This window comes from Gasterosteus aculeatus, chromosome 8 (genome assembly GCF_964276395.1).
Source record: "Gasterosteus aculeatus chromosome 8, fGasAcu3.hap1.1, whole genome shotgun sequence".
In the NCBI taxonomy this organism is placed as follows: domain Eukaryota; kingdom Metazoa; phylum Chordata; class Actinopteri; order Perciformes; family Gasterosteidae; genus Gasterosteus; species Gasterosteus aculeatus.
In genome coordinates this window covers 5300595-5588952 of record NC_135695.1, presented here as the reverse complement: position 1 = coordinate 5588952, position 288358 = coordinate 5300595, and the positions used below count along the sequence as shown (strand labels likewise).

The following is a 288358-nucleotide window of genomic DNA, read 5'->3' as shown; positions in this document are numbered from 1 at the left end:
TTTTCATGTTTAGCGAGTCTCTGTGCATAACAACATGTTAGAGTGTCTCTGTGTAAGTACTTTTATATGCGTCTCTGTGTACATGTATATGATAACAGCAGGAATCAGAGGTTTATCTCAAGTACTAACTGTAAATCACAGCTTTCACCACGCGATACACCGACACATCACATCATTCACAGCCGTACGGCTGCAGTCTGTCTGGACTCCTCACTTACCTTCAGCTCTGTTGAGTGCAGCAGAAGGCGTCTTCATCTCCTCTTCACACTCCCGAGGCCTTACGGTTACTTTCTGCAAGTTTCTCTCTGGAAAACTTCAGTGTGTGTAGTTTGAAACTAACTGACTGAATGTGCCACAGACCTTATGCTGAGGTGAACGGAGCTTAGAACATGGAGCTTAGAACATGGAGCATAGAACATGGAACATGGAGAAATGTTCCATCATGATGTCACGTCTCTATGGTTACAGTGAAGGTATCTTGAATATGGAAATGAGCCTTTAAAGTAAACGTGTGTGTGGACGGTGTATTTGTATTGATGGAGCTCATCCACTTCACATGCTGCATAAAACACTTTGCTCTGTTTGTTTTCTATGACCCGTTCATCTTGATCTTGAAAGCAAACACTTTAAAGAATAAATAAAGAACGATTTTTGATTTTGGTCCATTGTTTCAAGTCGGAAATATATAAACTCTTGTATCAGTCCGGATCGTTAAACCTCCCGTTCGAGCCCTCTTGTCTGCAGTGGTTATGCTAAGCTAACCAGCGGCTGGCTTTAGCTTCGCGTTGAGCGCACAGACATGAGAGTAGGGATGAGAATCGTTTGGGTTTTTCCGATACCGATGATAAACCGACACATTTAAAACAATACCAGTGTCTGAACCCATACATGAAATTGAACAATGAACAATACCCTAAATATAGACAAATAAAAACCACTTGGCTTCAAACTACAGCTTCGAATTGTTTAACTTCAAACTATGAACAATATATGAATTGTTTAAAGTTTACAGTATGATTGCAGTGTTTATCTACCAACAGCCAGAAGAGTAGTTAATTGGAATTTGGGGAATATTAATAATTTAATTTTAGATTCATGCTCATTGTGCAGGAAGGACAGATATGTAACATATATTGAAAAGCATTTACGTTAGATTGACCTTGTTTGTCTCAAAGTATTGACGTGCAACACAGAAGAGCTGCAGAGGACAGAATGTATTAATTGTATATTTAGTTGACCCTTTGTTGCGTAGAATAAAGACAAAGCGAAATAAATCAAAAGATCTCCCGTCATTTGCGGAAGGAAATTAATACAATTGTATGCAGCTTAATGACAAACCCGGACCTAAATGAATGTGAATAGAAGGTAGATGAGTAGCGAGCTGTCGTTAGCTGCTGCGAGGACGGAGTCATCACAGTGTTTAAATCAAGTGTTTCAATCGGCTCCGGCACCGAAACCGGAGTTGCGTTCCGGTACGGTAGTTACCGGCTGGCGTGGGCACCAATGTGGCACCGGTCCTCGGTTCCCAAAAATACATGAGAGGGGTCAAATCGACTATTCCTAAATAAAGCTCTGTGTCTGGGTCAATGTCTGTGCACGTGCCTGATCGGGATGTGGGGAGAGAGGCATTTATTCCCTTATAGACCGGACGTAACAGTCCTAAACGTGGGGTTTAAATACCGTGATTTTGTCTCTCAATGTAGAGGTTGAATTATCATAAGTACTTGTATACATTTTTTCTTCGTTGGCAGCTGAATGGAGGTGACACGTTCATCTCAATTTAGAATCCTTTCCTAAACATGTTGAAGCAGTGCTGTAGTTCTGCTGACACACTAATGCAGAATATCTGCAAACCTAAAAGCAGAGCTCATGAAATAGCTGGCTGGCTTTAACAGCAGGTGACTTCAACAAAAATCACGTTTATATTCCATCAAAAGGCTTCGAGAAGCTGCTCTGATCATTGCACCTGTGAGGGTGTGCGCTTACCTGTAGTCAGCGGGGAAGATAGCAGAGCACCAGCTTCACTTCTTCCTGTTACTGGTCTGACTGGACAATGGAGGGTTTGGATCACCTGCTCTATTATAACATCAGACACCACAAACACAAACATACTGTAGCGTGTCTTAAGTTCATGAAAGGTATATGGTTCTGATTAATGTTACTGTTACGTAGGCCAGGGTTGGGGTATGTCTGTAGTTTCGGGGTTCACGGGAAGTTGAGTTCTGACTAGAAAATGACCGGGTGTTGTGGAGCGGCGTGGTTGTGGCCGACAACAGGCAACAATAAACCCGAGTGATAAGAAACTGGCTCTTTATTGACACGGAACGTTACAACTGGTGTCAGAAGAAAACTTCTGATTGTGATAACGTAGTCGACCGCTCGGGCATTGGCGGACTACTGTTTGGTGGACGCTTTTTCTGGTGGAGATGGAGCGTTCTTTTGGCAGAGGTTTTTGTGTCAAGAAGGAGGAGGAGGACAACGAGTACGGACAACCTCGTCCTGTTCAAGTGCTGGGAGGACAACGTTTTTCCGTGGACAGTTTGGGAAGCGGATGTTGGAGTCACCAACATCCGCTGGGGGTCCTGGCTTAGCGACGGCTAGCGCTGACGCTAGCTACACAGCGCGCGAAAATTTGCCGCCCGGGAACGTGCATGGACAAAACGTAAACAAAGATGGCGGCGCCCAGGGACAGCGAGTGCCGGTAGTCATAAAAACGGCGAAATATGCGCCAGACTGGGAGGCTTTTCATGCTCAGTTCGAGCTTTTAGCTCGTGCAAACAGCTGGTCAGATGAACAGAAAGCCCTCCAGCTCGCCCTTTGTTTGACGGATGATGCACTGTCTTGCCTGCTGCTTTTAGACCTGAGTGAGAGGGGTAATTATGGATCCCTGGCTGGTGCTCTAGGGCTTCGGTTTGGACAATGTTTTCGTTCGGAGCTGCTGCGCTCGGAGCTGCATGGATGTCAGAGGCGAACTGGGGAGTCCCTGATCACGTTGGCAAACGACATCGAAGGACTGACACGACGAGCATACGCGCATATGCCTACGCCAGTGCAAACGGAGCTTGCACGTGATCAGTTTGTCAGGGCTCTCTCGCCATCTGATCTGCGGGCTCACACTCAGTTGGCTCGCCCCCAAACCCTGACTGACGCACTGGAGTACGCGCTGGAGAGGGAGATGGTCATGAGCGCTGCACAGCACGATGCTTCTCCAATGGTCAGGGCGGTAGGAGAGACAATGTCGGAGCGGCCGCTGTGGGTGGACGAGGTGACCGAGATGATCAGGGGGTTGGCTATGCCCCCTGCCAGGTGTCAACAAACACAGGCCCCGGTGCGGCCACAACAACAGCTGCGCCTCTGCTGGGGATGTGGCCAAGCTGGACACTTGGTGAGGAATTGCCCAGCCTCGACTAAAGCTCTGGGAAACGACAAGGGGACGCAGTAGACGGGACGCTACGTGCCCCCACCCTTAAGTCCCGTTCGTCACTGGTTGTGGCCAGCAGCGCCTCTCAGTACAGCATGGGCCGGGGGCAGAATGTGGTTGTGGTGGGAAGGACTTCCATATCGGACTTATTCCCATTTGCATCGAGGGGGTTTCATGCACCGCCCTAGTGGACACAGGGTCAACGATCACATTGGAGGTGGTGCCAGTGGGTACACAGCTGGAGGACACAGCAGTTCAGCTCCGCACAGTAACTGGTGAGCTAGCACCAATGAAAGGGAGAGGGCAGCTGATATTGACTGGGGGAAATGAGACACACTGTGTGGGTAGCGGAATTACAAGATGCCTGTATTTTAGGCTTGGACTTTTTGCGGGACCAGGGGTCCAGGGCTGGTCCTTATGCAGCCCCTGACCCCGAAGTGCCTTTTGTTCTGGACACAGACGCTAGCGGCGATGCAGTGGGGGCAGTCCTATCACAGGCATGGCCGGAAGGAGAGAGGGTTGTGGCCTACTACAGCAAAGCCCTGAATAAAGCTGAGCGGCGGTATTACGTCACACGTAGGGAGCTGCTTGCTGTCGTCTTTGCCGCACTGCATTTTAAGTACTACCTGTGTGGCCGCCCCTTCACTGTACGCACTGATTATGCCTCACTGCAGTGGCTGATGACATTCCAAGAGCCTGAGGGACAGCTGGCTCGTTGGCTGGAGGAGCTGCAAGGCTACGAGTTCAGCGTGGTTCACCGTGCTGGAGAACGGCATGGCAACGCTGACGCACTGTCCCGTCGACCCTGCAGTGAAGACGACTGCCGGTATTGTGACCGCAGAAAGGTCAGAGAACAGCAGCTGGTTCTGGGGCCAAACAAGCAGGACAGAGAGGAGTGTGAAGACTGTCGGGGCTTGTAGAGAGCTGCTGGTGGTGGACAATGCTATCTGGGCCGCGGAACAGCAACAAGACCCGGTCGTGCAGCCAGTGATGCTGTGGGTGGAGGCGCGGCAGCGGCCGCCCTGCGAGGAGGTGGCCGCTCTCTCCCCATGGACAAAAGGGCTGTGGGCTAAATCTAATTCTTTGCAGCTGGCTGATGGGGTCCTTCAGCGGGCATGGTTGGAACCAGCGTCGGGAGAGAAAAAGTGGCAGGCGGTGGTACCCAGAGGGATGCAGGGGCTGTTCTCGAAGCCATGCATGGCTCTGCAGGCTCCGGTCACTTTGGGGTGACCAATACACTCCGGCGGGTCTGTCAAGCCTTCTATTTGGGGCGGCTGAGGAGAGACGTTGAAGACTTTTGTCGGTGCTGTGATCTCTGCACTGCCTGCAAAGGACCACAGGGCCAGTCCAGGGCTCAGCTACAGCAGTTTCCAGTGGGGGGGCCCATGCAGCGGCTGGGGGTAGACGTTCTGGGCCCTCTCCCACTCACAGGCCCGGACTACGCCAGGCGGCTGCAGGACTGCTTGGACTCTGCACATGCGTAGTGCGGGCGTGCGACAAAAGAGGAATTATGACGTCCGGGCCAAGGGCCGACACTTTGCGGCTGGGGAGCTGGTGTGGACATACACTCCTGAACGGAAGAAAGGCAGGTGCCCTAAGCTGGAAAGCCACTGGGTGGGACCGTGTCTGGTCCTGGAGCGGCTGGGAGAGGTTGTCTACCGGGTGCAGATGCCTGGCAGGGGGCGCTGGGTGGCGTTACACCGGGACAGGCTGGCACCCCTCAGACAGCTGGAGGAGAGGAAGAAACGCCTTGGGTGACTGTCGTGGCATCACCTAACCTAATGGCATTTGCTCTGGCGATGCTCTTTATCGAGAACCAGATCCAGAGGCTGGAGGAGTCGAGAGCCAAACTCGGTACATCATCAGCAGATCAGAGGTTCGCTTTGTATAAATGTGCCTTATAGTAATAGTTATTCAGGCAGTGAATGCAGCGTCGACGCTCGGATCACATGACCGCACCTTAGAATATGTGTAAACAAACACCAAGGACTTGGGTCCGCGCAGCTGATCCATAGGAGCAGATGCTGATCCTCTTGCCGATCGATCACAGCAGCTTCGGGGCTTTTTGACCACGTGGCTGAATTCATTCCAACCGCTCTGAAACCTGTGAGCCTTCAAAGTCGCTGAATCCGGTCATCCTCTCCTTTGCTGAGGCCCTTCAGGGTGTTTCTGCTTCTCTGTATAGAAAACACTTCAAAAGATTAGGAAACAAAATAGTACATATGTATGGATTAAAACTAATGTCATTAGTATTTTTAATTATGTATTATGAGCTGTTTATAGCCATATAATTCGTCTCTAACATTATTAATATTGATCAAAACAAAACATCTTGTTTAAACAACTGGAAGTTTCTTATAAACATTACATTTTATGAGATGACACGTGAACACGTAAAAATATGATTTGCCTTTGCTTCTCCTCTCCACCGAACAGCCTAATATACTGAATGTAACCTTCATTCTGGTGGTAACGTGATTAGAAATATCTGGGTTTCTTAACTATTGATCAGTCAGAGATTGGCCACCTCAAAAGCATTAATGGCGACGTCCCGGCAGCATATTTTGTGAGTGACGCCGAGTGCGAAAAGTGGTCGGTGGTAGCTTCCTTTGTCAGGACGGCAGGTTCCGGTGGTCGGTGGCAGGTTCCCTTTTCGGAGCGGCAGGTTGCATTGGTCGGTGGTCGGTTCTTCCAGTGGTCGGTGGAAGGATCCTTTCTCAGTGGAGACATGGACCCACCAACTTAAATAGGATCCATAAAAGTGTATTCCCTCTTTTGACCTCATGAAAATGCGGGTTCTAAATTAGACTAATACCACCACATTTTACCTCATTGATGGGGTCTTCAGTCGCAGTGTCCCTTTCCTGCCAGGAGGGGTCCTTGTTTGAACAACTTTGTGTCACTCAGAAATAAGAACAGAATCTGTTTTATTTCCCATATATGCGTATATGTACAAATTTGATTTTGCCTACATGTCAGGTCTCAAAACACACAGTTCATTCAATAAACAGGAATATATAAAATAATTAAAATTAAATTAAATTTGAAATAATGATTTAACAACTATGCAATATAAAATATACATTCAAAATGATACATTTATTTGACCTTATATTTAACAAGTCGTCTCCTTAGTCCGCAGGATCTGCAGTAATCTTTCCTGCTTGTTTCCTCGCCCCTCAGATGTACAAGTCCAGGATGGAGGGCAGTCTTGTGGCAATCATTCTCTCTGCGCACCTGATGATTCCGTTGTAGTCTGTGGTCTTGTTTGGTGGCCAATCCAAACCACACAGCGATGGAAGAACAGGGAGTAGACATGATGGGAGAGTAGAAGAAGCCCCCCCGGTATGATGGTGTTCAATCCAGAGCTAAAGTCCACAAACAAACAGATCCCCCAACACCAGCTTCTCCAAAGTTTCATCACCATAGACGGACGATGGGCCTGTAGTCATTTAATCCCATGACGGTGGAGCGTTCGAAGCACGAGGGGACTTCACACAGCTCGAGTGATTGGTTGAAGATCAGCGTGAAGATGGGGCGACAATGGTGACACATCAAATAATAAAAAGAAAGTAGTATTAGTCAAACTATTTATCTATATACTTATATACTGTTGTATATCTTTACACATGGGGCGGGGGCGTTACATATTTATTTTATGTTTTCTTTCTGGGATACATTGACCATAAAAGCAATCTCTACGTGGATCCACTTTTTGTACAATGTAGTTCTTTTTCTTTTTTTTTAACAAAAAACTATGTATGATGTGTTAAAATTGTGCAATGTCATCATCCGTTGATAGGACAAACTATGTAACAATAGGGTCAACTAACAAGAACGGATGCACTGGTGATCATGTCATGTGACACGGTGTAATTCTTTTTGGGAAATATTCTACAGAGATCGCCTATCACCTTTTTCAGCACAATGACAATGTTAATTTTGTGTTAACAAATGAATCAGTAATAGCACACTATCAAACTTTAGTATTGGTCCACAACTACCTGGTTGAAGAACATGACTTACTTTTCTCAATAGATCTTTCAAGAGAAGACAATATAGCTGCTAAAATGTCAGTTCTGTCTTCATTAAATAACCTCTTAATAGATTCTTATCAATAATAATTTATTCTACATTTGTACCCGTTTTTCTGCTTCAAATCCTCATTCAGTTTAAATCTGAACACCCACACCCCCCCCCCCCATACCCCCTCGCCCAACACACACAAACACACCGGTTGAGAGACCTGCAACACTTATTCTATTATGTAATCGCACATTTTCCTAAGTATTGTTTTGGATCACTTTTTTTTGCTACATCTTTAAAACCTATGTATAAATTCCATTCCCCTACTATAACAATATATTTCTTTGAATTATTTTTCCTTTTGAATTGTTCTTCTCTTCATTGTGTTATGGAGATAAACATATGTGAGACACCTCTGCTGCTCAGGGTCATAATGACCTGCTAACTAAAAGTCAAGGCAAATCAAGCCAACAAGCCAATCAATGTTCTTCAGGACCTTCAGAAACATCCCCCTCTATGTCTCTGTTGTCATCATGGCTGAGTTTCAGAGCATCCTAGGCATGATGCTTTCTTTTTGTTTTACGTTGATAACAAAAATGAAGGCAAGCAGAGGTTTTATTCTGAAAAAGAGGTGACAGAGTTCAAGGGGGTACCTTGACACTGTCACAGTCAAATTACTGCAGTAGACCCCTGCTGGTCTTTCCAGAAAATTTTTCCAAAAGCTACAAAAGAGAAATAATTGAAATGTAAACAATTCAGACATGTGCAGGCTGTTGGAGAAAATTCAAATCATTTTCTGGAGGTATTAATGAAAATGTTGTGCTGCATAACCATGTGTTTACAGTAATGTAATGACTTTTGATACATGTCAGTTTGCAGGCAGAGACTGTTATTTCATGTTGGACGGAGACTTGTGTTAACCTACAATATGTATGTGCTTTTTAAAGGATGCATTGGATGTGGAAAGAGAGGAGAACTGCGGGGAATATACAGTGACCCACCTCACCCCGGTTTCTGCAGCCAAATTTGCGCATGGGATGCAGAATAATCGGTTTTGGAAAAAAATATATTTATAATAATATTCAAAATATTTGATACAGTTGAGACAAGAGTCGTTTCCTTGTTTTACACACAGACATATTAGTTAATGTTATAATATTAGACAATTATGAATTGAAATGTATACACGACCCCTCCTGGCAGGAAAGGGACACTGCGACTGAAGACCCCATCAATGAGGTAAAATGTGGTGGTATTAGTTTAATTTAGAACCCGCATTTTCATGAGGTCAAAAGGGGGAATACACTGATATGGATCCTATTTAAGTTGGTGGGAAATTGTTAAGGATTGAATCAGACTGACCTAACGTTCATGAGTGGTAGATGTAATCACATAGATTGACAGGCCATGACCAGAACAGACTGACAGGTCGTTTATTACATCAGCTGACACTTTTATCCAAAGCGACTAAGGTCACAATAAGTGCATTTCAAACATAAGGATACAAACTCAATATGAACATAAAAGTGCAATTTCATCATGGGAAGCTGGCGACGGTTCATGCGACCGACCGTTACATCATAGGACGCTGGCGAGGTTAAGACACACGTCACTTTATTTAAGACGCTGCGCTACTTGCAGGTCGCTGTGTTGAGCCTGATTCTCAATAAAGTTAGAAAAAAATGATTTACGGCGAACGCGTGGCCGTGAAGATGCTCATTAACATGTCATTTGCATGAGGAGGAGGGGGCGGGTCCATGTCTCCACTGAGAAAGGATCCTTCCACCGACCACCAGAAGAACCGACCACCGACCAATGCAACCTGCCGCTCCGAAAAGGGAACCTGCCACCGACCACCGGAACCTGCCGTCCTGACAAAGGAAGCTGCCACCGACCACTTTTCGCACTCGGCGTCACTCACAAAATATGCTGCCGCCTTTATGCCTTTGAGCCTGAGCAAAGCCTACAGGGAAAGTCGGCCCATTTGGACGACAACAGGTACTCATCTGCTCGGCTCTTCATTGAGAAGGCCGAGGCCTGAGGTGGAGGGCGCTGCCTCCCTGAGGTCCTCTTCCCTGGTCATCTGGAGGAGGGGCCAAGGCCTGAAGTGGAGGGGGCCGTGTCCACGTGGTCGTCCTCACCGTTCCTCGGCCCTTGTCATCCTCTTGCCTGCTTGGTGGACTCTCCTGACATCTGGAGGACTGGGGTTGGCTCTTCGTCAGGACATTCCACATGAAAAGGGAGTGGGGGAGATTGCACTGGTCGCAAAATCAAAACCCATAAATATTTCTTTCACCTTTAAACTCAATGTGCCGTACTCATTTGTAACCTGGGAACCCTTCTAAGGACTGAAGGGGGTCAGAAAGTTGTTTTACTTGCACACCGGAGGTCCCAATCACAGCCGCCTGAGGACCTTTTTCAGCCTCTTCTGTGCTCCACAAGAGTTGTTATCTAGTAGTTCATCACTTCTCCAACAAGATTCGTATCGATAGATTTGTGTCTAACTATTATTTAATACATGAATTTAGTATTTAGTATTATACCATAATAAATAAAAAGACAACTAGATGTGTTACAGGGTTCAAAAATTGTCTTGAACATCGACGACGGGAACAAACCCTCTGATTCGTTGGCTGATTTCAATCACTAGAGACGGTTGAGATCAAGTTACCATTAACGTTGGAGCGAGTAAATTAGCCTATTAGAATATTTAGGATTTGTCATTTTGGGAGCAGTTAACACACATTTTTCTGATCGCTCACACATCTTGTTGAACTCGGGGTTTGAATTTGTTTTATTGGATTTGTTTGTGCTTTCAGTTGCCTGACTTCATTTCTTAGAAACATTCATGTTTTAATCAAAATGTTCCATGTAGGAAACATCTACTTTAGGCTGAGACATGTTTCCCCAGCTTCACGTGCTGCTTCCTGTCAGACAGGAAGTCAGTGATCCACTTGCAGGTGGAGTCGGGCACGTGCAGCTGGGAGAGTTTGTCCTGCAGCAACATCATTGCTGTTTCACTTCATTTAAGTCAACAAGTAATAAAGAACACGTGATTCTCTTTGGTCTGAAAAAAAGAAAATGGATTCATTTGGTTTTATTTTTATCAAAATTTATTTTCAAATAATAATAAACACGTGACATATTTAACAAAAAAAAAAACACAATAAACGGGAGAGTGGGGCAGAAACACATAGAGGGGGAAAATGAGAGGTAGAGAGTGGAGGGTGGGGAGAGGGCCAGAAAGTGATAGAGGGGGAAAAGGGCCTGTGGGTAAATAGAAACGTTAGTGAGTCTTTGTGTGGATCTGGAGCTGCTCCTGAGGGGTCGACTCTCAGCGCGCCCCGGTGACGTGACGTCCTGATGATGTCCTCATGGCGTCCTGATGGCGTCCTGTTGGTCTGCAGAGACAAGGAGAAGAGACGTGAGGAGGATCATCGGGATGTGAGAAAACATTCATAGATCCAATTATTTTAATTTGATGTACCTTCATTTAGTTATTTCATGTGTGTATCTACATTATACATTGTGGTTGTTAAAGTGTATTTCTGTATATGCTTTTCATGTTTAGTTCCTGAGAAGAAAGAAAGAAAAGTTAGTAACACGTTAATGTTGTTAGTGTGTAGAACAAAATCTCCAACAGGAATCAGGAAACATTTATTGCCAAAAGACGAGTACGGCTCCTTTTTCCTTTTCCTTTTTCACGCGTCTCTGGTTCCGCTCTGGCTTCCACTGAAGATCCCCCCACACTGGCTTGGCACAGCCATTTACCCCCATGATGGTCAGCTGCAGGAGGGACGTCCCCAGCACACCTGAAGAAAGTCTCTCACACACACACACACACACACACATATATGGAGCAAATCCAGGTCAAACGTTTTGTTCATTTGAAAAACAAAAAAAATGAAGTGGGGAGGAAGGGAGAGAGATGGGGGCGGGGGGAAGACAGTGGGGGGACAATGGGAGAGTGGGGGCAGAAACAGATAGAGGGGGAAAAGAAGAGAGAGGGTGGAGGGTGGGGAGAGGGCCAGAAAGTGATAGAGGGGGAAAAGGGAGAGGGTGCCTGTGGGTAAGAGACAAGGAGAAGAGACGTGAGGAGGATCATCGGGATGTGAGAAAACATTCATAGATCCAATTATTTTAATTTGATGTACCTTCATTTAGTTATTTCATGTTTGTATCTACATTATATATTGTGGTTGTTAAAGTGTATTTCTGTATATGCTTTTCATGTTTAGTGAGTCTCTGTGCATAACAACATGTTAGAGTGTCTCTGTGTAAGTACTTTTATATCTTTTATATGCGTCTCTGTGTACATGTACATGATAACAGCAGGAATCAGAGGTTTATCTCAAGTACTAACTGTAAATCACAGCTTTCACCACGCGATACACCGACACATCACATCATTCACAGCCGTACGGCTGCAGTCTGTCTGGACTCCTCACTTACCTTCAGTGTGTAGATGTGAGGTTTGAAACTAACTGACTGAATGTGCCACAGACCTTATGCTGAGGTGAACGGAGCTTAGAACATGGAGCTTAGAACATGGAGCATAGAACATGGAACATGGAGAAATGTTCCATCATGATGTCACGTCTCTATGGTTACAGTGAAGGTATCTTGAATATGGAAATGAGCCTTTAAAGTAAACGTGTGTGTGGACGGTGTATCTGTATTGATGGAGCTCATCCACTTCACATGCTGCATAAAACACTTTGCTCTGTTTGTTTTCTATGACCCGTTCATCTTGATCTTGAAAGCAAACACTTTAAAGAATAAATAAAGAACGATTTTTGATTTTGGTCCATTGTTTCAAGTCGGAAATATATAAACTCTTGAATCCGGATCGTTAAACTTCCCGTTCGAGCCCTCTTGTCTGCAGTGGTTATGCTAAGCTAACCAGCGGCTGGCTTTAGCTTCGCGTTGAGCGCACAGACATGAGAGTAGGGATGAGAATCGTTTGGGTTTTTCCAATACCGATGATAAACCGACACATTTAAAACAATACCAGTGTCTGAACCCATACATGAAATTGAACAATGAACAATACCCTAAATATAGACAAATAAAAACCACTTGGCTTCAAACTACAGCTTCGAATTGTTTAACTTCAAACTATGAACAATATATGAATTGTTTAAAGTTTACAGTAGATTGCAGTGTTTATCTACCAACAGCCAGAAGAGTAGTTAATTGGAATTTGGGGAATATTAATAATTTAATTTTAGATTCATGCTCATTGTGCAGGAAGGACAGATATGTAACATATATTGAAAAGCATTTACGTTAGATTGACCTTGTTTGTCTCAAAGTATTGACGTGCAACACAGAAGAGCTGCAGAGGACAGAATGTATTAATTGTATATTTAGTTGACCCTTTGTTGCGTAGAATAAAGACAAAGCGAAATAAATCAAAAGATCTCCCGTCATTTGCGGAAGGAAATGAATACAATTGTATGCAGCTTAATGACAAACCCGGACCTAAATGAATGTGAATAGAAGGTAGATGAGTAGCGAGCTGTCGTTAGCTGCTGCGAGGACGGAGTCATCACAGTGTTTAAATCAAGCGTTTCAATCGGCTCCGGCACCGAAACCGGAGTTGCGTTCCGGTACGGTAGTTACCGGCTGGCGTGGGCACCAATGTGGCACCGGTCCTCGGTACCCAAAAATACATGAGAGGGGTCAAATCGACTATTCCTAAATAAAGCTCTGTGTCTGGGTCAATGTCTGTGCACGTGCCTGATCGGGATGTGGGGAGAGAGGCATTTATTCCCTTATAGACCGGACGTAACAGTCCTAAACGTGGGGTTTAAATACCGTGATTTTGTCTCTCAATGTGGAGGTTGAATTATCATAAGTACTTGTATACATTTTTTCTTCGTTGGCAGCTGAATGGAGGTGACACGTTCATCTCAATTTAGAATCCTTTCCTAAACATGTTGAAGCAGTGCTGTAGTTCTGCTGACACACTAATGCAGAATATCTGCAAACCTAAAAGCAGAGCTCATGAAATAGCTGGCTGGCTTTAACAGCAGGTGACTTCAACAAAAATCACGTTTATATTCCATCAAAACGCTTCGAGAAGCTGCTCTGATCATTGCACCTGTGAGGGTGTGCGCTTACCTTTAGTCAGCGGGGAAGATAGCAGAGCACCAGCTTCACTTCTTCCTGTTACTGGTCTGACTGGACAATGGAGGGTTTGGATCACCTGCTCTATTATAACATCAGACACCACAAACACAAACATACTGTAGCGTGTCTTAAGTTCATGAAAGGTATATGGTTCTGATTAATGTTACTGTTACGTAGGCCAGGGTTGGGGTATGTCTGTAGTTTCGGGGTTCACGGGAAGTTGAGTTCTGACTAGAAAATGACCGGGTGTTGTGGAGCGGCGTGGTTGTGGCCGACAACAGGCAACAATAAACCCGAGTGATAAGAAACTGGCTCTTTATTGACACGGAACGTTACAACTGGTGTCAGAAGAAAACTTCTGATTGTGATAACGTAGTCGACCGCTCGGGCATTGGCGGACTACTGTTTGGTGGACGCTTTTTCTGGTGGAGATGGAGCGTTCTTTTGGCAGAGGTTTTTGTGTCAAGAAGGAGGAGGAGGACAACGAGTACGGACAACCTCGTCCTGTTCAAGTGCTGGGAGGACAACGTTTTTCCGTGGACAGTTTGGGAAGGGAGATGATACGTGAGTTACAGCCACCAACATCCGCTGGGGGTCCTGGCTTAGCGACGGCTAGCGCTGACGCTAGCTACACAGCGCGCGAAAATTTGCCGCCCGGGAACGTGCATGGACAAAACGTAAACAAAGATGGCGGCGCTCAGGGACAGCGAGTGCCGGTAGGCATGAAAACGGCGAAATATGCGCCAGACTGGGAGGCTTTTCATGCTCAGTTCGAGCTTTTAGCTCGTGCAAACAGCTGGTCAGATGAACAGAAAGCCCTCCAGCTCGCCCTTTGTTTGACGGATGATGCACTGTCTTGCCTGCTGCTTTTAGACCCGAGTGAGAGGGGTAATTATGGAGCCCTGGCTGGTGCTCTAGGGCTTCGGTTTGGACAATGTTTTCGTTCGGAGCTGCTGCGCTCGGAGCTGCATGGATGTCAGAGGCGAACTGGGGAGTCCCTGATCACGTTGGCAAACGACATCGAAGGACTGACACGACGAGCATACGCGCATATGCCTACGCCAGTGCAAACGGAGCTTGCACGTGATCAGTTTGTCAGGATTCTCTCGCCATCTGATCTGCGGGCTCACACTCAGTTGGCTCGCCCCCAAACCCTGACTGACGCACTGGAGTACGCGCTGGAGAGGGAGATGGTCATGAGCGCTGCACAGCACGATGCTTCTCCAATGGTCAGGGCGGTAGGAGAGACAATGTCGGAGCGGCCGCTGTGGGTGGACGAGGTGACCGAGATGATCAGGGGGTTGGCTATGCCCCCTGCCAGGCGTCAACAAACACAGGCCCCGGTGCGGCCACAACAACAGCCGCGCCTCTGCTGGGGATGTGGCCAAGCTGGACACTTGGTGAGGAATTGCCCAGCCTCGACTAAAGCTCTGGGAAACGACAAGGGGACGCAGTAGACGGGACGCTGCGTGCCCCCACCCTTAAGTCCCATTCGTCACTGGTTGTGGCCAGCAGCGCCTCTCAGTACAGCATGGGCCGGGGGCAGAATGTGGTTGTGGTGGGAAGGACTTCCATATCGGACTTATTCCCATTTGCATCGAGGGGGTTTCATGCACCGCCCTAGTGGACACAGGGTCAACGATCACAGTGGTCCGGCCAGAGGTGGTGCCAGTGGGTACACAGCTGGAGGACACAGCAGTTCAGCTCCGCACAGTAACTGGTGAGCTAGCACCAATGAAAGGGAGAGGGCAGCTGATATTGACTGTGGGGGGACGGAAAATGAGACACACTGTGTGGATAGCGGAATTACAAGATGCCTGTATTTTAGGCTTGGACTTTTTGCGGGAGCAGGGGTCCAGGGCTGGTCCTTCTGCAGGAAGTACCAGCCATTTGTGTGGGCAAAGGACTGTAAAAGCGCATTCAACACCCTCCAAGAGGCTCTGTCAAGCGCCCCCCATCCTGGCAGCCCCTGACCCCGAAGTGCCTTTTGTTCTGGACACAGACCTTAGCGGCGATGCAGTGGGGGCAGTCCTATCACAGGCATGGCCGGAAGGAGAGAGGGTTGTGGCCTACTACAGCAAAGTATTGCGTCACACGTAGGTGGCTGCTTGCTGTCGTCTTTGCCGCACGGCATTTTAAGTACTACACGTGTGGCCGCCCCTTCACTGTACGCACTGATTATGCCTCACTGCAGTGGCTGATGACATTCCAAGAGCCTGAGGGACAGCTGGCTCGTTGGCTGGAGGAGCTGCAAGGCTACGAGTTCAGCGTGGTTCACCGTGCTGGAGAACGGCATGGCAACGCTGACGCACTGTCCCGTCGACCCTGCAGTGAAGACGACTGCCGGTATTGTGACCGCAGAAAGGTCAGAGAACAGCAGCTGGTTCTGGGGCCAAACAAGCAGGACAGAGAGGAGTGTGAAGAGACTGTCAGGGCTTGTCAGGGCTTGTAGAGAGCAAGTGCCCGAAGTTTGCCACCTGCGGCTTTTCGAGCCACCTGACCTGGGACACACAGGGGGGGCAACGGGAAAAGTCAACACCCGCGGGCCGACCGAGGAGGAAGCGGCGGACGCCACTGAGGCTTAAAGACTTTGTCCTCGGGGACGAGGACTTAAGAAGGGGGGGGGGGGTAATGTAGCGTGTGTTAAGTTTATAAATGTATATGGTTCTGATTGATGTTACTGTTACGTAGGCCAGGGTTGGGGTGCCGCCCCTTCCGGGGAATGTGTGTAGTTTTCGGGGAGCACAGGAAGGGGAAGTTCTGTTCTGACTAAGTTGATGACCGGGTGCGTGGAATGGCGTGGGGTGGCCGACAACAGGCAACAATAAACAAAGTGATAAGAACCTGGCTCTTTATTGACACGAAACGTTACAATACTGAATGTAACCTTCATTCTGGTGGTAACGTGATTAGAAATATCTGGGTTTCTTAACTATTGATCAGTCAGAGATTGGCCACCTCAAAAGCATTAATGGCGACGTCCTGGCAGCATATTTTGTGAGTGACGCCGAGTGCGAAAAGTGGTCGGTGGCAGCTTCCTTTGTCAGGACGGCAGGTTCCGGTGGTCGGTGGCAGGTTCCCTTTTCGGAGCGGCAGGTTGCATTGGTCGGTGGTCGGTTCTTCTGGTGGTCGGTGGAAGGATCCTTTCTCAGTGGAGACATGGACCCGCCCCCTCCTCCTCATGCAAATGACATGTTGATGAGCATCTTCACGGCCACGCGTTCGCCGTAAATAATTTTTTTCTAACTTTATTGAGAATCAGGCTCAACACAGCGACCTGCAAGTAGCGCATTTGAATTTTCTCCAACAGTCATCAAGGCTGAATTTCAGAGCATCCTAGGCATGATGCTTTCTTTTTGTTTTACGTTGATAACAAAAATGAAGGCAAGCAGAGGTTTTATTCTGAAAAAGAGGTGACAGAGTTCAAGGGGGTACCTTGACACTGTCACAGTCAAATTACTGCAGTAGACCCCTGCTGGTCTTTCCAGAAAATTTTTCCAACAGCTAAAAAAGAGAAATAATTGAAATGTAAACAATTCAGACATGTGCAGGCTGTTGGAGAAAATTCAAATCATTTTCTGGAGGTATTAATGAAAATGTTGTGCTGCATAACCATGTGTTTACAGTAATGGACTTTTGATACATGTCAGTTTGCAGGCATAGACTGTTATTTCATGTTGGACGGAGACTTTTAAGGGATGCATTGGATGTGGAAAGAGAGGAGAACTGCGGGGAATATACAGTGACCCACCTCACCCCGGTTTCTGCAGCCAAATTTGCGCATGGGATGCAGAATAATCGGTTTTGGAAAAAAAAGAACATTAAAAATATTTGATACAGTTGAGACAAGAATCGTTTCCTTGTTTTACACACAGACATATTAGTTAATGTTATAATATTGACAATCAAATATTAGACAATTATGAATTGAAATGTATACGCCGACCCCTCCTGGCAGGAAAGGGACACTGCGACTGAAGACCCCATCAATGAGGTAAAATGTGGTGGTATTAGTCTAATTTAGAACCCGCATTTTCATGAGGTCAAAAGGGGGAATACACTGATATGGATCCTATTTAAGTTGGTGGGAAATTTTAAGGATTGAATCAGACTGACCTAACGTTCATGAGTGGTAGATGTAATCACAGAGATTGACAGGCCATGACCAGAACAGACTGACAGGTCGTTTATTACATTAGCTGACACTTTTATCCAAAGCGACTAAGGTCACAATAAGTGCATTTCAAACATAAGGATACAAACTCAACATGAACATAAAAGTGCAATTTCATCATGGGAAGGTGGCGACGGTTCATGCGACCGACCGTTACATCATAGGATGCTGCCGAGGTTAAGACACACGTCACTTTATTTAAGACGCTGCGCTACTTGCAGGTCGCTGTGTTGAGCCTGATTCTCAATAAAGTTAGAAAAAAATGATTTACGGCGAACGCGTGGCCGTGAAGATGCTCATTAACATGTCATTTGCATGAGGAGGAGGGGGCGGGTCCATGTCTCCACTGAGAAAGGATCCTTCCACCGACCACCGGAAGAACCGACCACCGACCAATGCAACCTGCCGCTCCGAAAAGGGAACCTGCCACCGACCACCGGAACTTGCCGTCCTGACAAAGGAAGCTGCCACCGACCACTTTTCGCACCCGGGGTCACTCACAAAATATGCTGCCGCCTTTATGCCTTTGAGCCTGAGCAAAGCCTACAGGGAAGGTCGGCCCATTTGGACGACAACAGGTACTCATCTGCTCGGCTCTTCATTGAGAAGGCCGAGGCCTGAGGTGGAGGGCGCTGCCTCCCTGAGGTCCTCTTCCCTGGTCATCTGAAGGAGGGGCCAAGGCCTGAAGTGGAGGGGGCCGTGTCCACGTGGTCGTCCTCTCCGTTCCTCGGCCCTTGTCATCCTCTTGCCTGCTTGGTGGACTCTCCTGACATCTGGAGGACTGGGGTTGGCTCTTCGTCAGGACATTCCACATGAAAAGGGAGTGGGGGAGATTGCACTGGTCGCAAAATCAAAACCCATAAATATTTCTTTCACCTTTAAACTCAATGTGCCGTACTCATTTGTAACCTGGGAACCCTTCTAAGGACTGAAGGGGGTCAGAAAGTTGTTTTACTTGCACACCGGAGGTCCCAATCACAGCCGCCTGAGGACCTTTTTCAGCCTCTTCTGTGCTCCACAAGAGTTGTTATCTAGTAGTTCATCACTTCTCCAACAAGATTCGTATCGATAGATTTGTGTCTAACTATTATTTAATACATGAATTTAGTATTTAGTATTATACCATAATAAATAAAAAGACAACTAGATGTGTTACAGGGTTCAAAAATTGTCTTGAACATCGACGACGGGAACAAACCCTCTGATTCGTTGGCTGATTTCAATCACTAGAGACGGTTGAGATCAAGTTACCATTAACGTTGGAGCGAGTAAATTAGCCTATTAGAATATTTAGGATTTGTCATTTTGGGAGCAGTTAACACACATTTTTCTGATCGCTCACACATCTTGTTGAACTCGGGGTTTGAATTTGTTTTATTGGATTTGTTTGTGCTTTCAGTTGCCTGACTTCATTTCTTAGAAACATTCATGTTTTAATCAAAATGTTCCATGTAGGAAACATCTACTTTAGGCTGAGACATGTTTCCCCAGCTTCACGTGCTGCTTCCTGTCAGACAGGAAGTCAGTGATCCACTTGCAGGTGGAGTCGGGCACGTGCAGCTGGGAGAGTTTGTCCTGCAGCAACATCATTGCTGTTTCACTTCATTTAAGTCAACAAGTAATAAAGAACACGTGATTCTCTTTGGTCTGAAAAAAAGAAAATGGATTCATTTGGTTTTATTTTTATCAAAATTTATTTTCAAATAATAATAAACACGTGACATATTTAACAAAAAAAAAACACAATAAACGGGAGAGTGGGGCAGAAACACATAGAGGGGGAAAATGAGAGGTAGAGAGTGGAGGGTGGGGAGAGGGCCAGAAAGTGATAGAGGAGGAAAAGGGCCTGTGGGTAAATAGAAACGTTAGTGAGTCTTTGTGTGGATCTGGAGCTGCTCCTGAGGGGTCGACTCTCAGCGCGCCCCGGTGACGTGACGTCCTGATGATGTCCTCATGGCGTCCTGATGGCGTCCTGTTGGTCTGCAGAGACAAGGAGAAGAGACGTGAGGAGGATCATCGGGATGTGAGAAAACATTCATAGATCCAATTATTTTAATTTGATGTACCTTCATTTAGTTATTTCATGTGTGTATCTACATTATACATTGTGGTTGTTAAAGTGTATTTCTGTATATGCTTTTCATGTTTAGTTCCTGAGAAGAAAGAAAGAAAAGTTAGTAACACGTTAATGTTGTTAGTGTGTAGAACAAAATCTCCAACAGGAATCAGGAAACATTTATTGCCAAAAGAAGAGTACGGCTCCTTTTTCCTTTTCCTTTTTCACGCGTCTCTGGTTCCGCTCTGGCTTCCACTGAAGATCCCCCCACACTGGCTTGGCACAGCCATTTACCCCCATGATGGTCAGCTGCAGGAGGGACGTCCCCAGCACACCTGAAGAAAGTCTCTCACACACACACACACACACACACATATATGGAGCAAATCCAGGTCAAACGTTTTGTTCATTTGAAAAACAAAAAAAATGAAGTGGGGAGGAAGGGAGAGAGATGGGGGCGGGGGGAAGACAGTGGGGGGACAATGGGAGAGTGGGGGCAGAAACAGATAGAGGGGGAAAAGAAGAGAGAGGGTGGAGGGTGGGGAGAGGGCCAGAAAGTGATAGAGGGGGAAAAGGGAGAGGGTGCCTGTGGGTAAGAGACAAGGAGAAGAGACGTGAGGAGGATCATCGGGATGTGAGAAAACATTCATAGATCCAATTATTTTAATTTGATGTACCTTCATTTAGTTATTTCATGTTTGTATCTACATTATATATTGTGGTTGTTAAAGTGTATTTCTGTATATGCTTTTCATGTTTAGTGAGTCTCTGTGCATAACAACATGTTAGAGTGTCTCTGTGTAAGTACTTTTATATCTTTTATATGCGTCTCTGTGTACATGTACATGATAACAGCAGGAATCAGAGGTTTATCTCAAGTACTAACTGTAAATCACAGCTTTCACCACGCGATACACCGACACATCACATCATTCACAGCCGTACGGCTGCAGTCTGTCTGGACTCCTCACTTACCTTCAGTGTGTAGATGTGAGGTTTGAAACTAACTGACTGAATGTGCCACAGACCTTATGCTGAGGTGAACGGAGCTTAGAACATGGAGCTTAGAACATGGAGCATAGAACATGGAACATGGAGAAATGTTCCATCATGATGTCACGTCTCTATGGTTACAGTGAAGGTATCTTGAATATGGAAATGAGCCTTTAAAGTAAACGTGTGTGTGGACGGTGTATCTGTATTGATGGAGCTCATCCACTTCACATGCTGCATAAAACACTTTGCTCTGTTTGTTTTCTATGACCCGTTCATCTGGATCTTGAAAGCAAACACTTTAAAGAATAAATAAAGAACGATTTTTGATTTTGGTCCATTGTTTCAAGTCGGAAATATATAAACTCTTGAATCCGGATCGTTAAACCTCCCGTTCGAGCCCTCTTGTCTGCAGTGGTTATGCTAAGCTAACCAGCGGCTGGCTTTAGCTTCGCGTTGAGCGCACAGACATGAGAGTAGGGATGAGAATCGTTTGGGTTTTTCCGATACCGATGATAAACCGACACATTTAAAACAATACCAGTGTCTGAACCCATACATGAAATTGAACAATGAACAATACCCTAAATATAGACAAATAAAAACCACTTGGCTTCAAACTACAGCTTCGAATTGTTTAACTTCAAACTATGAACAATATATGAATTGTTTAAAGTTTACAGTATGATTGCAGTGTTTATCTACCAACAGCCAGAAGAGTAGTTAATTGGAATTTGGGGAATATTAATAATTTAATTTTAGATTCATGCTCATTGTGCAGGAAGGACAGATATGTAACATATATTGAAAAGCATTTACGTTAGATTGACCTTGTTTGTCTCAAAGTATTGACGTGCAACACAGAAGAGCTGCAGAGGACAGAATGTATTAATTGTATATTTAGTTGACCCTTTGTTGCGTAGAATATAGACAAAGCGAAATAAATCAAAAGATCTCCCGTCATTTGCGGAAGGAAATGAATACAATTGTATGCAGCTTAATGACAAACCCGGACCTAAATGAATGTGAATAGAAGGTAGATGAGTAGCGAGCTGTCGTTAGCTGCTGCGAGGACGGAGTCATCACAGTGTTTAAATCAAGTGTTTCAATCGGCTCCGGCACCGAAACCGGGGTTGCGTTCCGGTACGGTAGTTACCGGCTGGCGTGGGCACCAATGTGGCACCGGTCCTCGGTACCCAAAAATACATGAGAGGGGTCAAATCGACTATTCCTAAATAAAGCTCTGTGTCTGGGTCAATGTCTGTGCACGTGCCTGATCGGGATGTGGGGAGAGAGGCATTTATTCCCTTATAGACCGGACGTAACAGTCCTAAACGTGGGGTTTAAATACCGTGATTTTGTCTCTCAATGTAGAGGTTGAATTATCATAAGTACTTGTATACATTTTTTCTTCGTTGGCAGCTGAATGGAGGTGACACGTTCATCTCAATTTAGAATCCTTTCCTAAACATGTTGAAGCAGTGCTGTAGTTCTGCTGACACACTAATGCAGAATATCTGCAAACCTAAAAGCAGAGCTCATGAAATAGCTGGCTGGCTTTAACAGCAGGTGACTTCAACAAAAATCACGTTTATATTCCATCAAAAGGCTTCGAGAAGCTGCTCTGATCATTGCACCTGTGAGGGTGTGCGCTTACCTGTAGTCAGCGGGGAAGATAGCAGAGCACCAGCTTCACTTCTTCCTGTTACTGGTCTGACTGGACAATGGAGGGTTTGGATCACCTGCTCTATTATAACATCAGACACCACAAACACAAACATACTGTAGCGTGTCTTAAGTTCATGAAAGGTATATGGTTCTGATTAATGTTACTGTTACGTAGGCCAGGGTTGGGGTATGTCTGTAGTTTCGGGGTTCACGGGAAGTTGAGTTCTGACTAGAAAATGACCGGGTGTTGTGGAGCGGCGTGGTTGTGGCCGACAACAGGCAACAATAAACCCGAGTGATAAGAAACTGGCTCTTTATTGACACGGAACGTTACAACTGGTGTCAGAAGAAAACTTAGTCTGATTGTGATAACGTAGTCGACCGCTCGGGCATTGGCGGACTACTGTTTGGTGGACGCTTTTTCTGGTGGAGATGGAGCGTTCTTTTGGCAGAGGTTTTTGTGTCAAGAAGGAGGAGGAGGACAACGAGTACGGATAACCTCGTCCTGTTCAAGTGCTGGGAGGACAACGTTTTTCCGTGGACAGTTTGGGAAGCGGATGTTGGAGTCACCAACATCCGCTGGGGGTCCTGGCTTAGCGACGGCTAGCGCTGACGCTAGCTACACAGCGCGCGAAAATTTGCCGCCCGGGAACGTGCATGGACAAAACGTAAACAAAGATGGCGGCGCCCAGGGACAGCGAGTGCCGGTAGTCATAAAAACGGCGAAATATGCGCCAGACTGGGAGGCTTTTCATGCTCAGTTCGAGCTTTTAGCTTGTGCAAACAGCTGGTCAGATGAACAGAAAGCCCTCCAGCTCGCCCTTTGATTGACGGATGATGCACTGTCTTGCCTGCTGCTTTTAGACCTGAGTGAGAGGGGTAATTATGGAGCCCTGGCTGGTGCTCTAGGGCTTCGGTTTGGACAATGTTTTCGTTCGGAGCTGCTGCGCTCGGAGCTGCATGGATGTCAGAGGCGAACTGGGGAGTCCCTGATCACGTTGGCAAACGACATCGAAGGACTGACACAACGAGCATACGCGCATATGCCTACGCCAGTGCAAACGGAGCTTGCACGTGATCAGTTTGTCAGGGCTCTCTCGCCATCTGATCTGCGGGCTCACACTCAGTTGGCTCGCCCCCAAACCCTGACTGACGCACTGGAGTACGCGCTGGAGAGGGAGATGGTCATGAGCGCTGCACAGCACGATGCTTCTCCAATGGTCAGGGCGGTAGGAGAGACAATGTCGGAGCGGCCGCTGTGGGTGGACGAGGTGACCGAGATGATCAGGGGGTTGGCTATGCCCCCTGCCAGGCGTCAACAAACACAGGCCCCGGTGCGGCCACAACAACAGCCGCGCCTCTGCTGGGGATGTGGCCAAGCTGGACACTTGGTGAGGAATTGCCCAGCCTCGACTAAAGCTCTGGGAAACGACAAGGGGACGCAGTAGACGGGACGCTACGTGCCCCCACCCTTAAGTCCCGTTCGTCACTGGTTGTGGCCAGCAGCGCCTCTCAGTACAGCATGGGCCGGGGGCAGAATGTGGTTGTGGTGGGAAGGACTTCCATATCGGACTTATTCCCATTTGCATCGAGGGGGTTTCATGCACCGCCCTAGTGGACACAGGGTCAACGATCACATTGGAGGTGGTGCCAGTGGGTACACAGCTGGAGGACACAGCAGTTCAGCTCCGCACAGTAACTGGTGAGCTAGCACCAATGAAAGGGAGAGGGCAGCTGATATTGACTGGGGGAAATGAGACACACTGTGTGGGTAGCGGAATTACAAGATGCCTGTATTTTAGGCTTGGACTTTTTGCGGGACCAGGGGTCCAGGGCTGGTCCTTCTGCAGCCCCTGACCCCGAAGTGCCTTTTGTTCTGGACACAGACGCTAGCGGCGATGCAGTGGGGGCAGTCCTATCACAGGCATGGCCGGAAGGAGAGAGGGTTGTGGCCTACTACAGCAAAGCCCTGAATAAAGCTGAGCGGCGGTATTACGTCACACGTAGGGAGCTGCTTGCTGTCGTCTTTGCCGCACTGCATTTTAAGTACTACCTGTGTGGCCGCCCCTTCACTGTACGCACTGATTATGCCTCACTGCAGTGGCTGATGACATTCCAAGAGCCTGAGGGACAGCGGGCTCGTTGGCTGGAGGAGCTGCAAGGCTACGAGTTCAGCGTGGTTCACCGTGCTGGAGAACGGCATGGCAACGCTGACGCACTGTCCCGTCGACCCTGCAGTGAAGACGACTGCCGGTATTGTGACCGCAGAAAGGTCAGAGAACAGCAGCTGGTTCTGGGGCCAAACAAGCAGGACAGAGAGGAGTGTGAAGACTGTCGGGGCTTGTAGAGAGCTGCTGGTGGTGGACAATGCTATCTGGGCCGCGGAACAGCAACAAGACCCGGTCGTGCAGCCAGTGATGCTGTGGGTGGAGGCGCGGCAGCGGCCGCCCTGCGAGGAGGTGGCCGCTCTCTCCCCATGGACAAAAGGGCTGTGGGCTAAATCTAATTCTTTGCAGCTGGCTGATGGGGTCCTTCAGCGGGCATGGTTGGAACCAGCGTCGGGAGAGAAAAAGTGGCAGGCGGTGGTACCCAGAGGGATGCAGGGGCTGTTCTCGAAGCCATGCATGGCTCTGCAGGCTCCGGTCACTTTGGGGTGACCAATACACTCCGGCGGGTCTGTCAAGCCTTCTATTTGGGGCGGCTGAGGAGAGACGTTGAAGACTTTTGTCGGTGCTGTGATCTCTGCACTGCCTGCAAAGGACCACAGGGCCAGTCCAGGGCTCCGCTACAGCAGTTTCCAGTGGGGGGGCCCATGCAGCGGCTGGGGGTAGACGTTCTGGGCCCTCTCCCACTCACAGGCCCGGACTACGCCAGGCGGCTGCAGGACTGCTTGGACTCTGCACATGCGTAGTGCGGGCGTGCGACAAAAGAGGAATTATGACGTCCGGGCCAAGGGCCGACACTTTGCGGCTGGGGAGCTGGTGTGGACATACACTCCTGAACGGAAGAAAGGCAGGTGCCCTAAGCTGGAAAGCCACTGGGTGGGACCGTGTCTGGTCCTGGAGCGGCTGGGAGAGGTTGTCTACCGGGTGCAGATGCCTGGCAGGGGGCGCTGGGTGGCGTTACACCGGGACAGGCTGGCACCCCTCAGACAGCTGGAGGAGAGGAAGAAACGCCTTGGGTGACTGTCGTGGCATCACCTAACCTAATGGCATTTGCTCTGGCGATGCTCTTTATCGAGAACCAGATCCAGAGGCTGGAGGAGTCGAGAGCCAAACTCGGTACATCATCAGCAGATCAGAGGTTCGCTTTGTATAAATGTGCCTTATAGTAATAGTTATTCAGGCAGTGAATGCAGCGTCGACGCTCGGATCACATGACCGCACCTTATAATATGTGTAAACAAACACCAAGGACTTGTGTCCGCGCAGCTGATCCATAGGAGCAGATGCTGATCCTCTTGCCGATCGTACACAGCAGCTTCGGGCTTTTTGACCACGTGGCTGAATTCATTCCAACCGCTCTGAAACCTGTGAGCCTTCAAAGTCGCTGAATCCGGTCATCCTCTCCTTTGCTGAGGCCCTTCAGGGTGTTTCTGCTTCTCTGTATAGAAAACACTTCAAAAGATTAGGAAACAAAATAGTACATATGTATGGATTAAAACTAATGTCATTAGTATTTTTAATTATGTATTATGAGCTGTTTATAGCCATATAATTCGTCTCTAACATTATTAATATTGATCAAAACAAAACATCTTGTTTAAACAACTGGAAGTTTCTTATAAACATTACATTTTATGAGATGACACGTGAACACGTAAAAATATGATTTGCCTTTGCTTCTCCTCTCCACCGAACAGCCTAATATACTGAATGTAACCTTCATTCTGGTGGTAACGTGATTAGAAATGTCTGAGTTTCTTAACTATTGATCTCAGTCAGAGATTGGCCACCTCAAAAGCATTAATGGCGACGTCCCGGCAGCATATTTTGTGAGTGACGCCGAGTGCGAAAAGTGGTCGGTGGCAGCTTCCTTGGTCAGGACGGCAGGTTCCGGTGGTCGGTGGCAGGTTCCCTTTTCGGAGCGGCAGGTTGCATTGGTCGGTGGTCGGTTCTTCCAGTGGTCGGTGGAAGGATCCTTTCTCAGTGGAGACATGGTCCCACCAACTTAAATAGGATCCATATCAGTGTATTCCCTCTTTTGACCTCATGAAAATGCGGGTTCTAAATTAGACTAATACCACCACATTTTACCTCATTGATGGGGTCTTCAGTCGCAGTGTCCCTTTCCTGCCAGGAGGGGTCCTTGTTTGAACAACTTTGTGTCACTCAGAAATAAGAACAGAATCTGTTTTATTTCCCATATATGCGTATATGTACAAATTTGATTTTGCCTACATGTCAGGTCTCAAAACACACAGTTCATTCAATAAACAGGAATATATAAAATAATTAAAATTAAATTAAATTTGAAATAATGATTTATCAACTATGCAATATAAAATATACATTCAAAATGATACATGTATTTGACCTTATATTTAACAAGTCGTCTCCTTAGTCCGCAGGATCTGCAGTAATCTTTCCTGCTTGTTTCCTCGCCCCTCAGATGTACAAGTCCAGGATGGAGGGCAGTCTTGTGGCAATCATTCTCTCTGCGCACCTGATGATTCCGTTGTAGTCTGTGGTCTTGTTTGGTGGCCAATCCAAACCACACAGCGATGGAAGAACAGGGAGTAGACATGATGGGAGAGTAGAAGAAGCCCCCCCGGTATGATGGTGTTCAATACAGAGCTAAAGTCCACAAACAAACAGATCCCCCAACACCAGCTTCTCCAAAGTTTCATCACCATAGACGGACGATGGGCCTGTAGTCATTTAATCCCATGACGGTGGAGCGTTCGAAGCACGAGGGGACTTCACACAGCTCGAGTGATTGGTTGAAGATCAGCGTGAAGATGGGGCGACAATGGTGACACATCAAATAATAAAAAGAAAGTAGTATTAGTCAAACTATTTATCTATATACTTATATACTGTTGTATATCTTTACACATGGGGCGGGGGCGTTACATATTTATTTTATGTTTTCTTTCTGGGATACATTGACCATAAAAGCAATCTCTACGTGGATCCACTTTTTGTACAATTTAGTTCTTTTTCTTTTTTTTTAACAAATAACTATGTATGATGTGTTAAAATTGTGCAATGTCATCATCCGTTGATAGGACAAACTATGTAACAATAGGGTCAACTAACAAGAACGGATGCACTGGTGATCATGTCATGTGACACGGTGTAATTCTTTTTGGGAAATATTCTACAGAGATCGCCTATCACCTTTTTCAGCACAATGACAATGTTAATTTTGTGTTAACAAATGAATCAGTAATAGCACACTATCAAACTTTAGTATTGGTCCACAACTACCTGGTTGAAGAACATGACTTACTTTTCTCAATAGATCTTTCAAGAGAAGACAATATAGCTGCTAAAATGTCAGTTCTGTCTTCATTAAATAACCTCTTAATAGATTCTTATCAATAATAATTTATTCTACATTTGTACCCGTTTTTCTGCTTCAAATCCTCATTCAGTTTAAATCTGAACACCCCCCCCCCCATACCCCCTCGCCCAACACACACAAACACACTGGTTGAGAGACCTGCAACACTTATTCTATTATGTAATCGCACATTTTCCTAAGTATTGTTTTGGATCACTTTTTTTTGCTACATCTTTAAAACCTATGTATAAATTCCATTCCCCTACTATAACAATATATTTCTTTGAATTATTTTTCCTTTTGAATTGTTCTTCTCTTCATTGTGTTATGGAGATAAACATATGTGAGACACCTCTGCTGCTCAGGGTCATAATGACCTGCTAACTAAAAGTCAAGGCAAATCAAGCCAACAAGCCAATCAATGTTCTTCAGGACCTTCAGAAACATCCCCCTCTATGTCTCTGTTGTCATCAAGGCTGAGTTTCAGAGCATCCTAGGCATGATGCTTTCTTTTTGTTTTACGTTGATAACAAAAATGAAGGCAAGCAGAGGTTTTATTCTGAAAAAGAGGTGACAGAGTTCAAGGGGGTACCTTGACACTGTCACAGTCAAATTACTGCAGTAGACCCCTGCTGGTCTTTCCAGAAAATTTTTCCAAAAGCTACAAAAGAGAAATAATTGAAATGTAAACAATTCAGACATGTGCAGGCTGTTGGAGAAAATTCAAATCATTTTCTGGAGGTATTAATGAAAATGTTGTGCTGCATAACCATGTGTTTACAGTAATGTAATGACTTTTGATACATGTCAGTTTGCAGGCAGAGACTGTTATTTCATGTTGGACGGAGACTTGTGTTAACCTACAATATGTATGTGCTTTTTAAAGGATGCATTGGATGTGGAAAGAGAGGAGAACTGCGGGGAATATACAGTGACCCACCTCACCCCGGTTTCTGCAGCCAAATTTGCGCATGGGATGCAGAATAATCGGTTTTGGAAAACAAAATATTTATAATAATATTCAAAATATTTGATACAGTTGAGACAAGAATCGTTTCTTTGTTTTACACACAGACATATTAGTTAATGTTATAATATTGACAATCAAATATTAGACAATTATGAATTGAAATGTATACGCCGACCCCTCCTGGCAGGAAAGGGACACTGCGACTGAAGACCCCATCAATGAGGTAAAATGTGGTGGTATTAGTCTAATTTAGAACCCGCATTTTCATGAGGTCAAAAGGGGGAATACACTGATATGGATCCTATTTAAGTTGGTGGGAAATTGTTAAGGATTGAATCAGACTGACCTAACGTTCATGAGTGGTAGATGTAATCACAGAGATTGACAGGCCATGACCAGAACAGACTGACAGGTCGTTTATTACATCAGCTGACACTTTTATCCAAAGCGACTAAGGTCACAATAAGTGCATTTCAAACATAAGGATACAAACTCAACATGAACATAAAAGTGCAATTTCATCATGGGAAGCTGGCGACGGTTCATGCGACCGACCGTTACATCATAGGACGCTGGCGAGGTTAAGACACACGTCACTTTATTTAAGACGCTGCGCTACTTGCAGGTCGCTGTGTTGTGCCTGATTCTCAATAAAGTTAGAAAAAAATGATTTACGGCGAACGCGTGGCCGTGAAGATGCTCATTAACATGTCATTTGCATGAGGAGGAGGGGGCGGGTCCATGTCTCCACTGAGAAAGGATCCTTCCACCGACCACCGGAAGAACCGACCACCGACCAATGCAACCTGCCGCTCCGAAAAGGGAACCTGCCACCGACCACCGGAACCTGCCGTCCTGACAAAGGAAGCTGCCACCGACCACTTTTCGCACTCGGCGTCACTCACAAAATATGCTGCCGCCTTTATGCCTTTGAGCCTAAGCAAAGCCTACAGGGAAAGTCGGCCCATTTGGACGACAACAGGTACTCATCTGCTCGGCTCTTCATTGAGAAGGCCGAGGCCTGAGGTGGAGGGCGCTGCCTCCCTGAGGTCCTCTTCCCTGGTCATCTGGAGGAGGGGCCAAGGCCTGAAGTGGAGGGGGCCGTGTCCACGTGGTCGTCCTCTCCGTTCCTCGGCCCTTGTCATCCTCTTGCCTGCTTGGTGGACTCTCCTGACATCTGGAGGACTGGGGTTGGCTCTTCGTCAGGACATTCCACATGAAAAGGGAGTGGGGGAGATTGCACTGGTCGCAAAATCAAAACCCATGAATATTTCTTTAACCTTTAAACTCAATGTGCCGTACTCATTTGTAACCTGGGAACCCTTCTAAGGACTGAAGGGGGTCAGAAAGTTGTTTTACTTGCACACCGGAGGTCCCAATCACAGCCGCCTGAGGACCTTTTTCAGCCTCTTCTGTGCTCCACAAGAGTTGTTATCTAGTAGTTCATCACTTCTCCAACAAGATTCGTATCGATAGATTTGTGTCTAACTATTATTTAATACATTAATTTAGTATTTAGTATTATACCATAATAAATAAAAAGACAACTAGATGTGTTACAGGGTTCAAAAATTGTCTTGAACATCGACGACGGGAACAAACCCTCTGATTCGTTGGCTGATTTCAATCACTAGAGACGGTTGAGATCAAGTTACCATTAACGTTGGAGCGAGTAAATTAGCCTATTAGAATATTTAGGATTTGTCATTTTGGGAGCAGTTAACACACATTTTTCTGATCGCTCACACATCTTGTTGAACTCGGGGTTTGAATTTGTTTTATTGGATTTGTTTGTGCTTTCAGTTGCCTGACTTCATTTCTTAGAAACATTCATGTTTTAATCAAAATGTTCCATGTAGGAAACATCTACTTTAGGCTGAGACATGTTTCCCCAGCTTCACGTGCTGCTTCCTGTCAGACAGGAAGTCAGTGATCCACTTGCAGGTGGAGTCGGGCACGTGCAGCTGGGAGAGTTTGTCCTGCAGCAACATCATTGCTGTTTCACTTCATTTAAGTCAACAAGTAATAAAGAACACGTGATTCTCTTTGGTCTGAAAAAAAGAAAATGGATTCATTTGGTTTTATTTTTATCAAAATTTATTTTCAAATAATAATAAACACGTGACATATTTAACAAAAAAAAAAACACAATAAACGGGAGAGTGGGGCAGAAACACATAGAGGGGGAAAATGAGAGGGAGAGAGTGGAGGGTGGGGAGAGGGCCAGAAAGTGATAGAGGGGGAAAAGGGCCTGTGGGTAAATAGAAACGTTAGTGAGTCTTTGTGTGGATCTGGAGCTGCTCCTGAGGGGTCGACTCTCAGCGCGCCCCGGTGACGTGACGTCCTGATGATGTCCTGATGGCGTCCTGATGGCGTCCTGTTGGTCTGCAGAGACAAGGAGAAGAGACGTGAGGAGGATCATCGGGATGTGAGAAAACATTCATAGATCCAATTATTTTAATTTGATGTACCTTCATTTAGTTATTTCATGTGTGTATCTACATTATACATTGTGGTTGTTAAAGTGTATTTCTGTATATGCTTTTCATGTTTAGTTCCTGAGAAGAAAGAAATAAAAGTTAGTAACACGTTAATGTTGTTAGTGTGTAGAACAAAATCTCCAACAGGAATCAGGAAACATTTATTGCCAAAAGACGAGTACGGCTCCTTTTTCCTTTTCCTTTTTCACGCGTCTCTGGTTCCGCTCTGGCTTCCACTGAAGATCCCCCCACACTGGCTTGGCACAGCCATTTACCCCCATGATGGTCAGCTGCATGAGGGACGTCCCCAGCACACCTGAAGAAAGTCTCTCTCACACACACACACACACACACACACATATATGGAGCAAATCCAGGTCAAACGTTTTGTTCATTTGAAAAACAAAAAAAATGAAGTGGGGAGGAAGGGAGAGAGATGGGTGCGGGGGGAAGAGAGTGGGGGGCAATGGGAGAGTGGGGGCAGAAACAGATAGAGGGGGAAAAGAAGAGAGAGGGTGGGGAGAGGGCCAGAAACAGATAGAGGGGGAAAAGGGAGAGGGTGCCTGTGGGTAAGAGACAAGGAGAAGAGACGTGAGGAGGATCATCGGGATGTGAGAAAACATTCATAGATCCAATTATTTTAATTTGATGTACCTTCATTTAGTTATTTCATGTTTGTATCTACATTATATAATGTGGTTGTTAAAGTGTATTTCTGTATATGCTTTTCATGTTTAGTGAGTCTCTGTGCATAACAACATGTTAGAGTGTCTCTGTGTAAGTACTTTTATATCTTTTATATGCGTCTCTGTGTACATGTACATGATAACAGCAGGAATCAGAGGTTTATCTCAAGTACTAACTGTAAATCACAGCTTTCACCACGCGATACACCGACACATCACATCATTCACAGCCGTACGGCTGCAGTCTGTCTGGACTCCTCACTTACCTTCAGCTCTGTTGAGTGCAGCAGAAGGCGTCTTCATCTCCTCTTCACACTCCTGAGGCCTTACGGTTACTTTCTGCAAGTTTCTCTCTGGAAAACTTCAGTGTGTGTAGTTTGAAACTAACTGACTGAATGTGCCACAGACCTTATGCTGAGGTGAACGGAGCTTAGAACATGGAGCTTAGAACATGGAGCATAGAACATGGAACATGGAGCTTAGAACATGGAACATGGAGAAATGTTCCATCATGATGTCACGTCTCTATGGTTACAGTGAAGGTATCTTGAATATGGAAATGAGCCTTTAAAGTAAACGTGTGTGTGGACGGTGTATCTGTATTGATGGAGCTCATCCACTTCACATGCTGCATAAAACACTTTGCTCTGTTTGTTTTCTATGACCCGTTCATCTTGATCTTGAAAGCAAACACTTTAAAGAATAAATAAAGAACGATTTTTGATTTTGGTCCATTGTTTCAAGTCGGAAATATATAAACTCTTGAATCCGGGTCGTTAAACCTCCCGTTCGAGCCCTCTTGTCTGCAGTCGTTATGCTAAGCTAACCAGCTACCGATGCTAAACCGACACATTTAAAACAATACCAGTGTCTGAACCCATACATGAAATTGAACAATGAACAATACCCTAAATATAGACAAATAAAAACCACTTGGCTTCAAACTACAGCTTCGAATTGTTTAACTTCAAACTATGAACAATATATGAATTGTTTAAAGTTTACAGTATTATTGCAGTGTTTATCTACCAACAGCCAGAAGAGTAGTTAATTGGAATTTGGGGAATATTAATAATTTAATTTTAGATTCATGCTCATTGTGCAGGAAGGACAGATATGTAACATATATTGAAAAGCATTTACGTTAGATTGACCTTGTTTGTCTCAAAGTATTGACGTGCAACACAGAAGAGCTGCAGAGGACAGAATGTATTAATTGTATATTTAGTTGACCCTTGGTTGCGTAGAATAAAGACAAAGCGAAATAAATCAAAAGATCTCCCGTCATCTGCGGAAGGAAGTTAAGACATTTGTATGCAGCTTAACGACAAACAACACCCGAAGGAACGTCGCTTTTCGACTTTAATAACGGAGGGGAAACACCGACTTAAATACATGTGAATAGAAGGTAGCTGGCTAGCTAGCTGCTGTAGCCACACGGTCCCTTTACCTTTTGATAGTCCCTTCAAAACCCCAAAAGGGATTAACGGAGTAAGAAGGGTTGTGAGTTTGGTTTTAAAGGATTAACGAGAAAACGACTGTCCCCTTCCGTTTTACCGCTTTTGATTAAAAACGAAAAACGAGAAAAGAATGTTTTCATTTTCTGTTTTTTACGGTAAAAGGGACTATCAAAGGGTACACGGACCCTACACCGAAACTGGAGTTGCGTTCCGGTACGGTAGTTACCGGCTGAGCACCGGCCCTCGGTACCCAACCCTACATGAGAGGGGTCAAACCGATGAGGAAGATTTTCACACGAATCGGGTAAGAAGTTGATATTCTGATTTTCAAACGGGGCTTCCTGAATTATAACGGGTGGTAACAGATTACAAAGACGGGTATTTAGTTGCACATTTATTTATTTATATTTAGTTTTTTTTTTTTAATTATTTTTTTTCTCTCTCTTCTTAGAAAATCCAAATTTCGGTTATTTGATTGGGCTTCTAATGATGATAACTTGTCTTTTTATCCGGTTATTTGAAAAATGTGTATAAAATTATAAGAGTATGTCACGTTCGGTCACGGTACGGGCGGCAAAGATCCACGCGCAGAGGGAGGTCACAAAATAAGGGTTTTAATGTTCAACAGAAACAGCGAGCCGAGCTCGATGGCAAAACATAGAACAAAAATGTATTCTCTAGGAGACCAGCTAGGCAAAAGGCAAAACGAAAGATAATCCTCGGGACAGGGGAATCTCCTCCTTGGAGAACGAAGCTCGACAGGAGCCCGCAGGATGCAGCCCCTGAGGCACGACGCTGGAGGCCGGACGAGCAAGACTTGGCTGTGCGCAAACAGAGAAGGTCTTGAGGCTGCTGGACAGGGGAAGGGTTGGCTCACAAGAATAATCCGACAAGACACAAAGGGAACACATGCAAGATATAGACAGGGTGATTAGACATGACGAGAAACAGGTGTAACAGCAAACGGCGCGGCCACTGATTGAAATGAGCGGCAGGTGGATGGGAAGGCTATGTGAGAAGTGGGTGTGTGTGTAGAGGTGAGACTAATGGGCAAATGAGTGTGTCAGTGAATGTATATGGCAGAGGGGGAGAGAGAGAGAGAGAGAGACCTGGATCCTGACAGAGTAATTGTACGGTATTTCCGGTTAATCAGCATCCAACTTTTTACTGAGGAAGACAGGGAGCAATGTGCGCATTTACGATTGTATTCAGACTAACTATCTGAAAATCGCATAATTGTGACCCTTGACCAAAGGGGAAGACAGGGGCAATTGACAATTGTGACCCTTGACCGAAGGGGAAGATAGGAGGGATTTTGAGAGTTCACTGAAATCGCAAAATCTCAGCCCTTGACCTAACAGGAAGACAGGAACAATATCGGGGTTTTCGGACAGTAGTCTGAAAACAGATATTTGCGCCCTTGACCTATATTTATTAACCAATAGTTCTGGTTGGGTTTTAACTTGTATTTTTCCTACGTAAAAGAAAATCAAGACTTATAGTGACGACTATATTTTAAGTAATAAAAGTATACTTCACCACGCCTGAAAGATGGGTGGTGTACACGGTAAAGGTAAAAAGGAAATGGGTTCTCCGGAGGGACCCATTGTGGATCTGATGAGAAGGAAATATGGAGATCAATCTCTAGAGTTTTGGCCCGAGTGGTCAAAAGATTTTGGGTTCCCTGCAAATGGTTCTTTCAGTAGAATAAAACTGAACATGTTACAAACAGGCTTAGAGGGAAAAGAGAAGGGTATAAAAACTCAGAGGGTGATAAAAGGCAAAGACTTGGAGGACATTGAGAAACAAAGTAAATGGTTAAAATGGTGGGAGGATGAATGTGAATGTAGAGAAAGGAAACAAATGGCTAAAGAATTGACATGCGCAAAAACCACATTGGTTGAAAAAACAGATCCAAATGTTATTGAACAAAATGACCGATGTGCTTCTTCTCCCTTGTATCCGAGTCTCACAGGGGCTGGCGGCCCTCTCCTCAACACATGCCCACCGCCGTACCCTGCTTCATCTGCGAACCAGCAACCTCCGTCTGCAGGGTCACATATCAAAGTTCACTACACCCGACAGAGGGAGGAAAAGGAAGCGGCAGTGAAAGCAGCACAGGAACGACTCCTCGGCGAAGAGGAGGAAAAGAGACAGGCTGCTCTCCTCACTCGCTCTCGCTCTCCAGGAGCAACCGGAGGGGACACTTCTGCCATCAACAAACTGATTGCAGAGCAACCATCTACATCAGATGTTGTTTCCCCCTCTTTCGACCCAGAGGGAGTTCCCCCGGATGCAAAATCTGTGCTCCAAACCCCAATGATTCAAGTACCAGGACACTCAGGTCCCATACTTGTTTTCCGGCCTTGGACTGATACGGACATTAGAGCTGCAATGGCTCATCTCCCGCCGATACAGCACTCGGGAAGACTGTTTGCTGAAGCATTCATGGACTTCTGTAAGCAATTCCTGCCCAACTTTGCTGAAATTCGACGTGTTCTAATGAGTCACGTGGGTCCGACTCACTACCAAAAGCTCAACCAGCTGGTTGCAGGAGACACCAGTGCGGCCGATGTTGAATGGAGTTCAAATCAAAATAACAGAGAATGTCCACAAAATGCACCTCGTAGAGGATGGGGGCGTGGACGGGCCAGACGAGGAAGGGGTGGCAACGCACATTCCGATTGACGTGAGGCGGACGGGGAGGAGGCTGCATGTGAGGGGGAGACGGCAACCATGCTGAGGCCTCACATGATAAGGGAAGTAAAACACACACACACCGCAGCCTGCAATGAAGAAACGCTTTCTGCACTAACTCCCTGCACGCACACTCACACTCACACTCACACACCGGAGCAACAACAAGCTCTCATGGACATCACAGAGCAATTGAGAACACAAAAGCTTTCACTTAAACACACATACGCAAAGTTTTCAGGAAAATCATTGAAAATATGCCCACCACTATGGTGCAAATTCAAGGGAAACTTTTATCGTTTTTGGTTGATTCGGGGGCTACACATTCTGTAATACAACAAAAGTATTTTCCAGGTCAGAAACTTAGTGGAAAACAGGTTTTCTCACAAGGAGCTTCAGGGATGACTATTGTAGAGAGATTTACGGCACCTATGACCAGTACACACACTGACTCAACTGACCCTGAACCAGACATCACAGTAAAACATTCCTTTTTGCTGTCCTCTTGCTGTCCCATTAATCTAATGGGCAGAGACCTCATGTGTTCTTTCGGCATTAGCCTCATCTCCACTCCTACAAGTGGTTGCAAGTGGTGAGATGCAGAGCCATTGACCAGATGGCAAAGACAGTTATAAGTGATCCAATGTTTGTGTACCAGTGGTGGCTTCCGGTTGACTCACAATCAGAATTGTCCCACCTGGCAGCATCACGCGTCCAGCCTGAGGCAGAGTGCATGGATGCTTCATATCTCCACTGCACAGCTCATGTGTCACATGGGCCAGATAAGCAATATGATGCATTATTTCTACAGGATCTGAATGATCAAATTGCATGTATGACATTGTTTTGGTCCACACTTAAATGTGCTGTTTCCGTTTCTCTCACCCCCTCTCAGCAGCACCTCTTTAATGTGGACTCTTCTTTCCCACACATCTCCTTGTCTAAAGCAGCAACAGACCAATGGAGAGATTTGGGACCCTTTGTCGCAGCGTGCGAGGCATTGGCAGATTGGGAGGCTACACCAGATCCACTTGTGATGCGCTCTCCGTCGACAGGCTTCTTTAAACAGCCATTCGCATTTTGCACACCTGCTCTCAGATCTGTTTATGTCATGGATGAAAATAACATATTTTCTGACACACACACTGATACATTTTTGACTAATGTCTCCTCTATTTCTCCTGCCCTCAGTTCTGTCCCAGACACCTTGTGGGCAGCGCATAAATATGACGTGGGACTCATCAAAAAATGTCAACCTGTGGTCATCACTCCTCGATCAGACTTCCGTCCCCGCAAACATCAATACCCACTGCGCCAAGAGGCCATTGACGGTATAACACCGGTGTTCAACTCCCTCTTAAAGGCCGGAGTCATTGTTCCATGTCCTGACTCGCCGGTAAGAACACCTATTTTTCCAGTTAAAAAGATCAGAGATGCAGGCAAACCAACTGAGTGGCGCTTCGTGCAGGACCTAAAAGCCGTTAATGCAGCCGTCCACGCACGAGCCCCAAATGTTCCCAACCCGTACACCATTATGGCACAGGTTCCACCTGATGCTCGATGGTTTTCCGTGATTGACCTCTCAAATGCTTTTTTCAGTGTCCCTGTGGACATTGACAGTCAGTTTTGGTTTGCGTTTAATTTCAATGGCAAGCCTTACACTTTCACACGCTTGTGTCAGGGCTACACAGAATCACCTACGATCTACAACGAGGCACTCAGGGAAAGTTTGGAGAGCCTCACTTTGTCTCCAGGAACAGCGCTTTTGCAGTATGTTGATGACTGTTTAATTGCAGCTCCAACACAAAAGCAGTGTGAACAGGACACTCTCAAATTGCTTCAACACTTAGCAGCGGAAGGACACAAGGCCAGCCTATCCAAACTACAGTTTGTTTCACAGAACGTTCATTTCCTAGGCCATAACATTTCCGGTGAAGGGAAGACACTATCACCAAAACGCATTGCCTCAATTGTAACACTTCCAAAACCACAAACCAAGAAACAGATGATGTCATTTTTGGGAATGTGTTCCTACTGTAGGTCATTTATTCCAAATTACTCCCAACTCGAGCAACCTCTGTCCTCATTGATACATGGGAAAAATCTCAGCGCGCATGATAAAATTCAGTGGCTCCCTGCAGCCTCTCAAGCTTTCACGGACATGAAATGCGAGTTACAAGTTCCTCCGACTTTGGGTCTTCCTGATCCTCACAAACCGTTCACACAAACCGTTGACGAACGTTCTGGATGTATGACATCAGTGCTCCTACAATCCCATGGCGATAAACTACGACCAGTAGCTTATTTCTCCGCAAAACTCGATCCGGTAGCAGCAGGCTTACCACAGTGCCTTCGAGCTGTGGCAGCTGCTGAAAAGGCTCTTACAGCCTCTCGTGACATTGTAGGCTATGCTACGCTAACATTATTGGTTCCACATTCGGTTTCACGGATTCTTCTCGAACAGAAGTCGTCTCATTTATCTGCAGCGCGTTACCTTCAATATCACACATGTCTCCTAGACATGCCGAATGTTACAGTAAAACGCTGCAATGTCCTCAATCCTGCATCTCTTCTCCCCACTCCGGAGGATGGAGAGGAGCATAATTGTTTGGCTGAGCTGGAAGCTCAGTGCACACCTCGACCAGACCTCTGCTCAACAGTGACATGGTAATGTATGTTGACGGATCTGCTACACAGGATCCCCTGACTGGTTCTAATCTTGTGGGTTTCTCTGTGGTTTCAGACTCAGCTGTTCTGTGTTCCGGCCCTCTTCCATGTCACCTCTCAGCCCAAGCAGCAGAATTAATCTCGCTAACAGAAGCTTGTAAACTAGCTAAGGATAAAACGACAACCATTCACACTGATTCCAGATACGCTTTTGGCGTGGTTCATGATTTCGGCGCGCTGTGGAGACACAGAAATTTTCTCAAATCAGATGGCAAACCAGTGTTACACCACACTCTGATAGCAGAACTATTGGATGCCATTTTGTTGCCCACAGCTATTGCCGTTTGTAAATGTGCAGCGCACACATCCGGCACAGGCGACATCGCAAAGTGGAATGAGCGAGCAGACTTAGCTGCAAAAGCGGCTGCTAGACGTCCTCTTCCCAAACCATCACGCCCAGTTCCTGCCATGTGTTCTCTTCCCTCCTCTCTTGCAGCCGTGCAGTCCCTCTCTACTTCAGATGAGAGACGTTTTTGGTCCTCCTCAGGCTCCAAATTCATAGACGGCATCTGGTATGGTCCGAATGGTAATCCATGCTTACCTAAACATTTCTTCCCTCACTATGCGAAATTGACTCATGGGTTAGACCATGTGTCAAAAGGGGGAATGTTAAGTATCCTTGATGCAACATGGTTCACAAAAGGCTTTGCAGCTTACGCACAAAGGTTCTGCCAAGCGTGCATAACATGTGCAACTCACAATGTAGGTCGTTCAGTACAGGTGTCACATCATGCAGCACATCCACCGCCTGCAAGACCATTTGAACATGTAATGATGGATTTTGTGGAACTCTCCCCATCGGAAGGTAAGAAACACTGTCTTGTAATGGTAGACATGTGGTCCAAATGGGTTGAGGTGTTTCCCTCCAGTAAGCAGACAGCCTCCACAGTGGCTAAAGCCTTGATTTCAGAGATCATTCCCCGCTGGGGAATCCCAAAGCAAAATTTCTAGCGACAATGGTTCACATTTTGTCAACCAAGCAATCACAGAATTAAGTGCATACCTGGGTATTGACTTAGAAACACACTGCGCATACCACCCAGCTAGTGGAGGAGCGGTAGAGAGAGAAAATGGTCCACGCATCCCATTGCAAGAAGGTTCCAGATCCAGTACCAGCAGTGGGCTCAGGCGACCCTACCTCCACAAAAAGTGTCAATCAACCGACACCACCGATCCAGTGACCACGGACGGGCAGTTGACCGACAGACACACAGTGCATTGTGATCTGTGTTGACTGTCTACAACGCGGATGCCTCACAAGAAAGAAGGTTGGCAGACTCCACATCCCAACGTGTACCTGCGGACCAACACAAGAAGAAGAACACGGCCAGGACCCCTCCACATAGACACAGTAGTCGTTTGTGCCACGACAGTTTTATTCATATTATTGCTTGCTTCAGTTTCATTGTATCTCAGCATCTTTTTGTGATTCCGTAGTCCGCTGCCTAAAGAGTGGGTCTCTCTTATCATGGAACGACAGCGTTCATGGAACCCCCTCAGACGACTGGGGGGGACTCGTGTAACCATGTGTTTATTTGCAGGTGTCACTTTATTTGTGTTGATTCCATATTTTGTCCTCCACCAGAAACATTTAGACGACTTACTTGACCGACCCAACAACTCAACTCACTCTAACTCGACCGTTCGCAACCGCACCAAGCGAGCACTGACCCGCCTAGACAACCGGTTCGAAAATGGGATGAACCCATTGAACAAATATTCTGCAAATATGTGGTGGCGCTATGCTCAACACGTAGCGACAAAAGAAAATGCTTCCGACTGTTACGTATGTTCTCCGCTACCCATCAGCACTAATCAACCACGGCTAGCCGTAGCCCCCCTGGGGAAGTCTGAAGGATGTTTCTGCGGGCTCTCGGTTAGTGGGTGGTATGTGCCCCCCATAGTCCTGTATATATCCAACGATAGCGACAAAGATTCTTTGTTTATTTATGAGTTATCCCCATGGGAAACAATAGATGATTTGGACTGTGCACAATCTCACGATATCAAACGATACACGGCTAACCAAACGTCTACATTCGCACTCCAGGCTCAGGAAAGCCGAACACGGTTTCCTCTCTGCTATGCTCGTGATGGGACACATCCAGTGGGGAAAACAGACCCTGCAAGGTGTGACACGATCCTCATTGCAGGAAACCATGCGTTTAATGATTTAAATTGCAATAAAGACCATTTCCCACCTTTCCGAAACGACTGCGCCAAAAACCTCAACAGGAGCTTTTGCCAAGCTAAGGGCACTGCAGAAAGGGCCGCAAAAGTGCCCATTCATCTCCAAAAATGGTCGTGTTCTGGCTGGACTTTCACTCCAGTAAATCCACGAGATTGCCCGCCCAATGTTAATTGTTCTGTTTTCCATTTCACTTTCCTCCCTGGGAAGAACGGTACTTATCCAGTGACCGAGGGATGGTGGCTGTGTGGCACCACCCTCCGCGTGTCTCTCCCCCCTCAGTGGAGCGGAATATGTGCTCCTGTTCGCGTTACTGATCATACTTTTATTCTCACAGCTACAACAGGGACAAGCAAACGAACAAAACGAATGGCCGCATTGGACACTGGCCTTAACCCGGAAGTCAATTTTGCGCCACACAACTCAATCTGGGGCAGCGATGTGCCTGACGAGTTCAAACACGCCAGTACGTCAGTTAAAGTTTTGTGGGGACTGTTTCCATGGACAGGAGTGGGAAAAAACACGCTACGACTTGAAACCGTTGATTACCGTTTCAAAAGCTTTGTAAACATGACTCTAGCTGGCCTTAAGGGTATTCGCGAGGAAATGACCGCCATGCGTTTAATGATTATGCAGAACCGCATGGTACTAGACCAATTGACCGCTGCCCAAGGAGGTGTTTGTGCTATTGTAGGAGAATATTGCTGTACGTTTATCCCTGAGAATGACAAAGACGAAGGCATAATCCATCAGGCGATACAAAACATGACAAAACTTCAGGAATCTGTGACAAGAGACAAATCTCCCTCCCCAGATTGGCTCACACGGGTGTGGTATTCATGGAAAGGAACACTAATACAAGCAGCTACTATCCTCTGTGTTCTCTTCGCATTCGTAATTTGCGGTATCCCATTGATCCGTCATACGATTGCCCAACTCCTGGCGAAACAAATGGCTATGTACAGCCTGGGGTCACCTGATGACTCACCACCAAACTTGTTCCCTAGACGCGACTCTGACAATAACCCCAACAGTGACTCGGACTCCCTTGACGAGCTGAACACTTACGACCTCGACACGTACGCATAGTGACATAGTGACACACTGTCTGTGTGCATTCCTGGTGTTCTAAATGTTTCTGGTTTCACAGTAGCTTGCTAAAACAATGAGAAATAACATTCTCACAAAAACAGCTTTTATCCCTGCATTTATTAGTATGTAACGTAGATATGATTGATATAATGACCTTTCAACAATATTCTATATCTGAGGCGGTGGATATTGTGTGAAAGGGGATCAAGTTCTGGTATTGTGATTTAAACATGTTCTCATTCCTTTTTTATTTCAATACTGTACACATGACATCTGGGGTGTAACGCTCAAATCCTGTGAGAAGGTTTCCAGTCTTTATCTTCTCCTAACAGATTTCTTCCTATTTTCCCATTTCGGAGGGTTTTTTTAGGCAGTTTTTGTTCTGTGGCAGGAAAAGTTTTGTGAGCGATGTCCAGATGTCAATGTTTTGTGATATTTGATGTGGCAAATTATCAGATGGTAAATTTTTAGAGTAGTCATTCTAAATTGATTGCATAGTTTGTGATTATTATGTAATCAAAAGAGTGGAATGTAATGAGAAAATGATATGTGACCCTTTTAAATGCTTCATTTGTATAACCAGTTTATTAGTTGCAAGTGCTTAGGTCACAAAGGCCCTGACATACGAACTGATGTCTCCCACTTGGATTAGATGTTTCCAGCGTCATAGCTGTAGAGATTGAACAAAGTGTTTGTTATGTCTATGACCACCTTTGTTTAAGCATGTTGGGAGAGCAAGGACACGGTCAAAGAACTGACGTGTCTCACATGGACAGGGTGTTCCCAGTACCCTGGCTGTAGAGACTCAACAAGATGGTTAACGGTCTCTGTTGACGCCACCGATATCTAAGTTTAGGTATAAGAACTGCCTCGATGTGTTGGGAAGAAAAGGAGGTTCTTGACAGTCTACTGACCACGTAGCTGTTGTGACCCTTTTTCCCTTGCAAGGAAATAAACGGAGAAAAGACATACTTGACTCAGAGCCTTTGATTCTTACTTAACGATTGTCTGTGCAAAATCTTCCAACCACAGTGTTTAGGGGAGAACTGCAAACACACTATCTATCATTTAGAGATTAGTTGTTGGGTGCCAGGGGCGGCTGTGGTGTTGCTGATAATGACTAAAGTAACGTTAGACGGGAGGAAAAGAGATGTGATCGTGTCTTACCTGACACATAAATATGCCATAAACTTACATTACAGCCTAAATGGCCACATAACGTTGGTTAGCGTGAGCTTAATTGGATATATGGTTGAAGTGCACTTATTGTAAGTGGCTTTGGATAAAAGCATCAGCTAAATGACATGTAATGTAATGTAATACCACCACGTGTCTCCATGCATGTGTATGTCAATGAAACTAAGTCATACCTACTCTAACAAAAGATTGATGACATTATATATTTTGACCCCCTTTAAGGTTTAACCTTGATTACTACTTAATCGCTAAAAAAAGTTAGAGCTCCTCAAGTAGCATAGATCATAACATTTGACTTCATATTAAGAAGAAAATAAAGTTTCACAAACAGAAGAAAGTCAGGCAAAATTAAAATTATGCATTCGTCCATTTCATCTGTAAATATTCTGTCAGAAAGGAGATCATCAAAACATCTGAAAGAAATACCTCTATTTAAAGTTGTGCTGTTGTTTATCCAATTAGTGTTATCAATAGAAAATGCATTGGTCATAGTTTATCGATGGTAGTTCCCTTTATCTCCGGCCCTGCAGCACTACGTGATGAATACAAGAGTTGTGGCATTCTAATTGAATACGTTCAGATTGAAGGCGTATGTTTGATGGAAGTTCTCGACTGGTCGTTGATACCAAGGCAACATCCTTCCTTTTACTCCTTTGGGGCATCTCTATATTTCCCAGGGAACGGACAGAAAAGAGGTTTTAGATGAATGAAATCCCATTTCTTGAGCACACTTAATGGAAGTAATAAGTAGGTGGTACCATTTAATTACATGTCTTGTTTTTAATTAAATGTAGTAACGTCTCGGTATTAAGGCAATGTGACAGAACCTTTTTACCAGCTGCTTTTCTACTTTGTCGTTTTCCCTGTCAGAGCAGGTGCTGCTCGGCCGGCGCTCTGTTGTCTCCAGTCTGACTCGGGGAAGACTGTGAATTGTTTGTAACACTTCTACACAAGGTATTTCAGATGCTTAAGTTGTGGAGCCTCTCACGTGAAGTATTTGTTCATGGTTACATGCAAATGCGTTTTTCCACCCGGGGTGGAGGCCTCAGTAAGAACCTTTGAATACCAGACTTCAATTGAGTCAACTGGTGGTTCATTTGGTTAAAAGATGGCACGAAAAAGAGATCCACGCGAGTGATGTTATAACTCGTGTTGGCTGACCTTTCTTAAATTCAGTAAACCTCACTTTGTTATTTTTAGTTCCAGTTTGATTGCCTGATAATCTCTTTTTATTGGTGAAGCTTTAGATTTGTGGATCCTCATCCTTGGACCTGTGGCGCCACCTACTGGCTGAGATGCGCATCACTGCTCTGTGGCTGTTGGTTGAGATGCATCAGAGCTCAGATGCTGTTTCACAATCCTTTCTTTCACCCGCTTTGACTTTGTGTTGAGCTTGTGATGTTCATAGTGCAGAAATAAATGCCTCTTTGAACTGCAATATAATATATCAATTTTTTGTTTTAATTGATTGGCCTTAACTTGGATGACAATCACCACCACTTAGCAAAGCCACACATACTTTGCAGCACGTTTCTCACATAAGGACCATCGAAGCAACTGCATATGATGTAAACCTGTAAATTACAAAACATGTTCTCTTGAGCTGTTTGACCTCAAAACTGTAGATCCAGTCTAACAAATAAGTTGTATTTATTTTTTGGAATTGAATTATGGTTACCTGATAGATCCCTAACTTTCTGTTGGTATTGTTAGTTATCTCCACGCACTTCCCCTCATACAATGCATGCGGAAGTACTACTTATTTTATAGAGCCAACTATTACTTTACGACTTATTACTATGGGGGTGTGTCTTTTCTTAATATAAATGCTATAGGTGGTCAACCAACAAGCACAAAGCTTCTGACACATATACTTGGAAATATTTTAATTAGGATTATTTTAATGGAGGGTTACATTGAGGATCAAATTGATCCAGAGGGTAAAATATATGAAGGTAAAAGGGAGATTAAGAACACATTATCATAATTTAATTTACTGTCCGTCTGTGTGGGTTAGGGTCCATATTGCGACATCACACGGGCCAGGTGGTAGATGGGTGCCTACAGGAAGGACCACAACGAGGAAGCACGGACTCACTCGGGTTAAGTCGGATTAAGGAATCGTTTTCTCCTGACTCGCTTTATGTTCAATAATGGACTTTGTCGGATTTTTTTATATTGTTTGAATCAAATGACCTTAGCTGGTACGGGGGAATGAACCAATTTTTCTTCATTAAACACTGATGGTGGTTACTTGTCAGCTCTCACGCACTGCTGCACCCTCGCTGGCCCCAAGAAACGCCTGTGACCGTAAAATATTTTAATATGAGCGACTTGTCCTGCAGCAACATCATTGCTGTTTCACTTCATTTAAGTCAACAAGTAATAAAGAACACGTGATTCTCTTTGGTCTGAAAAAAAGAAAATGGATTCATTTGGTTTTATTTTTATCAAAATTTATTTTCAAATAATAATAAACACGTGACATATTTAACAAAAAAAAAAACACAATAAACGGGAGAGTGGGGCAGAAACACATAGAGGGGGAAAATGAGAGGGAGAGAGTGGAGGGTGGGGAGAGGGCCAGAAAGTGATAGAGGGGGAAAAGGGCCTGTGGGTAAATAGAAACGTTAGTGAGTCTTTGTGTGGATCTGGAGCTGCTCCTGAGGGGTCGACTCTCAGCGCGCCCCGGTGACGTGACGTCCTGATGATGTCCTCATGGCGTCCTGATGGCGTCCTGTTGGTCTGCAGAGACAAGGAGAAGAGACGTGAGGAGGATCATCGGGATGTGAGAAAACATTCATAGATCCAATTATTTTAATTTGATGTACCTTCATTTAGTTATTTCATGTGTGTATCTACATTATACATTGTGGTTGTTAAAGTGTATTTCTGTATATGCTTTTCATGTTTAGTTCCTGAGAAGAAAGAAAGAAAAGTTAGTAACACGTTAATGTTGTTAGTGTGTAGAACAAAATCTCCAACAGGAATCAGGAAACATTTATTGCCAAAAGACGAGTACGGCTCCTTTTTCCTTTTCCTTTTTCACGCGTCTCTGGTTCCGCTCTGGCTTCCACTGAAGATCCCCCCACACTGGCTTGGCACAGCCATTTACCCCCATGATGGTCAGCTGCAGGAGGGACGTCCCCAGCACACCTGAAGAAAGTCTCTCACACACACACACACACACACACACACACACACACACACACACACACACACACACACACACATATATATATATATATATATATGGAGCAAATCCAGGTCAAACGTTTTGTTCGTTTGAAAAATGAAAAAAATGAAAAATGAAAAAAATGAAAAATGAAAAAAAATGAAAAATGAAAAAAATGAAAAATGACAAAAATGAAAAATGAAAAAAATGAAAAATGAAAAAAATGAAGTGGGGAGGAAGGGAGAGAGATGGGGGCGGGGGGAAGAGAGTGGGGGGACAATGGGAGAGTGGGGGCAGAAACAGATAGAGGGGGAAAAGAAGAGAGAGAGTGGAGGGTGGGGAGAGGGCCAGAAAGTGATAGAGGGGGAAAAGGGCCTGTTGGAAAATAGAAACGTTAGTGAGTCTTTGTGTGGATCTGGAGCTGCTCCTGAGGGGTCGACTCTCAGCGCGCCCCGGTGACGTGACGTCCTGATGATGTCCTGTTTGCGTCCTGTTGGTCTGCAGAGACAAGGAGAAGAGACGTGAGGAGGATCATCGGGATGTGAGAAAACATTCATAGATCCAATTATTTTAATTTGATGCACCTTCATTTAGTTATTTCATGTTTGTATCTACATTATATAATGTGGTTGTTAAAGTGTATTTCTGTATATGCTTTTCATGTTTAGCGAGTCTCTGTGCATACCAACATGTTAGAGTGTCTCTGTGTAAGTACTTTTATATGCGTCTCTGTGTACATGTACATGATAACAGCAAGAATCAGAGGTTTATCTCAAGGTACTAACTGTAAATCACAGCTTTCACCACGCGATACACCGACACATCACATCATTCACAGCCGTACGGCTGCAGTCTGTCTGGACTCCTCACTTACCTTCAGCTCTGTTGAGTGCAGCAGAAGGCGTCTTCATCTCCTCTTCACACTCCTGAGGCCTTACGGTTACTTTCTGCAAGTTTCTCTCTGGAAAACTTCAGTGTGTGTAGTTTGAAACTAACTGACTGAATGTGCCACAGACAGTGTTTCTTATGCTGAGGTGAACGGAGCATAGAACATGGAGCTTAGAACATGGAACATGGAACATGGAGCTTAGAACATGGAACATGGAGCTTAGAACATGGAACATGGAACATGGAGAAATGTTCCATCATGATGTCACGTCTCTATGGTTACAGTGAAGGTATCTTGAATATGGAAATGAGCCTTTAAAGTAAACGTGTGTGTGGACGGTGTATTTGTATTGATGGAGCTCATCCACTTCACATGCTGCATAAAACACTTTGCTCTGTTTGTTTTCTCTGACCCGTTCATCTTGATCTTGAAAGCAAACACTTTAAAGAATAAATAAAGAACGATTTTTGATTTTGGTCCATTGTTTCAAGTCGGAAATATATAAACTCTTGAATCCGGGTCGTTAAACCTCCCGTTCGAGCCCTCTTGTCTGCAGTCGTTATGCTAAGTTAACCAGCTACCGATGCTAAACCGACACATTTAAAACAATACCAGTGTCTGAACCCATACATGAAATTGAACAATGAACAATACCCTAAATATAGACAAATAAAAACCACTTGGCTTCAAACTACAGCTTCGAATTGTTTAACTTCAAACTATGAACAATATATGAATTGTTTAAAGTTTACAGTATTATTGTAGTGTTTATCTACCAACAGCCAGAAGAGTAGTTAATTGGAATTTGGGGAATATTAATAATTTAATTTTAGATTCATGCTCATTGTGCAGGAAGGACAGATATGTAACATATATTGAAAAGCATTTACGTTAGATTGACCTTGTTTGTCTCAAAGTATTGACGTGCAACACAGAAGAGCTGCAGAGGACAGAATGTATTAATTGTATATTTAGTTGACCCTTTGTTGCGTAGAATAAAGACAAAGCGAAATAAATCAAAAGATCTCCCGTCATCTGCGGAAGGAAGTTAAGACATTTGTATGCAGCTTAACGACAAACAACACCCGAAGGAACGTCGCTTTTCGACTTTAATAACGGAGGGGAAACACCGACTTAAATACATGTGAATAGAAGGTAGCTGGCTAGCTAGCTGCTGTAGCCACACGGTCCTTTTACCTTTTGATAGTCCCTTCAAAACCCCAAAAGGGATTAACGGAGTAAGAAGGGTTGTGAGTTTGGTTTTAAAGGATTAACGAGAAAACGACTGTCCCCTTCCGTTTTACCGCTTTTGATAAAAACGAAAAACGAGAAAAGAATGTTTTCGTTTTCTGGTTTTTACGGTAAAAGGGACTATCAAAGGGTACACGGACCCTACACGAGCGGTGAGCTGTCGTTAGCTGCTGCGAGGACGGAGTCATCACAGTGTTTAAATCAAGTGTTTCAATCGGCTCCGGCACCGAAACCGGAGTTGCGTTCCGGTACGGTAGTTACCGGCTGGCGTGGGCACCAATGTGGCACCGGTCCTCGGTACCCAAAAATACATGAGAGGGGTCAAATCGACTATTCCTAAATAAAGCTCTGTGTCTGGGTCAATGTCTGTGCACGTGCCTGATCGGGATGTGGGGAGAGAGGCATTTATTCCCTTATAGACCGGACGTAACAGTCCTAAACGTGGGGTTTAAATACCGTGATTTTGTCTCTCAATGTGGAGGTTGAATTATGATAAATACTTGTATACATTTTTTTCTTCGTTGGCAGCTGAATGGAGGTGACACGTTCATCTCAATTTAGAATCCTTTCCTAAACATGTTGAAGCAGTGCTGTAGTTCTGCTGACACACTAATGCAGAATATCTGCAAACCTAAAAGCAGAGCTCATGAAATAGCTGGCTGGCTTTAACAGCAGGTGACTTCAACAAAAATCACGTTTATATTCCATCAAAAGGCTTCGAGAAGCTGCTCTGATCATTGCACCTGTGAGGGTGTGCGCTTACCTGTAGTCAGCGGGGAAGATAGCAGAGCACCAGCTTCACTTCTTCCTGTTACTGGTCTGACTGGACAATGGAGGGTTTGGATCACCTGCTCTATTATAACATCAGACACCACAAACACAAACATACTGTCAGTTGATGTTTCACACCACACAGACGAAAAAAGACCTTCTAAGGTTGCGTCAGTGGGGAGGACAGGGGCAAATATGTAGCATTAAATTAAAATATAGAGCCGGAGAGGTGAAATTGAATGAATTTGTCAGGAGAGAAACGACAGTTGAAGAGATGACTAAGAGACAGTGGCGACATCAAGCACCTATGTGTCCGCGTGGGTCGTGTTCAGGCTCAGCTTCAGCGCCCTCCGGTCCAGCAGGGGGCGTTTTACGGCGGTCAGGGAGCCTCCGGGAAGAAGCTCCTCCGGTGAAGCGAACCTGCTGCAAAAAGGCCCACGAGCGCTGCTGAACACCTGTAGTCCCGAGTCGCTTCGAACGAGTCATTCTGTCCTGCAGCACGCGCCGCATTTCAACGGAGCCCACGGGCTGGGGTGACGTCACACGTCGCCTAGCGACTTGCTTTGTAAAGATGACGCTGGCGGAGAAGCTAGCCGATGGCTAACGTTTAAACTGGTTTAAGCGGCGCTAGACAGCCGAGAGCTGAACAAGTCCGCTCTGGCTAACCTGGTTTGATCGGAGCATAACACGTATTTCTTTATTCGCCATCATCAGTGGACCTGACAGGTCTCGCGGGTGAACGCGATGATTCCTGCGGCGGTCTGATGGGGCTTTCAAGGAGCGCGATGCCGGCCAAGGTGCAGCTTTTGATTGTTATGGCATTTGCTCTGGCGATGCTCTTTATCGAGAACCAGATCCAGAGGCTGGAGGAGTCGAGAGCCAAACTCGGTACGTCATCAGCAGATCAGAGGTTCGCTTTGTATAAATGTGCTTTATAGTAATAGTTATTCAGGCAGTGAATGGAGCGTCGACGCTCGGATCACATGACCGCACATTATAATATGTGTAAACAAACACCAAGGACTTGGGTCCGCGCAGCTGGTCCAGGAGCAGATGCTGATCCTCTTGCCGATCGATCACAGCAGCTTCGGGCTTTTTGACCACGTGGCTGAATTCATTCCAACCGCTCTGAAACCTGTGAGCCTTCAAAGTCGCTGAATCCGGTCATCCTCTCCTTTGCTGAGGCCCTTCAGGGTGTTTCTGCTCCTCTGCATAGAAAACACTTCAAATGATTAGGAAATAAAATAGTACAAATGTATGGATTAAAACTAATGTCATTAGTATTTTTAATTATGTATTATGAGCTGTTTATAGCCATATAATTCATCTCTAACATTATTAATGTTGATCAAAACAAAACATCTTGTTTAAACAACTGGAAGTTTCTTATAAACATTACATTTTATGAGATGACACGTGAACACGTAACAATATGATTTGCCTTTGCTTCTCCTCTCCACCGAACAGCCTAATATACTGAATGTAACCTTCATTCTGGTGGTAACGTGATTAGAAATGTCTGGGTTTCTTAACTATTGATCTCAGTCAGAGATTGGCCACCTCAAAAGCATTAATGGCGACGTCCCGGCAGCATATTTTGTGCGTCGAGAAGTGAGGCTTGTCAGCACATATCATGTAATGACAACCATCTGTTACACCACCTGTAAATACTTTCCTTTTTTTATAATAACCATTTGGGAAAGCAAACGCCCAAATTACACCCTGCCACGTTTTAGAAACACAAATCATTTTTCTTTTCTTATTACACGTTTTAATTAAGAAACACACCGTGTCATGTCTTGTTGGCCATGCTGCAAAGCTTAATACAACACACTTTAGCTTTTCCCTGTAGGCTTTGCTCAGGCTCAAAGAATGTTTTCATGAATAAGTCCAAATGGATATAAAGGCCGCTCTTTCACAGTTCACATCTGAATGACTTCAAACCATATAATGAATATTTCTTTACACCTGTATATCAGACCTTAACCCCGTCCTTATCACACCAACCTCCTGCCAGATGTGATATTTACGTGTGCATGCTCGTATGACGGAAACATTCATTCCGTTTAAAACACGGGCGGTGTTTGACTGGTGATTGATTGGTGGTAAATGTGTTTTTCTTCTGTGCGTGCACAGAACTGACCATCGCCAGGCACGAGGTGGCAGAGGTGGAGCAGCGTCACAGCGAGGATGCAGGGCGGGAATCGGGGCCGCGGGCGGAGAGAGACGACGCGGTCGTCATCTACAACAGAGTGCCCAAGACGGCCAGCACGTCCTTCACCAACATCGCCTACGACCTGTGCGGGAAGAATGGCTTCCACGTTCTGCACATCAACACGACCAAAAACAATCCCGTCATGTCTCTGCAAGACCAGGTGAGCAGTGGTGACACAGCAATGTCGAAACACTACTCAAAAAGGTCAGAGTTTATTACATAATAACAATTCTACTCTGACTGCAAATTCTGCTTGTTTCAAATTTACAGAATTCCAGCCAATACAAACTGCTAGATAGAAACTGGACTGTCACAGGAGCACATTGCTCTCATTTGATGAACGATTCGGTCCTCAATACAACAAAGAGAAGAAGCTAAGACTTGTTGGCATAACATGTGCTCCCCTTGTGACGGCCTGCGGGCTCTTTAATCAACAAAATTAAAAATTAAGCCATCGTTGATGCCAAAGTTCTAATGGTTGTAACATGAAACATTTTCATGTGCTCAGAAAAATAGATTGTATTTGTCCTGTAGTCCTGTAAAAGAACACGCAGGATAAAAGGATAGCAGTTTGAGTGCTGTGGTTTGTTTTATTTTGATCAAATGGTAAAATGTCCTTGAAGGCATCATGGTCACCACAGAAACCAATAATACCCTCATTCACTGCAGGACATGTTTCCAGAAGCTCATTACAGAGGGTCGGATAGACGCAGTCACTGTAGTATTAGTACAAGTATTAATACTATGTAGTATTAGTACAAGTATTAATACTATGGATTTAAATAATTTTCCCCCCGCAAGGGCGTAGCAATGGTTTGTCCGTCCACCAGGTGGAGCACTACCAGCTGAAGCTGAATCGCTTTACTGTGCCTGGAAGCCGCCTTGTCAGTTTCACGCGTTTTAGAGATACTTTGATTGTTTTTTTGTTATGCATTGCACAACAGAAAATCTGTGTTTATGTTGTAATCTATGTGAATAAAAAATAAAATAACTGAAGGCTGGCTGGCGAAGTGATATTGAGGTTCCAGCAGAGGTGAAACTGTGACGGATAAACAGTCTCTTTAACAAAGAAAGACCAGCTTTTCAACGAGGCACAAATTCTAACCAGTTCGTGGTGGACAGATGGGAGTGTGGGGATTTCCTCCCGGGGCGACAGAGGACCAAATTGTTGCTGCTGTCAAGTGTATTATTTATAAAAGCTTTTATTACAGCATGTCGCAGCCTGTTTCACTGGGTGCAGTCATATGGCTCTCAGTGCGGCTTAGGACACGCGGTGTAAATGCCTCACAGCGATGCTGGTGTTATTCTGGGCCTGCTAGTGCCAATGTATTATCCCCTCTGCCATCTCACATCAGGCCCCCCCCCCCTCATCCCCCATAAACGATGTGTTTCAGTCTGCTGGCACATCACAGCCTCACTCATTTTACTACAGGAACATTCAGCTTTGTACCCAATAACAGCATTTAGCCATTTAGCTCGGCCTAAACTGGTCAATGGTCCTATTTATACTCTCCAACCGCAGAGTGTGTGTCAAAGATAACTGTAATTAATGGCTGTTTGAGGTTAACTGGTGAAATTGGTTGCATTCATATTTATGTGGGAGATCATGAAGCATGTTTTGATTGCAAGAATGACCACATTAAAAGATTTAATGTGTTGATGAAGTGTCATTTGGGTTTCAAAGGTGTAATTTCCACTGCCCCCCTCATTCTGCACTATGCTATTTTTGCCTTAGTCAAGTTCTGTAGCTTCAGCTTTGAACATTTCCCTCTTATTCTTATTTCCTCTTATTCAGATAAAAGTGTCTCTCAGTAGAGAGAGAAGGTTTTCTGCCCCGCGGTTTTACGTTTTGGTCCTTTCTGGTGGACGCTGTCGAATGCACCTCGACATGAGGACTGCAGGCAGCACGCCGAGCCGAGGGAGGGAACAGGACGGACCTCCGTTTGTCTGCGTGTTAATCTAGAGTTTTATCGAGTAAAGTACTCTGCTCTCGGTTGTAAAGAAGCAAATGCGACCTCATTTATAATAATAATTAAAAAAAACCAGCTGTGTGTTAGAAGTGGATTCGTTGGACCGGGGGGGCCTCCAGCCTCGAGTTCAAACAAACAAAACAAAACCAGCGAAGGGAAACAAAATGTTGGGATTAACTTTCATGGTGGGACAATAATTGACTAAATAGAGACCATAAACTCAAGTTAACAATGTTTATTGGGAGAATTAAGGTAATTTCCATGTTGTTGAGCAGAACGCATTAATCTTCTTGCATTAGTCCCCGTGTTGTTTTTCCCATTTGCTGGAGTTTCCCTGCTGCTTGGTGATTGGTTTCCACTATCTTTGGCTACAGGTGCGCTTTGTCAGGAACGTCACCTCGTGGAGGGAGATGAAGCCCGCCTTCTACCACGGCCATGTAGCTTATCTGGACTTCTCAAAGTAAAGCCCTTCATTTCCTGTAATACCATTAATATCCAGATGCGTTACACGGCAGATAAAGCGAGGTCGTGTATCGATTGCTAACCTGTGCCTTAGCGTTGATTAATTGCATTGCCGTCCTTATCTCCCCTGATGCTATCATTTCAGCGATCACAGGTAATTATCCTAATGGCGGGAGCGCCCGTTAACGTGCACTCTCAGTTTCCTTCCCTGACGCTGCCCCCCGTTTCAAAGATGGAAAAACCAGTTTCTGCAGTTATGTAAGAAACGGCGCTGATTAGACGGGCGGCGTCAGGATGTCTGAGACTCATTCTCTAATGCCTGTTCAATGCAACACGTTAATCCTTTTCTTACTTTCTTTGTAGATACGGGGCCGCGGGGAAGCCCATGTACATCAATGTGGTGCGGGACCCAATAGAGCGCCTGGTGTCGTACTACTACTTCTTACGCTTTGGAGACGACTACAGACCCGCCCTACGGCGACGGAAACAAGGGGACAAAAAGGTCTTTAGTCATTGAAGCTTCTGTTCAGCGCCTTTTTGGCGTTGCCCGTGCAGACAAGTGTGACAGCGTCCCTGTTGTCTTTCAGACCTTCGATGAGTGCGTGTCATCGGGCGGGCCCGACTGCGCCCCCGATAAACTCTGGCTCCAGATCCCCTTTTTCTGCGGCCACCATCCAGAGTGCTGGTGAGTGAGCCGTTGTTGAAGTTGAGACACGCGGCCTGTAGGTCGCTATTCGGGCAGCGGCTCACTGTGAAGTCTGCGACGAAGCCGGTAAGAGGAGGCCGCGTAACGTTCGTAACAGTGACTGCAACAGCTGTCGTTATGACATCGGGAGCAGAGCCGTGCTGACGTTCCAGTAAACCTGGAAAGAGGCCCCTTTACCAAAGGCAACTGCAGTACGCTTGCTATAATCTTGTGCAATGTAAAAATAGAAGCAGAAAATATGTCTGCCCCACAGCAGGACGGGAAACTAATCACGGAGCATTTACCACCAGAGGTGAAGCGTTTTCCCCCCAGCAGGGACTCATGGCTTACGTCCCGTGTGCAGGGCCGCCGGCAGCAGATGGGCCCTGCAGCAGGCCAAGTTCAACCTGGTGAACGAGTACCTGCTCGTCGGCGTCACCGAGGAGCTGGAGGACTTCGTCATGATCCTGGAGGCGGCGCTGCCGCGCTTCTTCAGAGGCGCCACGGAGCTCTACAGAACAGGTGGGAACCCGGAGCTGAGCCGCCGGGCGGGCGGGGGGTCACGCAGGGGGGGGAAGGGGGTCGCGGGTTGTCCCCATACGCAGAGGTGGAAAACTGTGCGTGTTTAACACCTGATCGGCATCTGAACCAGCTGTAAAAGAGATCATGAAGTGGCGCTCTCACGAAGAGGCCAGGGACAGGAGGGGGGGGGGCAGTCAGTGTGCAAGATTGATAGGAGTGGCATTTAAGAATATAACTAAATGCCACTAATAAGAGGTCCTGATCAGTCATATGCCGCGGATCAACCCATCTGCCAATTTTCAAATAAATGGACATATTCAAAAGATGTTTGTTTATGTATTCCTCCTATTTCATGTCCTGTTCATCGGGTTTGTTAAGCCAATCATTGTTTATTTCAAAAGCAGCGTTATTGGCTGATTCATCCGCTCCAAACTGAGGTTATTGAACGTTTAGTGGTTGAATAGTTGTTTCTCTTCTCTCAACAACGGAGATACTGAACCTCCGCTACCTCCATGTTGTCAAGACTGACGCGAATAAACTCTCCTCCTGTTCCTCCAGGAAAGAAGTCCCATCTGCGGAAGACCACGGACAAAAAGCCCCCCACCAAAGAGACAATTACCAAGCTGCAGCAGTCCGACATCTGGAAAATAGAGAATGAGTTTTACGAGTTTGCACTCGAACAGTTTCAGTTTGCGCGCGCCCACGCCGTCAGGGAACGAGACGGAGAGCTTTATGTCCTGGCCCAGAGCTTCTTCTATGAGAAGATCTACCCCAAAGCCAACTAAGACCGACGAGCCAAGGAAAAAAGACCGTGAGGACGTCCATCGAGTGGGGCGTGTGAGTGCGTTCTCCAGTTCTCAGGCTGCACAGTGGACTCCATCGAGACTGTCTCACCTTTTTCTTTTCACTGAGAAGAGAACTTAACATGCGTATAAACAGTCGGCCCAAAGAGACATCTCAAAGCAGAAGCCTTTGACTTTCTGCAGCTCAGCGACGAGATAAAAGTCTCAAACAAGTCAAGTTTAAAACGGTAGTTTACAGTGTTTTTCTGTGGTATTGTTTCTTTAGGTGCACACTTTCTGTACATGCCGCGGTGATATGTAGGCAACAGGACTTTGGACCAATGAGTAGCAAAAGAAAAGAGATGGGACCACTGCATCCTTTGGTGCGTGACAAGTATATTTTTTTATCCCTGTGAGACGTTTAGTATCACTGAGAGCGTGACGTGCACCTTTTGATATAACTCAGAGCTGCTGTTTGAGCCTCGGCTGGAGAAGGTTCAGACTTCAGGAGCTCTGGCGAGGTCACCTGTCCCTGCAGGTGGAGGTAGAGGTGAAAGTGCCCTTATTATAACATTACCGTCTCTTTTTTTTTTAGGGTTCATTTTCATTAATCCGCCATTAATGTTTGTTGGTATTCATATTAATTGCTGTATTTCTGTTTCACACCCCATTAACAATTTAAAGATAAATCTATCTTTACGGTTTTCCCTTCTAGTTCACTTTGTCCCTACTTCGCTCACCTTGATGTCCCATGATGAGTTATTGCTGATTTAAAGCTTCCATTCAGTTCCAAGAGTTTTAGTCCTGAGTATGAATAAAGCACCTGACCTCCACGTGAGGACCATCAAGCTTTGGAATAGCTTCTTTCCGGATTTCCCATTGTGCCCTTCCCTTCAATAAGGACAGACATTAACATAGAGAATAGCACAACCCTGCCTGAAAGTTGAGTTTGTACAGTAGTGCTTTGATCAGCATGCTACGGTAACATGCTCACAATGCAGCACGCGTGCTAATATTTGCAGCACACATACAGTTGAGGCCGGATGTCATATTTTCAAGTGTTCTGTCTTAAACCAAAGTGGTGGAACATTGACCTGGTGGTGAAGAAATTTCTGTTCTAATAATCTTTTCTTTTTCTCACAAAATGTTGTAAAATTGGGATCAATGCCTGTTAAAATTACATAAACCCCAATTAAATGAAATTACAGAAACATCAACATTTGAGAAGCATTTTTGCTTGTCAAAAAATGACTTAACGCTAAATTGAACTTAAATATAGCAATTCATTTTCCGTCAATCGACTAAACAAGTGTTTTGCGCTGACGTCAGGACGGAAGGTTTTAATAAGTACAGGCGGGCTCTGGCTCCCCCCCGTATTGGGATAATCGCCCCGGTCTTTGCACCCTCTGCGGGCCTCTCGCGTGACGTACACGAGTCCAGTAACTCTGGACTCCCACTTGTCTCTTGCCTCCACAACTACACAGAATAATGTCCTCGCTGTATCTCAACGTGGAACCGTGCAATAGGTTTGAAATAGGAGGCAGGGGGCTGCTGGGAGAAGTGTGAGCACGCTCCGCCGGGCCTCAGCCGGTTCTTGTGTCTACGCACACAGACGAGCACAAAGGCCCCAACCCGCGTTTGACGCTCGGTGGCCTCGGACACAAGGAGAGGCTGCCGGTCTCAGAATGTAGAACTCAATTAACGGTTTAGCCGCAGGCTTATTGGAACGTTGTTTCATTAACGAGGATGAATACAGTCTGATAATTACTTCATCTCAATTAGAAAAAAAAAGGGCTACACTCTGTATTGATTGTGGCTGATGAGCTCGAAGGTTAATTAGTGAACACAATAATTCAAAAGTCTATTCTGCTTTGTTGTTCTTTGATGGCTTTGGGATCTATTTTTTTTTTTTTTTAAAGACTCCGCAGTTGTTTCTGTCACAAAAAGACTACTTCCTTTTGTTGCAACGAAACAGCAAGCACCCCTGCTACCCTCAAGTCCCGCCCGTGAACAGCTTTGGCGTCGGTTCTGCCCTGAGCCACTAGAGAGCGCCGTGGCGCTTCCTGAGCGCCTCCACGCAGCAGCGTGGCGGCTTGGACGGACTGGAACGGTTCACCTAGCCCCCCGCTAATGCACCTGTACCAAGCCAAATGGAACAAACTAATAGTGCATTGCCATTAACAATACAAATTACACCATTAGGCACACTTGGCTCTCAGGCCTTGTGATAGCTATAAATAGTCTCACTTGGTCTTGGACAATTTGTGCCGTACTTGCATAATGACAGCACTCAAATTAATTCAGGGTGTGCAAATGGAGATCCTAAATTGCTGCATGCTGTGAAAGGGGAGACTTTGTACTTTTTTTTTAATGATGTGCCCCTTCTTGTACAACCACCTCTGCAAGAGGGATTGATCAGCGGGGCCATAAGCGAAATGTCTCCATTACAATGCATTCAAAGCATTTGATCCAGCTTTTGCTTTAACTGTGCTCAGAGTAATGACCTCTTTTGTCAATGAAAGTTGGCAGCATCACCAGAAATGGCCCTCTGGATCGGTGTTGGACCCGTTTCCAGTGGGCCATAGGAGACCCAGCACAGTTCTTGCAGCTAGATGACCCCAAAGTGGTTTCACTTCTGCTCCATAAAACCAACAGAGCAGAGCAGAGGCAGCTTGGCCGCCCCTCGCTGTGGACCGGACCTCAAAGCGCTTGGCCGGAGGGAACCGCTATGTGGACTACTTTTAGCTGCCTGTTCTCTAAATGCTCCGCACTACAATGGAAGGTAAAATGAAGCCACCATGTCAGAGGCGCTGAGACATTTGATCTGAAGATGGGAAAAGGACGGTTAAGTAAGACTTAGGGTCTACAGCCGTGGCAGATGCTCGATGAGGCTTTTCTTTTCTTCTTATGCACAATGGCGCCCCAGTTTGTGCCTCCACATTAATGTCATGAAGCTTATCCTTTATTTCTCTGCACTATATAAAGTTTAGGAATGCCTGGATGTCATTTAACAAGACGTATTGCTGACCCAAATGTATGTCCGGGGTCCTGAAATAGTGTCCATCAGAATAAATGAATATTAATTGAATTGGTATTTATTGATTACAGAGTTGCAAACATGGCAAATGACTAGAAAGAAATATCATGCAGCGCACTGGACTGGACAGTCTTCCCATCAGAGTGTCATCATCAAGACATTTCACTCAATGCCGGTCAGCCAATGGGATTCATCCTCAGGGGGCAGTGAATATCAATGTCCCTTGTTGAGACACTAAAAAGACAATAATGTTGTCTTCATGGTGGCGTTGGAAGAAGAAGCTAGTAAATCATCAAAGTTATTGCAGTTCATCCTCTGGGAACAAGTATTTTCTGTTCAAATATAGCGGCAATCCATGCAATGATTGTTTCAATGTTTAAATTTGGACCATGTGACCAACAAACGCTCAACCACTCATTGTCAAACAGCTCCAACTCTTTTTATAGATACACTCCTATCAATTAGAAACGATCAGACGGGGCGATCCGAGCATCACCTCCACCATTTACACGTAGGAGGTCATGATGTAATCATAATGGACATTATGGGCCTGTGAGCACAACAGGGAGCTCGACCCTGCGCAGTACACTCAGTGATACTCTTAATTAGATTGCTGTATTGTAGTTTGACCTTGGAGGGAGACACCCTACACTGCTCTCCCTCTCCCTCCCTCTCTCTCTCTCCCCCCGTCGTTCTCTTGCTCTTGGTCGGGCCGGCAGGCTGAAAGCATGGACATTTTCTCCTGGAGGGCAGGAGAGAAATGCAATCAGCAATTCAATCGCGGCCATTGTGTAGCAGTGCTGATGAGCTTTACAGAGTAGATAATGGATTAAATTATTTATCCTCCTCCCCCCCCCCCTTCTCCTCCTCAGTGCTTATTGTTGCCCCCTCTTTGTGCTGCTACAGCGGTACACAGACGTAGGTTGAAGGCTTGGATCACTTGCTGCCTTTCATAGATCTAATTTTTCCAATTAGCGCTTGAATACAGAACGTTCTCTCCCCCTTTACCCCCCCCCCCCCCCCCCCCCCGTCCCCCCGCCTCCCCCGGCCTCCACCGCGGCCCTCATTGTCACACGCGTCCCATGAGCTGAGCATTTGAGCGTGTCTGCGTCCAATTGAATGGCGGAGGATACAACCGTTCCACCACATTGCCCGTCACTCCTCCCAGCACTTCTCTCACTGGAACACTAGATGGTCTTGATGATAACGTCATCAAGGACACTTCCTTCAAGTAAATGCTGTCGGACTGACGCATCTGTGCAGGGGGCTGATCCGGGATCGGAGCGCGTGTTTTTAATTATGTGGTGACCACGTGGAGGAAATGGGAAAGCTGCTGGGTCCAGATCATTGCCAAAGGAAAGCAGGGGAAATCCATACATGGTGTTGATATTGATGGACCGTCAGTCGGGAGGTCAATATGAAGTATGAGTGAGATTCATTCATGTTGCTGCAGCAGACGTCAGCGTCATTATCGGATGATTATTAAAGGATGAACACAATTTGTACCTTGGCACATACAATAAAACAAATTTAGGAGCACATCATTGATTTCAAAAAACAACAAAATCCAGTCAGATATTTAATGAACTACATCAATAAATAACACTGTTAAACTGGCTGTTTATTGTTGAATGTTTAAAAAAGTCTAAAAGAGAGTCCACATTCTATTTATCTACTGATTGGTTTTGAAAAGGACAGATTCAAGACTTTGTACATCCTATTTATTTATCTCAATATTATTCACTTCCATTCTGGGGCTGAACCATGTTATTGATCATTTTATTGCCTTTATAATTAGTAACTTACGGCTAAATTCTGTAATGATATCGTAATCTGCATCATCTTGGTCCCACTCTTTCTCGAAGCCATTTGACGATTACACTGAGGGAAATGTTCAAACTAAAAAAAGATCCTTGCCGTATTGTTCTATTAAATGGAAATATTCTTAGCCTGACAATTTGATCACTTTGGAAACTTGTGGATCTCTGTATTGCCAATCCAGTTATGTAGGTTTGAAAAATGTCTCAACAGCAGTATGTAATGACCAAAACACCGAGAATCAATAAAACACAATTGAGCACGATTAGATATCTAATCTTTTGACTAAGATATTTGTATTTTCCTTCTTATAAAATTGATCTTTCACAACAGGCTTCCGAATCAAATGAATCAAAACAGAAGAGCGGCGTGATTTCTCCAACTCATTACTGGCGCCCATGTCACAAACATATTTTAATTCCCAGCAATCTAACAGCTGGGCACTGTAGTTCCTAGCAAATGTTCTGCAGACATAATTAAACAGAGTATTTGTTGGGACTGTATTCGGCTCTGCATTAACAGACAATTAGAGAGAACACGTGCAGCCACAGAACCATGTGCGTGGGGGCTCGGTGCAGAAAAAGCTACAGTGTGTGTTTTCATTAATAAGTAATACAGTTATTTGTCACCTTGTGCAACAGTGAGGCTCATTCATGTGTTTAATAGTTTTTGGACAGCACTGAAGCTCTGTGGCAAAGAGGAATGCATCGGGAGGTGGAGTAAAGTCTATTCAATGTTGATTTTGGTCGTTTCACGTTGACCATAGAGTAAAAATAGAACACCACCAGGGTTATGCTATAATATATATGTATTTACTTGTACCTTCAAAATGTACTAAATTCTAATAAATGACTGAATTTTCCCTGCAGTTTGAGAGCCTGACAGACAGACAGAACAGTCTATTTTCATTAAACTAAATGATGGTTAGGCCAAACAGCTGGGGACTGTGTGTTACATGTATTAGTGTATCACTGCCTCGTATAGACATTTATATTCATGCATGTGTCTCGGTGAGCATGCAAACAAGCAACCTCATCTTCCTACAAGTTCCTACGAGGCCTGCTGGTCGTTCCTCTCTCTCCCAACACCTCACCGCTGCAGAGCGCCGACAGCTGAGCAACTGCTGTGGTCGCAGCAGAAAACATGATTGCCAACAGGGTCGCACATGCAGACCAGAGCGTTAAAAGACTATTCTCCTTGTTGTGGTCCATGGAGGCTTACATGTACTGTACCTTCCAGAGCAATGTGGCCTGCTTGTGTTACATACTTTTGTGGGCCGCCTCCCTAACAACTGGCAACAAAGGAGCCATTGAGCAGAGGCAGCGACGAGGGGCTTTGATGGGTAATCTGCATGCGTTTGTAGAGGGAAACTGGAGCTGGGTTAAAGGAAACAGGTGCAACTCATTTCAATATCCTCAGTCCTTTTTCCTCTCAATTTTCTTTATCATCCTTGTTTTCCTTTTTGCTAAATCTTTGGTAGAGGTGAAATTCCCGAGTGACACTGAACTCTATCTACACACAGAAACACACAGTGCATTGATTCATGCCGTGCAGCCTCACTCTCTTCCTCACAGGTCAAACATCAAAGTGGCGATGTAAAATGTACTCTGGGAACAGGAAGCGGTCCAGCTTGATGCCGCACACCGCAGGTGTTACGGCTTTTGCCGTTGCAGGTAGTGAACACACTTTATGACATGGGGCAGGGTGACACACTTCTTAGTACACTCTGGTATCTTTTATACAAAGTGCACTTATTCTGACTGAACAGCTCTGTGCTTGCAGGCACAGTGCAAAAATAATGGATATGTAGGAGGTTTCTACAGCAACTGGCACTAAGCATTACCTCCAAACCAATCAGGCTGTATTTATGAGCAAAGCCCAGCTCTCTATTTCCTGAGATCAATCTGTGTTGACACACAGTATATGAATAAAAAACATGATCCATGGTTGGACCTTTTTCTCAGCAGAGGCGATCGGTCCAATACAGATAAATCATAAAAAAATAAGCTGCTCAATACATATTAAGTGTTTGGCAATGTCCGTGATATTTCAAAATCATAAGCAGATTATTTTTAAGGGAGTGATAGGATCATCTTAAATTTGGCAGCATGTACACCATAATGGATTTCCATATTGATTTTTTACCCTGATGAATATAAATTGACTATTTGAAAATGGTGTGTTTTAAAAAATGTGAAATAATATTTTAATATGCCATGAAGAAGTAAGTATATCTTACAAACAGTCAAAGTACACAATATTAAGATAGCAATAACAAGTCTTGATAGTGTGTTTAAAAATGAAAGAATACACCCATAAGTATAGTAAAATAAAGCATAGTATAGTTTTATAATGCACAGTGAAGTAAATATGAAAAGTTGTGACATACAATGTTCCAAAAATGTAAAGAAAGTAATGGTACAGTATAGTTAAAGAAAATAAATAACAGTATATTATTTTTAAAAGAATTATTACAAAGTACATTGAAAAATAACCTAAAAGTTGGAGAAGAGTATGTTGCGAATAGTCATTAAAAGTTTTAGTTATAGTTATATATATATATATCTCTCAAGAAACTCATAGTGTAAAGAGTCATTCATCATCACTGTATTGTACACAAAAAAGAGTGCCGAAAGAAGTCATGACTTAAGATTATACCAATGCATTGGATAGAAAAAATGTCATTAAAGAGTTAGTAATAGTATGTCGAGAGAATAAAAGTTTTTTTAAAACCAGACCACTCAAAGCCATTCACATGTAATCTGAACACTGATGCCCCTCAGAACGAATAAACACTCATACAACATTCACTCTGTCCAGCCTGATCTCCAAAGCCTGTTCGTACAAATGTATACGAAAATCTTGAAGATACAAATTCGTAGTGATACATACGAAATAAATACGGACTGCAACTGATGACGTCACCCTATTCAAAGTGAACGGGGACCTGCGCCCCGTAAACACACACAAGTCTAACGATGTAAAATAAACGTGTTATGATTGCATTTTTAACGGGAAATCAATGTTAACTTGTAAGAATAGAATACTGACCCTAACCCCCTCAAAAAATCCAACATGGCGGAGAGACGTTGACTCAAGAATCTGACATGGTCCGCCATGTTGTTCACTCAAGGGGCGTGGTTAACCACCGCCAGTTCCTATGTATTGTTACAAATTTGTATGTTCAAGATTTTCGTACACATTTTTAGGAACAGGTTTTTTGGAGATCACGTTGCTCTGTCGGCACAGCTAAGGGGCCGATTTGGATGCCAAGGGTCCTGCACACGGACGCGGATTAGCGTAGCCCAGCATCGAACTGCCGATCCTCTGATTGAAGGACGCTCCGTCTCTCCCACTGAGCCTCAGCCGACTCAGCCGGCGTCTTCTCCCACATCCAGCTGCATCTGCCTGGCCTGCGTCATCTCACCTCCAGTCTCTCCCTCTCGTCCGGCTCACACCGCCACCCTCGTCTGGAATTTGGGGTCCGAAGCGCTGCCCGCCTCGAAGAACGGCCCGATGCTCTCATCCTGCAAGACACCGACACGCAATAGAGGTCGAGTCTCTGAGTACAGCTGACGAAAACAAATGAGTAATCCAAAGGATTGTGCCACACATTGGGAAATGAAATGGGTTAACCAGCCAAGCAAAACAGGGCTGTAAATGTATATATAGATCTCCCCAGCTCTATAAAGAACGAATGTGGATGTGGGTTTTATATTTTGCTTTATTTGGCTAAACTAACACCGTCAAACCGCAATCGCGCTAAGCGGTCTCACAACGGCGGTTATCAGCTGGCTACGTCGAGTCAGGGTTTCTCCATCCGGCCGTGACCAAACCAAAACATTAGATACATGTGAAGAGGTTAAACGCGTACTCAAGACTGAAAGCAACGCAGCGGCAGCTGCCAAACGCAGGAAGAACAGTGAATGTGAATTAATCGCCCACTGTGCGAATGTGTAAATTAGACTGGTTAGCACGAGTAGAGCAGCAGAACCTTCACGCTTCCCCCTTGAGCAGATTAGGTGTGCGGCCTAAATGAAATCAATAGTTACACATTATATCAGGGTCATTTGGAATGGTAGTTAATTACCTGTCATTTCAATTAAACAATTCTTTACAATATGAAATATGCTTTAATAAAGTTAATATTATTCTCTTTCCAACCTGCTTCAAAATGACTCAGACAGGATTGTTTGACACTTGAATCTCTTTGACGTTCAGTCTTTGATCGAGGCCCTTAGACCTCCGTCTTTTGTTCTACTTTAACTCGCACGTCTAGTCCTCGAGCTCTCCTTTATATCACTGCATATGTAGTCGTTAATTTGCAGATGGTGTCATGTGGTTTTGATTCGCCACAACTACAGTGAAAGACATTTAATTAAACAGGGTGCTGAACTTCTTGCGGCTTCTCTTGTGTCAGTTGGAGAGCTCGTACGTGACTCTTTATTTCCCCTCTAAAATAAGTCATTATAATCTTGGCGGATACAGGAAGGTGACTCCCTAAGGGGGAAAAAAATCTGCTATTTAATGATACAGATCCATTCGCTTCACGATGAGTGTATCACATTTGAACAACTCACAGCCTGCTATCTTGCAACAACACATTCCAAAGTATGTTTCATGTATGGCGCAATATCTTGTGCTGCGCCGCCACACCTCCAGCACAGATTATCTCCATCTAAGTGTGTGCGAGGGGGAGGTAAGGGAAACAGCCTTGCACTAACAAAACCATTATTAGTTCATTATGAATTAGAGAGCCACATCTGCAACTAATAAAAGTCCAGGTGGGATTTGTAGAGCGAGTACAGTGCAGAGTTTGTTCCACTAATACATTATAAGCGCTGGGAACACACTCGGGCTTTGAGGTTATAGTTACACAGAATATGGGGCTTGATGTTTCTCAAATATAATGTTTCTCACATGGATCAACATTTTTCGATAAAACAATCTGGGATAAAACGAAGCCGTGCCCTTGTTTTTACTCGCAGGCAGCTTTCATTTCAGCGCCTCGGTCCCCCCTCCGTCCACTTTTCAGGGAATATCAGGTCCTGAATTGTCTCCTTTTCTTCTGTGTGCTTTTTTTGGTGCAGATTTGGTCTTTTGTCTTCATTTGTGAATGAATAGTGCGTTAATCAGATTCAGTGATGAAGGCAGAAAAATGACCACAGCGGGTATCCAGCAAAACAGATGGAAAATATGCCTTTAAAGTAATCAGGAGCCTATTCATTGCAAACAGAAGTGAAACCTAAGCAGTTTATTTAGCTCTTACTTGTCCTCTCAACTCGGAGACAGGAAAGGTGAGTAAAAAGCCATTTTCCCAGGCTGCTCAACCAGATTTGGGCTTGAAAGGGAAGCACCGCAATGAGAGAAAAGGGACATCGAAATTGGCCTCTTGTCATCAGGCCCGGGCATGATCCCCATTTGCCTTTCTCCGGGCAATCCGTCAGCAAGCCTTGATCAAAAAGGGATACGTCTTCCTACATTCCCCCCTTCCAAGAGATGAGTGTCCCTCACTGTCCCATTGCAATCACTTCCTGTGAGCCAGGAAGCCCCAAACAAAGGCCTGCCTCTTTCTCACTACCGGCATGAGCGCAGAAAAAGAAATACAACTCATATTTACGAGATTATCCGGCAACTCACGTTTCATTTTAATGAAAGAAAGAAGTGTTTCATCCTCACAAAGTTGAAACATGTGACACCAGGAAATGTTTTAGTGCTTGTCTTGACTTTGAGAAGGACTGTATTTTTTTTTTCCTTCTTTCGGGTACAAGATGATGCTATGCTATCTGGACTGCAGTGAATCACTATGGGAAAAGGGCGACATGCAGTTAGGAGAACTTACTAAAGTTAGGAAAGTATCCATATTTTGGTTAAATGAATGTTTACCAAGGCAGCAGGAGCCTGAAAGTGAGAGACGTTTGTATCGGTTGGACTCCCCTTACCAGCTGGGACAATCTCGGTGTTGGAAAAGAATGAGTAATGTTTTCGCCTCCAAAAGCAACTGCTCTTTGCTCCCATTCGTTCCGCTCGGGCTTCTATAAGGCCGGAATCTAGATCTCTGCGGTTACTTGAAAGAACACGCACGCCTAGCAGAACCTTTCCCATGGTAAATAAAGGTAAAACATCAACAGCTGCAGGGACAGTTGCCCTGTCTGTGTTTGCTCGGGGGGCCCGAGGGACCCGGGATTCTGTTTCACTGGGATCACCGGAGAGCAAAAACCTGGAGCTGCAGGGGAAATGAAATGGCTCTAAAGTTCAAACTGATTTCAGGTTCGGAGTAGCATGTGCAGTTTTCTTCATCTTTTGCACTGAATTCTTGGACTTTATACATTTACGTCTGATAGCGTGACTCAAATAGCAGCTCCACCGTTCCCATATGCTTCATTTATGAATTCTGCAGAACAGTTTGTGCAGAGCTTCCAAACTGCCACAGAGAAGGTTTGCTTAGCTCGCAGAGATTTGCAAAGATGAAGCTGCCCCTGTGAAAAATGTGACTACTCCCCAGGAAGAACTTTGATTCAGAGCACGGACGTGAGAAATAGCTCGCAACCTGTTATGACAACAGCAACAGCCGCCTAATTCAAGGGAAAGGGGCTCCTCCTCATCATCGAACCGTTTTTCCACAGGCATCAAATTGTGTCCAAACCTCGGATCCGTGTATGCCGGTTTGCGCGCACAGCCCTCCTGCACAACCACAGGCAGTAAAATAATGCATTAGAAGTCAATGGGTTGCCAACATGGGAAAAAAATGAAATATTTATCTAACAGTCTTTAAAGGAAAGCAAGAAGCACCAACAGCAATGCAATTACACCTCTGGTTGTTGCAGTCACGTAGCATGCAACAACCTCTGCGTCTCAGCCTCCGTTTTTCTTTCCAACGCGTGCGTTTCCATGTCAACCGTCATTCAGCAGGAGGTTAGATAGTCATCAGTCACGTCAGGTGTTTCCTTCATATTTCCACTAGAAGATGTTGCCCATAGCCGAGGGTTAATTGTCACATTGAAAGTGTAACTGCAGCTTAACCTGATCTTACATTAGGTCCTGTGAGGAGAATCGGCTCGGCCAATGGGGTGGCTCCACTCGGTTTGTTGAGGTAAGGTGTTTATTTTGTATAATCGAAAGCTTTCACTCAGTGCTGTGCAGTAAGGATTCCTTTGTGCTGTGCTGTGGCAGACATGAGGCCTCCTCATGTCCCTTGAACACATGTAGAGGGGGTTCTTCGGCTTCAGGGGAAATAATCTCAACATGTGAAGGATTTACAGCAGTGCAATGTTTTAAATGGAATTATAGCACTGAGAGGATACATGCAAATCTCTCTGCAGCCCTGCTCAGGAAAGGGTATTATGGGTAACCACAAGTCACAGACATTCAAGGAATAGTCACCAATAGCTTTTATTCTGTGTCTGTATTTTTTAAACAGTTTAAGTCACATACTAAACTTGAGGTTTACTTTTTTCGTCATCTATAGCAAATTTATACTTCTACCCAACTGCCCTTCAAGGGTCTGTTTTTTTAAACAATCAGATCAGCTTCAACACAACATGTCATCATTCACTGATGGCAGGAGCTGCCGTTGGCCCAAAGATCATTAACATGGTGATTCTTAACCATGAGGCCTAGACCCTACACACACAACCCTCTAAAAACCTTCAGCTTTGCACCTGTGGGCCGCAAAACAGACAAGAGTGTTACAAAAATGAGTTAAACCGGTTTAGGGTGAAGTGTCTTTCCCAAGGAGACGTTGACATGGACACCATCGGACAGACACTTATGAGAGACAACCCTGCTCTCAGTCACCGTGGACCCTTGGATAACTCTTTTTACTGCCTCATTCCCTTAGTTCACATCTTGTTCCCTTGTATCTGCTGGTACAACGCGAACAATGACATTGCACACACGTTGCACATGCATTCTCAAGCTTTACAGAGTATTCTCACATGGACTTAGCAACCTTTTAATAATTTTTGCCCAAATGATCAGAGTACTTTTTCATCCCCTGGCTCAGAGAAGCTGCAAAAACTGCTCCGCTTCACAAGTTGACACATTGAAAAGCCCACATGGACTATATTTTCTAATTACCAGCTAATTACCTGTAATGACCATTAGTACATTCAAGCATGACGGCTTCATCCTCATATATTCCCAGAAATGCCTTTATATTTGACGCACAGTGTGTGTGTGTGTCTGTGACAAGCGCCGACATCTTGGATACAAATTCAGCACAGAAAAGATGTTTTTCCTGCACTCATTGATTTTTCTCAGAAGCATTAATCTTGCCTCACTTATCCCCATCAGAAATCGCACATAAACAAGAATCCTCTCTCAGGGACTAATTGCACTTTCTGACACGTCGTCTGATTTCTCCTACAAATCCGATGGAGCCTTTTATTTTTCATGTGACACAACAAATAATAGTCGGCGGGCCCCCAGAGGATGTTTTCCCTCCATCAGAGGAAAGAGGTGGAAGGGTGAATGTACACTGTTATCTGCTTTTCATCACAAGCTATAAACGAGGCAGGGCAGCAGAGCTTTGCGATGGTAAATAGGGTGTCTGATTGAAAGATTGGCCCACCTGGCCGTGACTGTCAGGAGGCCTCTTCCAAACGCAGGCAACCACAGAGCTCAGCCAGCGCCCTCCTGCACCCACTTCCCACTCGCCGTCGCCCCAAATGGCTCGGAGAGGGAGATTGCTTTCGCAGCTATGTGACTGGACCCCGATAGAAGAACACTTATCTCTGGGTAATTACCCTCTGTGCGCAATGAATAAAACGAGACACGGCTCCATAATCTAAGGTCTGGCAAGCTCGGAGATTACGCAGACACCCGTGTTATTCGCCAAGACTAATACGCAAAAGATGATAAACAAGTGAGGGTTTCCTTGGCTCGTCTTGATTTAGAGTGGGAGATTTAGTTGACACAGAAATATATTTTGTGTTAATCAGCAGGGCACACTAAGCACTCTATTAGTGGATCTGTTGTGTTCCCCTGGAAACGTAGAAGGATGTGCAAAGGGAATCGAACCTGCATTGGTTGCTCAAAGAGTCATTTCCACCCCAAAAAAAGAATGCATCTTTGATTTCACTTGCTAGAAAGGTGGGTGTTTTTTTCCGCAAAGTCACTCCATGCTGACAGATATTTTCAGATCTCCATAGTTTCTCTGCTCTGTGGAGGGTATAAGACTCCCTCACTCTATTGTTGAGCTTTGTAATTGGCTGTGTGTTCATGACAAAAGAGGCTCATGGAGGGACCCTGATGAGAAACTGCCCCAATCCGGCTCCTCTGTTTCTGTATGGGCTTAATTAGAATTGCTGCATAGACCCCAAGGCCAGACGGAGAGAGAGAGAGAAAGAGAGAGAGAGGGAGAGGGAGAGTCTATTTCATTTTCCCGTCTTTTGTCTTCCTCTCATCGTCTTCCCTAATTATTTCAGGGCCAAGGAAATATGCTCAAAGGATTGGGTAAGTGTCAGTCTCTGGGTTTACCCAAAAACGCACCCTTGTAGAAGGGGGGGAGAAGCAAAACAAATCCCAATAAGGAATCCAATATATACAACATGGGTATTGCTGAAACTATACCTCACAGTCATACGTCAACGTCATTTAAGTACATTCATTCTAAGACCCCTGTGGTCAAAGCAATAGTATTATATAATGTGCTTATTAGTTAGATGAAAAAACGGATACCCCTTGCATATATGTACAGTGAATATTCAGCTACAGCCAGCGGCTACCTAGCTTAGGTTAGCATAAATATTGAAAACAGGGCAATCCGATAGCTGGACTCAGCCTAAAGGTGGCAAAAGGCCGTAAACATCTGGCAAATGAATATATTATATCCCAAAAAGCGTTATTGCTTTTTATTTGAGGGGCTCCAGACAGCCACCAATATACACCTTTTTAGTCTCACTTACTACGGTATTTTTAAATCGCAACGATGCGGTTTTCAAATAGCGAACGTAAAAGACCTTATACCAAAAACTAACTCCGCAGTTCAGTACACAGCGCGTGTTCAAGTAAAACTAGACGCAAAAGACCGACGGCACTCAAAAACATGCTCTCATGCTACATCTGCACATACAGAGGGACGACGCAGCCTGGTATAAATAGTCCCCGGCTTTGCAATTGAATCATACAATTTCACTTTGAAGAACAGGTGGGAAAGACGGCGGCGCAGTGCCATTATTACACACAATAAGACTCGCTCGGAGAGACCGTCGCTTGGTGCAGTTAATCACTTGACATAAATAGCCTTAAGTGTAACAATTTACCTGTCGAATTGTACATGTAAAGTCAATCACTACCGAACATACTGCCTGTACTGTAAGCTGTTTAGCGGGGATGTTGCGCTGTATGAGGGTGATAGGAGTAATCAAGGAGGGGAGGGGGCTTCTCCATAGGAAGTTCCTGCAAACAGAGTGCACCCACTTTTTAAACCCCATTTGTCTTGTTAATGCTCCCCTCTGATTACCTGATTGCACTGGATGACTGTGGAGAAATCTGATTGCGTAAAATTATATAGAGCAAACTTTTGATTGGGGAGGGATCTGGCGAGCTTTGCTGCCACCATTGACAGGCTTTGTGAAATTTGGCCTCGCTGATTTGAAATCAGCTAAGTGTCACGTCCCGTAATTGTAATCAGAACTTAATTTTTTATCCTTGTTCTCGTTCAGAGCACAACTTTTCCCACGCAAACTTTTGAAGCCTGAACAATACTGCAGCCATGTTCTGCATCCACAGTCATCCGTCTTCAAAGGGACCTTAATATTGGTCAGTGACATTGGATACTCATTACGTTCACTGAGTGCATTGCTCTATCTTAAGCACAGCACATAATGGATCCATTAAACCGCTGTTTGAACATATTGCTTTAATCATACACTAAATACTCTAGATGTCCCTTGTAATTCTCACTTCATTTGGCATTTCAAACCACTTCTCAAAGCCTGAACTTCTTCTTGGCCCTTCTATCTTCTGGATAAAGCTGTTTAAATGTCATGAATGCAAATGGAAATACCATCTTTATTCATACCAGTTTAAAGGGACAAATTAATGTTATCATTGCGTAATCTTAGACTATGCATTTCAGCAATGACCTGCTACAGCATCACTAATATGTTTGTTTCTTCATTCAGGTGAGTACAACAATACCTTTATTCAGTATGAGTGGTTGCCTGGAGGCACAACTAAATATTTTTCATTATCAGATTAGAAATTGAAGTTGAATTAAAGGTGTGTTTATTCTTTTCCAATGTAATTCTGGTGACCTTTCAATGATTGGAACACAATCATAAGCATTCGGAAATCCATTCTCCACAACATTGCATGCTCCTCATTAATTAACATCCTATTGATCGCTGACCTTGCCACTTCAACTTATTTCCATTTCACACTTCAGCTTACAATTCAGTCAATGTGTGTTCGGGTGAAATACATTGTGCGAGCACAAAAAAGTGGTGAAGTGGAAGTAAATTTAATGTCATTACGTTCACAATAATGTAAGTTTAGCCAGTCTTACCTCCCATTTGGAGATTTTATATTCCCCTTTTCATTAAAACTGTTGTTGATAATGGATTTTTCAGATATTTAAAGTGCAGGCTTCAGACCTAGGCTCAAGGACCCATCCAGCAGCCGTCTCAAGAGGATGAGGGACGTTATGAATTCTTTGCAGGGCTGACACTGTTTATTCAGTCATCATTAGAACTTGATTTTAAAGCTAAAAACGTTGTGCTCCATTAGTGCAAAAATCTGAGAAACATACGTAACGCTACAGTATGCAGTATGCACACTAAGGTTTCACCCAAATAAATCAATATGGGTACATGAACTGTAAGACATTACATAAAGTATGGGACTATGGGACAGTGTGGGACAATGTGGGACTCTTTTCCCCCACACCAACATCATGATGAGATATCACCTCAAAGTTACAAGTTACAAAAGTGGAGGAGCTATATATATATATATATATATATATATATATATATATATATATATATATATTATATCTATTAGAGTAGCTTTGATATATAGAACATCACCTTATTTTTAAAAGCTTATGAAAATACAGCAAAATACATAGAAACCGGTGGGACCGAATGAGAACACAAAGGGAATACTATACATACGATTTGAGCTGAGGTACAAACAAAATGTAACAGACTACTATCGTCAGCGACAACAAATCTTTGAACTAAAATGAATGGAAAAATCAAAATGAGGTCCCCTACACTCCCTCAGCCACTTCCCCCATATGCATGTGTCCGTCATACCGAACGGCATCCAAAAGCAATTAGCAAGGAGTGGAAGTGGGTTAAGGACCTCTCCAACAGGACGTCTACATGGGTGCTCACTTGGCCAGCTGTCCCTACTGACCGGGTGCCAGGCCATTTCGTGTTAACCATGCTAACACGTGCTATTCAAACTGTGCAGCTAGTTGGCCGTCCCGCCTGCAAACTGCCGTCAGCGGCGCACTCTTCCCGCTCTGGTGTTCTCGGCTCAGTGAGACTGTCGGCTCTGCTGATAATAGGACCCTGAAGTTAAGATTTGATTGGCTTTATCAAAATGATGTTTCCATCTCCACAGATAATTGTGTTGAACGCAATCATGATGAAAAAAAATCTAATCTACAGAGCAGTGATGTGTGCTGTAGGAGTTTCTAATCAGTTGATTTTAAAGCATTGAGCACATATGGAAACGGTTGATAAGAGGAATTAGTGAGAAGTAACGCTGCCACTACCAGCGACCACTTTGACATTACAGATACCAGGCACACCGTTTATACTCATGCAATGTAAATCATTCATAGCTCACGTAATACTATTGTATGTGATCCATGTGACATAGCTAACAGAATGAGGGCGCATGCTTTGGGAGTGTAAAGGTGGGTCAGACCAAACTGTAAAACAACCTTATTTGTCTCATACGTTTGTGAGCCAATCCCTTACCCGATTTTCATGGAAACTTAATCAAGCTGTTGTGCTGCCTAAACACTGTAAGGCCCTGCACATACCGTTTCATAAGGTATCATAGAAACTTTAAAAATATTGACTGAGGGAACTGAGGGAAGATTACATCTATGCAATGGCTGTTGACCCTTGGCCTTCAAATCTATGGAAAGACAAGTCAATAAAATACCGATATTACTTTTCTGGCTTATTCCAAATTGGAGGTAGCTTGCTGATCCTTTGAAGACATTTTTGTTAACGCCAAAATGGTGATACAGCTGCTTGCTGTGAGGCCCCAATTTATACTGTGGACACTTGCATGTGCACTTTCCTGTATTTAGGATGGGGTTGAAGTCGCAGCCTCAGAGCCTTTAGTATGAATTTGTTCACACCTTTAAATCAAGTGAGGTTGCGGAAAATGTAGGATAAAAATAAACCTTTGGTCCAGTGTCCCTTTTCCGTTATTTACAACATGTTAGTTTAGTGTTCTAGGTACAGTGAGTCATACTGCACAAAGGAAACACCAATATGAACTCAACAACGCCTCAACATTTTGGACCATCTCCATGCGGGATTCTTTTTTTTTTTTCTCCAGCCACCTGCACAACTTGTAATAAAACTGTCACAAATGAATGGAGGCGTGTGTGTGTGTGTGTGTGTGTGTGTGTGTGCGTGCGTGTGTGTGTGTGTGTGTGTGGCGGGGGGGGGGGAGGGGCTGACACAGATGTCCAAATAAAGTGTGAATGATTCATTTTGCCGAGATTAGTGACATTCTCCAGCAGAAACTTTCCCATGGCAAAGGAACTCTGCTGCTTTCATTACTGCCCCGTGGATTGTCATCATAAATTGATTTTCTCTGTGAAAGACAAATTAAATTGCATATGAAATACAACAGAGAGAACAAGAAAGCGTCTGTTTCTCCAATTTCTTCCACAGCTCCCCCTCTCTCCCTTCTCTTTGTTGTCCCCTTTTTGTCAATTTCCCATGTCTCTCACATCTAAGTGATCCAGAGTGTTCAAACTTAAATTAAGATCTCTGGCTAGATAAACAGTTAAAACCCGTTCCCATAGTTACGGCTCACACAGTGTGGTGATTGCATTATAATCCGACGGCAATCAACTCCAAATGAAACAGGGATGATAAGGGTGCTATTTTCTGTGTGTGTGCACGTGTGTGCGTGCTTGAATGTAGCTTATTTCTTTTCTTTGTTCGACTTAGATTTTTATTACCTTCCAATCAGGTCAGCACCAAAGCAAGGCTTTCTGGACAAACATGGACATGATGTGGGCAGAATGAGATTAAGGCACCAAAGCAAGGACGGAGTGAAGGGCTTTCTCCTGCTGTAGAACATTCGGTGTCCCTGATAACAAATGAAACATACAATACGAGAGTGAGTTTGAACGTTTGAAAGTTGGTACTGTGTCTCATACTAAAATGTATTTACAGGTTTACAAAGATGTCTCCACATGAGATCTATCAGGACATGCTAACAGCAATATTTCACATAACCATATCTAACCATACCTCTTAAACTACACAGCACATTTTATTCTATTTTTAATGACTTTTTTTATTTTATATTTCAATCAATGTTCTTAACGGTGGGTAAATCTCCTTGCGTTATGTTTGGATTGGCTTGTTGATTAAATGTGCTGTACAAATGAAATTGCCTTGCCCCGCTGCTAGTCAAAGCTACCATGAAGCCACCACTATCACTAACTCCCCTCGCTGAAGAAATATTATCATATTGTTGGGGGGAAAAATTCAAATCTAATTCACCGAGAATACAAAAATGTCTACATACATACATAAGCAATGGACAGAAGACAGAGACAATGCAAAGCTCTTTATTAACTGTTACCTGCGTAGCATATACATGCTAATGCTAGTTTATGATGTGTCAGGTTACTCTGATAATGTTGGCCCCACAGGTTCTCATGTAGAAACGTTTTTAAAAAAATACATCTCCTATGAACCTCTCACACAACATTAGACCATGATTAGCCTCAATAGCCACAATACCAGCCTGAACTTTAAGAGTTCTACGACCGTCTTCAAACTACAAGTCTCGTGCCATAATGGCTACCAAAGCTGTGCTGTGGCACCTGGTCTGCACGAACACAACTTCAGCTGGTCGCACCACCCAGCTTGGGTGATGTTAAGGAATAAGCAGACCGCCTGGCAAAGGTTGCGCTGTTTCCATGCCTTTCATAGTCATTCAAATACAAACGGGTCCTTCAAACTAAATCAAGTAAAGTATTTACTAAATTGGTTTAATAGGGTTTAGGGTACAAAACGTTTAAAGTGTTTATAAAAACAGGGACTGTGTTGGTCATTTCAAGTTAAGTTACGTTTAGGGAAAGAATGTTTTGCACTAGATCACAGTATGTCAACATAAAAGGCATCTGAATGAATAACCAATACTATTGTTTCTGCAAAAAAAAAAATAGTGCTAAGTAAAAGTAGGAGCAATGCAAATTTTCTGAAGTGTTCATGCATGCAAATAATCGGCTTGAGTACAACAGTTTGACTGCTACCAGTTTGGATTTGTTATTGGTGCCTAATCTTCTCAAATCCTGAAGCTCAACCCCCCCTTCAACCCCCGTCGAGTGCCACTCTCCACCGTCAGTTTCTCATGGCAGTAAACAGAAAGGTTTTCCTGTTCATTCTTCTGTGTCTGAGACTCTGTGTCTCTCTGGGAAGAATGCCGCTCATCTGAGATGTCTGCAGGTTGTCAAAGCTGGAGAGGGAGGAGTGAGGCTAAGGCCAAGCCCGAGGCAGCCCCGAGACAAACAACAGAGGCATCTGTGAGTGGAAGCCATCATCAGTCATCCTAAAGAAATGATCCCCTCCGCCGTGTGCCACTGATCAACGAGGAGCGGCGTGCGCGGACCGCGGCCTCCACGCAAAAAGACCTTCTTTCATCATTGGCCTGTATTAATTCACATTAAAGGGAGCAGATAGCTCTGCTTCGTACCACTTCTTTCATTTGATGTTTTACACAAATCAACAAAGATGGACCAGGTTGATTTGGCGCGGTGCCTCGCTGACAGAAAATTCTGGCAAGGCGCAGATGTAGGTATGCCATATCTGAAACAAACAAAGGGAAGACATCATCTCCCACGGTGCATTGTTAAACAGCGACTGCTTGCACACGATGCAGCGCGTTGCAGTATATCAAAAAAGGAAAAGAGCAGTCATTCAGTAAAGTGGGGTTAGAGCTGAATGAAATATGCTCCCAATTATGGCAATGTGTGTAAGGAGCTAATAAAGTGAATGTCCCTACAAGACACTGAACCGTAATGGATACCAACTAATTTGCTTTGACTGATGAATTTCCCTCTCCAGTTGTGTGGGGTTGAATAATTATGAAATCTATCACAAGACATCGGGACTCATTAAGGATTCATGACATTTCATTAAAGCAATGTTGTTAGAGGCAGCACATGGTGTTCTGTTTGTGTTTGTACGTGTGTGCATGCAGAGAGTGAGATAGTGTGTAGAAGTAATTATCCAGCGATTAAAGCACTTAAAGGAAGGGCTGTTTTTTGCTGCTCCGTCATTTAATTTCTGAATTCCGTCACTCAAAGTCTTTTTTCTTCTTTTTCCGTCGCCGAGATGTTTTCTGCCTCCGTTGTGCACATTCATTACTGCGAAGGGCTTCTGCTGTGTTTGAAAATGTGCACCCTGATCCATCAAAAACCCACAAAATCCATTACATTTATATAAAACTGTCACAACAGACTAGATGGGTTCATTATACAGGCCTAGCTTTACAAGAAAAGTTTGCCTGTGGAGCCCAAATCCTGTGCAGGCAGGAGTGTAACTAGTTAACAACGGGAAACAAAAGCCCCTACTTGTTAAGATTGGTATCAAACGCTTTGTGCATTTTTTTCCCTTTTTCCAACGTTATCCGCCGATTGACTGGATGTGAAATCTGTGGTTCTCACTATCGTTCCAATGCTTCAGAGGGACCGAACCGCACCTACCGCTTTGAGTAACTGGACGGGAAAGTGACCTGAAACAACACCAATTCATTTAGAGGCCGCGGACCGGTGGCTGGGGACCCCTGCACCAGAATCATAATTTCTACAACAACTGAAATACACTGTTTAAATTCTGCAGCTAGACAAGCTGTTGCTCCATCTTTCCTATCTTAACGTTGGGCTTAAAGAGGCCCTGAGCGCAGCTAAAATGCACAGAAATAAGCGTAATATGAGTGTTCTTACATCAGAAGGATATTTCCCTAAAAAGTTGACAAAAATGCCTTTGAGGACGATAATACTTCACGTCCTCCATGCTGACCCATTTGTATTGTGTGCATGTGACTTGTGTCCCAAACGAGGCTGTTCTGGATTCAAGCATTACTTTATCTCTCGATCTCCAGACACTGTATTGGCCCTGACATATTTCTTTCCAGAGTTGTTGCACTGCCCAGAGTTTGTGAAATCACCCGCACAGGCTTTGAAGAAAGCCAGTGACACACAGGGGTGGTTAATTGAGTTCTTCATTACTATTTACTTAAACTCACTTGGCCTCTGTTTAATTACAAAACAACAAAAGAACAAGATCAATACCGCCAAGTAAGTGAAGTAAGACATCTTGAGAGGGTGGGATTGAGCAAAATACTTGTGGCTGCTTCATTGTTTCATGACCCAAGTAGAGCTGGAACCACGTGGGAAGGTGGCAGGAGCACAGAGAAGATACCACGAGAGAAAGCGACACCACCATCAACTCAGATTGAAGGGTTTGGTTGACCTGATTTAGTCATGCTTATTTAAGTGACACCGCTACTACACATCACATCGCAGTGGAGTATTAATTGGCCATGTATTCAAATGAATATGGTCTTAGTATCTCACAGAAGCATCAACATGTTCTTCAGCATGTACCACCGGACTTTAATATAAAAACTGCCAGGGTTTTAAGGAGTCTAGATGGTTCGAGAATTTGTTTTCTCGCCTAGTTACTAAGAGGTACATGAGAAGATTGATCTTCTACAGTCGCTGCAGGCTAATGCTAGCAGACGGCTAGCTTAGCATGAAGGCTGGAAATAGGATGAAAATAGTCGGGCTAAATTGAGCATGATGTTCCCTTAGTAAGTGATGGTCGCATTTAAATTAAAACAGAGCGTACTGCAGCGGATGGAACTGGGCTACCTTGTGTTTGACCTGTTAACCAAGATGGCCCCCGCCTAGAAGCTTCAGCTTCAAATAACCCAGTCCACAAACCGACAGGACGTCACCGTGGCCACATCCCTGTTGTATACGGTTTATGAGGGTAACCTTTCAGATGAAACACAGACAGTGAGTCCGATGACAAGTGAGCTGTTCATCCCTTTTTCTGTCCTTGAGTTCCCGCACTTGATGCTCAGCTAAACTGACTGCAGGTTGCGTTTGCGTATTTAGCATCGGCTAACAGACATGATACTTATGTTGACCTTCCCCTCTCACCCGTAGGCAAGAAAGCAAGTCATTTCCCAAATTGTCAAACTATTCCTAATGTGTTTTCATAGCCAGTGACTCATTTGGAAGATTTCATTTGGAGATCTTTGTGCCAAGTCTGCCATCCTCCGTTCAGTCATGTTGGGGGTCCTCTGTATCTGTAGATAATCTGAACTCCAATCTTCCCTCATCAGTCTGCTCAGCTAACGGAATATCCTTCTCTAAAAGACGGCACGCACACACACACACTCACACACACTCACACATCCGGTAAAGCAAGTGGGATGCTAATTCACAAACAGGAGGAAAAAGGCCACATTTTGCTGTGGTAAACAATGCAATGTGATCTCATGGTGAGTGGGAGAGAAAGTGACCTGCGTGTTGTTTAGTTAGAAGATTGTCTGTGGTGTGTAAACTCGCGGATTGAAAGCGGGCTCTCAGTGCCACGTTAATAGAATATATATATATATATTGTGTATAGAGTGGAACCCAATCTGAAATTAACCACCGTGTTGAATGTGACTCTCTGGCTTTTTCCCACAGGGCAAGCCGCTTCATTACGTGGTCTCCTTTTCATCTGGGTGAGATCACCCCTGTGGGGAGTATCAACACGGCGAGCCACGTCCGACGCTCTCTTGTCCCCGTTTAAACATTGAAATAGTGTTGCCGCATATTGTTGTGTGCCTCTGTGTTGTCTTCTTTCATCTAGCGTGCTTCATAATGCTTGGAGACTGCCACAGGACTGAAAGATCTCAGTGAAGAAATTAGATGATGAATTTCCAAGGGACCCCCCCCCCCCCCCCCTATTTTCTCCCCTTGCCTAAATCCTCTCCCCAACTCACGCAGCTCCCTGACCCCTCCACCTACTCCTCACTTCAGCTAGCCATAATTATTTTGCAAAAGAGCTCGATAAGAAGAACACACAGTAATTTCTCTTACCCTGTTGTAAAAAAAAAAGCTCATTAAAATGGGCTGCAACAAACAAAGCTTTTCCTGGGAGGCCCCCTTTTGAAATTCGTTTTATAATTTCCCTCTGTTTTAATCATTTATATCAATTAATCATTCCTTGGTGGAAAAGATATTCTTTGCCGTCTTCGGTGTTTTTTTGTTCTGGTGAGTGAGAGGCTTGATGAGGATGTCAGGAGAATGTGGCTCAAACCAAGGTGGAGTAGCGTCGGCTTTGCCAAAGGGAAATCAGCTTGATGCTGCACAATCTCTTCGGAGCTGCAGGAATAATTAAACAATTAAAGTCAAGAAAGAGATCATCTTTATAAATCTGATGTCTTTCTAATGAAGCCCGGGGCATCTTATAATGGAGCGGTTTTGTCATGTAAAATCAGTCAACCCTGTGAATCCCAAACAACTTTTCTCGGAGGCAACTTTTCTCCATCTCCTTTTTTCATAATTTATTTCAAAGACGTCACTTGTTTTTCACGTGAGTCCCGGCTTTAAGCTGAAAGAGGAGGATCTCCTTTCTCTTTCAACACCACGTTCAGCGGCATGTCAGCACCACATTATTTGTATTAGGAGGTGTTGCAATCGCTTCCAGTTCATCTTGCCTTTGAAGTCTCACGTGATGGTGGAAACTCAAAACCGGAGGTCTCCATGAATCCGAGGATCTCAGCCAAATCGAGGTCTGGCGGATTAGCCTTAATAGGTGTTGAAACCGATGACCCGGGGCTTAATGAGTCTGGACACGACAGCAGGCCCTGCAATTACTTGCAGTGACAGACGATGGCGCCACTACGCAGCTATTAGGCCTGGATATTTCCCAGAGGTTGGAGTCACCCTCTGTAAACTAAGTAGTTATTGAATGTCAACTAATTAAACTGAGACGTGAGATGAATGCGGTTCCTTTTTTTGTTGAAAAAATGCCCCGTCTGCCCTTGTACGACACACCGACGGAGACGGAGATCCATCCGTCTTCATGAGGATAACGTTCAGCCATCGCGGCCGTTCATTCATTCCCTTTGTCTACAGTGTGACGAAAGAACATAAATCACGCAATTTATTGCAGCAAATAACTAAACGCGCTATTATGCGGGCGTTCCCCGCTGCCCGCGTCGGGGTTTTAAAGTGTGCACGCTCGTCAACGCGCCTCTCCGGCCGCTCGCGCCTCCCCGCTCCATCCTCCTCCGCGCGTCCGCGAGTCAACCTCGAGCGCGCTCCCATTGGCCCGCATTTGTTGTCTCAGTTAAATGGACCGCGCTCCGATTGGCTGCGGCGGCGCCTTCGTCACGTGGCCGAAAGGTGTTTTTACTGGTCGGTTCCCGTCAGCGACGCACGCAGACCGACCGAGCAGCTCGCGGGACCCCAACGCAGCACACCGGAGCACGCGCGCAGGTATCGCCCGCGCGTATTTTCAACCCCCTCCTCCTCCTCCTCCTCCTCCTCCTCCCGGCTTCCTCCGCTCGGACGCGCAGACCTGTAATCACTGTCTGGCGATGGACTCCTTTTGTTCCGACGAAAAGAAGAGCAGCAAAGCGGCAGCAGCCCGGCGGCCGACCAGTGGAAATACTATCTGATAACTCCATCTGCGTGGACGTCCAGGCTCGAGCTCTTTTTTTTATTTTTTGTATTTTATTCTTTCTTTTTTGTTGGGGTGGGGGGGGTGGGACTATCGCAGCCTACCTGTTTACGCTGCTACGCTGCAAGTCATCAACTTTACAGCCATTACTCTTAAAAGAGACAAGCGAGGTAAGCGTGGCTTTTATTATCAGCGCTACTTCGCACCGCGAAAGTAGCCTCGCCTCTTGTGTTGCTCCTCAGAATGCTAGCGGTGATATCTGATAGCCTGTGTTATTCCTGCGGCGTTATCTCCTTACACCCGTGCCTCCTTGCCTCCTTGCCTCCTTACCTCCTTGCCCTGAAAAGAAAAAGAAAAAAAAACCACCAGCGCCACATTTACTTCATTCTGCAGCGGCCGCTGGGGCTCCTTCGCACATGGCTTCTATGTTTTCTCGCTCTTTCTATTTCCACCACTCGCTCTCTGCGTCCACACCGCCTGCCCGTGTAATTGCTTGAGTTGGCCCATTTAAGTTAAAGCCCCCCCCCCCGTCCTTTTCCCCCCCTCCTGTCCCCTTGCATCTCTCAGCGGGGAGAAAAGAAAAAAAAAGGAAACTCTCTGAATGAAACTTGACGATGGTCCGTGTTGTTTATGCAGGGAGTCACTTTCAGGTCGGCTTTTTGGATTCATCTCCCTTTTTAGATTTAATCAGCACTGAGGTTCGCTGTGGTTTGTCCCTGAGAGCCATCACTAATGGGCTTACTGAATGCTTTTCTGTGTGCACCCCCCCCCCCCCCCCCCTTACTCCCCCACCCCCTCCCCAACTATAATTAGCCTACCTGCCTTTCAACAAAGATTTGTCTTTATCCAGGCTTGTAGTCTACGCGGCCACATCGGGGAGGATTACGTTTGAGAAGGAGCCACATTAATTGTGCACTTGCATTCGATCGGGACACTTTGGCGTCACCACAGGAGGCCTGTGGGGGGGGGGATCCGTCCCGTGGCTCCCAGTGAGACCAGCTCTGTGTCTTCTTTTTGGTTGCAAGTCCATCGATCGGGTGGGTGGGGTTGTGGGTGGGTGGGGGGCCCCCCCGCAGGCATCAGGTTGTTGGTAAACACAGAGCCAGAGAGCCGAGCGTCGTGGCACGTCAGTTAGGAGGCAATTCACACAAGTACCCTTTTGTGTCTCAGCCCGTGACCGCCACCCTTCACGCTGCCACAGAGCGAGGCGTTGTGCGGCCGAGTTGTGTGCCATTTAGAATTTCTCAGGGCGGCTCAACAAAAGCCCACGCTGTGTAATTGTTCCTGTCTTTGGCCCCGGGGTTAACAGTTAGCAGGCATTCATCAACCAGAGCAGCAGCAGCACGGGGACGATGAGACGCAGATTAGCTCTCTGAGCGACTCGCTTCGCAGCAGAACAGGAACCAGAACCTGTTTATGGGATCAGCCGTTGTGGGTTTTTAGAGCCGCTCAAATATCACGCCGGTGGAGCGACATATTAAAGGTGCGGGAATAGTTTAATTTGATAATCGATAAGCCGATCCTATTACCTCGTGGTCCAGAGACCTGACCCGTCACAAGCTCCCAGGCAAAAACGATGCTTCGCCCCCCCCCCCGGCGGAACGGCAACTTTCTGCTGTGGTATGTGCCGCTGACATCATCTGTTGCGCGTGTGTTTTCAGGGACAATGGTGAATCCCGGAGGCAGCAGCCAGCCACCGCCGGTGGGCACAGGTTCTCTGTCCTGGAAGCGGTGTGCAGGGTGCGGGGGCAAAATCGCAGACCGCTTCCTCCTCTACACCATGGACAGCTACTGGCACAGCCGGTGCCTCAAGTGCTCCTGCTGCCAGGCCCAGCTGGGAGAAATCGGCACGTCGTGCTACACGAAAAGCGGCATGATCCTCTGCAGAAACGACTATATCAGGTAAGAAAAGACACACCTCGTGTTGACGTCGCTGCTCAGATCTTTCATGTTCTTGTCGTATTTCTTTCAGCAAATTTGTGTTTCTCACACATCCTGCTGGAGTATATTAAACATTATCAGATCAAGACAGACAAAAATAGGGCTAGTCATGCAATGATGAACACGGTTGGGTGTATTGCTGCAGCACATGTGCCCTGAGTTGTACTGACATCATCGGTGTTCATTAAAGTGTCCCGGTTGAAGTCTTCCTGGTCGCCCCCCCCCCCCCCCCCCCCCCCCGAACGAGGTCGCTGGCACGCTGACGAGAGCACGGAGCAAAAAGTCCGTCCGGCTTTGATGTTCGTGGTCAACTGAAGGGCAAAAAATGTAGTCTTGTTACATTGTTCTGCCAGACGTGTGCAATATGTGTTTGTGTTGAGCACAGAGTGCGTTTTCTTTTATTCACATCTCTATATTTTTGTTTTATTTAACAGAAAAGCCCTTTTTTCTTTTCTTTTTTAATTAGCAAAGAGCCTTTTTAAATATTCTAGTAGGTGTGCCAGACACCCAAGCAGCGCTTATTGGTGACCCTCTCCTTCAGGTAATGCAGAGCAGTCTGGTGTCACGGCACAGGGCGCAGTTTACCGAAAGTTCACATACTTTCAAATCCATGTACCAGATGCACAGTTACTTTGTTTTGCATTCATTATCTTACGGAGAGAATGGGCACTTTTAGTCGACATGCAACACTGCTATTAGATCTGTGCGGATAATTCTAAATCTAAAGTGTGCCTGTGTGCTTTCACACCCGCCTCGTAAAGAGGATGAGGAAGTCAATGGGGTACTTCATTTATAATGGGACTATAACGTAATTAAAATTGGAAGGGGGAATGGGGGGGGCGATGTGGATCCACCTTTCCACTTGAAATGAGAGCGCGCTTGGTGGAAGAGCAAAAACGCATATTATGGAACCGCGAGATCTCTGTAGAGATAAAGGCGGGCGCGTGGGGGGAGACAGAAACATCTGACAGTGAGGCTGCACAATTAAATGCTTTAATTATGGTCCCCCTCCATTTCCTTTAGTCCTGATGGGTTTTATCTAATGAGATCTGGTCCCTGGCTTGTATCCGCTCCCGGTGACGTGTCCGAAATGAATGAGAGCCACACTGCAAACAAAACATTTAATTAACCAAATTGGCTTTTGAGAGAGAGAGAGCACGAGAGAAAGACAGATAGAGAAGTGGGATTATTGAGAAGGCCATTTGAGCTGCACGCCCCCACAACCCCCCCGTCTTAAAGGGCCAGACTCCTTTCTGTGACGGACCGGCTGCACGACACACATGTTAAGCTCCAAACTGAGATTAATACAGCCGATAGGAGGAGGCTCATCTGATTGATCAGGAGTGGAAACGCATCACATCACAGCTATAATGGGATGTACTGCCTGGTCTGGGTTGATACCCATCGCCCATCAATCACGTGGGAATATTCTCTCTCACACACACACACACACACCGTCCCTGTTCTTCATGCAGCGCGGCCACCAAAAGCTCCAGTGTCTAACTTTTAAGCCAAAGTTAGGTTTGCGGCTGGTAAACAATGTTGTTTTAAGCTGGAGCAGATATTATGTCTGTGGGCTGCTAGTAGAGGCAGAATTAATTTACTTGCGGCTGCTGGATTCGGTGAGAACGCTGTCCCCTTAATTAAATAAGCCTAGGTAATTAAATGGCACTTTTCCAATGGAACGTGTGAGGTAAATCTAATAGTTGGTTATTTAATATCACTTTGAAGTCTGCCCACTCAAGCACTATGACAGCACAAGAGAATGTGAACTATTAAGCCGGGGAAGAAAAGGGGAAGAAAAAAAAAAAGCTCTCAGAAATTAATTAAATCGCATGCAATTCAGGGGAAACGTTTATCTTGATTTGTCATAACAGAATTAATTCAAGGCCTTCAATTCACTTGGGGCCAGATCTGTTACTCTGAATTAACCAAGTGTAATTTGGCTGATCCCCCACACCACCACCCCCACCCTCCCCTACACCTCTCCCCACCCTCCTGTTCCTGAAACACATGCACAACAGGGCTCACACGCGCCCTCCCTCATCCCAGCAATCTCCTCACCCCCCCCGCCCCCCCCTTTCTCTAATGCAGCTCTTGCCATTATGCAAAGCCGCGCTTCAGTATCAATATGGCCTAGTGCTTTTAAGGTGCTTTGGCTGCTGATGTAGAGAGGCATTTTTAATGGACTGTGTTGCAGAAATCATTGTTGTGGGGTAATTTTACCCTACTCAAAGGCCTCGGTGAATGAGGTCTGCGTTTACCAGACAGCGCAGCAGCGAGCCATGCTGCATTTCATCTGGCAGTCAGTGCTGAAATGAAATCCAATAGTTGCTGCCTATGTAGACAACAGACAGCTCCCAATGTGTTTCTTTTGTGTTATCTAATTCAATCAAAGGCGTTGGTCGTAGCGGAGCCGTCCTCCAAAAGCAAAGAGAGCCTCTCAGTGGTTTTTCGGGGGTCCATGGGAAAGAAAAAGCTGAAACCAGGTGTCACTGCTATTAAAGAGTCCCAGGGCCTTAATTATACTGACCTGGGGGGGTGTTCTTCACCTCAGCGCTGTAGGTCACTGGCAGTGGAGGCCATTACAGCCCAAGTTCAAACCCATATAGCAGCTTAATTTAGCACCTAAAGGCTTCGGCTCCTTAAATCAAACGCTATCGAGAGCTCTGCCCGATGAAATCATTAACCTGCTGCGAGTTGCGCACTGTGGGGAAACATAAAAGGCTGCGTTGAAAGCGTCGCGCGTGCTTCGACGCCCCTCAGAAAGCATTCACGCGGCGCAAACTCCTCTGGGAATGAGTTCAACGAGCGCACAAAGAGCACATTTTTAATTTGAGCAAAATTTGACTTTTAGCCGGCTTTGATGAGTGCGTTCTTCTTTTAGCCTTTGCACAGATTGCTTGGGCACAGGAGTCTTAGAGCGAGGCCGACACGCGCGTTTTCCTCCACCGTGTTTGTCCCACTGAAAGCAGAGAATTGGCAGCGTCGTGACGACCGTCTCCAGTTAATTAGTTTCTGAAATTGAGGTTTGATGGAGCCTTTCCAACCGATGCCAAGACAAAATTTGCTTCTGCCGAGGCCGTCTTATTGGAAGCCATTTCTGTGTCACTTTGCGAGAGAGCTCTGGCTTGTTTGTTCGTCAATATATCCAACAACTGCTTGGCTTCCGGCAGGATCGGTGGGGGCATTTTATTCCTTCGCTCAGTCTCTGCAAAAATGTGTTAAATACTTATTGTAATATTCTCAAGAACGTCAGAACAGAAAAAAAAATGTCGTTCATCCAGCACTTCCCCCTCCCCCCCCGCCCATCACACAGGTTTTTCTGAAGCACACACCAATGTTAACCACAACGCCTCCTCCCCCCCCATTTTTTCTTCATCCCTCGCTCCCCCTCCTCCGCGGAGCATGTCAGATGCCGTGGTCTTATTTGATTGCTTAGGAAAAGTGCAGTGATAGAGCAAACACCCGGTGAGATATGATGACAAATGGGTCCAGATCCCAGTAAATTACTTTCTGCTCAAATCGAAATTTCATTCAGTTTGCTGCTCACCGAGATGAAGTAATCTAAATTGTGGACTCGGAAGGAAGATAGAAGGGAAGCTGCAGCAAGCATTTCATTATCAAGAGGCTGAGGGGAGGAGAGCGAGGGAGAGAAGGTTAGGGACGAAAGAGATGAGCAGAAGCAAATCTAAAGTGTTGACACCATGATTGAAAAGGTTAACCCATGCACATTATATATCAACGCGAGGAGCTACTGGCTCCTAATGGAAACACGCCACTGACGGAGCATTCACAGGAGTTCTAATGGCAAAAGCACTACGTCTCCGCCTGGATGTACAATCAAATCCTCTTAGGTCCTGATTGCTTATGTTCCAGGTTATTATTGGGTCGCAAAAAAAAAAACGTGCACCAAAAGTAATCTGCCATTTCAGCGCTAGATGCTGGCGGAGAGCAGAGCGCTGGAGGGAGATGATGATTTTACCCCTTTTTTTGAGTTGTAAATGGCGCTGAGGAACGGCGATCTTCGGGCTAACCGACCACCTACAAGGGTTCCTTTTTAGTAACGCTCTTCTCCCTCCCTCCTCTTCTTCATTTCTCTCAGGTTATTCGGAAACAGCGGAGCGTGCAGCGCCTGTGGTCAGTCCATCCCAGCCAGTGAGCTGGTGATGAGGGCACAGGGCAACGTGTACCACCTCAAGGTAAACCTCCTCCCTGCACACGCTGATCAACAGTAACAGTCGAGTGTGTTTGGATAACGATCTCTTCTATGGTCGGTAAATGTTGAAACGCTTTGTTTGCTACAAAAGTTACTGAGAGTTCAAAAACTCATTTCATTGCATGAAGTCTAAAGCGTGAGAGTTCCTTGGTCCTGGTTGTGAACTGTTCCCCCCCCCCCCCCCTCCGCAGTGTTTCACATGTTCCACCTGCCGGAACCGGCTGGTCCCCGGGGATCGGTTCCACTACATCAACGGCAGCCTGTTCTGTGAACACGACAGACCCACAGCGCTCATCAACGGCCATTTGAGTTCACTGCAGACGAACCCGCTGCTGCCCGACCAGAAGGTAAGGCCGCGCTATGCACCGGTGACACAACGCGGGGGGGGGGTCTGAAGAGCTTTTCCTCAGTCAGCAGGAGTCATTAGCGGCAAGATGAAGAAACATCTGTAATTTCCACGGCAACATTTTCCCCTCCGTTTACGTTCAGGCACCGAATCTCACACAGCAGATGATGAATATCAGTTTCAGACAGCTGATGGATTTTTCCATCATTCTTGTTGGAGGACACGAAGAAAATCTGTACCAACAGTCTGCACAAAACGTGACCGTTATTTCTGTGTACCGCTGTCCACGACCTCGTTTCGTTACGAGCAGACGCACGTTTGACTCCTCCTGAATGTATTTGCTGTCAAACGCAACTGTGCAGGGAAGAAAAATGACGCGTGCCGCCGTTTTAAAAACAGCGCTTGAGTGCTGTATCAACACGACTGGGATCACCTGGGCGAAGTCATCACTCCAAAGACCAAAGCGCACATGCACCCGAGGCGCAGCACAGACAGCGAGCTAGCCGCTAGATCATGGACGCTGTCATCATGGCTTCCCTGATTCGATCAGCAGGCCTCCAGTGAAAGCAAAACAGAAGGCCTAATCGTATACAACGGATAACTCCACTCCTCGGGACGGCTTCATTCTGCCCGCAGGAGATATGATCATTTCTGCCTCACAACAAGGAGCTTTATTGATACCTTGTCCTGCACACACAGCACACTGAGAGATAGGGAGGGGGGGGGGGTCTGACTGAAAGAGGAATTATATTGTTGGGAGCATGCATTTCACCTTGAGTGGTTTTGTGAGTGGAAGAGAGGTAGTACTCCATTAACCCCCCCTCCCACCCCCTCCTACGTCACAGGCCTTTTAAGAGCTTGTCACTTCTACAAATCAGCTCTTAGGGCTCTTAGAGCTCCTCACATTTAAATTGAAAGCCGTTGCATTATCTAGCTTAATTTTAAATGTCTGTTTAAGGCCCCACTCCCCTCCCATGCAACATCTCTTGCATGGCTGGTGTGGTAAATATGAGGCCGCATTGTTTATTTATGTGCTAACATCAATTGTGGTGAAAACTGCTGAATTATTGATGCTAAAATGCAATCCGAATATCGGCCCGGTGCTTTAATTATAGCAGAGAATTATTAAATAAACAGCAGATTTTCGGACGGCGACTTCTAGTGGTACAAGTGAATGCACCTCCTGCATCATCAACCGCTCCACCCAGAGTGCCGAGAGGAGCAGGATGGAGCAGGATGGAGCAGTCCGCTCACACGCAGTCATCTGCAGACATTTGTTTTGATTATGTGCGATTTTGCTCATTTATTAGGCTTTCTTCCTGGCTTCTCCCTAATCGCTTTGTTCAGAACAGACAAATTAGCTCCCTCACACGGAGCTGCTTTGACCCAGGGGAGCGAGACCCTCCCAGCGTCAGTCACTTTAATTAGCCCCCAAGTAGGAGTTTGCAATTACTAATAGACTGAAGCCCTCCTAGTGATTTGAGGGATGAAGGGAAGAGTAAACCGCCTCCAAGAATCATAAAGAAGAAACGGGCCGGGTTGCTCCTGCAGTGATGTCAGAGCTGCGCTGTAATTGTACCAAAGAGAATCGCTTCATGGATGCACTTTTAAGTTAATGCAAAGTAAATGGGACACCAGATGGGTTTCACAGCCTGGCTGATCAATAAATGAAGCACTGGAGCTGGTGGAGAGTGCATCCGTCAGGGTGAAGCATTGGTGGCGTTTTGTGAGCGCACACTCCTGGAGGTGGACTAACTGTTTCTCCTCTCTCTCTCTCTCTCTCTTGTTTCAGGTGTGTTAGGAGGGGCGGGTGCAGGAAGCAGGATGTGTGCCTTCATTTTAGCCCTTACTCATTGTCACTCGAGACGGCGTGGATCAGCAGCCCCTCCCCCACCGCCCCCCCCCCTCCCCACCCCGGCCTTTCAGCTGTGCTCCCAGGAAGGAACCCACTACCCACCCGACCAGTTACGTGACTTTTATTTCTGCGACTCATACCCGACGCTCAGCCTTTCCAACTCGGCTCCTCTCCCCAAATGTGGGTGGATACTTGCACTTAATGCGCCTGATTCAGGAACGCTGAGGACTCGGTGACCTTGGAATTTAAGCAAGAAGAAGAAGAGACCGATCTTAATTCAAGGGGACTCTTCAGGAAGAGAAAATGAAATGAAATACAGGAGGATGTTGCGACTGAAGCGAGCGGGGGAGAAAAAGGACTAATGATGTTGAGGAGATGCAGGCTTTTCCACTGCATATTTGTTTAAACACATTTTAGGGGGAAAACCTGGGACCTTTTCATTTTTCCTCTTCCTTTTCTATCCTCATTCCCCAACAACATAGTGTTTCCACTTTATACATTTTAGGTGTTGAAGGGGAATGTGTTTTTTCTTCTTTCTTTGATGGTATATATAGAACAATTTATTGGGTTTAAAAAAAAAAAAAGGAAAAAAAAGATCTGTGGCTTTTTTGTGGAAAAACAAATCATGAACACTCTTGGTGTATTTGTAAAACTACCATGTATGTACAGTATGCATGTAAATGTCGTCGTCCAGGCGTGGCTACAGTACATCTGACCCTCCGCACTCCAAACCCCCCCCCCCCCCCCCCCCCAATACAAACCCACGGCAAACTGAAGAAATTTGCTCATAGTCGACAATGTAGAGATCATCACCAACATATAAATGCTGAATGAAAGAGAAATTTATTTGTGATATTTTCCGAGACATTTGCTCCAGTATGGTGTATTTAATTAATAAAAATATTGAAGATTTTAAAGCCTCCTTAAAGTCATTGCAAGCCAACGTGTACTCGGGGTTACTGGGCGCTCTCCTCCACACGCTGCAAGTTCAAGTCATCAACTGCCTTTGGTGCAAAAGCCCGGCGACACTGCGTGACTCTCTGCCTTGTCGTTGGAAATCATCGACCCTCCAGCGCTGCCTCTCCATTTCCAGCACGATGAGCGTCTAACTGAACTGGGATAAACATGGATCTTCTCTTTCTGCTCAAATGACCGTTTGCTATTCATCACTCTAATACCTGACAGACGTAGAGGAAAATGTCCCTTTGAAGATTCAATTACTGCAGAGAGGGAGAAGGGTGTCTGTCTTTGGCGGGCACAAATTGAAAAGGCTATTTGCAGAACAAATTGGTGTTTGAAGTCCTTGCAAGACCTAATAGGTCTGAAGGAGGTACCCAGTAATGGCTGGTGCGCTTATCTGTGGAGTCTGGGGCCTCGGCTGGAACAATGCTGTTGTGCAAAATGCACTCCAATAGAAGGTGAAATGTGCGCTTAGACATTTTGCACGTGGACAAAAAAAGTTGTATTTTGAGTATCCGATGATGCAGTCTGTATTCAGCTAAACTAGCAGGAAATAATCAATAAATGGATCAATTCTGACGGACCCGAGCAAAAGAACTGTGTTTCACATTCATACGTACAGAGAAAGCAATTTTGGACGTTTTGCAGTTTGCGAAAAGCTTTCCAGCTCACTGGAGGTAAATGCATGGATTAACTTTTCCAGATCCTGTTTAGACAAGACGCTTTATTTCAACAGGAGTTTTTAGATGATAAAAGGCTGATGCTGGAACTGATTTAATGCGACTACCTATATTTAGATCAGAAGGCAGCACCAGTTACGCGGTGCAGGATGGAGAGGCTGAGCAAACGGTACCAGCACCAAGAAACAACAGATTTAGTTCAGTAAATTCAGGATCACAGAAGCAACTAGGAGCTCAATATTGCAGCAAATGTACAGGAGCAATGTGGTCAGGTTTGCACAAAAAAAGGAATCATTTCAAGCGATAATTCTGCTTTCATACGTGACTTTTAGATGGAGCTTTGGCTGGTGGTTCTACAAACCACTTAAAACCGACATTTTTGCAAATAGCTATGTAAACATAAAAATGTAGTCAGCATTAATGCTTAGATGACTGTGAAATGCTTTTAAAAAAAAAGCATCATCCTCATTTAGCTTAGCTGCTGATTTGATTTAAGGTCTTATGGATGATTCGAGTATGAATTATGAAACACGTTACGGTTGTGAGTGATGCTCAGGAGGTGATCACCAGAGAGCCACACCACTTTCACACGCTTATTATTAAATGACTCCGGCCAAAGAAGCCTCTGAGTATCAGATTTTTCAAAAAAATGATTTATCCTTTAAGTTGATTTTGGGTTTGATTTTGCTTTTAAGTGTAATCCACATCATAACAACACTATTTCGTGCTACACTAACATTGGCCTTTTCCATTCTGAAATCCGCTTGGTTCCATTAAGCTGTTTCCTCACACACACACACACACACACACACACACACACACACTCGCGTACACACAGATACGCGTATACGTAAGCTGTACACACAGGCACAAACCCTCACACACACTTCATGTGGCTCCTTTTTCAACTTATCGAACAAGTAAAATAGGTCTGTTACAGACCCACTGACATAATATAAATAAATATATAAAAAAAACCTATTTACACATAATCCATAAGTGAGAATTTGCTTTGATGTGGTAAACCAGAGTGAGGACTAATGGATCTCACCCAGAACAATGGAGCACACTCAAATGGCACGTCTGCCTGAGGGAAATCACTTTGCCTCGACTCCAGCGCCTTCCCGCTCTCACTGGGGAGTCTGCTGATGCAACACAACTGGATTACTTATGATTAGTCACCTACTATTTATTTGTAATTAGTTTAGGTCTTTGTTTCTGCCGCATGCGTTTGATTTATCTCGGTGTGGTTGGGCGATCTTTTATGGACGGCTGTGCAAACCGTGGAGTTTGGATTTAAACGAGTGCAAAACGAGTTTTCTCCTTTGTCAACTGTGTCAAAAACAATAAACGTAACACCTTCCAGATGCTTTATGACAAAAAAGATGTCAACACTTTTTGATAGATAGATTTATTGTGCGAGGTTTAGTGGGTTTATGACGTGGGAACGGCTTCCATCTTTGACCAAAACACCTTTCTTTAACTGTGTAACAGGCCTCGCTGCTTCATGGGCAGAACCAAAAGCCATATTGAATACGAAGACATTGTTTACAGTCAAATATTAAGCACTTCTTTATGCTCTGTATCAAATAAGATCAGTCTTAGTGTTGATTGATGCGCACAGAAGGATTGATTGATTGATTCATCTCCTCTCTTGATCAGGACTGTGTGGGTCTTTTGTCTGTCGGACGTTGGTCTGCGAACATGCAAGTGGACCAACAAAGCTGTTAGTTAGTGAGAAAAACTCAGATGAGTAAATGGATACGTAGGTTAAAAGAAGCACAGATTCTGTGCGAGTGACTCTGAGGAAGACGTGACTGAGGATAAGTGTTTTTTTGGGCCTTGTTCTTCCCGCTAACACCTACGACACGGCTAAAGCTAACTTAGCTGCGTGATGACACACAACATTAGTCGCATATCTCATGTTTCTTAGTACCGTATCTAAAATGAATGCTCGCCATCTTGGCCGCTTCCTGTGCTTCTCCATTAGAACTTCATCCATACAGGCAACGGTCAGCTCTTCATTCTTCCCGTCATTGGCTTCTCCATCCTTCTGCTTTCTTGGCCCGTCGACATCCGATTCCGCCAAAACCTGTGAAATGATGCATCTCACCATTGCGTTCCAGCATCTCTGTAATTACACTGATTAGGTCCGATGGGTTTTGTCTGTTCCTTTGTTCATTAGTATCTCATAAACCATTTATCAATTTTTGATGAGACTTGGGCAAGTGATGCTTTAATTCAGTTTGAATAATTGTAAGGATCTGAAGGTATATTCGACTGATTGGCCAGAGACCAGCGGTATTTCTCCTTCCCACTACCTAGTATCTCTCTCTGACGCCGACAGGGAAGTATCGCCACGTGAGGTCCGTGTGTTGGAACATGAGCGTGGTGTTCAGTCGGCCACAATCCGGGCTTTCAATGAAACCCGAAGCACCGTAAAAACACCGTAATGGTGTGAAATGTGCCTCATAATTGTGTAGTTTCAGCCCACCGTGGAATCCGCAAACAACCCCAAAATAGTGCTCAGTGCTCAGTTACTTAGCGCGGTGTTCAATAACAGAGAGGGACATGCAAATATTGGTAAGGCAATTATTGGCCGTCGTGTTGGGGCCGAAGTAGCAGGTAACTGGATCCTCTCCATTATGAGCGCTGTGCACTGCGGTGCGAGCAGCGCCGTTAAAGCCCAGCGTTTTACTGTTGGAAGGGTTACCTTGTGACCAAAGGAGGGCTCACTTTACGCTCACACGTCCTCTGCAGTGGAAATGCACCCGTGATGCGACAAGAGAAAGGAGGCGCCCGCCACCAGGACTCCGGTCTTCTTAGAGGCACATTTACTCAAAGTGGAATTTGTCAACGTGCAAGAAAAGACGCAACAGATAATGAAAGTTTCACTAAAATGTTCATGTAGGAAACCAAGTCTCAGATTTCCTGCATGAACATTTTATTTAGAATTCTTCCTTTGCTTTTTTAAACGGAACTTTCATCAAATATCATAATGGCAGGATCTATTGCCAGATAAACAAATGTAATCCTTTATTAATCAGTGAGCTGCATTGTATTTCTCACTGAACAAATAAATACACAAAAGAAACGGGAGCCACTCTATCTGCATTGGCATTAGTGTTTATTTCACTAAAGAATATTACAAACATGCGCTCAGATGGTTTTCATGGTAAACTATTTAAAATATGAGTATAAATGCCAAAAAGAATGAGATACTCAACACTCTTGTCCCCACCCCCCCCCCCCCCCCCCCCCTCCACACACACACATTCACTCACACACATTTCCTCCCCTTTAAATAGTTTGACTCTTGAAAAGCATTCCTTGTTCCATTTCTCCCCCCTTCCCCTCAAGAATGTAGTAACAATAATAATGCATTAAGTGGGCTGAGTACTCTAAACACTCAGAGCTTCCTCTCACAGTAAGTGCACAAGCAGTTTGTCTGCTGTTGAAAGCATCTTACTAAGAGTCCTACAGAGAGTGCAGAGCAGGCCTCCGCCCCCCCCGCCCCTCCATTTCTGTGTCTCACACGCACACTCCTACACACTGCCGGTGCGTCCGGGTGATGAGCTGAAAAACGCCGTGAGACTCGGGGAGAAGCGGGGAGGGATAAGGGGGTTGGGGGGGGGGGATCTGTCCTCTGAACCAGGAGGACCTCGACGTGTGATGTCGTTGGCGCTCGTTGGTTGGTTCCGACGGAGGGCGCGTGCTGTGGCGCCTCCGTCGGGAGAATTCCCACCTGAGTTCCAGCGCACGCCGAGCTCCTGTCAGCGTGGCGCAGCTCCGAGCGGGGGTCTAAATCCCCCATAAGAACTCCAAAAGGTCACCAAATGCTGTTGTTTATCAGCGGGTCCCCCGCGGGCCGATTCTTGGCCCCTCTGTGGCGCCTGCAGCATCTCACACGCACCGCGGCGGCGGCGACGTCAGCGCTGCCTTTCACTCAAACACCGCCGAGGGAAGGCGGGAGAAATGCCCACGTGAGTGCAGCTGTCAATGATCGCAACTCCAGTGTTAACGAATGAATGACAGTTTTTAAATGACCAATTATCCATAATCACTAAAAAGGAATAATTCAATTAAAGCAATAGAACAATGTTGTCAATTAAAGAAGCTTTGACTCCTTTTTGTCACTATTACGCAAATAAGTAAAATTGTAGCTAACGGATGTTCCCAAAGACATTTAAGCTAAAATCTTCTCCACTGATTGGACCTTGCAGCCGACGCTGGTCAGCAGCAGCGTTAACGGAGGTCTGCTGAGCTCATTTATTTCCACAGCCTCAGATTTGGGGGTTTTTCATTCATCAAACTGACTCTCAGGAGGACAATTCATCAGACTTCACGCTGCTTCCTCTGGAGACACAAGAGGCTTTGTCCAACTTTTGTTTGATTTACAAATGCAAGACTACGAGAGAGAGAGAGAGAGACGGCCAGACAGAAGACAGCCACTCGGCTTGGGTTTTTTTTCACGACTCCTGCAACTTTTTGTTGAAAATAAAAAAGAAGTGATGTGAAAATTGTCTAAAAACCCAAGAAAAACTACATTTTTGTTGTTGTTTCAAGCTCACAAGCAGAAACAAGGGAGTGACTCGGTTTACAGTTGGAGCCATTAAAGAGCAGTATATCAAGTTGCCAGTTGTCTCAGCAAGGACTGTTTGGCGTAGTCTTTGCAAATAGAAGCAAGGGAGCAGGATCTGCTGAGGATCTCTGTCTCTGCCTTCAGACACACACACACACACACACATGCATACACACACATGCATACACACACATGCATACACACACATGCATACACACACATGCACGCAATGAGAGAGTGAGAGACATAAGCCCTTCAATATACCTGAGGGATATGATCTTTCTGAGTTTTTATAGCTCTGCACTGCGTTAGTCCCAAATTAACTTAAATACCAGAGTAATATAAAACAAGCAGTGGGTGGCTGGTGTCTGATGGGGGGGCATTTGGTGGTCACGTAGGTTAGGCTATGTCCTTTAATTACTTTCTTTTCTGCCCAGAGTTTTGCTGCAGCTGTCATTTTATTTTAAATTAAGTGCAACATGGAGCTAAAGAACAACAGATTCCACAAATACCCGAAGACAAAAGCACAAGACCTGAAAGTGCATTTCTATTCAACCCCCCCGCCGATGACCTATACATGTAATTATGGGACCAGTTCAAGCAGCTTCAAATACACCCTCAAGAATTTCCCCAACCATCAGTCTGTCGCCTCAGAACTGAAGTTTAGCTCTTTTTTTCCCCGCGGCGCTACAGCTCCCTGTTTCTTCATATGTCACAAAGATTCAGAATCCGTGACCTGAAACAGCCCGGGGAGAGCGAACGCACAGGCACTTTCCTCGGGGACTAATGTGTTTTCGGAGTGGCGACCATCTTTTTTCCTGTTTAATGAGCTCGGTCATAAATAAATGCATGGCCTTAATTAGCCTGCGTGTGGCGGGGGCGCTGGAATTAGCGCGGCGCCGCGGAGATGGAGGCTGCGTGCCCGAGTTCTTCTGGAGACGGCGATCCGGGCGTGGGGAGGTGGCCTTTGAGCAGATGCTCCCGCTCTCTGCCGGTCGAGGCCTCCGTGACTCGGCTCCTTTTCATCTAAATCTATTAAGCCGCTTCTCAGCGAGCTCTCCTCGGCCGGTGCGGGGGGGCTCATATCGGGGGCCAAACCCGGGCTCCACTAATCCGACGGATGGAGTGGACCCTTCGCAGTCTGTAAACAAGGACGAGTGTGACGAAGCACCGCGGAGAGAGACGGCTTGTCAAGCCTCGCAAGGGCGATAACCCCCAAAGACTCCAGGAGCACCAAAGCAAATGGACTTTCCAGACCTGTGTGCTCTCACCGAGTGGGTTGAAGTATCCAGCAAGAAATTACACACTTAAAATGATCACGACAAATACTAGATTTGACTTAGTCGCGTTGTAAAAAACGGGAGCGCACGTGACCTGTGATCTGCCTTCGTTATCGCCGACCACTCGAGCTCCCACGGTGGCTCAATAAATTAAAACGGCTTTAGCTCTTAAGCGGTCACATCGCAGAGCGGAATTCTGCAGAACGCGATTGCTCGGCGATAACAACCCGACATGACGGTGCTGTTAACTGGTTTAAAAGCGGTCAACGAGACAACGAAACCTCCGCCAGCAACAGACATCACTGAGATTACTTATTAAAGATGAGTTCCTCCCACTGATGTTTCTCATGTGTTCAGAGACGGAGGGGATTGTTATGTGTGTTGTTATATAAGTAAAGAGGCCTTACGAGACAAAGAAGCACAAAGGAAGACAAACATGAGACCAACATGATCAGAATCTTAAGACCCTGACATCTGTCCAACAATGATGTGACCAGAGAGGGGGACAGTAGTAGTAGGTCAGTTATGATGCGGCCACCTGACCACGGTGAAACAAACCTGTGGCAAAACAGTCCAAATACCTTTCGGTCTTATATTATTATGAAATATTACATGATTTGTTTTTTTTATTAACATAGAAATCCACGTAAGAGCATTTGAAGGTTGCACTTCACGTGGCACCAATTTGACATTTTACACAACAGGGTGGATTACAGTACTGCTTCTTCTTCGACAGGTATAAGTACTCACACACTCACGACATTCGCCTTTACATCTAATGGACATCATTGAGGTTCCCGCCGTGTCCTTCAAATACAATGCGAGAGTTATCACATGTGTCCGTTTCTCTTCACACCTCCCGAACCAAACGAGTCACACACTCCTTCACAAAAAGCTTCTTACGCAGCGATATTTCCTGCATATAAATGATTAACCGAGGGACTGATTCACTGCCCATGAGCAAACGTCCAGGAGTGGGACGAGTTTCTTACTACCAGCAGATCAGGTGGGCAGCTGCATTGAGTCCATTTACAATACGCAGGTGCTGACAGGAACATTACCAAAGTGGGTGAATGCCTGTTGGTCACTAATTCCCTTCTCATATTGCATTCTAAGTTACAGTGCGGCCATGAGAAGGCTGGTGGCTCCTCCACACGCACACGCACACGCACACGCACGGATGACTAACCAGCCTCGCTCAGATGTAAGCAGAGACGGGCCTATCATCTCTCTTGACCACTGATCCTGACCATGTAAACAGCTCCAACACAGGACACTTTGCCATCTCGCCACACATCAACATTTGTCCAAAACAATTTGCGGAGAGTGGATCCGGATTGGAGGAGATAAATAAATAAATACATGGGGAGCAGACATTAGTAATATTGCTGGGCCATATGCGTGGCCGACCACTGAGGTCACCTGACACTGAAGGTCACCTTTTCCAGTTCAAATTATTAAGTGCTTCGCCTCTAATCAGATGAGACGTCCCACATACCGCTCATGCTCATAGCAACCAGTTTATTTATAGGCCCCCGAACTGAAATGACCAGTTGGTTTAATTTAATAGTGAGCAATAGGATTATACATGGAAACAAATTACCTAAGTGGGGGTACACGCTACCAAAAATCTTTTAACAATGATGGAAACCACGGACATGATGTCTCCCAGTATTATTCCATTACTGGGTTTAACCTCTGCATCTGTCGGCTAGGCCTGGCTTCTGGATGGGCCCAGCTTGCCTCCAGCCTGATGCACAGCTGCTAGCGGCTCACAGCGACCTCCCCCCTCCTTGCCTCCCCTCGCTCCCCCCGCTCGCCCACGTCCCCGGCCGTCCAACCGTCCAGGGGCCATGAAGGGGAAGGGCAGCGGCGTCTTTCCACCAGCAAAGCACAGACAAAGGTCTGTCACTCGACTGCATCCTGGTATGAGCACGCCGTGGTCAGAGGGAACAAGTCGGGGGCCATTTCTTTTCACTTGCTTGCCACTCTGGAGCGATGTTTGCCCAGCCGACGGGGACTTCATCCGCCGATGGCGGTATCTGTTATTGCGTCTACGGCACGCTGCTCGTGGCGAACAGAGCATCTATTCTGACATTGAACCGCTTTAAACGTGAGTGAGCGCAGACGTTGCTTAATCTGATGGAGCACAAGGGGCCGACATCGGCATGCGAGCAGAAAGCTCAAAGACGCAGTGAAACATTTGTCCTCTAAAAGAGTTGGTGACAAGATTATTATATATATATATATATATTCTTACTTATCAGGAATGAAATTAGACTTCAGCCTTAATATCTCAGAAGCTGTCTCATTCTCGAGCTGCTCCCGCCATGCTTGCCAACTGCAATCAGAAATAACTGTCCCTTCAACTTAATGAAAAACAAGCACTTGGCTATAAACTTGTAGTCATCCTCTATTCAATCACATTGTCTTGAGTAATTAAAATGATTAGCTTAATTAGCTTAATTAACTAAATTTGACTACAGGACATGGCCATATGGTGAGGAAAAACAAAGATGGGAGCTAATTAAAGTTAAAATAATGCAGGTTTTAATTAACTCAACCCTTAGGCATCAACATTTTCCAATTTATCCAAGCTGATAATTAAAAAGTCCTCTTGCCCAAGCAACATTTCTTCTCTGAGCTAATTAAATCTGGAAATAAATTAGCAACATGACGCTCCAAATATTAATTCCTGCAAGAAGATGACTTCACTTTCTAATGAAATTAATTAGCTGCACTGGACCCTCAATCAGATGCCAGGCGCTGTCCATGAGCATAGACCTCATGCAATCTAGCGGCGGGCTAACGGCCCGAGGGCAGAAATTTACAATTGTAATGAACACTCTTTAGCTGTGTGCCTCCCTTAAATGAACATGTAGATCTATTTATGCCAAAGGCTCCCTCATTTATAAAAGGGAGCGGTAAGACCAGCTAGTTAGAACTTTTGTTTTTCCCGGAGAGAATGTGCAGTGCGAGAGAGCACAGAACCACATTCCTGCCAAAAGCAATGCCAAGACGGGCTTCAGCAGCCTGTAAGGTTCCACAGGCTGTGCCTGTGTGTGTGCCAGCCTATTACAGAAGACCCTCATGAATTCACCCCCCCTACACTCTCTTGGCAGCTTAAGGGGGCGACACCGCGGACGGGGAGGATGCAGTGAGAAACGTATCCGCCTGCATTTTCAGGTCCTTACTGTCTCCACTGCCTATGCATGGGGTTTACTGTATAGACTGGGGCAGCGGTGTAAAACAAACGTCATTATGGAGCATTACGGCTCAGTTTAAACAGCGAGACGGGTGAAGAAAAACAAGTCCGCAACGGCAGGATTGTGCCGTATTCTTTTACATTTTAGGAGACTGCAAAACCGGCACAGCTTACTGCACAGGTGAAAAAAAGCACGTTAGTACGTATTCAAGCAGATTTTTCAGATTACGATTAAAAAGATAAGATCAAGATGAAATTTTAATGATCCCCCCAAGGGAAAGTGCATGAAAATGAAATAATTGCTGCTAAATCCCAAAAGTTCTAGTGTGCAGAGCCACAGCAACGAGTCAGGTGTGATATCACGAGTTCATGGAGTAACTGCTGCGCTAAAACAGCAATGTAGGTCGGCTCCATTACGCAGGTACGACAATTCTATTCCAGCCACGTGATTCATTAAAACGTCCCATGCTGCCAAGTCAAGTCTGTCACTCAATGGAGGAAAAAAACACCCACCCACATCGCTACAAGATACAAAACCTGCAGCGCTGTGTCCACTTCCCTGTGAGCTCGCTGCCGTACTCCCCTCAATCAAGTACGTCTCACGCTCACTGATCAATATCAAGCGCTTCCCTGTCACTCATAACTACATCAACAAAGACGGCGACTCGTGCGGTAGGTGGCTCCCCAGAGGCTGCGCCACGTCCTCTCTCTCCAGAAGCTCGTTACAGCCTGTTGGGCAGACTGCGGCATGAAGGGTGAACCTTCCCTTTCCCCCCTCTGGTGACAGAAGACCAGGCTGCGGCCTTTGTGTCGAGCACCATCTCAAACAAAGAAAAGCGCCCGCGATGTCTTTAAAATTGAGATAATTGTGTTTACTGGCAATGGAGCGGCTTTCTTCTATCCGTTCAGACAACAAACTATGAAGGGGGGGGGAGGGGGCTGCTCTTTTGATTCCGTCAGTTTTTCAATAATTAATGCTCTCCTCTGGCAATTTTGATCCGATATGTAAATAATATCTCATCCCATTATGCAGGCCATTGATGAAGAGGACAAACATCCAAGAGATGACAGTCCGGCCCACGCGGGTTCTGGGCAAACACCACAATGCACTAACGACCCCGCGGCCTTTAATGCCGTCCCATCGGAGACGTTACGGAATTTCAAATTAAAGGTACAGTTGGCTCACGCGACAAAGTGGCCCTCATCTAAGTGGGGTACACACATCAGTCAGGACGCGGCCGTGACGCCGCTCCGAGCTTAAAGCTGGTTACGGCTCACATCAAAGGAACGTCATCGTGCCCAAACAGCTCCCCTCGCCATTTGGACGGCGCCGAATCCCATCCTTTAGTTACATTCCGTGGGCTCTCTCTCCCCCGGCTTCCACGCTTAAAACACCATTAAAATGGAAAATATAGTGTTTTCGACCTTCGTTATTCCGCGGACTCGTCCTTGTTATCCTGATCGCAGTAAACAAGCGGCCCGCACTCCTCTGATTGCGCCGCTCTAGCGTGGAGTTGTCTGACAAAGTGGTCAAGAATGTAGACACAATTAGCGCTTCAAAGAAACGTCTACATATCAACGCGGTGGTGCAATGACCTTTAAAACAAAGGATCATAAACTCCGGGATGACAGATATGCGCTAGCTGCTGCCATAAGGGCCAGACTCATTTATTTCAGGTGTTTTTCATAAGTTCTGCTTTGAAGAATAATAAAGCCCAATGCTCTAATCACGCTGCTCGGGGCGCTGGTATTTTCTCCTGCATATTAGTAACGCAGAACGTGTACGGGAGCATCAGAGATGGGGTCGAACGCACGCGCAGCTTGTAGACAAAGACAAAGCCTCTGATGGCGAGTGTTGATTTGATGTTCGGAGCGCTACTTCCCTAATTATCCTGCTGTGGATTGTATCATGAAAGAGATTCACCCCCCCCACCGCCCTCTTCTTTCCCCTTTGAAACCGAACAGAGCACGACTGTGATTAACTTTAAAAAGTATATATAGATGTGTGATGAAACCCGGTTTGAACGTCTCTAAAGTGTGTACGTGGAGATGGAGACACCGCGCCGCTCGTGCTCAGCGACCCCAAAAGAGCACTTCTTATGCTTTAATAAGCCCTGACAGCATACAGAGGTCCTTGCTAGACCTCCTGGCACATGTACCTGCACCAGAAACATGCCTTCCTCCAACACGATACGTGGAGATTCCCTTAAATGAGTCTTAACACGTCTCCTGCTTCACCTTTCGTAACCTGCCTCGGACATGAAAGGTTAATCCCGTGACAGGGTTAAAAACCTATCTGGCCTTTCTGGTCACATAACATCCCAATTACTTCAACGATCTCACATTGAATGTGTGTGTCGGGAGGAGGGGGAGGCGGGGGAGGCGGGGGAGGCGGGGGAGATGGGAAAGAAGAAAAATACAATAGATAAAAGTCTGTCTCAGAGTAAAAGATAAGTTCTTATCTTAATCTAATGACTCCGCGGCAGCATTAATTTGTCAGACCTGGCTCGCCGGGAAGGAAGACAAGGGGAAAAAAAAAAGGAAGGAGAAAAAGTGCCGTGTACACAGTGTTAATAAGGGACATCTCTCAAGTCTCGCTGCCTGCGATCAGAGGAGAGAGGAACAGCGGCGGGACACGCGTGCTTCATTCTACGCTTCTTTTTTTTTCTTTCTACCTCTGCTAACGGTCGCTAATTAGCACCGTATCACCCTCCACAGCTCCCTGCCGTGGTGAGTATTTATAACCCGGCCCCAGCGGCGCGGTGAGGCCGGTGGCTGCGTCCAAACATGTGGCCGGACGGCATCGAACTAAAAACAAGATGCGCGACGATTTCACGTGGACTAAAGTCCCTGAACCCTTAAAGGGCCCTTAATGTGAATCACGAATGGAGTCTGATTAAATTGCTCCTTCAAAAGATGCCTCTCGGATGGCGTTTCCGGGCCTTGGCCACTCCCCCGTGTTGGCGCCTTTGCTGACGCTACGAGTGTATTCACGCGTTCCACGGATGGATCCCTTTGTAATCAAAGCGCTAGAACCGCCAGTGTTGGCGACACGCTTTGCTAGCGGAGCTCCCCGCGACCAGACGCCGTAAACGGCGTGCAGAAACAAAGGACACGGCTCGCGAGCTGCGATCCCTTCCGCGAGACAAAAGGAAAGCAGAATGCGAGCATTGTGGAAGAGCAAATCTCCAAAGATTCATTTAAAGTGTTCACTGAATTGTGATTGTTTTTAATTAATGGTTGAATTGACTGCTTTGTTTGTGCGTTCCTGGAGGAAATGAGCTGCTCGCATATTCTGCAGAAGAAAAACCCTAAAAAAAGACGCGTCTCTCTTGACATTTGTACTTTGTAGTCTCAGGTTGCTAGTGTCGGGGTGCCACAGCTCACACTGGGCGAAATTAATCTTGAAGGAATGTTATTCTGCACTCTGATTGAAAACCACGGCCTTGTTTAAAAATCAATAGAGGCGGCGCTGCCAAAGCTAAATGACAACTGGTGGTTTTCATGAGAGCCGAAGGTGAAACAGGTTACAAGTGCCAATCGTGGAAAAAGCCAATGAGGTCAGCTGATGCCAAACAAATCACAAAGGGCCGATGTGCATAGTAGCATGCTCAAAAAGAACTGGTTTGTTTTTAGTGACACTATGCATACGCATACGCCGGCTGTGTAGCAAAAGAGAACCTGCTGCTGCTCCGATCCTCCATCTGTGTGGATACAGGAAGCGTTCGCCCACAGTATCGAGTGCCGGTCAGCGGCGCTTCGGCTGCACTCAGAACCCAACGCACAATCAATGGAACAACGAGCAGAAAATGGAAGAAAACAGACTTCAAAATGTGCTTTAAATGAACCGAACGCTGGAAAAAAACAAAAAAAACTCCATTATGCATGAGATGGACGATTGAAAACGCAGCCGGAGCACCTGCTGTGTGACCCTCAGGGGACGGTTGAGACACGGTAAAAGTCAAAAATCAGTCTGTCCTCGAATACATTAGACGCTGGTCAAAATCACTTTAACACAGAATCAGAAGCTTATTGCCACGTACGTTACACACACAGGAATTTGTTTTGTTAAGTGGTGCAGTTTTACATACAATAAAAAATATCAAATGAAAGAATAAAATACAGTACAATTAGATACAAGTACACAAAGCAAAAAAAAAAATGAACGTCTTCACTTGCAGGTGGAGTCGGGCGCGTGCAGCTGAGAGAGTTTGTCCTGCAGAGACGGGATGATGGTGTTGAAAGTCCACTAACTGGATCCTGGCGTAGGTTCCCGGGGAGTCCAGATGCTGGAGGAAGAAGTGGAGGCCCACGTTGGCCGTGTTCCTCTACTGACCTGTTGGCTCTGTAGGCGAAGTTGCAGGAGGGGGTCGGTAAAGGTTTTTAGGTGGGACAGGACAAGGCGCTCAAAGGACTTCATGTCGTTAAGTGCAGCATGGAAACAGACCAGCAGCGGTTGTTTAATTCCGTTACGGCGGATCAATCTCACAACGATCTCTCTGCTAAACACGGCCTTCTACGGCAAGTGGCCTGCTTCTGATGTCCAACAGCGTTGGCTTGCTGAAAAAAGGAAAACTGTCACAGGGTTTGTGCAGAAGTGGCGTGGCGACATCGCCAAACAATTTGCTGCGTTAAAAAAAGCGAAGGCAGCATTTGGTTTGAATCCCTTTCAAACGCCTCGGAGACCTAAAGGACTTTTTCACAGAACACCTCGAGACTTGATGCCGCATCAATGTAACACTGTGACAACGTCGGCACACGGCGTGCTCCCTGACAACGCCGTCAGGGTATGTTTGGAGTGGATCCCAAGTTTGAGATCATTCTCTCTTTTGACCCGAGTGCTTTGTGATGATTTTGTCTTCTGCGAGCGGCGGAGACAGAAAATCACTGAGATATCTCAGGAGCAGCGATATTGGAAGCGGAATTGAGTGAGCATTACAGGCTGCATCCCTGCTGCGGCTTTTAACACGCACTAAATTACTCCGCGTCCACGCCCGTACTCGATATAAATCCATCAAAGGCGAGAAGGGAGAGAAGGAAAAAGAGGGGAAAAAAAGGAAAGATGGGCGCGAGAAGTGAACACAGCGCTATGTGTTTGCACCCAGTCATTCAGGGCATTTAATGAACCATTTGGAGAGTGTCTCTCCGGTGAGCAGGCGCATGCATCCTTTGGTAGGAGCACGTTTCCCGGACACGCGGGCTCTCACCTAAAGGACGGGTGAACCGCGCTCAACTTCAACTACAGCGAGAGCTTCGCCGTGGTTTTTGAAGGGAGGCAAAAACTGTCAGGCCAGGTTGAGCAGAGGCAAATGTCACCTTGTGCGAGTAGTGATGCGCCCCCCCCCCCCACAAAAAAAAGCAAACAACAGCTGCGTATTCTAGCTGGGGCAGCGGGGCATCCATGGGAGCATGATACCACAGCGCAGGCGATTCCCCTGCACGGGCCTGTCGGCCATGATGTACGTAGCGGACCAGTATCTCCTCCACCAGAGCTCAGATTGTTTTGATATTTTTATTAACGTGTCCTCAATCATAAATCAACCCTCCGCTCCGCCCGGCATCAGATTACAGGTAGAAGTTATCGGACACCTCGCCGCGTGTCTTGGGTTTAAGCTGCAGCGCTTCCTCCTTAAAGGCTACATTTGGAATACAATATACATACTATTATGTAAATGGTCTCGGCCGGTATAGCGGCCGGGATTCCAAAGCAGCCTTTCCATTCACCAGGCGTGAGAGAAGAGCCGCTGCAAAGGGCGGAAAGCACTTCCTGCAATGCCGGGGTTCAATGTCGTATCGCTTGAAAAAAAACCTTGGAGGACGTCATTTTGTGTGGTTGTGATTTCATCCGCAAAACAAACAAACAACAAACAAAAAGGACGTATCAATGCATTGTTTGAGTACCACACTGCGTATTTTCATCACAATAACACTCCATGCCCCCCCCCCCCCCCCCCATCGGGCCGAGCAGCAGCCTGGACACATTCTCATGTCACATTAACTTGCCAGTGTGCGCAGAACTGTCAGGCCCCTTAAAGTCCCTGGATGCTATGTGTAATTCCTTTAACACAAGGCCACGCAGATATCCTTATCATCGTGCTAATGGCGTGCTAATGCCACCCTGCATCCGGTGAGCTCGCACAAGGCAGCTGGTAATTCATTTAATTCATTCGAGCCGACACGCGGCGGATCCGAGCGCGCCGCGTGCCGCGCTGACGACCCGAGTGCGCGGCCCGGACACTCAGCAGCCTCCGTCCTCCAGAGGTGATCTCAGGGTCGTGTCTGATTCTATCACAGACTTGGGGGCGGGACATCATTTATGTCTTCCTATCTGCAGCCAGGGAAGATCTCACGTGGAACACTCAGAGGTGAGAAATCAAAACTGACAATTTGTGAAAAAGTATAGACGCAGTGAATCAATCTGCCATCTTCCCCTTTGAACTGCGACCGCTCTTGACGAAAAGCCCTTTTCTGTGATCATTGGCTAAGAGATTGCCTGAATTTGTTTAATACGTAAACACCATCTGTATTTCCTTTAATCCTCCTCAACAGGTAGCCAACTCCAGAGCCGAGCCCCCGTCACTCACAGCCCAGGAGGTTTGGCTCTCTGACACTCACATTCAAATCGGCGTATTGGTGCTTCAAAGGGAATATCTCGTGCGCATGTGGTCTGCAGCACTGCGGGCGTGTTCGGCTGGATCTCAGTCAGCGCAGAGCGGGACATTTATCTCTCCTGATGGATCCGGCCGCTCATTACGAGGTGCACTCGGGCTAACGAGCTGTGATTTCACATGGGCCTTGGCTGGAGTTCAACGTAATATGAGCGGGCGGCATTAACAGGTGGAGTTTTGGGGAGCAGGCTCAATGCAAATTCAAATTTCGGAAAGGAATGATTCCGATTTGCTATTACACTTTGGATTCTGCTCGACGTGCCTTTAATTGAAGTGTTTGCCAGCGTAAGGGAACGTGCACCTGATAAACACTAAATCATTTTCGGATTTTGACATTTGTATATTTATATTTTATATCAGAAATAAACTATATAAGCAACCTGGTCTTACAACTAATTACCTGACACTGAATAGTTTGCTGCTGCCTTTAATTAAACCTTGAGACTCAAGGATGAAGTAGATGCTTTTTACTGATCTGCATTGCAACTTTTATTTAGTCTGTTTTTACTTGAATTGTTTTTAAATGTCCTTTTCTTTTGCCTGATGTTTTGATCGTGTTATAGTTTTATATATTGAATGACATTGTAGTGGGAATGTGAAACACATTGGACATCTGAACTGACCCGGGTGCTTGATACTGATCAGAATGGGTGGTGGGACTTGAGATGAAGGGGTCCAGACTGCTGTCCCTGAGCCATGCTACACTCAAAGTGTATTTTGGCATTTGATCGTATGAGTTGTTCACGCTGCTGGTCACATGACTGACGTGATTTTTTTTATAAGTTAGCGGCAGAGTCTGTCAGTCCAGTCCAATGATTCACAGGAAATGATCCGCTTTAAATCAAGGATGCTGTTCTGTCCCATTGATGTGAGCCGCACTGTTTACCGTTTACTGCATTAAAGCTAAATTACTGCTATTGCAAACTGAACCGCTCTACTTCTGCCAGTTAACATTGAAAAAGGGCGGTTTGAATGCACGTCGTCGAAAAGCATCTTAATGAAAAAGTCATTTTTTTTGTTATTGTACCAACATTGCAAATCACAAAGCTTGTGAAACCCGAATGATGAGATCATCTAACATTTTGATTTGATATGTTTTGTATTAACAGTGGGTCAAATCACCAAATGTGAAAGGTGCTGCGTGTAGAGATGAACGCACAATGACATTAGTATCGTCCAGCTCAATGTTTTGGTTAACTGGTTCACCCCTTTTCAGTTTGGCCTCTGTTCTCTGCTCCCATCGACCTCGTTTCCAATAACAGCGGCCAGCTGTGTTCAGCAGAAAGAGCTCTAATGAATCACCTTCAATACCTGCCCAGCACCAACCTGCACATGTCGACATCGGCAACTGGCCTTTCAACATAGTGAGTCATTACTGAAAGAGCTAAAGAACGCTCTGGAATTGGTGGGGACCAAAACGAGAGATAAAAGCAGAGCGAATGTTGAACCTGGATGGACATGGACATGGGGAAAAAAGACGAGGGTGAGTTAGCAGGAAACAGTTCCCCCTATCAATTACATAAAAGTTCAGCCGATGTTGCGTTTACAGCTTGTTGCTTCCCCCCCCCGAGGTGGCTGAGAAAATCAATTATTGCTGCCTTAAACAATTAATCAATTATTAAAACTCCCGTGGATGGGACGTCTCTTGCTTGACTAAACAATGAGTTGACTAAATGTTCACTGGTGCCACGCGGTGCTACTTCCTATTGTCTGCCCACTGCGTTGACATCTGATCTGCTTGGTTGACCCGCTGACGAGCCCTGACAGCTATGAATCAGATCGTTATGTGCTAACGTGTCGATGGCGGCCGCCTGGGCAGCTGGAGCGAGTAGGTAGGCCATTAATCACCGGAGTGGCGGCCACATCCCCAACTCCTCTCGTCCGCATTACAAAGTGTTTTTGAGCCAGACACTTGGACACTGGATATGGTTCCAAAAAGCGTGCACGCTGGAAATCAATGTTTTGGACAAATGCAAGCACACGTAGAGAGCGCGGTGGTCCCGCCCGACACCTGGAAGCGGTGAGACGTTGCCGCCTGACGAGGGAGTCGAGGACACATGCGGTCCGCCGAGAGAGCAGCGTTAGTCCTGCAGGAATGCGCGGTGACCTTTGCGTCCGACGTTTGCGACGGTGCCCCGTCGGTGGGGACAGAAGCAAGACAGCCCACCGGAGGGATGCTCATCCCACGTGCCCACCTGCCTCTCTTACCGCAGTCTGTCGTACCATGTGGAGCCCCAGATGTAGCAGCCGCCATAATCCACACTCGTACACTCATGAAAGTGTCCATCTGGCCCCACATGCACGCATTAAGCCCCCCGGAACCATGCAGGCACGGCCGTGGACACTGGGAAGCCTCTGCCGGGCCTGTCGCGGTGCCATTAAGCAGATACGGGAGTGTGAGACACCGCTGTCCTCCCGCCGTTGTGTCTACGGAGAAGGGCCCAGGCGAGGCGGCGCAGAGCTGAGAGTCACTTGGCTGTGACCGAGAGGTGGAACGGAGAGGGACTGAGCGGGATAAGCCCGCGGAGCTCGCTGCTCGCAGAGCCCGGCAGAGTGGGGAGGATCTTTTTACATTAGCTGAGCCTCAGGCACATGCAGAAAACGGCAGAGCTCCTGCCTGGCGGGAGCGGTACCAACATTACAGCCCTGCTTCACAGCTGGCAATGTTTATCCAATCAAAATAAAATACTTTTTTTTTTTTTCCTCTTTTGCAGATCTGGAAAAAATATATTATGTACCGTCGCTTGACCAAACACAGATAGAAGATGACTCAGTGCAAACATCAGATAGAGAGGCAGACTCCGTTTTTCCATACTGACATTTATTTAATTCTACATGCAATTGTTTTATAGAGGAGCATTTGTTGCAGTACATTGAAGGATAACATTATGCATTGAAGAGAACACTTTTCTATGTCTCTTGGGGGCAAAGAAGTCAGATGATTCCATCAGGATATTTTTATCAGCGTTAATTTTGCACAGAACAACTCAATAACCGAAAGCATGCAGTAAAAACAAGACCATTAACCAAAGGGTTTTGAAGATGTGGCCCGATCGCTTGTGTTTGCACTCCAATGTACAATTGGCTCAAGGAGAAATCGAAGGCGTCAACCTTTAATGAAAAGGGTAAAAGTCTTGACCCTGATCTCCAAAAGTATGAATATGTGTCCTTTAACAAGCCTGCTGTACTCAACAAACCCACGAAAAGGCCTAAATAGTGTGTTTATCTTTGTATCCACTCTTCTAGTGGATGTGGATTCTTACCATAAAAAAAAGCACTGCAGATTGTAATTAGTCAATCCCTCATATGCTCTCCTGATGCCCCTGATACTCAATAAGAACACCAAAAGCCTATTAATTCACAACTGAAAATAGTCCAAAAGCACAAAGACATTGAGATTCTTCAAAACAAGTCCCACCGCCCGCCCAAAATAAAAACCTGCATATCGGTGACCTCTATGAGGTACGGTGTTGGGAGCTGACAGAGTGAAACTGACGTACCAAAACACAAGAACATCAGACGAATAACATCTAGAAGAAATGTTTAAAGTGCTGATTGCACTTGGAATAAAAGGCCTTTTAAAAGGGATGTTTGGTTGCTGGAGAAAATAAAGCGCTGTCAGAAAATGAGGGCTTTCTCTGCGCTCCCGGAGGGTCCACAGCTCACTCGGCTTCTCAATCATAACGCTCACTACGCCAACCGGTCCTGCTCGCTCGTTCATCAGCCTGCAGTGCAGGTGACACAAGTCAAGTCGAGTGGAATGTTAAAACGTTTTCAATCAGGGTTTTCTGATTTCTTCAAAATATACTTTGTATTTTCCGTGAAACTGGGAGTCCACAAGCGTGCCGAGACCCCTGAAACGTTCAAACTCCCAACGGCCCAAATGATCACATCTGCAGTCTCATCGACCACCTTCAATTGCTACTTTGGAGTGTTTGGGCCACGTCCCAAATCCGCATATCTGAAGACAAACCCTTGAATTCATTCGTGCGTGCGGGGGGGGGGCGCATCGCCAGAAGTACCTGTGCGACCGGGCATTGTTACACGGATGGAGACTCTCTGCATAGAGGTAGAAGCTGAACAAATGTAATACAGCTCGTATCTAGAGTATCATCTGCAGCGCAGAGGGAGTTAGAACGCTCTCCTTGGGGCGGAGCTGGTCATTCAGTACACACGCGTTTGGCTTTATGGGCACGGACATAATGATCCCCTGATTTTAGGCACTGTGCGTCTTTTTAACAAGTACTGGAATAACCTTGTAAAGACTCTTTTTAATTGGGTCTTTAAGGACACGTGCCTGTAGTCCGTCTGGGCCAGTGGCCTTCTTCTGGCTTCACACTGGCCCACACTGGCCCCACAGAGTCAAACCGACTGTAATAAACATTTAGCTCATTAGCAAAGGACGCTCTGTTACTGACAGAGTATTCTCCCCCCCCCCCCCAACCCTCCCACCACCATTAGTACACGTTAGCTTCCCCGTGCTGGTCTCATCTACCCTGTTGTCACAACAATGATATATTTCTCTTTGTGGTTTTTCTCTGTTCGTTGTCAACGGTGCAAAAGGCTTTTTTACCTCCCACATGAAGAACTCTTTTGATCTCCATTTTTCGGTCTTCCACGCCTCATCTATCACGGAACTTTTAATAAAGGAGGTGACCCTTCATGCCGTCGATGTAAGACTCCAACAGGCCTCACGTTACAAGACCACACTCACTACGAGCGGCTCTGCTGACCCGTTTCGCCGGCGTCACTAATCCAGCCAAAGGGGGAATAACATGTAGCATGTGGCACAGTGATCGGTCCAAACAGTCTCCAAGATGTTGCCCACAAAGATACATGCGTGTTCCAGATTGAGCCGATCTACGATCCTGCATGTCTGCTCGTTGTAGAACCTCGAGAGATCGAGAGCCCTTTTTGTTCCTTCTCGACGGCGTGTGTCTGAGAGACAGCAGGTGTTCAAAAGCCGCCACCTGAGTTTCTGTGCCGCTGGAATGTCGTTACTCTAACAATAACCCCCTGCCCCCACATGAAAAACATACAGTATGTGCTAAATAAAAGCTTTTATTTATTACTGTGACCCATAGACAAAATGAGGCTTCTACAACAGGAGGGCTACTTGTCGGCCCCTCCTCCATCTCCGCGGCAATGGTTCACGTTTTAAGGACTACGGTAATCTTTCGCTGGGAAGCTTCACTCGTTTCTGAAGTAGCAGCTGGACAGACGTTGCTCTCGCCCCGTCCTCGTCAAACCACTTCACAGGCCATTCAATTAGCTGCAGAAGCACGGGAGATGGAGCCATTACGGCGCTGATGAGATGCACAAGGACAGGTGACACTAATCAGAGCGGCGCCCCATTGTCTCTGTGTGGACATCGCTGAGGAAAGAGAGTGATTCCAGGCGGTTTTGCTTCCCTTTTCCCTCAAGCACACTCGAGCAAGCTGCATGCATTAGCTTCTTTTTGGTCAATTTGCAATAAGTGAAAAACATACCGATGGAATGTGAATGTGTTTGCCTCTAAAATAGGTTTTAAAGTGTTCGATCCCGTGACTGCCACGGCGAAGCTGTCGTCCGTGGGTACCATCCACAGGATTTACTCTCAACCCGTTTCCTGGTTACTGGTCCAGAAGAAGCCGAGACGTCCCCTCTTTCCTTTCGTCCACTTTCCCCTCCGGTGAAGCGCGGCCTGCCTCTGCTGAGGCCTCGGACCGCTTTCAGCAGGCCAGGCTCGTCCCGTGCTCCTCGGGGCCTCTGGCCCGGATCGTGAACGCGCTTTGCTCCGCCCGCCGGTAACAGCCGCTGAGGTAGCTGCACAGACACCTGAGGAAACACCACCCAAGTACAGACGTTAGGTGGGAACGGACTCGAGGGGCACGAGGTACGATTGCTTCAGCCCACATATTTACCTAACCGCTGTGACGCAACCCCAAGGACTTAATCCTAATCTCATTGCCAAGTCCCTCTCTGTATCAACTGGGCCTTCGGAGTGTGTGGGAAACTACCCCTGGAAACCGGCCCTTTAGACCTTCGCTCCATATTAATGTCAATAATAACAATGAATTTAAACTATACATTTTATTCAATCCTATCTCATATAGATTTCATGTATGTATATTTAAATGGGGACACACGCTATGTCAATAAGAGGCGTTTGGAGGTGTTGTTAAGCAGGACTATTCAAACCTTTGCCAACAAGCCATTTGCACTGCTCCCAGTCTTTATGCTAAGCTAAGCTAAACGTCTCCTGGTTTTACCTTCTCATTTAACGGACTGAATGGCTGAGGTTGACTTTTTCTTGCAGTGTACCAAAGATCCGCTCTCCACGGAAGGGAAGATGTCAGCTGAAATGTATTTTTTCCAATTTTCAGCTTCAACGGTAAACAAAGAGGCCCCTGAGGCCCCGCCTCCTCGCCTACCACCACGATTGTTTATTCAAAGTTCACGGATATTAAACATGTCACCTGTTTATAACCCATTCAACGCTGCACTTCTTTGGTTACGAAGAACTATATTTTGCACGTGTGAAACAGATTGAAGTATATAGTTAGAAGTTAAATCACACAATCTTTTCCTAACCGTCATAACAGAATGCTGGAATGAAATAAGTCGCCAGTAAAGTTTCCTCATGATATGGATTCGTAAAGAATGACATTACATTTGTATTATATTTGTTGGTGGAAACGAGCTGTATTTGAAAGTACTTTCAGGAGACATTGTGGTGATTGGAGGTTACCTCCACACAGTGAGCATGAGTCTGTGTGCACACAATTCATTGTTTAAAAAGAAAACTTCCCAAAAGGCAAAGTGTCGCACTTTGTTCTACCACACAAGAACAATATGCGCGTTGCCAATGTTCATGTTGCCGCATACCAACTATCACAGCAGTGAATTTGATTTGGTTTGTGTGACTGGCGTTGGAGCTAATCACGATAGCTTGGCTCCTCGGCTAGAAAGCCTCATACTGTATCATTTCCTACAATCAGTCGCCACTTCATGTCGGGACATGAGACCTTCCAGTCGTGCTGGTGACCGGATGGACGACCTGAGGGATCAGTACTGATGCTGGTTATTTAACTATACCAGTAAATGAAACATCTGAATTCCCCACACTCTCCCGGCAGATTGACTTGATGCACAACCTCAGTCCACACAGTAATTGGCTGCTCAGGCAAATCAATGCCTCGGATCAGAATTGAAGCATCCTGCTTGTTTACAACATCTATCATTTGTTCTTATCAAGTGCGATCACAGCAATTTTCCCTCCCTTAATATAGCTTTGATGGGACAAAGAAAAGCTCAATTCTCAGAGAATTGGAAAACACATTTCTCGCGCTCCGCGGTAACTAAACTGTCAACAGATAAGAGAGTCCATAGATTCAACTCCCGGGTAATTCATCTTACAATTGTGCCGCTGCCTTTTCTGTTGGAGCAGCTTGTAAATATATTTTGAGGCCTTTGCTCGAAATGTGTGCAGTAGCATGCAAAACGTGTACACTTTGAGCCCCGTGCCCGAAATTCTCTCAGCTCATGTGAAGCTGCTACATCCCCGACAAAAGAAGTCCGTTTGTACTCTTGTGTTCACTTATATGTGCAAAGAGGCCGCAGAGCCACTCGTCCTCGGGCAGCGCTGCAAACCGCTGCAGACGGTAGCGTGAGGTGAGAGAGCAGTGGAGGCCACTTTGTATCATGTCAGCGCTGGCGGTTAGACGCCATCGCCACAGTGTCCCTTGTCACCAATCACATCCTTTTAAAGCACCCAGGGAGCTCGACGCCCCCGCCCCCCCCCGCCCCCTCCCTCGCCCCAACCCCCACCCACCCCCTCTCTCACACACACACACACACACACACACACACACACACACACACACACACACCCTTATCTGTCAATGCTGCTTAAATAATGTAATTAATGACTTAATTAACATTTCCATAATCTATTTTAATAAATCTAACACGGCATAATGAGAGTTTCTAACCTCCAGGCAATGGCATATAAAAATTCACAGTGCAGAGCCGCGTGGTCAGGGCCCTGTCGCAGCGCCCCCAACGCTCACTGTCACAGTGAGGGAAGGAGAGGGCACATGTTGTGTGACAGCCTTCCGAAAGGCAGTTCAAGCCTGACAAATGTCATGTGACTTTGTGAATGTGTCCACTAACAGACCTGCAGCACGACGATGAGGGCAAAAAAAAAAAAGAGAGAGAAAAGAGAGATGAATTTGAAGGTTCAAAATGTTGAAAACGAGCCGGGGTGCAATGGATGGAAATGAGAAGGAAACGGTCTGTAAGTAGACAGCGAGGGCGAACCAATGATTTCAGTGGGTTTCCTTTTACGGTCATTTCATAGCTTTTAGCATGAGAACTCAAAGCTGCTGTACCCTTTGCTTCTTCTGTTAAAATGTAAAATGTCTTTATAATGGCAGGGCAAAAGAAACAGCTTTCCTTTTGAACAGATGAAGCGTTGAAGGGTGAATATTTACAGCAGCAGACTGTCTCTGCATAAATACCCATTAACTCCTGTGCTGCCTTCATGGAAAGGAAACATTTCACCCACACAAACAACAATTAGTAGGACGATGTAGTCTTTGCATTCTCCTCTCTTCGTGGAATATTCATATTGCTAATATTGCTAATACAAATTAGCAAAATGATCATTACTTTTATTTCTTGATGTTGAAAAGATCCTTACTTAATATGTTCCATCTAATGATATACTCAGAACTGACCTATGGTGACAAAAATTTGACAACTTAATTGCTTTGCAGCAAACAAAACTTGTATCTGAAGGTCTGTAGCCATGGCAACTGACAACAGGTAATGGAGGCTCGTTCACTGCGAGGCCAGCGAAAGGCTCTCGGCCCTGCCAATAGTCTGGCATTATTTCATGTTACCGCTTCATCAACAGTCGGCGTAAATGAGCAAATGAGTGCACGTTCACCGCAGGAAAAAGGTCATCGCGATGTGTTTACTGGCTAATCTTTGTCTCGTTCCCGTCTCAGAGACAACCAGGCCAGCGCGGGGAGAGGGACAAGGGGGTTGCTCCTCACGAGGACCTCCACCCTTGGGGTGAAGAGTGACTCAGATTCACCCTGACAGGGGGCAGCAGGAGGCTGGCACATGCAAGGCAGCACAAGCACCACGGGGCACCGATCTCTGAGGCCAATCAATCCTAATAAGGACACCCGCCAACCTTCCACTTGCACCAGTAATAATGAAAGCGTCAGTGGACAGAAAACCTGTTCAGTGCAGCGGGACACCTCCAGTGTTTCATAATGATACAGCAGATCTGGGCTACGGTTTTAATGTAATGAAAGGGATGATTCATGCACAGGAACAACGTGTTAGCGTTCTAACAGTACGGCAGTTCGCATGACAGCATATGTGAACCTCTTTCAACTCGATACCTGCAGCCAAGTTCAGCCAAGAATGTTGCTGCAGCGTCTGAAGCTGCTGAACGTGTTGTAAACAAACCAATTTCCTGTCATAAAATTACAGCTCATTACTAGCGTGGACGTGGGCTTCTACAACATAATGATGCAGAAGCACATTACCAGCGCAACCATATTTATTAATTGCCAGTTCACTCGCCACATTCCTTGGAAAGGCGCTTGATTGGGGGGGCAAAAAAAAGTTACGAGGCTTGTTGAGTTAATTACAAACAGCCTCTCTTATGTTAGTTAATCCTGGAGAAAGGACTGCAGCAGAGCGCCGCGTTTTCATTTCGCTGCTCGCACATTAACCAGTTTAAATTGATTGGAGGATTACATCACTTTTACTACTCCAATTATTATTTACAATTATTTGTTTTAAGCCGGGCAGCTTTTCTAAATCCCGTCATTCAGTTGACTATGGCCGGTCAATATGTCGCATTCGTTTTTACAATCCACTGGCTATTCTTCAGACATGTGCAGCCTGATTGGTGCGCTGCTTTAGGTAATTACAGATTACGTAACCGGTATTTGTAATCTGATTACAGTGACCGCCATATGTCGCTTTCTGATGACAGGGCGGATATTGTTTATGCCAGGAATCTTTTTCACTGGATGTTGATAAAAACAGACTGTTCATTTACTAATGGTTTTCAGTACCACAGGCATCTTTCCAATTAGCAATATGGAAATGGCGAAGCAGGGGCGGGGGTCGGACAACAGCGTGTTCTTAGAGATGATCATTTAGACGACACCGACACTTGAAACTGACATCAAGTTGCAATTAAATGTTGCAGATTAAAAACACTTCTAGGACCGCAAACACAACCAGAGGAGAGAGACCGTGACCATCATTTGAATTATTAATGTTCACCAACATCAGACTTTCAATCCACCAGAAGAGCGGCTCAAACACAAGCGTGAAAAACAAACAAACCACTCACTTGATCAGCAGGATCTCTGCCAGCAGACCATAAGCAGCGGCTGCCACTTTGAAGGTGGTGGGCGGAGGAGGCCTGGTGAAGGCAGTCATCATGCAGTGAACTACATAAGGTACCAGACCCATTAAAGCCAAGCCGGTGATCAGCATCAGCCACGTCTGCCACTGGGAGCTCACCGAGCGCCATGGAGAGGTCCTCTGCAGCTGGTACTGGACAAGAGAGAGAAGTGCCATGACTTTAGCGCGCAGACACACCGCTGTGTCCAACCACTGAGAAATCCAACAGTTGGAGATTGATGAATTTAATAAAAAAAGGTCCAAAGCCGCAAGCTGTAGAGGACGGATGGTGTCGACATGGCCTGCAGGTGTCGACGGCCCTTTTAAGATAAACCTGGAGAAGGTTGGTGATCCTGTGACCTTCCGTCTAGCACCACCATAAGGTCCAAAAAGATTTGTGTCCAATATGCAGATTCATGGCCAAATGCCGGCAAAACTCCTCTGTGTTAAGTGGTGGTCATGACCAAATGTTAGCATGCTAACGTGCTAAACTACAAGGGTGACTATGGTAAGGAATATCTGCCACACTTCTTTTTCTTTCTGTAAATTGATTCACAAGAAGCTGTAGAGCCGTGTCAATCCAACCTGTGCTGCTTGTGATCACACCCGGTGTTGAAGCTGCAGGCATTTATAGGTCTGGATCTCCGCTATGTAGCCTTATTAACTTCTTGTTAAAACCTTTATGAGGTGTGAAAAGACTTAACCTACTCATTGTCTTTGTGTCATAAACATGAGAAGAGTGGATCACACTCATCTCATCTCGACCAGGTTGTAGTTATTAAAGGTGGGGTTGGTCATCCTGTTCAAAGTTTATTTTGGATATTTGTTCAAATCCCAATAACATCCTGACAGCAATTAATCAACCAAATCCTTTGACAAAAAAAAAGAGGGTGAAACGAGGTTGAGAATCTGTGGCTGTCGTCGGGCTGTAACAGGCCCGTCTCATCATTGCAACTGACCCGAATGTAATGATTGGACTGTGCATGTTCTGCCCTGCGGTCATCGCTGTTCACAAGTCTCCCACAAGCTGCACCAACAACGGCCCCTCTCAAAATCTACCACACTCAAGCATGTTTCTCAAGATGCCCACACTTTGCTTTGAATTAATGGTCTAATGCACGAGTTTCTCACTCGTTTGTTTTAAAAGTCTTCACTCTATGGTGACACAAACTAGTTTAGTTGGTTTTAAAATAATCAATAACACGCTGAGCTACCAGGGCAACGAGTGAACCAGGACACACTTTTTCCTGGTAACTGTAATGTGAACCCATAGTGGAGAGAAAACAAACCCCCTTTGTTGGAATAAACTCATTAATACAACCTCACACCTGTTCTAAACATCCACAGCTCTTTTGTTACCTGCGAATTGGCACTTAAAACAAACAGACATAGAAGAAACGTTCACACTGACGCATACATGACAACAATGGAGGATGTGTGCTGTCATGGAGCCGGTATGCAAACATTGCCTTAAATCCTCTCCAAATATCCCTTCGCTCTGGAGGCGAAATAAACCACTTGAAGAGCGTTTGATTAGTGTCTGGAATTCATCCGCAAATGCACACTTGCCCTCTTTCATGGCTGCTATTCATTAATTAGATTCTTTGTGCAACTGAGCCATCCTCAATGTTTAAGGTTACATCAGGCCTCAGTAAGTGGCTGCCTGATAACACAATGCATCCATCTTCATTACTAAGCGCTTTCTGTCTAGGCTCGCTCCTCCACAAGTGAGCTATGTCAGTAGGCTCAGAGGAACTCATACATTTCTTTGCATTCAGATTGTGAACTTTTGCCTCCTTTGATTTAAGTCGCCCTGATTAAATGATTAGGTTGTGGTTTCCCCTCGTATCGGGTTCCTTTGTGGTGATTTTTCCCTTCACGGGGTGGAATAGTGGTGCGGCCAAATGAAAACCAAACAGCTCGGTGTGTTCTTAGATTATAAACTATCTTCATGAATGCATTGAAGGGATTGTCACATAAACAGTGCAGCCAAGGAATCTGTAAATACTGTGTTAATGTCACATTCCATCCTGTTCTATTGAATCCATCGGGATTTAGCCATTGTTGCCAATTAAAGCCAAGTAAAGTAAAACTGGCTCTTTTTCATTTCAGACACTGGCCATATGTGTAAAATAAATAGATTTCAATGGATTTAGAATCTGGAATGTAATAATTCAGATAAGATTAAATTTGAAATTATATTTCTACCAAAGGAATCATCAGAATGCACACTAGTTTCTTTTGTCCATGTAACCGTAGTCCTTTCTTTCTGCCAAAAAGAAGCCCAGACATTCAGACAAACCGAAACACGCGTATTCAATTCGAGAGGGAATATGAAAAGACTCAACACCCAAGGCCATAAAGTCGCAAATGTGTTGCCACACAGTGAAGGTTTTCTGTTATTTACACATGGACCCTGATGACCCAAGCTAGCCAAGAGGGACTGACTGTCGGATAGGACTTACGGCATCTCAATTGTCTCTTCAAGGCTCTGACGGTGAGCCGGCAGCTAACAATTCTAACAATGCAAGTTATGGCGGGAGTGGAACAGTGCTAACATTATTTGACAGCGGCTGCTGAAGGAAGCTTCCATGAGGACGCTACATAGCTGCCAAAGCTTTTCCGTGTTTTCACAAGCATTCACGCCACACCTCCAATTTCTCACGAAAAAAAATAAATCTGATTTTGGGCCGAGACGCGTTGGTAGGTGGCGCTAAGGAGCGCATCTGTTACCCTGTTCGCTGCAAAGACATCCTCTTCATCGCGAAGTTAGCGACAGAAGAAGAGTTAAAAAGCGGGAAGAAAAATCCATCTGAGCGGAGACCAAGTGTGTTAATGGCACGTGGTTCAATTAAGAACTCACGCCCTTAAACTTTAAATCTTGAAAGCAATTATTTGTTTGTGTTTGTGCGTGTGAACTGTGTGCGTTGAATGTAAACTCAGCGGTCACAAGCAGCAGCAGCAGCAGCCACCTTGTTAAGCTGGTGGTGCACTGCATGCTCAGAACACCATAGCGTTGTTTATTTAGGCTGCTCACATTATCTTATTATTAACAGGCCAAAGGAAAGGACTCACTCTGAAGACTTCTCCAAACAGGGACCTCAGAAAATGACAAACCAGTTTCTGATCTGCGTCTCATACCTTCTTTTAAGTTATTTCATGTGTTGATCACAAAAAAATGCTACTGTGTAAGCACTTTATTTGTTGCACCTTTTTGTTTGATGGGTTTGAACGTGTGGTGGGAGGCTTGAATAATCAAAAATATTTCTCCCTAACTAATCATGTGCTATTTTTGCTGAACATAAATCATTAAGTGCTCTTAAGAATACAATTAACAATATAGGTTAGGTTTCAATTAAGAATTGGTTGAATACCATTGTAATCAAAATTTCCATCACCCTACCTCGGTCAAATTTCAAACACAGGTCTATTAATTAGGCTTTACTGTGGCGCATAGACAGTCATTGAGGCACAACAATAGTTTTCTGGTTGAATGTTCAGCTCAAGTGTAGAAGGCCCCACAAGTCAAGAGCAGATGAAAATGAATCAGAATAAGTTCAGGCATACCCCCCCAAAAATCCACTATAATGCAGGAAATCAAGACCAAAATGCCCTGTGGGTGGCCCTCCAGCTGTGTCTTTGCTTCACAGAATGTAACCAATGTTGTCCATCTCCAGTAGGCCGCCGCTATTGACGATATTGGGCCCCACAAACCACCAGATTGCAGGGCACAACATGGCTACAACGCCAAATTAATTCCGATCCCCGCATTTTTGAGCCACCAACGTGTGTGGCTGCGTGCGCGGTAAAGTTTTGGTCCCTCCCTTTGGTCCCATCTCACACCAAGGTTTTGTGAAAAGTTGGCAGCTGTGACACTAACGTGTGTGTGCGCGGTGCCTTGCTAGCCTGTGGATCTGCTAACATGCTAACATGCGCTACGAGGACAAACCAAACGTGAGTCAACAAAGCAAGAAGAAGCTTCAAAATCACAGAGGGACTTGCTCAGGTAGACATTACGCCACTATAGCTTTACATAACTAATAGTTGTTTGATTCTATATCGCTGCTCCTTTAAGGTTCGGTCCACAGCCATTGAAAACCTCTTTGGTGACAACCCTGAAAAGGCTAATTGAATAGAAGCTGTTAGCGTCACATCTATTAAAGCCACCGCGGCCTTTAGTCATATCAAGGCCAGAGCCTGTTTGAATCAGGTTAAAAGCGGCTCAATATGTTCTTTGTATTCCCTCAGCCAAAGGAACTATCGGTGGAGGGGCTGAGTAAAGCAGCCGTGAGGAGACGGGCCGCTGCATCTGTCTTGTGTCCGTGTGACTCGGCGTGGAATGTCTTCAGGGCTTTAGTGTTTTGGAGGCCAGCGGTTCAGAGGGAGAGAAGACACAATAGTCCATCTATTCCCTGAAGAGAAGCATGATTAAAGACACGCTGTATGAAGATATGTTTCACAGGCCTGGCAGACCTGCTCGCCCCTTTGTGAGGAACAGCAAATTACATTTCCTCAGCAACTAATCTTACATTCAAATAACACGTGGTAATCCAAACAGTAGGCTGAGAAGCAAAGCTATAACTTAAAAAGTCAACACGCAGCGCATTAACCACCGGTTAAAAATCACAGTGTGTTAATTACATCCTGATGTTTTATGACTATGACCTTTAAACACCATACCGATCAATCAATACAGGAGGGAAGCAGCCTATTGGGAATAGTTTGATCCGCAGAATTTGAAAGTAGGGCACTGTTTTATCCAAACACAATCATTATTAATAGCCGGACAGTCAACCCAAATACATGTTCTGCATATTTTCCACATTATCCCCTCTTCCTTAAGGAGTACAAACACAACACATGGTCCAGCATGGAGATCATTAATTAACCAGGTCACACTGCTACTGCAAAGCGGACAAATACAATAATATCCTTATAAAGGCACGGTCACACGGCCATTTTAATGACTACAACATATTCTCAGATTTATCAAAATCAAATAAGAAAAAGCTTGTATTGTTTTCAGATGTAATGCCCGAGGTGGAGCAATGTCCTCTGTTACTTTGGTGACAAACTTTAGTTTTGGAGCAGTTTACAGTGATAACAGAGGCACATTCGATGCTCGATATTTCAGAGGACGTTTTGGAAACAATGTGTGCTTGTGTTCAGACTAAAGTAGACCAAAACAGGCCCGTCGTGTTCAACAAGTTGGCTTCACTTCCATCCGTCTGAAAGTCGAGCTGTTCCTGGATTCAGCTGCTGCTATTTAAATAAACAAAGTTAGCTCTTTGAGTGGAAATGCTGATCAGCCTAAATTTCCAATGTTTTCAGCGGACTCAAACCGAACATGAAAACCCTTGAAAACAGGACATCGTGCTCAGTAACTGCTGGAATGAAGCGCAGAAGTTAGATTTTGAATCAATAACTTCAGGGAGGATTCTCACATAGTTTATTGCACGCTTTGTCATTTTGGGTTAGCGTGACTGTGCCAATAACAGAGGGCCGTCTCCTGTCGGCGGGGAGGAACAATTCGTATTTATCGTTTTCTCGTTTCTGCTTCTTTGTCATTTTTACCCAACAAACAAAGCTTCGAAATATGTGTATTGTCCCTGTAACCAAATACGATGGTCTTTGACGTGAAGTTGACACTTTCTTCACATGCCGTCTTTTTCTTTTTTCATCAAAAATGAATTCCAGTACATAAAAGACTCCCCGTTTGAACCTGATTGCTACGCTAATCATTAAACATCCAGTGTTAAGTGACACTTTGCAAAATGTCAATTCCACCTTTGGATGCCAAATCCGGGGGAACATCTGCGCACGTTTCCTGGTGCCGGTGGACTGTGGCCTTCAGACGTTTTAGATGTTTTTCCATTAAGCTAAAGGGGGAAATACATTTACTATAGGCTGCTAAAAAGCTTACCAAGGAACTGTACCACGTATACCTACAACACTTGAAGATCTGGATTGCTTTTTGCTGAATTCAGTGCTGAGTAACCTTTAACTGGCCGTTATCGGCGTATTGACAATCTTTAGTTAGATCTCCTAATTTAAGTCGCAACACACATTAACTGTGTGATGTGGAGATGCCCGGCAGCTCCGGAGACAGTCTCCCCTGTGCACGCTGCTTGTTTGCTGACAACAGGGATGAAGTTCTACTTAGCAGGACCGGACTGGAAAGTCTATTAACTTATTGAGATTAAGAGCCTGATGCCTTCCCTCCCACCCGACCCTCCGTGGCCCCCCTCCCCCGACCGGCAGCACACCTCCAAAGGAGAAAGGTGATTGATGAGAGCCATCAGGCGGCCTGGAATCTCTTCTCTCATTAGACTCCTCGTGCCTCTAGCTGTTTCAACACACACACACACACACACACACACACACACAGGGAGAGCATGGCGGCGTTGTCCATTCCTCTAACTTTTTAGAAGATAAGTATTCACACTAAAATATTTACCTCGAACATTAATCTCTGGGGAGTTAATTTTCCATTATACTTTTTCTCTGAGAAATAAAAGAACTTTTTTTAATGCCTGTGGTTTCCACTCCCTACTCTCCTCTCCATGCTCACTGAGCTTTCCCATCTTTAGGCGCACTCATGGGACTGCTTGTAAATGAACGTCCCGGGGGGGGGGGTGGGGGGGGCTGTGTTTGGACAGTGGGGTGGATCCTATCCTCCACCGCTGAGGAGGGTTGGCTTGAGTGGTGGAAAGGAAAGAAGGTTACATATGCATATCCCTAAAGCAGACATGATCAATCACATTAATGCGAGCGCAGCACATTATTAGTAGCATTACTATAATGTGCTGCTGATTGCACCGCTGCAAACCAAGTGGGGCCCAATCTGTCCAGATAAATAACCTCAATGTACCCAAGGCCAGATCCAAGATAAATAGTCAGAGTTAATAGAGTCAATTCCTTCTCCAGTACCAATGTAGATTTGTTTTAACTCAACTTTAAAACGTTTTTTTGAGCCAGTAATTAGGATAAATTACAGGAATTAAATAATGCAGTGTTAATAAGGAACAACCACAGGTATAAAGTGGAAATCTTTCCCTTCGCCCCTCCGTCAAACAGCGATGCGTCCAAATCATCGCAATGTGAGCAAGACTCAAGACAAAACGGATGGATCCAACTTCTAAAAAGCTGCAAACGTTATCATGTCCAACTAACTGGTTTACTACCCAACATAGAATATCTTATGAAGGCAGAATATGTTTAGCATCCGAAGGGTTCTGGTCTCCGTTTATGGTCCGAGCAGTACTGACCAATCACGTTAGAGCGAGCCTTGCTGGCACAGCGGGTGTCACGGCACGAGAGAGTCGCCTGGACGCACATGTAATCCCTGAAGTATCCGTGTTTGTGTGGAACAGTTGCTGGTCGGACTGAGCCGATGGGGACGGCCAAACTGGTGCCGAGCGTCAGCGGACACCGAACGCTCGTCTCCGCGGAGTAAAGATGAGCAGCCTGCGTTTGTCTCGCTGGGTGGCGAATCGGCCCTGTTCTCCATGTGTTATCGCTGTCACCTGCCTTTGTGGGAAAAGGCGAGCTCGAGGAGAGTAGAGGCTGAAACTTGGCTGGCGCCTTTGCAGTGAAGTGTAAGACGGTGTGAGAGGATGTGCGTGAGTGGGAACGACACAGAATGCCTTGTCTGGGAGCATTCGTGGGTCCGAGGGGGGGGGGGGGGGGGAGAGACACACACTGCTGGCCTATGAAGGGTGGGGTTTTGGTCATCTGCCATCGGATAAGATATCCTGACAAGGCAATCAAAGAGAAACAAATCCTGCAGCCACACAGGTTCAACCCTCTCGTTCCTCACCCTGATGAGCTTTTGAAAAATGGAGTGCGGTTGGAATTGGTTTTGTATGAGAGGCTTCAGATCTGTCTCTTGTCAGGATTATTGCCACTCGTCTTCATTGGGCTGCAAAGGTCCGTTAATTAATCTGCCTCTCCGTCTTAGTGGCCGGAGAACAAAGTGCCGCCAACCCTCTTCAGGCCTGGCGTGTACTTCCCGGCAAATACACACCGACTCCAGGATACGACTGCTTTGATGTTAAGCAACATCCCTAATCAGTATCATTAAAACACTACATCATGTCCTTCCTCTCTAATTTTATGAGTGGAGCTATTTAATTGGATATTTAATCTAATTTAGTTAATGAAAGTCCTGGGAAATTTACTTTGAGGGACAGTGATATCTCTTGTGATCAATGAAGCTGCAAATAGAGCTCCTCAGAGATCCTCCACTGACTGATTAGTGCGGCATTTACATAAATACAGTTAAAAAAATAAAAGCGCCGCCGCGACAGAAAATGTGTGCTCTACTCCATAGGAAGGTTATCCCAGATAAAACACGTCAGCTGATATCATTAAAAGCCAGAGCGCCGGCATGCGATCCGCCATTGATTAATAGGACATGGTGAGATTAATACGCTGCTGGATATCCAAACCAAGCTCATCAGAGCAAACGTGTCACCACACAACCGTCAGCTGTGAGGCTGCTGCTGCTGTTGGGAAGCGTCCGGCCGGACGACAGAAACAACAACAATGAAAGAGCAGCTCTCGACGGACGTCTTTCTTCTGCTTGCAGGAGCGTCCCGCGGGAGCTCGCCACTGGCACCGGACCGCGCACGGTGTCAGGTTGATCGAGCGGGGGTCGTCTGCTGCAGAGTGTCTGCACCTGTGCATTCCTCCGAGGCCTCGGATCCCAGCGACTCTTCAAGGGAAGCCTGAACTTGGCCCGCTGTTTGCGGCTCGGGCGTCCCCGGGCCTGCCCTAACCGAGAGCAGCCTGCGCTGTGTGCACTCACACACACACACACTCCTGTCACTCTGCGCTGGTGCTTGGGAATGTAAACCGCCGGTGTCACAGCGGTGCGGTGCACGTGTTTGTTTTCCCGCTGCAGGTGCAGGTGCAGGTCGGGGGCGCAACGTTGGAGTGCACGCCAAGTTACAACATGCGAATGCTTGGAAAGACAAGCGGTTTCTTGGACTCGACCACGTGCGCAATGAAAGTTCCTTCCTGCACGAGTCTGAACAAAGAGGCAATCAGATAGTGTGCTTTACCCCCCCTCCCCCCTCCTCGCCCCCCGAATGCAGGCCAAGGTATTCTCAATCAACATATGTTTGATTAAAGTAAAAATAAGCTGTTGTTTCTCCAAGGACATCTTCTCACGTGAAGAATACTTTTTCATTTAGCAGACGCTTGAATGCAGAGCGTCGCCGCCCACAGGTATAATCAGCCAGAAAATGAATAATCGTTCTGCAGGACAATAATAAATCACTGTGCTTTGGACAATTAATAACGGAGGCGAAGCTCGGGATGTCTGATTACAATAGTTACGATGCATATCATCAAGATTTAGATCTAACATTTCACAATGCAATGTTAGACACCAGTGCACATTACTGATGTTTAAATTTGGCATTAGGGCGGGTCAGGGGGGGTTGAGGGATGGTGCTTATCTTCATCTACAAGTCTAACTCAACTGCTGGTAGAAAAGTTGCAGGGCAGTACTTTTTGTAGCTCGACATTTACATTTGATAAGCAGAGGATTTACACGTACGCTTTGTGGAGCGAGTCGACTGAAACGTTCTACGAGTACGAGCGCATAACGTTGAGGAAGAGAACTAGTTTAATATCATAAACAGGACATTTTCAAAAATGAGGGATATATTTTCACGTTTGCAGTGGTCATCCACATCAAGGTAACAGGGAGGGACTGATAAAAAAAATACTATATAATGCTTAATATTTGCTCTTAGATTCATTAAAGAAGCTTTAATGATGATTAATCCCTAATAAAATGTCTGAGGCTTGATTTCAGTGCTACATTTGATCACAGGAAGTCTTTTTAAATTGTCGTTTTTCTTAATCAAGTACATTCTGTCTCCTGAGGAATTTGTTTAGGTCACTATTTTTTAATTTGTCTACGAGAAAGTCGATTTAACAACGTTTACTGATGACATCACTACATACAAACAAACATCATCAACATCTCAGAAACACATTTTAAATAATAAATGAATAAACTTTAATAGAATATTCATAACGCTTAATTCATTCTACTTAAATTATGCAACCCGTGTTTCTAAGCCCCTTGAGTCAATGATGTGTTTGCACCAACCTCTGCAGCACGAGTTAGTCATGTTAAAAGCTTTGGGTTCGCCCTTTCATCGACCACCTCGGCTCGCTGCGTCATCTGAAAATAAAGGGCAGATGCACCAAAGCCCCTCAGAATAAAACTCACCAAATGCGTTGCCATTTTCTTTTTAACTTTAACCCTTTGACCCCGGTGTGCATCGCTGGCTGCACTCAGTCTGACATGCAGAGTCACAGAAGAAGCGCGGCAGGGCGGCGGCGGTCGGCGGCGGTGAGTGGACATAAACCGTCTCCTCCTGACATGTGGTGGGAGGAGGACTCGTCTCGAGGCACACTCACTGAGGCGGCAGCTTGATGATCCCGGGCCGGTGATTTATTTATCTTGGGCACGTTGTGAGGCTGTAAGAATTTGGTGACGTTAGAATCCTAATTAAAACTGTTAATCACCGAATCCTGTTTGTTCAGCACAGCAGTGAAATGAGAAATGTGATCAAATTATCCATCGCTCCCTTTCAGACAGGTACGTCAGCACAGCCGAGACCGAAGGTTTTTCTTTCAAAGCTTATGAAGACTTTAATCCCCAGGTTTTCATTTGTCATACTCCGACATTTTAGGCTGACATCAACAACTCTATCACCTGATCAGTTTGGATTCATCTATTTATACAGACATCCGGCGAAATTGGACCCAGGCTTTCCAATTAATGCAATGGAGCGGATCAAAGTTTGTGTGCCACAATACCACAGCACTGCCTCTATTTGTTTTTTTACAAAGATGATGACGACAGAGTGTGGAAATCTTAGTCCCGCTTGTTGAGACCCACACAGGTACAGTACGTAACCCATGATGTAATGAACCTAAAGCCGTCTGAAAGGAAGATCCATGTATCCTTTGAGTTGCTCTACAGAAAGGGGCACCGGGGAGCATCGGGGGTCTTGAAGGTGAAACAGACATAGTTGTTTCGCTGCCTGTCGTTGGGACCCTATTAAAGTAAGGTGGACACCAGCAGGGGGTCCTATAATGCGTAATAGCTGCCTGATATTAACATAAAATAAATGGATATTCGCCTCAATGTGTGCAGACACAGTGAAAATCTCCGCCTCAGGTCAGACGAAAGGTGAATATTAGTCCAATCTTAAAAGAAGAGATTGTGTAATGTGTGGTATTAGTGACACGTGACTCATGTTTTCAGTGGGAATTTCAGATGGAGGAAAACTGCAGTGCACAACGTATGTTTAATTAGAGGGTTAGCGTGTAAAGAACGGGTTTGTCAGCACTTGTTCCTACACACATTATTCGACGTACGCGGTGGTCAGAAGCAACGGTTAAGTATACACTGTGTATGTACACATCGAGCTCGCTACTCTTCAGCTGGATTGGACCGGTGACAACTTTGAAAATATCACTGCTGGCCACGAATCACCACATCCGACGAAGCAGTTCACAGACGAACTGTGGATCCTCCGGGGGAACTTCCTGCTTAATGGATAATAATGAAGAATGGGAGGGTCGCTGTAAATGAATTGTGTCCTACTTCCCCAAAGGAACAAGGCAACAGTAAAACTGTGCAGGCTGGTACTTGTCAAAGTCCCCGTCAGCTGGGCAGTGAGGGACACGGGGGCCCGAGGCAGCGCCCTGAGATAGAAAGCATTACGTCATGTCACGGCACGTCGGCGTGCATCATCAACGTAAACGTTAATCTATGTAATTCAACAGCAGTTTCAGCTATTCGAGTGAACTATTAAACAGCGGCGTATCGGCACATCTACGGCAGATCTAACGTTCTGTAGGCCACAGTAGACACAGTCCCTCAAGAGCATTCATATGTTAAACTAAATGCAGACGATCACGCGTATTAACAGGCCTCAGTTCTGATCGGTGTGGTAGGGCTCGCTCTGTTTTTTTGAATTTGGATCAAGTCTTCTAAGACGTTTCGTGAAATATGAAGGACGGACTGAATTATATGTTTCGTTCAGAATTTCATTTTGAGAAGCACATATTTAAAATGTCCAAAAAAAAAAGGAATATTCCATTTCACCAAAACTGAGTGGAGTTTAAGAAGGACGAAGAGCACAGATCCTCAGTATCTTCTCCCGTGTGCATGTTCGATCCGGAGCTCATGCCAGACCAAATAACACTGAAATATGGAAAAGTGGGTCAGGGTTATGCGTGCACCTTTTTAAATGTATACTATGCAATTTATTTATATTTGATTTATCTCAGGCTCCAATCATTAGATGACTGGAGTCACTCAGTACTTTTAGAGTCACGCAAACAAACAAGTGATTACGGAAAACGATGACGGTAAATGACTATATTATTGCTTCCTTAGCTTTATTTATTGCTTGGTACTGTAATGATGCAATGTTAGTGATGCATTTCAGCTTAATGAGCTGAGACAATGGTCAATTAGCAGCTAGTAAGTTGATATATTGCTTTTCACTGATTCCCCCATGGGAGGCCGCCGCAGAAAACTTAAGACACTTCTTTCTGCCCCTCATGCCTTTGTGTTACAAATGTTTCTAATGTCGACTTGTGTGTATTGTAAAAGTACAATTTGTATAATGTTTGGTTGAAAGGAAGCATGTCACCCAACGTCACACAAGTGGATGGGGGTATTAAGGTTAGTAACAGGTTAGATTTAGTGCGGCCGTTAGTTGAAAAAAGACCTGAAATCCCACAAATGATCGGTTTTGAGCAATGAGAGCTTTCGCAGCCGGACAATTCTGGTGGACGTCATGAGCGATGTGAATGAATGAGACGGGGCGAGATCTAGACCACTGAAATGCGATACACAACGTTTGGTGGTTAATACTATTTTATGCTGAAAGGCAGCTATTTACTTACTATTTATAATTTCACTGGTAACCGTATTATAAAAGCAATAAGGTTCGAGGCGGTACTTTATCTTCAATAATGTAACAGTTCGAGGGATAACAACACCTCCGAACTGTTCCATTGTTGGACGATAAAGTACAGCCTCTCGTACCTTATTGCTTAAATAACGTCCTGGAAAGTAAAACATAATTCTGTCAAATTGTTGGTCACATCGATATCTTACTTGAACTGTGTCTCTGTGCAGAATCGTCTGTGTAAGAATTGCTCTAAATTCACTCATTTATGAGTGGAAACATTATTCTTTATATTCATTGTATGCTCGCCTGCAGACAACCTGACGGTTCTGGGATGTTCAGCTGACACTGCGGTTATTTCAGCTTGGCAGTTTGTAAGTAATGGGAAGAGTAAGAAGAACCTACAATCATAGCCAAGTTTCATTATTATTTCCATGGAAGTAGATGTCTAACAATAAATTCACAATAATACAAGTGAAAACCAGCCAAACATCTAACAAATAAAGTATTTGTGTGTAGCAAAGCACTTTTCCCCAGCTTTCCTATCCCAATTATTACTGCGCTAACCTTCAGACTTATCTTGCAAATCTCTGAGGGGGTCCCGACCCCCACGTTAGGAAGTGCACACTGTACGTTTAATTAGAAGTCTGTCAGTTAGCAGTCACTGCCTTTTTCAAATATAAGTCTTATAACACGAGTGTAATGAAATTCTGAACAAAGCGTACGATCGTCAGAATCATTTACGAATGGAAGGTGTAGTTCAACATGGGTTAACTTTATGAATTTGTCAGAGTAGCTGTCACTCAAGTCCTCTCCATCCGTGGCAAATAACGGAGCGCTCGGTCGTCTTAAGGTGTTCATTCTACCGTGTGACAGCCCCTGTGGGTGAGCGGCGCCCGCTCCAAAAGCCCGTCCACACACAGATCCGGAGCACTGGTGACCTTTAATTTCATTCACGCTGTGTACAAATGACTTCAGCGTAGCCCACTTAGAAAAACAAAAAAGTCTGTGAAAGAAAGTCCTTGCGAGATTGTAGCTTCTCTGGGTTTCGGCACGCTGGCATTATCTACTCGGTAGCTTTAATGACTTCCTGCCGAGAGGAGAGCCACGGTGGGAGCCTTGGCAGTCAGACTAAGAATAGCATTAGACACAAGGTTATCGGGGCATTACACTCACTGTAACATGCAATTAACTCTAGTCCTCCTGTTTCCATTAAGCAATTATTCATTAATGTCAATTTAATTTTATGCATTGTTCTACATGACCAATGCCTGATTACGGGGCCCTCGCGCGCCAATATCCCAAGTTAACTGGTGCCGGCCTCACTTGCAGGGCCGCCTAATTGCAATTTAGCCCTAGACAGCACCTCCCTCTTTAGGCCGTCCTTAATGGAGCAACTGATCCACAGACAGGTAACGATTGGAAAGACAAAGTGCCTCTCTCTCTGGATGGAAAACAAATGCACTGCTGCTAAGCTGTTTTCTTTGTGATAGCACGAGGCTCTGCCCTTTGTATTCAGAGAGGGGCAAGAGGTAATATGTTTCCTTAAATCCTATTTGTCTTCAAATTCCATCTCCATGTAGAAATAAGCAGATCCTATTAAATCGCAGAGGAATGTCTACGCGGGAGAAATGGAATTCAGAGAGATAACAATTTGCATTTCTCATGTCAAGATTAAGGTACCAAATGCAAGTTGTTCATTATGAACTAGCCAAAAGTATTCTCAAATGTTCTAAAGATATGGGGAGGAACAAACTGGAATACATTTATTCTCAGTTTGACTGTTGGCTGTCTCAGGGATTCAGTGAGTTTTTTTGGAGTCAGAAAAACAGCCGGAGCATCTCCTACTAAAGTTCAAGGCTCCTCCAGACTGATGTAGCAATGGTAATACATTGTAAAATATCTCCGAAAAATGTAAAGAAAACAAACGTGACATGACATTTTTAATCCACCGTGTAGCTGTTCAAACCAGCCCCAATGCTTACGTTTGCAGGAATACAAACAGAAGTGTCGGTTTTCCTGCTCGCGCTGCTTCTGTTTGCCGTGCTGTGAGTCACGACTGTCATACGTAGTGGTAGCAGTTGTTTTCCCTCCATGACCTTTAGTCAAATGAAAAATTCTTCTCACCCCACTTCCTGACCTTGGCCTATGAGTCCTGTGCGGCTCAAGTTAAATGGCCACCGCGGTTGAACCACCACTCGTAGAGCTTAGAGCTCTTTGAAGCAGTCGTAAAGGTGATGTACAAATGTTGTCTGGGGCTGCGGTGAACGATATCGAGGATGCCACATATTTGCCCACAGACAAAGCACCAGGCCCATTCTTCACCCTTGTTGTGTGACCCCATTAAGGCCCAAAGGCTCACCATGGACGTACTTTTTATAGTTATAAAATATAATATAGGGTTGCAACAACAAATCGATAAAATCGATTATTAAAAGCGTTGGCAACGAATTTCATTATCGATTCGTTGTGTCGCGCGATTATTACGTCACTCAATGAGTTGCGGAGATGCGCGCGGAGCAAAAATAAAAATAAAGGCGCCGAGCCGACAGTTGTTGTGAGTCACATGACGCAGGGAGTGACGTCTGTTCGACTAGTCGTCTAAGGTGCGCGAGCGTGGGGGGTCCCGGTCCACGTTGTCCCGTTTTGACGTGAGGGACGTAACAAGCCTCTTGTTTACTCGTCATCCAGCTGATCAAGCTAGCGTTAGCTCGCTAATAACAGCAGTAGAGCAGTTAGCAAGACTAAGACACGTTTTTATTTACTCGCCTCTTTTGGACCATTCATTTTTCAATGTGTTGTCCGATATTTTGTACTTTGTCCCATATCGGTTATTGATGACAAATATATTTGTGTGTGTTGTACTTTTTAATGCTGTCATATACGGTAGTCCAGTGCGCTTGCGCATATACTGTGGGTTATACGGTAGTTGATGTTATGCCTGTAATGATGGTAATAATTTAATGAATATGCTTCAAGTGAACATGAGGGTGTGTTTGTGGAATTTGAGGTTCTATTTAGAATAAAAGGGTTTGAAATTAAAGCTTTTTAATGCCGTTTTTTTAAAAATCCGATTCATCGATTAATCGAAGAAATAACTGGCCGATTAATCGATTATCAAAATAATCGTTAGTTGTAGCCCTAATATAATATTGTTTTAACCATTAGATCCTAAACGTTGTCAAAAGAGGCGTTTCTTTTCCTGTTTTATTTTGTAGTTTGCCGCCTCTCGTGTCCACAGGTTAACTTCACTTCCTGCCCTGGTGTATTTTCCCCTGTGGGTGTGATTGTCTGCAGTGTTCCTGATTGTTTCCTTGGGTGTCCAATCACCTGCACCTTCCCTGTGTATTTAAACCATGTGTGTGCCTTGTGGGCTCATTGTCTATGTTGGTGAGAGTTGGTTCTGTTTGCCTTTTTGTCCTTTGCCTCTAGGCAGAGATATCTCTTGTTAAATGAAGTTCTTTTTTTCTGCGCTACAATCTGCGCTTGAGTCCTACTGTCTCTGCCGAAACCTGACAGGTAATGTGAGGCATAAAATGTCCCATCTAAATATGTCTGCTTTTATTAATGTCCTTCTGCAGCACAGCGCCCCGCTGGTAAAAGCTCACCAGGCCTAACATGTGGTTTCTACCTCAAGCATGTGGCCTTTGGCCTTCTCCAGCTCTCCTAATACATAAGCACTCAACTCAAAATACATACGAGTGTGATGGGAAATTCTTCATTACTTGTTGCGGCGTTTTCAAAAACAAAGTGTCGAAAGCACGAGAAGGCGGATTGAAATCCGTCCAGTTCACCGCAGTGTGTGTGAGCCGCTTCACTCTCACCCAAACCATCGGGCCGTGAGGATGGATCAACAATCCCTGGGGCCGCGTTGGGAGGGTGGCTGAAAGAGGCTGTGGCTGACCTTTCAGTTCCATCCGTCTGATGGTAATTAGGTGCTGCAATCCCCGACTTTATGAAGGTATTAACACAACAACTGTTTGGGCTTTCCCTGCCATCCTGGCTCTGTCCTCTGCAATATCCCACACAAATTGTCTCGCAACCACTTCTGACAGCGAAATTGCCTTCTAATGTTAAAAAGAAATTATAAACCACGAGGGAGCTTTTTTTTTTTTTCTTCTTCTTCTTCTTCCAACACACCTGACATGGAGCACATGATTAAAGAGTGCAAATTTGAGGGTCACCCCAGGCCAATTGGACCTGTGTTTCATGCACTGATTCACATCAAAGACTCAAAGGCAAGACTCCTCAAGGCGTACAGTATGTGATCAAAGCGCTCTCCTCTTTGTGAATTCTATCTTATCCGTGTTGTTCATATTATGTTTCAGGGTAACCATACAAATCTCAGGCATAATTGGGAGGGTGAAAGACATCCTAATTCTTCCAGAACCATGTTTCATGCACAAAACAAGAAATTGTAATGTGAGATAATGATTAATGTACTTCTTTGTTGATTGACCATTGAAAGGACTGCGCTTTTATTCTTCTGTTCAACAGACTCCGTAAGCAGTAGGGCAGCAATTATTGTTCATTTTCAGAGCGGGAATAATCAGGGCCTTCAAAAGAAAATGAGATAATAAGAGTATAAAATATGAAAGGAAAAAGAACAGCCAACAGGAGTCTTCACTCAGAAGAAAGGGTGCTGTGATTAGCACGGCCAAAGGTTTACAACATTTTGTTTGACTATAATAGATATAATTACTTTCCGGTTGAATTGAATTCACTTTGTAACAATATATTAGAATGAGGTGAAATGTGTCTGAATCAAGTGTGATATTTTCATTTTCCACGTCTTTGCTCGTGAGTGTGGATCATGTTGCACTCTTGTTGTTATTGTTATCCTTTTCACAACCATAGAAAAGCGCGATAATTTGAGAAGATATCTTTTTCTTTGCTCTCGCCGACTCACGGAAACGCGGCGAGGGTTCAGTAATCAGCTGACGCCGTCTGCGTGCGGATGATGTCGGATCATTGACATGTTCCTGGGAGGAATGATTTGAGGAGATGATCTGACAGGTTCACATGTGAATAAGGGTCGAAGCCCGATCGTGCACAGTGGAAAAAAAATAATAAGGTAATCGAAAGAAGCAACGTTTGACTTCTCCACGGCTTTTACTCACTGGAGTCAGACGCCGTGCGGATTTCTGTGTCTCGTCACGAGGACGCGTTGCGGGCTCGGCCGTCCCCGACAGCAGGCGAACGCAGAGACAGAGAATATTTTGGGCAATGGCCACACGACAGGAGTAATTGTTTTTAACGGCTTTCACTGACCTCACAAGAACTCCTGAGCCCATCAGCGGGAGGGCTCATCGGGGCAAATCTCTTTTACCCTGAATCCCTCTCACACTGCAACACGAGGGATTCAGACGTCAGACCGCTTCTCTCCGCCGATGCGCCGACGTCACTACGTTCTAATCAATCTGCAACGAGCTAATATCATGGGTGGGGCTTTTTTTTCACTGTTTACAATAATTAATATGGAACTGCTCACCGCTAACGCTAGTCACCGATGCACTAATGTTCTCAGGTTTCTAGAAAGTTGTATTTCTGGGTATTACTGTCACTATTACACAACGTTTAGCCTCATAATCCACAACACCACCCTGAAGATGTGGAGAATCTGGACCAAGAGCGTCCGTGGAGCGCAGCCACTTAATTGGCCAGTCTGCGTTGCAGGGGCACCAAAAACTAAAAAACAGCAACAATAGCTGAACGTTCTATTCGGTGTCCCAGTGAGCAGCAACAGAGAGACTTATGTGAAGGAAGCATTGATGCAATTGGGCTGCTTCAAGTGTGACTGTGAGGCGGCGTGCACGAGACCCGCGACCCCGCTGCTAACACAGGTTAATGGAATCCAGCCACCATTACTGTTATTATCCACGCGTGCTCTTCCTCCTGGGACGTGGACAGTGCCTTAGTAAGAAAACAAATGTGGCAACCAAGGCATCTAACAAAATGTGATGAATTGAGTAAATAACAAACATAGAAATACGTAATGAAATCAAAGACAAATTGAAAAATGGGCCCGATGTTCCATAGCAAATTTCTCATTTGTTTTCTTAGTTTAATATAAACCAGGAAGAAAAAGAAAAAGTAGTAATATATCTGGTGCCAAGTTGGTGTGGTATAACCTACGCAAAGCAGCGAGAATTTAGCAAATATTAAAGCTCTCATCGTGACCGTTTATTTAAAGACGCACACATTAATCAGTCGGCTCTCGTCACTCCACTCTGTTGACGCTTGTTGTGCCATCATCATCCCGGCTGATGGGTGGGGATTGATTAACAGCTCTTTGCATCCCCCAATTTATAATTTCTTTGTGTCTTTTAATTAAAACCCAGTGCACTTCACCTCTGGCTGTATTGTGCAGCAGTATAAGGAGAATGAATGAAGTGCGAGCCCAGGGGGGGGGGGGGGGGGGGGGGCTCTACTCACAGGATTATAATTGTCAAGATGAAACTCTTCTAAACAAGCTTCAGCTGAACACATTCTCAAACATGAAATAGATTAGACGGAGCACTGAGAGCATGCACCCAACATTTAGTTATTCTCATATTATCAATCCACTACACTAAATAATAAATGCCGCTAAGTTTTTAGGAGAGTGAGACATTTGTTCTTTCCCTCCTCCTCCCTTCATAATTCATAAGTGTTTGGACGGACCAAAACGAACCACAAAAATACTGAAAAACAGAGATGAACATAAAAAGATCTGTGGATTTTCTTTAACGTGTGACATTCGAGCGACGCAGCGTCTCGTGCTGCACAGTGGAGGGACTTTGTGGGCAATCGAGACGACGCGACGATTACGCAGAGATTAAACCGTCCGGCGTTTGAAAGGAAACCGAGGTCTCATGCGCCGCGTTATCACCGCGTCTGTCCAATTACCGGACGTGTGGGAAAACATCGGCGTGAGTGCCGGAGGTCCGGGATGCTAATGGCAGACGGGACTCTTCTTTGTGCTCGCTCCTCCAGTTGGCCGTGTGGAGATTGGCTCCTCTGATTGTCCGCTGAGAGATGTTTACATTTCTTCAAAAGCTCCATTTAGTTTCCCCTGACAAGGGTGGAATAAGTGACTCGGCCATGATGGATGGGGGGCACCTGTCCTAATGGTGGCTCAAACTGTGCCCACTAGTGCACGATACGTTGATAAATTGACAACAGTTGGGACACGCTCTGCTGGCAGGGAGAATGAGGCTACCAGGACGTCCGACGGCTCCCCGTGTCTCCCCGTCAGCGTTGTGGAACCTCACAACGTGGAAGTCCCCAAACAGCTGCAGTAATGCGGCGAGCGCTCAGAGGGGCATTTGGCGATTAATGTCTGATCTTTGTCCCTGGCAGAGAACAGAGCCGAGGCAGGACGCTGTGACGCTTTGTGGCGGAAAGAAATGTGCAGCATGGGTTGAAATGTTTTGGTATTCTACAATCAAAAACAAAACAATTTTTAGATGTGATAATTATCCAAACGAGATGTGGGGAAAATGATGCTAGCTATTTCCTTAGCATAGACACGCAATGCAAGAGTATTACAGTGATGACTTAGCTGCAGGCTACAGATGCACCGGCCTTTATTTTTACTTTGGAGATGGATCCAACAATTGGCAAATAGCCTTCGGCTCATTGCGTTGGTTTAGTGGCCCACACTTTTAGTTTTTACGTTCATATCCTGTCCCTGCTCTCATTTCACTTGTTTTTGGGGAGGACAGTCTATCGACAAAACATCCAGGCCTCCGAGATCAGGGATGAAATAAAAGCACAAGCACACAGACATGTAACTCCACGACTAATGACCATACAAACCGTGATCGGTGGTTTCGAAGGCCCCAGATAGTTATGTAATCTGTATCGCTAACTATCTCCCACACAACTCATGCAGCTTATAACGAGTTCAGTACGTCAAATGAGACTCATAAAGCTTCCCATGGCATCCTCCCTGCTGTCTGGTTCGCCTTAGTGTGATATGGGCTCCATAACAATCAGCACCGCCCTAATTATTTTTGGCACTCACATGTTGCTCTGGAGGAGAAAAGACCAATTTGAGGCCTTTAAAATGCCTTAACCTTCTTTTAAAGAGCCAATTAGCCAGCATATCTACCCATGAAGCCCAGCATTACACCATTTCTGTCAGTTCGTTGGGGAGAAACCTATTTTATACAATTAATGAGGATGCTTTGCAGCTCGCATTTCAAAGTCCAAACTTGGTGTATTAGTGCGCATTTTGTTCACCTTACAACACAGACCTAGTTTTAAAGTGTGTTGAATTAAATTTGAACATAAACGTGGAACTTTGAAAAGGTGCCGCTTGACGAGTTTCTCATAACGTATCTCCTTACAGGTTGTGGCGGGAGAGGTCGGGAAGTGAGACCACCAATCACCCATCACCCTTCGTATTGACAAGAGTATTTTCTGCTAATTCAAATGAAGTTATTTGGAGAGCCAGTCCACGCAATTATCTCACATCTGCAATAGTTTACTGTGGTGATTAGTGAGACTCCTCAGGCCTTATGAGATCAAATCCAGATGTTGCTGTTTGTTCACAGCTTTGAGAGCTTGATAGCAACAGAATGTATGTAACAAACTAAAAGATTTCCCAAATAATGTAGTGGTAACTGGTAATCTGTCTACATGTAATATTGGACATGTAATGTGTGTCCTGTATCACAGTAACATCCCACTGAGTGACTCATGATTGTTGGTTCTTTGTCTCATGGACGTAAATGTCATACATGTTCTCCCGGCAGTCTGTTGGCTCTACGTGCAGACGTGCGCTCAGCTGCGTCACACATGCGCCGCTGCAACCTGCTTTTTGGAACAGCTGACGCGCGCCGCACAGCTCTCTGGCCCTTTGAATACTTTGGGGTAGGCTGCGATCTTATATAACTCCAGAACTTTTTTTTTTTGCTTTCGCCATCTGGGTATTCACTTTAAAAATGTACTGGTTCCCAACAGGTCGAACAGCACCGTCACTGGAAAGGTTTCTCGTCTCTTACTTGTCGATTGAAGGCAGACACCTTTATTTCCGCTGATCAAACGAGTGCCATTAAAACCCCACGGAAACTAATTTCACATATATGAGGACTGGTATACCACTTTGTCACAGCAGTACATGGTGTCCACTGAGCAGCATGTTATGGTAAAATAATACACTTAATTTGATCGATTTTTGGAAGTGATAAATAAAGTTTAGGCCGTATGGAGGTCAAGTGCAATTAGAGTCTGCAGTCTGCAATTAGAGAATCCAGACCAGGCTTCAAACTAAATAATGTCTCAATAACTTTGATACAAAAGATCAGCATCACGGCCACAGGAAAGCCAAAAGATAAGATTTATTTCTTTTTTGTTGGAAAAAGAGATTCAAAACGACAAATAAAACACACATATTCAAAACATACACTATAGAATGCAACCATGGAGGCTCGAACCAACACTGCAAACTTGACTCAACCGGTACGAAGGCAGCGCAGACCCAATGCATTACCATCTTACCTTTCACAATAAAAGCCGTAGACATATACACTGCTTCACAGAAACATATTTACCTCACAGAAGCATCATTCACTGCTGGTATGAACAGTTTTGTGAAGAAACATTAATCGGGCCATTTTACATTTCACGTCCCCAGTGCTTGAAAAGCTTTCAGGCCTAAAATAATTGTGGATTGTGGTCCAATGAAATACTTTGCAGTTGTGTGTATTTCAGGTGTGAAATCAAGACAAAGAGAACGACTGACAGAGGGTGTGCGAGTTGCTGCATTTTGAGGGGGAGGTGTGTTTTCAATGTGGATGTCACACATTTCAGAAATCCCCCCCCCCGTGAGCCGAAAGTCATTTATAGGCCTGGGAGCAGTTTGCTCTGCTTCCACTTTACTCTTGTCATTTTTTTGATGTTGTCATCAGCTTAGCCTAGATTTGGGGAATTATTGGAAATAAAGTAGCACTAATTCATCCTCTGAGATTATCACACCTTTCCCTTTTGAGAACCCAGAAAAACCTACACGATTATTCAGTGCGTCAAACTCTCTGAGCTTTTGCAATCAAACAGCAGATGCCAAAGCATCTAACTTTAAAACACAAAAAAGCAGCAGCAATGAGAGACAGCCTGTGCGCGAGCAGGGTGTCCCCCGCCTGGTGAACCTGCATTGAATCAATCAAACCAAGAGAGGAGCCAAAGGTTGGCGAGCACAGGGCAAGACAAAGAAAAAAAACAGCCCCCAAAGGCTGATCTATTTTCTTGTTTGGAAGTAATATGAGTTGCTGCAAACATCCCCGTGATTTAAATCAAGGTCATTAAGTGTGATGTGTTGGAGGATGCAGAAAGTGGGCCATTTATCCTGAGGAAACAGTTATCTGCCTGAGGAAGTGTGATCAGAATGCAATGGGACTCAAGATAGCCATGAATGAGCAATGTGACAACAAGTCCATGGCACCAGACATTATCTTCCACCACTTTTCCACATAACTCCTGAACTATTCAAGACGTCACTGAGGGAGGAGAATCGAGAGCTGTACCCCGTGTTCCCATGAGCCTCATTTTCCCAGCTATTTATTGCGCATTGACGAAATTCTCTCTCTGTCCCGGGCCCACTTCTCAAGAGGGAAGACAAATTAATAACGGATTTTACTTGCGTTTTGGATAAGATTAATGGTGGAACCCTAAAACAGGCTTATATAAGAGAGGCCCTTATTTCAAATTTGCCCGGTATTATTATATAATATATCTGTTCGAAACCGGCTCCTGTTTTAATTTGTGGATGCTGTTTTCTGTTAATGCAAATTCCCTCTATGTTTACCCACAGAATAAATTCCATATGTCCATTTCCACAGCAGCCATTCCATCGATAAAACAACACTCATTTCATATTTGTGCCGTTTCTCTTCTCCAGAGAAGCAGAAGTGGGACTCTAGGGGAGGCAGTGTCGGCGCGTCAGTCCGTGGCTCCACCGCTTCAGTGCAGGCATAAATATCTCAACCCGCTACTGGAAGGATCGCCATTACATGTTTCATTGACATTCATGGTCGCCGGAGGATACGTTCTAAGACACTAAGGACGTCCTTGTTTTCCTCTGGTGCCACCAGAAGGTCAAAGTCTTGAGAAGAGAAGAGATGAAAGAGCGACACTGAGAAATCTTACTTTGGTGATACGGACTGTAAGAGCCATTATGATGTGGGTCAGGATCTGATTGATGGGCGGCTCAGTCTATAGAGGGTAGGAACCTTTGGGGGCTCGGCAGGTGTTTCCAGCCGGGATAGGAAAAACACTTTCAGACCGCACGCTGGGTAGTGTCATGTAACGCTCCGGGTGGAAGGATGTTAAACGCATGACAAGAATAAGTTGGCGAATAAATGGACTCGTTTGCAACGTAACAATATTATTACAACTAATATTACAACTATTATGAGGTTGATTTTCTATTTCACGCCTACATTTTGGACAGAGAGCATGTTCTGACACAGTATTGGTGTTCTCATCGCTCCTTTTATGTTTAGTGTTATTTAGCAAACATCCACATGTAAAATGGTAAATTACGTTGGCGTTGTGAACATGTTGGCATACTGATGGAAGCACAGCTGTGCAGAGCGTAGTCTGGTCTTTCAGCACCTCTTTTCTTTATTTTTACCTGCTGCCAATGATCAAGTCTTAATTTAATCACATTCATTTTCTCTTTCTTCCCTTAAAAACACATGTTCCCATTTGCTGATCAACATGCAGCATGTATAATCCATTATATAGAGACCTGTTCTGTTCATGTATTAATTAGGCCGGTCCATCTGCAGCATATGGCGAGTATAAAATCCCTTTCTTGGGAATTGGCAGGTGTATAAAATGTCTGAGAGCTCCTTGTAGTTTGAGTAGCTGTCCATGTCCTAACATATTACTTTACATATTTTATGGACTATTCATTGCCACTTTTGTCCTCCAAGCGAATGATGTACTGTAGGTTAGTAACCCAGATTAAATCTGTCTGCATAAAATGGGATTTCTTTTTAGATCAAACCTAAATTGTGACCAAAGGAGATTAGTTAAGCTAAACCCAATCGAATTTCAGCTTTGCTCTCCAATTTGCATATTCTGGAGCTGTAAGATTGGATGATTCACCTTTTACAATTTCACAGATGGGATCATCAAGGATCAACTGATGCATCAATGTATTTTGATTTCCATTTTTTCCAGCATTAAGTAGCTTTTGATAAAGTCTTAATTTCCTTACTACATCATTATTAGCTTTTGATACTGACGCGCCATCTGGCAAATGTTAAAGCACAAGCAGATAAGAATGCATAATGAATATGGTTGACTCTGTGACAGATTGTAATAAAAGAGAGGGGCTGTGACAATTATCGCAGAGACAGAGCGTGAGGGCATTCCACGATGTGGCAGCCCTGCATTTGCTAATTGCAAAGCTGCTCGTACATTTCCGCTATCTAATCAACCAACACTATTCCTTTACGTGCAATCACATCTTTTTCCATTTTATTTCATTTCCTTCACGCTTCCACTCGAAAAACCGCGCTGTCCCGCGTCAGGCCGTGTGTCTAAATGGATCTTATTTAGCAGTTAAATTGAGTTCAGTGGTATATAACAGAGGAGCTGCAACACTTTCCCACCTACACATGGTGAGAATGAATCCAAATTGTTCCATTTCGCAGGCGCGTCAACTCCTCCCCGGCACCACCTGTCATCGGGATATTTTGCAGCAATATCACAAGAAACACTTATGAGATTGTGCGAGCTGTGTGCTTTCATCAATGTCCCTTAATTAAATCTACCTTTCCCCGGGCTCTTCCATGATCTGTGCAAATAAAATACTGAGTAAACACACCTAATTAAAGAAGTTTAAACACCACCCAAACAGGTTCCTGCCTTCGATGTCAGCGCCTGGCGTCTCTGCGGCGCCCCGTAATTCCTCCCCGGCTCGCAGTCAGTGCGGGCAAAAATCATGTGTCATTAGTAAATTACACAGGTGCCAGAATGAGTTATCATCTTGAGTACGAAAAGCTTCATAATAACCCAAGGAGGTGCTTCTAAAACGGTCCTATCTTTTAAGCTAAATGAACACGCCACACTGATATGAGATTATCCAGCTTTAGAGCAGACACTGTTGCCCCGAGGCCTGCAGCCAGTTTATGATGCACTATTTTCCCCCCTAATCTTTTCCAACCTCAACGAGCACAAGCGTGGGGCAAAGGGAAGAGGAGATACACGGCTTGTATAGGTACAAACAAATGTGGAATCTTTTTCTTTTAAGTCCTTTTATAGCTCAGCGTTAGTTCCAGAAAACTCTTGGCGGCTGGTTGACAGCGTGTGTGTGTGTGTGTGTGTGTGTGAGTGAGGGGGGGGGGTTGCACAACAGCTGTGTAGTGCCTTTCACTCGGAGGCCTAATGGATGAGTGCATGTCTAGTGTCGCATTATGGCAATTAAAGAATTTGTAACATTCTCAGTCCAGACACACATTATAAAATGCTCGTTTTCGGATACAAAATGTAAAAAAATCTCCCAAATGAAAAACATCTGCACTTTGTGTTATATATTATATGTCGTGTTTTATATTTCATTCAAAATCAGAGCAAAAAGCTGATTGGAAATAAAAATAGGTCCAACAAACAAACAACTGTTAAACAGTTTTTTTTTCAAGAATCAAGGAACAATTCTTTGTACTTTAAATGATTTTATGTATACATGCGAGTTAGCTCTGCATGAGTACGTTAACAAAGTGACCAGCACCATCTTAGACTGCGTCTGATGGCGACACGTTGGCCTGGCCGTCGATAATTCACCCGGCAGTGCTTCAGGCCCGGGTGCATATTTTACTGAGCGACCACGGCCCGGCGGCTCAAACGTTGTCAAACAAAGACGTTGCCATATTTAATCAAGATTAAAGCAGAAAGTTAGTTACAGGTGATTGTGAGAGAACCCAGAACGTTCACGGGTCCAACGCGGGATTCAGAACTCGTGACACCACGGCACACACAACACATTTTGGAATCGAAGACAAGCATTTCCAAAAAGCTGCTGTCAATTTTATTAATACGACTGTGGTTTTCTCCGTGTGTGCAGACCACACGGAGCTATATGTGGCTGAGGACAAGTACACCATGCAATGTGTCAGCAACATGCTCCCTGCACAATCTGCCCTGTGAGGAGAACATGAGGGCTCTGACTGAGCGCGTTGGCATTCTGCATGTTGCCTCCCCCATGTTTATGACACATTTTAGTCTGCATTAATTCAAAATGCCAAATGTAAAAACCAGGCTGAAAGGCCCTTATGCTTGACTGAGGTGGAAAGTTTGTGTATTAATATCTAAATGAAAACTGAAATGGATCTTTTTGGTAATCCAACCCAATGTCACAGTGCTTGCTTCTGGTATTGTATTTGTGCAGACATTTCGAGAAATCCAAGTACTGTACAACTCGGAGGGACTCCACTACAGTTCAGAGGGAAACTTTGTACTCGGCTACATTTATCACAGGCCACAGTCACTATGAAGCAGAAGACATGTCAGTAACAAGCAGCCAGTACCACATCCCCCCGATCGTCATCAAATACCATGTCTAACAAAACATTTATTCTTTGGAATAAATGTTGATTTTTTCACACTGCTGTGTTTCTCCTTTAACACAAAACTAATTCACAATCAACAACTGCATGTTATATAAGGTAAGGAAACGGTAAGGAAGAATACTTCTACTTAACTTTAATTTAATTCAATATGTTGCGCTCTGACATTTCCTTGTATTTTATTGCACATGTTGTGCATTTTTCATTTGAATTTCTGTACTGCATTGCTACTATTACACAGACATTTTTAGGGATTAATAAATCTATAACATCCCATAGCAATGTGTGTGTATTGTGCGCGTTTGGCTTCTGTTGTGAGTACCTTTACCTGTCAGCGTGTTTGCAGGTGCACGGCCTCCGGTATGTGACTGACTCTCATCTCTCCAGGAGTTATGGGAGTTAATGAGAGCAGCCTGACAATGGGAGACTCCCCGGAGCCCGGGGGCCTGTCGGGGAGTGAGTAAACCATTAGCCCTAGCCCCGGGGCCAACCAGGACCAGTTTATGACTCCGTCTCCACGCACGGAGCCGGTGAGCGCCGGAGACGGCGGGGGGCGAGCCGCTTTGTCCCGCTGCAGATATCGAATGCCGTTTGCCGTCGGAAACCCGAGATGTGACACCGACGTACAGTAATCCCAGCGAACGACGCGCATGCAGCGGCTTTTCCGAGAGCGAGGCAGAGAGAGCTGGTGCAGACAAGAGCAACGGCCGTCTCGCCTGTCTCACCTGTAACATGAGGCCGCCTTTAGAGGGACGCCTGAGGACGGCTGGGTGCGCCCACTCTCGGTCCTCCCAGTCGGACGCCGCTATTCTGCGGCTCATTGTCTTTGTGTGATGGGTCACGAAGATAAATCCTCTTAGGCCTCCGCTTTTGCAAACGGACGCAGAAAAATGATAGCCCTGGGAGCATATTTTTGGCATCATATCAATAAGAAACGGAGAAAGAGAAAGAAATGATCCCCCTAAAAAGAATGATCCAGTCTGCGAGCCCTGTCAGGAGACACAATCAGAGGCGTGTGACATGCAATATAACAATGGGTGAGTACAGCGGCCATAAAGATAACTTAAGCTGGATGTTATAACAAAGAGGAAATAATACAGAGCAGTGTAGGAATCCTAATATCAAATCATAGGGACATTTATAAATACTGAATTACTTGGATCCGGTTTGACATTTTGTCTCTATAATTGTTGACAGGAGATGAGCTGAAGTTAGAAGCTAAAAGTCCAAAAGAGCTGTTCAGTTTTATTTTTTTTTTTACAAACAGACCTCCTCCCATTATATGCGCAGCATCCAGTTTTAGAAGAGGAATTATGCAATATGGGACGATACAATACTGACTGACATTTTCTGTTGGCACTACTGATGTATTCAGGTACATGGTTAAAAACAGGATTCGATTCTCTGCGTACATTTAAATGCCACACTGACGGCCGGCGCGTGCGTCTGCGTCTTTACGCACCGTCGCCTCGACGCACTCGTTTCACTTCATGGTTCTGCGTGTGTTGCAGAGCGATTCACCGCCAGAACAACAGGCGGAGTGACGTGTTTTTGTTGAAGACGACCTAGAGAGTCACGTCTATTTATTTATTTGTTTGTTTATTTATCAGAGACTTTATTGCCTCGTGCATCGCCACTGCTGCTTTTCATCGCGGACACATTTGTCCCGTATTTTCCTCCACGACTGTGCAAACTAGGCTTTAAAGATATGTGAACAGGAGAAAGTATGAAGAGTGAAAATAATAATAGCAGAAAATGTGGCCGACAGGATCATCACTAAACGACTTCCTGAAAGAGTAACGTACCCTTCTGGTACAGACCTGAATACAGAAAGTTCTTTGACGCCGGCTTTGAATTAGACCCGTAATGAACTCTTTCAAACTGCCCTGATATCTGCCAACAGCATCACCACATTACATTCCAGCCTGAAAGAGAAGGTGCCGCTATTCTGCTAAAGGTGGCAGAAGTTTGATGTGGGTGAAAGTTTGAGTTAAACTTTCCAAATCTCAAACCTTCAAAAGGTTAAGAACGCCCGCTGATCACCACACTCGGGGGCTTTTGAGTATATTACAATTACTCTAAAACCCATGAAACAATTCCAAACATGGAGGTGATTTATTACATTAGCGGCGAGCCGTGGAAACCGGCACAAAGGGAGATTGTATGAAGATTACAGTGATGAAATAGTCAAATGTATTATCTTGACAGCTGGATATTCCAATTTCTTTGCCACTGAGCCGTGTAGACTTTCCAGAGTGCAAACACGTTTAAGTACTTCTTCAGAGTCAATTAAATCAGATACTAGTTCAATTACCATTTTTATTAACCTACAGGTTCACCTTTTTGTAATTTTAATCACTATTGGAAAAGACTATTAGAACAGCTTTCCTATGAAGACAGAACTACGGTTCGTTTCGAGAGCCGCAGAATTAATCACGCAATTTCCCTCGGAATCCACCTTTCAATTTGCTTTAACGCGCGCCTGATGATTTACATGCGCACGGAGAATTATCTGTGGTTGGTTAAAGGGGAGATTAGGGGCGCCGATGGGCCGCACCTGCCTAAAGCTGCAGGCAACTTGAGCATCACACCTGAGCCAGAGGATTATTAAAATGAAGACTTAAAGTTAAATATCCAAAGTTCAACTACTGTTAATGTTACACCACAAATCATTTCCCCCCCTCATCGCCTTGTACCTGTGGAGTCTGTGGTCCCTCCTCCACCGTGTGCAGTGCGAGCCGGTAAATAATATACCAAGAGGCCATTAACCTTTAGTAGTGGTGTTAAGACGGAACCTCAATTAGCGGGAGTAAATAATCCTTGTGATTACTTTTGGCTGGCCTTTATCTCGTACATAACCTAATTAAACGGACCATCCGAACATAAAACCGCAGCTAATCAAGAGCTTTGCTGAGGCGATGCAATATGACTGGTGGGATTTAAAAGCACACCCACGCATGGGGGGGGGGGCGTTTATGCGTCCACCACACACACACACACACACACACACACACACACACACACACACACACACACACACACACACACACACTTAATTTGAAAATAATGGATAATAAAGAGTTCTTTTGTTCTGGAAAACCTCCCCACAATTCATCTAACAACATCTACAAGGTATTTCATTTTTTCGACATAAAATAGTGGATATTTGAGACGTCAGAGTCAACCTTTGATTCCCATGAGAGTTAATCAATTAAGGGTTACTAAGATAATTCATAGCCAACGAGCATCCTCTCCACACAGGCGGATGTTCACAGTAGAACCAATGACTCTGGCCTTCAAAATAAATATAAAGGTACTTTAGAGCCATGAAACGTTGGACCTTTTTGAGGGTTATGAGGTTATATGTTGCTTAGGATTCATTGGTATAGTTGTGTTGAGGCACTTTGTATCTTTCTGCAGCCTTTTTCTTACTGGTGACGCGTGTGCTATGGGTGCCTTCGAGGTGATCAGTCAAGCCAATCTCTGCAGGTCTCTGATTGGATGATCTAGCTGATGCCATTGCTCTCATTATTAGTCGCTCTGTAGAAAACGTGCTGGTTAATAAGTACATCGTATATGTAAACCAACTACGTTTACAGCCGGTTGACATTTCAAGACTGTGTGATAAATATCGATGTGCCGACAATGATGTGAGGAAGTTTTGTGAAACTAACATTACTTAAAACTTCAACCTCCTAAACGGTCTCCTAGCAGTTCCTAAGTGGGTATCGGATCGGGCGTCCTTGTGTTCGCGGGTTGGAATCTGGTTAAATGGGCCACAGAAAGTTGACTCCACTCAATCGGAGCATTGAAATGTAGACCGTGTAATCAGCTCTCGTTCACATGTGGGCCACGATAAGACTTGGTTTTATTTGTGTGTAAATCTGTCCTGAGAGGCCTCATTCTTGGCTGTGGCAATAGTAAGCCATGCCCCCGAGCTACAGCAGTGTGTGTGTGTGTGTGTGTGTGAGTGAACTGGTCCTTCACTTGGGTCTCCACCCTCTGCCTTGGGATCCTTGTGTAATTACGAGATGATCTGGGCACTGCACACAAAGCACGGTCACACTGCCTCAGGAAGTGAGCACAATAATCTTAGTAACAAGGCGAGGAAGCCTCTTCCTCTCTCGTGGCGGAAATCAGCAAACGTAACTGGGGGGGGGAAGATAATATCATCGTCTAAGATTATTGTTAAAAGAAGAAGTTTGGCACCTTTAGGATTTAAAATGGGCGCATTTGCCGTTTACTCTGGAGTTGCAGAGGGACGCCGCACTGCGCAACACGCGTTCTCACTCATTTCGCATCCGTATCCGTTACTTTGGCTCGGCGCATTACGGCGCAAACTTGATTGGGAGTTGTCACCTGAGCCTCATTGCCTTTAATTACAGCCGTCGGTCGGACGCATCTGCATGCAAACGGCTCATTGGAAGAGCGCAGGAAAAGCTGCAACAAAACCATCCGTCCTCCACCCAAACAGCACTCGCTGTATGACAAACGATGCTTTGGTCTTATGAATAATTCTCAAATTCTAAGCAATCAAGTTTTAAAGATCTCGTAAATCCTGTTTAAATGGCCTCATTCATTACAGCGTGGACGGGGGGGGGGGTTCTAATAAAGTGTTGCGTCTGGATTCGTCACTGACTTCACGCGTGGCTGGGAGACGTTGGGGGCGGCGCTGATGTATGGCGCGGCTGACTGTACGCTGATGGAAATGTCGCCGTGGCCTCGTTAGCGTTCTGCTGTAACCCTCGGGCGGCGGGTGTCGGATTCTCTCAGAATTTACAGCTCAGTTCGGGGCCGAAAAGATTTCTGTGCTTTCTTCTCATGATGGGAAGGCCGATCCCCAGCGCCGAGGTTCTGCGGCGAGAGGGGGCGTCGTCGGCGTGGACCCGCACAAGCATGGCGGCTCGCCAGCGGTCCGCAGCAGCAGAAACGAGGCGCTTTAGATGCTGCGACAACCGTCCACATCGTGAGAAATGAACGTGCTTTCATTCAGTTCGCGATGATTGTTTTTCCTTTTAACCCCCGGCTAAGCCGCGCACCGACGGCTGCGCAGACCCTTCCGACTAAGTGACTCACGGAGACCAGAGGTGACGGTGACAATGTGTTCCCCTGCTCCGACGGCTCCGTCGTTGCACCAGAAGCTCGGAGAAGACGTGTTGCACGTTTCCAGAGGGGAAGGAGATAGTGGCAAGTGTTTTACTCTGTCGGACCAAAATCCCAAAGGAATATTTGGTTGAGGTACAAAGAGGACATGACAAACAAAACCAAGAGGATTTGAATTTGTTCTGTTTCAAAATGATTCCTTATTTCATGTATTTTCTGCCAGGGAACAGTGCAGAACTAATATATACTTATTCAATAATATATTCAATAGCAATGGTAAAGAAAAGACTGAACGCGACGCAACCCTTGACAGCATTTAAAAATATCGGTGCTCCCTGGACCTTCAGAACTCCTATTCCTTGAGGACTTTGCTAAGAAGGGTAGAAAATGTGAGTTACAACTAAGCTACTTAACCACATTGAATTAAGGCCTGACATTTGAAAATTTGATACTGAAATTACTGTCATTATGGTGCATTATGTCTGAGCATAATGATTGCTTTGGCGCTGTTTGAAGACAAAGACGCTGTCTGCAGGGCGAAAGCAAAGTCGGAGGAAAAGTTGATTCCGTGGATGTTAATGACACGTGAAGTTCAAGCCTTCATTTCGGCAGCCATCTCACAACCCATCTTTTGATTGCTCCGCGCAGTGACTCATCTGCAAATGCTTTTTCTCTTTCCACGGACTGAACCTTGTCAGACAGACTAATAGTTATTTTTTGTATCTTGTGTTTACTTTGTACAACGTGTCCCATAGTGAAGAACAAATAAGCGAGAACACGCTGTAAAGGCTTAATGGGGCTACGTGGTGTTTTAATCTTTCCCGGGTGGTTTTGAAGGGTTTGGAAGAACCAAAGAAAGAAGAGTTAGTCACGTCTTACTGCAGAGTTCTTTTTCTCCTCGGCTGTGTTTTTGTGGGCAAAGAGTTTGCGGCACACTTCCAGGGTGTTGAGAAAGAGATGAATTGCATTCCAGGACCGGGGACCACACAGTAACAGCGGACCACATTTTCCCCTCGGCTGTGTTATCAAACTTGGGCCCTGACTTGGTCTCCATCTCTCGGGAAGCTTCCGAGGCTGCAAACGGCGGAGACAAACTGGAGCTGTTATTAATTCACCATCAGTTTCAGTTTGAATGCCTAAAAGCCAATTAAGGAAAACTTAATTGAATCAGCCTCAGGACCCTCCCAAACAGGAACGCCAAATGGATTGTGCTCGGGGACGGACGGCAGGGAAGAGAGGGGGCCATGAAGGTTAAATGAAAAGGGTGAAATTACCCAGAGTCCGAGGCTGCGCTTGGGATGCCGGCTTCAGGAGGACCCTGCTGCCATGTAAATTACATTGTGTGTGCAACCTTATCCAACCAAACCAGATGCTGTTGTGTTTGTTTGCGTTTGTCTCGCGATGACTTTTCCGTCTAAACCGGACACGCAAGTTGCAGCAAGATTTTGGTGAGAAAGTGCACAAGATCCAAATGCAATGCACGTTTGTGGAAACCGCAGTTCAGCTGCATAAAACTGTGCAGATTCACAGCCATTTGTTATTTGTTGTTCCTCACCATATATTTAAGCTCTATCGTGTCCCCAGCAGCTCCATCTCTAAAAGTGTACGTGAGGTGGCCAGATTCTCAGTGCACATTCTTCTTTTATAACGAACGGTTGATGTGTTGGAGATAAGTGTATGTACTCATCTGTTAAACATAAAAACCCAGGAATATTTTGACCGATAAAATGGCTTCAGCTGTAAAGGTAAACTGAAATAAAAATAGAAAAACACAACTTATGCTAGAATATTTTAACATATAGCATATATATGTATACAGTGTAGTTTTTGAACTTGGGTACTGGATTGGGGATTGTTGGATGACCAACATTCCTTTGTATAATGTGAACTGAATGCAGTCAATGACTCCCAAATGGACGCTACTTAGCTTAGCTCGCTAGTTTCCATTTCCCAAGTGAAATAACAGCGCTGGACGTTGCTTAAATGCTAACGGCTGATGGTTGTACCCACTTCTGTAGGATCACGTCTGACATTCTCCGGTCAGCAGCAGGAGCCGAAAGCACTTCTCCTCGGCATGCCTTCAAACGTCAGCCACACATTGTCAAAAACTAAAAATAAAGAAAATACATCGTAGGAAAGATGCATCAGCAGTAGCTATATTTAAATAATAAATTCCAGTTCCATTTTAAGAAAACAACTTGGATAAACTGTTGTATAAAAGAAAGAGTGTCTGTCTGAGGAGGTTTACAGAGCAAACGGCTCTCTGCTGTTGTGTGTCCATTGTTGTGCCAACACACAGACACACGCACACACACACACACACACACTAGCTCAAGGCCATGTGCCATTGTCCTGTGAGAGCCATGAGGAGGAATTCCTTTCATGTGTCATCTCCTGTCACAGTAGTGTCCTGACAGAGGCTTAGTGACATACGAGAGGCCTCTGCAGAATGTCCTGCTTTTAGTCAAATCAAGAGTCTGGCAGCTGCTGCTGCATTCATCAAAAATCAAAGGATAATCTGCTTTCCATATGAAATCAAGTGATGATTAACATTTTTTTTCAAAGCAGGGGGATGGGAGAGTAGAAGCCGGCACCTTTAAGGAGACACTTGAGGGGCACGGGGCGGGAAAGGTTCAGAATCGCAGCTGAATTGGAGTTATATGAACGTAGTGTATAAACTAAGCTCTCCTCTCTGTCTCCACTGATTTATATATTATGACTGTAATCGCCAACTGCCTTTTAAAAAGCTACTTCATTCAGCGAGTCATAAATCACAGAATGGGCACTCAAGCTGTAAAGTACTAACAGTATACCACATCTAGTGTCATAAATTCTGTTCAGTAGTCTGCAAGAGAATGTCTCAAAAAATGTGCAATTTAAAGTGAACCATCTTCATTTACGTTTCTTCTTCGTGTCTTTTGTCCAGGTTGTCTTTTGGTCAAAGTAGATCCAGAATATGTTTGTGTGATGGAGTGAACCACTCGTACTGTGGTTGAGGGAAGTAGACAGTCGAGGTTTCCCTGGTCGCCGATGGTACTGAGGAATGACTCCTGGAAGCCAGAAAGAAGTTTGCGTTTTGCGCTTCGACGCCTGAAATAAGTCTATAAGTCTGACCCAAATATATTGTTTGAATGCTAATAAATCAAAACATTTTCTGACTTGTCACATGATTGACTATTATAATAAAGCCTCTGTTCTTTCCAGAAAACCCCCCAAATGATTTGAACTGAACTGAATGCACAACACAACTTTAAAGGAGAAATGAACCCATTGTCAACATGGCTCTGAGTATTATCAGAGGAGGAACCCCTCCTGGTACCAAGAAGAATTATAATGCTTTTATTAAGTGTGCATCATTAGCCACACAGTCTTTCCCTCCTGACCTCCAGCTCTGTGTGGGACAAAGGCTAATCAGGGCCAAGGAAGGGAGGCCTCTCCTCCAACGGACTCCACTCAAAGGGAATCGAGGCCATTAGGCGACTCTGGACCTCCTTTCTTTATAATTACGCCCTCCCGGATTGACCGAGCACCAGCTAGCCCTTCGCCATTCGCGGTAATTAGTCCAGAATGTGAGCTGTCAACATGCAAAAAAATTGTGCCAGTAGGCCCACGGTGCCGCGACCACCCCCGCTGTGTTCAACAACAAGCACCTTGCCGCGGCCACTGGAATGCATTAACTTTCTCTTCTCCTCGCCTTTTTGTTTTCCCTTGGCGACTTGTGTCAAATTCAGGTCCCTCCGAACAAAATCTTAATAATTAACTGGCAAATGTGAACATGATTGCTTGTGACACACCTACTCTGGTAATTATTGCTTTGAGGCCATGTGCTAATGAAATTAATGCATTCATTGCCCCAACAAATTAGCATAACTCATACAAATGGCCCACATTTGAGCCCGCGTTGCAAAAGGGGGAAAACTAGGGGGGAAAAAAGAGCAGCATCAACAAGAAAAGAAACCCGGGAAATGAAACGCCATCGGAGATGGTAAGATGAGCACCGCTTACTCAAAGTATTAATGGCTGAAGCCTCTTAATGTTAACCAAGGGTGGATGCGGTAATGCATTTCAGAGCGCAGGACCAAATGATCATCACTACCATCGTTGCATTCATCGCTAATGTACATGCATCTCTCTGAGGGCAAATATTAAATGGCTGTGCCACCGCCGACATTAAAATGTTATTATACTGAGGCATTAACTCACTGTAGCAGAGTTCATATCAATAAGCGCCGCTCGTGGCCGCTCGTGCTCTCCGCGGGACGTCTCTGGCCGACATCAATAATTGAGGACGATGCCATCGGTACAATGGACTAAGACACGTGCAACAGTCAGTCAGAGACGCTGCACAAGTGCAAGAAATGTCCCCTACTAGGTAAAAACACCCCAAAAAATAGATGCGTTTGCCCGCAGCCAAATACTGTCAGACGGTGGGAGTCAGGTGAGAGTCTGTGAGTTAGCATGACAACTCATGGTGGCACTTCCCAAACCGCTCGGATTCTGGACAGCAAATCCGTCCGTTATCTTCAGCAGGGAATCGTTTCAGGCAGGCCTCGGCACTAATGCTTGCCCGGGGCAAGTAAACTGTGCTCGGGCAAGTGGAACGCCTCATGCCGTTGTCCGATCAGGCAAGTGACAAATAAATGTGATCTTTATCCGGGGCCCAAATTCTGTAAAAATATGCAACAGTACGATTGGTATCAATGCTTTCTAAGAAGCGGCACCTAAAAATGCCACGTTGTGAAGGTCGGAAACGGAGTTAGCATTAGCTGTTAGCAACCGGTGAGCAGTACAGTCTCGCTTGGCTAAATGACGGAGCTAACAGCGTAGCAGCATTCAATTGGAATGTTGTTGGAGACAAAGATCACAGTGGCTTTGAGGGATGGGTTTGAACAGCAATGTAAAGTCTTCCTGTGACCGAGCTGGTCTAGTGAACCAACATATGGCATTGAAAAGTGAAAACTAGCTGGCTAATAAAAACAGCTAACTAGCTTCCACTTTCTGAGAACAATACTAACTTAAGTTAACGGTTCCTCCCAGATATCGAGCGTTGTAAAGGGAGAAGCACCTGAAATGACTATTGGTGGAAAACCCAACGCCATGTGGGCTCATATCGACGTTCTTGATGAGGATGATGAGGATGATGAGGATGATGAGGATGTATGATCATGGCGCTCTCTGGCCAGTAGCACAACACGGAAGACAACCACTGCCAAACAAACGGCCAACGGCTTCCGGCTCACATGCCGTCTCTACAAAGATGCCCAACACATATTTAATCAACAGTCACAGTAAGACAGTAGCAGTTTTAAGTGAAAAGATAAAAATGAAGAAGAATTCAGACCACAAACACACTCATCACTCTGTTGGCAACAAACCCAAGCTGTATCTAATGGTGACACTCCTGTACAATTAGTTTTTGGAGACAAAGTTACGAGATGAATAATCAACGATCGGTGGAGACTTGCCCAGAGGACAAAACCTGTTTGTGCGCCCACGATTTCATGTTTAAAATATCTTTTAAAACCCCCCCAAAAAGGTCGTTGTCAGAGTAACTGTGACAGTTCCCTGCACACAGCGGCTCCCTCGCATACACACACACAAGACGAGACGGCGGACCCGCCGCTGCGGAGGCAAACGGTGAATAAAACACTCGGTGGCCAGCGTTTGACGCTTTGACCCACGGCACAGGCGTGCATACATACAACACATCGACAGCACACTTCCTAATCTCAGATGCTTAGTCATGTGGCCGCCTTATCCAGCATGCAACCCCATCTGCGGCGAATGATCTGCTCCGCCGTGTCACGCGGGCGACTCACAAACACCAGACACAATGTGTTGACGGAGAATTTGCATTAAGAATGTACCACAGCGAGGCGTGATTAATTTCTGCTCATGAAATGAATACAGATTTGGTCATTACATGGCTTGTGTCCCATGCCAAATATTGTAATGTTTTCTCCTCCTTTTTTCGCAGCGAGCGCTCTGCTGCAATAACAAGGAATATAAGACAGCTTACAGCTCATGAGCAGCACAAGGGCTGGAAAATCAGCTAAATCACGGAGCAAAACAAAGACCTGATTGCTCATTAGTATTATGGATCTGCTCCGCTTAGATCTGTTTTGTGAGATGCAGCTACCGTTTAATGACTTAAACGGTGTTTGTTTAAATGCGCACTACCTACGTTTCACACAAGTGAGATTAAAAGAAAGAGACATCATCAGATCTCTCATTGAATTTGTATAATACCCTCCCTCTGAATACACATGCGTGCATCGGTGCACTTACCTTGGCTTTGCAGATAATGCAGCGCAGCCGGTTTCCGCTCTCGCATCCCTGTGAGGAAAGAACATTTGAAAGTAGTTTTAGTGATGTGAGACACCAACAACCGTTCTGAAGAATGACTTACTGTAGACACACATGCGTCGGTGACAAATACAATGATTTTATTCCATTGGGATTGTTTGGAAATTGGGATTTTTTGCACATTTTTAACACAAAATATAAAAAAAGAGAAAAGAAACATGTTAACATGTCAGAAAAACCTAATGTTTACATCGTTAATGCATTCTTATTTAGTGCGTTTAGTTTTCCGTTGTTGTGCGTTTTACTTCCTGACCACCGTGGATATAAGTATGTATATATAAAGTCATTCATTACAGACAGACATAAGGCCCGGTAGCTGTTGTTGTACTGCGCACACACGTTGGTAAACGACTTTGCAGAGCTGCCCGTGAGACACAAATAAAGGTGGGCAATAATCTCCAAGCTGGTGCTTACTATCTAAGGATAGCTAATAATAACGACGAAGTATTATACGCAAACTGCCAAATCCACCGCTAATATGCGTGGCATGAAGGAGCACGTTTTGATGGATGTTAATGGAATATAATTATAGAACACTGCTATTAGGCAATGTGATTTTATAGAGAGGGTCACTGCCCCTGGCGCTGTGGCCTGATTGCTGTGAGTGTTGGGCTAATGAATGTAAACCAAGTATGTTTGCAGGGATGAGAACGACGTGAGTGTGTGCGTGATGGAGGTGGGGGACACTCACTATTCCCACTACTTGCAATTAAAAGGGAAAAAGGGGCGTGTACACAGGGAAGTGCATTCCTGCTGAGATTAGCACGCAGCCCTGTGACAGATGAAACAAATATCTAATGCACGTCGCCTTCTCACCAGCGTCTACGTGGTCGATGCTTCGTTCTTCAACTAAATCAATTTTTGGAAGGGGAGGGGGGGGAGAGTCCTCTCCCTTCGTCCCCATGCCCCCCCCTCCCCGCCCTCAACGTTACGACGCTGCATCTTATTACAAATTCTGTAAATTCTCTTTTTTAAGGATACCAGTCGTATGAACTTCAATAGTGAAAGCAGATGCATGGAAATGAGAGACATATTTCAGCCATATAGCATTACTTTCCCCAGAAAGCCTGCGTTCTCGCTCTGCATTGTGTCAGGCCGCCGTGGGGCCGGGCAGTGAGACACACCAGGCCGCGCTGGGCTGGTGTGCTGCGGAGCCATGCAGTCCCCCCGTGCCCTTGTACATTTGTGCTGTGAGGGGTTTCACCCCTCTAGGAATGCACTCCCTGTAATGAGGGTCAGGGGGTCAGAGTGCTGCCGCGCCTGGAGGCCGGGATCTCCGAGGCGCACTCAGTCACTGACTCTGTCCCTATATTTAAATCCTGCCTCGGGACATGTTTTTCAAAGGGCATCTCTTAACTAGTTCCTGGTTACTAATTAGTTTTGCGCCGTGCTATTTGTCTTTGGGAACCCAGAGTGGGAAAGGAGGGGTTTGAGGATGGGGGGAGGCGGCTCAAAAAAAGATAGCGTATGGTTTGCCTCAGTGCCGACGTTGATCATTCAGACGGCGCTCTGCTGCAAACATGCCGAAGTGCGCATCAACAGTTGCGGAAGTGGATGCCAGCGCTGTTTTGTTGTGTTTGAACCCGCCCGCTGTTTAGTGACAACATCTGGCCACTGCTGTTGTGGGCGAAATTAAATAAGGACGTGGAATTTACCCCTTTTTCTTTTTGTTTAAGCTGCTTTTAGGAGTGGTAACAGTGCTTGCTATCACTCCCAGCTGGCTAGCTCTCTCTCTCTCTCTCTCTCTCTCCCTCAAATCAAATCATTATTGGATTACATTTTCTGGCTTCATAAAATGCGGTTAAGAGGCACTTTAGACATATGTGCATGACCTGCTTTCCAGAGATGGCTATCAGAGCAAAAGTGACAGGTCAATTGCGGATTTCTGTTCCGTAAAAGGAAAAGGGGCTCCCCACCCTGAGCACTCTAAAAGGTTTCTCTCTCTCTCACACACACACACACACAGAAGAACTAAAGTAGCCTTGTAGCGTTGGCGCACACGCTCCGCAGAGATTGCCGTCCTGTGCGGGTGAGTGCGCCCGCTTCATGAGCCTGAGCGTGCGTGTCTGTATATAATTGTATAGCGGGAAGACACACACTTAATGGAAGTGGCTCTTCACTCTGACAGCTGGGTGGTGCAGATGAAAGGGCTGCTGGAGCATGTTGTCTACCACTTGTGGAGTAACCGAAGAGAGCCCAAGCACACTGGAGTGGACGGCCCAACAGCAAAGCGTTCGAGAGCAGACGCGTTTTGTCCTCTGATCATATATGATCATTGTGATAATAGCTAGTTCATGAATTACGATCGGTGCAGCACCTCTGATGAGGAGTTCGATCCAGATGTTATTATGTAGTGCAGGGATGCAAGCAGGCGTTTGTTATGGTTATACATTGCAAACCTGCATGAGATAGATTGCAGATTGAATTCATTTTCAAAGGATCTGCTGTTTAGCTCTCTGTTCAAAGCAACACGCGGGCGATTCCGTATGCCGCTTGGTAGATTTGGTATCGCTTGGGTGAGATCTAAAACGTACGCGTCGAGCACTAGATATCCCGACTTTAATCATAAATACGGTACACTACACTTCCCATAAGCCCTGCTAAAAGCGCTTCTTCATCAGATACTCCCTGCTCGGTCAATTCTCTGACAGCTCCATAACCCCCAGGATGTGACACGGACCCAGCCAATAACTGCGATGACCTCATCGGGGTCATTCTATGTGATGATGGCAGACCATCCCCATTAGCCTTCTTTTGGGGAGATGTTGCTTGTAAGTATTTGAGCACCTGTTTTCTCTGTTTTGGTCACAACTGACATTTGACTCTTTAGCTGCGAACTGCTTCGCCAAGCTCTACCTCAGTCTGCTGCTAAGAGTTCACATTTTAAACTCGACTCTGTGTTAATCAGAGCATTTACATTGAATACTGCTTCCTGCTGCTATGAAAACGGGATTAATAAAGGTTGTAAACCAAAACAGTAAAGTTGCGGGGCATAAAAGTAATTAGCGGAAAGCGGTGAAAAAAGCTCAGTAGAACAGCGAGGAAAGGACGGCTTGGGATATTGTGGACTACAAGTGAACCTTTTCATACCAAATATATTCAATTCACCCGTGGTTGGTACAAAAAATGGATTAGTGCCACTCAGAATAGTGTATGGCGTCATGCTCATTGCTGAGCCAGTGCCAGTAGTACCATAACATGATTACTGTGATGCCTTTAAGGTAGTTAAGTGCCTTTTAAGGTAGGTAACAGTGATCACATTATGTATAAATAAACGTACGTCCATGCAAACCAACAAGCTCCTTCAGCACATTTTCATATCCTATCATAAATAAAGTAATTTATAAAGGCATTTGCTGTTTAAGGCAGGTGAAAAATTGCTGCTGAAAAGTAAAAATCTCAAGTTGAATTTACATTCTAAGATCAACACTCTACCTCACATACTTTTTACTTTCATTTTTTTTAAATTTCCAAATACTTAAAAGAGGTACTAGAGGCAATTATACATTTTCGCTGGCAGCGGCCGCAGCGGTTTGCTTAATGGAGGACGAGTAATCCGCCTGAGCGTCAATGGGCCCCGCGACGGGGACGTATGCCACCTACAGGAACGTACGTTTCATCAGCTCGGAAAAAACAGAGGCGCTTTCGGGGGAAGGTGCGGCGCAAAAGTCCCACATCAGCCGAGTCGAGACAGCTACTGGTTCAGGGAGTGTTGCGGATGCTAACGAGCTATTCTGGGGGACAGGTGTCGGGTGGATGATCGCTCGCTGGATTCCTGCCAGTCGGCTATGAGGCACTCCTCTCCGTTTCAGCTGTGCTCCGACTGCATAACGACAACGTGCTATTATTGTTAGCAACCCTCATTAAAACTAATTGGTGCTGCTATTTGAAAGGTAGCTCATTACCTTGAGGCAAACAGGCATGTTTTGTCTCAATAAGGAATGCTAACGCGGCACACACACATTTATTCACTGGGAGAAGTCCAACAAAGACGTCCCCCCTCTGTTCATATCCTGACAAATGGCCAATGACGGAAATATCAAAGCCCCCCCCCCCGTGTGGAAGGTATCCGTTACCTTCAGGATCCACGTGGACAGACACACGTGATGGGCAAGTAAATTCTTGCAGTCGCAGAAATGCCTCAGCGGGTCACGGGCTTGAAGTTCAGCCTCCCTGCATATGAAGCACTCCGTCGTCTCTGTGGAAGGAGAGGAGAAGACGCAGGTCACGTCCGGCTTGGCACCGAATGGTCACGTTGCATCGAAGGCTGATCCCAGATCCATGATCAGAGTCGATGCCAGGTAATTTCAGCTTGTTGACTTTGGTGATAAGAAGCGGAACACAAAGGCGCAAAGACAACGGCAAACACACCATTATTCAACCGCCAAAGTCTGAGTAATTACTCAGCTTGTTTTCTCTTTTTCGCCCTTCATATTATTTGCACAATCACATTACTGAAGGCTAAAATGATCAGTATTATTATCTATTTGTGTATTTATCTAAGTGTTCCTGAAATATTATCTTGTTTCAAAGTAGGGCCCTCTGGATCTCAACACCATTATTGGTTTTGGTGGCTGTTTCATAGTCGCTATGCATCGGCTCATGAAACGTGAACAGGACTCACATGTGCCTCGGAGCTGAAATAACATTGCGTTTGAAAAGAGGGATCACGAGTTGCTAATTGCTAACGTTGACACGTTGTGCGTTGCCCTTCACAGCATACGACAGCTGCTTTGAACTCGCGGCTGAAACAAACGCCCGAAATCTTGCAGCGAAATGAGTCGTCCCTGTTCAATTAGGAGTGGACATAAAAAGTGAGCAGCGGGATGCATCAGGCGCTCGCCTCCACCTAGAGCCCGGGGGTTACCGCCGGCAACCAACCATGTCTGCCATTCAACAGAAAACCTCACCGGCGTCTCCGTTACTGATGATTCTCAAACAGGAGCTTTGAAGCTAAATTGTCGGACAGTAGCTGGAAGCTACATGCGTTGGGTTGATCACACGTCGGTGGGGGGGCTGCGCTGTCTCGCCTGATTGGGGGGAGGAGGGATAAAGTGCTGCCTCAGAAGCTCCTGTCTCTTTTGGGCCTTTTGGTTGAACTGGATCGCTTCAGGTGAAAATGTATCTTTGAGTGAAAACATCTTTTAATCAAAGGGTTATTTGTGGCCCCATCAGATTGCGCGTAAGCAGGTTTTATCACTGACCGGGCATATCGCTCCCCTCGCATTAATGTCTCAGAGACAAGCTGTGAAGTAGAGGACAAAAAACAGATACACTTCTCCCCTCCGACACAACAAAATCCGGTACTTTTAGAGAAATGTGTGATGTCTGGGTGCCACTACCCTCCTCTCCCTGTCACTGACACCAGCCACCTGGCATACCAATGGAAGTCATTCCAAACGGGCACTTTGCAAATACAACTGGGGGGCAGAGTGCATTGGATACGTTTGCTTCCTGACAATGCATCAGGTTTAGTTGGTTTTCACTCAGACCAAGTGACGACGCGCTTTCAGGAAATAATGGAGTCATGCAGAGACATACATATAGAGTGTGACAGCCAGGCAGTGTTCGCTTTCCAACAGCCGGACCGAAAATATTTCCAAAGACGTGATGGCAGGTTCACCAATTCTAGCCAGAAAAAAAAAAGAAAATGTCATTCCTCCAAATTGCTGCTGCTTTTACGGTCATTATGGAATGCCCCGGGCACTTCTGTGGCTAAATAACGGATGCACTTGCTGTGAAAATAACTAGAAAACAACAAACCAACAGAGATGTAAACACGCCAGCTGACACTTCTGCGTGATCTGTGACATGTGTAATTAACTGTCAGGGGCGTCAGTGTTCGGCAGCGTCTCATGAAGGTGAGTGCGCGACCAACTGGCTGAAGTCACCCTCGGCGAGCAGTTGAACAGCTAACAAAACTTCCTGCAGCAGCAGCTGCAGCTCCAGGCTGCGTGTTGCCGTGCAGGGCGGTGAAGTATTGAAACAAAAGTTCCCCGGCTGGAGACGCTGATCTTCACCATCACACAAACTACCAGGAGACGCCATCACTTCGCTTGGGATGATGCAGGGCTGTGGTGGCGGGGCGTCCCGTCACTGATGGTTTCGTTCTCTGCTACGGTGTCACAGACAGTGAATCACAGGGAAGGAAACGACAGAGGCCAGTGGGAGTGAACGGTGTCATATGGCGGCTTCAAAGCGCCGCGCAGCGACCCTGCAGTAAACAAACGGGCGAGAAGGCCAGATTGAGATCATTTAATTGTCCGTCGCGTTGCTAACGACCTCATTAACAAGAGAATGATGGGAAATCAGCACGGCCGGGGCAAGGAGCCGCCTGCGTGACGGCCATCTGGCTGCAGTGGGGGGGGGACGGGTAAGCTAACGCCGCGGCCGCCGCGACCGCCAAGCGCGGGCGGAGAGCACCTCGAGGCGGAGGCCGTTATTAGAGTTTTACCAGACAAAGAGCATTCAGGAGTCTCATTTTCTGTCTGAACTCTGACGTGATCCGAGTCACACAACAGGAGGGGCGAGTGAAGCTCACAATATGAACTGATATGACAGCAAATGAAGGACATCAGGTGGAAGGCAACGGCTTACATTCATGGCACGTTAACCTACACGGCGATCCTGCAGTACATCAATAACAAATGTTCATTTTGTCCGATTTTAATCAAGAACTCAAAATGAACACCACTTAAAATGGAAAAGTGTGGCGTGGGGGGGATGATTTAAGTCCGCAATGAGCACAGTTTCAGCGGCCGTGAATCCAACTTTGGCAGCACTTAAAGGGCACCGGATAATGTGCACGTTCACCCATTTCCACGAGCTGCATTCAAGTAAAGCAGGATTTATAATCGATATACTTCTTAAGGGTCGACAAAGGGCCCACTGAGAGATATGTTCACATGGGACTTGTTGACAGACGGTACGAAACTAACTCACATTTCCACCATTGAAGGGCTCAGTTTTGAATGTGTCCAAGGAGAAAACACCCCGACGACATCATCAGGGCTATTTTTTACACCTTGCAAAGCTCAGAAATGAAACAACTTTGTCACAAGTCCCACAAAACGGAGTGTTGGAGAGAGGTGGGGGTTATTGCCATTTATAGTCACTGTTATTAGCCATGTAAAACATGTGAGTCTGTTTTTAATTGCATGTACGTGTATTTATTCCAGCTGCACCACTGGCTTTCATCTGTTGGCTGTTGTACAAACTCTAGGAGATCTATTTATGTCAATATTTTAAAATTAAGCGAGCGACTTATTCACTTCCTATTTGCATAAACCCTATTTAACACAGCAACTACTACTATGTGATCATACGCATATAATGGAAAAATTCTAAACAACTACTTTCTGAAAACTGCACTACATCTTTAGAATTTAACATCTGAATGCGTTCAAACGTGCTGAAATGGCCCTCGAGTAAAGCTGTGACGTAGGAAGGGTTTTAGTCCGAGCTGGACTTCCAACCCAAACTCTTTGGAGGGACTCGGACCTCTCAGACTCCTGCACTGACCTCATTCTGTTACCCTTACAACACTTAAAGTAAGAATACACACTCGTGTTCCTCATGGAATGTGAAACTTTCAGGACGACATACATACCGCTGGGTAAACCTCTGCCTGAGTGTGCTGAGGATGGTGGCTCACTGCCCATGTTTTCACTTTGCGCCGCCTTCTCAGTTCTTCCACAAAGCAGCCGTCGCTCCCCCTCCCTCTTAGTATTCCTCGCAAGAGTTAAATGCACATTTATGGACTATATACTACTGCCCGCACCGTCAGCTTAGCGCCTGGTGTTTTTGTTTGCTCAGGAAGTTATGAAAAGCGAGCAGCCAATCACAGCTTCACATCCGGATCACGTCAGGACAGGAAGGCAAAAGCCAGGTGGGGGGGACGGCGGGACGGAGTGAAGTCCAGGGCATTCTCCGTCTAAAAACAGACGCAGTGAGAGAGGCTGTGATGACTGCAGAGCAACACAAAGGTAGACAGTTTTTCAGCCAAATGCATGGTCTTGTTTCGGGGGAAGAGGAGAAGGTTTTACAGTGAAAGGAGCAGATCTCTTTCCTAAAACAACACTTGCTGTTGCAAAACAGCCAAACTGTCACAATGCTCACTGCTGGGAAACTACTGATGCATTTTGGGATTTCCCCACACACTCTTTCTGCATATTGACTACATTAATGTAGTCAATAATGTAGTCCATTAATTGACTACATTAATGGAAATGTATTAGATTTTATCTGTTGGAATTAATGAATTAATACTTTTGTTTTAGCACCGTGGCACAAAAACAAAAACAACGTAAAATCCAAATTGTCAAAGAAAAGAACAGATGAACATAAAGAGTAGATGTTATTTTTTGAAGCTTTCCAAACCCCAAAACAAAAGTGCAACGTTGTGTGTAAAGGATTTGAAAATGTTCATTTCCGCAAACGTGAGCTGCGAGCGTCCGCTACTCCTTCATTAAGCGACCAGCCAAGACTCTGATGAATTTAGAGCAGCGTTAGCGGCTCTCGCTTGCCCAAACAAACAATTCTGTTTGAACAAAAAGAAAAAAGGAAAAAGTGACTCAATTATATTTGAATCTATTGTGCTGTAGTATAATCCCAGGGCAAACTGTCAGAACAACAACCGTGCCGTTTCATGATGTCTTCTACATGAACCATCGAGGTTCCATTTTTTTTTTTTTTTTTGGGGGGGGGGGGGGGGGGGGGTGGGGGGGGGACATGCCGATTCGGCACAATACAACCATGGAGATCATGTCATTGTTTGTATATTTCAGACACTTTTTTTTAAACTGATGCTGATCGTTTAACCCAAATGCAAAATGTGAAGGTTTCCACACGTCGACCGGCGCGCTTGGCTCCAAGCGCCCCCCCCCCCCCCCGGAGAAGTTGTTGATGGTGGACAGGTCCACACCGCGCCTAATTAAATGGAACGCCTCCTGCTTTTGACGAAGAGCACTTATTAAAACAAGCATTCCCATCCAATCCGCTAGATAAATGACGTAACACCAAGTGCCACGGAGCCCATTAAACTGCTTCTTTAGAGATGGATCGCGTCCAAACACACAATCAAAGGATTTGACTGGGATTATCTCAGATTAGAAACACTCAGGGACAAATGAGGAGATGACAGGATATCATACATTGAAAGGATAAATTAGCAGTCACATACCAGACCAAATTTGCGACGGGTGTTAGGGAATAAAGAGCTGCAGGGCTGTGGGGGGGTGAGTGCTAAAAAGCGAGGAACAGCTCTTCAGTTTTTAGTAAGCCCAGTGATACATGGCCAATGTAAACCACAGTAAAAGCTTTTCCCTCTCCCTCTAAAACCTCCTGCCATCTAAATAAAGTCCACATCAGGGAAAGAATCCACGGAGAAGTGGACACAAAGTAACCGGTGAGAGATTAATCTGTTAGTTTATGACCTCGTGGTGTTACTCTGTCGTACCGAGCTCTTAGTACATTTCTCAGCTCACTCTCAAGTCTCACCTAGTGCGTTGAAGTAGATTTGAAGTCATTGGGCGAAGAGGGACTAAACTCATGAAACACGACCCTCTCATCCTGTAGTAGCCTTAGAAAACAACGTGACACACAGTGTCACAGTGTGTTTTGGCATCATTGTTAAGACATTTACATTGAAGTTATTCAATTGTGCCACTGAAATCAGTTTGAGGTTTTTCTTCAGGCAAGATTGTATCATTTTCACTTGTATAAAAATAAATGACTGGGTTTTTAGGCCTCCGGCCATCCCTTTAAAAATGCTTCTCCACAGAATTTACAATAAACCAACACATTTTTAACCAAAGATGTGAATTGTAAAGTAAAAAGAGACCCCTTTCTTGCATAGCAGAAATTTTAGTTGCACTCTAATTTGAATATTTAAAGTAAAGTCAAGCAGGCCCGGTGCTGATAAAACACTTTTTAGGAGGATAAATAATGTAGGCAGTGGTTAATGTCAGCATGTACTTCTTTGCATATTTTAAAATGAGGACCTCCATTCAATCGCATTAAAATAAGGCTTTCGCTTTCTCACAGACACCAACATAAAGGGTATTTTGCCGGCTTTCGCGCATTAAAGAAAAGTGACCTTTGAACTCCTAATCTTCTCCGTATGCTCACTTGTCAGGCTCTTTTCCCTTAGCGTGATGACTCGGTGCCATGGACAGTGGGATTGCCCAACCTGCAGCACCCGCTGAAAGCTCGATTCATCTCCTCTTTGATGTGCTTCATCGTGTGTAATGATGAATGATCTCACTTACATGTTGTCTCAGCGTAGCAGTTCTTTTGAGCTTCTCCACTGCAGACTAAAGGCTCATAGGTTCACTCATCTCTTAGATGGGGCTCTGTGGAAATTTTATCTTACATGAGATATGACCAGTGACTACAGAATAATGCATGAAACCATTTGTTCATTAAACAAACATTGAATGTTTACCAATGAAATGACCACAGATCCTCCAGTTATTTGTTAGAAATGAATAATACCAAAAGCTAAATTCATATCAGAATAAACCTCCTTTAAATAAATTTGGTTTTTGACATTTTACCTCTGGTATCAGCTAAGAGACCTTTTAGGCTCAGTGTTGCTAGGAGACACACTTTCAACGTTGTAAATTTTTACTAGCTTATACTGTACTTTTTATGTACATTCACTGTTGTTCCCTTCCGTCATTTTCAAGCATATTTTAAGCAAACGTTTGAAAAGTTGTTGTTTTAATTTGGTGGGTCGGGTAGTTAAATGGTCGACGCAAGAAAAAGCAAGTTAGACATATTATCTACCTTAAAATAAAAATGAATACCTCAAGCGAGAATATTTACGTATGTGGGGAATTGTTACGGATTTCTGTCATTTCCATGCAGCTGAAAAATGTCCAAAATTAGAAACGCTTACCAACACGAGCAGCTAGCTAGCATTAGCAGTCTCTCCTTCAGGGGGACCGATTTGGTAACAACAAATGAACGTACTGTTAAAATGTAAAAAGCAAAAAGCAACATTAGCCATTTGTGCATCACACTGTGGCTCAAATATTAACAGTGAGCAGTGAAGAGGTTTCAATCGCAGATAACTGATTAACTTCCAGCCAATTCTAACAGAAGAGGTGAAATTACCAACCATTTCCCCCACACAGATACTGAACCAATAAAAATAATTGCTGACGCTGTTGGTGTGTACCAAATTTGCCCGCCGTTTGGAGATCACCGCCGCTGGAACACATTGTTAACTTAATTGAGTCAAAACACAGTGGATATGCTTTTAATCCAAATTGTAATTACTTGTCAGTTAGAGGAAACCTACAGAAAGGGCCCCCTTCCCCCATCCGCACCCTGACACACAGTATTCTCAGCAGAGGCCTGAATGCCTTTGATCATTCCACTTGATCACAGCTTTAAGATGTCAGGTGCGCTTGAGATACGGAGAATTTGTCATTGGCTGATGCCAACTTTCTCTCTGTCGTCCCCATTTTACCGCCTGGATTTACAGCAGAAGCTGACAATTTGAGTGTGAACGAGGGCGTTTCACAGACACATAACTCCGTATCCAACAGCTTCTCATAAACAATAAACTGCTCAAGTTATGTTGCTGTCGTCGCTTCCCCAACTATTAACAAGCCTCCATTAACAAGCGCTGTGGGGAGTGAATTCTGATCTCTGGGACTGTTCACAGGAGGCCCGCGTGATAACAGACCATCGGGTCACTGTCGCACAGTTCTAAAGCGAGGTCACATGTTCAAGGTTGCAACACCGTTTAAATATTCAGACTTGACTGCGCAAAGCGTCGGGAGGCAGAGCATTTTCACTCCATTAGAGAAGGGACAAGCATAATTATGAAAATGAGATAAGGGAGACTCAAAATGACCTGTATGAAGAAAAAAAAAAGGAAGGAGAGAAAAAGTCCTCCAGTGCAGAACTTAGTTTGATTGATTCGGAGCAGATGAGCCCAGGGCTCCGCTGTTGGCAGCCCAGGGTTCGTGCTGTAATGATAGCTTTATAATTAAGATTAAAGACCACAGAGCACAGACAAGACACCCGAGTGGCGTTGCAGGCTTCTCCAGTGACACTGGGAATAATTCAAGAGAGGCATCTAAAATCCCCACCTCGCCAAAGACTAGAGGACCACGGGCGTCACTGCACGCAGACGCCGGATGAGACCGGCGACAGAAATGAGGGTGAAACATCAAGATGACGGAATTCTTTCACGCCGCGAGATGCCTACAATCACAGACATAGAACGGGGAAAGCTTGGTTTACATTTAACTGTGTAGCATGATGGTAAATAACGGAAGCAAAAGGCATGCGTTGCACGGCGGATTATGTGTGATTAGGATGATTCACTCTGTACACGGGGCAGATTGGAGAGCCATCTGGGCGGCAGTTATGACTGAGACAGACTGACTTGTGTTACTAATGAGTTGGACAGCAGGAAAAGAACAACCACATTCTCAGCAACTTTCATCTTCCTTCTCAGAGGAGACAGTGAGACTTTGTGTGCGACCGTGTTTTTTCCCTCCAATGTTCTACAAGGAAACCATCCGAGTGCAAATCAAAGCAGGTTAAAAAAAAAAAAAAATCTCCCCTGCGTCGACATCCTTTGTTAAATAACATTTCCAGTCGGTCGCCTGCTTCTCGGGTGTCTCACGGCAGCTCGTCGAGGTTCATTTCAAAGTGGCCATCATTTCTCACCTTGGCTGACATCGCCTATCTGATGAGGGTGAGGGTGAGTCGCTGAGATGGCTAATAATCATATCAAAGGTGCCGTGTCACGCCGCAGATTTAAGTAAGAGGGTTTGGGGGAGCATTTGCATGCGTTTGTATGCCCGGGCTAAGAGGCTAACGTCATAAAGTACAGCGCAGACGTGACTTAATGTAATCTGTCATGTCATATGCTAATCTTCAGCCCTCTCGGTAACATGCAGCACGTTAGCACGGGGAGATTTCAGCGAGCGAGTCGAGGGGTGCCGGTGCTTGGAGGGACCACAGTTTGCGTTGGGGCTGAAACCGATGAGCGGCACCAACGCCGGAGTCACCGACCGCTCGGTTTACACCCGTCTGTGTTATCAGTCAGGCTGCTGTCAATTTTGTTGCTGTTAAAATGGATATAAATCACTTTAAACGAATGTAGCAGTCAGTGCTACTTGAATTGGCGGGTCCTTGCAGCGGATTTATTTCAAAGGTCACAAAGAGGAGGTGCGCTGTTAGGAGCTCGTCGGCACAGTTAAAAAAATTAAAGGATGGCTGTTTTAAAAACGTGTGATGTTGACTGAGGTTTAGTACGGTCTGGCAAACGGGACTCCTTCCTTTGTGGTCGTTCCTTCACAGGTGAATTAGGAACGAGTAGCGGAGACGTAACGACGTTACCGCCCCGCAGGTTCGCCCACGCGTATGATGTCAGAATTTGGACAGAGCAGACCAGCTTTGGAGTACGCATTGGTGTAACAGTATTTTGTGCATTTCGATAAACAGTCAGAAGCGTTTGGCAGTGGGAAGCCCGCGGGGGGGGGGGGGGGGTCCGAACAACGAGGGGTTGGGGAGGGTGGAGCCGAGGGGAATAGCATGGTCCCCGTGTGCTACGCCCTCCTGCCGGAGCTCATTACTGGCAGATGAAAAGAGGCGCGTGAGATAAATTGTGTTCTGTCAAAGAACCCCAACCTGTCTACGCCTCCCCAAGGGCAAAGCTTGTCTTGGCAGCATGGACTGTACACAAAAAGGTGAACCGATGCTGCGTTCACACCAAACGCGGCGTGAATTATTTGCGCCACAAGATTACATCCAAAGTCTTTGCACGGATGCGGTGACACTGGAGTGACGCAAATCTGCAAATGTACGCTCGATGCGCCAAAACACACCAAACAACGCGCTTGAGTTGAAATGTGTCAACTGCGGCAAGTACATTTTTGCTCGATGATAATGTGTGGGTGGCCCTTAACATTGGATGTTGTGGTAAATCAGGGGGAGGAGCCCACAGGAGGCGGAGCCCTAAGGTGAGATTGGGGGAGGTGATGGAGGGAGTCTATTATCCAGTGCGGGTGCCGCAGCCATGGGGCGCGTGGCGTTGGTCACACCTGCAGCCCATCAGCTAATTAGAAGGAGGAGGATAGATTCACAGAGCCGAGCAGCAGCCGGAGAGAAATGAACAGATGGAGCAGGAGGAGCACAGAGAATCCAAGGCAACAGTGAAGAGCGAACTGGACTCACGTCTCTTCTCTGCCCCAAAACCGGCTGAGGAGCCGTTTACCCCGTGGTGTTGGCCGCCGTCACTGATCCAGTGCAGGATGACCCTTTGGATTTAAATTGGCTTAAGCGCCTTTTACCCTGACAGTGTTATTAAAAAGTTTTAGTTGTATATTACTGTCTCTGAGCATCCTCTGTCATCATTGAATCTGGCCTCAACTTCCCCTGGGTTGCCATAATGTGCTTGAGCATAACCAAGTGTCCTGCCATGGGACGGTACCTCGGCTCAGCAGAGAAGTTTCATGTGGAGGTCCAGAAATGGTCCCCTGCAGGTACGTTTGACATAAGGCGTTTTGTGACACCTGCTTTTCGGCCATGAGCTTGGTAGTACAGGCCAGGTAGTACAGGGCTGCTACATCCCTGCACAGGACGGCTACAAAATGGCCACCACTGCCGACAACACTTCCCAGAAGGCCTCAACAATCCCCCGGCGGTAGGTGTTTGTTAGGAGTCACCTAATTGAGGCCGGGCTGGGGAGTAGAAAGAAGGACACCTGGCTGGAAGAGCAGCGGGAGAGAGGACTGGGAACAGGCCCTGCGCGGAGGATCAAGGAACGAGGGAATTGTCGAGGGATTGAGTCGACTAGAGAAACCGGATTTTTGTTTGAGGAATCGTTTTCTCCTGGGGGACACTCTTCGTCTGTGACTGATGCTTTTGTTTGTTGGAAGAGGTTACCTAAATTGACCTTTTGAAACATTCAACTTTGGCCTTGTTTGCAGTTAGGTGGCCCTTCCCAACCCCCCAGCTACCGCCCGTGACATTAGAATATCCATTGGCAATTAATGTCCATTCAAATCTTTCCATTGACCATAAATGTGCCAAACTAAAATTTGGCGTTGTATTTATTTATGTTACCGTATGTGTAATCTTATATTTGATAAAGCATAATCCTGGATTTAACCTCCTCGACATACTGTATTTGTGTGTTACAATGGCCACTGGGTGATACAAGAGGATGAAAAAGTTAGAAATGATTGCCATAACTCTGCCAACAGACATGAAAGACTACACGTTGTTCCCGGACCAAACACAGCTTGTCTCAAGTGATGTCCTTCGGAAGGAGGTGCTTTGAACAGACATCCAGAAAGAAGAACGTAAACAAACAATGGCGGTGTGTGTGTGTTTAGTCTAAAACAAAAGTGATGAAAAACAACTGATCCTCCCTCGGTTACACAGGTCCAACCGACTCAGGTCTGTTTAGCTTCTCCGTGATCACAGCCGTGTGTCTCATGAGTCGCCTCCTGAAGGTGGTGGGACATGTTGTGGGAGGCTAAATAAATTCTGGGTTTCCTCTTCGGATCAAACGGTTTGATTGAAACGCCCAAAATCGCGTTGTGTTTCCTGATCTGGGTCGGATTACAATCGGGCTGATGTTGTGTAGGCTGAACCGGGCATCACTCAATGCCATGGCAAACCGACCGCGCTTTCCTACCGCATGAACTGCAAAAACCCTTTGATGTGTTACTAAGGACTCCTTTTTTGGGGGACATCTATATAAATAAATCCACTCCAAAGACATTCAAGGTATGTCCAAGGTGATTCTTCTACATCCCTGTATTTGGTGCTTCTCCAAAATTACCTGGAAAAGGGATCATGCAGTGTAGTTGTTGAGAAAAGCCTTTCATAATATAACATGTTATGCATGTCATGAGCAGTACTCATGTTTACTGTTCAGTTTTGGGTCAAGCTTGACCACACATTGCTTCATGGTATATTTCACCCTGCAGATGGATCACAAAGCTCTTTTTACTTGTGTACAGAGTTCAGTGTTAATTTCTTTCCTTGCAAAGATGTTCCACAGCTGGACGCATGAAGCCAAGCCGATGAATCATGAACTGATAACTCACTGGCGCCTGTTCATCAGTTGCTTCATGTGACCTTTTCTTGATGGGGGTAACGTTCTCTTTTCATACAAAAGTGCAATTTCCACACGCTTGCTGTCATTGGCTCGCAGAGCACACGGTCGGAAAAAGAGAGCTAAATTTGGTCACAAGCGGTGCCACTGCCCAAATACCAAAGAAGGAAAAATAAATTTGTCGGAGGGAAAATGTCAGGTACGAAGCTGTGAGGAGGACTCTGGAGGTCTGACAAGAGACAATTACAGACGGGCCCCCCCCGCCGAGGACGGCGATGTGGTATTTTCACGTTGGTAGTCTCTCAAGTGAGCTCACAGCAGCGTGGCCCACCCCTCTTTGATCTGTGTGGAGGGGCCGCCCGGCGATTCCCTCCTTCCCTGCTGTATATAGTAGTGTAGTGTGGGAATGAATGTCAGGACAGAGTCAGCAAAGGGCCGGCCCCTCCCAAACAACCCCCTCCCCATGAATGCACACAAACAGTGAAGTGTGTAAACCTGCAGAACAGCCGAAGTCACTAAGGAGTATCTAGTAAAAACTGCCACTGCATGTTTTCTGCGGTCTCATTAAAATATACCCTGTATTCTTGCCTATATCCTGATGTACAATATATAGTCTGTACTCTCATCTCATAATCTTTGCTATTATTCATACCCCGAGGACAGCCTGATGAATAGCCTGTGGTAATTAAAATGATTATGTGAGGACTGCAAAATGGTAATTCGTCCTTGCATGACAGAGTTAAGTAAACCTGGTTATAAAACTTGCCTAATTAGCTCCTGGAAAATAGAGCACGATGGTAAACCGGGGAACAGGTAGTTACAGAGAGAGGGGTTTTGGATATTAGACCTGCCATATTGTCTTTTTTTAACTTGGGGCATTCATGAAAGCACTTTATGCAGTACCTTTGTTTGATGTAATGTTCTACATTGGCACAAAACGATCTTGCATTTTTGTAACTTGGTATGGGCGTCAACGTGTTAATCTATAAAATGATTGTGGCCTATTAATGCAATAAAAATATTCTAAACACATTTAATGCAATAGTTTACTTCTGGTGTGCGTTGACCCCCGACACAAAACCGCCAAGATGGAGAAAACATTTTGCATCAGAAGTAAAACGAAAAGAGGCGCGACATACGGCAGAACCGCGTTTTCATTCAACATCAATAAAGCGTGATGTGCAGGAATTCCTCCACGGGTCAAACAGAAGGGCGCTGTTAAGCTAAGCTAGCTGCTAGGCTAAGCTAGCTGCTATGCTACTTCCATCTCAACATCTAACGTTACTTTTTGGTTAAACACGCTACTTATATGTGAAATTGACCATGGACTACTGAACACTTAATGATGGAACTTAACTGGCGCTGAGTTTATATTGCTTCGGAATTCGCATTAACCTTAAATTATGTGTTTGCAAATTTAGGTAAAAATTGTAAGTACATTTCCCCAAAAATATATATATATCCACATTACGTAAAATTAAATCAGAAGCAATTTAGCCCGAATGGAGTCACTTCTGGCCAATCAGATCATCATGTAAGTGTTGACGACCTAAATCAAGAAAATAGAAGAAAGAAAATAGATGAGCTAAAGTGTAAGAAAATGCATTCAAAATTCTTTGTCTTTGCTCTTAAAACACAGTGACAGGAAGAACACTCATATAATCATTTGTTCCATGTGTTAATTTACATACTTTTTGGATAACAATCCATATCTTTTCTCTCCCTGTGTAGCAGACCAATGAATTGAAGAGCTCATCATTTATGTTGGTCTCAGTGTGCCGGATGTCTCCTGTGCGTCTCTTACCGTGTCTCTTGTACCGTGCCTCTCACATCAAGCAGCATTGCACTGCCCACAGAGACGTGCACGATAACCTCTCCCCCATTGGCCATCTCAGCACGGGTCTGTCACATGCACGATAGCACTGCACTCGGGGCAGGGGGGGGGGGGGCAAATATCTCCCAAATATGATTTGAGATGATTGAAAGCTTTTTGATTTAAAAGTGTATTCTCTTTAGCTAAGTGCTCCGAGAGACCATCAAGGAAATTTAATTGCCTCACTTAAAGAAAAAAAAAAAGCAGGTTTTCTGACCCAAACGATATCAGATCTTAACATCTCAACAGAAACACATGGAATTGGATGGTCAACTGGCCGCCTAATGTCATTGGGAAATGCAATTTTCTGATGGCATTTCCTAAGTCTGTCTCACCGAAAGAACAAGATTGATCAAAATCTTAATGAGCCATTTTCCGAAGTGGACTTTGGCTTTGGCTTATGGAAGATTATGGAGCCAAACAAGCATGAATGTTGACCTTATAAAACCAAACTTTATCTGTTTGAAAACCAGTCAGCCTGACCGAGGATTTATCCGATTTATAACGTCAGAGCGGCAGGAGAAAACTTACAAAAAAATAAACAAAACGTACACTACACAAAGCATTTCTTTGTGGTTGCTTGACTTCTTTTGTATATTCCCCTCCAACATGCCAATCCATCTGAACAGACGCATTTCACACATTCTACCCAGCACAGGGGGTCCAGACTGGCCGGCCCCCTGCTAATAGTCGTGGTCCTAGCTGATGCCAAGCCGAGGGTGGATCATCCCCAACGAAATGGAGATACCGTCGGAGGTGAGACTCTAACACACTGCCACAACAAAAAACTCACACAAAAAGGAAAATCAGTGGGAATCAAAAGTTTTTTGTACAAACAAGGAACATAAAGTGCTGTCATGGGACATTCGGCTGTTTCCATCAGACTGGGCATTCAGGGTGTTTCTACTAAAGGCAAAGGATGCCACACGTATCATGTCCCTTCGATGGTCCTTTTACCATGAAATGTCGAGGCCCTATGGGTCAGACCACCTCCTTCATACCATCTTATCGCTCATTGCTGAGGAAATCATTTGTTTCCCCAAATCAAGGAAACCGGTAAACGCCTGCATGTCTGATTGATCGAAAGACGAAGCCCAAATATTGCAACTGTGAAAAAAGTGCTTAATGTAGGACGTGGCTCACAAATACGTTATGCAAGGGATGGTTATGGCTAATTGTGCAGCCACTAGTGAAGGAAGGCAGTGAGGTGGAGGAGAAGCAGGCTTTTAGCTCGATATTATGAGAATCTGTAGGAGTGCTTATCCACTCCACACTCAGTCCAGTGGCTTTCAATTTCATGCCCAGCCTCAAGTGAACACTGTCACACACTAAGAGGACCATGAAACCGGCCGATGCAAACACCTCTTTGCCGATTGTGAACCTGCCTGACGAGGGTCGGAGGTCATGCGGGCGGCTTTCGCTCTGAGCTGTGCCAACACACGGTGAGACGCAGCCAGCGTCGCCACGGTGCTCGGCCACAACAGCAACACTTTAAAGCCGCTGACTGCGCTAACTGTGCTAACAGGGCCGGTGGCGAAAACAGCGGCTAGAGAGGTGTTTTGGGTGGGTACAACACCCTCAGTCAGGACGCCGCTGCCCGCTGTTTGATTGCAGTGGCGGGAGGAGACCATCAGCCGGCCATTTGGGACCAACGAAGAGACTCACGTGCACTAAGAAACGCACACACACACACACACACACACAGGGAACTAGAGGGTCTTCATTCTCTTCTCTAGGAGGAGTCATTACTTCACTTTATCTCTATATCACAAGTGGTTGTTGGCTGCTGAATAATGCTGGGAGGATTGTATAGAGGACCTGTGATGTCAGCTGTCATTACTACATGAAGCCAATCTATCTTCTGGTCCCTATTTATACATTAATGGAGATGACTGTGCTATCTGCAATGATTACAACCCTTAAATGAAAGCAGAGGCATAACGCCAAACAGAACGTCGCATGTAACAGTAATATGTCACATAAATAAAGCACATTAGTTTACATGTTAGCAGAAGCGCAGCTTGCTATCAGCGATGAGCTAATGAAGATATGTCCTGTGGTTATGAGTGATGAACACTGTAGGTGTGGGACTGCTCCGGTCTGTACCTTTATCTGGCGCACACGCGTCCGCTTCTTTTCAACACTGTAGATAAGCAAACGAACGCGGCGTGATAACAGTCAACCACCATGTTGAAAATGATCACCTCATGGCCTCGACCTCATTCACACTTTCACCCCACGTTTTTCACCCAACATCAATAAAGCATGATGAATGTCATCGTTTGAATTCAAATGATGAAAGGCTCCATCACTACAACCTCCCGGCTCCCTTTGAAATAAAAACACACAAGCAGCAGTACGCTCCGTGTGTGCGCCCTGTCAGCATTCCTGTTGTGGGTTAGCCAAACTTTCATATCAAACCGATGAACCCGATGCTCGGCTAATTGTCGTCTCTCAGAGAGGGAGACACCGCTCTCTGCTCTTGGGACGTCCACCGAGTGTTTCTCCCTCGGTAGCAGTGGAATGTATGGGAGACACAACAACCAGTGACCTTCCAGCCACCATAAGCCCACCTCATGTGAGACGATAACAGCTCCTCCGCATGGACGCGGACGCGTCACGAGGCTGCTCTGCAGCTACGCTGAATACACTAATTCAATTAAAAAGTGACAACTGTAACATCTACAAAGTAATGTCTTGTGCACTGGTATTGTGGAGGTTTGACATTTTGTTGTAAGACTGGTTTGCAATAATCAGAAACTCTTTGGTCTGAGCTTTGATTACAATATTATATTGATCTGTGCCTTATTATGTTAACAGACGTCTCTGTGGGTGAAGATAAGTAAGAGTGCAATGTAGGCGAGCTCATCAGACTGTCCTTGAGGCTTTGAAAGCAGATCCATTTAGATTGTATGGCAGAGTAAAAAGAATATGGCCTATAATATCTACCACCGCTTTGCAGATAATGATCAAATGAAGAGGTCTTAGCAAAATAGCTTGAACCCCAACGCTGATTAGATCCAACTGTAGGGTGAGAAAAAACACTGATTAACTTTAGGAGGATGTATCAGACTCGATCTGGGTTCTGTGATTTCATTCGATTCTGACAAGAATCGCTGTTCCGTCCCTCAGATAATTCAAGATTCTTTAAATAATGATGGGTTACTTTAAAAGTATGTGTGCCTGTGTGTTCACCGTAAATGATCGACATTACATTGATCCTAATAAAGCTCACAGAGTAACAACGACACTCTCAAGGTGCCGGACGTTACATTAATATTTATTTATAGAACAGAAGGCAAGAAAAGCACCCATTAATCTCACTATTCTTTCTTTCTTTATCCTTAGTATTGGTCAACTAATATTTAAATGTTAGTCAGTTGGTAAAATATGTTACGCTGGAATCATTTTTTTTATTGATTTTTTTTCACCTAAAGTGCTTTTCTTTTGTCTGGAAAAGAAAAAGGTCAAAAAGAGGAAAGAAAAAGTGTTAACATTTCCATGGCTATAATATGTAGATTGTGTATGTAGATCACAATATGGCGCTGCCACTGATGCTCGATCTGCTTTCAGATGAAACAGAACAACAATTTAAATAATTTGTTTGCATTGACACGCACAGAAACGGGCAGCTTCATCATTTCTTGATGAATAACACATTGCAAAGAACATCTCACAATTTACTGTTCATAGATGGAAAAGCTGACTGACCGTACCGACACCCAACAGCTGAAATCACATTATCACATATCACTCTACTCAACACCGACTGCTTTTCACAGAGCGGACAGTGTTGACATGCCACGTGCCGGTGGACTCCGAGGCCCACCCAGCTGTTTGCTCGCCGCGCAGTAATGAACTCGCTTGACTCGCTAAAACCGCCGCCCTGCGACAGCGGCGCTCACGGCTGCCTGGGAAATAAGATCGACTATTAGCAGATGAAACGGCGCTATCGCTTCCATCTCGCCTCCAATCAGGAACTTGTTTGCCTCGGCACAACCCAGAGGAGAGCGCGCGGGGGCCTCGGCTGGTGCCACCAAATGGCGCCCAGACCGCCAGTGCAATTAGGCCCCGCGTGGCACGGGCTGCCATTACGGATGAGAATCAAATTACCTTCATTAACCTGCCAAGTTGGCCGAAGGCGTCGCCACCCACTGGTTCTGTCGCCTCCCCCACCACCCATCTCCCCCCCCCGCCCTCGCGAAGGAAGATGAATGACGACCCCAAAGAGGTGCGGCGTGCTGATGTCCCCGCGGAGTTCTAATGCAACATCCCCTCCCAAAATTTTCTAATGCATTCATGCTCATGGAAACCATTTCCGCTGCCTCCACCGCGTGTGTTTTAATGTTGCAGAGATGGAACGCGTGGCTTGAAAACAATATCGCGCGGTGGGAGGTCATTAGCCCTCCTGGCTCGACAAATGGGACGATACCTATGTGCCCGCATGCTCTTGACCGCTGCATATGGCGCCTTCATGAATAGACATTGTGCCGCCGCCGCGCCCCCACGACGCTGGAACGCATTTATTTATCACCGTAACTGGGTGCGCGTGAACGGGGGCCGCGGGGGGATAAAACACGGCTAAATTGCACCACAATGCCGAATAAGGAAGAGTGAATGAAGGCGTGGGATTAGGGAGGACATCACAGTCATTTTTTTCTTCCTCTGGTTTGACCTCGTTTTCTACCACGGAGGACGTCAAACGGTCTTAAAAGGAAAGCCCCCCCCCCCCCCGCCCACAATAAATGGTTATTTCTCATAGGAAAACCCGGATCAAGTTAACAACAAAATGCAATCCTGTCTGGTTGCACGCATAATCATCCGGCCTTATGTAAAATTGCCCGCCGAGGCTCCGGGGGAAAGTGATATTTGTGGTGACTGGCTATCAGAGGCGGCATCAGAGGTAAGTGATTCTATTTAGATAGATAATAAATATGCGGTCATGGGGAACCTATATCCAAAACCCACATAATGACTTTTCTGCCGTGGCTGGAGGAGGAGGCTGTCGATCAGTCCTTTCAATATTTACAGAAATTTGCTCCCCTTCATCCCTCTCAGTGCTAATTCTATTTCCTCTTCATTACGAACACCATCTTTTTTAATGAGAGAGCCCCTCTGCCGGTCGGCGCGTCTCCTCAATTCTTATTTTTATCAATCACACGGAGGCTTACGGGCTGCAGGCACACGGTATCACACGGTGAAATCAGTCTCCAATTCCACTTAGCCGACGCTCTGACTGATTGGGGAATTAGCCTGAACGCCGGTTTAACAGCTCCCAGACAACTGTAGAACAAAAGCATCAAATGCCCTAAAACCTTGGACTTTATATTGTATTCCACACAAACTCAGAGAAATTAGCTGAAACATTTTGGATCCTTGATAACTAATACATTATGTATGAAAGCCGATGATGCTTTGTCTGAATTGATTTATTGCTACTCACAAAACGCATGCCCTGGCCACCTGGAGCTGGGCAATGTATCAATATAATATAATATCCTCAAATGAGAAGAGATATTATCTGGGATTTTGGCTGCAGTAATATTGTGATGAAGCCTAAATGTTTTATTTTCCTGCTCCTAAAGAATGTGATACAGTGGAAGCATTTCCCTTATTAGACGCGTTCTGGCTGAGGGAAATGAAACAGGATTCTCTGCACCTGCTTTCTCTAATAATGATGATGATTTCTAAAAACCTTAATATGTTCCGAAGGCACCAATAGTCATTATGTAAATATCAACACATTAACGATGTCGAGATAGTAATTTGTCGTTTTTCCAGTGTTACTTCTGTGGTGAAATGTAAGATCATAGTAACTGCGATTGGATATTCCTGAGATGAAAATATGATTCTACCTAAAAAAATGACGTGAAATTCAGTGGTTCTTTGTGGAGAACGACAAACGTGCCACTGTGCTTATGCTGTATCTTCCTGTAGCGAGATCGGCTACGAGAACATATCATTTGGGAGTTTGAAGTAAAGAACATTCTTACATTTGTGAGGATCAAAATACAAATGTCAAAAAGGTTTGTTGTTAATATCAAGACAATCAGAGTTCATGTGAGAATGCCATTACAGCCATTTGGTCCTGGGTAGCCCTAAAACTGGGACCCTAAAACTGCAAACCGCTTTGAAACAAGTCAGGCAATATACATTATATATATTTTAATCCAAGGTCAATTTACACAGAAGAAAAAGACATTATGCAAGAAAATAAATTGTCCAAAAAAAAAAAAAAAAACGAAGGGTAAAGAAATAAAAAAAAGGAATAAAAGGAAGGTTATATAAGTGAGAGGAAACACTAAATGAACCTGAAGTTATTATTCAAAGGTGGTAATAATGAAGTGAATCCCACTTTAAATCCGATACTGAACCCTCTCTGCCTGCCAACTCCAGCCGACAGGAAGTGAGCCGAGGAAGAGTCTCCATCAGGGAGCATCCTCACGGGATCCAACGGGTCTACACCCAGGAACGGGTTGGCCAAGTCCTCTAAATACAGCCAGGTTTACTGGACACACGATGCCAAAGGTAGGACTTGACCCCATTATGGTTGCCTGTAAAAATGTTATGGCTTTTGTCTAATAAACTTGACTTTCCCTTTGAAAACGAAGTCCAAATAATTTGGCCCAGAACATGTTTTGTCCGCAACTTTATAAATGATCTGTCATTTAAAATGAGTTTGTGAGTTGACAGCTGCTTGAGCGCGTCAAGATATTTAATCCAGCGCTTGAACCGTCTCCTCACGTCTCATTTCACCTCTCAAATGAACATCTTTGGAATGACGGCAGACATGCAGCACGGTAACTAAAGGGATCCCGGGTAGTATGTCATCGATTGACTCTAACAGCTTACGGTAAATCACTTTTTTTCTCCCGTCATCAATTACTCTCATTTATTTAGTGGACCATAACTCTATTTGTGAATGAAAACCTTACTCAAAAGACAAGAAAAATTAAAGCTTGTGGGTGCTGGATTGTTGGAAAAGGGAAGAAAATGAGGTGTCTAACCCAAAGTGACATTTACAAATTACCTGTTAATTTCAACCGGGTTGAGGGATGATAGGACTGAATTGCACTGACAGGAGGGTAACCGGGTAATGAAAGGCGAGTCTGTAGTGGCTAAATGGGTAACCTGCACGCGGAGGCAAAGCGGGTTTATTCCATGTGAGCACCTGAAGCGCTTTCCCGCCGTCTCCTCTGAACTGTATTCCGTCCACGCCCACCGGAGCGCCGCCCCGCAATCTACTTTTGGTCCAATTAAGCGGACGCCCGGATGATGAATAGTCACAATCAACCTTGTTATGGAGCCTGTGCTCGGGAGGATACTCGCCATGCAGAGCGAGTGCGAGAGGACGTCCGGGTGTCGGGAGTGCAAGGTGAAGTGGAGAGACTTACAGCGGTGTCACCTTGCATCCGTCCCGGCTAATGTCTGCGGAGAAAAAAAACGGCCCTCTCGGTGCCGAGACAACAAGACACAAAAAAAAACTGTTCGCCCCCCCCGCCCGCCGCACCGATGCCCTGAGCAAACATTAGGGAAGAGAAAACAGTGCCAAGTGGAAACGGGTGACATTTTGAATTGAATACCTCAATAATGGATGCGATCTCCCCGTAACCTCCATTTAGCTGGCAGAGCCAAAGCAGCACAGAATCAAGGCAGGATCCCTGAGGTCAGTGGAAACAGAGGACGTTGGTTAATGATGCCTGTGCTGCTCTGGGAGCGCCGCTCTGGATGCAAGGGAGAAGATAAACCCTCCTCCTATTAGAAATGTGTGTCCAAGAGTTTTCCTGGAATCCGGATTTAAAAACATAACCGAGTTTAGCGCTGTCGACTTCTCATCGGCCGCTGTTTTTACAACAGTCACACACATGTGAGAGAAAGGAAGAGAGACGACAGGGAGATAAGGTCAATAAGGAGTGCGCGCTGATTTGCCTTTACAAAAGGTCAGGCCGGGCTTCACAGCAACCCGACTGTCGGAGGATCCTGGCTGGAAACTCCGTAACGATCTCGGCTGTGGCTGACGGAGCACCGGACCCCACCCTGACCTCTTTAGAGAGAGGCCGGCCCCAGCGTCTCCCTCACTCTCGTCTGACCGGAGAAAACTAATGAGTGCGAGGCTGTGGGTAAAACCTAATGGGGCTCAGTAGTTTCTTTGCTCGGGGGCTGACTGCTGAAAATGAACATTTAACCACAGCTCCGGTAATTGAAAAAATGACAAGCCCGTACATACAAGGCCATGGGCCCACACAAACACGCTGACCCACCCACCCACACTCAAATTATTCTGATTATTTGCCACCTCCGGATTAGAAGCGCCCCTCCACAATGTCACTTACAGCACCAACCAGCAGCGGCGTCACAATGCACAGGGCGAAGCGGAGATGTGGAAGTAACATCAATTAAAATGAGGCCGTTAGCCTCTAGTTATGCCAGAGATGGAGTAAGTGGAGAGAGGCACAGGCTTGATGTTACAGGGACTTTACTGTGTGGGAGAAGGCTGCACAGTAACAAGCAAACTCTAAGAGGAGCAACCGTCTCCGGAACGACAAGAAGAAGAAGGGAGGAGGAGAGAAAACATGGACACATGGCTCTCTTTGGGAGGAAATAAAGAAATCCACTCAAAATGTGAGTTTCAGAGCTTAACTTTGCTCACAGCTCCACCTGCTTGTCATTCATTGACACTGACACTCGTGTCTTTGGAGATTCAACCTGTGGATGACGTGTGGTGGCTGAATAATGTGACCTTTGATCCGGAGATAAAAAAAACAAAAAAACATTGTGCAGTTTGTTTTAGAAGAGAAGTGTCTTTGTCTAAGGCTCAAAACAGGTCGATGACAGTTTTGAGTCCATAGGAGTGTTAGCTTTGGTGACCAAGTGGAGTTTGTGTGTGATTGTAGAATTTTGTTATTTAACATGTTAATCATGAATAAAAAAAGACATGGTTGGCCACAGCAACATCAAATACGGAACATTATTAAATGGAACCTGGAGATCTCAGATTGTTTAGTTGAAGGGATCAAATGACTATTATTAGGTCGAGCAGGTGCTTGTAGACACATTCAAAGGAATTGTTTGAAGTAGGAAAGCAATACTCCATTGCAAGTAGAGTTATGTATTTTAAGTTATCATAATCAAAAAAAAATACTTTGATAGACTTGTAAGGGGAAAATGCCTCTGTGCTCACCTTAAATTTTAGTTTAGCACGCGTTCATACATGATTTACAGCCAATCGTGGTCCAATATGCCGGGTAGATGTTACATTCCAATCCAGACATTTCCCAATGGAAAATATGTATTTGCACCCCATGATTGGCTTTGCTGAAAGTTTGATTCACTCATGGATCGTCCAATCACCCCCTCATATAGCAGTTCATTTTATTAAGAACCTGCCCAGTCTTCATAAGCTGACTGATCCCAGCAGCAGCCTGTTCCACAGACTGCCATCATTTCACGTCCTCTTCCTGTGGGTTAGAGCGAGTCATGGTTGTATATTGAGTAGTAGTAGTGGTGATGCACCTACCTGGAGACTTGGGGAGGAGATATACTACATAGTTAGATATACTGACCAGCCCTCCTATGCTACAGTAGCTATTGCAAGTATACTGAATGTCTACACATGCTGCCTTTTCTGTTTAATGATTGGCTCAGTGAATAAAGACCTTCCTTTACAGGGTTGCTTCTTAATTGTAGGCCTTCTTTCCTGGCTGCCAGGTGAAAGTGGTTTCCTTTAACAATGTGATTTGTAGGATTTAATGGGTTTTCACTGTTTGCAGTTTCACATCCTGAATGTATCCTTCAAAACATATTATAGACCCATATGTGCTTTTCTACCAAATCTCTTTTACCAGCCGTATTAGTGACAGTGTGGGCTCCATAGTGACGTAGCTCTGACAGCTTACACGTGGCGGGGCTAAGTGATGTGTTTAGTGACAAATAACAGCAACAAAAAATGAGTGCAAGGGACACGGAGCAGGTGAAGCATTGGGCTTGGTGCCGCGTTCGAGAAAGGCCCAGCAGCCATTTATCGCATATTACGACAAGCCTACTTGCATCCGATAAAGAACTCTTCTCCGTTTCTTTGGGAACCTCGGTGCTGCGTTTGACACCATTAATCATTGCATCTAGAACATTTGACTGGTAATAAAAGGAACTGCACTCAGCTGGTTTAAGTCGTATTCATAAGAATGATCCAAGTTTGTGTTTGTAAATGGTGAAACCTTGATGACCACCATGAACTTTCTTTGTATGCAGACGATACTTAATTGTATCTATCGATCAAGCCAGACGAGTACTACCATAATGCCCTATTAAAGAGCTCTGCTCCATAAATGCTGGGTTACCTGCGGTTCCTAGAGTCTTAAAAGGTAGGATGGCAGTTAGAGCTTCAGTTATCAAACTCCTCTTTTGTGGGAACCAGCTTCCACTTTCATTCCGGGGGGCAGACAGTCAGCTCATTTAAGACAAAGCTTAAGATCTTCTTTGATACCGCATATGAAATCGGGCTGGCTCAGGTTAGCCTGGACCAGCCCTTAGATAAGCCGCTGTAGGCATAAACTGCTGGGGGACCTTCCTAGGACACGGTGAGCTCATGTCTCCTTCTCTCTCTCCCCTTCTATAAGAATTGACATCTCATTAAATCACATCACTAATTCATCTTCTCCAGAGTTTTTGTGATTTTTTGATCCATGGATAATAGTTATATCTGACCCTGGTGTTGCTGTCATTATTATTAGTCACATCACTGTAATGGTCATCATAAACATACATTACTGACTCGGCCTCCTTCGTGAAGTCTTTGTGCTTTCCCTCTCCACAGGCATGGTGGTTACATCTGGAAAGTGGTTGTTCCTGCAGTGGTCCTGCCGTGTACACTTGGCTAACTACTTTCAATATTTGGATAATTTCTGTCACATGCATTGAACGTATTGTACATGTTTTATGTTGTTCATTCTGATAAATTACATCTATTGCGTTCATTCCATCTCGGGAGGGTTCGCCCCAAGGTTTCTTCCCGTTTCCTCCCTGCGGAAGTTTTTTTCTGTGGGAGGGGGGCTTTTTCCTGTGTCGATGGGAGGGTTCTCGGACAGAGGATGTCGCAAGTGTACGGATTGTAAAGCCCTGTGAGGCAAATGTGTAATTTGTGATTTGTGGCTATATCAAATAAATTGTTTATTTTATATTCTATCTAGAAGTAAATATTAATGCTCCGGACTTAACTCATTTCAGACAACTTCTTTTTAAAACCAATGTTCTGTGATCTAGAATGAAGATGTGTCATTGAATGCATTGTTACATTGTGTGCTTTAAATTGTTGTGGACCACAAGTAGAGCCTCAGGAGGTGGTGCCGATTTCAAATGAATAAAATAAGACTGATTAAAACCAGATTATTATCTCAGGCATTAACCAGATTGAACAGAAGCACTGAAACTGTGATCCATCATAATAGTTGAGCATTATTTTAAATGTCCAATGGCTATCCCATTTATGAATGTTATGCTTGATGGATGATGGCAATTAAGAAAATGCAATCTCCAAAGAGTTCTATGAATCCCTGCTCGCTGTCTCTCACTCACACACACACACACACACACACACACAGACACACACTTAAACATATGCCCACTGAAAAGGGCTGAACCCTGCTCAGTAGATTCATTTGAATACAGCAGTCATAGTTTAAAAGAGAATTATTCTGCTTTCAGAGTCATTTTTTAAACATTATCTGAACAAGATGCAATTACCAGCAGTTAACGGGGCAGCGTCGCATTTTACACCTCGTTCCAACAAACACTTTCTCTCATAAACATAAAGAGGTTGGTGTCCCCTCCCGGCATGTGGATGGCCTGTGCGCCGTGTGTCTCCCACTGGCCGGTGGGACGGGAGATACAGGCTTCATCCACACTCGACTTGCAAACACAGTGAACTACAACACAGTAGATGGAAGGATTGTGTTGCCATTATATTTAGGTACAACAAAATGTCGCAATGCACGAATGGTTCTGTAACAAAAACATTGATAAAGCTTTAGAAGTTTAGGAGTTTAAATATTGTCTGGTGTGTCCACTACCTTTCTGCTAGTTTCCCAAAGGAACCCTATCTGACTGCAGAACAAAGCTGAACACGCCATCGGAAACGTGCATTGTTGTTGGAAGGCAACATGAAATAAAGTTTCCGGCTGCATGAATGGAGTGAAACAAAACGGCCGTTCTCGGGCAATTATCAGGCCTGAAGCTGTGAATCGACATCAGAAGTCCGGCATAACAATGCAACAAGTGGTTTGTCCAACGCCAGCTGCACAGTGCAAACCATTACTGCTTGGACTCCAATTACAAATAATGGTTTTAGCTGAGACAGCAGCTACGGAATACAAAGCTCCTTTTTTTCTCCTGTCCTCAAATTACTATTAACAATCTAAAATGATTACGATGATTACTTTTACCTCAAAATTATTTTCATTCAGTTCCAAGAACACTGCGTGAGCCGTTATTCAAGATGCAAGATATATGGAAAAAGTCCTTTCATTGCTGAATGAAAGCGGTAGCTTTATCGGCGCTGTAACAGCTGAAGTTCACAGCGTGGGACACATCGAGCCACAGTCCCATCAGCGGCTTTAAAAAGCGGATGGGGGATTCCCAATGTGAGGGTCCGCGCTGCAGACTGTCGGCCTGTAATTTGGACGCGGCACCCAGAGGACATCATGGATTTGTGGGACACTTTGTTTTTCCACCCACACCAACTAGATCGTTGCTTTATTTATTGCTTTTCAGAATGCAGGCATCATCCCTGTAATAGGATGCATTCAGACCTCCCCCATCAGCAGCAAGTTCTAGAGTCAACTAATTCATATTTATTGTTCCCAGCTTTTAAATTCTGTTGTTCTGTGAGGGAAAAGTGAACATTTTAGCGTTTTGCTCTTGCAGGGGTGAATAAATAAAACAAGATGATATATTTCGCAGCCTAAATAAGAAAATCAAGACAAATTGATGACATTTTTTTTCTCGTTTCATTAAAATCCTTTTTTTTCTTTGACACTCTGAACAGAACATACCTTTTGATGCTGAGCAGCAACCTTGAAACAATCTCATTCGTTACAGAAAAGAACACTTTCCTTCGCAAGAGATGTGCGAGTACAAGAGGTTAGAAATCTCATCTATGAGGCACAGAGTATAAAGCCTGTTGCTCCTAACGACAGCTTTTAGATTAGTCTCCCTTTGAGCAACACTCACAATGTCAATGAGTCGTCCATGCTTTAGTTAGAACTGAGCCAATGCCTGCATCTATGATCAATCTGGTATAGAAACACACACACTCATTGAGATGCATGTGCATGTTTACAGTACTTATAATAGACAAAAAGTGATGATAATGAAATGATACACACACACAGTGTACATCTGCTGTACATTAGGCTAAATTGCCTGTATATTATATTATTATACAAAAATGGGATAACCAGTGTTATTTACTGCTTCTTTTTGTGTTGGAATAAATGTTACATATGTAACTGCCAGTTACAACTAATAATGTGTTTTTGGTTCTTTTTTTGTTTTGCACTGGGATGTTTGCTAAAATTGATTGGAATGCTCTACCTAGAAAATACCCCACCAGCTGCCCCCACCATAAACACACACACACTTGGTCAAACCCTCTTGCTTGGCCCCTGTGGGGTCTTCATTACCGCGGCGTATAGTTGCTGCTGCCCTGACCGCCTGCTGTAATGAGGGAGGGGCTCTGGCTCATTGCAGGCTTACAGCCGCCACAACATTGGTAGATTTCCTTAAAGGAATGCTTCCGAGATGACGAGGTGACTGGATGTTGGCTGATTGGATATTGGGCCTGCAACACAGTTTCTAATGATGCATTCAAATGCTTTTTAGAGTCGCGCTTGCTCCTCCTCCCACTGCTGCTCCCGTGGAGTGCGCTCCTCACTCAGAACTGTCGGGAAGCCACTCATCCGTACCACCAACCTTTTGGGGCCAAAATCACAAATAAAAATGTATTTTCCACCACGGAGGGGAGAGAAGAGAGAACGGATCTCGTTCCCTTTGACACTTCCCTCTAATGAATATTTTTGGGGAGGGAGGAAGGCAGCGGAGGACAATCCTTACATTGATGTGAGCCCATTCCGTTCCTGAGAGTCTGGTTAAAGGAGGAGATGCAAGTTGACTTTCAGATGTACCCTCTGGCTTGTGTAGCCTGTAAGAGGGGGGGGGGGGGGGGGGCACTAACAAGTTCATGCAATATTAATGATGTGTTGAGATGTGGGACATGCAAGGCAAATCGGCCACTGTGCATGCAGGAAAACGATACCTTACACGAGGACTTGCATTGGTGAGACGGCTAATTAATGGTTACAAAGAGAATAAAGGGCCACAACTGAGAGTTGAAATATATTTTGGATCCCACCCGTGGAAACAGACTTGACCTGAAATAACGAGGAAATGACTTCAACGTATCTCAGAAGTGGACCTGCACTGTCCATTCAGTTTTCTTACACTCTCATTCAACTAGGGAAGAAACCTTTGACTTTCCACAAAAAAAATGTATATACAGTATATATAAGTAATCGCTACAACCTCCACTTAATAGCATCATGAAATGTAACGAGACTTGACCTTATTCGTTGTAAATATATTTAGCAATCTAGTAAATTCGTCTTACTTGGTCTGATCTATCCACATAACTTTATGATAATTTGTTTGGATTACTGGCTTTTTACGGAATAAGCATGAAAAAACATTTTATTCTTGTACAGCTTTTATTCGGCCAACAGGAATTTCCATGAAATCATCATCAACAAGGAAAAGCTTCTCATCACGATTCACAGTGATCGTGCTCGGTGTGTTTCGGATGTTACACATAACGGCTAACTTCATCATCATCATCCATCATTTTGGGGCACGGTAGACATATATAGTGCTGAATTAACCCTCTGACATGATGCATTCTAATGTGTTTAGCTAGCTACAGGCATTTCTCTAGCATTTCAGTGCTCGGTTGCATATTGTTGCGCCAATTGTTTCCCCCTCAGGTGGGAGGGGATGACGCACTGCGCTCAAGTCTCTGTGCCAAACCACAACATAAAGACGCCCCGTGTAGACACATTTACAACGTTTGGGGACCCGACCAACAAAAGGACTGCAAAGTAGGTCAGCAATCGCACCAATTGGTCCATTTCCATTGGAGGTTTACAGATGATTAGGATTGTATCCACCCAAAACCAGAGAGCAAACCAATTTTCACTAACTCATTAATTTAATAAATCAATACCCCGAGCATGCTCTGCCACACCGACGAAAGCGTCCCAGTGGGAGAACGGAGACCATCTGCCCCTCTGCAGGCGACTGTCCCCGGATAGAGGATGCAGTTCAGCTGAGCCAGCGAAACGGAGCAGCGGGGTAAAAACCTCCCGCTATGAAGCCGCTCTAGCAGGCAAAGCCCCGTAATGGCCCGCTACGAGCCACCCTACAGCTGGCCCTTCTCTCAGAAAATCTACCGTGGGCCGGTGCTACATTTCTTATTTTCTTTGTGTCGTCGTAGTGGACGGGTGCCACTGCTTCCAGCGTTCCGACATCAACCTCCCGGGGGTTTCGGCGTGGCCATGGATTTGTCCCTGGCTTAGAAAGGCTGCGAGTGCCCCATGCTGGGAATACTACATCCTGAAGAAGCTTCACTTCCGATGATGAGGCCAACAAACTGCTTACAAACGCTAATATCCAACAACAACACGGCACACGAGGCCTCCAGTGGCGTAACCGGTATGGTATTCATTACTTGTAAGGATCAGTAACCTGAGTCAGGCGTCTTAGTGAAGTTTAAAGAGTTTCATTTCTTGCTACTAAAGAGTGAGTGCATGACAAACCAATCCTTTTGATTTCAGGAAAACCCATCCGAGCCTCACCCCGGTGCACCGCTCCAAACTCCAAACGCTCATCATGCAAATGCGCAGCCTGAGGCGATGCAAAGGCAAAACAGCCACAGCGCATCAGACGATACAATTCTGCAGAGTGAAGACACTACAATTAACACCGTACTTAACAACGCTCCTGCATCCCCCAGCAAAGGAGTGGGGGCTGTGAGATAACCTTGTGCGGCTTTCATGTTTGGACACGCTGGTTGGACATCTATGTTATTTGCCCAGGAGGAAATCATTTACGTGGCGTCTGTGTGTGATGAAAATCGTTGATGATAAGGAGACTTATGGCGATTTGACATGCCTCTGCTGTAGCCAGAGAAGGCTTTATCAGCATCGTGAACTGGGATAAACCTGCGCCACTTCATCATGCGAGGGAACACCAGGTTCCCAAGTAGCTGGGCAAATACATTGAAGATAACAACGACTGAAATTAATTAGGCCAGGATTAACTGAGGAGAGATAATTAAAGTTCATGGTAAACAAAGAGGGTTTTGTTTGCGGTGCTCACCAAGTGTAAGGTCTTAAAAACGTGCTAAACGCATCTCATAGCGAGTCAGCGCGGTTTGTCTTCATCACCTCTATTGGTGCAGCACTACATCAACAGAACGGCGCTGTAGCTAACCGCTAACTAGCCCCCCGGCTGGGCGGTACGCAACCATTCAGTGGTGGAAATGGTCAATCACTGGAGCCGTATCACGTGGTGTGGACCCCCCCCAGCCTATATATCTGTGCACTTAACCAGATATATAGGCTTTCTTGCTAAAACATGGAGGAGCAGACAGAGTGAGACGCGTTTGTCTTACCGGTTCTGATGGGGAGAGGAAATAAGAATTACAGCGTGTGATGGCAAAAACAATATAATGTATATCTGAGCATTAATTCTATATATACAATATTCCGATGCCCCTTAGAGTCACGTCTATTTATTTATTTGTTTGTTTATTTATCGGAGACTTTATTGCCCCGTGCATCGCCACTGCTGCTTTTCATAGCGGACACATTTGTCCCGTATTTTCATCCACGGCTTTGTGCGCCTCTCGACCGGCAAACCGGCGTTTGCGGCGATCTCCCTCCGTGAATCCAACCCGCTTCTACAAGCCGCCAATGACGGCTCGTATAAGCGCTCATATTTACGCATTTCTTCCGACAGAAGTTCTTCAATCTGCTCCGTTCTCTCGTAAACATTCTTCGTTTTAATAATGGCGGTATCGGGCTATGAAAGCGGAAATGTGAGACTCCGTAAAGGACGTAGTTAGCGGACCAATCGCAGCCTGGTGCGCTGCGGGAGGCTCCCGTTGCTTGCGTCGCTTTCGACGCAAGCCTAGAAAAATGGCTCGACACACGCAAGGAGGTGTGAAAAGCGACGCAAGGGACACGCAAGGGGGGCTTGCGTCTGCGTCGCTCTGAAAACGCAGAAGCATAAATCAGGCTTCACAAAGGGCCAGCTCTGGTGTAAAGGACAATTCTATACACAGGGTCTATGTGGTGTTATTGCAGTTTGTGTTGAATCATGAACCACAGTAATAAAAGCTAAAAGAACACACTTTACACATTTCAGTTAAGCAATGCAGTATGACTTTAAATGTCCTGGGCTGATGATATGTCACTTGTGTCCCTTTTCTTTGGAACCCTGGGATAAACAATTTGCAAATGTCTATATTAGTAAGGCACTCGCCTATATTGGCAAACTGTGGATTGGATCTTCACAGGGCCCTCATGGCAATATCTCTATTAAAAGATCCCATTAGCTAAAAGCATGCTTTTCTATACTTGTTATATCCCACTGTTTCCTATTTGACTATTATTATCTCCAATACATCAACTGTGACATTATTCTAATATGATAGCTTTTAAAAATGTCACCCAGACATCTGATAAGCAGAAGGCCATTCCTCATCAAATAACGTCTTGATGGCATCATAATGATATAAAGCAGATGAGCGTATATTTGGCAAATGGAACATGCGTCCACAAAACAACTAAACAACTGCGTATCAAGCGTTGATAGAAACATCTGTGAATCATTATGCAAACTTGGGTTAATTCTTTGGAGTTGGACTCATTAAGGGGTATTGTTAGTTTCAGTGGCTGGCCCTTATTATCATGCATTTAGGAAATGAGGCAAAGAGGAAAAGGGCATAAGAGCCCAATCAATAGCTCTTCTCATTTTGCCTTAATGGCAAAGTCTTTTTTCCCCCCCTCGTGGACCAAAAAGAACACAGGGGAGGTTGACGTTACAACCATAAAATGTAATTTCTCTGCAGGAAAAAAAAAAAAAAAGAGGAAAAAAATCAACAACATAATAATGTCTCCTATCCCCTTTCTGCATATTTCTATAACATTCTGCAAAATTGAGTATGGATTTAACATCAAAAGGTTACATTAATTTTTAAAATGAGATATTAAAGTCAATATTTCAAGCCGAGGACATTTCTATTCCGTGGCTCACTCGCTCCGATGGGCTTGCTGGCGGCTACAGAGAGCTTTTCCTACTCGCTAGAAAAGACAAACCCAAGGATTTGGATGTCAGACACGGCAAAAGACAAATAAATAAAACAATACAATGTACAGACATGAAGAGTAAAGGGAATACTGAGCCGTGTATCAACCCACCAAAACAGAAGTCACTGAGGACTCAATTTTGTTATGAAAACATTTACACGTAGAGGAAAGAAACTTGTGCAAAGGATAATGAACGTCATACTATATATAATAACATCATTTTATTTACTTTTTATTTCATATGAAATTAATTTCCTCAGGAATTTTAGTGATATCACTTCAATTATTCAGAATTCTGTGAATCTTTCTCTACATCGTGTCTTTCCATTGTAACCGTTGTCACTCAATGGCGCAGCACTGAATGCTGAAGGAACTTGAATTCACGGCTTCATACGCGGGACTTTAAAGAGAGAACGCTTCACTATAAATAAACACGTTTTGTGTCCCGAGCGACTGAATAACGTTAAAATGCACAAAAGATTGACAACGCCTCCCTTTTAATATCATCTGGTGGTCTTCCTGTGCCGGGTTATTGGCACATTGCTACCCAGCACGGCTCATTAGCGCCGCCAGCTGCGCGCGACATCACCCCTGCTGGTTGACCACGAGACGGGAAATAAATTACGCTAAATATCATTTATCTGTTGAGAGATTATAACCTCCATGATTTGCGATGACATGCTTTTCTGAGTCCCCTCTCAGCGGCCGCGAGGTTATTCTGTACAAAACGTCTTTGCCACTGCTGATGGCACGTGATAAACTATCGTACTGCTAGTGTTGCACTGGGATTAATCGGGACCAGTGGATAGTTGTTAAATGTAAAAAATAATAATAAAGCCTTTCTTCCCCATTGAATGGTGGGGGAAACAGTGGAGGTGATGGTGGGGAACATCTCACTGCTGTAAAAGCTTAGCCTACTGGACACAAATGCACTCGGTGTTGAGATGAACAGGCTTCAGTTTATGAAGTAATCAGTATGCTGGGTGATGACTAAGACGTTCGAAAACAACACAACGTTTTATGTTCCTGTTTCTGGCACACAATGTTCCCAACGTGCTGCATCCAGGGTCAAGCTGAGCTTGCTGGTCTGGTTCTCAACTACATTTAAACCCTGTGAAATGCTGTTAAATGCCTCCTGGGTTTCAGGAAATGTATCAGAAACTTCCTGCCCCTTTGCAACCCTCCGTACTGCCAGTACTTTGGGATAAAACCACAACGGGCAGACGCATCGGACTGTATTAACTATGGAGTGAACAGGTTTCCATGGGCCCAGTAACCAAACCTCTTCTGCACACATATGTGCAAGCAGAGGGGGGGTCATACATCGCGCAACGGTTTCCTTCTTAATTACTGTTGCACAATTAATAGCATACTCATGCATCACGATTAAGGCTTTCCTTAGTGAATGAAGTTCAAAACCCAAGTGCTGCCAGCCAGCCAGAACCGGGCCCTTCGGCTTCATTTTTGGGGAGCCGCCATGTTGCCGCGCGCGCAACCCTGCTGCGGCAGATTGGGACTAACTTTTCCTGAACGAAGATCAGATTATTATTCATTTAACCAGAGAGCAGACGGGTAAAACTAAAATGCACTGAATTCAGATGAAGACGGACCTTTTTTCAAGTCCTGTTTTAATGATTTGGTTTTTACCACCAACGCAAAAGTGAAGAAGCAGAAATCTTTTGATTTGATTTTTGCGTTTACATGAACTGTGAAAGAAAGTGTACATTAGAATGAACGTGCAATAAATAATCGTGGAAAAAAAAAGATGGCTATTTCAATATTAGATAGATGAAAACGTGATCAGGGCCGCGGAGGTGCAGCCCTGAGCGGGAGCACAATCGCTGCTCTTCTTCCTCTCAAATGAACAGCTGCATTTCCAACACGGCGCTAACGGGCTAATTAAGACATAATTGCTGATTCCAGCAAGAAGTGATTCGGGAGAAACTTTTTACCTCCCCTCCGCCAGCGGGGGTATTCTAGAGGGAGGAGGTCGAGGGGTGCCCCGCTCCCCAAAATCCTCCACGCCTCATCCTTCATCTGCGGCTGCTCGTCATGTCCTGTCACCGGCACAGTTACACCTGAACACTCCGCTGCTGCCAAACACCTGGCTCCATCTCCCACTGTCCAAATGAAAAATAAGCATAATCGGCCTTTCTGAGTATGCAGCAAATGAGGGATTTCATGACAAATTGGGTGAAGGTTTATTATGCAGAGGGGAAGGCAGCACGGAGGCAGAGGGGAGATGAAATGGAAGGAGGCGGCAGTTCGCTTTGGTACAGATTGGGGTGAGGATTTAGACTTTTGTTTGCCTGCTGTTGGCATGTTTCAAGTACACTTAAGATGATATTATTTTAATGTGTATAGATTTGGACCTATTGTATCAAATATCTACAACGCAACACATCTACAGTAAGTCAGAAAGAAAGATCTTTCTCAACAATGATTGCGATGAAATAAGAAGCCAGCACATTGTGCGTCACTCTGAGGAGCCTTACAGATAGTAAATTACCGGCCTCAATAGCTTGATGGATGTGTTGCTTGAAACTTAATTAGTATGAAGATAAGTGGGCGCTCGATGAATGTCTATCAGCCGAGTACAAATGGCATTCAAAAACATTTCAAAATCGCACAAAGCCGAGAGTGAAAGAGTAACTAAGAGGCGAGAGGAGCGAAAGCACAGGAAGCAGGATGATCAAGGTCTGCAAAACCTCCGGGGAGCACAAAATAGTCACAGTTCCATAAAACATTGCGAGGTGAAGGATTGTAGAGGAGCCGGCTAAGAGCCTCTTAAGAAGCTGCAGCAGCAGCCGATAATGACGGCTGTGCTCTGCTTCGCCTCGGCTGCCTCTTTGTTTATTGATGTAGGATGAGTAACGGTGTTTGAAGGAAACTAAAGTCCCCACAAAATATCAATCACACATTTTGATCTGCAAATATATTGGGCCCATCCTCCCACCACCTCCCTCTTCTGGCTCCTGACGATGTGTTTGCAGCTTTCCCCTCTGCACCATATCCGGTGTTTGCGTTGGCTTCACGAAGGTAAACAGTCGGCCTGAATGTTCCTTGGGAGGACTACGTTACGTCACGCCGCACACGCAACCGCCAATCCCCTCTCTCGCCTTCCTGCGGCCCGTCTCCAAAACACTCGCAGGTCCCCCGACCGGGCGTGATAATGAACTACGTGGCAGCAGGCGCGCTTGACCGTCCGTCCTTTGTCCAACACAAAGCACAAAGTGACGGACGGCCCGTCCAGACGCCTCGTAGGACACCATACCGCTCGTACCGAGCAGGGCGGAGGGTTCACCGTGTGCTGCGTGAGAAAAGGCCACATGGGCTCAACCGTGAGATTCAGAGCCAGTGTGAAAGTTGTAAATATGTCCAATGTCCACATAACACCCGTTTTGGGATACATGAGTAGTAGCTGGTGAGGTGTCACATTAGCATGCAGCCATAAACGAGCATGCATATTTTACAAATATTACAGACTTACTAACACACACGTACATGCATGTGCACATTCAGCACAAGCCGATAACATTTAAACACCATGCGAGTGTGAAAAGAGGAGTTAGTCCCGGTTCTAGGTGTGATGTGTTAGCAAACCGGGCCCCTGGTTGGTAGACTATGAAAGCATTAAAGACCGTGTGTGGGGGGGCGGAGGGGGGCTACAAAAGAGAACGCAAAGCCCCCTCTGTTGTTCAGACAACAGTAACGAAGTTAAACGAAGCCTGACGCAGTAAAAGTTGTGTTGAAAGGCTAAAACACAACTGCAGATGAATAAATATCAACTTAAGGACAAACAAACAGCAAGTGGCTTCAGTCGCAAGAGGAGACATAAAAAAAAAAAAGAAAAGAATTGCTGACATCTGAAAGGCAATTTGAATTTGCATACCACAAACTTTCATCCGCGGGATGTAAAGAAAGACGGCACCGCACGAATCACTTAATATTTAATAAATTAGAAACAGTCGCTGGAGCTAATTAGAATTTGCACATTTACAAATCAGCCCTGATAGCAAAACAAATTATGAAATATAACGCTGCTCGGCGGATTACCGAGGGAACGTCAGATGATGGACAAAGCAAATGGAGTATCACTAACAACCCACTGTCGGAACACATCACGCAGCTAATCCACTTAGAGGGGGAAGGGGTGGGGGGCACAGTGGCTTTGCTTTAAAATATTGATACGCTATTGCGTAAAAAGCTTTTTTTTTGTTGTTTTGGTTTAACACCGGCTGCAACACTTGCTTGTGGCTCGCGGGTCATTAGGCTCTCATCCTCGGCCGCTCGGCCGGTGATTAAATGACTCCGTCAGAGGAGGACTGGACCCGCGCTTTGCATTACGGGGACAAAGGCAGGCGCTGTGGAAACTGTTGTTGTGTTCATTATGAGATTACTTCCTGGTGCGACAGGGTTTTTTTTTGTTTTGTTTTTGGTAAAAGCCATGGATTTCCTGTAAAAGGGGACTCGACGTGCACTCAGGGGGGGGAAAAAAAAACATTCATCAAATGATAAAGGCCGACGCCGAGGCGTATTCAGGCTTAAGTAGTTAGAGAACAGATGCCATCCGAAATCTACATCAATAAAAGTCAAATCAAGCAACGCGGAGGCGCACAGAGTGGATTACGGCTATTCTGCATGTCAGGCTCAGGCTTTTAACAGGCCGTGAGGGGCATATTCATCATAATGTAGCAAACACATTATGGAACACTTTAACTCCGTTTTACTCCAATTTGAAAATGTTCCATCAAGTTTTCACTGCGGTGAGGTTTGCTCCTGGTCTCAACACGAACAATATCCAAGCATCTATGCGGCAAGAGTACGAGCACAAATGATGCTCCCTCAAAGTGCGCATTAAACACGGCGCAAGAGTTATCGGCAAAAATCCCCCACTTTGCCAATTATCTATTTAAGAAATCTCATTCGTACTATAAGTCGTGTCCGCGTCGCTTGGTATACAACAAATGAGTTAGAAGCACAATTCCATTTTACGACACGCCCTTCAGTGCGGCGCCAACACGTATTACTTTACAAATAAAGAGCAAACAACGGGCCGTGTTCATGTTCCCATCGCCCCCAGTCGCCTTTGTTTGCAGGGTGGTGATAATCAAAGGCGAAAAGGGGACTAAGAGGAAGATTTGATGATTCATTAAAAGGAAACTGTGGGGAACCTTTGCACTCGGTGACAACAGGTGGTCAAGTAATGCCCTTTGAAAGAGAAATGTGTTGCGACATTGTCGTCCTCAATCTGCAGCTCTGTAACGATAGACCGCTATGATGGCTCACAGGGGGGAGGGGGGGGGGGGGGCTGTCAGCCCAACGCCACACAACGTTGCATAGCGATTGGAACCGAATGTTAAGGGTGACCTACTTTCAAAGTTAGTTTTCTTCCATAAAAAGAGCACGATAGACATTTTACAAATATTAATAGGATAGTCTCTTTGTTAAGACACATTTCAATAGAATAACAGAAATGTAGTTAGAGCACATCAGCTTATTATCGCTCACTAAATGTACATTTTTTTGCACACATTCACACGTGCATTACTTTGCTGTGTGAGCGCGTCGATAAGCATCAGGAAGCTGTGTGCCTTGAAAGCCCCACGACCTTTAGGCATCGGCAGCATTCGTGCACACATGTACCCATTTATCTGCTCCTGAATAAAGCCCTTTGGCTGTGGGGTGTTTTTCTTCTGACACACAGTTCACTCTCAGCGAACAAAAACACATTTGACTTTTTTGAGCTGCACTGTACCATTTGAGGTGTATCAGGTTTTCCAATAGTACGCGTGGGAGTGCAGCAGAGCAGAGCGTTAGCAGGGAAGTAAGACTGCATTAGTTGTACCATTATTAACTTTATATTAATTCAGATTTCCATATTTGAAACATTCAAAATGAAATACAACTGCTGGCGAAGGTTAACGCGTTATTGCGTTTAACGCGGTTTAAAAATGCATATATATATTTTTTGAAAGTCCGCTGCTCACTCCCTGAATACTTCATTTTGGGTTAGGCCAGAATCAATAATCAATGTTTGAAGTATTATTTCATGTCAATCAATCAATGCAGGAAATGTTGCATTATGGTGAATTTGATTCCGCACCACGGCTTAAAAATGGGTTAAAAACGACTGGATCGGCTGAAAGGCTGAAAGGTTCCCATCAGCTGTTCACTAGCCCATATACATGTCATTATATATCATTTTCAGTGAATATCCATACATATACAGTACCAGTCAAAGGTCTGGACACATTCTCATTCAAGTGTGTAAACTTTAGCTTGGTACTGTAAATCGTGGGTTTTGAGCAGGATGATACTGTAAGGATTATTGCGGTCGTTCAGCGCTACCTAACGCCGCTTTTCATTTTACTATATCACCTTATGTGACTCGTCATTAAGAGTGTACAGGGCAGTGCTGCTGTCATTGTTACCAATTTTGATATCCATTTAAATTTCTTCACGATCTCCTTTTAAAGCCCTGATCCAGTTAACCTCAAACGCTTGCATTAGCAAAGTAGAAAATGATCTCCGGTCATACGTATTAGTTCATTATTTATAATTGAGGATTGGCATGTAAAAACATGTTCATACATTGAAACTTGTAGATCAAGAAACAGACGTGGGGTTTATTTATTCATGCCTGCTGTCTTAACTGAATCCCAGCAGAATTCTAAATCACGGACCTACAAAAAGAGCTTGAGCTGAGAAAAACAGGCACTAAAATTTCACAGAATAGGGAAGACATTAATATATAAAATAAAAATGCAAATTTAAAATCAGTGTAAAAAACATGTCTGGCTAGGATCATATGTGCACTCGTAATTTGCCATGAATGTATTAAAACAATGGATGAGGAATCCAATCCTGCCTTTTCTTCACATATAATATCTGAATGAGTTTCATCGTTCCAACTGGAGCTGAAAAATATTTTAATAAGTGCTGAGAAACGATTACCAATTTTAATTGCGATCAATCCCATAAATCTTTGTGATTAATCGCATTGTAATGGATTAAAAGTAAAAGTAGTCTATAGCACTTTAGACAAAGTTTTTTAACAGCCGTATTCCCTACGGACGTATAGTTGTAAATTTTAACTTAAACTTAGTTTAAAGACATTTTAAATAAAAACCAAAGCTATTTGCCAGAGCCAGGGAATTAACGTTTCATCTAGTTTGTTGTGGAAAATCAAGTTTCTCTCCATGATTATAACATCGTCAGGCAAGTTAACATTTATAAAGTTATTTTTCTTCTATATGAACAGGTGCCAGCATAAACACGTGTGTTTGCTCGGGGAGCAGCATGAACAAAGCAAAATTCTATCTCACATCTAAAAAGGAAGACTAACTTTTGGCACCCCGAAAATTAAATAGATAAATGAGATTGAATAAATCCAAATGTATTTGTATAGCACAAGTCAAGTGCTTAAAAAAAAAAAACATTAAATCCATCAAAACATCAGGCAAAAGGAAATTTAAAAACGAGTCAAAACAGACATAAATAAAAAATAAATAAAACTTGCAGTGCAGTTTATGAAGCAAAGAGCATCCTTGAATGTGCGTTTGTTAGCGCCAGCAGCAGACAGAAAAGTCTTCCGTCTTAATTTGAGTCTCTTTAAGTCTCTTTAATACCCCGGGTATGGATCGCCCCGGTGCTGCTGACATGCTGACACAGAACAATGTATTGATCATAACAGTCATCAAGAAACTTTAAAATATACTTTTGTTATTTTGTGCGATAACCGGAGCACGGCGTACTCTGGGTGAACTGACTGGAAGGTCATCCACTTCACTCGTTTTTTGCAAACTAAGACTAATAAGGGCACTTTTCCTTTGACCTATGAAACAGTTCTCAACGCTGAGGAAGCACAAGATAGACGGTATATGTGAGGTACATGCCCTGGAACGAAAAGTTATCTTTCCCCATCATTATTAGCATTTCTTGTGTGTTGATTTTCATTCTCTGTGGACAATCAATTTCTCACTTTGCTCCGTTTCCTGTTTTATTGTAAATCCTTTGTTTTCTGTGTGTTGTGATTTCTACTTCCCAGGGGAGCATGTACATCTCTACACGGATATTTAATACATCACCCCCCTTGTGTCTTTGGATTCATAACCAGCAGACAGGCAGACATGCTCCAAGAGGTTTGGTTCTTCCATGGATCATTAAGTGACTTTTCAACGGTTCAGTTTGTTCAGTTGTTTTTTGGGCTTCAGACTCCGACTCGGACCCCCAAGCAGACGGGATAAGATGGTTCTAGTTGCAGAGATTTTGTTCCTGTTTAAATCTTTTATAAATGCCAAAGAGAGAGGTGTATTTTTGTAGGCAATGGGTTAAGATCTAATTGGAGTTTGCATTCAATATGTAGATGAGCGCCGATGTTAAACAATGTTTTTAACACACTACGGATTAAAAAGGTACACGACACCCTGAGAAGCTCTGACCTGGGCCAAGCCACAAAGGGTGCATATCATAACATCATCCCATCAGCGTCCTATTTCATATACATATACTACATATATAGTGAGAGTTGCCCTCCCTCCCACCAGCCTTCATTCCACATGTTTATCGGGCCCCAAACTTAAAACACGCACATCACACGACGTTTACGAATGTTTGAGGATGCTCCAATTTTGTGATTTGACCCATTTTTAAGAAACATATGATCATGATCAGAGGCCAAGTTGGCAGTCTTCCACATTCTGCAAAATAATCTAATATTCTCTAATATTCCACCACTGACATTCCGTTGATGCTGTGAAATAAGGTTTAATATTTCCTTTCCAGTTTAAAACACCCACAGATCAAACTGTAGCATTTAAGAGACTTAGTCATGTGAAACTCACAATAATTCTCTTTCAAATGGAGCAGCGGGGGAGGGGTGTCATTGGGAATCACAGGCAACATTTATTCAAAAAGGGCAAACCCATTTGATTAGCGGCCATGACGAGTGGAGGGAGGAGGGGGGGGGCGCGGGAGCGCAAGACATCCTCGATCAAACGGCGAAAGCTGGCTGAAACTAAGACCGGAACAGTAGACCGCTGCCGCTGAGTTCAGGTGAGCAAGGAAAGAAGAGTCACGGCGAAGAACGACCGGCTGCTACATTTGAGCCATGAGCACTAAAACCTCAACCGCCGACGTCAGCGGCTCCAAACGGACGCGAGCGCACAACCACGGATGTAGATGTCTCTCTCCGGGTGCCGCCGACATGGAGCGCGTTGTGATGATGCCGTACTTGAAGTGGAGACGGTTACTCTGCCCTTCACGTGGCGCCTCTCTGCGGGCGCGCGCCGCGGGCTCCGCCCCTCCGTCCCCATGTGCCAACACGTCAATCAGCCGTAATTGCCGTCCTGGAGGAACAATGTCGGGCCGCTCGGCTCAGACCGCACGGATCCATCGCAACACCTAATCTGCTAATGAGCTCGGCGCGGCTATTTTCAACGCTGCCGCAGACGCCACAGCCGCTGCGCTGCTGCCAGTGACAGCAGAGGACAGCCGGCCTCTTGGAGGAGGCACAAAGCAGACCTCCGCCCGCACGCTTCAGGACAGCACAGTCACCGCAGATCCTGTTCCGGGAGGAGGGGGGATGGGGGGGGGGGGGGGGGGGTGATCCTGGCACATGACAACCGCCACCTAATATCTGCACAGATGCCTTTTGGTTCCTTTGCAGGCTGCAAGATGATATTCTATCGCAACCATCTCTGTGATCTCGGTTTGGAGCAAGCGGTAGCATGCAAGACCTAAAACAAGGGACAAAAACTACAGTTCATCTAAAGGCCCGTTCCAAAAGGGCATCAATAAACATGTTGTTATGGTCCCCATAGCTAAGTGGCAGTGGGGTAACGCAGGAGAGCCGGTAGCTCTCTGCCATGTGTCACCTCGGCTCATTAGGGTCTCCAAATTTAACTTTGGCAGGAAAAGGGGAGGCGTCCGCTTCAACGCCAGCGCGCTACTACACAAGTGGAAGGAATGAACCAGATTAGATTTCACCGAAGCGGTACAATTTAGTACGACTTCATGTCTCAAATAAGATGCGTCGCAACTGGCACCAAGGAACCACAAGCCCACGGGGAAGCTCAATGTGCTCTCTTCAGTAAGCAGTGGAGGACATTACAAAGACTACGTTAGACCTACCGGCGAGTCCGTTTCATCGAGCTCAGACCATCAGCGATCGCACCATCCAATAGAATAAAGAGTACATTAAAAAATGGGCTCAAAAAGACAGTTTTGCTCGTTTTCCAGCAGCTCTTTGGAGCCCAAAGTTTTGTTGTTCAAGAACAAGGAGGCAAGGAGGGGAGCAACACAAACAATCCTTAATGGAACTGATACGAGAGGCTTTTTAATTATCTAACTCAATCAGCTAAAGACCAGCGGATCAATGAATCCCCATTACACTCCCCAGCTCTGCGGCCAGACAGCAGCAGTTTACATCAGTTGCAACAGCGAGGCCTGCTGCAGCTAAGTGACAGATTACAGGTTGTGGCTAATCTAATGCGGCCACAGCATTGCTACAGAGCACAGCTTTAATTCAGACTGCAAGCTCCTCTCGTTGCGACCGTGTCACTTAACTGATACAACCTCTCCGAAATATTTATCGTCCCCCGCAGGGGACGCGACTTTGCATTTCAGGACATATTGGGCAAAAGGGAACTGATTGGATTTCCAGGTTTTCAGCCTGAATACGACACAAGGGGAGATTGCTTCTAATTCAGAAAGAAACTCCAAGATGTCTTTCAATTACACGGATGTGGAATCTTTAATTTGCAATTGTCCTTCTCAACGTAGAACCATGAGACATTGAATTGATCAATGGAACAAGAGACCAGAAAAATGATTATGATAGTTGGGTAACAGTTATACATACAAGTGAGCTAAAAGGAAAAGAGCCTTTGGAGAACAGTGTCATCGCCTTCACAGGAGCCCTTTCAGACTAACAGGTTAGTTTGTTGTGCGATTGAGACTTTGGTGAATCTGAACCAACTTAAAGTCCCACCCTAACAAAAACACACCCTCCGATTGGTGGTGAGGGAGAGCCGGCTTGGGTCGGGCTCTTTCTTTAACAGGGCGGCTAGAGGTGGGCTGGGTAAGGAATGGGGTGAACCTCCCAGCAGCCCTTTGCTGCCCCCGGGGTGGCGGAGCGTCTAAACACAGTCCCTCTTTAGGTTACCATGGTCTGTGGGACGGACTCCTTTGGAGAGTCATCCCGCTTCATATCTATGCGACACAGTATTACAGCACATAACACTTCATAACCTCTTAGGTTGGCTTTCAAAGTGCACAATATTGACGCATCTTTCCAAAAATGGACAACATTTCCTTTAAAAATGCATGATTTTGCCAAAATTAATGAGTAATCGTGATCTCAATATGGCCCCAAGTAATTGTTATTGTGATTTTTGCCATAATGACTACCTTCCGCCGCTCATTGCTACCCAAACGTAAGCCCGTTGTGTACAGACTTGTACCATGGGAATATTTTGTAACCTAACAGTCAAAGTAATCCATGTCAAGACGCCACTTTGCTATAGATTCAAATGACAGATGTGTACCCTGATGGATCATATTAGTTTGGGGTTTCAGCATTTCGAATGTGAGAGCATATTATCTGCATGGTAGGACTGCTGAGGCCAAACATGTCGATCATGTTTGGATTGCAGAGAACTCTATAGATCTCCAGGAGGTCATCACGACGCAGACAAACGCACAGTCGCCCGCTCTAAAAACAACCGCCGTGCTGATATCCTTAACCCACTTCTCTGCCCACTCAAATTTGTTCTTGTGGATTAGAAAGGATCGAAAACGACTACGATTAAATCAAAGTCAAACGAGAGGATATTGAACGGGCGTCCCGCCACTCTTTTCATTCGCAGGCTTCCGCGCAATTATTTCAGCGACTGCCAATTGGATATCCGATTGGGGTTATGAATTCAGCGGATTCATTTCGCTGCAACAAAGCATCACTTGTTTCCAGTAAAGAGACGCACAGGCGGTGTTGTTGTGCGGTAAAATGATCGCACACAGAGTGTACTAATGCTTCTGTGGTGGAATCCATCGATCTGCTGTCCCCCTGCATAGTTCTCCCCTAATGACATCCAAGATGCCACTGTTACACAAACTGAGGCCGGCGCTTCCCCAGCCCTCTGGAGCAATTCATTGTGGGAGGGTAATAATAAGTCTGCATGTTTGCGAGAAGAACCAAATAGGAGTGGATGAGCTGCTGTCTGAATGTGAAACCACAGAGGCTCAGGGTGGGACGGGGACTCATTTCCAATTTCTCTTCACAGCGAGACGTCGCTGACCGCGAGGGAGCGCTTTAAAGACGAGATGCATTAGTACAAAGCTTTTTGATTTACTCCTGACGGGGGCCGTGCCATTTTTGCCCCCATTTTTCAAAAAGCAGGACAATCACCGGTTCCTTTTTCTACAAACGGTGAATATTCCAGGCACCATAACCTCTTTTAGAAAGAGCCGCTGAGCGTTATTACTGCCATTAAAAGGGTGAAACGATCACGCAGAGCGGCTCTGTGGCCTCTAATGGCCATGATCACTGCACTATATTCCATCACCTGGATTCCACAAAAGGAAAGTACATAGGAATTGGACCATGTGACGTTATCGGCTGATACGCATGAGATCGGATGTCCGAACGCACCTCAACCCTCTAACATGACATCCAGGTCGTGGCTGGTTGTGTTGGGAGAAACATGAAGCTCAAAACTTCTTCTTATCTTCGTGAATTACTTTTCTACACTAAATTTGTTTCTAATGTTTAAGTTGAAAATCTCATCTGTTTGGGGCAGCGACTGAGCCCCTAATGAATATGACAGCGTCTGCTGAATGCTGGGAAAAGTCGCATGCTATTTGTACAGCTGATGGACTGACACGTTTTAATAATACAATCAGGGACTTGTTAGGTCGGCTGAAAATGCAATAAGCAACTAAAAACCACAACCGGCAAAGGGATTTAGCGAGCGCGTTTTTCCCTCCCTCGGGTGGAGCATCAGCCGCCGTTTGGTAAACATAACGCTGCGACAACCACAGCCGGCTTCCTGGCCATCGATCTTCAGTCATTAGCTATGAGCTCATGGCGCCACTCAACGGCCAGCGGGACTCTCGGGGTAACACAAGCACACGGCTCCACTATTGATCCGCGCATGTCCCCTTTTGTGTCAAACACTCTTAATAGAGGGTGTTTAGAAACACCAACGCAAACAGAGACGTCTGTTAGCAGCGGGACTGAAGGTCAGATCGGTTTATGATTTATACACAGCTGTATATATATTTTGCTTGGTTAAGTTACGTCAGTTTTAACACAAAATGAAAACACAAACTTGAATCTAATTTGATTCACCCGAAAGCGTAGTTAGGTCAACAGGAGATGTTTTCACCTACAATACAGCAATAGTTAGGAGAAAATAACTTGTTTGGTCTCAGGAGCAATCCTTTGTCTTGGGCCACTCAGAATGTACACAGGGGGAAAAAATAATAGTCACGGTCAGCCTCTTTAACGTCAAGTCGCCGTGGCCTGCTGGGCTGCGTGCGTATAGCAGCCGTCTTTCCTCTGCCGAAGACCGTCCCAGAGTCACTCGGCCCGCAGTCACAGGGACCCGGTCCACTTTTCATCCGATGGGACGGATGCATTTCATCAGCTAGACGAGCAGTAGACGATACTCTTGATTCGTCGGGAGATTCTTCCTAATGGACTCACACTTACGTGTTTTTTTTGTCGACCAATGTATTGGTTAATTTAAAAAAGGACAGATCTGTAAAACTGTGCTTCTTAAAATAGAATCACATGACTACTAAGAGGGGGCGGGACAATAAATGAGAACATTGTCCTTTGCATGTATGTTTGCTTGTGTGAGAGAGAGAGTCCAGGTGTATTAAAGGCTAACCACGTAAAATACACCCATTTTCTATTTCTATTATTTGTAGTATCCACCAGGATGGGTTAACTAGTGGGGAGCAGAAGAAGAGCTCCTCTAGCCGTGTGGGCTGAACCAATCAGCCTTCTGTGGTCCCATTACGACCATCAGAGGCAGTGTGAGGAAAAAAGAAAATGGTGGATAAACAGAAAGAAAGACAGTGAGACGGAGGGGGACAGAAAGGTGGACAGAAAGGTGGATAGATTCCAACAATCCATAGTGAGCAATAAGATAATCCAAGTTGGATTTCCTTTAAAAAAGAACTGCCAATCCAAATCCATGCAATAAACATCAAGGCAAACCATCTCTGAGCATCAGCATTTCCAATAAAAGAGCCAGTGAAAAGATAATTGGATGATTTCCTGGACTACAAAGAAAAACAGACTTTGACATCACTTCAAGTTCTCATTTTACAAAAGAAAAGTGAAACTGGAATGGAGCACAGTTCAACCCCTGGGCTAATCGTAAGGCCTTTTATCTGCAGCAGAAAGTGTCTTTAGACAGGAGCAGCACCCTCAGTCTGGAGTGAGGAGGAGGAGCAGGATGGAGAGTTCTGGGCATCGGCTCTCCAGAGGACACTAATGGGTTTTGGTGTCATGTGTTTTTCACTCAACACTTGACACGTGGAGCCGTTCTCCTTCAATCACCCCACTTTAATGTCCATTACGACGAGGTATGCCAAAGTAACACGCCGACTTTTGGTCACTCACATTGTCCAAAATGGGAGTCTATTTTAAACCCCCCCCCCCCACCACCCTCCTTTTAAAATACCATACCTCCTTTGCATCTATGGGACCAAGACGTCTCGGTAACTCCATTGTCTCTGTGCGCACGAGGCGCTGTTGTGTAGCCTAAAGAGTGTGTGTGTGTGTGTGTGTGTGTATGTGTGTGCGCGAGCTGGCTAGACCAACACTGTATGTCAGTAACAGCAAACTATCGCTCGTTATTCTCTTCTCAAGCCACTGGGACGTCTAATGAACCCCTGAATGGAGGAGGAAGTTTCACAGTATTTGGGGCAAAAAGAAAAAAAGTATCGAAAGAGGAAAAAAAAAGAAAAAAGCTTCTCCTTGTCCTTGTCTGGCACAATTTAGAAATGCGTGCCCCATCTCAGTTCAAGTAGGACACTCCATACCTCCTAATCCATTAGCCGATTCATTTGGCGAACTTAAAACATTGCGGCAGGTTTCTGGCGAGCAGTCGTCTAAACAGGGAGCACTCGGGGGCAGGTCCCTGAAACTTGAGTACATGATTAAGTGGATTTCTGCTCCTGAGAAGAGATTATGTCTCGTGCTGGTGCCCGAGTCAGAGGAGGGAGCATGGCCACGGAACTCGCCGATGGCCGAGGTGCATCGAGATAATGATGTACCTGTCCTCAACAATAACGCTAATCATATCTCCCCTCTGGGGTGCCGCTCCGAGGCCAAAACAAATTCACTGACATACAGTAAGTGCTTGTGGGGTTTTAATGAAGGGCCGTAGATTCCTGCCGCTGCCGATTGCAGCGTGTGTGAGAATGCCTCCAAATCCTAATTCTCCCACTTAGCTGCAAGAACTAGCGTGCTGTGCACCAAAGATCATGAGAAAGGAGATTGTGACATAGAAGACCACAGGCCCGTTTTTAATGAACGTGAAACACACACACACACACCTGAAATCACAGCCATGCAACACCTCTCCCTCAGCACACGCAGCACTCCGATCGTGTGGGGCCTCTGAACGGAGCATCGGGGCCTGATGGGAGCCTTTTCATGCAGGCAGCCATAGAGATATATTTATGTTCCTACTCACCCCCTCCCCCCATTACCAGAGCTTTAAATAATAAAGTAAAATAAATAGCATCCATTAAACTGATCACATTGTGCTAACTCAAATTGTGTTTATTATGCTAATGGAACATGAAATTAAGAAAAAGACCTTGATGCCAGAGGATTTAATTAATGGGCTTTCGGAGAGGCACTGGGACATAATTCATTTCTGAGTAAGTAAGTCTCATTTGCAGTTCCATGGGTCCTCATGCCGCTGATTGCCTGACTTATTCTTGCAGATGTGCTGCTCACAGCATGTCTCTCCATTAGAAATGAACACCTCATTATATAAACTACCTAATTAAACATAATACAGCCCCGCATTGACTCATTAATGCGTAGCCCTCTTTTCTCTGAAGGGAAAGAATGTGAGGGGGGGGGTGGGGAGCAAATGAGAGATGGAGAGAGAAGAAAAGGCAGTGAAAGGTTCACGCCTGTCCCGCCATACAAAATAAGATCTACCTCCTTTCGCCGATTTCAGCCATTGTTGTAAACGCGGATGAAAACACCGGTTGTAGGTGCCGACCGTGCGGCTGGAAACACCTTCTTCAGCTCCTTCTGGAAGCTCGTCCTGTTTGAAACGATGAGAATCTTCAGACAAAACAAATCACGTCACCGTTGCATCCCCGACAAAAGGCTGGAAACACAAACTCGGGGCACATTTACTTGAAAAGTGAAAAAGGTGAAAGTGAAAAAAAAGGCGTGCAGGGGCTGGGCAAGAGAAAGATCTATGAGTAAAATTGACCCCCCTCCCCCGTGCACCTCTGTGGCTCCATCACCCGCACAACCCAAAGCAAACAATGGCTCGCTGTGTAAGCCTCAATAATTCACCACTAATTAAAAAGACACAGCGCTATACAACCACTTTGAGTGCTGCAGAGTCATCAATTGTTGACGTGCACACACTGCTCCATTCATCGCTTTGCGAGCGGTGTGTTTATACAACGCGCGTGTTGGAACGCGTGACCTCGCCGGGCCGACGTGTTTTGACGATGGCGGTGACACATTGGCCGGCTCGGTTCTTCACAAAGCTAATTTAGCGTCGCTTTCAGGGGAGGGATTTGGATTTCGCACAAGACTGAGGTAAAGGCAAAACAAACAGGTTGGGCTGACATTTGACATTGGAGGTCAAAGGTGACGGGTTTGGCCCAGTCACAAAAACAATAAGGACGCATCAACGCTGACACCAGCACGGCGCTTGGCGTGACACCCCTCTGGGAGAGACAAGACGCCATGAAGTTAGTCCATTCTAGTTCAATTCAAGAATGGAGGACGGAGCGCTCTGTCCTCCGAGCCGAGCGGACACAGACGGGCTCAGCAGCGTGTAGATAAACTGATGTTGTGTATCTTCATTAGGGCTTCAGGCCCGCTCAGACTGCCTTAATCACGGTGTCCTACCGGTTTATGAGCTAATATACCTTTTAATATCTAGAAAAAAAAGACTTTTTCCACACAAGTTGCAGTCGATTCATTTGTGTTTCATACACACAGGCCAGTTGTAGCATTGCGACAGGAATCGGATTCTATTGAGAATTTACCTTCCTAATTGGGCTGCAGTCGTGTCCCGGCTTTATGAGGCGGTTATGCCCTATGGTGTTTTCTAAAGCCGTAACCCGACAAGTCAGCCCTGCACTATAAACCGTACATTAAAAGCTCTCCTCATAGTCACAAAGACAAATCACAACGATTGCAAATGCATATAATTAGTGTGCGATTGCTAGAAATTAGGCCATTATGAAAACTGCAGCCGCCCCCGCTGACAACTTCCCTCCGTGATTAACGGTTAATAACGTTGCCTCCATGTAAAAACACGGCTCCGGCACAGAGTATAATTTGCTTTATCCACACCGCGACGTAGCTTTTGTTATCAAGTCATCCCAGATCATCGGAAGCATCAAACCGAACCAGAGAGACGGAGGTAATGAATTCAAAGCAACGTCTCAAAGGCTTCAACGGGTCGCTCTGTTTTAGAAGAATGCTGCGGGGTACTTCCCTCTCTACTTCTACGATACACACGTGTTGTACCACATGGTCCTCAATCAAGTATGGCACCTTTGAAATGTCTGTCACGCCTCATCCGCCTGTTGCTGCACCCTGGAACCGAGAGCACAGTGCTACACAAACCTGTGACGGACTGCCGCACTCACCTCGCCTGTCAACAGATGCAGATTCTCCAGATGTGAAGCCGCCTTGAAAACCGGTCCGGCCCTACGAAAACAACAGTCGGTTAGTGGATTTTAATTCATTTACAAATATAGCCCGAAACAAACGTCCGACCCCACAACTGACGGCGAATGCAGAGCGCCACCAAGGCCAAAAATACCTCAGTGAGCGAACCCACAAACTCAATAAACAGTGGTGACATCGGACTTCAAACAGCACCGATTGTGAGACTACCAATTAGGAACTCTATTTTAAGAGAAAACAAACCAATTAGGAACTCTATTTTAAGATAAAAAACAACCATTCAAACAATCTTTGTACAGTTCTCGAAAGCCCTTTTAACCAACTATGGAACAAGGCATCTCGCCGTGTGTGTGTGTGTGTGTGTGTGTGTGTGTCGAGAACAGTTCCTCAGATTTACTTAACACTCGCAGTGTGTATCTGTGGGAACCAAAGGTTGTCCCCCAGTGTCAAGGTTGTTGCATTTTGGACAAACAACACATTCAATTTTCTAATAGACTTCAATACACTGAATAAGCAGGAGATAGTGCTGTGCAGGAGCGGGGGCGGGGCTTCAGAGCTCAGCGGATATTGAAATTAGGAATATGTCATTTGTAAAAACAACAGAACTTAAAAACATAATGAGGTTGTCATTGCATGCAGCATTTGGTTAAAGCCACAAATTCTAACCCACTCAGGAAAATAGTGAATCCAGAATTGTCATTTCCAAACAGGAGAGTGGAGCACATGAGAATATTGACTTTAAAGGATGACACACAGTGACAGTTTGCACTTGGAGAAGGAGGAAGGACTTTAAACCAATAACTGGAATAACGCTGGATTCAAATTGTCCTTAATTATTCCTAAACACTATTCCTTGAGCTGTGGAGAACGTCATCGGGTCAAGGAAAGATGGTTTGTCCATGAGGGTTTAGGTAAAGAAAACCGGTGTTTAGCGAATCTGACGCCACAATCACTAAACTACGTATTCATGACGTGACGGACTACAAAGACGCACACGTTAGACGCCTTCGTGTGGTGTTACAGCCTCGCGTGATGCAGACGACGTGAACAACCAGGTTCAAAGTATTACTTTATTAACAAGTTGCACTATAAATGACTTATGCTAACAGTTACTTACATGATCTGCGTTTCACGGTCATGATCGTTATTTCTCGTGAATGGCTGAACGCTACGTCACTCTTTAAATATTGCCGACGCAAGGAATGGTGGGAGAGGATTATTGAATTCCACAGACGTGTTTACAGACATGCTGTAAGTCTGTGCACGCGTACACTTACTGCAGGGTGAGCAGGGCTTTGTGGCCAACATATTCACAATGGACAAATTAAGGTGTGTGAGTTTTCCTACATGCAATGATTACTTATCGTAGCATTTAACGTGTTGCTTTTCCCGGGTTGATGTGAAATATTACACAGTAATGGCATTAGTCGCGTTTTCCTATTTTTCTTAAGATTAATCCTAAAAAAGAAATTTAAACAAAGAAAAGAATCTAAGAATTACAGATATTTCCATAAAAGTTTAATGTTGTAGATAATTCTTTAGGCATAGATGGCGGCGTGCGTCTAAGCTGTGTGCAGGCAGCGTGCTCCACGCTGTGGGCGGGGCCTCTAGTCATTGCACGCCAGCCTTTCCAGTGGAACACAAGACCTTTCCTGAAACTCTCCAGAGCTGACAGTGCTTGACGTGAGCCGTGTTAATTACAGTAATGGCACGCATCCTCATTAAGCCATTGTTTACGTGTCCCCGGGCCTCGTGTGGTGCTCCGGTCCAGTCCAGCACCGCCGCCTCACTGGTCTGCGCCGCCGTGGCCTCGTTAACACGGACAGCTGTTCCTCCCAGCCACAACCACGGCAGACACGACGAGTGGCGCCGGACAGGCCGGCGAAACACGCCCGGCTGTCAGGAATAGAAGGATCCCACAAGGCAGGGAAATGTCACTGCGTAATCAGCGGGAAAGTGCTCCCCGGGGATTATGTTTTCCAGCCCCCCGACGAACCAGCCGCCCCCCCCCCCCTTACTGGACCGCCTGGGAGGCTGCCGCACGGCCCCCGTCCGGTCCCTTTATGTTGGCGGGCGTCAAAAAGGTGCCGTCGGTGTGTGTAGATCCACCAGTGGGCTTTGGTCGAGGAATGTGTGTCGCAGAAATACAATCATGTCTCTGACGCAGCCAAAAGGCAAGAGGGGGGGGGGTAGTGACGCCGTGGGAGGCAAATACAGCAGATACAGGATCGATATCTAATCAAACTACTTTAAAAAAATAAATTTGACTTGGGAAAAATAAATTAAAACAGACGTTTGCCTCCAGATCCGACCGGCCCCTTTGAATGCAGAAACATGGACGCCGGCCCCCCAGAGAGCCCGTATTAGTCTGCTTGTTTATTAGCGACTCTAATTGCCAAAGGAGCCGTTCCGGATGTAAAACACATGTAACTATTCATTTTTTAATTTGACCTACAAACGTCTTCCTGTATAGATTTGTTTCTCTACAATGTTTCACAAGTCTCTGACCAGCTGTTTGAGTGAATGGCATACATGTGATCATACATGTGATCATGCATGTGATCATACATGTGATCATGCATGTGATCATTTAGAGCATTATTTTAATATCATTCATTTTCTGGCTCCACCAGTTGTTGAGCTGTTTTTTTCCATATTTTTTCAATAGTCAAATATACATCTAAAAATGACTTGTAAGCTCTGCAAAACCTAAAGAGAAAATCATTAATTTGCCATCAGTTCATTTCCTGAGACTCCACACTGGTTTCAGAGCTGGTGCATATGGCCGAGCTGGACCGATGTCGCGTGGACAGATTGTCAGTTCAAACCTCTTTGGCCGTGGCCACAAAATAATTCCACAACCTGATTTGCCATCATTTTTATCTTTAATATTTTGATTAATCTGCACGATCCAACCACAAAATCAGACTATCTATGACTGACAGATTCTCCGCAACCCGAAATAGTAAAGCAGTATCAAATAAGTTGATAAATGCTTTCTAAAACTGCCCTGCTGAATTTTCCAACTGATGGTGTTAGAGAGAAGATGGGCGCGATGGCTTCAAGAAACAGGGATTGAAATGTCTAATAAGGCAACACTGCCTTTCCTCTGAACGTGTGAACTATAAAGGCTTTAATTTCCCTATCATCAGCCAGATCTAATACCAATCTGTATTCTTCATTCAGGCCGCCTGTGTTGCTGCCAGACAAGAGCCTTTGAAAAGCCCATTCCTGGGAATTAAAGAAAAGAGATTAAAATATCATTAGGTGCCACATAATTGAATGTCAATTTTGAATAAACTTGAATTCAATTCCCGGTGATTAAACCGACTGTGGTCTGCCTTTTTTTCCCCCCCACAATCATCGTCCGGAGCCCACAGATGAGAGCGCGCTCAGAACTTCAAAATCATTAAAGGGAGGCGAGTTTGTTTGGCCTTGGTGTGGTCGGCTGCTGCAAGGCTGGCACGGAGCGCAGGAAGAGCAGATGGAGGAGGCATCAAATTGAAACAAAGCTCCGCAAAATTGAAAGAAAACACGAGCATAATAATATTTAATAATTAAATTTCTCGCAAACAATGGCAGCCAAACGAAGTAATCTGCAAAAGTGCGCAACATCATTTGCATAATTGACACAGCGCCCCCCCCCCATCCCCCACCTCCTGTACATGAATGATGAAGACAATAAAAGATGTTGCTAAAATTGGGAACAATAACAGCAAAATTTCATCAAGGCCCCCATGCTCTGATTAATCTGCGCTTGCAAATCAGTGCAGGGGAGAGAGAAGGAGAAGGAACGGGAGAAAGGGAGGGGTGTGTGGTGGGGGGGGGCAGGTGATTAACAACAGCAGGGATTGCCGCCGTGGACAACGTGGCCTGTTTTACTCAAGCTCGAGGCGGCGCCGTGCGAACACTTGCACCCAGCTGCTGCAGGCGCTGGCCGGCTGGATGGTCCCCTGAATGGGTGCAATCATTTGGGTCGTCGTTAACCCCCCATTTGTCTGCTGGACAGAAGGACACGTCGACGCGGGCTTCAGAGAGTCCTGTGACACGGGGGGAACGAGGCAGCCGATATACGGAGCGTGATATCGCGTTGGAAGGCGCGCAACGTTTCTCGGCTAATTATTTGCTAGCCGCTGTCGATTTTAATTATTCAGTGCAGAGGGACGTATTAAATAATAACGTAACACAATGAGACCCGTTTCATATTCAGGATTTCTAATTAACGGTTTCTGTTGATAGTCTTTTTTTTATCTCTATGATCATTTAGATAAGAACTTTCATCATCATCATCGTTTGATGTTTACAAAATACAAAAAAAAAAAAAAAAAGAGGCATCTAGATTTGTGCTGCTTGGTCGGCTCCTGATAACATTTGCATTTATTAGTGAATTAACAAAAAAAAGTCTGATTCAACGTCAGTCGCGGAAGACAGTTATTGCTCTGTAAAGGAAATAGCAGCACTGTTCAATGGTGAACAGAGATGGGGGGCACGACAGATATGACCCATTGCAACAAAAACAACAGATCAAAGGGATCATATCTTCCAAATAATGATATATTTATTGAAATGTCACAGTCTTTGGTCCTTTGCAGACTTTTCAACAAGCGAGACTGAAAACATTACTTAAAAACATATGATGTTTTCGCTCCATTCCTCCTCAACGACCCCCCCCCCTCTCTGCATTGCCTTAAGCAACCACTATCTTGTAAATTCAGTGCAATTAGTAGCCTTAACATACCCAGAGACACTCATTGGATTTTAACCTCCTCTGTCCAATTAACAAAATGTAGGTTGGGAAATAAATGGCAGACGCCTAAGTAAATTAATTATGTGTCCACCAAGCTGTTAGCTCGTGTGCAGAGAGCGAGGGCTGGCAGTCGGAGCCCGGCACACACTGCCATATGGCCTGTGTGGGAGCTGACATCGTTTGGGGGTGCACATTCTCACAGATATTTACGTCTCGGCCACAGCGGATAACACGTTGGGAAATGCTGCGGAATTAGTAGAAATGTTTCGTGAGTGTTAATCGTTTATGGTTATGGGGTTTTTTCTACTCTAAATTTCTACATTGTGTGTTTTTAGTAGTCTCTAAATGTAAACAGAAGGTCCCCTTGACCTAAAGGACTACATGTGGGTTTACTAGAGGCGCTGCTGCATCACTGTGACAACAGTGGGTTCATTTCCTCTGCGGCTCTGATCCGAGATTCATAGAGTTTGAGAAAAGGACACTGATGATGTCACAGTGATATCAGCTTAGGCCTCAAATGTTCAACAAACTGGAGTTGTGGTGTTTTGAAAGCGGGTGAGCTGTAGATGCTATAATGAAAGACAAGTTGCATTATGGGATATGTAGGATCTAGATTTCTTTTTTTTCAGCTTAGGTCGTGCAGATTTCTCTAACTGTGCTGCTTCGATTTGAACGCGTCTTCTCTTGAGTCCCTTAACTGGAACGAATAAATTCATCAAATGTTTATGACCAACAATAACACTACGTGCAACACTACGATGACCACTATCCACATCAAAGCTTTTTGGTAAAGTTTGGTTTGAGAGCAGGAATGAGGACGTGCTGCTCAGCCATGTTCTTCTCCTACTGAAGAGGATCTATGGCCACCTAGAGGCCACGCAAAGTATTACAAACATCTGGTCTCATTTTAGGGGCAACAATAACCTCAATCCGCCTTCATAACAGGACCGTGACAGAAGATTATTGGCACAATATTCATAATTAACATAAATGACGACGGCATTATGCAGACAGACATCTAATCCACGGGGATCTGACAACCGCACACTACTTAAGTCCGATAAAAGCAAACCACATAATAATCCTATTAAAATGTCCAACTGCAGTTGTTGTGTTCCCACCGGTTTCACATTAAAAGGACAGATATGAAGAGCAACACATTTCTGGAGCTGAATATTCCTATAGATAAAAGTAAAACACATTAACAAGGCCCATATGGTGCGAGTTAATGCTAGATACTATTATGGGAAACCGAGTTAATGCAGAAAACAGCTACACTGCGTGTGACTAAAGCCGAATAAAGACAGCACATTATGAAATAAAACATAAGCAGATTATCTCTCACTAAACAGTTTAGAAATAGACACAAAAGTCTGTAATAATTGGATAGACAATGAGTGAAATGCTTATTTGCATTGATACAGATGTGACATTGGAAGAAGGAGCTGACTATTAGCTGCACGCTGGCTGTTATATAAAGTATATTTGCTTTAAAATTGTCGGATATTTCTAATTCAGAAGGCCGTTGTTGCATGATGGCATCCTGATGCACAATGTCTTTGCATGCTCTGCAAATTTGTTTAAATAAAAGCCAAACTAAAAATCTATTTCCAGCACTCTCATTACAGCCAGCAGCGGTCGGCCTGCACTTGAGCTGCAGAAGGAAGCATTATGGGATATCTTCAGCGCCACGGGTGAGGGCGGGCCTTGATGTTTGCCCTTCCAATCCCGACGTTAGCATCTAGGCATTATGACTGTGCGACCTTCTGAATTTATGAAGGCTCAAGATAGCGTGGTAACTCGGCACCAGGTTCATGAATAAGCACAGAAGCCCTTTGCCTGCTGGGACAAAAGATCCGTTTCCTTTACATATACATTCCTGCAACAGAGTCCTTACAATTTCCCTGCACTGTGTCCACAGCCTCATGATTATAGAGTGACACCAGCTGGCTGGCCTAGTTTCAGTTGATGCCGTCGCCTGTGGTCCTTTAGATATTTAGAAAGGACCAAGTTGCTTCCAATAGTGTGAGTTGTTTACTTTGATACGAGCGTAGTGAATTAAAACATTGAACTGGTAGGACCTGTTTTAATATTGTTCATCAAGAAACCTTCCGGAAAGGATCATTGAGTTTATGCTCATTTCATTATGCAGTAAGTGGCACAGGCGGGAGTGTGTATGTGGTACGGCACCGGCCTGTCTTCCTTCCACGTACGCTGTGCTAGTGATTTGGATGAGCGGGTATATGAATGCAATAAGCATTTTATTTATACGTAGGCAGTGGGAATGACCCTTTACATGGAACATGCAGGAACCAGCATCTGTCCACCGCTGAAACCCAGACTGACTGATCATTCAGTATTTAAAGTTAAGCGTTAGCTTTCACAAGGTGCCTAACATTACTATGTATGAATTAAAGAGCACCTAAAATATAAGTTTGACATTTCTTTAATGTTTATATTCTTGTTTTTTTGTTTCACAGTATGTTGTCATCTGACCTTGCTTCTCTACTAGTACGACACAAATGATAGAAATAACTATTAGGTAGGTTTGTCCGGATACCAAAATTATGACTTCGATACTATACCTGCCAAAATATTACGGTACCCGATACGATACAACAAATAGGATAATGGAATATATTTATCTATGATAGTAATAAATAAAACATCTGTAAGGTTCCTTTTTTTTTTACCTGATATCTGTTTGACTGTCTGTGGGATGAACAAAGCTTTATTTACTTGCATAGTTTGATATTCTCACAATCATATTTCCTTAACTAAAAATAAAAAGGATTAGGTGAAGATCTACCCTCAGGCTCCACAAGCATGTAGCCTATTGCATCAAGTGTGTATTATTTGGTACAATTTTGTGTGCATTCTGACCTCATGATCATATAGGCCCACATGAGTGAAATTGTAGGTTATTTTGCATGTATATATTTCTGCTGGACTATTCAGGAACTTATTTGGGGTCTTGCTTTGTCTTGTGTTGCTTGATGTTTGACTGTTAGGAAAGTTGTTGTCAAGCTAGCCAACAAAGCTACAGGGCTGCCAACTCTCACGGTTTCCCCGTGTGACACGCGTGTTTCCATGTTTTCACACGCACTCACGCCACACATCCAATTTATTACGCGCTGGTTCATCTAAAACCCGATTCGCTGAACGTTGCGTAACTTACACCCCCCCCCTGTCAGCCGTAGCTTCACCCCCAACGTCTCACTCCAAGGTTTAGTGAAAAGTATCCCTATAACATTACAAAGAAGCCGACTCGAGAGCACTTAATACTAGCATCAATATGCTAGCGTTTTATAACAAGCTTGCTAACATTGTCTGCTAGCGGCTAAACTTACTTTGTTTATGACAAACTAGCAAATCAACAATTTTCCAAACACAGTCAAACATCAAGCAAGTACAACACAAGACAAAGCGGACGTCCTCTCATATCCGGACATTTCCTCTTTTCGAGACCTAAAAAATGCGTCCGGGTAAAAGAGGACGTCTGGTCACCCGAGCTAAGCTAGGCTAAGGCTAATGGTGTTAGGCTGTATATGGGTGAGCAGTCTGCTACATGAGGGCATGTCTCCCCTGATAACTTGCATGTGTGAGAGCTGCGCAGTCAATGTGTGCAGGCAGCCTGACACAGTGAGTGCGCTCCAATTGCATGCTTTTTAGTACCCGTAGTACCCGTACTAAAAATATTCAAAAACCGCATTGTTTTCAACGTATGGGTACCGCGATACCTTTCTAGTACCGGTACACCGTGCAACACCACTATCAGGCCAGGTTGAGTTTCACTGTTCACAAAAGGAGAAACCACATGTGTTACCATGTGGAGTACTTTGTCTCCCTCAAGTGGAACAAAGGACACACAACACCCTGCAGACGGATTGGATGGAAAAGGACTTTCAAACGTAACCCTAACCCTAATTTAAATGACATAATGACGACCTGCAGCGAGAAGGACTTTAATGACTTTAATGATGGCTGCATTCCGTTCGGGGAGTCAGATTTCCCGCCCCTGGTAGAGGAGTGCATGCTGGTCCTTGAATGGGGCATTAAAGAGACGGGAGCCATGCAAGGACTACATATATGTGTGTGTGGCAGAACTATAAAACACACAAGTGCTAAACTATCCTCTCATAATTTATATTTATCAGCAGCTAAATAAATAAAAGGGGCCATTTGACCTGAACCACTAAACTCTCTTCAAGTGTCCCAGTGAGCCGGGACAGTAAACAAGTGGCTTTAAAACTATACTTTGAGTATATTGATGTAATTTATATCTTATTATTTAGAAGCAGTAGATTCCAGTGAGAGACTCGCTGTGAGAATTGACTTGTTAAAATGTGCTGTACAAATACATTCCCCTTGCTTTTATTCTTCCTACTGAGTAAGTGGAGACTTACGCATTGCAGAGCGCATGGCCCGTATGAAAGAGTTTATTAATTAAAGTGATTTAAGTCAACAAAACCACAGGGTGGAAAGGCTTGTACTGATTAACATGCTGATTTTCTCCATTTAGTCAGTAACATTAGAGTGCTACCCCATCCATTTTGAGATAAACAGCATCAGCCAACGATGATTAAACCCAAATGTCTGCAGAACTATCCTGTTGTGAAATGCTTTTTTTTAATTATTTGTAGATATTAAAAAGCAAGTATTTAGTAATGGAAAAGTATTTAGTAATGAAAAAAAGGCCCAAACAGAGTAAGAGTATTTATAAAATCCAGTGGCGGCTGGTGGATATTTCTTTTTGTAGTGCCAGTCAGTTTCAGTAAACAACCCAGCAGGATTCAATGCAAAAAAAAGGTATTACACAGGCATTATTACTTTGCAGTTAAATGTTTAACAACAGTTTAACATAAGGACATCTTATTCAAACAATTCAGTATATTAACTAGATGTATCAACAATATTTAGATTAACAATATTAAGAATATGATATAACTAGCATATCGGAACTTTTATAAATGTATTATATTAAAGGAGAGCGAGAGAGAGATGCATCGATTATCTTGTTGGGCAAACACACAGTGTTTTGAGGAAACCAACTTAAAAGCCGTGCGCGGATGTACGGCACGTAGCTAACTAGCCAGCTAAACCTCCCCGTTTAGACGCATCCTATGTGCAGCTTCCCTTTCACGCTGGTCAGTTGTCTGATTGTGAGGATTGTCAGGCTGATCTGTGACCAGCTGTTTAGTTCTACTTCTCTCGTACCGGGTTTGGGTCGGGCCGTCTTGGGAGAACACTGCTCGCCATCCTCTTGTTAAACGGCACGTCGCGAGACTCGCCGTGACGAGAGCGCAGCGTAGGGCGGCGAAGGGCTGTGCCCAAAACCGAATATATTTTAGGACTCTGAAATTATAATGTCACTCATTAACTTTATCAGTGATTGGCTAAACTGCTTCTTAGACCCGCCGCATTGGGACCGTGGCCCGCTGAGACATGCGGCGAGGACATGCCGGATATTTTGCACAGATATTATGTTACATGTCATTTAGCTGAAGCTTTTATCCAAAGCGACTTTCAATAAGTGCATTCAACCATGAACAAACTCAGAGGAGCAAGAATCAAGAAGGTGCAATTTCCTCAAATAAGCCAATTTACAAATTGCTATAGATAAGTGGCGTTACAAGTACAATTTAAGTGCTACAATTTGTTAGTCTTTAGTGTAGGTAGAGTCTGAAGAGGTGTGTCTTTAGTCTGAAGATGTGAAGGCTCTCTGCGGTCCTGGTGTCATCAGAGAGCTCGTTCCACCATTTAGGAGCAAGGACAGCAAAGAGTCGTGATCTAGTCGAGTGTTTTGCTCTCAGTGAGGGAGGGACGAGCAGTTCATCAGATGCAGAGCGGAGAGTGCGGGTCGGGATGTCGGGTTTGACCATGTCCAGGATGTGAGCTGGACCCGATCCATTCACAGCATGGTACGTGAGCACCAATGTTTTGAACTGGATGCGGGCGGCCACCGGTAGCCAGTGAAGAGAGCGGAGGAGTGTGGGAGAAAGATATCTTAATTTACAAATATTACTGGGTATATTCCAGGTTTCAAAAACACAAAAACATATTGACTATTTGTAAAATGTATTTTTAATATAATTCAAAAAAATTGTAATCTTATATTTACATGAGCCTCTGAAAAACCTGTAGCTGTGGACCACTAATTTGGACAGAAGACACGTGCCAACAATATGACATGATTATCGCAAGCCGATCATGTTCATTCATATTTAAGCAAAAAGGTAAAGAGACTGTACTTTATCGTCTGAACTGTCACATTTAATAATGTAAGAGTTTTTACTTACAGTTATGAATTATAGAAATTACCATTATAAAATGGTAAGTAAATTGCTGCCTTGAGCACGAAATAGCATTAGCCACCAAACGTTGTGTATCGCATGTCAGTAGTCTAGAGAAAAATAGTCCCGTATGTGCATGTAAACAGCATTGGGTTTCCTTGCAACATCTCGCCCCATCTCATTCATTTACGTCGCTCATGGCGTCCACCTGAATTGTCCGGTTGCGAAATCTCTCATTGCTCAAAACCGATCATTTGTGGGATTTCCGGGTTTTTTTCGGCGATCGCCACCGAGCTAAACACTCAAATGTCAACTAACGGTCGCGCAAATTCTAACCTGTTACTGTGAGAGCGCAGTGATACGGAACGCTCGGGTCAATGTGAACAGGTACTGTACATTATGGCGCAATAACGCACACCCCGTGACTCACTCTCAACCAATCAGAACGCTGGATTTAAAAGATAGTCAGAATGGCTGAATACGTCGATTACGTCACGCAACATGTATTGTTCTGTGAATTTGACAAATACAATCTATCCCAATTAACACAGCCGTGCGCTATCGTTGGCCCAGCTCGTTCTTCGGGGATATTCACTAGTTAAGAGGGTTACTAAAATGACCAACCTGCTGCACCCGTGAGTCCTCGTATAAGGTACAAAACCGGTGGAGAACAGAGAACCTACGTCCAACTCATCACGAACAAATATATGAAGGCTTCACATCGTTTGAAACAGTCTTGGCTACATTCTGCACTAATCCATTTAAAACAATAACTTCGAACACAACTCTAACCAGTTCGAAAATACTATGCTAGTTACTCCAGATAACGCACAAGTGGCCGCGGTACATTTCCTCCGCGAAGCAAGGAGCTAACAAAAAGGAAACTGGATGACGCTGATATAAGTAAAAAAAAATAGCCACCAGGCAGCCAGCATTTGAATCATAAATGCTCCTTACCTTTGACTTTTTGAACGATATGTTTTCTTTGGGAGCAGTGTGCAGCCTCGCTGTATGAGAGCTTTCCGCGCAGGTTTCAGGTGCGGAGGAGGAGGCGGGAGTTCAGCCAATCCTCACTCGTCTAAGCCGCTACCCATTTTGGCTTCTGAGTAGCTGAGGAAGATGTCGATCATTTCCTCGTGGGTTTAGTCCAATAGGATCAGAGGATTCGAAAAAGCGGTTGAAAGGTTTGTGTCCGAACTTGACCGCGTTCTCTTGCTCGGTATAATTGTCTGATTGGGTAAAAATGAACTAGTTTTCATTTTGAGAGGGTATTAGACCCTAAAAAACAAACTTCTGACGTCACATCAGCGCTCACCCTGCTAGAGACCGTTAGCAAAAACATGCTAACTTACCTGGAAAGGGCTGTTAGCATTTTAGCGCACTATTGCTCAGGTGCAATTTGTTGTCCCAACATACAAATAACTACATTTTTTCAATATATTGACATATTCTTTTAATGTTCATTGAATTATTAAGTCACATTTAAAAATATACTCGGATCAAATATGTTCTAATTGCTTTGAATGTGTATATATTTTATTTTGCCATATTGTCCAGCTGTATTACTTTACTAAACATACGCCGTAGATCTGTGTATACTGCAACTCACAGTATATATTAGAAAGAATAATCAGAGGTATTGGGATAACGTGTTCAAGCATCACATTTATTTAAATCATGTGTAGCATCCAACACTTTGTCATAACATTTCTTTATTGTAACATTGGCATCAATGTAAAAATTCAAACAAATACTAATTCACATTTTGGCCTTATTTGGAAAACAAGTGATTCTATACATTTATTAATTACACAGAAATTAATAAAATATACTTTGTTAACAACAAACATCTACATCTTTTCTGATTTTTTTTCCACAATGGAAGTTTCCCAAAACAATTGGGAGCTCAATATAAGCACATGGCAAAGTCCATGTCTTGCTATAAGCGGCTTCTCTATTGGTGTAAAGTCTCATTCCGTCAGTTTGACCAGTTTACACAAATTATATTAAATCTTCCTCCAGTTTTTCAAGATGGTCTCCGCTGCATCCAGAGTACTTTCTTGCTGTTAAGAAAAAAGTTACAAAAATATTGTTTTCTTTCATAGGAAAAAAGGGCACCGGATTTAATATTAATCTTAACATATTGGAGGTACTGTGTAAGAGGCAGTTCTGTATTTACCTTAATAAAGCAAAGGCGAATGTATTTCTCAAAGTCTTTTTTGGATTCCTCTCCAACAAACGCTGTGACTGGAATGGCTGCAAGTTTCTAAAGGAAATATTAGTAAGAAGAACAATACTTTTTTGTATTTATTGCTACAATGAGAGTATTGTGGAGAGCTAAATGAACTCAATTAAATTACCTTTTCTTTAATCATCCACTTCACAAACTTGTAGTCGTAGGCTTCGTCTTCGACGATATGAGACAGGTCCTGATCTGCAATACACAGCGAGCACAAATGAACGAGGTCGTGTCTCACTGCAACAAGTCCACAATTTAACAAAGCCAGCTCTCTCTGCACTAGCATAACGCCATATGAAAATATGAATAGTAAAAGCTTAAAGTATAAATTATATATGCCCAAGAGTAATCTCTAAGAAAACAAATGCTTTCAATTTTTTAATATAAAGTTACTAATTAAAAGTTGTTTTATTTCTTCTCTCTGTTTGTGAGGGACAGTGGCGGTGTCCTGCGGCATAACTTTTCAGTTGTAGTAATTTCATTATCATCTAAATGGATTAAAAACTAGTTGTACTTTATTATTGTCCACCTTTTGTTAAAGCACATATTGAAAAGGCACGTGCTGTAACTCCTAAAATTAATGCAAACAGGCATTCAAGTTTAAACAAACTTTTGGATTCAATGCAAACACCCTTCTCCATAAGTTCAGAGGGACTGCTTCTGTATAAACTGGCCCACTATGCTTTACAAATGTGGTTATTCTCTCATCATGATGACAGGGATCATTTATTCCCTCGGAGCTCAGACTAAGCAGCAGATGTGCTCGTGATGTCAGCTCGAATGTCCACAAACTCACTGAGAGACGTGACATCCACCAGCATGAAGTAGCCTCCCTCCGGAATGACGGGAGTCATGCCGGCCTCTTGGAGGATGGCAGCCATGCGGTCCCTCTTGCCCTCCAGCTCCTCTGCTAGCGAGGAGAAGTAGCACTCTGGTTGACCCATGAGGTCAACGTTATGCATCAAGCCTTGTGCCACAGCCTCCTGAGAGGAGAGACAGACAGCCAGAGGTTTGGAAATAAAATATGGGATGAGATGATCCTTCGGGTTTCCAGGAGCGATGTCAACTTGCCTGCAAAGGTGTCGGGCAGGTGTACATAGTGTTCTGCATGACCGTCTGAAGGTGCTTTATCAAATGCTCCGGTCCTATGGACCACCCGAGCTGGAAGACAAGAATTTCAGCGACATAATGTGCAAGAACTGGTGGTTTCAATTTTAGAAGTCGCGTTCAACAGACTTCTCACCTTCCATCCGGTTACACTAAAGGTCTTCCCAGCACTACTGATTGTGATTGTTCGATCCCACATTCCAGGCAGAGTGGCTTAAGAGAAAGAAACCCACGTCAGACAGTCATGAAATTGAGTAACAGCATTTTTGAAATGGAAACCCTCCAAACCCAGAGCCCATGAATACGATCTGCAGTCTTATGAGACAGCCGTCGATTGACCTCACTGTGGAGCGACCGAGGCGGGATCTCGTTAAAGGCTAGCATGCTAACGGCTAAATACGGTCTGACCAGTTAGCTTGCCAGCCGCTTTAAGTCGCCAGCCGGCCCCACTAGTAGTTGCAGAACGTCCTCACGGAGCATCCAGCAATGCCTATTTCACAATCAACACAAGAGTGTGGCTGAGCTACTTCCTTTCAGATTAAAGCTGAGACATTTCAATCTCACACAAAGGGAGGAGCTTCTGTTGTGTGAGAGATGGATGAGGGCGATCGGCTCTTGCTGACTTCTTTGTAGAGCAGGTATGTTGAACGTACCTATTTTGATATGTTGGTGTCCCCTGTAAATGAGCCACTCGTAAACCTCGTCGCTGAAGCACAGTGTGTCGTGTTTGATGCAGAGGTCAGCGATCATCTGCAGCTCGTCTCTGCTGAAAACCTGCAGGAGGAGGACAGGGCTTACTGGACGCACCGGGTCAGCAGGCATCCACATCTCTCAGACCTAACAAGTGACGACGGGATGTGAACGTACCTTTCCGATAGGATTGTTGGGGGTGTTGATGATGATGGCCTTTGTCTTGGAGTTAAATTTACTGGAAAGCTCCTGCGGATCAAGAAACCAGTCGGCGCTTGTGGGTGTCTTCTTTCCAGACTTCTGAAATATTGTAGAAGACATCTCCCTGAAGTCTACAAACCCACTCAAGACTTGCAGCAGGTCAAGTAGGAACTGCATTTGTGGTCCATCAGCAGCCGTGGGTTTAACTTACGAGACGCAGCGGAATCAACACCGGCTTCGCCCCGGCCATCCGCACCATCGGTACGTAGCAGTCAAAGAAAGGTTCTATTATGATGACCTGGAGAGAGAACCAATAAACACGCTGTCAAATACAGATGCATGTTTATGAATGAATTAGTATAAAAACCTCTTAATAAGCCAGAGAGAGACGTCCTTACTTCATCTCCTTCCTCCACCAGTCCTTGCATGGTGCTGAATAGGGAGCCGTAGCCTCCCACTGTGACCAGGATTTCCTTGAGGGGGTCAATGTGGCGCCCGTAGACCTTCCCATAAACCTGAGAAAGGGCCTTCACCAAAGGCGGGTGACCCTTGCAGATCAACACAAAAATAACATGTAGACAAGATCCAGCAAATAAGAGAATGCTGGCAAACACGTTTCTGCAACGTAATGTCAATTTAATGAGGTTGCTTCCATCTCACGACCACTAATTGCAGCTTTCACACAAGATGGAGGTTCAGCTGATAGTTAAGTATCAGATCAAAGATTGGATCAGTACAAATGGAAAAAAGGGGAGAAAAATATAACTTTCAGACTTCGCGGCACCATCCCCAAAAATCTTTTTTCTTCATAAAAACACATTTAAATGATTAGTAAATAAAGGATTGTTTATTCATGGATTAAGAGAATTTGTCATTGATCATCATGCTACGGATACAATATATTTTTCACTATGGGTGAACTGTCCCTTTAAATAACTACATTCCAAAAACAATTTGCTTTGAGTAGCAGTGCACCATGAGTGAGTGACAGCAGTGATCTCATCAGCCTTACAAAGCCCCGGGTGTACTGGTTCATCAGGTCCTCTGATGCAGCTCGTGCCAGGGCCTCCTTGACGTAAGAAGGGGGAGGGATGTCTGGAAAGCCCTGGCCCAGGTTCACCACAGATGGATCAGCTGCCAGTGAAGTAAATGCCACCCTGAAATCACATTAAAAAATGCAATTACTCTACAGGACAAGGTTTGGTTTATATATATATTTTAAACAAACATATTGTTTATGCTTTGATAACAGCTATTTGGTCCATTACAAACACCAACAAAGATACATGTGTGTTTATGTTGCAGGTTGATGGTACATTAGTACGCCGTAATGAAAGAAGTTAGAGTAACATTTAGTGCTAAAGCGCTTTGAGTGGTTGGAACACTATAAAGGCCCAGTACAAGTAACCCATAGACAGAGTCAACTCTAGAATGGTAAAACAATTACATTAATCATTCAGTACAATCTGCTGCCCTATCTTATAAATCGTTTTATTTTGATACGTGCCATTCAAACCAAAGTGGCATAAGGATGCAGCGTTCAAGTCTTCACAGTCATCGGTAATAATGCCGGCTCTCATGTCACAGCAGTGGAACCTGATCAGAGGTCAGTCAGATAAATGTCTCCCTTACCAGACATTCTTGTCCAGTCCATCGATCCTCTTGGCGTGCGTGTGCCGTGATGTCATTATGTGCTGCAATACAAAACTGGGATGCATTAGAGACACAACTTAAATCATCATCCAGTGTTCCTTATTCATTTCAAATCCCAACTCACTCGCCTGTCCAACAAGCCGTGCGATAGAAAGAAAACAATCATCAGCCGCTCGCCGTGCTGACAAAGGCTAACCTGCCGGGACTTTGGTCCGTGTTTTTGTAACTTTGTAACTGTCGGTGCATAATCTGAAGGCATTATCCTTCCTTTTACCAACATCACTCTGCTCGCTGAGCTGTTAAAGTAAAAGTACGCCGGAGCACCAACGTACAATAGGTCCTGGAGTATTTTAGCACCAACCACTTGTTACATCGCTACATTTAAATGGTGATAAAGTGGTCTTACCTGTGAGGTGCAGAAACTTCTCCTGCAGTTCACGTTGGCTGAATGATATGCAAGCTTGGAGCAAGTCAGGACTTGTCGAGCAATGATCATGCTGCACAAAGAGAGAGGTGAAAAATACAACGGCCATTTTTTTTTCCTCATCTTGCCCGCTTACACGTTGCATGTTTGATTTGGTCACACGGCGGTTGGCTCCTGTGTACGTTGCCACCTGTGCATCACTTTATATAGACACACTACTAATGTCTGGTGGCTTGATCCAAACCAGTATGCTGCTATTTGACACTGGTTGATGCTTCAATTCAGTTTGAACAAATAAACATGACATTAAGTCAAAGTTAGTGAATGTATTTATTATAACTAAAACTGAGAGTCCACGGGGAAATGTTATTACACAAGATTATAATACAAAATGAACGCAAACCAGACACATTTTGTAAAAAATAGTACTGGGGAATCTTTACATTCAGTAAGAGTAAATCGATTTCAAAGAGGAAGGTAACTTGGGTCAGTGCGTCCCTGAAGAGGTCACCTTCCCCTGCGTTTACTCTTACATATGTGCAACAGCAGATGGGGCCATTGTGTTGTTCGTAAATCCAGCGGTCACCTGAAACAGCTTCAGACCTTTAGGTTGACTTGCACAGTAATAACAGCGAACTTGGTGTTTCTGAGGGAGGAAACCCCCCCAAAAAACAAGGACGAGCGAGTGCCCCCCCTCCCGACATTTGCCTCCAATAACGCAATGTTTCCATTGTTTCCATTGCCAACGGAACCACGAGAAACATGCATGTTGTTGGCATTAGTTAGCCACGTGCTATCGTTATAGCTACACCCAACGTCATGTCTCCTGTCACAGATGTTAGCTCGCACTTGTTAGCATTAGCTGAAGCTAACAGCGGCGACTTTTAATCATGGCGGCCAAACGGGCCGCTGCTGGGTTAACTTTCACTTGCTATTAAATTAACAGCCCTCAGCTCCTCCATGAATATAAACGTACCATGCTGCATGACTGATGGAGGTTAAGGCACCGCCGGCTCAGCGACTACAACTTACTTGTCGGTACACAGAAACACTCACAGAGCTCCAGTGGAGTGTAAGGGTCAGCAGGAGGTGACGTCATCCCGGGCCAGATAGAGCCGTGCTGCCTTTACTGTCGTCGGAAATTGGCATTTCTTTATATGTCGAGCAAGGACCGCAGCCGTGTATTTATGAAACAAATTTGGATTCAATTTTTTTTAAAGTACGGCTTTTGTTTTTGACATTACCTTGTTCTGTTGCCTTAACATGTGTTCAGGATGATAACATAATAAAGGCCTATGCCTCCAAACATAGATTGCATTCTCTTCATTTCATGCTACAAAATAAGATATGATAAAATAATCCACATTTTGCTCAAGTCTTTCCTCAAATTTCAAAGAACCTAGACAGACAAAATCAAAGATAACAGTCTAGAGTCTAGTTTCCTGAAGCAAGATTCCTACCATTGTTACAGTATTGATGCTTTCCATTGAGGTCAGACTAAAATGTTTATCTCCAATCTCCAATTCTTAAAATGTTCTACTAATAATGCTTTTGATATTTAATGCATGTATAATACGTAATTATGTATATACATAGAGTTGTGCTCATAAGTTTACATACCATGGCAGAAAGTATGATTTCTTGGCCATTTTTCAGAAAATATGAATGATAAACACTTTTCTTTCACTCGTGGTTAGTGGTTGGGTGAAACCATTTATTATCAAACAACTGTGTTTACTACTTTTTAAATCATAATGACAACATAAACTACCCAAATTATCTCAGATGGTAAAGCTGCCCATTTGTCTTGGCAAAAAGCCTCCAGTTCCTGTAAATTCTTGGGCTGTCTTGCATGAACTGCACGTTTGAGATCTCCCCAGAGTGGCTCAATGATATTGAGGTCAGGAGACTGAGATCGCCACTCCAGAACCTTTACTTTATTCCGCTGTACCCGTTGACAAGTGGACTTGCCTTGTGTTTTGGATTGTTGGATTGTTGGATTGTCATGTTGGAAGGTCAAAGTACGTCCCATGCGCAGCTTCTGGGGTGATGAGTGCTAATTTTCCTCCAGTATTTTCTGATAACATGCTGCATTCATCTTGCCATCAATTTTGACCAAGTTTCCTGTAGCTTTGTAGCTCACATATCTCCAAAACATCAGCGATCCACCTCCATGTTTCACAGTAGGAATGGTGTACCTTTCATCATAGGCCGCCTTGACTCATCTCCAAATCTAACGTTTATGGTTGTGACCAAAAAGTTCAATTTTGGTCTCATCACTCCAAATGACTTTGTTCCAGACGTTTTAAGGCTTGTCTCTGTGCTGTTTGGCGCATTATATGCGGGATACTTTGGGACATTTGCGTAGTAATGGCTTTCTTCTGGCGACTTAATAAGAGTTTGAACAGTGCTGATTGGCATTCTCAAATCCCTGGATATCTTTTTATATCCCTTCCCTGTTTTATACAGTATAATTGTATCAATGTGTGCGAACGCATGAATCCAAGCACATTTCCTTTGTTCATCACAATCAACGTGATGAACAAATGAGTACCCGACTCCTCCCTGTCCACGCCCCTACTTAAATATGAAAATAATATTTAAATCAGCCCTGCACCTGCGATTCCCCTTTCTGCATGATCAGAAAAGATAGAACAAAGGAATGAGTAAGATGGTAAAAAAACTAAAACTTCACCAAAAGCGAGATGGAAGTGCTACTTTCCGAAGTGGAGACATGCAAAAAGGTGCTTGCATACAATAAAGTGGTTGCATTGCACCACTTTATGCATGCTTTTATATCCACTTGTGCAATTGCAGACACGTGTTAATTGTTCATGTGTCTCAGATATGCACATCACTCTGAGGACAAATTGTGTTCACATTTATTTATTATTAGTAGTAATTTAAAAAGAGTAAACACGGTTGAATGATAAATAATGGCTTCACCCAATCACTAACCATAAGTGAAAGAAAGGTTTTCGTGTTATCATTCATATTCACTGAAAAATGGCCAAGAAATCATTAATTCTGCTAGCTTATGTAAATTTATGAGCACTGTATATATGTGGGTATTCTGAATCTGGATACGTGGTTGTAAAACAAATACAAGAAAAAGAAAATGTGTCATTGAATGACTGCAACATTAATTGCTGCATGGTATCGGTATGTTCATGGTAAATTGAGTGTAGGAGCTTGGAAGGACTTCATTTGTTTTTCTCCCGTATACTGTCATCTAGTGGCTGAGCTTTTTATTGCTTTCGTCATTGGTAGATCAGGAAGTCAAGTCACATGTGGCTAAAATATCTTTGCTTGGTGTCTTTATGGAAGAGAGTCAAAACAATATTAATTGGGATATCTGCTGTAATAACATCCCTAAATTGTTAGATGTTTGTGTTCGACACACACGGGACTCTGCTGCATGCTGATCTGAATAGAATTTAGTGATTCTGGTTCCCGTAGTAATGGCCGTGTTTGGGTTTTTGGCTGATACAATTCTAATATGACAAATATAAAGAGTGTATTGATAAAAAGTTCTCTTTTAATTGTCTATTTTTATCGACTTTTATTCAATTTAGCACTCTGCTGACTTGGTTAGGCACTGTCTGCAAATGACCAGAGTGCAGAGAGAGTAAATAAAGGGGCAGTGTACGGGGCAGATCCGGCGTCAGTAGGTTTCCCTGTACAACGATGTGAGTGCGACCGGGCTGTCAAATGTGAATGTTGCAAATATGTGGTCTCTGTCTTTCTCTCAGTCCCGTACAAGAAACTGTATTGGCATCAACAGGCCGTAACTGGCGAACTCAAATGTTATGCAGGCTGCTGCCTGCTGTGGACAGAAGTGCACAGTCATTGACGGATGCACACACGTGATGGTGGAGATAACAACGATTTTCTCTTTAGACGCCTCATCCCTTTTTCGATGACGGAAAGGTACCACTTTTTGTGGGAAGGAGAGTTTTTATTCTTCTCTAAACTTGCGTAAACATTTTTGTTTCCCTACCACAAAATGTTTTTATAACATAACCACACTATATAAAGAGGACTGTCACTGTTTAATCTGGTTTCATTCGGCCTATACGATAAAGTAGTACAGATATAACACAATTGTGGGGAGGGTGTCACAGGTCTTTATAAATCAACGAGCGGGTTCAAAGAAAAGTCCAGGAAGGGCTTGTTATTTTTTCTGCAAAGTGAAACAATAAGGTTGAGCCCCCCTTACTTCAGGGTTATTTTTGTACTGGCCATTCGATAAACAAAAGAAAAGGTGTCTTTCCTATTGCCTGAGAGCTCAGCCCAGTCACTCACTATTTCCTACTCAAACTAGGAAAAGAGACATTTCATCAAATGCTGTCCATGTGTCCAAGTTTATGTCCAATTTAATTATATGTTGAAAATTACGACAGTAGCAGTCAATTAATGGCAGTGAATTATTCTGTCAACGAAGGGCTAAACAGCTTAGGCCCCGGTGAAATAAATACGTGTCTGAACTACATAGAGAGGCAAAAGAAGCTTTTAAAAACTGGGTTTTATCAGGAAAAACAAGACACGGTCCAGAAAGTGAACAAAAGAAATACACAAATACTAGGTTTATATATGCTTTGCGCTTTTTTAAAAGAAATGAGCGCGAGAGCAAACTCCATGGCCAAAAAGCTGCAGGAGAAAAATGTGTGATTTGCGGGAAAAGATGTTAAGGTTGTGAATACCATTAAGATGACCTTGCCATCCAGGATCAATGGAGTTACTGGGTCGGATAACATTGCAGAACTGTGGAGTAAACATCATAGCGATATTCATCATAGAGACATTTAATATTGGCGGTGTCCCTAATGATACTGGGGTATTTATTACACCGGAAGAAGTTGTGGATGACATTGAGCAACTGTCGGCGGCAACATGTGGCTTTGCCTAAAATAACTGAATCATCTGAAGCATGCCTGAAGCATTCCAGGGTTACTTGTTACGTGCTACTTCTGGATCGCTGATGTATGTTGTACTTCGATAAAATGTCCAGCATTGAGAATTACAGACCAATTGCACTGGCTATATACTTTGTAAGGTGTTACAAGGTGTTATAAGGTGTTAAAACAAATTCTCCTAGACTGTCTGGAGCTGAAGGCGGTTCGGGGTGTTGAGGGGACTGCTATAGCGCCGGAGCCTCCTCACACCTCATTGGTTGTGGTACTGCTGGCTTTGTGCGCTCTGGTTGAGCCGCAGGGGGAAGGGGACAATGAGCACGAACAGCAGGGTCCTGTTGTTTACGGTGCACCCTGAGGTTTGGTGGAGGAGAAGGAGGTCCATCACACCGAGGCACCGGGTCGACAAAGGGGAGTAGATGATGGGAGCCAACGATGTCGTGCAAATATCGGTAAACAGCACCAGCACAAAATATACACAGTGTCTCGCATAAGTATTCACCCCCTGGGACTTTTTCCTCTTAGGACTGCGTTTTGCATTGAGCCCAAAAAGTTCAGTTTTGGTCTCCTGAGCACCTTCTTCCACATGTGCTATTTCTCCCACATGGCTAGTGGCAAACCCCAAACAGGACACGGCAAATAGTTGTCCTGAGGACAGATTCTCCCAGAGCTCCCACGGCCCTCTTGGTCTCTTTTGTGATTCATTTTCTCCTTGTCCGGCTGGTCAGTTTGGGTGGACGGCCTCCTCTTGGTAGGTTTGTGTTCGTGCCATATTCTTTCCGTTTGATGGGTTTTATGGTCCCCCCGTAAAATGTTCAAAGCTTGGGACTTTTTATAACCTAACCCTGATTCATACCCTCGCTACAACTTTATCCCTGAGCTGTTTGGCGAGCGCCTTGGTCTTCACGATGCTCTCTAACGAACTCAGAGGCCTTCACAGTACACGTGTGTTTTTACTGAGATTCAATTGCAGACAGGCGTGCCCCGTCTACTTACTTATGTGACCTGTAAAGGCAATTAGTCGCACCAAGGCCCCGTTCCATGTGGCTAACTGAGTTAGCAGGGTCATTTTCAGAATAAGATTACTTCTTCTACTTCTTACTACTTCTTCGAGGTACCAGGGCTTATCATTTATTTACAAGACCGTCTCGAGCCGCACATTGCAAACACAACACGCCGTAGCCGAGCATCGACTGTCTCACAGACTGTATGCATAGCCTTGCGCTTTTTTTGCGAGTGGTACATTTTTGCAGTGTCGGCGATGCGATGACCACCGGGAAAGCCGCTGCATGCCGTGCAGTTCGTAACGTTTTTTTGGCGTTTAAGAAACTTATACATAATGTGCTTATGTATCACATATGTGTGTATACATGTATTTGTAGACGACCATATAGAACTAGTAGTTTGAGTTGTATCTTCACACCTGTTAAATGGTACCAATTTGGCACTCTTTGGCCTTGTTTTTATCTTATTCTGAAAGAGTTAAGATCATTATTTTTGCTAGCGAGATCATTGGATGATGCATTCCATGTAGCCTACTGCCAGCAGGCACTTTTAAAGAAATATGATCTGATTTATTGGGGTATTGAGGCACTTAAAATTAGGGGGGCGCGTTAGATTTTCATGGTTATGGTCTTGAATTCCACATATGCATTTATGATCATCTTCTGCTTGTCAGCGGAGAAACTTCATTTGAGTTTATTTACAGAAGTACTCTGAGAGAATCATGGTTTTGGGGGCAGACGCTTCCCCCTTTTGAAGTAGGACGGGGACGCGCAATTATCCTGATTACTGAAGTCTGGTTCGAATTAACTAAATAGTTTGAACGCGGATCAGCCTTTGAGGAACCAAGATGGGGGATCGGGATAATTTTAGCTGGTTAATAGGACATTTGATCAACTTAGTTGAACCACGTACGATCGGAACGGGACCCTGGTCTTTGTTAGGAGTTTTATAGTCAACGCGGTGAAATCATACACACTCTTCAGATTTTGAAATCTGAAAAGGGGTTAATACCACACACGCACGCACACACACACACACACACACACACACACACACACACACACACACACACACACACACACACACATATATGTTGTTTCTGCGAGTATTATTAGCAGAAGAAGGGCTCCCGTTTTGGCCTCTCCTCCCCTCGGGCGTCTCCTTACATTCTCCACATATGCAGGCAAGTCTCCGCCCGGGCTTCTCCACCAGTCCACGCCCCTGTGGCTGACGGAGGTCCACACGGCTGCACGAGGAGGATCCAGGAAGGCTGGCGGACGGACAGACGGACGGACGGGGAGGGAAAGGGGGGCGCCGCCGCGCACATGATGACCCGAAACCTCGTCGCGTGAAAGCCGAGCCCTCGCATCCTCCCGCTCCCATCTAACGCACGGTGAGTCGGCCGCGATGGAGGCGCCCCGGGGAGCGCGTCGGTCCGGCGCGTGTAGATGAAGCGTCGCCGGAGCTTCGGGGTTACCGTTAGTCCACCTGGTGTACCGTTAGTCCACCTGGTGTACCGTTAGACCACCCGGTGTACCGGAACAGACCGTCGTCGGGTTTACGGGCCACGCGTTCGCCTGCGTGGGAGACGCGTTCACGTGCGGTCGCCTCTCCGCCGGCGTGTCCTCTGAGTCCTGCGCGCGGGGGGGAACTCGAGCCTCCGGAGCGGAGGATTCATCGATGGCGAGCGCTGCTCTCCACTTTTCTAAGGCGCGAACAAGTCTACGAAAGTGCGCCCCAATGGTTTCTCTGCATTGCGGGTAGTTTTTTTCCCCTCCTTCTCCACATCTGTAAGGAGAGCGGGCTTGTTGTGCGCCAGTGGGCTGGGTGGGTTTCAAACAAGTCTGTTTGGGGATATCTGGGATTCAGACGAATTTCCTGCCAGGAAGCGGCGAGGATATGCGCCTCTGGCCCGGTCAGCCCAATTCAATGGCTGACTCATCCAGGGCGAGGACGGGCTTTTTCCTAAGAACTCAATGAAAACGACTCATCCCATCCGGACCCCAAAGCCTCCGCTCACAGTCAATCATTTATAGTAACTATTTTTAACGTCTTTAACGTCACGAACCAGATTAGAATTTATTATATTTTATATTTTAAGAACTCCGTCTCATAACCTTAAAGGCGCACTCCACCAATTTCACATCCTGAGGTTTAGTTTACTTGTGCACGTGTGGTCTTGATACTTTTCGATCGAGCCTGCAATAGAAGCTGGAGATGTGGGCTTTGAAAGATGAGGGCACGAATCAGGGCTCTAAACAAAGACCCTTTCTGTGTTGCAATGTGGGAAACCGTTTTTGTTGTTGTTGTTGTTGAGCTTCACTCGTGAGAATGAGGTTAATTTCTCGGCTTCGAGTTAGACCAAACTCTTGATAACGCGGGGTGGCCATCTTTATGGAGGTACAGTGTTCAAATTGAAATAACCCTTTAAAGACGATGGTGGTTTCTCCTGCCTTAAGATTTTATAAACTCTTTTCACAGTAGCACTCCAAGTGGAGCCAATGGCAAACATCCTTAACCCTGCATTCTCTCTACGGCCATAAAGTGTCCAGATGGCACTAAGAATTTCTATTGTATACAAGTCTTTGAGAAAATGACCTCTAACTGTCAACTGATTTACTACCCCAGTAAACATTGTAATAAAAGATGACCTCGTGCATTTCATTTCTCCTTCAGTGTTTTCATCTGATAAAAGTAAATCGTAAACTATTTGGTCTCCAGAAAATTGTGAGACCGTGTTATGACACACTCAGCTGTACCCTCCCATGTCACTTTGCCCAAAAACCAAACTGCAGGCTTTAAACTGGCATTACACAGTTCAATTCCATTTATTTTATATATCAATTTAACTTATGCTATTATAGTATGTTTTTGCAGTAATTCGCAGACCGCACCGCAATGTACCCTTAATAATCTATTACTCCCCTAACAAAAATCTAGGGATTGTGAACTCATGTTGATAACTTGTAAACAAGATCACCAGTCCACCATCACCACCTTCCAGCATTCAGCAGAGTGGGCTGAGACCTCACTAAACAGCCCACAGTGGAAAGGAAAGGTTGGGAAGGTTCGTTTATCTTGTTATGAGTGTAACTCTCAAATGCATTTAATGGACTAACACGCCCAATTTTAGAATGTTGTGGAGTATAAGTATAAGCCTCAAATTGTATTGGTACACTGCATGTACTTATTCACCTTACGTCACTGTGGAACAGACTGTCAACACGTCACATAGGGACTATTGCTTTCGTTACAGCAGAGTAGCTGGATCTTGGTTTCTGGAAACTGATGTCGCTGTTACGATATTTTTAAATGGCAGGAACCAAAATTGATTGAAATGTACATGTAAGACCGTATAGAAACATGCTGGGATGGACAGACATGGAGCTGATTGAGGGAAATGTTTGTTGGCCCTTCAACCGTCTGTAGGCAGTTCAGTGAAAACATCCATGAATACTTCCCACTCGTTGTCATGCCAGTGAAACGGAAATATCAATACAAACGTTGAATTGAACTATACCAACTCTGAAGCCCCCAGGCTTTCAGCAACCTTTTCAACGTCACCTTGCAGCAAACTCATCAATAATGAAGACAGCACTTGAAGCTTTGTTGCCCTGGAGCTGCAGATCATAAAAAAAGTTACAAAACGGTTTTCTAATCACACCTACAAAATCTTTTCGACACATACAAGACTTTTCCACTAGCCAGTTGAATCCATCGTGAAATGATCGTGTTGAATATATTTCACAATGAGATGTTTTACTACTTTCAGTTTGAATGACGCTGTAGCCAACGTGGTGCCGGACAGACAGGGAATAGTACACTCGCAGCTGAATACACAGTGTGAGCACGCCGCTTGTTTTCATTCTACCTTTGTTCACAAAGACACGTGGGCTTTTAATAGTTTTTATTTTATTTTATTTTTTTACATTTTGTCAGTCATTGTGTACACTGTAAAGCCATTTTCCAAACATGTGGGCTTCTAGGACTTTAGAATAATATCCCAACACAAGGTCCCCAAAATGAGTCATCGTCTATTAATCTGTGGGCACTAACCTCTTAAATAGTTCATTTCTAATGTGCATTTGTATAATGATGGAGCCCGTTTATCCCTGAGCTGTTACCAAAGAGGACGTGGTGGGACAATTCAAGGTTCAAAGATCTAAACGCTAAGAGCATGCTAACATGCTAAAATGCTGATGAAGGTCGTTTTACCATGTTCGCCCTCTTAGTGCAGTTTGTGAGCATGGAGATGTTTGATAATTGGCAGCTGAGGTCAACGTGGTTAATTTAGGCAAAAAGGTTTGACCGGATGAAAAATTGAGGGTTGAACATTGTTGTGGCTTATTGTTGTGAGTTCTTACCGGAATCTCCTTTTTAATACTGTGATTTCAGCAATGGCATTGTTTACTCAGAAAGTAAAATTGGATAATGTTCCACTTTTTTATCAACAGGCATCATGATTCCTATGACAGAATTCCGGCAGTTCACTGAACAGCAGCCAGCGTTCAGAGTCCTCAAGCCGTGGTGGGATGTGTTCACCGACTACCTGTCCGTAGTCATGCTCATGATCGGTGTATTCGGATGCACTCTTCAGGTCAGTGGCAACGTCCGCCTCATGGGTTGCATAATGTTATGATTGTAAGTCGCTTTGGATAGAAGCGTCAGCTAAACGACATGTAATGGAATGAAACGGCTCGTGCCGCTTGTCTTTCCACTCTGCCTGTGACCATCTGTTTCAAAGTGGAGGGGGAAATCTAGCTAATGCATGCTAATGTAACTTCGGTTCGAACTGCAACATGTTTATTAGATAGGAGTTCTCTTACTGCTTTTGTCCAATACGTCTAGAGTGATTTAATTCACTTGAGCTCTCCGATAGCACATTACTGCTCTGCCTCGTGCATTGGCAGCAGCTGAAAGCACTTAGTCGCTGCTTTTACAACCTGGATTGTGTACAGCAAAGGAAGCATTCAGCCCGGCATGAGTTCACCAGTGGAAACATTTACCCACCCCTTTCAGTAAACATAAGATTCCAAACTCTTGTGGGCCGCCACTTCCCTTTTCTCTCCGTGAGAAATGGGACCGTTCTTTGGCTCCTGCGACATTCTGTAGTGTGAATCCTGTAAATTATGCCAAAACATTTTTTAGAAAAACTGTTTACAGGATATTTATCAGCTTGGGAGCAGCTATATTGTTTCCCACTCTCACTATAACAATGTTTGGACATTGAATATTTAGTGAGTCAAGCAGATCATTATTTATGGGTCCAAGTTTACACCATTAGCCAGGCCACTATCAACATGTCATGTTGTTTAATCACTTCATTATCAGATTTTACAGTGAAAGGGAGGAATCCATAAAGGGACTGAGTTTGTAAAATTCTGCAGATCAGCTCTTCGGAGACCTGACTTAGCATTTCAGAACGGGATGTGCTGCAGAGCTGCTTTCCCCTTGGTTTAGTAATAATACCATTTTGCATTTTCCTTCTAAATAAATGAAATTAGTTTGCATAACGTACTGTAATAGTTTCAGATTCTTTGACCGTTTGGAATCAAACAGCTCAACAAAGTGCAGGAAATGTCTCCCCTTGAGGCACGTGTCCATTTCCTGTTATTGCAGAGGGAAACAGATGTTTATTAACGTGTACTATATGGTAAACACTTGTATACCAATGCCAACACTAAGTATGTTTACACACACTTACCAAAGTACTAAGTTACTTTATTTACCATTAGCCCAGTTCGGGAGCTTTTGGTAGGCAGTGAGTCAATGCACTGTAGCGGATGGGGAGGAGCTCCGGCTGAACTGCTGAAGCCGATGTGGTGTGAGACCCTTTGGACTGCGATGCCTTGTGTTGTAAACTGATTCCAATTCTGTCATTTTTTCTCTCATTTTGTTTTAGGTAATGCAAGATAAAATCATATGCCTTCCTTCGACAGTCTTGCCTCTCTCGGTGAACACATGTAGCGAAACAACGTCACTGTTGCCCCCGCTGTCCAATAATTCAACCGTGCTAAGAGAAATGAAGGGCCTGAAAACCAATCTGGATCTTCAACAGTACAGTTTCATCAATCAGATGTGTTATGAGAAGGCTCTGCACTGGTATGCTAAGTACTTCCCTTATTTGGTTCTTATACACACTATAATTTTCATGGTGTGCAGCAACTTTTGGTTCAAATTCCCTGGTTCAAGCTCAAAAATAGAGCATTTCATCTCTATGCTTAGCAAGTGCTTTGACTCTCCCTGGACCACACGAGCTTTATCGGAGGTTTCCGGAGAAAATCCAGAGGAAAAGGAAGATATAAAGAGTGCCACTTATAGGTCTAACATGGCTCTATCTCCCGGAGAAGGAAGTCTCGAGAAGACTCAGTCCCTGCGGTCGATCCCGGAGAAGATCGTAGTCGACAAGCCATCAGCAAGTGCTCTTGACAAAAAAGAGGGTGAACAAGCCAAAGCTCTTTTTGAAAAGGTGAAGAAGTTCCGTCTGCACGTTGAGGAAGGAGACATCCTCTATCTTATGTACGTTCGGCAGACAGTGTTCAAGGTGTTCAAATTCCTCCTGATAATTGCTTATAATAGTTCCCTAGTCAATAAAGTGCGGAGTAGCGTGTGTTGTAAAGTAGAGATCCAGGACATGACGGGCTACAAGGAGTTTGAATGTAACCACACAATGGCTCATCTGTTTTCTAAGCTGTCCTACTGTTACCTGTGTTTGGTGGCAGTCTATGGCTTGACAAGCCTTTACACCTCTTACTGGCTGTTTTACCGCTCGCTGAAGGAGTACTCCTTTGAGTATGTGCGACAGGAAACCGGCATCAACGACATCCCAGACGTGAAGAACGACTTTGCCTTCATGCTGCACATGATCGATCAGTACGATCCGCTGTATTCTAAGCGGTTTGCCGTTTTTCTATCCGAGGTGAGTGAGAACAAACTGAAGCAGCTCAACCTCAACCACGAGTGGACTGCAGAAAAATTGCGTCAGAGACTGCAGACTAACAGCAACAACAGACTTGAGCTTCAACTCTTCATGCTCCCTGGGTTACCGGACCCTGTGTTCGAGTTGACGGAGCTGCAGTCACTCAAGCTGGAGATCATCAACAATGTCACCATCCCTGCCTCCATCTCCCAGCTGGAAGACCTGCAGGAGCTGTCTCTTTACCAATCCTGCTTAAAGTTGCACAAAACAGCTACGTCCTTCCTCAAGGAGAACCTGAAAGTGCTTCGCGTGAAATTCGACGACAACAAGGAGCTTCCTCAGTGGATGTATGGCCTGCGCAACCTGGAGGAGCTCTATCTCACCGGGTCTTTATGCCCTGATGTCTCCAAAAATATAGTTCTTGAGTCACTGCGGGAAATGAAGTGCTTAAAAACGCTTTCCCTCAAGAGTAATTTGACAAAGATTCCCCAGTCCATAGTGGATGTGTCCAGCCATCTCCAGCGTTTGTACTTCCACAACGATGGCTCGAGACTCGTAATGCTGAATAACCTGAAAAAGATGACCAACCTGATCGAGCTGGAGCTGGTACGTTGTGATCTGGAACGCATCCCACACGCAATCTTCAGCCTGACGAATTTGCAAGAGCTTGACCTGAAAGAGAACAACCTCCGCTCAATAGAGGAGATCATCAGCTTCCAACATCTTAGAAAACTCACCTGTCTCAAACTTTGGTACAATGGCATCATGTATATCCCGGAACACATCAAGAAGCTCGGCAGCCTTGAGCGCCTCTACTTCAGCCACAACAAGATTGAGATCTTGCCTTCGCACCTGTTCTTGTGCAACAAGTTGCGCTACCTGGACCTGTCCAACAACGACATCCGGTTCATCCCTCCGGAGATTGGAGTCCTTCAGAGTCTTCTGTATTTCTCTGTCACCTGTAACAAAATTGAAAATCTACCAGATGAGCTGTTCTTTTGCAAAAAGCTCAAAACGCTGAAGCTTGGGAAAAACTCGCTGTCCATCCTGTCGCCAAAGATTTCCTACTTAGCTCTACTGACATATTTGGACCTCAAATGCAACCACTTTGAGATTCTGCCTCAAGAGCTTGGTTGCTGTCGTGCTTTGAAGCGCAGTGGCCTTATAGTGGAAGAGACGCTTTTTGAAACTCTGCCTTCTGATGTCAGGGACCAAATGAAGGCTGAGTGAGATGCCTTATTGTAGCCAAAGTGCCTGCTGTCTACCAACTCAGAGCATTACTTTTGTATGGACTCCTTACCATCATTACTACTGTTCAGTTATTTTTCCTGTTTCCTCAAAAGTAGGAAAATACTTAGGCCTAGACCATGACTTCCTCATATTGGCAAGTAGATTGTGGCTGCAACAGGGGTTTGTGTTTTTTAAATTATTATCCAGCTAAAATTCTTAAAGGAATAGTTCTTGCTGAGTTAGCTGCTAGCATAGCACAAAGAGACCCACCAGCACCTCTGAAGCTAACTAATCAAACCCGCAATAGCTTGTTTTTTCCATCTGTACTCACAAGTGAAATGTAAAAAATGCCGGTTTTATGGGGAGATACATGGGCATGACTATGCCTTGGCTCGATATACTTCCCGGAGTCACTTTATTGTGGATGTGTGATACCAAATACTTTTTTTTCTTAACAATGCCTATACAGACATTATACCTTAAATACCATACACTAATCATTTCTTAAGTTCAAATGTGATTTTCTTTTTTTCTTTAAATCTAGATGGTTAAGAAATTTGGAAAAATGTCTTTCAAACACCTTTTTAAAATCATTAAACAGAACCAGGCTAGCTACTTGCCTCCACTCTCAGTATTTATCCTCGGCTAGCTGTGCCTTGGCTGGAGCTTCACCTATAAGCTTGCAGACCCGAGTAATATCAATTTTCTCATCTTACTGTCGGCAAAAAGCGAACATGCCTTTTTCCCCCCAAATTGTTTTTAATGCAAATTTCCTGTCACTGCTACATGAAATAATGTGATTATTCAATGTAAATCTTAATTGAAGATCTCACCTTGGGTGTGTTGAAGCCAATAAGTACTATATATTGTATATATTTGTTTCCCTTTATAGTGTATTTTATTTTCTTCAAGAGACTGTTTGTTGTCATGGACCACAGCAGGGAAGATACAAAAAAAAACAAATTGATATATCTCACATAAGTAGGACTAAATGTATGAATCTTTGATGAGGATTTCTGTATCTCAAAGATGCCAATATAAAGTGCATTAAACTTAAAGGACTTGTCACACTGATGTTTTTCTTCAGGTCTGGAAACGTGTAAAAGTGTGTGGCTTTTCGTGGCAACATTTTATTAACCGCATTTTTTAATGTCGTTAACCATTTAGAATGTATTTGTCAATTTGGAATGAAAATATATATATATATATATAATTAAAAAAATTAAAGGTACATACAACATTTTACTTGTTGGTGAAGATTAATAGTTATAATATTAGTATGAACAGGAGGCATCAGTGGGGGGAAAAAAAGCAGTGTGTTCCCAACTTTCTCACCAAATATAACAGCTGGTGACTGCATATAGCAAACAAATACATTCAAACAAAGGAAAGAAGAAACTAGGTGAAATAGTGGGACATTTTTTTACGAATAACTAAGACAAAACGTTGTGCTCCGCTGTCAGTGTAAAACTTTGATGAATCATTTATTCATCAATAGAATCTATATTCATTTTTATAGTGACAATACACATTGTTCAAAATTACTGTTACTGTACCAGTGCTACCTTAATGGCAACATTTCTGTTCATTAGACTGGAATATATATGTGCAAATATACCAAGAACATAAGTATTAATGATAAAATAAAGTATTCGTGGAAATAACGCAGAAATATTCTATTGGATCATATAACCATAAGACAATGTGCAAAGACAAATGTCACCCAGGTGGAAATAAAGTTGTTTCTATGTTTAAAAAAGGAAATTGCAAATGTAGCCTTTTAATATACTGTTTTTTTACATACTGTATATAATATGCTTCTTTTAATATACTGTTTTTATCTGAAGAGATGTTCCACGTATTTGTTCAGCATTTTTGGAATAAGAAAACCGAACCGTGATATAACTATAAATTACACCCGTTGCACTTTTGCGACGGCCCCTAACGTCAGTGGGTCATCTTCTCTGTTGCTGTCAATCCGTGCGAGTTTTTTTTCGAAATGCTCTATGCTGCACACCAGGTTCTGCAGTGGACCCCCACCCCCACCCACCCCTCTTCCCTAAAAACTACAACAGGAGTGCAACATCAAGAGATGTTCATCCCGCACATTGCAACACAACTGTTCCTAATTGACGGTCCCGGTGAAAGGTACCGAGGAGCAGCCACCTCGGCGGGCGCGTGAGTAGCATCGCGCCGGGTACAGCTGCAGAAGCTGGTTCTGCCGGGCCGGCTGCGTCGCCAGAGGACCCGACGATCAGAAGGCGAGCCGGGGGAAGTCCGCTAAGCTGCTTACAGCCCGGCCAGCAGGCCCCACGGTCGAACTGATGCAAAGAATGGACGGCTTCGTTAGCGCAGCGAAACATGGCGTATAAAAAGAAGCGTTGTTCTGCACTGCCGGCATCGGCGTAACTGGATCAGACCTGAAGGTGCGTATCCGTGCGTCTGGAGTGCCGGTCCGCATTTAGGTTATTCAAGGGCTGCACATGTACCCGCGGGGCTCCGGCCCCGTTATTTTAGCAGTTTATGTAGCGCGCGCGCGCGCGGGGGGGGGGGGGGGGGTTAAATGATATAAATGAGCCATGTAAAACGAACGCGTTGTGATTCTCTGTAACGAAACGCAGATATCAGTGGTGCGTTTAAAGGCTCCACGGACATCAGGTTCACCTCTTGTTATGTGGTGGTGGATGCGCCTTGAGTTGTAACCGGTCTCACCCTGCTCTGTGGCCTCGGGGAAAATACTGACCTTCACGCTTTCAGACAATAGAATAAGGACAAATCCGTGGTAGGACAGCCATTATTCAGTAATTGAGATATTATTCAGTGATTCATATATATATACTTATATCAGTCGCTTCTCTCTAAATCTGGCAATTGTGTCTGAAACTGGGGCAAACAACCCATGTATTTCCAGAGCAGTGCTAGGATACATCATTACATCTATACAAAGGATCTATTAAATGTTATGTACGAGTGACCAGTAGAAGAAGGGAGCCAATAGAACACCACCACGCGGTGTAGAAACACCTCACGGTTACTTATAACAATTTGAGGCAAAGTGGTTTCATTGCATTGGACAACAGGACCTTTTTGATTTCTCGTTTCTGGTCACTAAGTGTATCTCACGTGAAGAGGACTAATAAACAAGTCACTGCAGCTTGTAAATAGGATTATGACCAGACAAACTATGTTGTGTACGCAGCCTGAATATGAATATGTTCATCATAAAATTGTTTATAAATACAGTATTGTTATGAATATATTCATTATGAGACTGTAACCTTTTTTTCCAATAGAACATTTAAAAAAACGAGAATTATTTAAAGTTGTATGATATTTACCACTTTGTCACACCAATTCATCACATTCAATTCAAATATTTCTACATTTTAGATATCTAAGTAAGCAAGTACAACCACAACAAAACATTAGTTAATCTCTCTGTGAGGGTGACAGTACTTCTACAACTATCCTATTATTTTTCTAGAGCCAAGCTGGGTTTGCTCTGTAATATCACATGATTATTTAAAAGTATTAGTTTTGTGTAAAAATAACTTACACTTTGGTTGTCACAGCTAAAAATGTAATTGCCAAGACAAAAATAGAGGTCATATTTAGCTTGGATAAGAGGATGAAAGGAGCACACTTATAGTAATTAAACTGTACTCCAGAAACATTTAGTTTACTGCAGAAAGGTAAGCCTATATATCAAATAATGTGGCCATAAACACAGACTTTCCTTCTCCTGATGTTTAATGCACACTGGGAAAGGTTTTGAGAATAAACAACTCTGAAATTCTAGACATAAAAAAACAACAACTATTATGTAAACCTTTTGTCGTGAGATGAATTAATCATACTATTAATTCATATTCTCTGTTACAGGAATGTTCTCCCTCACAGAAGTAGCCTCTCTGAATGACATCCAGCCAACTTATCGAATACTGAAACCATGGTGGGACGTCTTCATGGATTACCTTGGCATTGTCATGTTGATGTTGGCCATCTTTTCTGGAACAATGCAGTTAACTAAAGACCAAGTGGTTTGTCTTCCCATTCTGGAGGAAACTCCGGATGGGCCTGGGGGCTTCCTGGGACCCCAACAACCAGAGACAGCTGATAGATTATGGAACAAAGAAAGCGCCATGGGAGAGCAAGCCGCTCCCTTAATGGCCAGAAGGCCCCCCGATATCATCGGCCCGACAGTTTCCTTCTCCCAGTCGGGTACTTTAGGACAGCCTTTGCCTACTGGCGTCAGGACCAAACTGGATTTTCAGCAGTATGTTTTCGTCAACCAAATGTGCTACCACGTCGCCTTACCTTGGTATTCCAAATATTTCCCATACCTTGCTCTAATCCACACCATTGTGTTAATGGTCAGCAGTAACTTTTGGTTCAAGTACCCAAAGACAAGTTCCAAAATAGAACACTTTGTTTCAATCCTGGGAAAATGCTTTGAATCGCCTTGGACTACCAAAGCTCTGTCGGAGACAGCGTGCGAAGACTCTGAGGAGAACAAGCAGAGAGTGGCCGGGGCCTCCTCCCTCCTGAAGCATCTGTCCACAAGCAGCGAGGACGGTAGTCCAAACCAGTCTGCCCCAATGCTCACTAAAACCGGGGTCACGTTTTCTGCTGAGAAGCTCGTGAGTGAAGTTCCTGCCATGACTATACTGGACAAGAAAGACGGCGAGCAAGCAAAAGCTCTATTTGAAAAAGTTCGGAAATTCCGAGCCCACGTTGAAGACAGTGACTTAATTTACAGGCTGTACGCCCTTCAGACCGTCATCAAAACAGTCAAATTCATTTTGATCCTGTGCTACACGATGACTTTTGTTGCCTCCATAGATTTTGACCACGTGTGTGAGCCTGAAATAAAGCATTTGACTGGATACACCAAGTTCCACTGCACGCACAACATGGCGTTCATGATAAAGAAACTCCTCGTTAGTTATATTGCTCTCATATGCGTCTATGGCGTCATCTCCATATACACGCTGTTCTGGCTTTTCCGGAGACCTCTTAAGGAGTATTCCTTTGAAAAAGTCAGAGAGGAGAGCAGCTTCAGTGACATTCCAGATGTTAAGAATGACTTTGCGTTCCTGCTCCACATGGTGGATCAGTACGACCAGCTGTATTCAAAGCGCTTCGGTGTGTTTCTCTCTGAGGTGAGTGAGAACAAGCTCAGGGAGATCAGCCTGAACCACGAGTGGACCTTTGAGAAGTTGCGGCAGCATGTGACGCGCAATCTCCAAGACAAGTTGGAGCTCCATCTTTTTATGCTCTCCGGAGTGCCAGATGCTGTGTTTGATCTCACTGATCTGGAAATCCTGAAATTGGAATTGATCCCAGAGGCCAGGATAACAGCTAAGATCTCACAAATGACAAACCTCCAAGAGCTGCACTTCTATCACTGTCCGGCCAAAGTTGAACAGACTGCTTTCATTTTCCTTCGTGATCACCTCCGGTGCCTTCATGTCAAATTTACAGACGTCGCTGAGATCCCTAGCTGGGTATACCTGTTGAAGAACCTACAGGAACTGTACTTGGTTGGTAACCTGAACTCTGAAAACAACAAAATGATTGGACTCGAGTCTCTGCGGGACCTCAGGCACTTGAAGGTTCTGCACCTCAAAAGCAACCTCACAAAGGTCCCAACAAACATAACGGATCTGTCTCCGCATCTCATCAAGCTGGTCATTCACAACGACGGCACAAAGCTCCTAGTTCTGAACAGTTTGAAGAAAATGTTGAATCTCGCCGAACTGGAGCTCCTGAACTGTGAGCTGGAGCGCATCCCCCACGCTATTTTCAGTTTGAACAACCTTCAGGAACTGGACCTGAAATCCAACAACATTCGTACCATAGAGGAGATCATCAGCTTCCAGCACCTCAAGAGGCTGACGAGCCTCAAACTCTGGCACAACAAGATCATCTCCATTCCCGTGTCAATTAGCCATGTGAAAAATCTTGAGTGGCTCTATCTCTCACACAACAAGCTCGAGTCTCTCCCCTCGTCGCTGTTCACCCTTCTCAAGTTAAGGTACCTCGATGTCAGCCACAACTCCATAGCGGTGATACCGCTGGAGGCTGGCTTTCTGCACAACCTCCAACATTTTGCCATTACAGGAAACAAAGTCGAGGTGGTTCCCAAGCAACTGTTCAAGTGCAACAAACTGAGGACCTTGTGTCTCGGCCACAACTGCATCTCCACCATTCCGGAGAAAATTGGCCAGCTCTCACAGCTGACACACCTGGAACTGAAGGGAAACTGTCTGGACCGTCTCCCGGCCCAGCTCGGTCAGTGCGGGCTCCTGCGGCGGGGATGCCTGATCGTGGAGGATCATCTCTTTGACTCGCTCCCCATGGAGGCCAAAGAGAGCATCAATCAGGAGACTGGTGTGTCTTTTCCAAACGGTTGCAAGTGTCTCAGTGATGGACGGTAATGCAGAAGTGTGATTTTATCTTATGGGCTGAGAGGTATTTTTAAAAATTTGATCATGCCATTAGAAAAACTTGTTCAGCATTCTGTATTAGTACCTTTTCCTGATGTTTTAGCAATTTATAAAATGCAAATACCACAGCACATACAAGGACGGTACTACTTTAGAAAATGTAAATGGACACCAGAAATGATCGTGGCTTCTGTATATGGCGTCCATATATATTTGTATCCTTTTCAATTATTGTAGGAACACAGTAGCAGTTGAATCACATATTTTTTTTCACATTTCTTATGCAAAAATAGCAACAGTTGACATTTGTAGAACTTTTGAACGATTCCTCTTTTTATTGTTTTGATTTAGTGTTACTTTCCTTCCGTGGACTAGATAGATAAGCTGACCCTTAAATTACCTTGGCTTAAAGAACCAGTAAAATAAAATGGTGGTCGTAACTATTTTCTCCTTGGTGCTCACAGCAATACAATATTAATTTTTACAGAAAAGTAACAGTGACACTTCTTTCTACTACCAGTGTCCCTGAACGGGACCTTGCAGTCTTTACTGCATCCACTTTTTAGGAAAGAAGTTTTCTTGGTGAACTTGTTGACAGCAGAGTGATTATGCAGAGTGACAGGCACACTGCTTCTGGAAGAAGTTGTTGCTGTTGGAACATTCCATTCCCCTCTAATTGTATTGGGATGTAGGCGGAAATCTCAGGTATCGATGCCTCCAGATGTGAACGAAAAAAACACAAACTATTGTTCTACGGGTGAACTGAGCCTTTAAAAACAAAACAAATTCAATTGAAATAGTTGTATACAGACTAAAGGAGAACTGAGGAAACTGTCTCTGCTGTGGAAGATGGCAAAGAGGAGTTTGAAAGCTGACAGTTTCACTCTGCCACTCATAGACCACAGCAAGTCTTAAATGGCGCCATTATTTTTGATTAAGTTGATTCGTTTGTCCCCCCCCAAGGGAGTGGGCAGCAGATTGTTTCCTTCCTTGTGTACAGACAACCCCCAATGATGTTTTTCACTAGTTGTACTTTTTGCTAATGTTTAAGGGCAGAGACCTCAGGTGAAGAAGTGAAACATTTCAACTAATAGATACCATGAAACTTCCCCAGCTGATTGGTTTTTAGTTTTTAGAAATGGCATGTTTAAACTTACAAATGAGGCATTATCTAACACAAACGTTTGATGAATTTAGGAGAAATTACGGATACAAAGTGGTAAAATAAATATGTGTGTACTCGGAAAAAAAAAATCTTGTCTGATATAAAAGCCATACAACCCAAAACCGGAAAATGTACTGGTCCATGAAAAAATTGGGGCACTCGTGTTTCGCCCTATAAAGGCTGTAATTTGTGTGTTGTATGTATTTATGATCTCACTGTCTACTATGTGTTCTTCTCTCTGCACCGCACTTTGTAAGCCCGGTTTTAAAATGTGCTACATGAATAAAAAACTGACTTATTACAGTGTCATTATTACATTTTGTCAGAAGTAAAATATTAAGCCCAAATATCTCTGCAAAGCTACTTTTGCACCAAAGAAACATATTTGGAATTATTTCGAATAATCACATCTTGATTACTTAAAACACGTACGGTCTGAAATTATCATTTCAAATGTATTTTTTTTACTGTTAAAGAAACAATTATGTTTCAACCAAATATATTTTTAATGTTAACAAATTGAGTACATGGTGGGCAAACGGCTTGGTAAAGTTTTTTTTTTTTCTTTTTGCCAAGAGTGATTGTTTTATACAACTTTGAGCCACAGGCCTGCATTCTTATTTACTTTACTTTTATGTTGCAATGAAATGTGTGTAACTTCGCCTCAAAGCCCATGCTGGGTGCACCTTTCTAGTTCAATGTAATAAATTTCTTTTGGCGTGTGTTTGATGACTATGTTGACTTTCGCATAATATATTCATTTCACTTTCTTACAGATCATGCATGTGTGTGAGACAGAGTGGTGAACATCAGATCAAACAAATTCACTGAATAGAATGATTATAAATAGTCTTTGGTAATATAATATTGATTTATTTCGGTTTTATGACACAGCTCACGTTACAATCATATTATCTTCTTTTTCTACTCTTTTGCTGTTCGGTGTGGGCTTGTGTTGGGGTTACATTTGGTCTTATGGTAGAAGAGAATTAAAACTCTAGCAAGAATTGTTTCAGAGGTTCCTCTAAATAGGTGATATAATTATAAACAGGGTTTGAAGGTGATACTTGAGGCCCTTTATGTAGATGCATTTCTTAGATAGTGTTGCCCTCTGGTGGAGGTCAACAGTTACTACATTTTGAAACAATTATTTCAGCTGCTGCATTGAATCGTATAGTTCATGTGCCACAAATTATGTGAATTTAAACAAACAAATGTGCTACTCAAACAAAAATATGTGAGATTCCAGCGCCACCATCAATAACAACTAACAATATTAAGAATTAATTAGTTCTAGTATATCCCAATTAGTTGTTTCTGTTGGTAAGGTTCACTCATGGTGGTCCTGTACAGCAGGTTAAGTACGGGAGGTAAATAAAGCCATTAAATATTTAATGTAAAATGTATTCATTAAGTAACCAGTTATTTGCAGATAAAGGGATTTGTTTTGGGGTGTTTATTAATATAACATTTCATTTTATTAAGTAGCAAAAATGATCAAATACACTGTGACTGAATGCTTGATAAAAAAACATTTTTTTTAATGAGCTACAATTAGATATTAGATTGGATTTTAAACACGTGTGTGGCACAATAAATGCAGATAATGCGCTTATATCACTGTTGTATATTGTAGACGACTACAATATAGTGGTATGAAGTCTTTATTAGGTGTTTATATACTGCTAAAATAATACTGAAAAATATAAATGATATGAATGCTAAATGTATTTGTACTAGCATTGTACTTTAGCCTAGCATGCTTTCAGCCTACACGTTCCTCACTCTACCACACACACACACACACACACACACACACACACACACACACACACACACACACACACACACACACACACACACACACACACACACACACACACACACACGCACACACACTCTTTCTGAACTACACACAGGCCAAACCTCCTGAAGCCAGACTTTGATTGTGACGATTGTGCCATTCGGCTGCCGGGCTCTGCGCTGGGGGGGACCAACACATGTCGACATAACTCTGGCCGACCAGCACGGGGGGGTTAGGGGGGGGGCGTGTGACCTTAAGCAGGCCTGACACCGGCGTGGTAACAAGTCCGCCATCAGGTGGAGGAGGAAAAACACACCGCCCGCAGTCCAGCCTTCATTACTCCCTCGGAACCAAGCGGCGGCCTCGGCACGCGTCACAAACACTCTCCCCTTTGCCGGCCTGCACCGCCGGACATATTTGTATCAAGCGGTCCTCGTGGAACCAACGGCCGTCGGGCCGACACTGCCAACCTGGGGGGGCCGCGCTAACGCGGAGCCAATTTGGAGAAAAAAGGGTCGACTGGCTTCTCGATCTGTGCGTCCCCCGTGTTGCGGAGCGTGCGGTCTGACACATCCGCCGCCGGGACGAGCCATTGCTTTAACGACCCGCCGGGCCTCCTTCCCCGGTTTGATGCCCGCTTCGTCCTTGGCAGACAACATATTCCTAACAAACGCAACTGTTTATCGAAGATAATAAGCCCTCGTAGTGCGTATTTAGCGGCGAGAGAGATATCTTGCATTTGGGAGTGCCGTGGCCTATTTGTCCTCTTCCCGGTGTCTCCGGGTTAAAAGGCGGGAGCGTTTATTCGGTCCGGCCGTGCTGTGAATTCGGGATCCGCACGCGGCCTGCTACTCAGGGGACGCCCCGGGGGCACGAGATATCTTCGGCGACAGCACTTTGTGAGCACTCGCACAGCTGATGAGCAGTAATTATGTTTTAATTATTTCTGTAGGGCATCATCCTCTCCCCACGTGAACCCCTCCCCTGCTGCAAATTAAGACGTTCAGTATTTTCAAAACATTTGGTGATGAAACTCTCGTGGGTCCACTAATTACTGCACAGCCTCGTGTCAGCGCCCATAGAAGCTGCTTTGATGTCTACTGGCCGGGATGATAATCAAGGGCACAGATCGCATGTGATAGGCCGTAATTGGGACAAGTTGTTTAAAAAAAAATAAAAAGACAAAAAGAGGGGGGTGGGCCGGGCACCACATGACTTTGACGGCTGCTTTTGCACAGCCAATGCTCCGGGAGACACCCCCTCCCCCCTCCTCCCCCCCGCCCGACCCTCCCCCATCCTGTGCCCACGGGTGAGGAAGCCTTGTCACTTATTAAGGAGGCTGTTGCCACAAAGTGACAGATGTCCTGATGTGATCCGTCTGCATCTTTGGCCTCCATCTGTCTTGTTAGTACAAATAGTTACGGTTGGTGTGAGGAGGGAGCTCTCGTATATGTTAAATGCATCGGAAGCTCTTGTTTTCGGGGAAACCAGCTCCCCTGGCAATCCCTCCACAACAACAATCTCCCAGCCATTCTTTTCCACGCCTTTTTTTTTTTTTTTTCCCAGTGTTTTCCTTCCCTTCTCCACCACTTCTGCAGGCCCTGATGTTTAGGGTTCAGTGCCACTGAACCATCTCCCAATCTCCATCGTGTACACTCTGCTTCGCTCCCTGCTAGGAAGAGAGAGATTAGGGGCTCGGGTCCTGGGGTGCGTATCCCACCCTCTCTCTGGTCCTCACACCCTCCCTCTCTTCAACCGTCCTGGGAGATTCCAATCCTTTTAGCTTCTTCCTCAGGTAAAATTGCCAAGGACCTTGTGAGCCCTGGGTTCCCCTGGAGGTAAAATCTATAATGGAGTTTTGATTTGAGCAAGAACAGCCTTGAAAATGGACTTCTTTAACCAGGTAGCTGCTTCGCAGAAGGTCAACAGTACTCCAGGTGGACACAACATGCCACAACTGTGTTAGAAAAAGGCAGAACAAAGGAACAGTTTTACTCCAAAGACAGTGACCTGTCGACACGGCTGTAAATAAAAAACCAAAGCGATTATTCACCTTCACTACGAGCACGGGCTTGTACATAAATCTCTGTTGGCAGAATAACCTCTTCACTACTCTCCTCTCTGTCGTAGATTTATTTTGGCTATATGACACATGAAATGAAGCGGTTCATCCGTTTGGATCGAATCGTTAGGGTTTTTCTTGCCACCGTGACTCAAAGACAGAGGGCACCAAAGCCTCAATTTTGGAAAGATTGCTGTTCAAGTGCCACACAGACAAAGTTATCATGCTCATATTATTAAATCATCATCTGTACAGAGGATTTAAAGTGCTCGGTGCAGACTGGGGTAAAATAAGTATGTTACTCCAGTTGAAATAGCTGTCTATGACATGACAAAAAACAGGTAATACCACTACCATGACCGTACTACTACATTGATAATACATGTAATGATAGCATTAGCGACCATAATAATAATAATAATCTATGATACGCTGTATTATTCTGTTCATTCTTCTGTTTTATTTTGAATTGTTTGTGGAATCAAATGAACATGCAGTGATCCTCCCCACAGCACCATATGTTTAGACTGCTCGACAAGTCACACAGTCTGAGAATTAGACATTTCGCACAAATATGCTTCATTACCACTTTATTGATGTACCCTCTGCTGACGTTCAATTATTCATCAGCCACTCAAAAGGAGGAAAAAAAGAAGACTGTTTGCTCAGCCTCAATTTATGCTCGGTATCAAAACAGAAATCACATCCCTGCTGCAGCTATAATCTTAGCTAATCAGCATCATTTAATGCACTTAGCGGCAGTGTTTAAAATTCTAATGAAACACTTGTGCGAAAAAGCAATCGGCGTCTGCCCTAGTTCTCATCGACGGCGGGTTCGTCAAAGTGATGCAATCGGTCATTGCCTCACATCAGACGCCTCCGAGACACAATTCCGCCTGACAGTTGGATTCGAGCTTTGACAGCCTCAAACTTGTTGGGTTTTCTCTAAATACTTGCCACTGCAATGAGTTAAACATCCCCCGGAGGCACCGCGGAGTTTTCCTTTTGAACAAACACCCGAGGGACGCCAAGCTGGGACTGCACGAGGAACTGGAGGTCTTACGGAGAGGGCTGTTTGAGTTTATCTAATGGTACAATGGGTAATTTCTTCTGCCACTGCGGAGGGAGGGGGAAGAAAGCGGGATGAAAAGAGAGAAGGGAGTATGTTTAAGAGAGAATCTTTATCTGGGCTTAATATCCCATGCTCAAGCAGAGTGGAGGATTTTTTTGTTGTACAGATCTCTTTTGTCAGATCCTACCTACCCATGGAAGACCCAGGGGCACTCTAAGAACATACGCATCACCTAGATTTGCCTTCCAGCCAGCTTCTCTCCAGCGATTGCACCCTCTCCCCGCCGGCTTCTTTGTGTAGAAGAGACGGAGCGAGCATTTTGGAAATCAAATCTCAGTTTGTCGGCGCAAAACTGGAGCAGACTTCAATTTGAATAGATTTATCCCGACATAATTGTTCTGAGCGCACACATGCGCAAAGCCCCCTTTTCTTCTGAGCTTTGCCTCGTTTGTGATGAAAAAGAGAAAAGGGGGAGAGGGGGGGAGTATAATGGGATAAGATACTGTGTGAGTCTCCCCGGCTGCCTTCTAGGACGCCGAATGCTAGACTCAAACCTGCACGTGATCAAACCTAGCCTGTTTTCAAATCAGATCATTTCCCTCCTGCTGGTATCGGTATGTTAATGTTGCCAAACAGGCGACATTAACGCGCCCGAGACATCGGGACGAATCCCCCACTTGGTCTCAGAAGGCCGAGCCACTTAGCGAGGCAGGATCCAGCCAAGGTGCAGTGCTCGTCGTTGTCGGGAAGGAGTGCATAACGCTGCTGGGACAAAGGAAGGCGCTGGTGAAAACAGGAGGTGAGTGGAACAGTCTGAGGTGGAGATAGGACGGGGGGGGGGAGTCCCAGAGCTCCCTGCCAGCGATGACCAGAGTGTCCATCAGCGAGGTCTCACGGGTGCCCCGCTGAAACAGCAGCGCTGGCAGAACTAAAAAACACCCACCCTGGGAAAGTGCTTTTTCTCCCGCCAGACGCAGAGTGATGGATTGGGCCGGCCAGCGCACACAATGCATTTGTGAAGAGAGACAGAAAGGTGGAGGAGGATGAGGAGGAGGGACGGTGTGGGGACGGTGTGTGGGGGTGAGGGGGAGGAGGAGGGGGGATAAGGTCTGTCAGAAAAACACTTCCACTTTACTCCTAGAATGCACTAAAATATTGAAGAGTTCGATATTTATTTCATTATTCCACACATCGGATGTGAGAATGGACGGAAGCGTGCAACAAAGTGAAGTCACGGTCCCTCTGCCGGGCGGCAGACTGAGAGGATGGAGCAGAGACAAAAGAATGTTTTAACACGCAACATCGGGTGAAATCAACTTTGACCACCTTTGAGGGCCTCGGAAGGTTGGGAGTAGATTTCCAGTTTGGCCTCAGTGCAGTTTTCCTCTGGAATGATGGGAGTGTATCTACTGAGCGGCGCGCACCAAACACCTGCCAACCTCAAGAGTCGACAGTATTGATTAAACCGCCGCATCCGCTCAAATCCATCCCCATTTCCTTTGAAGGCAAAAATCATCCTTGATATCTGCCAACAGCTTACTTACTTAGGGATTTCTTCCTTTCCATCTAGGTTGTATTAATTAATGCATGCTTTTCTTAAATTAGCCCTCTAAGGAGCCATAACTCAAATTCCTGTATTTATGAAAGTAATAGGTTGGAGAGAGGAAAAAAAAAAAAACTAAACTAAAATAATTATGCAGTCCGACGCTTTGCTTTGAGAATAAACTGCGAGAAACCTGATGAAATATGGATGCGCATTGGGTGCTAAGATGGTTAAATATTTACAATCCTGTGTTAGTCCACAACCCCAGTAAAGCTGCTAGTCAACTGCAATAATTGCTTTGCTGCAAAACTTTGCACTAGATTCATGCGTTCGCTGGGTGTTATACAAGTTCCCAGCGCTTTTATTTTTCCAACTGGACACCCATTAAAAATACATAGACGTATACTTAAAACCCCACGTACAAACCTATGCACGTTCATTTTCTCTGATCAGCATAATCAGGCAGGTAGCTGCATCTTAAGCAGCGGCGCATGCTGCAGTTAAAGAAAAGGCCACACTGCAGTAAGATGTGGGGGGAGCCCCCTGAGGGACGGATCTTATATCAGGAGACGCTATATTTCTACGCTAAAGAGGCTATTCAAACGCAGCACCGCTTGAATTATTAAAGACACTGTGCGTTTCTCAAAGCCTTGATTTAGCTCTTTTGAGGGCCGGGATGTGCGCTGTGTTGTTAGCGGCGTGGCCAGAGATTGGGGATAGTAGAGGAGGAGGAGGAGGAGGAGGAGGGGTGGAGGTGGTGGGGGGGGTGGAGGTGGGTTGTTGTGGGCTATCAGAGGTTGGATTGTTTCTGTTTTTCGCCCCCACCCTGTCCGCTAAAATGGCCTTTTACTCTCTAAGCATGCTTTCACTGCCTCCGAAGAGTTATTTTTGCTGATGAAAAGGATACGCCGCCTCGGTTGAAGCCGACCCACGGCCATTCACAAGGTTGTTTAATACTTTCCCCTCCGTTTGGCTTATAAATTTATCATCAGTAAAGTATACCAGTGGTCTCATGCCGTAGTACAGGCTTCAAGCTAAGTGGCTGAGGTTGAGTGAGTGAACGGAGGAGAGAGAGAGAGAGAGAGAGAGAGAGAGAGGCGGTTTAACAGAGGTTGATCCCGCTGCCAAGTGGAGGAGTGCTCGCTCAAGGTTTTAAGACGTTAAAAGTCCCAAATTGGCTTTATCGATGGCTCTCTTGATTCCTAGATACAGTACAGAGGCCTCACTTGTTAACAAGTTGTATGTTAATGACTTGTATTAGAAGTGATCAATCTACTTTGGATGCAAGCGTTTCCCATCGCTTTGAAGCGAACGCATTGATTGGTGAGAATATAACAGAATTAAACAATCGCTCCTATAAGTGCCGGCCGCTTGCGGGTGTGCTTTGCTCTCTATTAATAGATAAACATGGCTAATAGAGCACAGATTCACATTATCATGGTACCCAAACATGCACTATGTGGCAGGAGGGACCGGAGGGACGGAGACACATCCAGCTCATTTCCAGGTGGATATACTTGTATTTTGGGTTGCTGATGCTACGTGTCAAACGCTTAAATTTATCTGATAACGGCTGTGTGATTAGAACTGTATTCACCCTCTCAAAGAAATGTGTTTTTACTTCCAACTCCGCGCACTATAATATGAAAAACAATAGATATAATAGGATAAAAAACCTATTTCTGCTGCCCTCAAGTAGTCAGAAATCTCGTAATGTAGGTTTAAGATTTACATGAGATGGAACAAAGAGGCCGAGCCCCAAGCAGGAAAAATGAAAAGAGGTGCATGTCAATATGCCTCACCTGACATCCCCTAACAAGACCCCCCCCGACCCGCCCCCCATTGTTTTCAAATGCAGCTGTTTAAGATCATAGGTTTTCATAGGTTATCATAAGTGGTGCCGAAACAATCACATCCTTTACATAAATACGTCGACCCTCCGCTTCTCTACGTTTGGGGTGAGAAGTAGGGACGCTGCTTACGGGTGCCATAACGGGTGGAATATTGACGACGCATTGCCCTCCCAAGCAGATGTCTCTCCTGAATTAGTTACCTCGGGATCCTCCCTGCATACCAAATCAGGGGGAAACGCACGAGTCGTGCACAATTCTGATTTATTTATCCGGTCTTTGCCTCATGCTTAGACAATAGCATGCAAATCGATGGCATTCATCACAATTGCATACTAGGTAGTATGCAGCGGTATGGATATAGCAGTTTGATGCTTCATTGATTATTCTCCCACAAGTATATATCCTAGATAAATAAATGATATGGCCTTGAATATCCATCTCTGTTGGGATTGATGCGACCGTTCTCTCTGAGTCCTCCCACCACACGCAGCTTGCCGTTGTGTTATGTCTTATGGCGAGGAGGTCTAGACGCGTCCCCTGTTCAATCAGGGTTACATCATTTCCTCTCTTTAGGTGGGAGGGCATGAAAACAAGTGGAACCCATGATATCTTCACCTCCTCTCCTCTTCCTCCTCCTCCTCCTCCTCCTCTATCCGACCACACGGCGCAGGCTTTTCTATATTGATAGTGGAATCCTTGACAAAGCACGGCAATTAAAGCAATAGTGCCGGTTGGCTTTCATTGATAAAGATTGGAGCCGATGCACCTCACAGTGGCGTGTCAGCAGCAGAGAGCTCCCGTCCCCTGGATCCTTCATTTTGCCTTTCATCTCCCCCACTCAGCCATGAAAAATTCATCCAAGACCTCCAGAAATATGTATTGTAAAATCTTAGGGAGAAGTGGTAGCACTGAAAAATTCATGGCGTTATTCGCCTCCAACAGCTGTGGACCTCTTAATTAATTTGATTTCTCACATTACACAATAAATTCATTTATGCAATATTTATCCCTCGTCTTCCTCAACTTGGTCTAATCAAACAGACACACATACAAGGCTGGTGTGTTTTTTCTCCCGTATACAGTACAGCATCTATTTCTGTTTTAATTTAGTTCTACAGCCAATAATCTTTTGTCTCGGCACAACACCACTGTGTGGGAGAGCATTGTAGTGCAAATGTGTAGCTTTGTACAGGATGAGGAAAAGCCTTCTTCAAGAGCATAAGATGTCACTAGAAAATAATGTTTTATCGCGTTTCATCTCGTTCAACATTATTTTTCTAAATTAATGTGGAACAATTTAAAATGCAGTTATAATCCCATTTATGGGGATATGTTTATCTAGCATAGCATAGCATTAATCTCAGTGAAGCTGAAGCTATTGTCAGTTTTTGGGGTATTTAATCAGGGACAAAAGTATTGGACAAATTACATTTCAGCGGATCACCAACATCCATCAGGCTTCATCCTCTGAAGACCATGAATATCTGTACTAAATGTCTCGGCCGTTCTCAGCCATTGTTCAATCTGGACCAAAGCGAACAGCTAGTGTGGCTAAAGGCGTCCTTTCATGTGGCAATACAATAGTTATTTATCATCTAAAAATAATTTAACACTTTTTTTGACGGACCGTTAGATGAATTGTGGTAATGGCCGTCTGTGCTCTATGCGACTTTCTACTGGCATGTCCATTATTTTGCATTGTTTTGATGTGTATTTTTCTTCTCTCAGGTGTGAAGCTTGACACACATCAGTGGGGCTGCTGTTTATAATGGTGACTGGTGACAGTCACGTTGCTCGGTTTGCGTTCAAATGTGTCATCACATCTAATTTAAAGCTGATGTATACTGCAGGACAACCGTTTTCCTGGGCCTGTTAGACTCTGGCTGGCTGTCATCTTCCGCACCTCACAGCAACAAAACAGCTTCACCCGAAAAAAGCTACTCCGACTGAAATGAAAATGATTCCCCGTGTAGCTCCAAAATACCAAAACTGCATCATCTTTCCAAAGTCTCTAATCATTTTTCCTGCTTACGCAGTAACGTTTTGTTTCCGGAATCGGGATTTGAGCGTACAAAAACGCAAAATTATACACTTCAATATTGGGTTTGTCATTTTTTCCCCCACTTTGCGCTCATAGCGGCATCCAATCTGTAGGAAGCCTTGACAGCCAGTAACAGCTCCATGTGACAGGTGTCTTCCTCTGCTATGTAATCACAGTGTGAGCAACCATGCTGTGCAAAACAGACAACAACAGTTTCTATAATGATTGAATATCTACAGTGTGCAGACTTTAAACGAGGACTCTTGAGGATGCTTCAGATGCACTTTTGAATTGCATTTTCGAGTCGACGGCTGCGGTGTGAGAAGCACAACCCTGGTAATAACGTACCGTCTGCTAAAGGTTGGCGCTACGGTTAGTAAGTTGCAGGAGACAAGAGGTAAAAGGGCCGATCAGACGATTCATTACCCGAGGACCCAGGTATTCAGTCTTGCTGCCCACTGAGATTTGGTACCAGTCCAGTCCTGCACCAGATGTGTGCCTGGGAGGGAGCGCTGTGTCAGGGTTAATGGCTCTAGCGCGGTGTCATGTTCTGCTCAGGTGAAGTCCACCCTCTTGCCCTGCCAAGAGGGCTCAGAGGTCAGCAGGGACATTAGTCTTAGCCTTATTCTTCATTAGCCTCGCTAATTACAGGGCTCCTCTGCGGGGATGGCAGCTCATGCCTGGCGCGGCCTCCTGTCTTTACTTTACGCCACCACGGGCCCTGCCATGTGCACAGCTCCGGTTGGCTCCCGAAACAAACGGGCCGGTTATTCCCGACTCTGTACAGCCAGTTTAGACGTACGTCAAGTCAACGCGTGTCCACACCCGAGATCACTTGCTGAACCGCACTCGCTGACAGGAAGCCTTAGAATTTTGCAGGCTGACAGGCCTTATTTTCAGCTAGGAGAAATCTCTGTTACAGGTCCTTTGCGGTGTTATCGATGGAGGAGTGGCCTGTGACATTGCCTTTGGCCTCTAAGGCCTGTTGTTGTTATGTGTGAGACGGTTCTTCCAGCACTGGCGGTGCCCTGAGGAGCAACGCTGCCTGCTGGGCGACGTGTCAGAATGATGATTGCTTCCTGACCTTGGTCGGCTCTCCATTACATCCGTAATGAAAAGCTACGCTGCCTCTACTGCTGCCTGTAAATGGTGAAAGGTGCCTCGCTGTATGTCTTCCTCTTTTGTTTTAACACGGTTGCTGGTATTTGATCCTTAACATGCTTCGTCTTTTGGTGACCGTCGGCCTTTGGGACCTGCCGTACTCGCACAGCAGTTGGGGCCTTTTGCTCATTCACCCGTGGCCCTGTGTGAAGTCTTTGATTAGACTCTTTGAACAAGCAGGAGGAACCTTTAAGACGACCTCATCTCTTAGGACGTGGAAGAAGCCCGTGACCCTCATTTGGAAAACCAACCTCACTATATTTCAAAGAATCCATTTTCTCACTTTTAAAAAGACTATAAAAATGTCACTTGGAGCTGTATTTTGATGAACGGTTTTGCAAGAATATACAGTTTATCTACTGTGGATGTATTGCAATTGATTTAGATTATTGAAGTCTATACAAGTGGTCACATACCATTTATCAAACAAATTGAAGCAAACCAAAAAATGTCCCCTCACCACAGTGGGGAAAAAAGAGATTCAGAAGCCCAAATGCAAACGGACACGGGAACAAAAGCAGAAACTAAAAACCAAAGAAAAAAACAGAAATGTGAACAAGGGATACAAACAGGTACATATCAGATGGACACAGACAACCAAACGTGAGGTTTAAATACACTGTGGCGGCGTAGCTGATTAGACACAGCTGACTTCATGAGGGGCGACGCAAACAATTACAATGGCGGAAAAACAACCGAAGATATAAATGGAAGTGAACACGAGTGCCCGAGGCAGCGAACTCAAACAGGAAGCAAACTTAACTAAAATCAATATTGTGAAAAGTTGTAGGGGAACTGCCAGTTTAAAAATGAGCTAATTTATTTTATAGAAAAAAAAACAACGTATTAGCATATGTTTAATTTACCTTGATATGGACAATCCTGTATATTGATCAATGTACCAGAGCCAGCCAAAGTGCCTGATTGGTTACAGTAGATCCTGGTGATGCCATTGCCTCGATGTGCAGAGTTAACATGAACTGACCAAGCAACGATTCTCCCTCCCGGCGGCGACCAACTATACGCTCAGTCGGTTGATTGATAATTTAATAATGTGATTAAAATGGCATCTCTTGCAACTTAACACATGAAAGTGATTGGAAAATTGACAGATTCAGACTTTTTTTAAATACAATTTTAGCTTTTTCTGTGTACTTAACTACTTCTTGAATACACTGCGAATGGGCTGCAGGTCAGTTTGCTGTGCCATGTGTGTGTGTGTGTGTGTGTATGTGTGTGTTGCCATCCTGTGCTTTTGGGGACAAAAGAAGAAGAGATGACTGGTTATTAACAAGTGAGAAAGTGGTGGAGCCTCTTGAGCAGCGCAGAGGTACCATCCCATAACTTCTCTGCACACAGGCCTGTCTGAAAAGTCCCATTGATCAGCCCCGAGTCTCTTTTTCAGCACTAACCGCTATCCCTCATCCCAAACTGTCACACAGCCGTCAAGATCAAATCCCGCTTCTACATGGCAGGCCTGAGAGAGCGTTTCCCTCTGATACCATACAACCCCAATAGACAGGGGAGCAATAGAAAGAGCCCAGTAGAAAACTAGAACTGCTGCCACATCTTTGGCAACCATTACTGCCTTTTCTTGCGACACGGTTTTTGATATGTCACCTTCTGATCTGATGCGGGTTTCTGCTGGTCTCGCCCCGAGGGGTCGGGGGTGGAGGCGGAGTTGGGGGGGGGCGAGGGGGGGGTAGCCTGCGCTTGCAGAAAACTCGGCGAGAAAACGAGCACTTTGCATTCAATTGCTCCCCGTTTGGTGCTTTCTCCCCCCCCCAAGCATCTGAGGAAGAGAGCAGACAAACAGATATCCAGAGGAGCTCTTACTCCTTTTTCATCCCCATTGTCAAGTTAATTTACGGCGGAGTCGTTCCAGGATGCAGGATGCCATGTGAGTTATTGATTATTTTCCTCCCGCTCTGAGAGCCATCATCCCGAGCCTTGATGGAACAATGAGAGAGGGTTGGGCCCCCAGAGGAGGGGTATGTACAACTCCGTACACGCCACTTTACACTTGTAGTCACTGTCGGGAGCATACAGCAGAATTCAATTTACACCGCTTTTAGACAAATGTAAACATAGCGCATGCGAGGCGCGAGTGCAAATCTCAGTAGTCCGGGGTCACCAGACACGAGCAGGCAGGAATGTGATTTGACTTCCACTAAAGGATGCATGAATTGAAAGGAAGAGATATGATTCATGAAAGGAAAATTCTCATAACAATAGCTGTGAAAACACTTTTTACTGCTTGGAACATTTTTACTGTGAGAAAAAAAAAAAAAAGTAATTTAATTGAGAACCTTTACCTCAATACAACAGGAATGCGTCAACACAATGATGCAAGGTTCTGATGCATCTTGCTTTGAAATGTTGTTAATTTAAAGGTTCGTAAACTAATTTGCCCCCCAGAGACTGTCAGACTACGAGAGGGAGAGCGAAAGCTGAGCTTCAGGAGGAAAGTGAGGAGGAGTGACCCGGTGGAGCCGCCATGAAGCCTTCCTGACTCAACTAATCCCTCCGCCTATGAAGTAGTCCCTCCTGTGATTAACTGTCTAATGAACGTGTGCAAAGACAGCAGGGAAACGGGTCAGAATAATGCTTTTTAGGCAATTTCAAAGACCTTTGTCCTCTGATGTTGTACTGATTAAATATTATTTGCCAGTTCCCCTGGAGCCAAACATTTAACCAATAGATTAAAGCAAATATAACACTTGGCCTCCAATCCTTAATTGCTAGTGACCATTCATTAATTTCATATTGTCTGCATCAAATGTTGATTTTAAGCATTTGCACGCACACGTTTTGATTTCAAATGGACAACGTGGCAAATCGGGTCCCGTGATGGTTCAGTACCGTATAGCACTTTCCCAGCATACATTGTTTGCTAACAGTTGGGCTCAATTGGGTTTCTACTCTGTCATCAAAAGAAAATCAAACAGAAGGATTGTTGCTTTTGATGTGAACAGATTAAATCATCAAAGATTTTAAATGTTTCTAATACGCTTTCAGATCTTCAGTATTGCCTTTGCTGACACTGTCTTCCATCTGTCTCCCGAACGCTGTAACATGAAGGGGGATGCAACACACACATAAACAAACAAACAGACGACTGTAAGACTCAGATAATTATGCACAACTCACTCATTAGAGGGTAAAAGTTCTGTATTCCCATTCGTTTTCCGAAAGGCGGAAAATTTAATCAGTGTTAATGTATATGGCGCAGATCAAAGGATGAGGAGAATTCATCCTTCATAAATTCTTGTCACATTGTAGCTGATGGAGCTGTAAAGAAAATGGCCACCCGCCATAGTCAAAGATTGTTTTCCAGACTGTGGGAAGAAAAACTGAATAACATGCAAGCACGACACCAAAATATGGATTGTGATATATTGTGATGAACACAAAGAAGGTAAACGTGTAAATAAGAGCACGTCTATATAAGGATTACCTCCGCGGGGCTGTCGGCGTGGCAACCGCCGAGCTGGAGGCTTGCAGCTAGCAGTGCTAACAACGCTAACGGTGCTTAACAACCGAGAGAGCGCTGACAGTTATAACAGAATTGTGTGGGGGGCCCGAGGGTGTGCGTGAGCCTGGGTGGTGCTAACGCACACCCTGTTAGTGTATTGAGTGTCGACACTTAGCTAGCTAGTGAGGACAAACATGCACCAACATGGAAATACCAGCGTATTGTAATCCAGAGAATCTCAAGTACGACATGGACACAGTAGCTGAAGTATTTGTGGACCACATTACTTCAATGTAAAACCAAAACCAGTATGATAACTCAAAACACAACCAGGAACATGTAACCTGTGATGAGTCCATACCGAATAGTGTTCCAATCGCGGCCATTAGTAAACAACAAATGCTGTTATACGAATGAAACGTAATCTCACTGTGACTTTCTCCGCCTCGAGAAATAAAAGCAAAATTGGGGCAATTAGGAAGGTAAAAGTTGCCGGAGTGGTAGAAGTATCAAAACTTTGCGCAGGCAGTAATCTTTTCTCCACAGCGGGTCTTGGCCCCGGCTTCAACCTCCGTCTTTTATCTTCTCTTTGTTGGCGAGGCTGCGTTGAAGCAGAGGTTCAACGCATCTCCTCCCTCCTCTGGTGTGGCTCCACAAAGATGATTGCCTTCTAGTAACAAGCCTCTGCCCTGCCTCACCGCTACCACCACTGCCATACCTCGCCCCCCCCCCCCCCCCCCCTTCCTTTCTCCTCCTCCCTGCTCCCTTGTTCCCTAGCTCTATGCTTAGCAAACATCAAAGGGACCTATCGTACCCCGATGGTTTAAATCTTTTAACAGGGAATAACAGCCGGAGTACATCCAGACCCCTCACGTCCCACAGTCATGTCACCATGTGTTCCCGCAATGATCGCCAGGGGAGAGGCTCTGACCGGGTGGAGAGGCTTTCTGCTGGTGCGCGTTCTCTCTGCAGGACCGTGAGGGTAAGGGGGGCGGGAGGGGCGGGCAACTGTGATCAGGGGCCGGGCCAAATTCTGTTTGAAATGTGAATGGGCTAATTTTCATCAGCCTCCCTCATGCTAGGGGAGGTCCCAGGTGCCACAGCATGCCATGGGTCATCATTAGAAGACGACTGCTTTCAAAAGAATATATATATATATATATATGTGTAACAAAAAAATAAATAAGCAGGAACGCGACTACATCTTGCGGCAGCGTTTCTTTTTTTTATTATTTGACTATTTCTCTGTTATTAAATTCATAAACATTAAAGAACAAAAATTTATACAACCCACATTCTCCTCTTCACGAGGCTCCCGCATCACACTCTGATTTCTCTCTTTCCTTTTATTCCCCCCCCCACCCCCCTATTTTTCTTCTTCTTTTCCTCGGCTGATGTATACACAAACAAAATAGTGACTGGAAATGTGGAGACGACCTAGCAGGAGATGTATGGGGTGGGGGGGTTCGTATATGATTTGAAATTCAGACGGATTCCGTGATCAAAGGAGGCTCAATATCTCTCAGCTGTTCAAAGGGACTTGTATAAAACAAATGTGATGTGACCAAGTGCAGAGGAGCACTCATTAAGAGCTAAAGCAGATAATGACAGGTACGACGAGGAGACGGCGCCGTGCTCTAATTTTCTCCCCCCACTGAACAGGCATTTGTTTGCTTTCCTTTGTGTTTTTTTGTGTGTCTTCCGTGCGCCTCACGTTTGTGTTTGCTTTTGATATCGATTAGGGAGGGAATAGGAGAAGAGGCACACGAGGGCTTTCAGGCGCCGCTACCTTGCTCCCTTTTGTCGGAGGCAGCCCTTGAGTTCTCGCTGTCGTTCTCTGCCGTGCGCCGGGAGTTTGGGTTGCTTTGCACACAAAGTCACAAGGAGCTAAACGCCTCCCTTTAGGGTCTGCACGGTACCCCATTGCTTCCTCTTTTGTGCTGTTACGGGGAAGTGAGCGAATGTGAATTGTACACCCACCTCGTCGAAGGCGTTCCATAATAAAAAGCAACTTTGTGCATTGACAACTGGAAGAAGATAATACATCAATCTAATGATGCGACTGCATCTGCTCTGGAGAGGATGGGAGTCTGGGAGTGAATAATATGCCAGCGCCATGAAGATCATAATCTGCGCCAGCAGAGAAACAACATGCCAAACAACAACAACACAGAAGATATTATTAGGCATTAGATGTCTGTTTCATGTTTGCCTCGCGCGTTCTCGGGTCTTGACCTTCGGCGAGGAGCGGCGCTCCAAATGAGCCAGGCCAGTTTTGTAGTATTTTTGTGCTCGGAGGAGCCATGAAATATTCAGGCTTCGTGCTTCCATCTGACCAGGCTGGTGACTGTGGCTTTGTTAGCGCGCCGCGCTCCCACTCCGGCCCGGTGTGTCCACCGCCGCACCTGGGACCCGGCGCCTTGAGAGCGGAGGCTTGGGGGAGAACCAACTCTGCTCCTTCTGAACAAATTGTCCCGTTTTCTGCTCGTCTTCACCGATGTTTTCGTTTCACCTTTTCACTCGGCGAGGGGTTGCACGTTTCTGCCCACCTCGTTGCTGAGCATCGTAGCCGCCGTACGGCTATTTCCAGCAGGTAAGGGTGTGGGATATAGCTCTGTGTGGACTTTGTCAATTCATGACCAATGGCGAGGTCCTGCATTATACACTAAGCTGAGCAGGAGAGCAGGTTTGTTTTATTCACAACCTTGTGGATTCAAACAGATTGCTCAGGCTGGGGAATTGAAGCAGATACTATCATACAGGTCCAAGACATGGCGAGAGAACAGGTAGGAATAAACTATGTATAAAAGCGCTGGTAAGCTTCAGCCCCGGGCAAAGCTACACAGGCTACAATGTTACCCTCCCCAAAGCCACAATCAATTCTTGGCTTCACAGTATCCAAATGTTTATTTTTGCTCGGCTGAAGTATAATGACAAGTCGTTCTGAGATGCAACGGTACCCTGGGCTGGCGCAGGTATTACAGAGCGCCATGGCCACATTTACCTCGGTTTTCGGACTTCGGCTTAAATCTAAAGACTGACAGCCTGAGCCGCCACTGTTCGCTCTGAATCAGGAAATTGGGTTTCTGAGGCCTGCCGTAGAACCAAGCTCACGCGCACATAACACCAACCAATTTGAACAACTCAAATCCGTCCTGATACCAAATCCTGCATGTTAGAACTAACAGCTGGAACATATTACTCCTCTATCCCTACTCTATAAAATAATGCCCCCCTCCCATCCAAATACATTATCGTCTAATTCAAATTCATACCGCTGATGGCTTTCAAGCATCATCTATGTAATCCTGGAATAATTCACCCCCCCGACGCGCATGTCCATATCCGGAGCCATGAATAACTGCACCGTGACAAAAATCGTGTGCAAAAGGGCAGGATGTATGTGTCGATGTTGCTGCGGATCTGCTCCGTCTAGCCTGACATGCTCCTAATCCACCCTGACCAAGTGATGCGCTCCGTCGGTTAGCGGGGGCTCCACCGAGGCGGCGGGCGGCCCCGCAAACCCCGAATCCCACCTCCACCCCAATCTTTCCCTCAGCCTCAGACACACTACATCCATAAGTATTCCATTAACCCCGGTGCTACCTGTCTGAAGGGCCGAACATAGCTAAATCAATGACTTTGTGTATGTGTCCTCCCGCCTAAGCTTTGTCTGTTTGTGTCTTTTGTCTATGCTAATGCACGGCTCCTGGCCCCCCCCCCCGTCTTTTCACTGTTTGCATCATAGCTGCCGGCTCCTTGTCAGTGCTGCTGTAGAATAAGTCCATGCCGCTTACCAAAATGCTCATCGGCTAGATCTTTGCTCCTTCACCGCAGGGCCCTGTAGGGCCTTTGCTGGCTGGCTGCCCCCCCTCCCCCTACAAGACAGCATGAGGTCCCAGGCTACAGGGTTGGATGGGGGGGGGCTATTCACCTGCATGGAGCTGGTGTTACCTTAGGGGTTTAGAGTAGAAAAGAATACATCACAGCCCCAAATGAGTATCCACGTGGCGAGGATGGTGTTGGAAATTGTTGCATTTATTCCGTGGGTTCTCAGCAACTCTGATGATGAACCCACAGTCCGTCTTCTGCTGAATTTAACTGCAGTGAGAGGAAACTGGGGGGGGGGGGGGGGGGGGGTGCAGCAAATTGGCCCCGATCAGAAGAGGTATTACCTTTTTCAACCGGCTTGAATCCAAAAATGCTCAATGCACACACACAAAACAAAAACCAGCAAAAAGCATTTTCCGGGTAATCAAATATTACCTTCCCACGGCCATGCATTTATTGCATCTCTGCTCGACTGGAGCAAGCTGCCAACCGATGCAGTGATTTACACCTGTAATACCTCGCACTCACACTAGGGGGCAGTATGTGACCTAAAAACATACAGCAACGAAGCCAATGCCTCGACAGGCCGTATGCGCGCGCTCCAGAAATTAAATGAAAATTTGAAGTCAAATTGATGTTATCCTCTATAAAAGCAATCCTCCCAGCACCCATCAGCAGCGCTCCTACGAGCCGCGTGCACCGCGTGTGATTTCAACGGCCTCTAAATAATCATATGTTCTGCAACCAGGCTGCATACATTCTCTCAGAATGAAGCCCGGCTCGTAGTAGCAGGATTAGTGTATTGTCTCATGTTATCACTGCATGGTTTTATAGATAGTCACTCACTATCCCTGAAAGGTTGCAGTCTTTGGAGGCTGCACACACAGATGATGAATGCTTTTTAGTTTTCAGTAATGTAAAAGTGTACAGACAAATGTGTATTTCTACTGGATTTTTGCAAATTAATTTAAAATAAATCTAGTGCCAGCAGAAGTCTGGCTCCTTCAGATCGTCCCTTCTTTAAAGTGACATCTGGGTCTCCACTCGGGACCATCCAGTGCATCCATGATCTTCTCGTGCAGCATTCTGTCCACTCGAACGGTTGCAGGGAACAAATGCCGAGCGACACCAAACACCCGTTTACGTCGCCGTTTAAAACGCAGGTGGGTGCGACCGCGCCGCTGACATGTGCTATGTGAGCAGAGTCAATTAGCAGCGGCTGCAGATTATTTCTTAATTAAATAGGAGGCTACCTTAACCACTAAGGTGCAGCCTCTCACACCTCACAGTGCAACACTAACAGCTGCCAGGCCTTGTTGTGCCAGAGAGAGAGAGGGAGAGGGAGAGAGGGGGGGGGGGCTGTTCATTAAGCAGCGCCATCTCTCCTGGGCTTGTCCACCTGCCTTGATCACGTTTGCATTAATAATGCATCGCCGGGTGCAGTAATACAACCATTGCATTCGCTGCTCCCCTCAGCCTCTTGCTGGCAGCTCCGCCACCACAACATGGGGGGAAATTGTAATCTTTTTTTTTTTTTCTCCTTCATCCAGGGCCTCCTCTTATATTGCCACCCCAAAGAACGCTGCTGTATCTCTGCTGTATACACTCACACGCACGCACACACACACACAAAATGGCTTTACCCATTCTCTTTTGGGTTCACTACACTTTGAAAACAATACAGTCGACGCGGCTTCCGCCAGATGAAAGTTGACCGTTTGGAGTCACAGGCTGAAGAATGTTCATTCCACCACGCTTCTTTATCTAGTATGATACGTATCTCTCTCTCTCTCTCCATATATATATATATATATATATATATATATATATATATATATATACAGTTACGGGTGTTTGTTTCTCACTGAGCGAGACACACAGAAAGGAGAGCCGATTGATAGGATTCACAGCCGCAGACGTGCCTTTCAAGGTGACCATGAATTTGAATGGTTGCAGGAATTGTTTGGGAAGATTCCCTTCAATTATTGGGCTCCCCTGATAGGAATAGATTGGGGGAGATTTGCATAGATTTCCAACACCTGTAATTGAATCGAAATGTGCCGTGGCCTCTCTCAAACAGCGGGCTCTTGCTCCTGCAAGAGAGACAGAGAGAGAGAGAGACAGAGAGAGAGAGAGAGAGAGAGAGAGAGAAATGAAACCGAGCTAAAAAGACACCGTTTCCTGGGATGACACTCTTGTTAAAATTCACAGAATAATTGCCTTTGTAGAGGAGGGACGTATATCCAAACAGTCAATAGGAGAAATGGAACCAGTTGCGTAGCAAGCGTGACTGCTTGCTGGTAGGGTAAATATGACTTATTATTTCCTGATGTAACGCTCCTAAGCCGGAGCTCAGATTTCCATTTGGAGGCAAACATTAAGGAGATTCAGGAGCCATCCAAACGGCCAAGTAATTAATGTTACCACGCACGCCCAAGATATTAGAATGTTAACAGTGTTGGAGCCATGTGATACCGAATACAGAGTGAGGGCTTTATTACTGCGGCCCAGACAGGGGGTGACATCCCTCCTAATTGGGGACATCAGAGTTCCTGCTGCTGCGTCTTATCCTCAGTTGAGATCGCTCCTCTTCTTCCTTTCCTTTTTTTTTCCTCTTTTCTTTTAATTTATTCACTTTCCCTTTCTCTCCCCCCCCGTCTTTCTCCCCCTCTCTCGCTCCTCATCACTGGGATCTGCTCTCATTAGCAGTCCCCCCCCCCCGCCACCCCCTCACGCACACATAGACACGTTCTCCTCGTTTGCATTTCAAGTGGTGGCGCTGTGCAGCTCCATCCCTCCCTAGTCGGGCGCATGGGGGAGAGAAGGAAAGAAAGAAAGAAAGCGAGGGAGGGAGGAGACGGGAGGAGACGCACGCGCGCATCCGTCGATGCTTCATCACGGCACCGCATCCCCAACATCTGGGGCCGTCTTTTTTTTCTCTTTTTTCCTCCCAAGAGCACCAGCGTGTCATTAACAGGATTAATCTGGGCCCTAATTTCCTAATGATCGCTGTTTTAATGTATGTGAACGAGTGCAGTCTCTTGAGTCATTACCGCCAATTTGCCTGAGACACACATAATCAGACTCTCTAACAACACACCAACATTTATTTTTGCTAATATGATTTTCTTTCCCCCCCCTCTCCACTGTGGGTATAGCGAACACATTTACGTCGTTTGAGTGGATTTCCAATCAGCGCTTTAGCATCATTTATCTCCGGATGCGTGGCCCCCACCAACACAAGTCTTTCCTCGTATTGTGAGCTGAACAGCAGAGAGCAACTGTGTCGCTAAATATTACATATGACCCCCCCCCTGCAAGAAAGTTTTAGTGCCAACAAAACATTGCCAACAGTATGAGTTCAAACACAATGTGGCGGAAAACCAGTAAACCCACTTAAACATTAACGTCAAGTGTGACTGGGGATCCGGTGGAACCACCGTCCAATAAACACACGGATGTATTCAAGCCCCGGGGCGGCTGGGGGGCAGACCTGTGAAACCTGGCCATGGGTTCTCGGTTTAAGGGGGAAACGTCTCAAGAATCTTCACCCATGAGGATCCTCTGTGGCTTCTGTGACGGTTGACCTTTAACCCCCCCCCCCCAAAGCCTTGCGGCTGTTGAAAAAAAAAAAAAAAGGAAAGGTGTGGTTCAAGTTGCATCTTTGCAGGTCGGCGGCCCCCCGTGTGATTTCATGAAGCCGAGCCCAACACAAAGCGAGGGTTGACACAGTGTTTAATGTCGATGTTGGGCGAACACTGGCCATGCAGCATTGTTTACTAAAGGTTCAGCACCAACATACTGTATATACTGTAAAACAAGAAGACCATTGCCTGTGATGCCATTCAGACAACGTTTTGTGTTTCTTCTGTGATGATCATTTTATCATATCGTCATATCATATATATTTTTAACACATTTTAGTAAGCTGTTCATATCCGACCCTTTTTGTCCGACAAATACTTAATCACCTTCACTGAAGTGAAAGTCCCAATACCACAATAACAAGAAGACGCTGCATTGATAATTTCACTCAAGTAAAAAAGTTGACGCATTCTGAGCAACTTCATCAGCTCTTTTTTCAAATTAATGTTATTATACATACCACATTATTATATTATAATTACTGACGCAATTACACATTAGTGTTGCAGTGCTAGAAAGTGATCATTTTCAAAATAAAATGTTGTCTTCACAAGCAACAACTAAAGTTGGTTTAGGAATATTATCTTCAGAAATGCAGTAGAATAAAAACATAAAGTAACATTGCAATGAATATACAGACAAAAAATAACAAATAGGCTACAACAACGAAGCATATATTGAACCAACATGCAACTCCTACACATTTGCTTCTGGCAAATAAACATAAACAACCAATAGTCATTTGGGTCATTCGATATGCTCTGGATGTGGATGGACTACATGAACAGCTGCCATGTGGATCACATCTTAGATTAAATACTGCCACACAAAAGAGATCCATTTCTTATAAAATAAAAAGAGAAACCGAGTCACAAATGAAACCAGCGATGTGGAGGACGCACTTGAAACATATTGCATATTCACATCACAACATACAGCACGTAACCGGTGTGTTACTGTGCTCACAGCATGTTTGCAAATGTGAGGTGTCAATAGAGGAAGCTAAATCCCACAGCTGCCAATAATGCAACACTCGAGGGCCCCCCCCCCCCCCCCCAATATTTGAAAACTCGCGTGAAACGCATTTAAACATAACCGATATAAGATTTCATCTGTCACGATAATATTAATTAAAGTCCGTTAAATGCCAGCCTGCTAATTGGTTTGCACCTGCACGCGACGAGCAGATCTCATGATTAACATTACCCCCAGCTCACCCCCGGATCCCCGGTAAAAACTCCCGGTACGGGTGGAGGAGTGCAGGGTAAATATTGAATCTGGGACTTAAACTCCCGCCGCACTCGGCGGAGCAGGGAGAGGAGACGTGCAAGAGTTGAGGAGCCACCCTAATTAAGGAGCGGTAATCAGGCCCGCAGCTCGGGGGGTGAAGGGGGGGGGGGTAACTCCCTGGGTGTCACTTGTGATATTAAACCACGCCGTCCTCCTCCTTCTGCTTGTTGTGCTTCACTGGCTGGACCTAATCCCTTTTAATATAGCCGCCGATATGCAAATGTCCGCTTCAATAAACCGTCCGCGGCTGGCTATCCTCTTTTAATTCAGCTAAAAGTTAAGAGCAGGACCTTGTCAGTCAAACTTCTCATAACAATACTAATGTTTTCCCATTACGCACAGTCCAACTAATTAAGGGGGAGGCGTGCGTGGTGAAGGATTTGTGGTCTCCCAGGAGAGCGCGGGGCCGCGGCCTCTCCCACTTCTCGGGGGCCCGGCCTCGGGCGCTGCTGAAAGTTATTTGCTCGCACTCCTCAAATCTCCATGAGATAATGCGAAAGCGGCAAAGCACGTAAACGAGCGGCTCGGGTCCGGTCTGAACCGGCTCCCCCGGCAGAGGCGAGCGAGCCTCCGGGAGGAAACCTTCAGCACTGCCGCCTTCCGGATAGATGCCACAGTTTGCGAGCGCCGGGTTCAAAAAGGCCAAGTACCCCCACAATGAGATGGCGGCATTTATATCCTCACGACACAATTCATAAATAATGGATGAATCCCCAGAATCTGCAGCACCCTCCGCATCTACATGTCACCAGTGACTCAATGATGATACCATAAAGCAGAGCTAAAGTGGTTTAAGGTCTATTCTGTGCAAGTCTCGGGATAAAGAGGCCTAAGAGAACCAAGGGACATACTTCCTCTAGTACCCCCCCCCCGCCCCCCCCCGCAGCCTGTGGGGAATACTAGAGGAAGAAAAACTCTGCTCTCAGCTGCTTAACCTCCCGACTGAAAGCAACCAGAGAACACTGTTACTGCCAGCTGACGCTGGGAGTTTCTCCAGCGCCGGCCCGGATTCGCTGCGGGATTCTTGCCTCGTTTTTCGGGAATGAAGTTGCAATGGATGGGCTGATCTCATGTGAACTTTCTAGAGCATTTCAAACGGGTCCATCCTGAGCTGCAGGTAACGCAATGTAGGAGGTGGCTCGGCTGTAAGTTGGGTACGGTGACCCACGGGGGAAGAAATGGACGCATCATCGTCACTACGAAACTACACAAACTAGCTTTTACTTATTTTTAAGGATTCAACCTAAATAGTTATGTAAGGGAATAGTTTGCATCCAACTATTCATAACTGCAAAGTCAAGACAGTTGCGAAACATTTTGTTGCTAAAAGATTGGAACAGATTTGTGCAGGCGGAGCAACAGTAGCCTATACGTCACTGTGAGGTATTTTAGAGTTTCCTTTCAATGAATGCTGTGACTGCAGTTGAATTTCCTCTGGTGAACAGTTAGTTTGCTGTTTTGGTTTCTGAGTCTCTCTGTTGTTTTGCTCCATGATTTTGAGTAAGTCTGTTTCCGCACGATGTGATCTGTTGATGCTTTTGTTTGCGGTACAAAAGCTCAGAAAAATCCACCCCGTTCAGGAATGAAAGGATGTTGCCATGTGATCTAATCGAATAAAGAATAAATAATAAACAACCCTTGTCTTAAAAGATGATGGATGTAAAATTGTGTGATCAATGGTTTTGAATCGGTGCAAAGTAGTTGCTGCTTGACCCTTTTTTCCCACCTAAAAACGCTACTGAACATGAATGAGTACATAACGTGAGTACGGCTGATATTTCCCTCACATTCTTTGCCAGCATTTACTGCGTATTCTTACGTTTTTGTATGAATCTGGCGTTTCTATTATATTTGCTTGAATATTTCTTTTGTGTATTGGTTGTATTTCCCGTGTTCGCACTGTATTTATTATGCTGCACATGTGCATCAAGTCTTATGTTCCTAGTTTTTTTCATTTCATTCTCAGAGAGTGTTGAGCCACAGTAGCTGTGCAAAGAACCAAATCATAGGCCTCTATGAAAGATTTAATCAGAAGATTTGCTAATTACTCTTTGACAACTCTTTGTTTACTGTAAAAAAAAAAAAATATATATATAAATAAATGCCATAGCTTTGAGGCCTGACTGAATTCACAGACATCTTCAATCCCTGTGAGATGTTAATAGGCATCATGCCTGACTTGACAGTTGCTGGAAGGTGTTACCTCGAGCAGAGAGCAGTGCCGGGCTTTGACCTGACGTTAATGGTAGTCAGATGCATCCTTATAGGCGTGAATGAGGTGAAAATGAGTACGGGGAAGAAACGGCTGAGGCCCGTGTACTCGCTGTGTTTGTGTGTCGGGTGCTGCTCTAAACAGATTGAGTGGATGAGACTCAATACAGATGCCGAGAACCCCCACCAAAAGAAAAATAGAAATCTCACAGAATCCAGAATGATGGTTACGCCTGTCTCTGCATCCCCCTCAGCAGCAGCTGCATTCAGTCTAGCGGGGGCTTTCCGACGTGCATTTTAACTCGCTGGGTAAACTCAGCCACCCTTCAAATAGCTGTGGAAAAGAAGAAGAAAAAATAGCTCCTTCAGTGGCTGTTCAATTATTGATTGACAGTAAAAAGCTTGTGGGTTCATTAAGATCATAGATGTGCTGGGGGGGGGGGGTAATGCTCCAAAACTGGGGTAACTGCACAGCACTTAGTCACAGATGGTCTGGTAACAGTGCTCAATAGCTGGGAGGAAGGCGCTCAGACAGGAGCCCCGGCGTCCCACTGAACCTGGTGTTGGTGTACCATTAAACACCGAGCCAGACTGTTCCTGCTAAGGATCTGTGTATCTGCTTGAGGGGGGCTCAAAGCAACAGCTGCAGACAGCCTCCTTGAGGATGCCGCGTATAAAGAGAAAAAAAACAAAAAAACACGCTCTTGTTAAAGAGAAGGAAACTCTCCGCCACGTGCCCGTCTGCTGAGGACCATGAATATCCATACTGGTGAATTCAATCAAAAGCACGGCCGAATTCCTTTGTATTAAAGTGCGGCGTGCAGCAGCAGCAGCAGCAGCAGCTCTGAACAACACCATGTGACAATCTCGGCTGACGGGTGCAGACGCCGTAGCACCTGAGTCAATTTATTGGGGAGTTTAGGTTGCAGCGAGCGAGGTGTTGAAGGCTGGCGGTGACAAGGCGACACCAGGTAATAGGCCTCTCAACGGAGGCGAGGGGAGTATGAAACAAGAGGACTACTTCATTAGATAACACACCCAAGTCACACCAACCAACTGCATAAAGATCACAGAATTAGTGACTACCACGGAGATAGTTTAAATAGCAGGTTTGGGTTTTCCAACACAGGATTTCTCTTTGAATGAAATGATGTTTGGTGACATTTAACGTGCTTCAAGACGGCAATAATGATTGTTGTTTCCAGGCCGCCAAGCAACCTTCGTAACGTTAAGAGTCTTTCTCGACTTGCTCTGCTGTATGTTCGTAATTAAGTCAGAGAAAGGGCTCCTCCGTGCCCCCCGAGGTAGACCAGGTTAAATTGAGTTGAAAATGAGATTTTAGCATCCAGTGCAATAATAGCAGGGAGCTGAACTCGGGTATGATCTCTGTTAATAGAGTGAGAGCACAGGAGAATTTGGTGTTACTCTGTGAATAAAGGCAGAACAGGTGGAAACTAGGATCCTTTTCATGAACAGGCATGAAGTCAATTAGACGAGAGAGAGGGAGTGTGAAGAGCGGTGGGAGGAACGTGTGTTTTGGTGGACGTCACGTGATCGGGGTGAAGCAGACTTAAAGTAGCACCGGGAAGGAAAACCGAATGAATTGTAATATTCGTCGTTTGTTACGGACGGGAAAATGGGAACGCTTTTTAAAGGATCTTTTACGCTTCCCAATTGGATATCTAGTCAACAATTCCTTGAAAACAAGCGTCTCATGACAGCAATACATCCACATTATGTATTCATTTGGGCTCTTGTTGTAATACAGTCAAATTTCATTTTCTTTATCGAGTGAGTTTGTCCAGAATTAGCTTATAAGTATTGTCAACAACTACTACTACTACTAAAAGAAAGGCTTAATAAATTCTAAAAAGCGTACCGCTGTATATTTTTTAGCAAACATTTCTCAGCCAGTATTTCTCGGCCATCACAGGCGTTGGTAAGTGTTACGGCACGAGGACGGAGTGCAATGGGACCCGGCGCCCACTTCCCTCATGACGGAGACGTTGTTTCAATAGGTCTTAAACAACATCCGGCCACGCGGCTCAGAGGCCGACGAGGCTTTGACTACACTGGCAACATTTATCAGAGACATGCAGTTTGGGGTATTTGGGACGGTAACGGACACTTATCCTTATTGACCATTAACCTGATGAACAATTTGTGTCAATCCCTTAAATGAAAATATTGCAAAAATGTCGTGCCCGTCAAAAAAACAAACAAACGGAATTCAATTTGCTTTCACAGAAGACCAAGAAAATAAGCAAATATTACTAGAATCTAAGGATGTGGCTGTTTTTGCTTTAAAAAACAGTTTTATTTTCCGTCAATTGACTGATTGGTTAATTAAGTAATCATTCTAGTTCCGTTGGGATGAGTTGCCAGTAAGAACAATATTGAAAATCACCAGGCAAAGCCACAATCCACTTTACACAATACTAATCAACGCTTTCCACAGGCATTATGTTTTATTTATAAGCATTATGGTGAGTTGTAAATATATATCATATAAATTGAAAGCACTGGGAAGCTTTTGTTGTTTGGTTTTCAAACACCTCGCTGCATATACAGATTGTGACAAAAGATTGGCATGAGTGCAATTAGTGTCATTTTGCAGCCACATGCTATAAATGAACACGGACTACGAGTGACCGCGGTTCCGCTTACACGTCTTCGTACATCGGTGAGAAATGAAATCGGTGATCCAGCGATCGTCCCCTTTGATGTGTGGAGGCGCGCGTGCAGAAGAGATTGTTTACAATCCTTCGGCCTTTCACTGTAATCTGCTTCACTCGGCGCACTCTTGCCCTCCCCATTAGGACTATCCCCAGTGGAGAGCCTCTTCCTGCATTGCACTGTAACCGCCTTGTTAATAATACATTAATGAAGAGCTGCTCTTCCAGATTAGGTGGTGGCCCCTTGATAATGGGGAGCTGGAGGAGGGCCAGGCAATCACCTCACTGTAGCAATCTAACCTTGGGTTAAATAAGCTTTTGTTAGTGAAAGACAGAGAGAGAGAGATATGGGGGGAGGAGAAGGGGGGGCGAGAAAGAGCACTCGCCCAGCCCAAGGAAATGTAAATGACTCTTTTGTCTCAGACGTGGGTGAAAATCTGAAACCAAATGTCTGTGCCGCTTCGCGGGCGACCGTACATGACTGTGTGGTGGAAAACACAATTACCGGGTACTTTGGGAGATGACAGGTGATTGTTGCTCCCTTCCCGTGAGGTGAAACGCAGCACCGTCAGCAGGTGCGTGGCAGGGAAGCAAACCCACCCCCCCACCTGCCTCCCACCCGTGTCCCACTTGAGTGACGGGCCGACCTCGTGCCGCTCCGGGTTCAGAATCCCGGCTCGCAAACTGCTTTCTGGTGCAAGCAATCGACAAACAACAAACACGGCGTGGGGAACGCCAGAAGAAGAAAACGCCAAAGAGTTTGGCTTAAATATTTTAAATACCCGCCGCTCTTTCCTGAACGCCATTTCCAGGATGTACACGCCAGTCCTGTCTGCTGTTTGTGGCAGCGTCTTTCCCCTGTCTGTCTGCTAATAGAAATCGTGATAGAAATATCAGAGGGAGATTTTAATCACAGGGGTGCTCGCGCGTGCTTACTTATCCAAAACACAAAGGGAAGAAAGGGTTCGCATCCGGCGCTGTCACCCCTCTCGCACGGCAGCCTCCGTCACGGGGAAATGTGCCTTAAGACACGTCTCCCATTCGGGGCGATGTTGCACTTGCCAAACTGCAGCAAGTCTCAACAGCAGCCGAAGAACAAACGGAATGGGGAAGCGGCGGGAAAATACAATTGAATGAAATGTTTCCTAGAGTCAAGTAGATGCTGTTAAAGGGAGCCTTGAGAGAAAACATTCGGGGGGAGAAGGTAAACACAACCATTACGCTTCTAACTGAGACAGAGTACGGGGGGGGGGGATTTGGATTGTGCTTTTGTCTCCTGGTCCTCCTCCTCCTCCCAAGTCTTTGCTTTGGGTTGCTTCGGTAGGGAAGGATTCTAAACTCCACCAGTCATTTAGTTTAACGGGGGGGGGGGGGGCAAAACCGACGTGGCGAAAGCAAAGTTTCTCCGCCGAATCCGAGAAACGCCTCCCGCTTTTGTCTGTGATAAATAAGTAACAGGACAAATAAAACTTTTGGGGGAGTGGGTTAAAAAATAAAGAGCGGCTGCGGGAGATAAAGTCAGCCATGTTCAATTAAGCCCCTGCAATGTTCTATCTAAAGTTGGGGTAATTTGAAGCTCCCCGATGCCTTTTTTCCACTCATCTCCACATAAAAGGGGCTGTTCAGAAATTGTTGTCCCAAAGTAAGTTCTTAAAGACCTTCAAATCATTAATCGTGAGTTTTCAAAGAGCTGCCGATCGAAAGCCAATGGGAAAGTCCTCACACTTTTATCTTGGATGTTAAAGGAAAAGATGAGGATCTTGAGCCTGGGCCTTTCAGATAAATGAATATATTTAATTTTTGAAAGAATCACAGAGTTGGTGTCTTTGGTCCTCGGGCCTACTGGGACCAAGACGTGAAGAAGTCAAAGATTTCTTTTTTTTTTTTTCCTCCCTCTTGCCATCTCTCGCTCTCATAAAGAGGAATAGGCCCTGAAACCTCACTGGGCCTCTAAGTTGATTTATTTATCAGGTCTACTCTGCTCCCGAGTGACGGCTGTGTGTGATGGATACCCAGGGGTGGGTCTTCGCAAGAGCACCATTCCCCCTCCAAACCCCCTCCTTACCCCCCGCTCCCTCGCCGTGGCATCAGAGCTCACGCCTGACACCGGGCTTCCACCGCGGGGGGCGCGGCTCAGGCCGCTGCTCCTAATGAATACCGAGCAGGGCGGCTGCCTCCGCTGCTGCTAGCGTTTGCAGGAATGTGACTGACCAGGCCATTAAGTACAGACAGGTAATGCACCCCCCCCACCCACACCCCACCACCCCACCCACCCGCCGCGCGGCTCAGATGTGGCGCCGCGCCGAGCGTCCCGCCCGAATGCCACAGCTGTTTGTTTAGCCCCTGAGAGAGATCTCTGTCACGCTGCCAAAGATGCAAGCCAAGAGACTCCTGGAAGGTACACATGCAACGCAACACAACACAACACAACAACAACAACTCATTGACCTGCATCTGTGTGTATTTATGTCTGAAAAACAGAGGCGCACACAACTCTTACGCCTCCCGCAGTCGAGAGTCCAAAAAGTAAGAAAAAAAATGGCTGCTGTTGGTAACAGAAACACCTGTTTGTTGTTGTTGTTGTTTTTTTTTGCCGCCGCGTTTCAAAATGTTAGCGGCACGGGGACCCGACGATAGGAAATAACATCTGGCTTTTGTGCATAGCTGAAAGAACACGCATATATAATACATGATGTTCTGTACATCTGCCAAGAGAGCCAGTCTGTATGTTGCTCAATCAGTGCAAACACATAATAACACAACTCTTTCTCCTCTTTGTGCAACTCACATTTTAATTTTCCTAATTAACCCATAACTGGAATTTAGGTTAAAATAAAACATTGTGTAACTGAATTTTTGTTGCTCAAATGTTGAGTTTTCCAATTAGGTCAATTCAATGAGAAAACAGAGGGATTGCCATTAAAGGGAATCCCTCTGGAATCCCGTGGAAACACGGGAATATTCAGTAATTGTACCATGCTCGGGTTTGAAGGTGAGCTGGATCCATCAACCCTCACTCATAATGAACATCTCCTCCATCAGCAGACTGCACTGTTCCGAATGCATGTTTGATCAAATCAAAGGACACAATCACCAGTCCTTCATCTCACATGGAGGCCTCTGGCAATGCAAAGATTGGTTAATTCCACTTAGGGGCCACGTGTAGATGAATGGCCATGCAGAAAGCAAAACTACAATGCATGAAAATGCCTCGGCTTGGCATATTTGACCACTGCATGCCAACCATCTGAACACTCAACAGTAATTCCTTCGGGGTCCGAGTTAGTGAGGTTCCATCGCACCATCTGTTTCATGATTGTTACGGCAGCACAGACTCTGCCGTCTTTTCAAAACTAGGCGAGGAAAATAAATTAAACCAGAGCAGGTGCTATTTTTCTCTAAGAAGTGAGATTAATGCTGAAATCTACCAATTAAAGTGGGAGAACAGGGTCAAGAACAGGCTGATATTTGGAAGTATGAGTTACATAGTGACTGGAATTAAACACAAACAACCCGGTCCCCTAAAGTTGTATAATTTACAACCCATTCATGTCAAAAACATCCTTCTACTTTGAATTATTATTCTCTATATGTATTGGATTTATTTTCTCCTATAGGATTGTATCATTGCAAATTAAATTTTCATAATTTAGGGTTTTCCTGGCTATTGTGGAAAGATAGGAACAGTCTATGGGGTATTATTCTCAAAGATGATAGTGGTTTGTTCTCTCAACCAAAATACCACCAATGTACTTGCTCAGGAACACGGACACACTGTGATGAAGCAAGAAGCCGAGCGGTCGGTGAACCATACAGGTCGAATACAAAAACGTAACTAGAATTCCTTTGGGAGGGAAAACACGTCTCCAGGCTCAACTTCATGAGTCACAACTGACAGTATTGGCTAATTTTGGTGCAATTTTCTTTCATTTTACCTCCAAATAAATGGGCCCATATCATTCTAGCAATGTTTTAGTATTCCCAGATCTCAGCTAATCAGCTAATAAGGGCGTTAGCTTGGACTCAATCTGCTAGCTAAGTCAGCGTGGGCTAAATGGTCATGTGTTTTCTACGAGCAAATAGGAGCGCTGATAAGGCCTGAGAGGCCCTGGTTGAAGCGAGGGGTCGTCTCGCACTGTGCATCACGGCGTGGCGAGGGCAATGAAAGGAGTGGACGCATCATCCATTGTTTAATGGAGTCTCTAAAGCACTGCCCAGTGCAGAAATGCTCCCCAGCAGGGGTGTTGTGTGAGCTCGCACAACACAACAAGTATTTTAATCTGCACAGGTTTTAGGGAGAAATGTTGTCTGAACTCATATGTTTGTACATGTGCATGTTCCTCGCAAACACTCCATCATATAGTTTTTTTATGTGCACAGGTTTCGAGGTGACGCAAACCCCAGGTTTGCGCATTCCACCAGTAAACAAACAAGTTATGGTGAACTAGCTCCTTTTTCTGAGCTATGAGTAAATGAACTCGATACTATATTTTAATCTGCTGAACTGAAAAGTGTGAACTTGTATGAGACTTTCCGCGTCCAATGATTAGAACAGATAACTGTTGGACTCAGTGTGCTTGCCGCGCGTGTACCGCATAAAGAACGAAAAAGACAGCCATCATGTCCCTTCTTTCAAAACACAATGGGTAAATAAAATTACCCGTACACACACGTATATTGAAGCAGACAGGGTTTCAGATAGCGACTCTATACTGCAGCCTACACTCATGCACACACACACAATACAAACTCTAAATCCAGTATAATGCATCTCACCGTTGGCGTACAGTCCAAAATATGTCATATTGTCTCCTGACATAACGCAGCGCCCCTCGTGCCTCATGTGCCACATCTAGTTGCTGTCAACTGGTGCGAGTGTGTAACGTGCAGCGCGATCCGCACTTCTGTTCTCACAGGAAAGTTTCACTGTTCCATATCGTCTAGCCGTAGGTGTGATAATTGGGTAATGAGTAAATAAACAGCTGGAGACTCAGTGTTTTGGCTCTTCGAGTAAAAAAGTATTTATATGTACAAATAGAACCAAACTCTCACACACGTACACGCGCGCACACACACATCCGGCGAGGTGAACTTGTCACAGACGGAGCAGCTATTTGGGGGGCCATCTTGTTGTGTGGGTATTTGCGTGTGTAGGTGTGTGTGTGTGTCTCCTTGGCTGAACTGCAGGGAACAATGACAGGAAGGAAGCCGGCTGGAGGTGAGTGAGGTGTGAGAGCCCTAAGAGTGTGCATCCGAGCCCTAATTAACTCTCTGCTGCTTCCCCTCTCCCTGGCATCCCTGCCTTCCTGGGGCACATGCCAGTTTCACGGGATGGTGTGTGTGTGTGTGTGTGTGTGTGAGCACTGTAATATCACTGTCACTGCCGTTTGTTGTTGTGCCCCCCTCCTCAAAAAAACCCCCCATAACCCCCCCCTCCCCTTCGCCTGGCACGCCTGCCCTCCTGTGTCAACTTTTGCGAAGCATCCCGAAGCCACCGGATGGAGCGTAATTACCCTCTGCTCGCTGTGAAAACCTGCCCCCCCCCCCAAAACAAGAGCTTTCAGAGACTGTATCCATAAACAACCCAGATACCCCCCTGCCCCCCGCCCGCCTAGTGTGCCACCCACTCATTATGGGTGTTCGTCTCATGTAGACCCGGTCAGAGAGTCGCCCCCGAGTCTGACAGCAGCTTTTTAATGACATCTCAACATGGTAAATGTTCCCTAACAATACTGTCTTGTATGGTCGGTTCTGACCTTCTTTTTAAACCAGCAAAGTCACCTATAAGTCCGACCTGCGCCAGCGTGCCGCTGCTTACTGGAAGACAAAACAAAAAAATAGAGCGGTTCATCTATCCCGAGGCGCACCAGCCGCCCCGGACCTTCATTTCGCTGAGCCCATCTCTTTAAGTCGCCTTGTCAGAACTTGATGTGGGCCATTAAAGGCAGTGATGATGCACTACGGCACTCAGACAACACACACACACACTCCCACAGCAGCACTGTCTCTGCCATGCCTTAGTACATGACCAGGGAGGCGTCCAAAGAGCAGAATAAATAAGGGCGGGAAAAAGACGGTACGCACGCGGCAGTGAGGCCGACAGCTGACCAAACGCAATGACTTAGAAAATGTGCCTAACAGCTCACTCTTTCCTCACTCTTTACACAATCTACCATGTAAATTATTGAGATATCATGAAAAATAAATACATCAATACAAAAAAAAGAGGCTCTGCTAAGGGCCCAATTATGCAGTTTGGCTGCATACATCAGTTCTCTCCTCGCTAATGACTGGAATGAAATGGACAATTTCTACTATGGAGCACGGATTGTATCCAAAGAAAAGAGCCTCAGCCCGCTGCCAGCCTTCATCTCTCCGTCCATCGACGTTACCTAAGAAATCAAATCCGGTGAACTCGGCTCGGCCAACTTCCGATCCGAGTGGCGGCGGTGCAGCCGGCACCATCTCTGAAGCGGTCGCCGAGTGAGTCCTGCAGAGGGTTTGCGTGCCATGGCTGTCTTGAGCGTCCATTGCTTTAACGGTTCCAGGCTTTACCCGCGTGTTCTCCAGTGGCGTTTCCACAAAGAGCAACGCCCTGGGAGTCCGGGCTCTTTGAGCCGGGACCAGCCCCCTTCCTCTGGTCCTTACATGTGATCTCCTTGATTTTAATGAGGCCACATGGACCCCCTGTGATGTGCTTTGGAGAATGGGGAGGACCCGCACTCGCTCTTCGGGGCCGTGATGGTGGTTGAGCACCAGTGACCCCCCCCCTGCCTCACACCGCCCCCACCACCCCCACCACCCTCGCTTCAGCCGGGGCCTCTCAGGCACTTCTAATGTTTTATTAACCAGGTTCACTGGTTCACACTCTTCTGAGGAAATACAACGGCCTGTCAATCATCCGTCTGTATAAAGTGCACCGTGGATTCACAATGGAGTCTTCGTGTATCACATGCACCGGATCGATAGGAAATCTTTCTGACTGCCTCACAGAGGATGTTGACAACGTTGCTGAATATTAAACAGACCTCTGTTTAAACTCACAGCTCAATGGTAGTACTAAAGACAACCCACAAATTAGTCCTGTCGTGTAAGCATGATGAAAATGTCTAATTATGCCTGTGAGTGATGACTGGTGGTATTAGCAGCATCGGCACAGTGCCAGACTTTGCGTGGGGGTTGATCTTTGCACTGCGAGCAGCTTCCGAGGCCTACAGATGGTGACGGGTCAGGCCAGAAATACAGGCCGGTTTGCAGTGTTGATATTCATGGTTTCAAATTAACTTAGTGACTCTTCTACTGTGACACAATCAAAGTTAAAACTGTTTAAAACCTAAACCTCAGTGGAATAAGTTACACTCCAGCAACACTGTACTTTGGTGGATCGTAGCGAGCTGCTACTACCACGCTTAAAAAATTGAGGCTACTTTACACAAACAAACGTTGGTCAGAGACCGCCTGTGGTGTCGTAATAGGTAGTGTGCGTTGAGACAATATACTCATAATTATATGTTTACGGAGGTGATAAATAGAGTGAAAAGTAGTCTCATTTTCTCATAGACTTTTATATAGTATATATATATAAGTGTATTAACAACAGTAGATAGAAAGATTGGAGACTCTTGCATCAGTGTTGTATCCATCCACAACGTGCAAATGTTTTCTGGAGAACAAAGAGAGTATTTGGCTGCTAAAGAGCAAGAAACCAAAATGAAGCAAAAAGTGGGGAAATATTGATGGACCATTTCCGCACAAATTTTCTCTCATGACAATTTAAAGATACGGCCTATAGTTTAAATTGTGAAATGTCCCATGTCTAATTGTGTATGATGCAAAAACAAAAATGTTGTTATCCAACTACTTGTAAGGCTCCAGGAATAGATCATTAATTCATTATTATTTCCATGAAAGACGTTCTGAGTATGCGCTGAGAAAACTAATACAGCTTCTAGGAGGTGCTAGCATCTCTGGCTCGTGTTTGACTTGCGAGACAAAGATAGAGGGAATGTCAGTGTCACAGTATTGTGTATTATAAGGGTGTCTTTTTTTATTGCGCGCGTTCACACACACACACACATTGGGAAATGGCATTGAGTCAGAGGCGACACCGCTGAAGGGGGGAGAGGAAGACGGGTAAGACATGGGAGAGAGGGAGCAGGCCCAGACAGGATCTAAGACAGGCCTGTCATGTCAGCATGGGGCTCTGCACCTCCTCTGACACAGCTATACACAGCCACAGTGTGCCGGGTGTCTAATTGTTCCATTGTTTGCATTTTCACCTTCCATTATGGAAACCCGTTGTTTCATCTCGCCGGCTTGTTTTGTGTACTGGATGCGAAAAAGAGTTTTTGACAGTCGTCGGCTGTCATTCACCAAACGAGGGGATTAATGTTGTCCCATGGTGGCTGTTTACTGGTTGACACGCCGCAGGTACAAATATGCTGTTTATAGACGAATGTTCCGATGCACCAAAATGTTCCAATTAACTTTCGTGATTTGATAAAAAAGCTATGGGCGACGTGTGTGAATCGCAAGGTAGCGACGCCCTAAAACATCCTGCTTTATCTTTCATTTTGCTCTCAACTGGACCGTTATTTACTCCGTGAACATCATGCTGTTATGAACAAGACTTGATACTAGCAATTGAGACCTCAAACGCATTTCTACGGTGTCATTTTATGGATTCTATATGACCCGACTTCTTTTTGCAAATAGAGAAGTTGCCCCCTGAAGGGACGTTAGATAGAAAACGCGTTTTGAGTGCTCGGGCTTGTCACACTTGAAAATTACATGGACAAGTACACTTATGTAACATTTTCTAGCTTGTTCACTATCAGAAAAATACAGAAATGTGTCAAAGCCCGCAAAAAGGGATAATACATATAAAAAGAAAAAGAAATACAGATTTTTTTTGTGTGCAGGTTTTATGCTGCTCTATGTTTGACAGCAACACTGATTCCTGCTTTATGTATGAAATACATTTAACCATATAACATGTCTGAGTCTGTGTGTCTCCCACACGGGGGAGGAGACAGTCTCCATTTGGGTGACAGACAGAAGGTATTCGCCAGCTGGCATTCGAGGGGAACAATTTCCATTATAAAGGTACCTTTACTAGTCACAGGGAGACTGTAAAGAAGCATTAGAATGCTTTCTAGTCAAAGATGTAGGTTCACGTCATACGGGAGTTGCAATACTTATCTGTGAACACCTTTCACGCCTCGATCCAAGTAATTTGAAGCTGCATTCATCTGACTTA

At 45.0% G+C, this 288358-nt stretch overlaps 6 protein-coding genes and 6 long non-coding RNA genes across 16 annotated transcripts in view; 4 read left to right on the top strand and 8 right to left on the bottom strand.

Moving 5' to 3' along the window:
• Positions 1–2794, bottom strand: part of LOC144411348 (uncharacterized) — a 3367-nt gene extending 573 nt beyond the window's left edge. Inside the window, exons 1-2 of the long non-coding RNA XR_013468494.1 lie at positions 1987–2794; positions 1–1198 (exon numbers count right to left, since the gene is read on the bottom strand). The exon at positions 1–1198 is cut by the window's left edge and continues 573 nt beyond it. This is a non-coding gene — a long non-coding RNA (uncharacterized LOC144411348). The remainder of the gene's footprint in view (positions 1199–1986) is intronic.
• Positions 2795–10542: 7748 nt separating this feature from the next.
• On the bottom strand, positions 10543–11911 carry LOC144411350 (uncharacterized). The gene is made up of 2 exons (XR_013468497.1): positions 10935–11911; positions 10543–10848 (listed from the first exon to the last, which is right to left on the bottom strand). It is a non-coding gene; the product is annotated as an uncharacterized LOC144411350 (long non-coding RNA).
• Positions 11912–19431: 7520 nt separating this feature from the next.
• On the bottom strand, positions 19432–22705 carry LOC144411356 (uncharacterized). The gene is made up of 2 exons (XR_013468504.1): positions 19823–22705; positions 19432–19736 (listed from the first exon to the last, which is right to left on the bottom strand). It is a non-coding gene; the product is annotated as an uncharacterized LOC144411356 (long non-coding RNA).
• Positions 22706–31030: 8325 nt separating this feature from the next.
• On the bottom strand, positions 31031–32510 carry LOC144411367 (uncharacterized). The gene is made up of 2 exons (XR_013468521.1): positions 31423–32510; positions 31031–31336 (listed from the first exon to the last, which is right to left on the bottom strand). It is a non-coding gene; the product is annotated as an uncharacterized LOC144411367 (long non-coding RNA).
• Positions 32511–45917: 13407 nt separating this feature from the next.
• On the bottom strand, positions 45918–47824 carry LOC144411366 (uncharacterized). Its single transcript, XR_013468520.1, has 3 exons — positions 47528–47824; positions 46310–47151; positions 45918–46223 (listed from the first exon to the last, which is right to left on the bottom strand). It is a non-coding gene; the product is annotated as an uncharacterized LOC144411366 (long non-coding RNA).
• Positions 47825–48006: 182 nt separating this feature from the next.
• Positions 48007–50393, bottom strand: LOC144411365 (uncharacterized). Its single transcript, XR_013468519.1, has 2 exons — positions 49870–50393; positions 48007–49646 (listed from the first exon to the last, which is right to left on the bottom strand). It is a non-coding gene; the product is annotated as an uncharacterized LOC144411365 (long non-coding RNA).
• hs2st1b (heparan sulfate 2-O-sulfotransferase 1b) lies at positions 49858–57048 on the top strand. The gene is made up of 7 exons (XM_040184702.2): positions 49858–50452; positions 51701–51939; positions 54124–54209; positions 54575–54713; positions 54799–54896; positions 55261–55418; positions 55977–57048. The coding sequence occupies exons 1-7, from the start codon at positions 50329–50331 to the stop codon at positions 56201–56203; spliced, it is 1071 nt and encodes a 356-aa protein (XP_040040636.2). The 5' UTR covers positions 49858–50328; the 3' UTR covers positions 56204–57048.
• A 22747-nt stretch (positions 57049–79795) lies between these two features.
• lmo4b (LIM domain only 4b) lies at positions 79796–91245 on the top strand. Of its 2 annotated transcripts, XM_040184881.2 has the most exons (5): positions 79796–82137; positions 83629–83869; positions 88014–88110; positions 88319–88474; positions 90266–91245. In XM_040184881.2, the coding sequence occupies exons 2-5, from the start codon at positions 83634–83636 to the stop codon at positions 90272–90274; spliced, it is 498 nt and encodes a 165-aa protein (XP_040040815.1). In that variant the 5' UTR covers positions 79796–82137; positions 83629–83633; the 3' UTR covers positions 90275–91245. The 2 variants fall into 2 exon arrangements, with proteins under 2 accessions (XP_040040815.1, XP_077963796.1); XM_078107670.1 differs by lacking the exon at positions 79796–82137 and having other exon boundaries at positions 83628–83869.
• A 19262-nt stretch (positions 91246–110507) lies between these two features.
• Positions 110508–223700, bottom strand: LOC144411429 (uncharacterized). Its single transcript, XM_078108082.1, has 8 exons — positions 223640–223700; positions 223399–223510; positions 211362–211422; positions 209677–209785; positions 161179–161300; positions 157025–157072; positions 118070–118275; positions 110508–113520 (listed from the first exon to the last, which is right to left on the bottom strand). The coding sequence occupies exons 1-8, from the start codon at positions 223698–223700 to the stop codon at positions 113415–113417; spliced, it is 825 nt and encodes a 274-aa protein (XP_077964208.1). The 3' UTR covers positions 110508–113414.
• Positions 223701–224086: 386 nt separating this feature from the next.
• LOC120823744 (kynurenine--oxoglutarate transaminase 3) lies at positions 224087–229900 on the bottom strand. Of its 4 annotated transcripts, none has more exons than XM_040183999.2 (14): positions 229788–229900; positions 228738–228828; positions 228311–228372; positions 227691–227835; positions 227077–227226; positions 226890–226976; positions 226655–226777; positions 226441–226561; positions 225924–226000; positions 225752–225841; positions 225477–225663; positions 224802–224875; positions 224621–224707; positions 224087–224504 (listed from the first exon to the last, which is right to left on the bottom strand). In XM_040183999.2, exons 2-14 carry the CDS (start codon positions 228825–228827, stop codon positions 224448–224450), a joined length of 1350 nt encoding a protein of 449 aa, XP_040039933.1. In that variant the 5' UTR covers position 228828; positions 229788–229900; the 3' UTR covers positions 224087–224447. The 4 variants fall into 4 exon arrangements, with proteins under 4 accessions (XP_040039933.1, XP_040039932.1, XP_077963795.1 ...); XM_040183998.2 differs by having other exon boundaries at positions 229732–229857; XM_078107669.1 differs by having other exon boundaries at positions 228311–228385; positions 229788–229846.
• Positions 229901–235749: 5849 nt separating this feature from the next.
• Positions 235750–243880, top strand: lrrc8c (leucine rich repeat containing 8 VRAC subunit C). Its single transcript, XM_040183997.2, has 3 exons — positions 235750–236066; positions 239128–239270; positions 240576–243880. The coding sequence occupies exons 2-3, from the start codon at positions 239133–239135 to the stop codon at positions 242820–242822; spliced, it is 2385 nt and encodes a 794-aa protein (XP_040039931.2). The 5' UTR covers positions 235750–236066; positions 239128–239132; the 3' UTR covers positions 242823–243880.
• An 894-nt stretch (positions 243881–244774) lies between these two features.
• On the top strand, positions 244775–250735 carry lrrc8db (leucine rich repeat containing 8 VRAC subunit Db). Its single transcript, XM_040183996.2, has 2 exons — positions 244775–245248; positions 246705–250735. The coding sequence occupies exon 2, from the start codon at positions 246707–246709 to the stop codon at positions 249260–249262; it is 2556 nt and encodes an 851-aa protein (XP_040039930.2). The 5' UTR covers positions 244775–245248; positions 246705–246706; the 3' UTR covers positions 249263–250735.
• Positions 250736–288358: the final 37623 nt, after the last annotated feature.

Excerpts from the sequence above, each read along its gene's own strand:
- hs2st1b (XM_040184702.2), top strand. The coding sequence starts at position 50,329 with ATGGGGCTTTCAAGGAGCGCGATGCCGGCCAAGGTGCAGCTTTTGATT. Across the intron at positions 51,940-54,123 it reads TCATGTCTCTGCAAGACCAG|GTGCGCTTTGTCAGGAACGT; the intron begins GTGAGCAGTGGT and ends CTTTGGCTACAG. Across the intron at positions 55,419-55,976 it reads CACGGAGCTCTACAGAACAG|GAAAGAAGTCCCATCTGCGG; the intron begins GTGGGAACCCGG and ends CTGTTCCTCCAG.
- lmo4b (XM_040184881.2), top strand. The coding sequence starts at position 83,634 with ATGGTGAATCCCGGAGGCAGCAGCCAGCCACCGCCGGTGGGCACAGGT. Across the intron at positions 83,870-88,013 it reads TGCAGAAACGACTATATCAG|GTTATTCGGAAACAGCGGAG; the intron begins GTAAGAAAAGAC and ends CATTTCTCTCAG. Across the intron at positions 88,111-88,318 it reads GCAACGTGTACCACCTCAAG|TGTTTCACATGTTCCACCTG; the intron begins GTAAACCTCCTC and ends CCCCCTCCGCAG.
- LOC144411429 (XM_078108082.1), bottom strand. The coding sequence starts at position 223,700 with ATGAAAACTAGTTCATTTTTACCCAATCAGACAATTATACCGAGCAAG. Across the intron at positions 211,423-223,398 it reads TATCGTTCAAAAAGTCAAAG|GGCCGGACCGGTTTTCAAGG; the intron begins GTAAGGAGCATT and ends TTGTTTTCGTAG. Across the intron at positions 118,276-157,024 it reads GCATTATCTGCAAAGCCAAG|TACCAGCTGCAGAGGACCTC; the intron begins GTAAGTGCACCG and ends TCTCTTGTCCAG.
- LOC120823744 (XM_040183999.2), bottom strand. The coding sequence starts at position 228,827 with ATGATCATTGCTCGACAAGTCCTGACTTGCTCCAAGCTTGCATATCAT. Across the intron at positions 227,836-228,310 it reads GGACTGGACAAGAATGTCTG|GGTGGCATTTACTTCACTGG; the intron begins GTAAGGGAGACA and ends ATGTGATTTCAG. Across the intron at positions 224,876-225,476 it reads GGTGGATGTCACGTCTCTCA|ATCAGGACCTGTCTCATATC; the intron begins GTGAGTTTGTGG and ends TGTGTATTGCAG.
- lrrc8c (XM_040183997.2), top strand. The coding sequence starts at position 239,133 with ATGATTCCTATGACAGAATTCCGGCAGTTCACTGAACAGCAGCCAGCG. Across the intron at positions 239,271-240,575 it reads TATTCGGATGCACTCTTCAG|GTAATGCAAGATAAAATCAT; the intron begins GTCAGTGGCAAC and ends ATTTTGTTTTAG.
- lrrc8db (XM_040183996.2), top strand. The coding sequence starts at position 246,707 with ATGTTCTCCCTCACAGAAGTAGCCTCTCTGAATGACATCCAGCCAACT.